The sequence below is a fragment of the Chiloscyllium plagiosum genome, unplaced genomic scaffold (assembly GCF_037043375.1).
Source record: "Chiloscyllium plagiosum isolate Xiang-an unplaced genomic scaffold, Cpla_swu_hap1 HiC_scaffold_29, whole genome shotgun sequence".
NCBI lineage: Eukaryota > Metazoa > Chordata > Chondrichthyes > Orectolobiformes > Hemiscylliidae > Chiloscyllium > Chiloscyllium plagiosum.
The window spans coordinates 6,589,697-6,827,474 of record NW_028270167.1 but is presented as its reverse complement, the minus strand read 5'-3'; the positions used below and the strand labels follow the sequence as shown (position 1 = coordinate 6,827,474).

General features: G+C 41.1%; 3 protein-coding genes and 1 long non-coding RNA gene across 9 annotated transcripts; 1 reads left to right on the top strand and 3 right to left on the bottom strand.

Annotated features, from left to right (window-relative positions):
• The first annotated feature begins 14,921 nt into the window (after positions 1 to 14,921).
• LOC148142242 (uncharacterized) lies at positions 14,922 to 24,931 on the top strand. The gene is made up of 4 exons (XR_015751965.1): positions 14,922 to 15,044; positions 17,694 to 17,723; positions 23,825 to 23,899; positions 24,898 to 24,931. It is a non-coding gene; the product is annotated as an uncharacterized LOC148142242 (long non-coding RNA).
• Positions 24,932 to 29,379: 4,448 nt separating this feature from the next.
• On the bottom strand, positions 29,380 to 56,516 carry tmem25 (transmembrane protein 25). Of its 3 annotated transcripts, XM_087976337.1 has the most exons (10): positions 56,234 to 56,516; positions 52,862 to 52,976; positions 51,463 to 51,774; positions 48,063 to 48,353; positions 45,646 to 45,777; positions 42,790 to 42,823; positions 41,947 to 42,059; positions 39,912 to 40,004; positions 36,244 to 36,262; positions 29,380 to 30,313 (listed from the first exon to the last, which is right to left on the bottom strand). In XM_087976337.1, exons 2-10 carry the CDS (start codon positions 52,932 to 52,934, stop codon positions 30,289 to 30,291), a joined length of 1,092 nt encoding a protein of 363 aa, XP_087832463.1. In that variant the 5' UTR covers positions 52,935 to 52,976; positions 56,234 to 56,516; the 3' UTR covers positions 29,380 to 30,288. The 3 variants fall into 3 exon arrangements, with proteins under 3 accessions (XP_087832463.1, XP_043532440.1, XP_043532442.1); XM_043676505.2 differs by lacking the exon at positions 29,380 to 30,313 and having other exon boundaries at positions 34,431 to 36,262; positions 56,234 to 56,514; XM_043676507.2 differs by lacking the exons at positions 29,380 to 30,313; positions 52,862 to 52,976 and having other exon boundaries at positions 34,431 to 36,262; positions 56,234 to 56,514.
• Positions 56,517 to 64,212: 7,696 nt separating this feature from the next.
• On the bottom strand, positions 64,213 to 68,068 carry ttc36 (tetratricopeptide repeat domain 36). Its single transcript, XM_043676504.2, has 3 exons — positions 67,808 to 68,068; positions 66,659 to 66,847; positions 64,213 to 64,574 (listed from the first exon to the last, which is right to left on the bottom strand). The coding sequence occupies exons 1-3, from the start codon at positions 67,911 to 67,913 to the stop codon at positions 64,300 to 64,302; spliced, it is 570 nt and encodes a 189-aa protein (XP_043532439.1). The 5' UTR covers positions 67,914 to 68,068; the 3' UTR covers positions 64,213 to 64,299.
• Positions 68,069 to 76,868: 8,800 nt separating this feature from the next.
• Positions 76,869 to 226,836, bottom strand: kmt2a (lysine (K)-specific methyltransferase 2A). 4 transcript variants are annotated; one of them, XM_043676499.2, is made up of 36 exons: positions 226,614 to 226,836; positions 187,195 to 187,273; positions 175,516 to 178,169; positions 168,427 to 168,604; positions 163,072 to 163,297; positions 162,447 to 162,511; positions 160,890 to 161,258; positions 158,991 to 159,067; positions 154,306 to 154,434; positions 152,768 to 152,881; positions 151,878 to 152,030; positions 150,577 to 150,672; positions 148,853 to 148,973; positions 145,886 to 145,999; positions 144,150 to 144,334; positions 141,072 to 141,242; positions 140,760 to 140,870; positions 139,201 to 139,274; positions 133,829 to 134,025; positions 125,380 to 125,486; positions 123,889 to 124,026; positions 122,007 to 122,165; positions 121,593 to 121,710; positions 120,668 to 120,746; positions 119,611 to 119,771; positions 117,239 to 117,418; positions 110,736 to 115,281; positions 109,696 to 109,788; positions 109,234 to 109,322; positions 104,572 to 104,739; positions 103,412 to 103,486; positions 88,444 to 88,618; positions 87,662 to 87,769; positions 86,602 to 86,685; positions 80,542 to 80,671; positions 76,869 to 77,845 (listed from the first exon to the last, which is right to left on the bottom strand). In XM_043676499.2, exons 1-36 carry the CDS (start codon positions 226,794 to 226,796, stop codon positions 77,570 to 77,572), a joined length of 11,982 nt encoding a protein of 3,993 aa, XP_043532434.2. In that variant the 5' UTR covers positions 226,797 to 226,836; the 3' UTR covers positions 76,869 to 77,569. The 4 variants fall into 4 exon arrangements, with proteins under 4 accessions (XP_043532434.2, XP_043532436.2, XP_043532437.2 ...); XM_043676501.2 differs by having other exon boundaries at positions 151,884 to 152,030; XM_043676502.2 differs by having other exon boundaries at positions 150,577 to 150,669; positions 151,884 to 152,030.
• Positions 226,837 to 237,778: the final 10,942 nt, after the last annotated feature.

Genomic DNA, 237,778 nt, shown 5'->3' with positions numbered 1-237,778 from the left:
TCATTGTTTACATTCCAATCCTGACTGAAGGGCTGTTGTGAGACAGTGGCAATGCTCCTATCTCTAAGCTAGGAGACTGGTGTTCAAAAACTCCCACCTGCTTGGAATTGATTGATTGGAAAAGTATCCACGCCTGACTGCACCCATCCACTCAAAACGTACATGATCGATGAAGAAAAGAAGAATGTTCATGCATTTATATAGCCCCTTTCTCAACCACAGAATGTCTAAAAATGCTTTACAGCCAATTTAGACAATAGTGAATACTATTGTGGAGAATCTTTGCAGCCAATCTACTCATAGCAACTTCTCACAAACAGCAGTGAGATATCTGACCAATTGATCTGTTATTGTGGTGCTGGCCAACAGATACATTTTTACCAGAACATCAGGGAAAATTCCTCAATTCCTCTTTAAATAACGCCATGGGATCTTTTACAGCTCCCCTGAGGGAGCAGGTGAAATCTTCGGCCAAATTAAGTTTAAAGCCCTGTATGCAGGTACTCCTACCTGTCCTCCATCACCAATAGCAACCAATTAGTTCATTTAGTGTTCAATTAGTCATAGGGTCTTAAAGATGTACAGCATGGAAACAGACCCTTCGGTCCAACCTGTCCATGCCGACCAGACATCCCAACCCAATCTAGTCCCACCTGCCAGCACCCGGCCCATATCCCTCCAAACCCTTCCTATTCATATACCCATCCAAATGCCTCTTAAATGTTGCAATTGTACCAGCTGCCACCACATCCTCTGGCAGTTCATTCTATACTCGCGCCACCCTTTGCGTGAAAAAGTTGCCCCTTCGGTCTCTTTTATATCTCACCCTAAACCTATGTCCTCTAATTCTGGACTCCCCCACCCCAGGGAAAAGACTTTGCCTATTTATAATTTTGTAAACCTCTAGAAGGTCACCCCTCAACCTCCGACGCTCCAGGGAAAACAGCCCCAGCCTGTTCAGCCTCTCCCTTTAGCTCAAATCTTCCAACCCTGGCAACGTCCTTGTAAATCTCTAAGCCTTCAAAATTTAACTGAGTGAAAATGAAATGGGTAAAGATTATGGCTGTGAGGATGAAGCTACAACCAGCCAAATATGGAGGTGTTAAGGCAGGTACCAATGTTATAAAATGAGATAAATTGTTATAATGAAATGCCTGGATACCAACCAATTGGTATTGCCAGTCTAAGGGGTTTATTATGAATATTCTGTGGTGGAGGATTGACTGCAAATAAGTGTATGCAGAACAGAATCTTGTCTTTGAGGACAGGATGCAGTTCATTCCAGTTCAGTAACAATATACAGGTTCCAATAACTTTTTGCCATATTAACTGAAAAGAGGTAGGGAGGAAACAATGTGTACCTCCCTGAGGGGGACTGTGTCAGAGACCTCCAACTGCCCTGTACCCATCCAATGGCTGCATTATCTGAGAGTGGACAAAGGTAAGGCTTTTGCCCGAAACGTCGATTTTGCCTGTCCTCGGATGCTGCCTGAACTGCTGTGCTCTTCCAGCACCACTGATCCAGAATCTGGTTTCCAGCATCTGCAGTCATTGTTTTTACCTCAAAGGTAAGAAACATACAACACCAGGTTATAGTCAAACAGGTTTATTTGGAAACACTAGCTTTCGGAGCACTGCTCCTTCATAGGATCACACAGCTACCTGATGAAGGAGCAACGCTCCGAAAGCTAGTGCTTTCAAATAAACCTGTTGGACTATAACCTGGTGTTGTGTGATTCTTAACATTGTACACCCCAGTCCAACACTGGCTCCTCCACATCATATCTAAGAGTGGCCAGAGCTTCACCTTAATCCTATCATTAACCCGTTCAAAGCCACAAATCTGCAACAACCACATGGTTAGTCAAAGATGTTTGTTTCAAGGAATGATCAGTGGAGAAGAGTTTGTTATGGGGTTTGACTAGAATGTTATTTCAGCCACATCAGCACACACTGTCAAAGGTACAGTCCGATAAGACCAATTTATGAATAATCTAACTGGGGTTTTCAAACTTTCTATCCCTGCCACTCCCTCATTCCCTGTGTTATTAAAGATTTCATAGGCCTCCTGTGATATAGGGACTTCCTTTCTGTACAAAAATTAGCTTTATAATTTTTTATTACTTACAACTTGAAGCCCTTTTTTGGGTAAAGATTCTCTCTAATGGACAAGAGACATCTAAAACCCTTCTAACTCATAATTTCCTTGTGCCTTAACTAATCATTTCTCCAACAAAAAAGCTGGCACATTGTAAATGTGACATCGAAAATACTTTTAATTCCCAACTGTACAGCAAATGGTAATTCAGTTGTAACTTTCCTGTTCTTGTAAACACAATCATAACATATTCAATTTTCTTCTAATTAACTCAGATTAATAACACTCAGTTCCCCAGTCACTGTCAGAAGCCTTGTCTCAAGTCATATTTTCCCACTCAACTGGCGTATGCAATCACTGATTCCAAAGTCAGGAGTAACAATTTTCCAAATGCTGGGCTTTTGTGTAATGGGCCTGACATTGATTGACAGTGCCTCCCCAACAACATAAAACAAACACATTACAAACAAGGGTGGGACTTGTGAAGTGTCAGTGCTTTATTGGTAACGTGGCTGATCAATTCATAATTTGAATTATTTCAAGGGTTTGGTTTTGAGGGATTGAGGAATTTATGTTTAAGATATAATGGAAATCGACTAAATTAAATGACTTAAGCATGGAGTTGTGGGTGCAGGATGAGGTTATACCCGCAAATATTAACAACGCTCTGCCTTACCCAGTTAGTCCTGAAGATTCTTCCTGGTTTTCAGATTTTGTTGTTGAGATGCAACACTGCTCTGAAATGTCATAAAGACTATGAGCTGCCTGTAGGGCTGTATGAGCCCAATGCAAGGATAAAAATGTATCCCAGGTGAGAAAAAATAAGAAACCAAAAAGTAAGGACTGGCCACCATAGTGTCATACAGCACAGAAACAGGCCCTTGGTACCAACCAGGCCACGCCAACCATAATCCCAAACCAAACTAGGCCCACTGCCTGCAGTTTGCCCATATCCCTCTAAACATTTCTTATTCATGTACATATCCAAATGTTTTTTAAATGTTGTAACTGTAGCTGTATCCACCACTTCCTCTGTTCGTTCAATCCACACGCAAACTACAAAGTTGCCCCTCGTGTCTTTTTTAAATCTTTCTCCTCTTACCTTAAAATATGGCCCCCTTGTTTTGAATTCCACCCACTCCAGGGAAAAAACATCTGCCACTCACCTTATCTATACTCTGCATGATTTTATAAACCTCTGTAAGACCACCCCTCAACCTCCTGCACCTCAGTGAGAAAAGTCTATCCAGCCTCTCCTTCCAACTCAAACCCTCCATTCCTGGCAACGTCCTGATAAATCTTTTCTGATAACTCTCCAGCTTAACAATACCCTTCTTACAGCAGGGCGACCAGGACTGGACACAGTGCTCCAGAAGAGGCCTCACCAATGTCCTCTGCAACCCCAACATGACATCCCAACCCTTATCTTCAAAGATCTGAGCAACGAAGGCAATCGTGCTAAACTCCTCCTTAACCATCAGGCAAATGAAAAGGGAGGGAACTCAGTCACAACGGATCTCAAGGGCAACCAGAGGCCACAGAATCAGAGCACTGGGAAAACACAAGATAAACAAACGCTGGTCCTATAGGGAGAGGTTGAGCAGCTTAGACACTCACTAGAGTTTAGAAGGATGAGTAGAAATCTAATTACTTCCAATATCTCTAATGATAAGAAAGTTAGCATTAAGGCACTTTACCTGAAGGCTCGTAGCATTCACAACAAAGCAGACGAACTAATGGCACAGATCATCGTGAATGATTATGATGTGGTAGGCATCACAGAGACGTGGTTACAGGGGGGTCAGGACTGGCAGTTAAACATCCAAGGGTTTTCAACTTATCGAAAAGACAGGGAGGTGGGCAGAGGGGGCGGGGTTGCCTTGTTAGTTAAGAACAAAATTAAATCTATGGTGCTGAATGACTTGGCGTCGGATGATGTGGAGTCTGTGTGAGTGGAAGTGAGGAACCACAAAGGCAAAAAAACCATAATGGGAGTTATGTACAGACCTCCCAACAGTGGTCAGGACCAGGGGCGCAACATGTACATGGAAATAGAGAAGGCATGTCAGAAAGGCAAGGTCACAGTGATCATGGGAGACTTTAATATGCAGGTGGACTGGGTAAATAATGTTGCCAGTGAATCCAAAGAAAGGGAATTCATGGAATGCTTACAGGATGGCTTTTTGGAACAGCTTGTGATGGAGCCCACAAGGGAGCAGGCTATTTTGGACCTAGTGCTATGTAATGAACCAGACTTTATAAAAAATCTTAAAGTAAGGGAACACTCAGGAAGCAGCGATCATAATATGGTAGAGTTCAGTCTGCAGTTTGAAAGAGAGAAGGCAAAATCGGACATAATGGTGTTACAGTTAAATAAAGGTAATTATGAGGGCATGAGAGAGGAACTGACGAAAATAGACTGGAAGTAGAGCCTAGCAGGGAAGACAGTAGAGCAAAAATGGCAGGAGTTTGTGGGTAAAATTGAGGACACAGTACAGAGGTTCATCCCCAAGAAGAGAAAGATTATCCGGGGAGGGATTAGACAGCCATGGCTGACAAAGGAAGTCAGGAAATCTATGAAAGAAAAAGAGAGAGCCTATAAAGTGGCCAAGAGCACTGGGAAATCAGAAGATTGGGAAGGCTACAAAAACAAACAGAGGATAACAAAGAGAGAAATAAGGAAGGAGAGGATCAAATATGAGGTTGGCTAGCCAGTAATATAGAAATGATAGTAAAAGTTTCTTTCAATACATAAGAAACAAACGACAGGCAAGAGTAGACATTGGGCCACTTCAAACTGATGCTGGAAGCCTAGTGATGGGAGATAAGGAAATAGCAGGAGAACTTAATAAGTACTTTGCGTCAGTCTTCACAGAGGAAGACAAGAGTAATATCCCAATAATTAAAGGGAGTCAGGGGGCTGAGTTGAGTATGGTTGCCATTACAAAAGAGAAAGTGCTAGAAAAGCTAAAAGGTCTTAAAATTGATAAATCTCCTGGCCCTGATGGGCTATATCCTAGAGTTCTGAGGGAGGTGGCTGAGGAAATAGCGGAGGCGTTGGTTGAGATCTTTCAAAAGTCACTGGAATCAGGGAAAGTCCCGGGTGATTGGAAGATCGCTGTTGTAACCCCCTTGTTCAAGAAAGGATCAAGGCAAAAGTTGGAAAATTATAGGCCAATTAGCCTAACCTCGGTTGTTGGTAAAATTCTAGAATCCATCTTTAAGGATGAGGTTTCTAAATTCTTGGAAGAGCAGGGTCGGATTAGAACAAGTCAACATGGATTTAGTAAGGGGAGGTCGTGCCTGACAAACCTGTTGGAGTTCTTTGAAGAAGTGACAAGTAGGTTAGACCGGGGAAACCCAGTGGATGTGGTCTACCTAGACTTCCAAAAGGCCTTTGATAAGGTGCCACACGGGAGGCTGCTGAGTAAGGTGACGGCGCATGGTGTTCGAGGTGAGCTGCTAGTATGGATTGAGGATTGGCTGTCTGACAGAAGGCAGAGAGTTGGGATAAAAGGTTATTTTTCGGAATGGCAGCCGGTGACAAGCAGGGTTCAGTGTTGGGGCCGCAGCTGTTCACATTATATATTAATGATCTGGATGAAGGGGCTGGGGACATTCTAGCGAAGTTTGCTGATGATACAAAGTTAGGTGGACAGGCAGGTAGTACTGAGGAAGTGGGGAGGCTGCAGAAGGATCTAGACAGTTTGGGAGAGTGGTCCAGGAAATGGCTGATGGAATTCAATGTGAGCAAATGTGAGGTCTTGCACTTTGGAAAAAAGAATAGAAGCATGGATTACTTTCTAAACAGTGAGAAAATTCGTAAAGCCAAAGAACAGAGGGATCTGGGAGTGCTAGTTGAGGATTCTCTAAAGGTAAACATGCAGGTTGAGTCCGTGATTAAGAAAGCGAATGCAATGTTGTCAATTATCTCAAGAGGGTTGGAATATAAAAGCACTGTTGTGCTACTGAGACTTTATAAAGCTCTAGTTAGGCCCCATTTGGAGTACTGTGTCTAGTTTTGATCCCCACACCTCAGGAAGGACATACTGGCACTGGAACGTGTTCAGCGGAGATTCACACGGATGATCCCTGGAATGGTAGGCCTAACATATGAGGAATGGCTGAGGATCCTGGGATTGTATTCATTGGAGTTTAGAAGATTAAGGGGAGATCTAATAGAAACTTACAAGATAATACATGGCTTGGAGAGGGTGGTCGCTAGGAAATTGTTTCCGTTAGGTGAGGAGACTAGGACATGTGGACACAGCCTTAGAATTAGAGGGGGTAAGTTCAGAACAGAAATGCGGAGACATTTCTTCAGCCAGAGAGTGGTGGGCCTGTGGAATTCATTGCCACAGAGTGCAGTGGAGGCTGGGACGCTAAATGTCTTCAAGACAGAAATTGATAAATTCTTGATGTCACAAGGAGTTAAGGGCTACGGGGACAATGCGGGTAAGTGGAGTAGAAATGCTCATCAGCCATGATTGAATGGCGGAGTGGACTCGATGGGCCAAATGGCCTTACTTCCACTCCTATGTCTTATGGTCTTATGGTCTTACAATTGAGGGATATAAGATGTGAAAGAGGGTTGACAAAGTAGATGTAGAGAGGATGCGTCCCTTGATGGGGCAATCCAGAATGAGAGGTCATCATTTTAGGCTAAGGCACAGCAGATTTTGAACAGGTATGAGAAGGAATGACTTCTCTCAAAGGTCGTGAATTTGAATCCATAGACCCAGCCAGTGGGGACCTGGGTTCAAATCTCACCATGGTCGATGGTAGAGTTTGAATCCAATAAGAATCTGGAATAAACAATCTAATGATGACCATGAATCCATTGTTGATTGTCAGGGGAAAATCCATCTGGTTCACTAATGCCATTAAGGGAAGGCAGTACCATCCTTACCATCCTACAGTAATGTGGCTGACTCTTAGCTGTCCTCTGGGCAATAAACACTGGCCTAGCCAATGATATCCTCATCCTGTGCATGAATTTAAGAAACAATAAGCAACTGGGTATTTACCCAGCAGACAACACAACTAATAACAATTAAATTGCAAAATGTTGCTTCACTTATAATCTAGTTGTTATTAGTTATGTTCACTAGGCAAAGACTCAGTTCCTTATCTTTTTGCCCTCTCCTTTTCCCCCAGTGGGCACTCCATTCAGATATCAACTACTGTCACTGCTACAGACTGACTGGCATCTCCTCTTTCTCCTCATATTTCAACCAGAGGCCATAGGAATAGAGGGAGAGAGAGACTGAGTCCCTCTTGTTGTTCAGCACTCCTTGGCTGACGAGGCATCTGAGCTGCTGCTTGCCCTGGATCCAGTTCGAATCCCATTCCCAATCCCATTCCCAATCCCATCCCAATCCCAGGCCAGACACCCTCAAACCATTTCGAGAAGATAGCCTAGACCCTACCTTTGCTAGTTGTTTTAAGCAGGTGTAACACGCATATTCAAGTAGGGATGCAGTTGGTCAAACCATGTAGTTTTAAACAAAGCAGAACAGAAATACTGAATACCTTAACCTACCCGAAAACCCAACAAATCATCCCAAATCAATGATACTGTTCCAAATACTTGCAACAATCCCCCAAAAACCCGTTGGTACAAAAGGTAAAATCAAACACATGGTCTGACAGGAGAGAAGGCAGCGAGAGATTCAGCGTGGACCTGCTCCTGTGGGTCCAGCAGCCTTTTGCAACACTACTGCACTAAAACCAAACCAAACCAGAGAGGATCTGAACTGGGAGAACTGGTCACTCCCCTTTCATTGTACAAGGGTTTTTTTTAAACCCTGAGGCACCATCTATTAGCTATAATCAAACTGGGCCTAATACCCTTCAACCCCAGGCTTTTCGGAGTCTATGTCTGTTACGACCTCTCTGAAGAAAAAGACCAAGGACAGCATAACCTTGTTAAAGGAGCAGCATCGTCTCAACTCCCTTCCCCTCCATAAAAAAAATGAACATCAATATCCAAAACTGGGTTCATTTAAAAACCCTTTAATCCTAAATTGTTAGTATGCTACAACACATGCCACTGACTATAAACATGCAAACATGCAGAGATGCATTCTGTTTCAGTCTGTTGTGCTCCTGCCACCGAACGCCTCTGTTTCTCATCCAAGTCTCGACGATGCATTGACAATCACGTTTCCTCATCCTGCCACATGCACAATTTTCAAATTGAATGGCTGTAATAGCAAACTCCATCTAAACAGTCTGGCATTGCTGCCTGTAAATTTCTCCACAAACTTCAATGCATTATGATCAGTGTTTATGACTGTTTCCGTTATGTTACTGGTAACATAAACATTGAAATATTGTAACGCCAACACCAAGCTCAAAGTTTCCTTCTCAACCGTTGAATATTTTTGCTGATGAATGTTCAATTTCCTGGAGAAACATCCGATAGGTCTCACCATGTTCCTGTAAGAGCACAGCACCAACAGCTACACCACCTGGGTCGACAGCCACCCTGAATGGCTTTGCATAATTAGGTGTGGCTCATACTGGGGCAGTGGTTAACACAGATTTCAGGCTGTCAAATACCTTCCGACAGTCCACTGTCCACTGAAACCTCTTGACTTTCTTCAGCAATTCAGTGACTGGAGCAGCCACATTGTTAAAATTTGGTACAAATTTTTGATATAATCCACTCAATCCCAGGAACCGTAGTATTGCACTTTTTGTCGATGATATGGGAAACTCCCCAGTTACCTTTGTTTTTACATCCCATGGGGCCATTTGTCCATGTCCAACAACACAGTCCAGGAAGATGACTTGGGCTTCGGCAAATTCACTTTTAGCCAGGTTTATCACCAAGCCTGCCTTCCGAAGTTGGTCAAACAAGTCCGAGAAATGTTACAAATGTTCCTTCCACGTGTGACTAAAAACCACCAGGTCATCTATAAAATGACACAGTTGGGTAATCTGGCAATGACCTTACTGGTTAGTCTCTGAAATGTGGCTGGCACATAAATTCATACCCAATGGCATGACTTTAAACTGAGGCGGTCCATTCGGCATTACGAAAGCCAAAATTGCCTTCGCTCTTTTTGACAAAGGTACCTGCCAGTATCCTCTGACCAAGACCAACTTAGAAATATAAGGTGCTTGTCCAACCTTCTCAACGCAGTCTTCCAAATGTGGAATCGGATATGCATCAGTCTTTGTAACTGCATTGACTTAGCGATAGTCCACACATAACCATTGGATACCATCTGGTTTTGGCACCATGACTATGGGTGAGCTCTTGTCACTGTAACTCACTTCAATTATGTCATCTTGGAGCATGCACTCAATCTCCTTCTGAACTCCTGCCAACTTTAGAGGGTTATGCCTATAAGGATGTTGCTTAATTGGAACAACATCTCCTATATCAACATCGTGCACAATTAGGTTAGTACCTACCAACTTATTTCCACATACCTCCCCACCTGATAGTAATAACTCCTACAGGTCATTGCAATTTTCCCCTGGAAGGTCATTCAATAATTTATCCCAATTTTTGACAACTTCCTCATTGTTCAATTTAATTTGAGGAATGTCCAATTCAGAATCCTCTGAATTTGGTTCTTCATTCCAATTACACATTCTCCTCCTGCTCTCCTTCCCTGTCAAAATGCCTTTTGAGAATATTCACGTGACACACTGTGAGATTTCTTTCTGTCTGGAGTCCTTATGAAGTCATTCACCTCAGTCAATTTCTTTTTGACTTGATAAGGTCCACTAAACCTTGTTTTTAAAGGTGCACCTATCACTGGAAATAAGACTAACACCTTACCTCTGAGCAAAGTGTCAGTTTTTAATTTCTTGTCTGTTTCCAGTTTCATTGTATGCTGTGATACTTTTAAATGCTGTCTCGCCAACTCCTCCACTCTATTTAACTGTTCCTGAAAATTTGACACATAGTCTAAATATGTGGTCTCTGAATTCTGACTTACCAATTTCTCTTTAATCAATTTATGGACTACCCACAGAGATGCAATCAGATCAAGGATCAAACTTCACATCAAAATTAACACCATCAGAATCCTCTCACTTCATGCCCAAAAATTAATTAAAATGGACTGAATTTGGTCAATTCATTTGGTGTATCTCTGATCACAAAAAGTAAAAGTGGAATTCCCTTATCCCAATCATCTGGATAGTCTTGACTATAAGCCCTCAACATGGTCTTTAATGTCTGATGCCACCTTTTTAGCACTCCCTGTGATTCTGATGGTACACAGTAAATTTGAGTTGTTTTAGTCCTAAGCTGTCCATAACTTGCATGAATAATTTTGATGTGAAGTTTGATCCTTGATCTGATTGCATCTCTGTGGGTAGTCCATATATTGCGAACAAATTGAGTAACTCCTGTACAGTCCTTTTAGCTGTGATATTGCATAATGGAATGGCCTCTGGAAATCTAATGGACACATCCATTATTGTTAACAAATACTGATTCCCTCTTTGTGTTTTTAGGTAGGGGTCCTACGCAATCAATTAAGACCTAAATTGTAAAAGGTTCCTGAAATGCAGTAATAGTTATTAAAGGTGCAAGTTTTGTTATTGCCTGTGGTTTTCTAATTACCTGACATGTATAACATAGCTGGCAAAGCACATCCTTGCTCAGTTCAGGCCAAAAAAAGTGTTTTTGTATTTTAGCTTGAGTTTTCCCTGACTCCTAAATGACTCATAGTGGTAACTCATGCATCACTTACAACACCTCCTTTCTATAACGCAGTGGCAATACAATTTGATGAATTTCTGTCCATGTCTCATCTGCCTGAAAATGTGATGGCCTCCATTTCCTCATTAAACATCATTTTAAAGATAATTACATTCAGGGATATATTTGGATTTTTTTCTCCATGTATACCTTTTGATACAATTGCTTTAAATTTTCATCTTTTTGCTGTAATTCAGTTAATTTATCTGAGCTAATAATGTTTGCGTTGCCATCTATCTGCTCCTGGCTGTGTCAACCATCTGATCAAACAGAGTCTCTGCTAATGTCACTTCAACTTTCTTATCTGTACTCTTTGATCTCTCCTGTTTCAACCGGTGACTTTGTGACCTTGTTACCACACAGTCTGGAAAGATCCCAGCATATTTGTCCAATGTTAGTTCAGTTGCCTGAGTTTCCACTGGCTTTTCAAACACAGTAGGCAGCACCCCTAACAGTGAATCAGCTGTATCATTGACAAGGACAAGTTGTAGTCCTGGAGCTGAGAGTTTGTCTGGTACTCTTATCATAGCTTCTCCGCTCTTCACTGCACACTCTAACCTCACCTTACATAATTGAGTGCTTCTTGTCTTCCGGTTAATTCCCATTACCGATATACCTTTTCTGGCAATCGTCCTTCAAAGAGACATATCTCCTCACCTTTCAACATCCCAGATTGAGGGGATCCTGGATCTCTTAATATTGCAACCTCTTTATCTGCTGCTCCTGGCCTATGCGAGTTAACGTTACCTTTGCAGGTATATGGTTTCAGAAGATCTGGTACATCCTCCTTAACCAACCTCCGACCAGCTTGTACATTCTGCTGCAGCTTTCCAACCTCCATTGTGCTCTCCGTTACCACTCCAACAATATTCACTGGCTGATCCTCTTTTCCTACATCTGGCTTCCCAGTGCTTCTCCTAACCCACCAACACTGTGATTTCATGTGGCCTACTTCATTGCAGTGAAAACATGAAAGCTTTTTTAACTTCTTTGTCCCCTTCAAGTGTTTCCTTTTTACCCTGTGGTAAGTTCTCCTTATGATATTCACCAAGATCTACCTTTCCCTTTCCACGCAAAGATTTCTCTTTGCCCCAATTTCTATCCCTCATGGATTGAAATTGATTTTGGAAGCCAAACTCTGATTTATGGACCAGCTCCTAATCATCAGCCCCTTCAGCTGCTAATCTTGCTGTTTTAACTCTCTGCTCTTCCACATGAGTTCACACTACTTCAGGAAGTGAATTTTTGAACTCTTCCAAAATAGTCGTCCCTCTAAGAGCATCATGTGTTTGCTCTATTTTTAATGCCCTTATCCACCTGTCAAAATAACTTTGTTTGATTTTTTTCAAATTCAGTGTGGGTTTGACCAGGGTCCCTCCTTAGATTCCTGAAACGTTATCAGTCGGCTTCTGGCACAAGCTCATATGCGCTAAAGATGGCTTTCTTCACTTCCTCATATACCCCAGATACCTCCTCTGATAGTGAGGCACATACCTCACTAGCTCTACCTACAAGTTCTTGTTTGGATCATCAAAACCCACATCGTCACTGGCCGCTGCATTTGTTTTTCAAAATGAGATGAAAAAGGCTTCCTTCTCGTCATATGTAGGAAATGCCTGAATATATTTGAACAGTTTCTCCCCAGGCCTTTGGCTCCCGTGGGTTTGCACATCCTCACTCAGCTCACCATCAACCTTTAGCTCCATCCTTTCCCTGTCTCAGTGCCAGTTTCCAAAGTTCAAACTCCCTCTTCCTTCCTTTCTTCTCTCTCTTTTCCTCTTTCCTCTGCTTTTAATTATAATTCCTTGTCTTTTGCCTCTAACTCAAGCTGCTTTATTTACAATTAAATTTTAGCCATCTCTCCAGATTCTGATGGTGTTTCCAGCAAACGTAGATGCTGGAATTACCTCTCCTTTCCTCACGGGAGGAGGCAGCTCCAAATCTAGCATGTCTGCTAATTCAGCAGCTTGGCTTTATTCACCTTTTGCAAAACCCCCAAGGTCACTTCTTCCACCCCCAGAAAGCTCTCGGTGACTGAAAGACCCATTGCTGTCCAAGCACTGTTTAAACCAACTGAAATCAACTCCCAGGATGAAAGACACTAACACCTACCACTCACTGCCTTCGAGTCCAAGAACCCTAACCCCAATTTAGAACTACAGAATAAATCCTGCAAAATCTGTTATGGACCAGGCCAGACCCCCTCAAACCATTACAAGAAGGTAGCTCAGACCCTAACTTTGTCAGTTGTTTTAAGCAGCTGTAACATGGATATTCCAAGAGGATGCAGTTGGTCAAACCATGTAGTTTTAACACAAAACTGAATTTATTTACAAGATCACCAAATGAAACATAACCAAAAGAGAACAGAAGACAGAATACCTTAACCTCTCCGAAAACCCAACGAATCATCCCAAATTAATGATGCTATTCCAAATACTTGCAACAATTCCCATGAACACTCCTTGGCACTAAAGATAAAATCAAACACAGAGTCTGACAGGAGAGAAGGCAGGTAGAGATCAGCGTGGACCTGCTTCTGTGGGTCCAGCAGCCTTTTTCAACACTACTGCACTAAAACCAAACCAAACCAAAGAAAGCTAAGCTGGGAAAACTGGCCACTCCCCTTTCATTGTACAAGGGTTTTTTTTGCCCTTTGCCTGAGGCAGTATCTGTTAGCTATAATCAAACTGGGCCTAAAACCCTTCAACCTCAGGCTTTTCAGAGTCTGTGTCTTTTATGACCTCTCTGAAGAAAAATACCGAGGACAAAATAACCTTGTTAAAGGAGCAGTATCGTCACAAGTCTTAACTGCCCTCTGGACAAATAGGCCAATTAATGTGACACCCACATCCCATGAATAAGAACGAATCTTAATAAAAGACCGAAGGGTCTATTTCCGTGCTGTACATCTCTATGACTCTATTAATGAGATGAGCCTCTCTCCTTGAACAGAATATAATTTGATAGCAATTGGGTTCAAATTAGTTGGATGCTGTGTCTGAGATTATTTGGCAACCTGTGAACACAGGTCATTCAGTCTCTCTGGTTTGTGCTGGTGTTTATGCTCTGCAATAATCTCTTCTGATCTTTCTTCATCTCACCCTATCGACAGATCTTGCTGTTCCTCCCTCTGTTTATCCAGCTTTATTTCAAGTGCATCGCGCTGCAGTCGCTCTCTGCAGGACTGGGTCTAACTGGGTCATTCCTCCCTGTGGGAGGAATGGAGATGGATTGACCTGCAACCCAGGACCCAGCACTCATTCTACCAACAACCCCTGTTGTTCCCCAAATGTCCTGCCCTTCAACTCCACAGCAGCAGCTGAACCATCAAGACTTGGAACACGTGAACCAAACTCTCTGTGCCGGGTCTTGAGATCAGCAAGTAGAGATCTCACCCGCTCAGTGTCAGGTAAGCTGGTCATTCTTGTTGGCACTGGGGACGGGTCAGTGTCCTGAAGATCAAATTGAACTCCCTCCCGTGAATGGAAAACGGGGTGAGGACAGAGGGTGGTTCACATGTGGAATGAACTTCCTGAGGAAGTGGTGGATGTGGGCACAGTTACAAAATTTAAAAGACACTTCGATAAGTACATGAAGAGGAAATGTTTGGAGGGATATGGGCCAGGAGCAGGCAGGTGGGACTGGTTTCGTTTGGGATGAGGGTCGGTATGGAGTGAAGGGTCTGTTTCCATGCTGGATGACTCTATAGCTCTGTTCTGATTCTGTTCAGACTCCCAGAAACTGACTGACTGACACCAGTTGATAAACAGACTGAGGTTTCTGCACTTTGAAGAGAAATAAAATCACAAACAATTAAAAGGTGGAGTGCAAGGAGCCAACAGGTATTCTCACACTAAGCCTTCTCCCCCCTCCCTCCTCAGTCTCTCTCCCCCTCTGTGTGTGTGTGTGTCTCTCTCTCCCTGTCTCTGCTTAGTTAGATGTTCTTACTGGGAGTTAATTATTTGACTGCAACATTCTCTAAGTCACTAGCAAGACAGTAACTTGGGCAGATTTTTCATGTGACTGGAGTCATCAACAGGAACAATTCTCTACCAGCTGCCGTGTGACTGGGACGAAGATTACCCAACCCATTAATGTTTAATTTATTCTTGTCTGACATAGTTTTATACACGCCCAGGGTTATAACCAGAACATTTTGCCACACTTGCTCGCTGACTCTCTGTCGCTTGTACATCACCAGCATCATGACACACAGTGAGTAAATAATACCTTTATTTATCAGTCAGCAATTGTAGACAAAATCTCTCCATTGGAATGGAGAATATGATTTAATGAGATGGCTATTGTTGGCGAGGCTGGGGCAGAGGCTGGTTGGGTGTGATTAGGGCAGGTGTGGGAGCACAGAGTAATTAGTTAGCAGTTTGTAAATCCATGGCAGAGATTCAGTGACTGAACAGGAAATGGCACAGCGAGATAGTTATCCTGTATACTAAAGATATGGTCCATTGGGTTTGTTCTTGTGCTGTGGGCACAATGTAACTGCATAATTCCTATCATTAAAACCTGTAACATGCCAGAGTTGGTCATTCTCCCACTAGGATAGAGAACTTTTTATGTCTTCCCACCCACCGAATTGGGAAGGTTTCTGACCTGGTGTGTTTGCCTGTCTGACTCTCACTGTGTAGCTCAGCTGGGCAGACACACTGGGCTTTTCCTATTCGATATCTTCGGTATATCTGTGTGTTCCAGGGGGACACTTCACCAGGGCAGCGTTCTGACAGACTCTCCAACTCAAACATGAACCATACCCGAACATCCATGTTTCCATCTGCCCTCCACCCTGGTATCTCCTTCACTTCCTGATAATCTTGGCCCTCTCTCTCTCCCTCATTCTCCACCTGCCTGTCTTTCACTCCCCACTTTACCATTTGCTGCCACTCTCTACATCCAATCCAAACCTGTCACTCGACCATTCCTACCTCAAAAGTAGCTTGTACCTGTCAAACATTTTGGAATATCCTAATGTCATGATGGGCGCTATACAAAAGCAGAAACTCAGCAGATCCGGCAGCCTCAATGAAGAAGGAAGAATTTCGAAGGTGAGACAGTCATATGGGACTCGAAACGTTAACTCTGTTTCTCTCTCCACTGAGCCTGCCCAACCTGCTGAGTTTCTCCAGCAATTTCTGTTCTTTTTTTCTGATTTGGAGCATTCAGAGTTTTGCTTTTATGTCGATAAATGCACATCTTTCTTTGAGCGTCGTCTCCTTTCAGACCTCATCAAAACCCATCGTCGTTGATCAACCTTTTAATTGTGTGTTTGAACAACTCTGTGAGTCTCAAACATTATTTGAGATGAATCATCTGAAACTGGCGGGCAGAGATAGTTTGAAATTGAAAAAGATAGCTGAGATTCTTTGAAATTCCCTTCCTCAAAAGCCAATGGATAAAAAATTTTGAATGTTTTTGAAACCAGCTAATTCTTGATTAATAAAGGAGATGGTAGATTATTGGGGATATATAGGGATATAGAGTTGAGGTCAATGTGTTATTGAGACATTTTGTGTTATCAAAGTGCGATGTTGATGGTGATGATAGATTTTCTGCTCAACACATGGACCAATTTTGTTCATGGCAAAAGTGAGGACTGCAGATGCTGGAGATCAGAGTCTGGATTACAGTGGTGCTGGAAAAGCACAGCAGGTCAGGCAGCATCCGAGGAGCAGGGATGCTGCCTGACCTGCTGTGCTTTTCCAGCACCACTCTAACCCAGACCCCAATTTTGTTCATGGCCTAATGGAGCTACACAGCCTGAGTCAGTTTGGATACATCTTTGATGGTTACTTCTTCTGTCAGTGACTTGTCTTTCTGTGCTCATAGGTCCCTCATCAGCTAATCAAAACTGTAAATCGGTTACTTAAATATTCTTAAAACAAATTTTAATAAAAATCTACTTGACACCCAGTCAGAACCTAGAGTGAGAGGTCAAAGGGCACTGAGTGAGCAGGGGGTTGGAGCTGTTCAGTAAAATATCACTCCATGAGCCAGTGAGAAAACCTATGTGATATAAGGACATAGTTTTTCATCTTTATTACAAAAGATCATGACACATATGACAACAGGCATAGGCTATTCAGTCCATCAGATCTACTCCACCACTCAATGGGATCATGCCTGATCTGATAATCCACTTTCCTGCCTTTTCCCCGTAAACCTCCATTCGCCTCACCAATACCTCATCCTGCATGTGGATGTTACTGGCCCATTCCTGATTGCCCTTGATGATAGGACATTTCAGAGGGCAGTTAAGAGTCAATGACATTGCTCTGGGACTGGAGTCACGTGGTAGTCTTTGAAAGATATTGGCAAACCAGATGGGCTTTTATGACAATTGATGATCGTTGCCATGGTCACCAGCACTGAAACCAGCTTTTGATTCCAGGTTTTTATTATTTGAATCGAATTTCCACCAGCTACCCTGTGAAATCTGAACCCATGTTCCCCAGAAAAGGAGCCCAGCTGCCTGGATTACATTTTGACTGTACTCCCCCATCTCTCTCCAATGCAAACAGGAAGCTTCCCACAGCCCAGGCCCAAATTGCAATACCTTGCTGAGTTAGCCTATCACACGGGGAGGTAGCAAACAGATAAAGAAAGGTGAAAACAGAAGAAAGGTTTCTGCTTCTCAAACATCCCCATGTCTCTATGGAAGGTGTAGGTGTCATGGTGACTCGGGACTGGGATCTGCTGTGATTCCACTTTATGAGACAATGGTAGGCACTTGGAAATCTCCCCACTGAAGGTGCACTCAATTGGACGTCCACTTTGGAATGAAGGAGGAAGGATCAATTTCTAGAATCAAGACATTGTCTAACTGAGTCTCCTCTGTTCTCTCTATTGCAGCTGACTTATCCGATGCTCGCTTCTCATATGGTGAGTTCCCAACTGAATTGAGGGTGGGGAGCAGGCTGGTGGGTGGGGTGGGGGGTTGCCAACTCTGCTTGGAACCCCAATCAGTTATCCTGCAGCACAGCATGAATATGTTTCCTGCACGGATCCTTCCATCAGGTTTTGTAAAAATTTGTTCATGAGATGCGGGTGTCACTGGCTAGGCTAGTGTTTATTGCCCATCCCTAATTGACCAGAGAGCAATGAAAAGTTAACTATCGCTATGGGTCTGGATTCACATGTAGGTCACCTAAGGTAAGGACAGCAGATTTGCTTCCCTAAAATACCCAAATGGGCTTTTCTGACAATCAGCCATGATTTCATTCGACTCTTAATTCAAGACTTTTATTGAATTCAAATGCCATCATCATCCACCGTTGCAGGATTTGATCATCAGGACTTGAGGTGGGACTCTGATTGCACTTTAGTAATCATACCAATAGGCCATCACTTCTCCAGCAAAAAACAATTTCCGAGACACCATTTGCCACACTGGCTTTTCTCCTGTACGTTACTCATGGCAGTGTGCTGGAGAATAATTTTCAATTGGAGCAGACTCCAGATCAATCCTGGAGAGTTGGCAAAACCTATTTTGGTCTTTCTGATTTTCAGAACGGCTGGAACACCCAGTCACAAAAACTGCCGAAACATTCCAGATTTTCCCCCCCACAGAGGGAAATAAATAAATAAATAAAAACCTTGTCATATTTGGGAGTAAATATACTGCAGCTCCATTTTAAAATGGACAACATAAGCTGGACTATTATGTGTTATTTGCAAGTTTTACTTATTTTCCTTCTCTATTGTACCTTTTTGTGCTAATACTCAGAAAGGTGTCGCCCCTGGCAATATTTTCCAGGTTGCGCTTACATTTGGGGTCCTACATCAATTAACCAACAGGCTGAGGGTGAAGTCAGGAAGCTAGGCCGCAATGAGTTTGCTCAGGGCCAAGCATAACCGTAACCAAGGCAACCACAAGCCTTGCCTGCATCGAGAGCCCAAAATGTGAAATCAGAGGCAACATGCAGTGCATCGAGCTGCTGTATAGTTTCCTCAGGATTTCACAGGAGCTGATGCTGCCTGCAGTGAAATCCCTTCCTTTGACCAGAGGGTGAACAGAGCAGGCTTCACCATATGGTGAGGGGTAAGGTTTCTTGGACCTTGGGGCAAATCCATTTGTCGGTCCACAATCCAGCCTGCCCACTGTTGCCTGGCAACAGGAGTCCATTCCGGATGCCTGGCACCTGAGGGATAAAATGGGGTCATGCCACACGTCATTAAAATCACTTCGGAGACTTTCCTTCTCCCTGTGACCTCCTTTCAGGCTCAGAGCAGGACATTGTCGAAGGATTTTTTTCTCCCTTCTTTTCTGGGTCAATGTAAACGGCGGTGTATGTCATTGATAAGGGACTCATGACCTTGACAACAAAGATGGCTACCTCCTCCCATGCCCCTACCTACTGTTACCAAGCAACCATGAGTCAGTGCCTTCAGAGGAAAAACTGAAAGTGATTAAAATTTTAGACAAGCTGGCGCTAATATCTAAAAATGAGTTGTGTGAGTATATCTCAGGCAGACAGCTAGCAGAGAGATAAACAAAAATTCTTGTCCCTGTTCAACAAAATGTGATTTATTCGGGCAAATAAATCTGGATTGTCACTTCGTGTTAGCAAGCTGATTTCAAATGAGTAGCTGCTACTCATGAGCAAGCGCCTGTCACTGTTAATTTCACAACTTTATAGCAGCCAAAGTGACCCTTCAGCCCTGCTGTGCTGTGCTAGTTCAGCAAAAGGCTGAGTTCCACTCTCTCATTTTCTCTGCACAGCCCTGAAAAATCTTATTCTCTCGATTACTTTTTGAAAGTTACGACTGAGTCCACTTGTATCCCTACTTCATGTTGCACATTTGCAGATTGCAGCAACATCAGACTATGCACCAGTCTCAGGGAACAGAGTCAATACCACTCTCTGCTGTTGGAAAAGGCTCTGAAGGGGTTCATCTTCGTGATGCATTGGCTCCACCCATTCTAATGATATCACAATGTCTGTAGGTGGAGCTATGGAGTTCTCCTTGATGTTTTGGAAGGAGGAGCAGAAGAAATAGGAACAGGAGTAGGCCATTCTGCCCCTCCAACCTGCTCCACAATTCAATAGGATCTGACATTCCTCACATCCACTTCCATGCACTTTCCTTGCAACCCCTGACTCCCAAATTGGTCAACCATCTATCTCAGCCTTAAACATACTCAAGGACCTTGCCTCACATCTCTCTGGGTCAAGGAGTTCCAAAAACTAGCTTTTGAGAAAAAAAAGTCCCTCCTCTTCTCAGTCTTCACCTCACGCCCCTGTACTTTGAGACTGTGCCCTTTGGTCCTAGACTCTCCCAGGAGGGGAAACATTTCCCCTGTTCAATCTCCTCAAGAATCCAATATGTTACAATGAGATCACCTCCCATTCTTCTCAACTCCAGTGAGTCGAGGTGAAAACAATGACTGCAGATGCTGGAAACCAGATTCTGGATTAGAGTGGTGCTGGAAAAGCACAGCAGTTCAGGCAGCATCCGCAGGTAGGCAGGTAGGACAGGTCATTAGCATCCGAGGAGCAGGAAAATCGACATTTCAAGCAAAAGCCCTTCATCAGGAATATAGGCTGAGTGCCTGCAGGGTGGAGAGATAAGTGAGAGGAGGGAAGTAGCAAAGAGTACAATAGGTGAATGGGGGTGGGGATGGAGGTGATAGGTCAGAGAGGAGGGTGGGGGAAGGTAACAAAAAGTACAATAGGTGAATGGGGGTGGGGATGAAGGTGATAGGTCAGAGAGGAGGGTGGGGGAAGGTAGCAAAGAGTACAATAGATGAATGGGAGTGGGGATGGAGGTAATGGGGGTGGGGATAGAGGTGATAGGTCAGGGAGGAGGGTGGGGGAAGGTAGCAAAGAGTACAATAGGTGAATGGGGGTGGGGATGGAGGTGATAGGTCAGAGAGGAGGGTGGAGTGGATAGGTGGAAAGGAAGATAGGCAGGTAGGACAGGTCATTAGGGTGGTGTTGAACTGGAAGTTTGGAACTGGGGTGAGGTGGGGGAAGGGGAAATGAGGAAACTAGTGAAGTCCACATTGATGCCCTGGGGTTGAAGTGTTCCGAGGCGGAAGATGAGGCGTTCTTCCTCCAGGTGTCGGGTGGTGAGGAAGCGGCGGTGAAGGAGGCCCAGGACCTCCATGTCCTCGGCAGAGTGGGAGGGGGAGTTGAAATGTTGGGCCACGGGGCGGTGTGGTTGATTGGTGCAGGTGTCCCGGAGATGTTCCCTGAAGCGCTCTGCTAGGAGGCATCCAGTTGCCCCAATGTAGAGGAGACCGCATCGGAAGCAACAGGTACAATAAATGATATTGGTGGATGTGCAGGTAAAACTTTGATGGATGTGGAAGGCTCCTTTGGGGCCTTTGGATGGAGGTGAGGGAGGAGGTGTGGGCGCAGGTTTTGCAGTTCCTACGGTGGCAGGGGAAAGTGCCAGGACGGGAGGGTGGGTTGTTGGGGGGGAGTGGACCTGACCAGGTAGTCATGGAGGGAACGGTCTTTGCGGAAGGCGGAGAGGGGTGGGGAGGGAAATATATCCCTGGTGGTGGGGTCTGTTTGGAGTGGCAGAAATGTTGTTGGATGATTTGGTTTATGCGAAGGTTGGTAGGGTGGAAGGTGAGCACCAGGGGCATTCTGTCTTTGTTACGGTTGGAGGGGTTGGGTCTGAGGGCGGAGGTGCGGGATGTGGATGAGATGCGTTGGAGGGCATCTTTAACCACGTGGGATGGGAAATTGCGGTAGGAGGCCATCTGGTGTGCTCTGTGGTGGAACATAAACCAAATCATCCGCCGACATTTCCGCCACCTCCAAACGTACCCCACCACCAGGGATATATTTCCCTCCCCACCCCTTTCCGCCTTCCGCAAAGACCGTTCCCTCCGTAACTACCTGGTCAGGTCCACGCCTCCCAACAACCCACACTCCCATCCTGGCACCTTCCCCTGCCACCGCAGGAATTGCAAAACCTGCGCCCATACCTCCCCCCTCACCTCCATCCAAGGGCCCAAAGGAGCCTTCCACATCCATCAAAGTTTTACCTGCACAGTTCCAAACTTCCAGCTCAGCACTGTCCCCATGACTTGTCCTACCTGCCTATCTTCCTTTCCACCTATCCATTCCACCCTCCTCCCTGACCTATCACCTCCATCCCCACCCCCATTCACCTATTGTATTCTATGCTACTTTCTCCCCACCCCCTCTCATTTATCTCTCCACCCTTCAGGCACTCTGCCTGTATTCCTGATGAAGGGCTTTTGCCCGAAACGTCGATTTTCCTGCTCCTTGGATGCTGCCTGAACTGCTGTGCTTTTCCAGCACCACTCTAATCTAGAATCCAGTGAGTAGAGTCCCAACCTGTTTAATCTTTGCTGATAGGACACTCCCTCTAATCCAGGATCATCCTGGTGGAACTTTTCTGAACTACCTCCAATGAAATGATCTCTTTCCTTTCATACAGGGATCAAAACTGCTCACAGTGCTCCAGAAATAGTTTCATCAGCATCTTGTACATGCTGCAGTAAGACTTCCTGACTTTTCAACTCCAACCCCCCTGAAATAAGGGCCAATATTCCATTCGCCTTCCTGATTCTCTTCTGCCCCCCTGTATTAGCTTTCTGTGTTTCCTTCACAAGTCCCCCAAGTCCCTTTGTGTTGCAGTTTTCTGCAGTCTTTCTCCATTTAAGGAGGCCAGCGGTCTTCATCCAAGAAGTGTACCTGATATCAACTTCCTAAGATTGTAGTGATTCTTCCTGACTAAACGTAGCTGTACCTAGAGCCAGCAAGCTAAAACCTTGCTATCTAAGAACAGCCTCTTCTACAGCCTGATAGTCTACGGTGGAGTATCCTCAACCATTAATCCCTTGTTAGAGCCGAGACAGAGCCACAACAAAGGAGGACTGATGTCAGTGAACTACGTCCAATAACCTTACCCCAGTGCCACTCACTGGGAGAGGTGGCAGGAATGGTCATACCTGGGAATATACCACGTTAGCTTTCCTGATCACTGATTGTGTGTGTTGCTGCTGACCTGTTTATTAGCATGATCATTAAAACAGGCCTGGAGAAGCTATGCTTCTGTCTCCCAGCTCTACAAGGCTGTTAGCACCATTTCATTCTGGCTATGGTCTATTTACTGGTCATTGTAGTTGGGCAGGGGAGTGACTGCTCAATAAACCCACCTCCTGAATCATTCTAACCTACCTCCCTCTGAACTGCCTGCCCTCAGTGCTTTCAGAACCAGTCCTGCCTTTGTTATTAAGCCTGCTGATAAGGGCGGTGCTGTTGCTGTCTGATGGACTGACCTCTACACTGTGGAGATTGAGTGCCAGCTCTCAGACACCTCCTCCTACCTCCCCCGGACCTCAAATCCAGTTCTGAGGATGGGTCACTGGACCTAAAATGTTAACTCTGTTTCTCTCTCCACAGATGCTGCCAGACCTGCCGAGTTTCTTCAGCAATTCCTGTCTTTACTTCTGACAGGAGCAAACACTGACGCGCACACACACAGACACACATACACACAGACACGCGCGCACACACAGACACATGCACACACACAGACACAAGCGCGCGCACACAGACACACGCACACACAGACACGTGCACACAGACACGCGCATGCGCACACAGACACATGCACACACACAGACACGCGCGCACACACAGACATGCACACACATACACGCGTGCACACAGACACACACGCGCGCACACACAGACATGCACACACACACAGACACACACAGACATACACACACAGACACATGCGCACACACACAGACACACGCACACACACAGACACGCGCGCACACACACACATACGCGCGCGCACACATGCACACACACACACAGACACATATACACACACACAGACACACACACACTCAGCTGCTTCTGGATACACTGAAAACATCATGCTCATTTTGTATTTTTGTTTTAATATTTCCTAGTGAGTTCATGAAGCCATTGTAAAGCAGTCAGATTCCTTTTGAAATTAATTCTTTCTCAAATTTTACGCAGATTATGAAACTGTTCGGAAGGGGGGCTTGATCTTTGCTGTTGCTGCATTCTTCGTGGGAATAGCCATTATCCTGAGTGAGTTTCAAATCCCAGATCCAGTCACCTTCCAGGTTTACAGATTAGTAACAGAAGTGGCTGCTTCATGCAGTTTTTGCCGAGGTCACATTGGCATTGTCAAGCTGAGAAATGTCACTGGAGATAATAATCGTCACTTTGTAACTTCACACACGGTACACTCCACACACACACACACACACACACACTCACACACACACAGGGGACACTGTGTACAAGCCACAGACATAAACAGAAGACCAGGTACACCACACATGCACACGGCACACTATGAACATGTGACATACACACAGAATATGGTATATACTCTACATGCACATGGAACTCTGTGTACACATGACATACACATGGAACATCGTGTACACACACGCACACGGAACACTGTACACACCACATGCACACGGAACACTATGTACACTCCACATGCACACACAACACCGTGTACACGCCACATGCACACAGAACACCGCATACACTCCACTTGCACATGGAACACTGTGTATGCGTGACATACACATGGAACATCATGTACACACCATATGCACATGGAACACTGTGTACACTCCACACGCACACGGAACACTGCATACACACATGTACAGGCCCCACATGCACACAAAACACCGTGTACACGCGGCATGCACACAGAACACCGCGTACACTCCACATGTACACGGAACCCTGTACATGCCACACACACATTGAACACCATGTACACTCCCCATGTACATGGAACATTGAACACAGTACTTCTATGCCCAGATACATCCTGTAACATATACTTTGCCCCTATTAGCTTCACACTGAGCAGTGGCAGTTGAATAAATGATAATCCATTTAAATTTCAGAGAGTTATCGAGAGCACTTTCTGAAAGATGCATTAATGAAATTGTAAGTCAGGCAGGTTACAGAGATCCTGTGGACTGTTAAATGAATAAATATCCCAGATTATTAAATGACAATAAACAGCCCACATTATGTCTCCTTTGTCACTACAGGCAGAAAATTCCGATGCAGAGGCAAACCACCCAAACGGTATAAAGATTATTTTGCACAATTCTCACAAAGTTACTTGTGTGACTTATTGCTGACAAGCTCTTGTTGATGGTTCCTTTCAGATCCCAGGGGGAGGAGGACCTTTAGCAGATCTGAGGTAGGTCATTGCTTTCCACCTCCAAAGATTTCCCAACCCCAGCTCCGAAACCCTCAATCGTATCTCTAAACATCTACAGGTATCACCCATCACTCCCACTGGTCTTGAACCCTCTTGAACCTTGAGCTCATCCAAAGCTCTGCTGCCCAAGTGTTGAACTTGTAGGACATTCCATTCTTGTGGGGAACGAACTTCCAGAGGAAGTGATGGATCCAGGTACTGTTACAACATTTAAAAGACGTTTAGATAAGTACATGAATAGGAAAGGTTTGGAGGGGGATGAGCCAGGACCAGGCAGGTGGGATGAGTTTAGTTTGGGATTATGGTTGGCATGGACTGGTTGGATTGAAGGCTCTGTTTCTGTGCTGTGTACCTCTAAGCCCTGTGCTTATTATTGTCGATGGGTTCTTGACCAAGCTGAGGAACATAAAGAAGATGCCATAGACCCACATGCTCATTTGAGAGAGAGATGACTGACTGGGGGTGGTTTAACCTGAGGGGCACCATGCCTCAGGCAAGGGGAGAGGCTGAGGAGACACCTCCAGGGTAACTTCAGAAGGTACAGGAATTGAAGCCGCACTGTTGGCATCACTCTGCATTGCAAACCAGCCATTCAGCCAACTGTGCTAACCAGCGCACAGAGGAACATACAAATTAGGAGCAGCAAGCCATAGAGTCACAGAGATGTACAGCATGGAAACAGACCCTTTGGTCCAACCCGTCCATGCTGACCAGACATCCCAACCCAATCTACTCCCACCTGCCTGCACCCGGCCCATATCCCTCCAAACCCTTCCTATTCATATACTCATCCAAATGCCTCTTAAATGTTGCAATTGTACCAGCCTCCACCACATCCTCTGGCAGCTCATTCCATACACATACCATCCTCTGCGTGAAAAAGTTGCCCCTTAGATCTCTTTTATATCTTTCCCCTCTCACCCTAAACCTATGCCCTCTAGTTCTGGACTCCCCGACCCCAGGGAAAAGACTTTGCCTATTTATCCTATCCATGCCCCTCATAATTTTGTAAACCTCTATAAGGTCACCCCTCAGCCTCCCACGCTCCAGGGAAAACAGCCCCAGCCTGTTCAGCCTCTCCCTGTAGCACAGATCCTCCAACCCTGGCCACATCCTTGTAAATCTTTTCTGAACCCTTTCAAGTTTCACAACATCTTTCCAATAGGAAGGAGACCAGAATTGCATGGAATATTCCAACAGTGGCCTAACCAATGTCCCGTACAGCTGCAACATGACCTCCCAAGTCCTGTACTCAATACTCTGACCAATAAAGGAAAGCATACCAAACACCTTCTTCACTATCCTATCTACCATTAAGTATATAAGTCCTGCTAAGATTTGCTTTCCCAAAATGCAGCACCTCGCATTTATCTGAATTAAACTCCATCTCCACTTCTCAGCCCATTGGCCCATCTGGTCCAGATCCTGTTGTAATCTGAGGTAACCCTCTTCGCTGTCCACTACACCTCCAATTTTGGTGTCATCTGCAAACTTACTAACTTACTAACCTCTTATACTCACATCCAAATCATTTATGTAAATGACGAAAAGTAGTGGACCCAGCACCGATCCTTGTGACACTCCACTGGTCACAGGCCTCCAGTCTGAAAAACAACCCTCCACCACCACCCTCTGTCTTCTACCTTTGAGCCAGTTCTATATCCAAATGGCTAGTTCTCCCTGTATTCCATGACCACTCCGTTCCTCCAGCCCGCTCTGCTAATCAATAAAATGGTGGCTGATCTCACTGTAAACTCTAAGCTACATTGTTGTCTGCCTCCGATAATGTTTCACCAGCGCACGCCCCCCTCCTCCCAATGCAGCAATAATCCATCAACTTCAGCCATAAAAGATTCAAAGACTCTGCTTCCACTGACCCTTGAGAATGGAGTGACACCCTCATCATCCTCAGAGAAAGGGATTTTGCCTCATTGTTATTTTACACGGTGGCTCAGTGGTTAGCACTGCTGCCTCACAGAGCCAGGGTCCTAGGTTCAATTCCAGCCTCGGGTGACTGACTGTGTGGAGTTTGCACGTTCTCCCCGTGTCTGCGTGGGCTTCCTCCGGGTGCTCCAGTTTCCTCCCACAGTCCAAAGATGTGCAGGTCAGGTGGTTTGGCCACAGGAAATTACCCGTAGTGTCCAGTCCACGTGGATGAGCCATGGGAAATATGGAGTTACAGGGATAAGATACAGGGGTGAGTCTGGGTTGGGATGCTCCTTGGAGGGTCAGTGCGGACTCAATGGGCCAAATGGACTGTTTCACAGTAGGGATTCTTTAGATCATAGAAGATTGGAGAGAGACCTCAAGCTCTGTTTTCTCCCATGAGCGGAAATATTCTCCACATTGACCCCTTATAGACTCCTCAGGATTTTATGTTTTACAAAAGCAATGTCCTAAATTCTCATCTTTGCTGCTCCCTCCTGTAATTATCACGCTTTGCCGATCCTCATCACTGCATTGCTAGTGGTTGCACAAACCCCAAGTTCAGGAATTCCCTCACTCACCTCCTTTAAGATCCTCCCTCTGTTGAACTATTCAACTGTGTGTTTCATCGTCTGACCAAAGATCTCATTGCGTGACTCATTGTCAAATTTAGTTTTGCAAATGGCCCCGTACAGTACCTGGGAACATTACATTTTAAGGTGCTATACAAATAGTCGTTGTTGTTATAAGTGGAACTGTCCTGCTCAATAATCTAGCTTCAACCATTACTGGACGTTCAACTTATTGCTTAGCAACATCAGAAGGGACAGTCTCAGGGAACAGCAATGTGGGACATTGGAACATTCCTCAGCTTCACTTTCTATGGCTCCTCTCATAACCCTCTCCAAGGATTCTCTCTCTGACAGATTGGGCCCAGACTCTGCTACCTGCTCTGAAAGACTCTGATAGTGCCATGGTCGCATCCCTGTCTCTCTACCAGGAGTCCCAGGTTGATTAGAAAACATCTTCACTACCAGCTGTGACCATTGGGAAATCTCAGCTCCCTTCCTGAATCCTTCTTTCGGATCATCCCAACCTCTCTAGGAACTGAGCCCACGCTGTTGGCATCACAAACCAACTGTCCAGCCAACTGAGCGAACCAACTCCGGCCTTTCTGCCTTCCTTGTGAGGCAATGCCTGGAACTGCAAGCAGGAGGAGCCTGTGACGTCCTGTTGACTTCACACATTTCTCTTTTCCAATCAGAGCCCTCTCCTCAACCTTCACAAACACCTCCAGGCTCATTCCTCATGTCACCATCTTCAGAATAATCACTGACCATTCTAACCTAACCACAATCTATCAGCTTCCCAATAAACCACAGAACACAATCCATCAGTATCTTCACGATCAAACTTCAGCTAACAAAATCAATCAGCCCCATGTATAATCGCACAGTTTTGCACTTATATATCTTACATCTTTACTGTCAGAACATGTCTAAAGGTGCCAGAATGTTACAATCTTAATCAGAGTGTTATGCAGTGCTCCGAAATCCCCCTTCAAACAATTCAATCTGGTAAGCATGGAGAAAGTATTCCCAGCTCTGTTTGAGACCAGAACGCGGGACTATAATTATTCAATATTCCCTCATAGATCCAATTGGGAAATCAGGAGAAACCTCTTTACCCAGAGAGTGGGGAGAATGTGGAACCACCAAACTCAGGAGGTCATTGAATTTTAACATGAAGCTGGATAAACACGGGGGAGAAAAAATTGGAAAGATTTGTCGATGGGTTTAGGAAGCAGAGAATGGGAGGAAGATTGCGTAGATCATCTAGATCGGTATGAATCTGCTGGGCTGAATGGCCTGCTTCTTGCTGTTTTATAAAACTCGATGTTTTATCCAATTATTTTTCTTTCAGGTTCGTGCTGTGGGACTGGACTGAACTCTGAAAGAAACGTCCACAAGAAATATCATTGCAGGAGTAAATTGTGATGGTTATGTTGTTGTCATTATCCTGACCATCTGATGGGGCTGGAAATCTTTAGTTCCATCCAAACTCTCAGTTAACAAATGCCAAATATCCACAGAAATTGTCCATACCTCCCTGAGCTATGAAGTTGGAGAGCCATTGAATTAACATGTGGGAGGGGAATAAATGTAACCTGACCTTTAATGTACTATTTTTATCTTATAGAGTGTAACAGAGTGATTCAGTGTCCAGTTTAAAATCTCTGCCTCTGTTTATATTGTATTAAACAGCTCACAGCATTTAAAAGTGATTAAACCTTCTGGAAACAGAAACTATGCCACAACATAAAATCTTTAAGTTTATTTTCTTGATGAATTTCTTGTACAAATGGACAGATTATATCTCCATCCACCCAGTCCCCACCAAACATTCCCAGGACAGGGTTAGCACAGGGTTAGATACAGAGTAAAGCTTCCTCTACACTATCCTTACTGAGGGAAGTGCTTTTGAATGTTTCTCCAGGACAGAGGACTCTCTGGTTTACCTCATTCACTGTCTTTGGGATCTTCTATAATGTGTCTCTTTAATGAAGTCATTGTCACTGCTTGCACACTGTGTTGTAATTTACAAAACCCAAAATATTTTTGAAAAAGTCATTCCCAGGACGTGGGAATCACTGGGTTCAGATGGTGCCCCGGAGAAGCTGGGGGGGAGCTGCCACCAGCCATCAGAGCTCATGGAGGGGTACCCTACCCCACCAAGGTAAAGTACATGCACCTTGGGGTCAGGAACTGGCACTAAACAAGTGGACTAGCAGACCCGATGGGCCAAATAGCCTAATTCAGCCCCTATATCTTATGGTCAACAGTTCCTGTGACAGAGTGCCTCCAGATTGAAGAGAGGCAGGAAAATGTCAGGGGTCAATCCCACATGAAAGTTTCAAAATCTCCCTTTGTCAATAAAATGCCGGTCGCCACCTCGGAGTGAACCTCTGCTGCCATCTTGTGCTGACACTCAACAGTACATCTGTATGGGAATGCCTTTAAAACAAACTCTGGTATTATGATCCAGTGTAGACAAGCAGGAGGCTGGAAGACCACAGCAAGCCAGGCAGCATCAGGTGGAGACGTCAACGTTTCGGGTGCAACCCTTCTCCAGTCAGCAGTCTCCACCCCGGGGTGGATTTCATTTCACGGGCTGGAGCGGGGAAGGGGCGGAAGCAGATTGGGAATGATCAGATTTCCGGTTTTTGAAGGACAAGGAAATACCCCAAAGGGCAGACACATTCTTGTCAGACCCATCACAATGGCCACAGTCAAACACAGAGAGCACTGGAGAAACTCAGCAAATCTGGCAGCATCTGTGGGGAGAGAAAGAGTTAACATTCAGTTCAGTAATTTTCTTCTTCAGGACTTCAGACCTGCCTTAGCGATCAATATCCTTACTCCTAATGGATGCAATCCATTAGGGAGTGGGTAGTTGCTTTCACAGTGCACCCTAGCTGATGGCTAAAGAGTCTGACAGAAGCAGTTGTTTTGCTACGTGTTCCATGTATGAAATGATCATTGAGTCACTTTGTGCATGGTTGTCTCTTTATATTCATTCATGGGACATGGGTATTACTGGCTAAGACCCATCTTTACTGCCCATCCCTATTTGCCCTTCTTGAACTGCTGCAGTCCATGGAGTAATGGGGCACCCATTCCTTAGGGAAGGAATTCCAGGATTCTGACCCAGCGACAGCGAAGGAACAGCAATATATTTCCAAGTCAGGATGGGGAGTGGCTTGGATGGCAGGTGGTGGTGTTCCTGTGTATCTGCTACCTTTGTCCTTCTAGATGAAAGAGGGTTGGAAGGTCTCGTTGAAAGACCTTTGATAAGTTTCTGCAGTACGTCTTGTGGATGGTACACACTGCTACTACTGAGCATCAGTGGTGGAGGGAGTGGATGTTGAAGGTAGTGCTGGGCTCCCTCATTCTGCTGTTGGTGCCTGTTGCCAGGATGCTGTAGTCACTGATCATCAGGATGGCACACACCGGCCCACTATTTCCCTCTATCATTCGTTCATGTCTCCAAGGTGTGAACATCAACGGTTAGGGCCTTTAGTTCACACTTCCAAACATCCTCAAAACACGGTTGGGCATTGAAGTCTTCTGGCTCCTACGACTTCATTATTTGGAAAATCCTTGAGTGTGTCACACCCACTCATGTAATAACAAAATGAAAAATTACTCGAGTGGACCATAAACACCAGCATGGACTGGCTGGGCCAAATGGCCCAGTTCTGTGCCATTTACCTCTCCAGCACTTGTCCCTCTCTCTGCATTTTCCTCACTTGAAATATAATTTCATAGCTCATGGAGTTTAATTCTAATATTTCCATAAAAGCAGTGATATTGCACACAATATTTATGATAGGAATGGTCACAAAACAAACCTGTGGAGCTACAGAAAAATTATAAAATTACTCTGATTATAATTTTACTAAACTTTGAAAGCAGATAAATCCTGGTTGTTTTGTCCAGAATCTGGCTGAGGACCAAACAGGATTAATGTGGACAGTTCTGGTCTGCATATTCAAATAAAAAGGGGGAATTGCTGGAAATGGTGCACAGAAGAATTGCTAAGAAATTATACCTGATATGAAAGGTTACAACCATCAGGAGAGATTGAGCACATCAGGAACAGGTAATGGTGACTATAATGTCACAGCACTGTCATCCAGATACCCAGGCTAATGCTCTGAAAGGTGGTGGAATTTAAATTCAATTTTCTTAAATCTAGAAGGTTAAGTGAGCCCCTGTAATGGTGACCATTGTCAATTTTTGGCTAAATTCCATCTAGTTCATAAATGTCCTTTATAGAAGGAAATCTGCCGTCTTATCCGGTCTAACCTACAAACGACTCCAAACCCACAACGTGGTTAGCATCTTTACTGCCCTCTGGACTGGTCTAGCAAGCATCGAAACATAAAATATATGGCCATTCAGTTCAAAGAGCCTGCTCTACCAAAAATATGATCTTTGCTGACCACCCAACTCAGTCCCTTGTTCCTGCTCTCTCCCCAAACTCTTTGATCCCTTTAGCCCTATGAACTACATCTAACTCCTTCTTGAGAACATTCGATGTTTCGTCTTCAAACAATTTCTGTGGCAGAGAATTCCACATGCTTCCCACTCTCTGGGTGCAGACATTTCTCCTCATCTCAGTCCTAAATGGCCTCCCCCTGTATCTTTACCCCTGGTTCAGGATTTCCCAGTCATTGCGTTTACACCGTGTATTCTCCTGCACTTGCATGGGTACTTTCAGCGACAGGTGTCCAAGTCACTCAGTTCAAGGGCAACTGGGGATGGGGAACAAACTTGCCAATTACACGCCAATCCATTGAAATAAATTTTAATAAAATATTGGAGCTATTTTCTCTAGAACAGGAAAGACTTGACATGATAGAGCTCTGTAAGATAATGAAAGGGTGGAGAAAATATTTAAGCTGCAGAACACTGGAGGAAATCTGAGGCAACATTTGGAAATGTTGTAACTGTTGGCAAGTGTGTGAATCCTCTGAATGGCCAGAATCGATAGATCACCTTCGATTACACCAGAGAAATACCAGATTCATTGTACCAGTTTTATATCATATTTAGAAAACAGAGAGATACAATAGTGCACTTTTAAACAATATGAATATTATAATCAGCAGCATTTTAAGCAGACTGGATAATCCTTCAGCATTTTCGTTCTGAGACCTGCTCTTTGTAAAATTGCATGCAGTTTATCAGTAACAAGTCAAATTTCCATCATAAAACCAGCATTGGTAAACTTGGCAAAGCTTGCACCAGATCCAGATAGAAGTGCAAAGCCGATTATGGAATTTAAAATTTCGAGGAATGGTGTTGTTATATCTTCCCTCTCCCCATAACACCCTCCTTCACTTACGGAAATCCATCTCCCCAAAATCCCAGCATTTCCCCTTTGCCCTCCTTACCTGCATTGCTCCATGCACAGATACTGGACAAAAAGGGCTGAGCTACCCTCATGGTCTCTCTACTGTGCTTTCTCAGACTGTGCATCAGCTGAGTGTCTCTCTAAATGGCTGCCTCAACCCATCACTTTGGGCATTTGTTGTTAGTATTGCAATTCAGATTTAGGTGGATCCTTTTACCCATTGACCCTGACTGAGAGTTTGTAGTTGGATGTGGCTGTTGGAAGTGTCACCTCCATAGATAAATAGGGAGAAAGATCAATTCCTGAACCTTAGCATAGAAAGATTTTTCTCTATCTTCTGCCTGGAATGTGGCCATACTGTTTCCAATAATTTACAGAAAAGAAATACCTAGAAGCATGGCATTCCAACTGGACTCTATCAACAAACACATCGAGTTAGACCCCACCTACCACCCCCTGAGAAAAAGAACAGGAAGTGACTTCACCACAGGAAATGACATCACTAACCCAAAGAAACCCAAACATATAAATAGAAAGCAGGACTTATCAGCAGTGTTTCGCCACTGAAGATGTTACCTAGTAGGGTGATGAAACGTCTGGAAATGAACCTTCCAGCTCAGTGAGCAAACCTACATCCAAAGGGCAACTGAACTACAAGGGATCTGTGTAGCTGGGGCTCAGGAGCATCACAGGACTAAAAAGAAACTGGTGTCCAATTCAGTACAGCAGAGAGTGGAATCCTGTGTTTATAAGGGGCAAGGTGTTAGGAACAGAATTACAGAGAAGTCAGAGGACCTGTTTGATGTGTCGTGTGAGATGTTGGACACCAGGGAGGCAACGGCCTCTTGGTATAATTGCTATACTTAATCCAGAAATCTTGGCTAATGTTCTGGGGACCTGGGTTCAAAGCCTGCCATGGCAGAACTTGACATCAATAATGAATCTGGAATTGAAGGTCTAATGATAGGCATAAATAATTGACAATTATCTGAAAAAACCCATCACTGATGCCCTTTAGGGAAGGAAACTGCCATCTTTACCTGGTCTGGCCTACATTTGACTCCAGACCCACAGCAACGTGGTTGACTCTTAATGTCCTCTGGGCAATTAGGGATGGGCAATAAATGCTGGCCCAGCCAGATCCATGAGTAAATGGGAAAAAAAGGTTTCTTATCCATACTTGTCCATGCTGAGCTCATGATATTAGAACACAAGTTCTAGCTATCTTTACACAGCCTATTTTGTCATATCAATAATTCTTTGCATGTTTAAGTTTTATTTGTGATCAATGTGCTGTTGTCATCAATGCAAGTCATCTCGCTGAACTGATACTACTGTTAAAGCAGATACAGCCCAAGACCTATGTAACTATCTGGGCTTTGCAAATTGTGGCAGTGGAAAAGCACAGCAGGTCAGGCGGCATCCGAGCAGCAAGAGAGTCGGCATTTTGGGCATAAGCACCTCATATCATTCCTGATGAAGAGATTATGCCTAAAACGTTGACTTTCCTGTTCCTCGGATGCTGCCTGACCTGCTGTGGTTTTCCTCTGCCATACTTTTTGACTCTGACTCTCCAGCATCTGCAGTCCTCCCGCTCTCCTAATAACTGGCCAGCTCATGACTGTGATCATGTTTTGCATTGATTCTGACTGGAGGAAGAGGGGGCCTGGAAGGGACTCAGTCCAGCCTCTAACAGTTCACTACAACGACACTCCAAAAACCTAGCTCTTTGATGAAACCTTTGGCCATGTGCCATAATACCTTTGAGATAAATTTTGTTTGAGAATGATCCATTTAAGGTAACTTGGGGAGTTTCATTTTTATTTGTTCATGAGATGAGAGTATCGCTGACAAGGATGCCCATCTCTAATAGCCCCTGGAGAAGTTGGGGGTGAGTTACCTTCTTGAACCATGACAGCCTCTGAGCTGTGGGTAGACCCACAATGCCCTTAGGGAGAGAATTCCAGGATTTTGATCCAGCAACAGTGAGGCAACGGTGATATATTTCCACATCAGGACGGTGAGTGACTTGGAAGGGAACTTGAAGATAGTGGTGTTCCTTCTAGATGGTAGTGGCCACAGGTTTGGAAGATACTGCCTAAGGATTTTTGGAGAATTACTGCAGTGCATCTTGTAGATAGCACACACTGCTGCTGCTGAGTGTCGGTGGTGGAGGGAGTGGATGTGGTCCCAATCAGGCTTTGTCCTGGATGGTGTCAAGTTTCTTGAGTGTTGTTGGAACTGCACTCATCCAGGCAAGTGGGGAGTAATCCATCACACTCCTGACTTGTGCCTTGGTAGATGGTGAACAGGCTTTGGGGAGTCAGGGGGTGAGTTACCTGTCGGAGAAATCCTAGTCTCTGATCTGGTCTTGCAGCAGCCGTGATAATACAGCTAGTCCTTTGGCAGGATGTTTATTGTGGGGGGTAGAGGTGACGTTGTTGAAACTGAAAGGAAGATAGTTAGATTTTCATAGAATCGCAGAATCTCAACAGTGTAGATAAAGGCCACTTGGTCCATTGAGTCTGCATGGACTCTCCAAAGAAAAGCCTACTCAGACCCAACCCCCCCTTCTACCCTATCCCTGTTAGCCTGCATTTCCCATGGCCAATCCACCTAAACTGCACACCTTTGGACTGTGAGAGCTAACCAGAGAAAACCCAAGCAGACACAGGGAGAACATGCAAATTCCACGCAGACAGTCACCCAAGGCTGGAACTGAACCTGGGTCACTAATGCTGTGAGACAGAAGTGCTAACCACTGAGCCACAATGCTGTCCCAGTTTGTCTCATTGGAAATGGTCATTGTCTGGCACTTGTGTGGCGTAAATATTACTACGTCAGAGGTGCTATGTCAGGGCAATTTGTTAAAAGATAGCGGTTAAAAAAGCAACAAACAAACGTGGCCTTTCAGCTTGTGACAGCTTTGAAATTTAAATTTTAAATGATTTTTTGTCAGGATTAAGTCATGTGCTGGAAATGGCCTCTTTCTGAGTGATACAATTCAAAATGGTTCCCCAAAACAGACAGAAAAATAGTTTAGCCCAACTGGTCTCTCATTGCTTTAGTGAATGACCGGACTGGATTAACTGTGTGTTAGGGGGGGTCCACCTTGCTGTAAACAATCATTAAGTTGCACAAGGCACCAGCAGCAGCTCCAGGGGGTGGATGGCGATGGCTGGGACACTGAGGGCTCTTTCAGGTGAAGCAGATCATAGTCCTCGTGGTCTGGAAGCCCCAATGTTCATGACACATTGGGGAAGGCCATGCTTAAAGCCAGATTTCATCACTGCTCATACTAGAGACTTTGTAGATATATCCGTACATCGGGAAACGAACAAATCCTGCAGCAAAATAACAAAGCAAAATATCAGATGACAAACATAGTAACCATGTGCTTGGAGCCCTGTGCTGTCCATATTCCCAGGACATGAACAAGTTCCTAAGCACCCTGTAAATATTATCACATTCCCAAGTCCCTCACATACATATTAGCACATGCCAGCAACCCTTCTGTAAATATTAGTACATCTCACACCTCCCCTGCAAATAACAACACACTCCTGGAAACCCCTGTAAATATTAGCATATCCCAGAACCGCTCCCCCCCCCGCTTAAATATTAGCACATCCCAGACACTCCCCCTGTAAATATTAACATATCCCACAGATCCCTCTGTAAAAATTAGCACATCCCAGAACCACCCCCCCCACCCCCACTGTAAATATTAGCACATCCTAGAACCCTCCCACATACATATCAGCACATCCCAGGAACCGCCCACCCCACCCCTGTAAATATTACCACATCCCAGATCCAACCCCACCACCCCCACTGTAAATATCAACACACTCCTGAAGACTACCTCCACCCAACCTCACCCCTTCCAAAACAAATGAAATAGAAACAGGAGCAGGCCATTCAGCCCATCGAGCCTGCTCCACCATTCAACAGGATCATGGCCAATCTGATGATGTTTTGAATTCCACAATCCCATCTATTTCCAATAACTTTTATTCCCTCACCTGTAAAGAATTTATCTACTTTTACCTTAAAAATATTCAATTCCCCGTCTTCCAGTGCTTCCTGACTGACGTACAGTTCCAGAATCACACAACCCAAACAGTTTTGCTCGTCTCCACCATAAAAGGGTGACCGCCAATTTTAAAACAGTGTCCCCTGGTTCTGGGATACCCCAGAAACTGGAAACCTCCTTTCCATGTCCATCTTCTGAAGATCATTCAAGATGGTATAAGACCAAATCCCAGTTCCAACCTTCCAGCTCAGCATCACCCTCATGACCTGTCCCACCTGTCCATCTTTCTTCCCACCTATCCGTTCCACCCTCCTCTCTGACCTATCACCTTCATCCCCACCTCTATCCACCTATCACGCTCTCAGCTACCTTCCCCCCAGCCCCACCCCCTCCCATTTATCTCTCCACCCCAGAGGCTCTCAGCCTCATTCCTGATGAAGGGTTTTTGCCCGAAACTTTGATTTTCCTGCTCCTCGGATGCTGCCTGACCTGCTGTGCTTTTCCAGCACCACACTCTCCACTCTAATCTCTAGCATCTGCAGTCCGCACTTTGGCCTGAGATTAAATTCTGTCAGACCTCACTCTTCCAAACTCCAGAGGATACAATCCCAGCCTGTCCTTGTAAAACAAACTATTCAATCCAGGTGTTAGTCCAGTAAGCCTCCCCGAACTACCTAAATATTTATATTCCTCCTTAAATAAAAAGCCAAGACTGCACACAGTATTAAAGATATGGTCTCTCTCTGCGTCCTGTATAACTGAAGCATAACATCATCACTTTAAAAATAAACCCAAAAGAACTGCAGATGCTGTAAATCAGAAAAACAGAAATTGCTGGATAAGCTCAGCAGGTCTGGCAGCACCCGTGGAAAGAAATCAGAGTTAACGTTTCAGTCGAAGTGACCCTTCCTTAGAATGGGTTCTGAGAAAGCATCACTCAACCCGAAACATTAACTCTGATTTCTCTCCACAGATGCTACCGGTTCTGCTGAGCTTATCCAGCAATTTCTGTTTTTGTTCATCATTACTGTAAAGTTCAATTCCTCTCTTCATAAAGAGATAGCATTCCACGATCTTCTTGGTACCTGCATGCGAATGCTTTGTGACTCATGCACCAAAACATTTAAATCCTTCTGCACCTCAGAATCCTGCCATTATTGTCCATTTAAGTAACATTCTGCTTTTTCATTCTTCCTGAAAAAGGGAACAACTTCATATTTTCCCCACAATAGACTCCATCCGTCAGATTTTCGCACACTCACCCATCCTAGCTGTCTCAGCCTGCAACCTGCTCATGTCTTTGTCACAACATACCTCACCACCTAACTCAGTGTTGTTGTGAACTCAGCTACCATGCCTTCACTCCCCTTATCTACGTAAATTGTAAAAGGTTGACACCAAAGCATTTATCCTGAGGTATTCCATTTATCACACCCTGCCAATTAGAGAAAGTTCCATCTATGCCTACTGTCTATTTTCTAACAGCCAGCCAATCTTCTATCCATGTCTATACGTTACCCCCTAAAATATGAACTTTTATTTTCCGAAATAATCTTATCAAATGTCTTTTGGAAATCCGAGCACAGAACATGTGCGGCGTCCCCCTTTTCCACAATATGTGATACACTTCTAAAGGACTCTAATAAATTGTTTAAACATATGTCTGTTTCACAAATCTTTTCCCAATTATCTTGAGATTTTCTAAGTGCCTTACTGTAACCTCCTTAATGATCAATTCTAACACCTTTCCCAAGACACAAGTCAAGCTAACAGGGCCTACATGATTCCAAAAGAACATGAGGTCACACTTGCTACTTTACAGTCTAACAGAATCTTTCCTGAATCCAGGAATCTTGGAAAAGCTCACACATCTACTTCATTTGGCTACCTTTTTGAAGGCCTCAGATTGGAGTTGATCTGGATCAGGAGACTTGTCAGACCACAGCTCCCTCAGTTTATTCAGTACCACGTCCCTCACCATTGTAATTTCACTACACTCCTGGCCCTTCCACCTCCTGAACTGCAGTTGTTCCTCTCTAGTGAGGACACAAACAAAATATTTGTTTATTTCATCAGCTGTTTCCTTATTATTTACAATTAACTTCCCATTTCCACTCTGCGGATGACCAACACTTGCTCTGTCTGCTCTCCACGATGCTGCCACACCTGCTGATTTTCTCCAGCAATTTCTTGTTGTTGTTTCAGATTTATAGCATCAGCAGTTCTTTGAATAATTTTAGATTTTAACTATCCTTACTAACTCCTCTCCTTTTGTAAAGATTCCCAGCTTTGAGATTCCCCAACCTTGTTTTATACTTGTAGGTAAGTCTCTCGGAGGGTGGTCATGCGAATGAGGGAATAGTTTCCGGGCGTATGATAATACAACAAACTTTGTTTTAACCGGCAGCTTAAAATGAGGTGACCCTCTCGGTAAATTGGCAAACATCTGTCTCTCAAATACTGGAGTTTTACTATGTTAGCGCGATCACTGTGATGTCTGAGTAGTCAGTGGACATGCAGGTGAGAAGGCTCTCTGTTGCTAAGTTGTACTTAAGACAAAGTTGTATTCTTATTTAATTGATTTATGTTGTAAATAAAGTATAACAGTGATGTGTATATCCCTCATATAACATTTCTACTACTGTGTTTTTACATTGATTATGTGGACCTCTTGATTATCCAGATCAACTGGCACATTCCTGGTCCCAAAGGGACCAGTTAATAAAAAGTTTGCAGTTACAGGATGGGGTCTCTAGGGTATAGTTCTATGAACATTGCAGGTCAATGGCAGCAACACCCAGATCCCCGAAGAAAGCTTCATATCACCATAGTAACTGTACAGTGCTCATTTGTGAACCACAGTGTAGGAAAGAGACCAGGTTGACTCATTTCATGTGAAAGTACTGACCACAGGTGAACACGGCGCAATGCTGAGTCAGGCTGTGTAAATTCCTCACCTCTAGAGTCTGCGGCTGAGATGTTCTCCTGATCGGAGAGATCTTCACACGCCGCGTGGCTTTCAGACAGCGGTCTCGATCCTTGATGTGGCTCTGGTTCACAGCAGAAGGAATTGGCAACATTAGTAAATGCTCAAGAATAACCAAACTTTAAGAGAAAAAGAATTTCAGCAAGAAAACAACATGAGTGTGTGTGAAAATCTTTGAATGCCAACACACTGAGGCCCATTCAGCCCATCACCATGATGTTTACTGACCTCAATCCTAGGTCAACTCCATTGAAAAGTTCATATTGTCATTTATAAATCCCTCCACAGTCTTGCTGTCTCTCCAAACTCTCCAAACTCTAATTCTGACTTGCTGAGGGTCCGCGTTTTCCATTACTCTGCTACTGGTGGCTGTGCCTGAAGCTCATTCCCTGCAAATCCTGTTTCTAAACCTCTCCATTCCCTTTCTTTCAGGACCACGGCTCCCAGTTTGAAAATAAGGGATGCCCATTTAAAGCAGGGATGGGGAAACTTTTTTTGGAATTCCCTTCATCAAAAGGCAGTGGGTACAGAATCTTTAAAAGTTTTTAAGGCAGAGATGGGACAGATTCTTGATGACCAAGGGAATGAAAGATAACTGGGAGAATGAAGGACTGTGGAGTTGAGGTTAAAATCAGATCAGCCATGACCTTTTTGAATAGTGTAGCAGGCTCGAAGGGCCGAATGGCCTACTCTTTTTCCTTGGGGAGACTGGACGCCTCCTAGCAGAGCGCTTTAGGGAACATCTCCGAGACACCCGCACCAATCAACCAAATCGCCCAGTGGCTCAACATTTCAACTCCCCCTCCCACTCTGCCGAGGATATGGAGGTGCTGGGCCTCCTCCACCGCCGCTCCCTCACCACCAGACGCCTGGAGGAAGAACGCCTCATCTTCCGCCTCGGAACACTTCAACCCCAGGGCATCAATGTGGATTTCAACAGTTTCCTCATTTCCCCTTCCCCCACCTCATCCTAGCTTCTAACCTCCAGAAACTCGATCCCCTGACCTGTCCGGACTTGTCCGACCTGCCCAGCTCCTTTTCCACCTATCCACTCCACCCTCTCCTCCCTGACCTATCACCTTCATCTCCTTCCCCACTGACCTATTGTACTCTATGCCACTCTCTCCCCACCCCCACCCTCCTCTAGCTTATCTCTCCACGCTTCAGGCTCACTGCCTTTATTCCTGATGAAGGGCTTTTGCCCGAAACGTCGATTTTGCCTGTCCTCGGATGCTGCCTGAATTGCTGTGCTCTTCCAGCACCACTGATCCAGATACTCTTTTTCCTTGTTCACTCTAAGAAATTCCTTGAAACATGAACTCATAGAATCCCTACAATGCTGAAGCAGCCATTCGGCCCACTGAGTCCACACTGAACCTCGAACAGAGCATCCCACCCCAACCCAACCCAACCCTTCATCCTCTCCCTGTAATCCCACATTTCCCATGACTAATCCACCTAGCCTGCATATCTCTGGACATTATGGGCAACTTAGCAACTATCTAACCTGCACATCTTTGGACTGTGTGAGGAAACTGGAGCACCCAGAAGAAACCCATGCAGACATGGGGAGAATGTGCAAACTCCACACAGACAGTTGCCCAATGGTGGGGTTGACCCCATTGAGCCACCAAGCCACCCACAACTCCTTAAAATCACCCCCCTCTGCATGATGTTGAACAGCCGGCTCTTGCATTACAACAAGGTCCTTTAGTTTGGGAGGACACATTCCCAGCAAACCTCATCAATTGCAATTTCACTAATGGCGAATGTGGCAGATAAATTGAGAAAGTCAAACACAATGTGCACTTCTGACAGCGTGGGCAAAGTTTACTTTAAAACCATAGGCAGCTGCAGATTAGTTCTGGAGAGGGCAAAAATATACCCAGTAAGCTCTTCTGCATTTGCAAAGGGTGGACTTGACTGTACCTCATTCCTTTAAAGCAATAAAAGAAATCAACTAGCGATTCAGAGAAAACCCACTCAAGATGAAGACGGTGACCTACCTGCAGGAGATTGGCTCAGGTTATTCAAGTCTGGATTCAGCCGCAGATTTGACTGAAGTGAAATGGTTTCTCTCGGTATCTCTGCTTCATCACATTTAACATTTGTGGATTCACTGCGTTGAGAAAAAGACAGAGCCATTTTATGGAAGAAGAGGATTTGCTCAGTATTGTTATTCAAATTTTTGACAACAAATTAAAGTATCTGGAGAAGGAAGACTGAGATTCACCATTTTGATCAGCACAAGTAGAGAGCAGTGAACTGCCGTCTCAGTCTTTCCCTCTGTCCGTAACACCCATGTTTTGTTTTGTGCCTGGCTGTGTGTAATGGGGAAGTTTATAAGGGAGTCAGAGTCTTAACTAATAGATTTGTATGCCAGTAGTTTATGGTTGTTTATATGTAACCATCGTCTATTTATTTGTAATAAATAGTAACTTTTGTCAGTACAGAAATGTCTTCTGAGCTTTGTCCACCTGGGTCTAAAAGACAGATAAATTGGGGAAGTTTGCAAACTTTTATAAAACTTTAATTTTTGTGATGACTTGGTGACACTGGTGTTGGGCTCGGGTGTACAAAGTTAAAAATCACACACCAAGTTATGGTTCAATCGCCTGATGAAGGAGCAGTGCTCCAAAAGCTAGTGCTTCCAAATAAACCTGTTGGACTATAATCTGGTGTTGTGTGATTTTTAACTTTAATTTTTGTGACAGTCTATGAACAGCAGGGCTTAAATTCCAGTGTGCTCCCCCACTGAGTTGTGACGTATAGCTAAGGATCAAACCTGCATAGAGGCAATAAAGATGTGAAGTACAAACCAAAAGGTAACACCTGAGAGCATTATTTACCTGTGAACAGCTGAGTCACAGTCAGGTTTTACATCTGGAACAGATTGGGGAAAAAAGGAATCAATTATTGTCCTGTGCACAGAAATTTCAGGTTCAATCATTTCCAAACCATCATCTATAACTCAGCTGGTAACACTAGAAACTCCGAGTTGGAGGGAGTTGAGCTCAAAATCCAGGTGGCTACCCTTTGCGGTACTGAGGGTGTGCCACACTGTCAGAGGTGCTGTCTTTCTGATAACATTCGAAACCAAGACTTCACCTGTTCTCTCAGCTGAGCAGAAATAAAATATTATTTTGTAGAAGCAGGCCCCGCTGCCTTGTGTCTCTGTTAATGTTCTCTCTGAAGCAACAAAACTCAAGAGTTCAACACATCTCAGGCAAAGTGACTCACTCAAATGGCACTGTCCACCAGGGCAAACATTCACCCCATCCACCGTGGACCCACACTAGCAACAGTCTGTACTGTCAAATACACTGTGGTAACTTTCCAGTGATCTCTAACACAGACAAGGACAAGGGCAGCAGATACATGAACACACCAACCTGTAGTTCCCCTCCAAGTCATAAGCCATCCTGACTTGGAATGTTGCAAATGCATTGGAGGTGGTTCAGAGAAGGTTTCACCACTCACATCAGAACGAGCAGGTTATCTTATGAGGTAAGGATGGGCAAAGTGGGCTTGTTTTCGCTGGAGTGAGGGGTAACTTGAATGAAACGTACAGGATTTTGAATGATCTTGACAAGATGGATGTAAAAAAAGTGCTCCCTCCTGTGGGTCAGTTCAGAACTAGGGTGCACTTTTTAAAACGAGAGGTCACCCTTTTAGGAGAGATGTGGGGGAGTCGTGTTTTACCCTTAGAAGGTTGTGTGACTTTGGTACTCTGTGCCTCCTAAGGCAATCAAGGTAGGAGAGAGGGAGGGGGAATCATTGAATATTTTTAACACAGAGGTGAACAGATTCTTGTTATCTAGGGGAATCAAGGATAAGGGAATCAAGGCAAGACAAGAATGTGGAATTTGAAACACAGAGAGATCAACCGTCTGTGAATGGTGGAACAAGCTCAAGAATCTGAATAGTCCCCTTAATCTACCCCAACCCCTCCCACCACTTTGCACACACGTGTCTAACTATCATGCTGTTCTTTCACAGCCACTGGGTGAAAATCCTGGGAACTCCCTCCCTAACATCAAGATGAGTGCCCTGATACCCTTACCATCCCAACCTCCACCACCCCCAGTCCATGCCCACACCATCATGGACTAGAGTGGTTCACAATTAGGGATGGGCAATAAATGGTGGCCTAACTAGTGATGTCAGAAGCTGGCAACTTAGCACACACTGATGGCTTTCAAAAGGATTCCATGAACTTTTAAATAGTTCTCGTATCCGAACAGCAGTCAGCATGTCTCATGAACTAATAAAAACAATCAGTGAGATCATCACTAGATCACTATTTTTATGACTCTATGCAAATTAGTTCCAAAGGTTTGACATTACAACACCAACTTGACCACTCCTGAGGAAGGATGTGAAGAATTGCCGAGATGGTTTTAGGAATAAGGGACTGTACTTACAGGGAGAGACGAGAAAACCTGGGGCCGCTCTCCCTACAGCTGAGAAGGATAAGAGGAGATTTGATAACAGGATTCAAATGAAGAAGTATTCAGATTATGGACAAAAACTGAAACCGTTTCGATTGGCTGACAGATCACTAACTAGAGGAACAAGTTTAAGATTTAAAAAAACACCCGCAACATTATTAAATGTTTTTTATACTATACCTGTGGTTAGGATTTGGAAAACACTGTCTGTTAGGATGCTGGGTATAGACTCAATAGTAGCTTTCAAAAGGAAATTGGATAAACACGAGGCAAAATATTGAAGGGAGCTGGAGCTGAAAGAGCAGAATGGTGGGAGTAGCTGAATTAGAAAAAGCGAGACTTGATGGGCCAAATGGCCTCTTCCTGTGGTGTACAATGAGCATACAGACACTCTATTAAGTTCTGGTCTCCAGAGAAATGTTGACAGGAATCTTTCCATTGCAAAGCAACAGAACATTCAACAAGGTGCCCTGAAAAGATTTTTACTCTTTCACATTGCTCGCAGGATGTGTGTCGCTGGTTGGGCCAGCATTTAGTGCCCATCTCTAATTACCCTGGAGAAGATAGCGGGGGCTTTTCCTTTTTGAAACCACTACTGTCCATTTGGTGTAAGGAAACCCACAGTGCCATTAAGGAGGGAATTATAGGATTTTGACCCAGTGACAGTGAAGGAAGGGTGATATATTTCCAAGTCAGGAGGGTGAGTGGCTTAGAGGGGAAAATGGTAGCATTCCCATTTAGCTGCTGCCCTTGTCTTTCCAGACGGTAGAGGTCACGGATTTACAAAAGTTCTTTCTGAAAAAAGCTCAGTGAGTTGCTGCAGTGCCTCTTGTAGATGACACACACTGCTGGTACTGTGCATCGGTGGTGGATGTGGTGTCAATCAACTGGGCAGCTTTGTCCTGGATGGTGTCAAGTTTCTTGAGTGTTGTTGGAGCTGCACCCATCCAGGCAAGTGGGGAGTATTCCAACACACTCCCGACTTGTGCTTGTAGATGGTAGGCAGTGTTTAGACTGTCAGGAGGTGAGTTACTCACCACATTATTCCTAGCCTCTAACCTGCTGTAGCAGCCACTGTTCTGCTAAAATACTATCAGTCATTTTATCAGGGAGCAAGTGCCAAAAGCAGGACCTTCGCCATGTTCTCATACTCAGCAGTTACCCACAAGTCTGCAAGTGGCTTTGGTGGCCGGACATTTGCTATGATAAGTTGTCATTGGCCAACACATTGGAATGTCCCACTGAGTCTCTCACCTGCTTGTCCCTTCTTCCTCCGATATACAGCACACAGCACAACAACATTGAGGAGCAGGATACTGAGGAGCCCGACAACTCCTGCGAGAATGATAACTAAAACAGGCACTTCAACACGTGAATGGAGGAAACCTGGGAGAGTAAAGCAGAGAGGATCAGCTGGCCAACTGTTCGCACAAGTCCCTCCCAAACTGGAAAGAGAGCCCTGCATTCACATAGTGCCTTTCACACTCTCAATGGCTGCCAATCTGCAGACAGCAAGCTCTCACCAACAGCAACATGATAAAGACCTGATCATTTTTTAGATTAGATGCCCTACAGTGTGGAAACAGGCCCTTCGGCCCAACCAGTCCACACCGACCCTCTGAACAGTAACCCACCCAGACCCATTTCCCTCTGACTAATGCACCTAACAATATGGGCAATTTACATGGCCAATTGCACATCTTTGGAATATGGGAGGAAATCCGAGCACCCGGAGGAAACCCATGCAGACACAGGGAGAATGTGCAAACTCCACACAGACAGATGCCCCAGGCTGGATTCGAACCTGGGACCCTGATGCTGATAGGCAGCAGTGCTAACCGCTGAGCCACCATGCCACCCTATTTATTCATTACTGATTATAGAGTCATAGATATGTACAGCACGGAAACAGACCCTTAGGTCCAACTTGTCCACACCACCAGATATCCCAACCCAATCTAGTCCCACCTGCCAGCACCCGGCCCATATCCCTCCAAACCCTTCCTATTCATATACCCATTCAGATGCCTTTAAATGTTGCAATTGTACCAGTCTCCACCACATCCTCTGGCAGCACATTCCATACACGTACTAGCCTCTGCATGAAAAAGTTCCCCCTTACGTCCCTTTTATATCTTTCCCCTCTCACCCTAAACTTATGCCCTCTATTTCTGGACTCCCCCAACCCAGGGAAAAGACTTTGTCTATTTATCCTATCCATGCCCCTCATAATTTTGTAAACCTCTATAAGGTCACCCCTCAGTCTCCGATGCTCGAGGGAAAACAGCCACAGCCTGTTCAGCCTCTCCCTGTAGCTCAAATCCTCCAACCCTGGCAACATCCTTGTAAATCTTTTCTGAACCCTTTCAAGTTTCACAACATCTTTCTGATAGGAAGGAGACCAGAATTGCACACAATATTCCAACAGTGACCTAACCAATGTCCTGTACAACATAAAATTAGAGGATAAATAGTGTCAGAAGTCACATGACATTAGGTTATAGTCCAATGGGTTTAAATCACAAACTTTTGGAGCAGCAGGATAAATATTGATCAGGGAGAACTCACCTTTTCTTTGAAAGAGTGCTGTAGGACCTTTGTTATGCCCACACCTGAGGTGGAGCCTCCAGTTAAACTCAAATCTGAAAGATAGCACCTCCGACAGTGCTGCACTCCCTCAGGACTGTGCTGGAAGTGTCCACCTCTGGAGTAGGGTTTAAACAAGTGAATGATCAACTCTTATCTGGGGGTTGATGGCATAGTGGTAAAGTCACTGCGTTAATAATCCCAAGGCCCACCAAATGGTCTGGGGACCACATGTTCAAATCCCACGTTGGCAGAGGGTGGAGGTTAAACTCAATTTATTAAATCTGAACAATAGAAAGCTCGTCTCAGTTATGATGACCATGAATGCTTATCGATGGTCAGAAAAATTCATTGGGTTCACTAATCTCCTTCAGGGAAGGAAAATCTGCCATTCTTAACTGGTTTGGCCTACACGTGACGCCAGACCCACAGCCAATGTAGTCGACTCTTAAATGCCCTCTGACACCCTCCTTCCAATGCAATTAAGGACAAATAGCAGCCTTGGCAGGGACATCCACATCCCTAAAACTTAGGGCAGCATGGTGGCTCAATGATTAGTACTGCTGCCTAACAGCACTGGGGACCCAGGTTTGATTCCAGCCTCGGCTGACTGTCTGTGCAGAGTTTGCACATTTGCCTCATGTCTGCATAGGTTTCCTCCAGGTGCTCCGGCTTCCTTCCACATTCCAAAGATGTGCAGATTCAGTGGATTGGTCATAATAATTTGCCCATAGTGTCCAAGGACATGCAGGTTAAATGAATTAATCTTGGGAAATGCAGAGATATTGTAGTGGGGTAAGTATGAGTGGGATAGCTCTTTGGAAGGTCAGTATGGGCTGAATGGCCTGCTTCCCCACTGTAGGGGATTCTATTAAAAAATTAAAGACTTGACACAGGAGAAAGTGCTCAAACCAGCTCCCTCATTTAATTAGGTCATGGCTGATAACCAGTAACTGATCTCCCTGCCTTGGCTCCATATCCCTTTAATACACCACTGACAGAATCAATGCATTTTGGAAAACCAGGACTTTGAAATGCTTTGAAACAGGTTTTATAATCAACAGCAGATTTGTCACACAGTTTACCTGGGAAAGAAAAGGAGGATTTTGTTGCACCAAACTCATTGCCAGCGGTGAAGGTGTAGTTTTTGGCCAGGCTGGATAACTGCACATGGACCGTGTGATTGGTTAGCCATGGGTACGTCTTAGTGTCCAGGATCATGAAGTGGGAGGTGTTCACGATGACGTGTCCACTCTCGTCCACCCAGGTAATGGTGGCTGGAGGGTTCGCATGAACCAAGACAAAAAGGGCGAGGAACAGACCAGAGTCATTGTGTTCCCTGTACTCAGCATCCATCTGCACAACTTCGGGTTTAACTGGGAGACAAACACAGAGAGGACCAAGAGATATCATTTAATGGCATAATAACAACAACAACAATTTATATTTGCATCGATCTAGAGTCGCAATAATACAGCACAGAAACAGACCCTTCAGTTCAATTCATCCGTACTGACTAGACATCCAAATCTGACCTCGTCCAATTTGCCAACACTTAGCCCATCTCCCTCTAAACCCTTCCTATTCATATACCCATCCAGATGCCTTTTAAATGTTGTCATTGTTCCAGCCTCCACCACTTCCTCTGGCAGCTCATTCCATACACCTACCACCCTCTGCATGTGAAAGTTCCCTCTCAGGTCCTTTTTAAATCTTTATCCACTAGGACTCTGAACTTCATTTAAATGCATTACAGCACCGTTAAAGCAAGGAAACTTCTCAAAGATCATTAACAGACAAAACTGAGACCAGAGGAGGAGATATTAAAACGGGGTTCCAAGGGCTGGAACAAGGAGACAGGTTTATAGACAGTCTGTAAAGGAGGACAGAAGGAGAGAGTGAGAGAAAAAAAGGAGACAGAGGAAAAAGGAGAGAGAAAGAAATAGAACAAAAAAGAAGAAAGGAAAGAAAAAGGGGTTGAGGAGGGAGCGAGAGAGAGACAGAAAGAGATCGACAGGTTTCGGGAAGAAATCTAGAGCTAAGCGTTCAAATAGCTGAAGACGTGCTCACTAATAGTGGATCATGAAATGTTTGGAAGCAAACACAGCAAGGAATGAGAGAGAGAGAGTGAGACAGCTAACGTTTAAGGTCAGTGAACCCTCATTAGAACCTTCTCTTTTGGGACACATTCCCTCTGTTGCTCACTATAGATGCTATTTAACTGCTGAGTATTTCCTGCATTTTCTGTTTTAATTTCAGATTTTCAAATTTGCAGCCTGTATAAAGGCAAGACTTTTTTTTGGAGCAGTTTTATATCCTCACCACTTTGGTGACAGCTCAGTTTACCCACACAACTCTCAAAACGCACCTCACATCCCTGCTCAAGAGTATCCTCACTATCAGTCAGCTCTCTTCACCTACCCTCCAGCCAAAGGGAATCTGAGGCATTGAAATGGGGGTCACATCTTGCAAACGACTGGGAAATGCTGTCTTGTTCACTCCATGACAACTAGTTACAATATCAACTGAGAGATTAGAACGTTGACTTGGATATTCAGAGACGATTCACTGAGGAGATCTGTGACTATAGGTCATGTAACACCCCCATCGGACCAGTGCATGGACGCAGTTAGTCTTTTAGTCAATGATAGAATTCTGATAGCAGGAGCTGAAAAATAACAGGCCTGCCTCCAGCAACACCTTCAGTTATACAAATCAACCCAAGTTAAATACACCCTCAAAGTCTCAATTTCACACATGCAAGCTTCTATTATGTTGTAAACCTGTTAGATGTGTTATGACACACCTCTGGCACAGGTGGGATCTGAACCTGGGTCTTCTAGCTCAGAGGAAGGGACACTACCATTGCACCACAATAGGCAATGTTATTGGTTGAACAAAGAAATATAATGCCACTTCAACACACCACCGTGTTCCCTGGCCAACATCTCTGTCACAGGCTTGCTGCAGTGTTCCAGTGAAACTCAGTATAAGCTGGAGGAACAATACCTCATTTTCCATTTGGGAACTCTACAGCTTCCTAGACTCATATCAAGTTCAAGAATTTCAAGGTTTGTGGCACCTTTTTCCATGTCCTTACGCCAACCCCCACACACCGAGCCTTGTTATCACACGGTCTGCTATTACACACAACCCACTGTTAGCCACTAATTGTCCCCATTAAAAGCCATTCATTCGCCCAGCCTGATCATTATCCACTCCTTTGTCTGCCCAACCATTCTTCTCTCTCTCTCTCTGGGCTCTATCGCCACCCATCACTTACTCCTTGTCCCCTTGCCTCCCACCCTTACCTTCTGCATATAAACCGCCATTTTCCTAGCTATCATCAGTTTTGAGGAAACTGATTTCTCTCCACAGGTGCTGCCAGACCTGCTCAGCCTTTCTAGCAATATCTGTTTTTGTTTCTGATTTCCAGCTTCTGAAGTTCTTTTGGTTTTTGTTCTGGAATCAGACCATATGACACTGAGGTGGTACAGTGACCTTTGACACACTTCATGCACGATAGATCAGAAATGTTTATAAACTATGGAAGCGCCATGCGGAAGGGCAAAAAAAATTAATGTGCTACCAAGAGAAATAAACAAATACAATACCATTCCATCTGGTGCATATACATCCTTCAGGGAAGGAAACATTTCATCCTTTTCAGGAGGGTCGGTGTGGACTTGTTGGACCGAAGGGCCTGTTTCCACACTGTAGGGAATCTAATCTAATCAGTATGACCCCACCCCAGATCATACCCCAGATCCACAGCAAAGTAACTGACCCACAAAGAGTCACTTTTTAGTTAAAAAGAATGTGCAAGGGAATGAGGAGAAAGCAGAGTATTAGTTTTGATAATGATACTCATTTAACTAACTGGTGTAGGCATAACCTCCTTCAGTGCCTTAACATTTATAAGGCATCTGGATGGGTACATGAATAGGAAGGGTTTAGAGTGATATGGGCCGGGTGCTGGCAAATGGGATTAGGTCAGCCTGGGATGTCTGGTTGGTGCAGGTGATTCGGACTGAAGGGTTTGTGTCCCTAGTCTATGACTCTATGCACATTTTCCACCTGGGGCAGGAACTGAGGCCTATAAATGGGAAGGACAGGCCTACTGTCCCAGCACAGTGTGATGGGGAACAGCCTGCATCCCCTTCTGATGTGGCCGCAGCAACAGAACCTGGTGCTTCAGGCCAAGCAGAGGAGCCTCTCAATGTCAAGAGAGATGTACAGATGCGTGGGACACATGCGGCCCCCAGGGGTCAGTGTCCCTCATCAAATTCTTGTGTCTCCCCAGCAGCCAAGAGAGAGAAAACTGGTTTTAGATGCGCCATCTCCTTCAGCCCCTGAACTTGGAAACAACATCCTTCTAGCCTATCCTTCTAGATTCTCCCCATTTGGTACCATTAGGGTTTAAGTGAGTTGAGAAGCCCCAGTGATGAATGTGGAGCGATCGGTGGGTGATTTCCTGGTGCTTACACTGCACATTGAGGATGACACTGGCATTCTCGGTTCTTCCGGTGACTGGGTCAGTCGCTGAGCAGTTGAGTTCCTTGTCCTTCCTGTGGGTGGTGATCACAAAGGAGCTGAAGCTCTGGTTAACAGTCTCACTGGAGCTGGGGATCAGCATTGTCTGGTTACTCATCTGCTTTTTACCGTTCAGGTACCAGGTGACCACGGGCACCGATTTCCAGCCATCCATCCTGCAGGTAAACTCCTTTGAGACGTTCTCCTCCAGGGAGACCACGGGCCGAGGGCGCCCATTGAGAAGAGGAAATGGCTCCACATTTTCTGGAAGCAAAAAGCAAGCAGCAGTAAACAGAGGGTCACTCCCTTAGAACGCCTTAACATTTACTGGAGGGCAATTCCGTGGCTTCAGATACTCCACCAGAAGCTTACGGTTTTCCAAGCACAAAGCCAGGGCGTACCATCAGGTTATTCTACACACAGGGCAACACGATTCAGCCAAATCCCACCATCACATCCCCACACAATTAACTTCACGTAAACAGACCTGCTGCTCATTATCACATTGCTGCTTGTGGGATCCTGCTGTGCACACATGGGCTGCCATGTGTCCATTACAACAGCAACTGCGCTTCAAGGTCAATTCATTAGCTGACTAGCTCAGCTCCCCTTCCAGTCCCCTGTCCCACCCCAGAACTCTAACCTGTCAGGTCGGGGTGGTGGTTGGGGTCTTGGAGCAGAGGTTACCATTCCATGATCCGAAATTCTGGCCACCCTCTCTCATCTTTGGGGCACGGAGGCAACGTGCAGTGTTCCCTGCTGGGTCTTGTTAATCCAGCACAGGCTGAAAGACTGAATGGCCTACATGTGACCTCCAGCAGAGAAACAGGCCATTCAGCTCCATTGATCTGTCCTGGTGTAACTGCTCTGCATGATCATCTATTCAACCCTCCTTCTTCTCAGTTCTCCAGCATACCCTCTACTCTTTCCTCCTCCATGTGAATATCTAGTTTTATCTGAGATGCTGTTCACCAGCATTTACACATTCTCTCCAATTTCTCCTAAGTCCGCTGTTGGAATTCTTCCCATTTGTCTCATGTCAATTGCACCAAGAATTAGACTCTCCCACTACAAGTGGGAACATCTCCCCCTCAAACCCTTCTGAAGTCTAAAGGCACCCAGTGAGACTGCCCAACCTTCTCTGTTCTAGACTCCCAGCCTTTCATTATCCATAACATCGGTCTGGGGATGGTAGATGCCGTTAAGTATTTACTAGGCCATCGATGCCATCAAAAATTGGAAATTGTAATTCGTTCCTCAACGGCTGCTCATTTCTGAGCAACTGGAGGTCAAGGGAGCAAAATCACTAAAACTACAAGGAATGAGAATTGGTCGGTTCCCCATGGAGTACCTGAGCGGACGTAGGTCTCCAGCTGCAGAAGTAGGAAGGCTCCTACGACATTGTCGCATCCAGCCACTCTCATGTTGGAGGCTGCTCACCTGCAATCATTATATCTTCCCTGGAACTGGATCAAGAACAACATCATTTGGTAAGAGACAGAATTTGCATTTGTATGGCACCTTGCAACACCACAGACTTTCGCCAAGCTATCACAAAGCCAACTCAGTGATTGTGAAATGCAGCTGCTGTTGAAACACATGACACATGGCAGCATGATCCCTCAAAGTGCTGTTTCTGTGACATTAGTTGAATGGTGATTTTTGGCCATAACATCAGAAAAAACTCCGCAGCTGTTTTTCAAATAATGCCACATAGTTCCCTTGCAGTGCATCCTCAGTTTAATGTCTCATTAAAGAGATGGCATCTCAAGGTGGCAGTACTCTGTCAGCGTGCCATTGGGAGTGTCAGCCTTGAGTTAAAATGAACAATGAATTCAAAATCATGACAATGCAGGAGAGACATGATCTTTTAAGATTTAAATGGAAGCTTTTTTTGTTTCTGTTGGTTTTTGTTTCAAATTTGTGCACATCACTGTGTCGGTAGGTGAGTGCACAGAGGAGCTTGTCACAATAGCCCAGGCTGACAGTGCAGTGCAGAACGGAGTTGGGGGGTGGGGGGAGGCAACACTGTCAGGGCAGCTGTCGTACAAGCTCTCATGGGACTATTTTGAAGAACAGCAAAGAGTTTTCACTGTTATCCTAGAAAATAGTTAACAAAATTAGATTATCAGGCCATCGTTTGTGGGAGCTTACTGTATGCAAATTGGTTGCATATTTCCCACATTGCAACAGCAATTACACTTCAAAAGGTTTCCATTGGCTGTTTTGTCACATCAAGGTGAAAACCAGATCTGCAGTCTATTAGAAAGGGTGTGCTAAAGGGGCACTTAGTAAACATCAACAGAATTGTACATGGATTTATGGAAGGGGCATAGTGTGTGACAAACATGCTGGGATTGTTTGAGGATGTAACTAGTAGAATAGATGAGAGTGAACCAGTGGATATATTTCATATATCATATGGATATATGAAATTTGAATTTTCAGATAACGTTTGTTCAAGTCCCACTTAAGATGCTAGTGTGCAAATTCAAAGATCTTGGGATTGGTGGAAATGTACTGGCACGGACTGAGAGCTGATAAGAAGACGGGAAATGGAGTAGGAATTGAGTCTTTTTCAGCATGAAAGACAGTTTCAAGAGGGGCAATGCCGGGAGCAGTGCTTTGGTTCCAGCTATTCACAATATACAGCAACAAGTTGGGTGAAGGAATCAAATGGAATATTCGCAGGTTTGCTGATGAAATAAAACTAGGTGGGAGTGGTGTTTGCTGAGGAGGATGTAAAGAGGCTTCAGGATTATTTAATCACGTTCAGTGAGTGAACAAATACATGACAACCACACTATCAATTGTCCACTTCAGCAGGAAGGACATAATGGCACAGTATTATTTAAATGGTGATAGATTGAGAAATTGTCAAAGAGACCTGGGTGTCCAGGACAAGGAGTCATCATCTTAAGAAATGGGTAGGCCATTTCAGACTGAGGTGAAGAGAAATGTCTTCACTCAAGGAGTGGCGAACGTCTGGTGTCCTCTATTTCAGAAAGCTGTGGTTAGAAATCACTGAATATATTTAAGATAAAAACAGACAAATATCTGGAGGCTAAATGTATCAAGGGGTATGAGAAGCAAGCAGGAATATGGTATAGGTATTGAGATAGAGAATCAGTTGTAATCACATTTAATGTTGGTATGATTGGCTGAATGGCTTATTCAACCACCTTTTTAATATGAATGCAGTCATTTCGTTTTAATCTAGAACATTTAAAAGTAAATATTTTCCTGGAGAGTGGCCAACCAAAATTTCACATCACATCTCCTAATAGGATATGTGACCAAAGATTTGGAAGGAGGAGGAATTTTTTTAGTTAACCCAGTTCTCTAATACACCTGTTTAGTGATGTTATTACACACCTCTGGAGCAGGTGCACTTGAACCCAGGCCTCCTGGTTGAGAGGTAGGGACACTACCTCTGTGCCACAAAAGGGAGGAGATTTTAAGAATTGCCTCAAGAGGAGACAGGTGGAGAGGGTTAAGGAACAAATTCCAGATGCATGCAATTCCCACCAGGGAACCAATCAGAAACGGTAACCACCGCTACCTTTTTCTCTCCCAAATTTAACAAATGTTCAGCTTCATTGTAACCCTCTGGTTACTATATAGCCTGAGATCAGCACAAATTAACTCAGTGAAGCCTGAAATTGATCCTAGGAGAAGCCTGGATCACTTGTTTGGGAAATACTGTGAAGGACATGGACTCATTGGTGAGTCTTCAAAACTTGCTCATGTTAGCTCTGATATCCAATGCATTTATTTCACAATTTTCACACTATTGCATAGATTTTGGTTCGAAAGAGTTTATACTCTGATGATGCTCCTCTGACTCCATCTATTTCTTCCTCCCTAACAGTTTCCCCTTAAAGCAGTTATGTGATTCACCGACACTCCTTTTGGTAGTGAGTCCCAAACACTCCTTCAATAACAAGCTGCTCCTGAATCCCATGTTGGGATTCAATAGTAATTATTGTCTATTTATAGCCAAGTGTTTTACAGGTAAAATTATCTTCTCGACCCCCTTCATAATAGTCCAGGCCTTGATAAACTTCATTGCTCAGTCCTCTCTTTCCTAAAGGACCTCTGGCCTGTTCAGTTTTCCTCTGTCCTTGTACCATTCCTGTAATTCTCTTCTGTGGCTTATACATCTCCAATCTCTCTCTTCCATACACAGCCCACTGTAAGAACATCAGTGAGCACATTCAAGCTGAATTATGATCCAATTCAACAGGCAAAGGCCAAACACAACAAACCCTCAAATTTGTAATCCGTCTCCGTTCGGGTAATCCAGGATCTTCCTGCGTTTCTGCAGGTCCAAGTCCCTGTTTTTCACTAAGATCCCCCACCGTTTCCATGAGAAATGCTGAAAGGGAGCCCCTCTCATCCAAGTTGGCTATATCCCTGGCAATGGTCCATGGCCGATAATTTATCTCCTTTCTCTGCAAATATAACCCCAAGCTGTAAACGTGCCCGAGGAGCACTTACTAATGACAGCTGGGTACATTGTGCCCGAGGCAGATACCAGAGTTGGCCTCACCAAGGCATTTTTATTTCCAGGGATAAGAGAGAGTCCAGGGAACAAGGCCAGGACCATCCACCTTTCACCACCCGTCACATAGATAGAGATCTGGCCATTGTACAGACTTCTAATCTCAGTGTATGGTATTTGGTTTACAAGGAGAGCAGAAACAAAACAAAATGATCTCACCTCTGGGCAATATTCCAGGGAGAGAGGCTGACAGTTTTGTGCTTTATTCCAATGACCCAGGATGAGGCACTCTGGTCCTTTAACGGTGAGGCATCCTCCTCCTCCCCCCTTCGCTGGTGATTGTATGGCCTTCTCTGCTGGCAGAACTGCTGCTGCTGCTTTCTCTCTCTCTCTCTCTCTCTCTCTCACACACACACGTACTGCACTGCAGGGCTGCCTTCAGACACACTTAATCAAATCCTGATTTCATGATTCCCAAGCTTCATCAGCCTGTGTTTTTTTTAACCCAGTGCCCAGGAGGAGCTTGAAGGCACGTTATTACCAGGAGAGAAACAATAAACATTGAAATCCCTCACCCCCACCACCCCTCTACTCTCCTCCCTCTACACTCACCCTGCTCTGTGTCCTCATCACCTCCTCTCTCTCTCACACACACACACTCTCCATTAGGGGCTGCCAACTTTGGGTGGATAGCTGCCCAGAGATCTTTTTAAAATTGTCACACTTCCCTCAAACGCCTCAGCCTCAATGGCCAAGCACATATACATCCTTCAGCAAACATCTTCCCAAGCCCAGAGATTTATTCGCCCCCAACATTACTCAGCTGGAAAATACCCAAACATCAAACACCCCATCTTGTTTATTCATCCACAGGACATGGGCATTGCTGGCTGGCCAGCCCTTACTGCTCTCAGTAGTTAACCTGGTGAAGGTAGTAACAAGCTGCCTTTTCACACTGCCAATCTATTTGGTGTAGGGACAACCACAATGCTGTTAGGGAGTTCCAGGAATTTGATCCAGCGACACTGATACTTCCAACTCAGAATGGTCAGTGGCTTGGAGGACAACTTGCAGAGGGAGGTGTTCCCATGTATATATTGTCCTTCTAGATGAAAGTAGTCGTGGGTTTTGAAAGTGCTGTCCAAGGTTCTGTTTCTGATATTTTTACAATGAATAAACTAATATTATGAAGATGCGAGTCTACTGTACCTTTAAGAAAGCTAATAATAGAACTACCTGACAGCACCAACTGTTCTCAACAAGATACAATGAAGCATCTGGAGACAAAAAAGATTTGAATTCGGCCAATCAGTTTAAATTATACTCCCCAAAGAAATACCAAACTCCAATCCAGTTTGTATTTAGTATATTGACAATCTTGAAAGCCACTGACATAATCCAGTGCTTTGAGGGTATAAGACCAGGGATGTAAAGCCACCAGCATGTAAAGACTGTCTGAAAAAATAGCTCTCTTAAAGGTACCTTTATCAATCAGCAGAATCCCCAAGAAGATAGGAATACAGAGAAGAACAGAAAGCCGCCTGGTTTTGAGATAAGAAGTTTTGTTTTATAAATCTTAATCAGGGGTTTTATCAGACTAGTACATAGAAGGGAAGATAAAAGATATAAGTGCGAGGAAGGAGTTGTAAACAGTTGTTAATTAATTACTCTGTCATACTTAAGAAATAAAGTTGTTAATTTTTATTTTAAATAGTTTTTGGCCTCTTGAATTTTCACAGATTACTACAAAGAATAAATCTTTTCTGTGTTGTTGGTTTAAATTAAACAGGGGGGTTTATCCCATGTCTTCACAGTTTGGGGGCACGCCCAGGATTTGAACTGGTTTAGATAGATTTGAATAGATTTTGGGGTATGAAAGTTCCCAGCAGATTTAAATACTTGCAGGTTAGCGTCCTAGATCTTTAAGCAAAACACAGGTGAATGTCCACCTGTTATCTTTCTCCGGAGCTTCTCTGTGGAAGTGTAGAGATTAATGTTTAACTCCTGAATTCTCCTGATGAGATGGCAAATTTTCTCTCCCTTACCTATGGGCAGTGGATCTCACCCCCAACCACATCCTCACCCCTCCCCTCACAACACAAACTTACATTTATGCAGCACCTTTGATATAATTAGGCTTCCAAAGGTGCCTCACAAGAATGTTACAAAACACAAATTAACACCCAAGCCACAACAATATTTCAAATTAAGGTTAAGAATTTTAAAATCTAGCCTATCTTGACTGGGAAACAATGTAGGTCATTGAATTCAGGAGTGACAGGGGAACAAGACATGTTGCACTTTAAGACAACAGCAAGAGAGGTTTGGATGACCACAAGTTTATGGAGAGTACAACTTAGGAGATCAGCAAAGAATGCTGTGGAACCAAATACTTCCTCTAATTTTCTTTAAGTGTATAGGCCAAGGTTAGAAGGTTCACTTGGATGATCCCTGATATGGAGGCATTGTCTTCTGAGCAAAGGCTAAACAGTTTGGGACTCCACACCCTGGAGTTTAGAAGAATGAGGGGTGATCTAAAGAGGATTCTTAAGGGGCTTGACAGGGTAAATGCTGAAGAAGTTTCCCTTCGTGGGAGAGTTTAGGACCAGAGGGTATAGTCTCAGAATAAAGGGGCACCGATTTAAAATGGAGATCAGGAAGAATTTCTTCCCACAGTTGATTGAGTGTCTTTGGAACTCCCTGCCATCGAGAGCTGGAGGGACAAAGTCCTTGTGTATATTTAAGGCTGAGATAGATTCTTGATCAGGAGGGGAGTCAAGGATTATTGGGAAAAAAAGCAGGAAAATGGACGTGATGAGCAGATTAGCCATATTCCTATTGAATGGAGGAGCAGGCTCAAGAGGCTGAATCACTTATTCCTGTTCCCATTTCTTACAGTCTGTGGATAGCATTGACTTCCAAAACTGCAAGTTAATGAGTTGACATGGTGATCAGGTGAAATGATCAAGTCTTGGTGTAACAGACGTAGAGATGAGGGGTTCAGCAACAGATGAGCTGAGATAGGAGTAAAGTCACTTCACCTGAAACAAATTGCTCTGGCTTCATTTCATTTCTTTTAATCGTCACACTTGAGGGGCGCCCTGGAAAGACTCTTATAAGAATGTCCTCCATGTGGTCCAGATGGAGGGTAAATTCAATCCATCGTATTTCATTCACCCTGAAAAACACAACCCTCTCCCTGTCACAGCCCAGCCTCAACTTACTGTATTCACATTTACCCCGGAAAAACAAATTGCATTCATATAGAATTAGATTTGCTGTTAGTTATAGATTTACAGAAATCTACAGCATAGAAGAAAGTTCCTTGTCCCATTGAATATGTGGGGTGCTGGTCAAAAAGCATCTAACTGTTCTAATACTACTTTCCAGTGTTTGGCTCATAGCCTTGCATACCTTGGCTTTGCAAGTGCACATCTAAATGACTTCTTCAATAATTCTACAACAATAATCTCTGCATGGACTCATGAACAACAAACTGTAATACACATTTGTTGTGAGGTAATAGATCAGTGATTGAGTTGAATGGCAGAGCACGCTCAAGGGGCTGGTCTCCTACGCCGATCGTTATATCACTGGTCTATAGAATGGAATAGCCACCAATTAATAAAACCACAATCAGTCTCATAAACACCTTGCTGGGTAATCAATAAAAGGAAAGATAAGTCTAAATTGATCTAACTACAGAAAGGGAAGTCAAGTTTATTCTTGTACTACTTAGTAAACATACTTGCAACTAAATCCCACAACACTGATACCAGTTTGATGTGTTTGTACAATACCCTAATAGTGATAGAGGAATAGTTTAGATTGAGAATACATAATTTTTTTTAAATGCCTGAACACTTGATAATCAGAGAGTATAGATTTAACATGACTGAAGGTAATGAAGGGAAATGTGTTTTATGCACTGTTTGGTTCAATAGTAGCCTTCAAACAGGGAATTGGATAAATATTTGGAGGAAACAAACTGCAGGGAAAGAAAGAGAGAAAGGGAGTGGAATATCTGGATTGTTCTTTCAAAAAGCGAGCATTGACTTGATGGGTCCAAAGGCCACATTCAGTGTTGTTCCAATCAACCTGTTCAGAAATGTTATTACACACCTCTGGAGCAGGGGGGACTTGAATCTGGGCCTCCTGTCTCAGAAATAGGGACATGCGAAAAAGCCCCAAATTCCTGTGCTATACTGATTCTTCATCTGATCTGGAGTCACATGTTGGCCAGACCAGATAAGGACAGCACATTCCACTCCCTAAAGGGAATTAGCAAACCAAATGGATTTTTATGACAATTGTGGCCATTCAATTCCAGATTTTTTATTGAATACATTTGCCGTTATCTTCCAAGGCAGGATTCAAAACCTCATCACCAGAACATTAGCTAGATTACTAGTCCAGTGCACAATACCACTACACCACTCACTCGCTCTCACACTGAAAAGCTTTCCCTCTGCAGCACCTTCTACCTGACCATTTAAAATGTTCTACATAATATAAGACCGAGGAGCAGGAATAGGCTATCTGGCCCATCAAGCTTGCTCCGCCATTCAATAAGATCATGGCTGATCTTTTTGTGGCCTCAACTCCACTTAACAACCTTCTCACCATAACCCTTAATTCCTTCATTGTTCAAAAAAAATCTTAGCTTTAAAAACGTTCAATGAGGAAGTCTCAACTACTTCACTGGAGAGGGAATTCCACAGATTCACAACCCACTGGGTGAAGAAGTACCTTCTCAATTTATTCCTCAATCTGGTGCTCCTAAATGTTAGTCTTTGCTCTCCTGAACTATTTTCACCTGTGAGTCGAAACAGCCTCTCCACTTCTATCTTATCTATTCACTTTATAATTTTATATTTTTCTAAAAGATACCCCCCCCCCTCCCCGATTCTAAATTCCAATGAATACAATCCCAGTCTACTCAGTCTCTCCTCATAAGTCAACCACCTGAACTCTGGAATCAATTGGCAAACCTCCTCTGCACTCCCTCTAGAGCCAATACATCCTTTCTCAAGCAAGGAGACCAAAACTGGGGTACTCTAGATATGGCCACACCAGCACCCTACATAACCTCCCTGCATTTAAACTTAATCCCCTTAGCAATGAAGGACAAAATTCCATTTGCCTTCTTAACTACCTGCTGCACCTGCAGACCAACCTTCTGTGATTCATGCACAAGGACACTCAAGTCCCTCTGCACATCTGCGTGCTGTAATTTTTAACCATTCTAGATCATGTGTGTATGTGTATGTGTGTATATATATATATATATATCCCTATATATATATATATATATATATATATATATATATAGTGGTTTCAGGAAAGGAAGCCCCTGAAAATAATGGACTGAAAACTCTGTTGATACATTGTGACCAATTATGTACACAACACTGCAGGAAGATATATTAGGAGAGTTGGTTAGAAGTATTTGCTAAAGAAATATGTTTTAATCTCATGAAGTGAGAGAGTTGGAAATAGTTGGGGGGGATGGAATTTGAGAGCTAAACAGCTGAAAGTGCAGTCACTGATAATCAGTTGATGAAAAGTAGGGATTGTAAGGGACCTGATAGTGTTCAGAGATCCAGGAATGTTATGGAACTGCATAGGTGTTTGCAACAGTAGGGAGAGGTTGAAAGAGAGACAAAGAACAAACACAGGATTTTAGGAATCTCCAGGTCACAAGTCTATCTTCATTTAGATGAAAATCAGTGAAAAAGACTTGATTTCAAAATCCAAGATTTCTCCAACTGTGCAAAATTTAATGCAAAACAAAATCTGTAAGCCAAGACCTTTACTAAAGGTTTTGTTCACTAGCTTTAGAAGTCTTATTAAAGCACATCATTTTGATTGAGCAGTTGGCTTCCAGACCTCCCACCACACTTTTGCCTTCCTTCTTTAGCTTCTCTGTTGAGTGACTTGTGACAACGTTGCTGACCACATCAGATCCCGGTCCACCAATGCCATGACTAACACTTATCTCTTCCGTTTCTAATCCATGGTCTCAACCTCTCCCTACTGTTGCAAACACCTATGCAGTTCCATAACATTCCTGGATCTCTGAACACTATCAGGTCCCTTACAATCCCTACTTTCCATCAACTGGTTATGAGTGACTGCACTTTCAGCTATTTAGCTCTCAAATTCCATCCCCCCCCCAACTATTTCCAACTCTCTCTCACTTCATGAGATTAAAACATATTTCTTTAGCAAATATTTCTAACCAACTCTCCTAATATATCTTCCTGCAGTGTTGTGTCAAATTTTGAATGATTACACTGTTGTGAAGTGCCTTGGGATGACTCACTGCATCACTGGCATTATACAAATCATTATCTTCCAAATCATTAAAAGGCCACCAATTATTGACATATTTTTGCTCTCTTGCCAACAGAGGGTGACATTGCACTTCCATACTGCTAACTGCACCATCTAGTGGCCTGGATGACATTCAGCAAAACTAAAATTCATTATTTTCTGCATACTGGTTTTTTTAGTTACAAAATGTATACCATTTGGGATGGCCATTCAGCCAGAGTTTGTGCCAGCTCTCTGCAAGACCAACTTAGGCAACATCTTTTTGTCCAAAGTGTCAATCAAGCTATAGTTGAAATTCCACTGCTCCAGCACTTTTCTTTATTAACATTTCTTGATATGCATTTATGTGAAAGACTTTGGCACTATGTGATGTGAACTGCGAGCAGTATCACCAGGAGTCAGAAGTTTACAGGGTCAAGTGACACTTCAAAAACTTGAGCTGAAAAAGCAAGATGACACTTGTAAGTGAAAGTCATTATCAGAGGGTCGCAGGCTAGTAATCCAGTTTAATGTTCTGTGGACATGGGCTTGAATTCCTCCATGTCAGATGATGTAATTTGAATTCAATAAAAAATATGGTCTAATCACTATTGTCAATTGTTGTGAAATCTCATGTGTTTCACAAATGAAGGACATTGGCCGTCCTTACCTATTTTGGTCTACATGTGACTTCAGACCCGTGGCAATGTGGCTGATTCTTAAATAACTTCTGAAATGGCCTTCGCATGCTGCTTACTTCAAGGAGTAAGGATGGGCAGTAAATGTTTGCCCAGCCAGGGTCACTCACATCCCATGAATGAATAAAGACCCCATACACACTTCAATTTTGAAATGCAAATTGATAGTGAAATAAGATCAATTAGCAGGTTGATTTATTTTTGCAGCTTTTAAATGAAGCAATGTCCCACCTTGACATTTCAAGTTATTGGCATTATTCTCTTTGGAATACTGAAACAGTACATTCTCAGATTCAAAAAAAGACAAATTCAACATCCACTGCTGTTTGTGGAAGAGAGTTCCAAATCTCTACCACCCTTTGTGTGTAGAAATGCTTCCTGACATCTCTCCTGAAAGCTCTGGCTCTAATCCTCAGATTATGCCATATGTCTGGAATCCCCAGAGGACAGTTTGCTTTCACCTACCCTGACCTTTCCTGTCAATATCTTTGTAACCATGTAAATAACCAAAACTTACTCTACCCCTTTAGAAGCATAAATGCACTTTTCTAAGACTAATATAGTCTGTGTCAGACTACGTACCACTTCCTTTCTCTGCTATTGCAGGGGTTTACCATTGGGCAAAACCCCAGGTCGCAAAGGTCAGAGATTGGTCAGCCAAAGGATTCCCATCCTCTTGGTAAGAGTTAATTGGAGGAGCCATGCTCTGAGATCCATTACTTGTATGTTGACAAAGAGCATTCATTACTAACTGTGTGAACTACAAATTCAGAGCTTCATATGCAATGTAGGTTAATGTTTTGCAAAGCCTATTTCCCCACGGTGATTTAATTTCTGGCAGGCTGAATTTAACCTAATGAACTTAGTTTTAGTATGAACTGAAGTCTTTTCACAGAGAGGAGAAAAGCTTAAAATGAGACAAACAGCTAACATGGGGTTAAACAGCAGACTCTCAGTCTAATAACTTGTGATGGAGTCCCAGCCGTCTCCTCAGTGCAAGGATTGATTACAGTCCTCATTATTACTGATTAAAAAAAGGGCAACATTATCAATTCTCAATGTTGTGCAGACAGAGGTGTGGGGACCTACAAGACTTGGAATAACCTCTCTAAATATGAAGGCAATGAATTTTAATCATCAGCTGGCTGAGAGGACAACTCGGAAACAGGAGACAAGACACAGAAATGTTTTGGGCATTATTTATCATTAATGACAGGAGGAAGGAACAACATGCTCAGCAAACCCTTATATTAAAAAAAAGCACATAAGCCTTTACACAGAGGGAGTAGTAGGAGGTTCTGGATTCCTTAGGTTGGCCACCATCTTGGCTAGCATGCGGTTGCACAGAGCTGCATAAGGATTCATGATGGTCACTTGATACTTGGCAAATCTATTGCCTAGATCCGCCGCTTTTCTGAAGTCCTGCAGAGCCTCTTCATCCTGGCCGTAGAGTCGGTAAAGAAGCCCTCGCTGAACCAAAGCCAAACTGGCTGTCCGTCCTCTTCCTTCGCTGAGATCAACTGCTTTGTTCAGGTCACTCTTGGCCCCTGAGATGGATAAAATTATCTGTTAGTGAGCCAAGTGTCTCTTGATGATTCAATATATAAAATGTCAACTGAGAGAACCAGAATAATGGTGATCAGAGTAGGCATTTGACCCTTTGATTGCCCTCCACTATCTGTATATAGTGATCTATAGCAGATCAGAAAGTCTTGACCAACGGTCACACAAATCTCATTTCCTCAACATCTAATTTCCTGAAACCTATCAAATGTGTCTTTGGGGGCAGCACGGTGGCTCAGCGGTTAGCACTGCTGCCTCACAGGCCAGGGACCCGGGTTCAATTCCCACCTCAGGCAACTGTCTGTGTGGAGTTTGCACATTCTCCCCGTGTCTGCGTGGGTTTCCTCAGGGTACTTCGTTTTCCTCCCATAGTCCAAAGATGTGCAGGTTATGTGAATTGGCCACGCTAAATTGCCCGTAGTGTTAGGTGCATTAGTCAGGGGTAAATGCAGGGGAATGGGTCTGGGTGGGTTGCTCTTCAGAGAGTCGGTGTGGACTTGTTGGGCCGAAGGGCCTGTTTCCACACTGTAGGAAAACTAATCTAATCTAATCTTAAATACGCTCAATAGCTGAACATCCAGGTATATAACTTGTGAGTGAGAACTTTTTTCTGCCGATGCTTCTATGGCCAAACCCTTATTTTGAAATTGGGTTGTATTCTAGATTCCCCAGCCAGAAGAAACATATTCTCATCATCTACCATCTGTCCTGCCTTAGGCAAGGAGCCCCAATCTCCACAGCATACTCCAGGTGCGGTCTCACCAACATCTTTAGGAAGATGTCATACTGTGATATTCCAGTCTTGGTAACCAAAGCTGACCACATTCAGTTTCAGAACTCCTTGAATAAAGTCATTGCCTGAGTGGAAATAAACCTAGGCTGCAGGCAGAGCTCAGTAGTTCCTTAAACTGGTGCAGGGTAGGGGGACAGAAGATGGGAAGGTTGGTGGGAATAGGTGGAACTGTGAATTAATACTACATCCTAAACAATATACTAAAGAAGCGAGAAAGAAGTTTCGTAATCCACACATCTCACTACCTTTCCTTCTCGACAATTGAATATATGCTTTGTTAATGCTATATCACCACCACTAGCTCTATAGGACATAGCAAAACACTATTTAGCTCCTCAAAGGTGCTCTGCCACTCAACTAGATCAAAGCTGATTTTCCGACTCAATACCTATTTCACATACATATCCTTTATGTCAATATCTCAAAATCTATTGAATGCATTCAAAGGTTGCACTTCCACAGTCCTCTGGGCTAGACAGTTGCAAAAAAAAGCACTATCCTGAGTGAAAAGATTCCTCATCTCACTCTGGCACGCCCCTTGTTCGGAGACTGTGTCCCTTAATTCAAGGCCTACCCCCTCAGTTAGCCAGGGGAAACATCCTTCCTGCAAGACCTTATTCAGTCTTTTAAGACCATTGTCAATGGTGAGTACTGGAGAACAGTTATAACTATCAGTAAAGATTGCATATCAGCTGCAATGTCCTCAGTTTTTTGGCTGCTGCTGTTCATTGTTGTGATCACTTAATGAGTAGAAACTAGATGCAAATATCATTTTTAACAGATTTACTTTCTTCAACTTTGAAGTATATTAACAGAGCATGTGGAAATACCATTCCAACCATGCATTAGCAGACCCATTTTCCACATACATTTCTCTTTCCCCTGTCTAGCTTTGACTCTGTCAATCTATTAGGTTGTTATTTCTATCATCCATCAACTTATCCATCATTAAACCTGTCATCCCATACATTAATTATCCCACCACCATTTATTATCCATTAAGCCACTGTTACACCCACTAGACCATCCACACATCATCATACCCATCAGTCATTTTCAGTTCATGAAAATAGATTCACCGTTGCCATTTGTCCATCCATCCATTGCACAACACAATTCACCTGTGCATCCTCCTATTCCCCCAAACACTCATCCATCATCACAGACAAGACAGTCAGTGCACTGTATGAACACAAATGGCTAAAGGTAAGTTCCCATTTAATAAAAAAGTTTGCACCCCACCCCATCAGTGCTATGGTATTCCTGGATCTTTACCTGTTGTGTCTCCCATCAGGCGCAGACTCTGTGCTCGGTTGTTGTAGCCAGATGCTCGCTCAGGGAGGATCGCTATGGCCCGAGTGAATACTTCCACAGCTGCATCCACATTCCCAGATTCTGCCAGGGAAACTCCATGCAGTTCCAACTGTTTAGCCTGTTGCACTAAGACTGGATCAAACTTGCTATCTAAACATAACACCGAGATGGGTTACACAGATAATCAAAGGTTCCAAAATAAACTTAAACATTCCCCCCTATTTAACCCCAGTTGACAGCCCACTGCAGAGGGAGCATGATCTCAGCGTGAGAGGGTATGAGCAGTAGTTTGGGAGCTGGTTTCCTATGTACTGAAACTTGCCAGGCTGCAGGTCCCCTACCACTCTCTATGCCTTCATTTTAAAATTCTCATCCTTGATTTCAAGTCACTCAAAGGCCTCTCTTGCATTTACACTGTCCTCAGATGTCTGCAGTCTTCAAGCTTTGGCCTTGTGAGCTTTCCTAGTGTCAGTTTTCCACAAATGACATTCAATTGCCTAGTCCATAAGGTTAGAATCCCCCTCCCTGAATATCCCAAACTTTCTTTCCTGTCTTAACAATCCCTTGTTGAAGCAGTCTGGACTATTTTACAATATTAAAAGGTGCTACATAAATGTAAACTGTTGCAGGGTACTGATTTTCTGAGGTCAAGTGCCTTCTGTGCAATGGGGTTCCGAAAGTGCTTAATCTAACTCCAAAACAGGATAGATGGGGACTGGCTTTTTGTGGGGTACAACTCTGAAGAGGATTGACTTTGTTGGTTTAATGTTCTCAGACATTAATTCTCAAATATATGTATTCCCAAGGCATTGACCATTGCTGGGATAGAGGTTCCCAGGGCTGTCAATCAGAAACAGGATCCAAAAACACCAACTTTCACTAGGGTGTAAGCTCCTGGGAGCTGACCCTCACAGTGCTCACGAGCCACAGGCAGACATTCACATACTACACTCAAGTTTGCACTACATTTGACACCAGTGAGTACAGGTGAACGTCACTGCAAAATCTGATCTTGCCCTCACTACAACATCCACAAGCAAAACTGCTTTTCTAAAGGGTAACACAAAGCTCTTTAGCCAAAATAAACAAATTAAACTGTCAAATACTCACCATCATCAGTTAGATCAACCTCTGCTTCCAACCCAAGATTGTTGCCAAAAGGATTGTTGGGGTTGAAGATAGTCTGCAGCACAGCTTGGTCACTGAGGGTAGACATTTCCTGGGGTCGATGTGAAAATTTCTTGCAAATAGGTACAACTTGTTCACAACATATTCCTCTATCTAAGCTTGTGGAGTGGACTTCAGACTTCACTCCAGCCAATGGGACTGTGGGGCGGATGCCAATGGTCAGAGCACTGACCTGCGCACAGTTGTAAACAGCAATGACATCAACCACAGAATATCTGACAACACAGGCTTTGTAGAAACCAAAGATCATTCCCAAAGACAGCAAGCAGCAGACCTTCAGTCAGAGCCCCACTCTTAACCATTGATTCCAGGTCCCCCTTTCTGAGGTAGGACCTTATTGTTCAGTATCCAGCTGATACTGTGCAAATCAGCAAAGGCACAAACTTTGCAAGAGACATGATTAAAGGAATGAGAGAAAATCTTTTAGGATAATACAAATTTAAGTACTGAAATAAAATTGACTTCATATCAAGATTAAGCACATTGTCAACAATACATTCTAACTGCAAATGGTAGCATTTGCTACCTTGACTCAGAATGGATAAACTGTGGAGCTGGAAAAAGCACAGCAGTTCAAGTAGCTTCAGAGGAGCCGATGTTTCAGATCAGGTCCTGATGAAAGGTTCCGACCTGAAACGTTGACTCCCCATCCCCTCTGATGCTGCTTGACCTGCTATGCTTTTTAAGATCCATTCTTTATCCACTCTGACTGTCCAGCATCTGCAGTGCTCACCATCTGAAAGTACTTTGACTCAGAGTCAAGTCTTTTTCATGTTAACCCAGGCTGAAGCCTAACCTACACTGACACTCCAGTAGAGTGTAAAGCAAGTGCTGTGATGTAATTTTCATGTGACTTCAACTGATGCTCATTTTGGTTCTGAATGTCAAAGTTCACATGGAAAGGCATGAAGTTCTTTTTGTGTCTTCACCAATACTTCCCCCGATCTAACATCATCAAGAACATGTTAATTGGTCTTAATCTCATCACTGTGTGTGGAATCTTGCTGTGTGCAATTAGATTGCTGGGCTTTCAACATGGAGCACACTGCAATTACAAGGGGCAATTATACTTTTTCACTGATTGTAGCCAAGTAAAAACAGAACTCCGCCTTACTGGGAAAATGAAACAAGATGATTTTCAACATTCAAATCCATTAAACACATCAGCTTCAATCTTTCCTGGATATTTCTGTGTCATAACAGTTACCTTTTATCTTTGGAGCATGAAATAAGATGTTTCAAACAGACATGTTGACTGTGAAGATTCACTGGCAATGTGTAGGTGCATTTTACTTTCAGGAAGTGACCCAACCCAGCCCGTGACAGGAAATAAAAATACCCATAAACATAGTCAAAGACTAAGGCTGGGCAGTATCTTCTATTGGTGTTGTGAGGCTTTTCTTGGTACTGAACACACTGCACACTTGTGCTTGATAAAGTGTAAGTGGTAGCTAAGTGCTGACTCAGTGGGGTGCTGGTTTCCTATGTACTTGTCAGGGTGCAGGTCTCTTAACACCCTCTATGCCTAGATTTTAAAATTCTCACCCCTGATTTCAAATCATTCAAAGGCCACTCCTCCATCTCAACTGTCCTCAGATTTCTGCAGTCTCCAGCAAGATTTATTGCATACTTCATCAAAATTAATGCAAGGTCACTTCCATTATTTATATTTTATTTCCCTTTACCGTCCATGTCATTTATAGATAAGAGGAGAAAAATTGCAACTCACTCCCAAAACTCAACATGGGAATTGTCACAAACCAAGAAAGTGGTGAGGGAATTCCAGGATTTATTTTGAAGTTTTTTTTCCACTGAGGTCATGGCTGCAATTTTTTTTTCTGTGATCTGGATCCTACTATTTATAATTGGAACATCTGCAATAAGGATTACCCATGATCCAACCCTATCGTGCATCCTCCAGTATGGAACAGTTTGCATTCTGACTTGCATTCAGAACCAGGCAGAAACACAGGCCAAGAATCTGAGATCTTTCTCTACGGTAAGTTGCCTCTTCAAAATACAGGCACAGACACGAGCTACTACAATGGGATTCAGCTCTCCTCTGGGGATAATAGTCGGAAAAAAGGAATTCTGCACTGTAATGCCCCCAGAACAACATTACCTACCAATGACCCTCCTAACGCTCTCAAATGAAGACCATACACTTAGGTGAGGTGGCTGAGCACTTTTAGCACCAGAGTCAGGCAGAAGTGGTATGAGAAAAAAACGATTAAAGAAAACCCAAACCCGCATGAAATACACAAAATATATTTAAAGTATCTCCAAGGATAAACTGGACATGTTTATTAATTAAACTATCACTTAAATAAAAAAAGTGCATAGAAAATGACGCTTAGAAACATTTTTACAACTATGTACAATTTTTTTTACATTCATTCTTTAGCATAGCTTTCAGTTTTTCTGAATTAAAATTACCTTCATTACCATGATATGGTTTAACACTGATGCACTAATCAGATTGTTAATAATGTTTTGCAAGAGCAATGTAAAAAATAACAATTTACAGGAACACAAAAAAGACTGAAAAAAATAATTAAAAAAGGTTTACAAATTACCTTGTCATGAATAAAAATAAAACAAATTTCTCACGAAAGGTTTCTCAGACCTGGAACATTTTACATCTACTACTTTGTGTATTCATCTCAAAAGAGACATAAAAATATATTCACATTAACGGAAAACACACATATAAATATAATTCCGTTCCGGTGGGATATGGGAGAGAAAAGGCAAGCGTCCTAGTCACAGAGAACAGGGATGTTCAGACACAAGGTGTACCCTAATTTTTAAAAAATAATTTAAAATGCATATTCCCCTTCCCGCCCCATCTAGTAGTTATATAGTCAGCTGTCTATTCTTCAGACAATAAAAAGAATAGTGTTTAAATATTTTAAAAATCTTGGGAAATTATCATTGAAGCATTATGTTCTCTAAACACAATTCAGAAATTGTAGGTTCTGCATTCCCCCTCATTGATATTACTTTCTGAACTAGGACTGATAACTATGTACTTTTAAACTATCAAGACATGATGGTTTTTCATGATCTCTACAGATTTACCGTAAACATCGTATTGCTTTGAAATGGATGCTAAATAGACAAGATGAGAACCAGCCCTTCAAATTAACCCGCATTTTCTTTTCCAGATGGGATTGTGTATCTCATTGAACAAACTTTATGGTGTATTACTCATTTTAAAAAATTTTGAGTAAGAAGTTCAGTCATTAGAAAAAGATACATTCATTGTAAAACCGCTGTGTCCTACTATACTGGATTGCAAAAGGGACAATGTTAAACCATTTTTTTTTTAAAATACTAAAGTCCTTCCTTGCCTGGCCTTCATGAGTTTGAGCCAAATTATTCCATGTGATTAGCTTGTAATCTTCCACTCTACATGAGGACACACATTTCATCAGTTCCAACCCGGTTACAGGATAGGACAATGAAATGATCCAATAGGAGAATGAAAATAAAATACACAATTTCTACAGAGAGCAAAATACAGCAAACCTCTGTAAATATTTCTATGGATTGTTAATGGCAATCATGAAGACATGTCTAACCTTGACTATTCTGCAATCCAAGAGACCGAGCTGAAAACTCATTTCTGCAGTAGTGGTATGCCAGTTCTGAGGCAAAATTGAGGCGAGACAATACCTCAACTGCTTTACAAAGATACTAAACGTGTAGACTGAAACTTATGAAATGGTGCAAAAGGACAACAGCAGCATTAAAAATAGATTTTTCTTTACTTTGGTGTTTAAAATGAAGATCAAGCCTCGTGGATGCTGCTCAGAAGAATGCGCCTGATGCTAATGCAGCTATTTCTGACAGATCACATCTCATGGGGAAGGTATAAGAATAATAAGTTGTTACAGAGGTACTTCCTGCCAAAAGCTAATCCTTCAAATGGCATGAATGTCCCAGAAATAAGTATATCTGCCACTGCATGAGCACTATTCCAACCACCCACAAAAACTACAGAGGTATGGAGGTTGCATGGATCTAAGTGGCTCTTCATTCATTTGGGATAAACCTACAAGAAGCTTGCAGCATCCAATACCAAGTGTCCTTGTTGAACTCAGTCCAGCACATGGAGTGAGCAACATGTGGGTATCTGCCATTTATTGAGCAGCACCCCAAACAATAGATAGCTGCACAGAGTACACAGTCAACAAAAAGACCCCAAATTAAATAAATAAATTGTAATAAAAAAATATATATATGCACTATGGCAGTATTTTCAATTGTTAATTGGCAGGTTTTCAAACTTCAGCTAATTGTCTAAAAATCTCAATTAAAAAAAAAAACAAATAACCTGGCACTTTATTATATACACTGTATGGCGCGGGTTATAATGGTTTTTAAAAAGTTCAACTGCCAACACAAAGGAACTCATGGCAGCTTTGTGCTCAAGGTTCGAACAGCCGTATCGACAAAAAAAAAGCAGCGACATCTGTAAACAAAAGCGAACTAGCAACTAGCCATTTCTTTAGATTTGCCACAATTCTCCACCCAAACCCCTATGCCCAACCAAGTCTTTATAAAGATGTGGGATTGGGGTGACTGTAAGCATTTAACGCTGTAAAAATATGGAAAGGGTTTCATCAATGGTATAGAAACATGGGGAGTCAAGTTCCTTCTCAGCAGATTACCCACTTTTCCACTCTCGCACCTCTCAGAGGCGACACTGAAACGGAAAAAACTGTGACCAGATTTAAAAACTGTGAATGCCACATTACCAGCCAGACTGAAGGCCAAATAAGGGTGTCAAAAGACAATGGTATCTCCTGTTCAAATGCCTGGTTTGATGGCTATACAACTATTCTGTCTCTTGGCTCTGAATTAAGGAGAAAGTTGGCTAGGAGGCATGGCCTGCAAGAAACACAATGATTCATTCATTCCCATGAATGAAGGCTTTGGTACACGTACTCAGGCTGTCACCACCTGGTTCACTGTGCTATCATAGTTACCTATTTCTTCCTACCTACTCGAAAAAGAACCTCTCCCTCTTTCCATTCTAATTTTTTAAAAAATACAGTTATATTCAAATGTCCTATATGTTCAAGGGGTTTCAAACAAATACAGATGATATTATTTATTAAAAATCTCTGCTGGGGTTATAGATAGTGAGAGTTAAGGAAGAACATCTATAATAACCTTTGCACAATGTCATAATTCATTACCCACAGTCACTAGAAATCCACTCTGGAATAAAAAGTACTATTTAAAATCTCTGCAAATTCCTATCAAGATAAAGACACTTATTGTCAAGTTACTTCCTGTTAGTGGGAACATGAGGATCAGAAAAAAATTCACGCAAGCCCAAACCCTGCTTCAGAATTAATACAGTACAGCATTTAATTTAGTAACACAAATGGGGTTTCAATATAAGGTTGATGAGGGACAAGCCATAGAGCTGAGACCCTGCAATCCATCACATTAAAACTACGCGAGATAAACACTGCATTCAAAAAGCATGCCAAAGCCCCTTTGCATCAATAACCCAATAAGCCATTATACCCCAAATGTGTAGTGCTTCCTCTAGGCTTTGGGCAACTAAAGGTTTGTAAGTGTATTCAGACTTGCACATGATTCTATTCATTGTTTGCACACTTATTCGATTTGTTCAAAATTTCTAGCCTTCTCAACAAATTCAAAGGTTTTTTTTGTTCGTTCATAGGATTTGGGTGTCATTAAAAAAGCCAGCATCAGTTGTCCATCCATAACTGCCACAAGGAGTTGGTGGTGAGCTGCTTTCTTGAACTGCTGCAATCTATCTGATGCAGGTTATACCCACAGTTCTATTATGAGTGGAGTCTCGGAGAAGAATCAAAGAATACTGGATGCCCATACAAAAGATAAAAGGCAAATTCACCATAGTCTTAACAGACCATAGAATTGCTCTTTTATCAGGGAGAGATGACTGGTGGTGGTTTAAACTGAGGGTGACCATGACTCAGGCAAGATGCGAGGTTGAGAAGAGCCACAGCTGGTGCAGGAATTGAACCCACACGATTGGCATCTCCTTGCATTGCAAACCAGCCACCTAGCCAACTGAACTAACTGACCCCACACAAATAACTCTCTGAACTACTCATCCAATCCTTTGAATACTACACATCTTTGGGTAGGACTATGGGCATTGAAGGCAATTTTTAAGCCCCAGATAGCTAAAGGCGGTTAAAAATCAACAATACTGCTTTAAAAACCTTTTTCTAATCCATATAATTATAAATGAATTGACAAAAACTGCAGGTCATTGTACATGTTTAATTTCTTACTGGGACTGTAAACCGATGCTTCGTATGTTCTTTCAACTAGTTATGAAAAAAAACTTATGAATAAAATGTCAACAAAAATTGGTAATCAAATTGTTGCCCCTTTTCTGAAATGCCCTGCAATGCAGTAGAGGGGTGCGCCAGGAAACACAAACCAAATTGCCCACTGCTAGTCACTGTTCTCTTCCATTATGGACTTAACCTGCAGAAGTTTAGTAACACACATACTAACTAAAAAGGTAATAACCAAGTTTGTCTTAGCTTGGTATTGTGTAAAAGCAACCAGCAGTCATTTGTACAGCATTTCAGATTCTGTCTTCACAACTGTCAGTGCATACAGAACTGCTTCCCCCCACCACCCCCAACGTCCTCCCACCCAGCCCCCCTCCCACCAACCCATTCCAGTAGAACCCCCATTACCTGAACTTTAAAACCACACAGGGAAGGCTAGACTTCCTTGTGCTGTATATACGCTGCCCTGGCAATTCCACCACAAACTTGGTGAAGTGCAATGTCCTTCTTAAGTAAACACTGCCCTTTCTTACATAACAGGTTAATACCTCCCTACAAGCAAAGGTGCCCTCAAGAAAAAAGCTCATGTCATAGCAGCGAGAAACATGGTCCCAAAAGGCCGGTGGCAGATGGATGTCATTAAGCAGCAGTAACTGAGTGAAGGCAAATAAAACGTGAAGAAACATCACCGACCAAACTTTTGTCCAGAGGCTTAACTGAAGAGGAACAATGGACAACAAATACCACATCAGGGAAAAATTCATCCTGAAACAAACAGTCTGTCTAGCTATCAATTATTGCTTAAAAGGGCACCGCTTTGTCAACAAAGGAGGGAGCATAAATGTGGAAAACGGGTTGGGTTAGTGACACATTATTTAAAATGAAGACAGTGCCCCTTTAAGGAAACAACATCCTGATCAGACAAACTGAACTTTTTTTTGGAAAATTCAAGAGAGTTTGGACAACAGGAGTCATATCTATAATCGGGACAATTGAAAACACAGGATACAGCTAATAACCTGGACAAGGGGATACATGGGAATACGGCTGTAGTCTGAATAACAATACACTGCTGTAGTCTGAATAACAGAATACACTGCTGTGGTCAGTACAAACACATTAGGTTTAGCGTCAATCTAAATAGCGCACAGTGCAAAACATTAAGGGATCAAGATCTTCAAACATTAAGTCAGTGTGATAAACCCACTTGAGATGCATTCATTTGGTCAAACAAAATGACTGCGTTCCAGGAGCCAGTTATGGTAGCATTTCGGCACTGTAACAGAAATTATTTCCTTACTGTCAAAATAAACATTGTTAAAATTAAAAAGCTGCCACAACTGTAATGTGGTTGTGCAATATTTTAGCACATTTCCCCACACTACAATGCAGTACAGCTGTTAACTGGTGAGAGTGCAGAAAGAAGAATCTAGAACGTTGGCTAACATGCTAGATGGCATTTACCTGTCAATTTAATGGAGGCATTTAACACCTGCATTAAAATAATGAATTAAGAAACACTAGAATAGCATGTTAAGCATTCATATGCCTGCACCATCCATGACAATATCCTGGTGTTCAATTTTGAGATTCACTCATGGCCAAACTTGAAACATTTGCAATTCCCTACACAACAAACAGTCCTCAGGAACAGACACACTGACGGAATGATTAAAACAAGAGTATCAACATGAATTCAAGTGTAGACTACAATCTCTTAGCTGGATGTTCAAGGTTACCTTGCTACCTACTCCTCCAACATGAATGTACTTTGAAGAATTCCAAACAACATTTCAGAAATATATTAATATTTGGACAGAAAAGCTCAAGTGAAGAGTTAAAGCTATGATGCAGGATAATGGTTGAAAAGAGCAGTGGTCAGGTGATATAAAGCTTGGTTTTAGAAATCTATTGATTTTAAGTGGAAGGGAAGACCAAGATGTTTTATATTCCAATTTACCCATGTTCTCTTAGACAGGCAAGACAATGATGTGACAGCCATAATTCTGGGGTAGTGACTATTTGCACCACTCCATACCACCCAATGATTAATAAGTTTCCATCAGTGAAAGGGTTAAATAACGATTTTTTTTTTGCCCCTCCAACATCAAGAAATAGGTACCAATAAAACTTTTAGAGTTCAATTAATATATCAGTGGTGCTTCTGCATCACTAGTGCACTTCAAACAAGTGGTGTGAATGTCAACACTCACGTACAACTAGAAAGGAGTTTTCAGGGGTTACTGGGTTGAACGCACATCAGCAGGCTTTTCCACATTAATGAGGTCAGCATGAAGTTTCTATGTACCCTGGTTCCTGTTTCCTTCCCCTGTATCTTTCCACATGATTTTCTTAATTTCACTGCTGAATAGCCAGTTCACTAGTAAGTGCAGTACTACTTTGAAGCAACTAGAAAAAAACTTACAAAAATAAAACCCAAGGAAACATGAGGCAGAATGCTTACCTAGTTAGTGTTAATTTTACACTCTGCCATTCTAAACGAGACTCAAGTTCTAAAAATTCACAAAGCTTTAAGCTTAAACACGTGATAACTGCCTCCTGGAAAGAGGAGGGAAGTCGCCAGATTGAAGTGATTTTATGGGACTACAGACTTTACCCAGTATGGGTACAAACACGGTTCACTTCATTTCACTGCCATCTTACAGTTGAGGAGCCACTGTCATTGGAAGAAAAAATTTGAAAAATAAGTTTGTTTCACGTTTTAAAATTATTAGAAACAAACTGCTCCAGGCCAGAAATTATAAACCACAAGGATCAAAACAGTTTTCACCCAGCCTAGCCCCTGCCTTTTCCACTGCACAGCTGTTAAAGATATTAATTTCCCTCACGTACGACCTTTATGTTTCTTTTACTTGAGAGGAGACCCTGCTCAAGTGACACAGCTAATTTAAATTGAATTTCAGTTTTTGTCGTTGCCTTGCTACATAATTGACTGGCAAGTTGGTAGCATTCATTCATTTCACTCAGTTCCATATGTGGAACAGGATGTTTTAAGGATGGAAATGGAGCTGTAGTCAATTAATATTCTGCCATGCAAATCTGGAAATGATCAGCAGTCAACACTGTTTAGCAATTTATTTTACCAGGTCTGCATTAAGACCATGAGCTCTATGAATGTGTGCGAATGGCATTTTTTTGCCATTAATCATTTGGCATGAACCCCACCTGTGCTCCAACCATCCTATGACCCTAGTGTTTAATTTGTTTTTCCAACAAGACTTTCATAGAGCAGATTGCAAAGCAACTTCACCACCATTTCCATCCCAGGTCTTTTCTTTCAGAGATCCCATAAAATCATGTCAATCACCTCAAGAGGGTTTTTATTTTCACCAGTTAATTTATTTTTTCCTCAGTTCAGGAACTTCCTGCATTTCTTTGCTCCGCAGTTACAAGGCAGTTTGTTGCTGGCATCTTCGATTGGGAACTTGTAATCGTATGTGAGTTCTTCACCACGGTAGATCTTTCGCACGGCGAAGATGACTATGTGTTTCTGTCCATCCACATTTATCACCCGTGAGTAGCAGTTCGGTTCACAGGAGTGGTTGATGAAACGTGCTGCATTTCCGTGCATCGTGGCATCCACAACTTCATAATCATCAATACGGAACATGTAACAACCGATCCCCTATTAATACAAAGAAAAAGAGAAAGAGTAGAAAAAATATTAATAAATTAACATTAGTGTATCTTCCCAAAAATACCAACTCCTGCTGGAGTACAGTCCTTAGGGCCTTGTAGCCCTTGGTTATCTTGCCCAAGTTTGTCTGGATAATGAGTACCAGTAAGGCACATGAACAAAAGAAGCATCGCAGCCAATTTTGACAGCTCTCACAAAGTTCAAACAGTTCATTTTCTAGTTTGGCCTGCAGCAGGGGTCCTGACAGACACTTAGTCATAGACTGGGGATATTGAAGCTGGCTGGCATCTCACTGTTGTTTCAGCCAAACCCAAATCCACAGATCTGTATTTGGTTCAGTATGACAGAGCTTTAATCTTATTGATCCACTGGGATGTCAAATTCATTAGAACAAGGATGCAGAGACACTGGAGTAGGTGCAGAGGAGATTCACAAGGGTACTATTAGAATTGAGAGATGTAACCAATCAGGAGACAATGAACAGGCTTGGTGCTTCACAGGCAGAAAATTGATTAGGCCATTAGAAAATGCACATTACTCTCTGGTACTATACTGTTAGGTTAAGAGTGTTTTCTCCAAAAAGGCATGGCTAGAGAAGCTAGGGGTGCGAGCGGGGGTTGCAATGGGGAAGAGACAGCATGTGAGAAAAAACAGAAGGGAGAGAGAATATGTGCATGCATGCATGATAGACAGAGAAGAGACAGACACCTGCAATCGGAAATAATTAAGAATATAATAAAGGAGCCGAAAAATGTTTCCACGAGTGGGGAGCCCAGACTTAGGAGCTCTAAGTAGATGGCAGTCATTAACAAATCCAACTAGGAATTCAAGGGAAATCTCTCAGCTGAAAGTAATTCTAACATGCAGCTCACTACCAGAAGTAGTAGTTTATGCAACTAGGATAGATATGTATAACGGGTAGCTAGGTAAACAGAAATAAAAAGGAAGAAACTAGATTATGCTGTGAAGGTCAGATGAAAAGAGGTGAGAGGGTTCTTTGTAAAGCACTAACAGCAACATATCCCAGTTGGGTCAAATGCTTTGCTTCTGGTCTGTAATGTTATATAGTTGGGGCAAAAATTAATATTGTTATTTTGGGCAACACGCTGCCTATGTTAGAGGACCTGAAGAAAACAAGCCAATAACAAAAATGATTCGTACATCAACCAAGAGGTAAAGGAAAGGACCATAACACATCATTAGCTTAAGTGACCAAAATGCTGAATTAATGTTTCTCGTGAAATACTGTTTTTGGGCAAATTTGTCAATGTTACACAATCTGATCAAACTGACTATATGGATCACTTCAGTTTTGAAAATCATGTTAATCTCAGTTTCAGCTCTATACATATGGCTTTTCCAGGAATTTGTTCCTAGTTAAGGGGCATGATGTGATTAACAATATACACTTCCATTCCAAATCAGAAAACGCCATTAACCCCCCCCTTCACCAGTGACATTAGTCAGTTATAAGACGATATCGTAAGGCAGATACAATTTCATTTTCATTCCCATTAAGCAGGCAAAACTACAAAAGCAAGCAAAAGCAATCCAAGCATTTTTAAAGTAAAATTTTATTCAACAAATACAGGAGCAAGAGTTGAAGAGAATGCATAGCTAATTGATCCGCAGTATTACTCACAGGTATCCCAGGGTCTGGATCACTAAGATGTTTTGCTGCTAAAGCTTATGCTGTTTAAGCTAGTATATCCTCCTAAGGTACTTGATCAGATAGTTTCTATGAGAGAGATATCTCATCAGGCACATGAGGCTGACTGCTGGGTAAGGTCTGTACAGATTGACAACTGCTTATGAATTCTGCTGCTTCTGGCCTTGAGATTAATGCCAGAAAAACTAGGAAGAGGCTAGCTTTTCAATCTCTCTTTATATACTTTAAAGCATTAGTTATTTTTAAGCAAGATGCAGGAAGTGTCAAACATGCCTCAGACACAAGACTTTGAGCAGGTGGTATTCCTCACTGAGTTGAGAGACAGTTTTTATCAAAATCACTGTCTGCTAAGTGTCCAGAGAAAATGTCAAAGGTGGCACTATATAAAAGACAATTTGTAATTTATAGATGGAGGGGTTGAAAAATCTGATTAAAATAATCAAAGTTCCATGAAGACTGGCAACTTGATAAGTATTTGCAATTGGCAGCAGTCAGGTTAGAGTGGAAAATATTGTTACAAGGTGCTCTAACATACAACAGCCTGATAGCTCACTCTGCTGTTTCAGTGGCAAAACAGCATATCCAGGTATAATTGGAGCGTGAGGGTGCAACAAATTCTAACAACATCCTCCATTTAAACTGTTGTTAATTAAATACAAATTTCACAGCAAGTTGTCCAACGTACAAAATAAAGGCACTTAACTGCCCAGTTTTGAAACAGTTCCACAACCAACTTGGTCATCCCCACAATGCGTACACTGAACATACAACAGCCAAAAAAGCTTGCACACAAACCAATTTTTAAAATGAACTGCAAAGTTGCTGCAAGTTAAACAACACAAGCAGATAAGCTGTTTTATTTCACAAGGAAGGCGGTGCGTCGCTGATGCCATAAAGATAGCGTTATTTCAGAAAGGGTTCATTAAACGGCGGAGAAATAACATCAGTGATTCCCACGATGGCTATCCCAGCACCTGTGGTTATTATCTAGCGTAAACCTGCACTAGAAACTCACCTTGCTGTCATAATATTTCTCTCGTTTGTCTGTGAGGACAGATCGAATGACATTACCCGAATATTCGATGACCATCTCACCTGCATCAATGTTTCGCTTACAGAAAAGGCCTCGTCCATGGATTGGTGACCTACAGCAGTTACAAAGACGGGAAGGGTGGAAAGGAAGAAGAAAGAGCACAAAATCATTCATTATGAAACTAAACTCGTGGTATCATGTCAGTTTTACTCTTGGCTAAGTAAAATTCCACTGTATGATAATTAAAACTCCAATCCCTTCCCAGCCAACTCAATAAGTCAGTCAGTTGCTTTAATGAGATACTTTGCTCCAACTGACAGTTTAAATTCTGCATAAACACAGAGTCTCAGTACTTATTAAAAGTGCACAGCAAACTGATACCAAGAACGTTCTCAACTTCTCCCTCTAACCTGCTTACATTGTTTGGAGTTCATCTGCTTGACCACATTCTTGGTCAGCTTCCCAAGTTTAACAATTTATAAACAGGAGATCATCCAGAACTCTAATGCCCATGTTCCAACTCATATCATCTTACAGCTACTTATCAATATGGTTTCACTGATCCATACTGGCTCCCAGTTAGGAGACAGCTCCATTTTAAATTTCTTCTATTTGCATTCAGCCACGCACCTACCCTACAACCCTCCTAAGATATCTGCACTCCTCCAATTCTGGTCTCCCGAACATCCCCATTTTAATCGCTCCACCACTGCTCACCCTGTCTTCAGTGCCGAGACCCAAAAGAAAAAAAACTTCCTCCTGAAACCTCTCCGCAAACCTACTAAAACTTTGCATGACAATGCTTATGTGAAGCACCGTGGAACAATTTACGATGTTGAAGGCTCTATAAAACCTCTTGCTGAGGTACAACTGTTCCACTGTAGTACACTGGTCTTGCTCACATCACGGACACTTGTTCAGAAGCAGCACATCAGCCTGCAGATTGAATACATTTACACAGAGTATGGAGATTTTAAAAATGTTTATTTCGAAGATCAGAATGATTTTGAATGGATGAACTAACACAATAGCATTTAAGAAACTGAAACATTTCTCACATTGATAAAAGGAGGAAGCACTTTGTACTACTGGGTTTGAACAGATCACTGATTTATCCCCAGAGAAAAGACTTCTAAGCTTCTTGCTTTCCGATTCCTCCCATCTTTTCTGGAAGGTACTTAGTTACACTGGAATACATTGTTAGCTTTAAGGTTCCTTAATTTGTTTATTTAAGGTTAAGAATGGTAGGGTTCCCTTTCCCCCCCTAATCAACTTGTTCAGAGATACTATTACATACCTCTAAAACAGCTGGGTCTTGAACCCAGGCCTATCAGTCCAAAAGGAGGGTCATTATCACTGTGCCACAGAGGGCCCTGGTAGTTGTTAATTGTCTGAACACATAAATAGGGAGCAGCTGTTACACTGGATGTGGGATGAGAGGACTAGGACTGAGTAAACACTTCTCCTCAAATGACAAGATACATGTCTTGGTTTAAATCTTGCCAAATGGCTTGAACTGTATTAACATACCAGTCTATTGACCCAGTACATTGAACTGTATGACTGGCCATTCTTTGTACGTGCTAATCCAAACAACAAATGCTGAGAGGTCATTCAATCATCAGTGTATCACAGTTGGGCTCAATCCAATCCCCAACTGACATTCACATAAACACTTCCAGTGAGGTTTGGTGAGCAGCGTTCAACAGCAAGGATACTGCTTATGTTTTGTTTCTCAGCTCAAAGGCATTGACGTTAGCTGAATCAGGGGAGATTACAGGGTAAGGCCATTCAGTCAATTTAGCTTCATCCATCCAAAACCCCAGCTTGCCCAACTGGAGCATTCAATAATTTCTCCAGGAATTCCACAGGTCATGTCTCAGTTATTCAACCCGTAAATTAATTTCCGAATGGCAGTTTTAGTGTCAAGCTGAGCTTCATGGAATCAGCACTAACTTTCACCTTCGATATGGAAACTTTGTTAGTTTGAACTTTTAAAACCCATCCCGCTCTCTCAAATTCATTTTACAAATTTATTTTTCATACCTTCTTTGTACATCTAACAGCACTTTAGTTTAATCCTTTCAAAGCTCATAAAGCCTAGTATATCACCAATCTTTTTTCATACCTCTGACACTATAGGCATCAATCATGTTGCTCTCCTCTGACTGCCTCCGGTGTTGATTGTCTTCTTTGTGATAGCTTGACAAAAAACTGTACACAGAACTCATGGCACAGTCTGATGCATGCAAAATACAGTTCGAGTAAGACCTCCTTTGACTTTTTAAAAATTCATTCACAGGATGAGTGCACCACTAGCTCAGTCAGCATTTACTGCCCATCCGTAATTGCTCAGGGGGCAGTTAAGAGTCAACCACATTGTTACGGGACTGGTGTCACATAGAGGCCAGACCAACTAAGGATACCAGTTTCTTTCCCTAAAGGACATTAGTGATCCTGATGGGTTTTTCCGACAATCAAAATGGATTCCTGGTCATCATTAGACTCTTAATTCCAGACTTTTGATTAATTATTGCAGCATTTAATTTGCTTTGTTAATTGTTAGTCTGAAAGTGGGTGGCATGTCGAGTGTCCTGTCAAGCACGCACAATGTTTGCCGATGATTGCACAATGTTGAGCGCCATTTGTGACTCCTCAAATAATAAAGCAATCCATGTTCAAATGCAAAAAGATCTGGGCTGATGAGTGGCAAGTACTAATTGTAGCACACAAATGAACACCTCTTACTAGAGGCGATTTAACCACTGTCTCTTGACATTCAATGAAGTAACCATCATTGAATCCTCCACTAATCAACATCCGTAGAGTTGCCATTAACCAAGAACTCAACTGGACTTGTTAAATAAATACAGTGGCTACAGAATCAAGTCAGAGCTAAGAATACTACAGCAAGTAATACGCCTCCAGTTAAAATCTACAAGGCACAAGTCAGGAATGTGATTAACTACTTCCACTTGTCTGGATGAACACCGGCACAGCCACATCATGCCTGGATGAACACCGGCACAGCCACATCATGCCTGGATGAACACCGGCACTGCCACATCATGCCTGGATGAACACCGGCACTGCCACATCATGCCTGGATGAACACCGGCACTGCCACATCATGCCTGGATGAACACAGCTCCAACAACAGTCAAGAAGCTTCACACCATTCAGGACAATGCAGCCAGCTTGATTCGTACCAAATCCATAAGCATCCACTCCCTCCACAGTCAATGCTCAGTAGCAGCGGTATGTACTACCTACAACATGTACTGCAGAAATTCACCAAAATTCCTCAGACAGAATCTACCAAACCCATGACTACTGTCATCTTGAAGGACAAGCATACAGATACATGGGAACATCACCACCTTCAAGTTCCCCTCCAAGCCACTCACCATCCCGACTTAGAAATGTATCACTATTTCTTCACAGTTGCTGCATCAAAATGCTGGAATTCCCTCACTAATGGCTTTGTGGGACTACCTACAGCACATGGTCTTCTGTGGTCCAAGAAAGCAGCTCACCACCATCACCTTCTCAAGGGCAACTAGGGACGGGCAATAAATGCTGGTCAGTCAGTGAAGTCCATGTCCCATGAGTGAAAACAAAGAAAATAACGTATAACTATTTCAGTACAATTCATGACATGCATGATGTCTATTTTCCCTCTTGAACATGCTGGACTATACACTTACCTGGATTATATTAAATTTCACATAGCTTTGCCCACTTACCTATTTATTCATATAACTTCATATTTTCAGAGCTGATTCTTCAATATCAACCTCCTCCTAGTCTGGCAACATTTTCAAATCTAACAAATTTTCATGGAATTTCTGTGTGCAAGTCAATGCAAGCCAGTCTCAGGAGACGCACCGTGGCTCTGATGTAACTCGTGAGAATGACTGCTATTTCCTACTCCTCAAACAATGCATCATCTATTCTTAAGGGATATCCTGACTCACCACCTTAAGTAGTTACCAGCGATATGAAATTTGCCAAATGTTTTTTGAAGCTGTGGGTATGCCACACCAACTTCTCAAACGAAAAAGGCCAACCAGGGTTAGTCAATCAGGATATTTCCTTTCTAAATCCAAATTAACTGCTGTTTAATATGCCATTATTGTATCAATACCAGGAATAAAGTAGACGATAAATCAATCTCAGGATTTTAAATGGGACTGAAGATTAATGGTCCATAAATATTATTTACTCCATAGGGATTTTATTTGGTTCAGCACTTTGAGTCTGTCTGTGACTTCCAGCTTACTGGTACCAGTCATTAATTCTAGACAAGTTATTGACAGGTAGGCACAGTGAGCTGCTTGGAAGAAAGTAATCATTCGGGATCAACTGCCTCTTGCTCACTATCTGTTTCAAGTCTGGTTGCATCTTTTACGAGTTTGTGTCCTTTCAAATTGCCATCTAACTTTTAAAGTGTTAAAATAGTCAATTACAGTCTTATTTTACTTCCACAAATGAGTTCATTTCAGGATTCAGGGTAGCCAGCTCGAACTATAATTTAAAAAAACACAATTTAAAAATTTTTAATAATCCCTACAAGCCAGAAAACCTTCTCCTTGCAGTTTATTTCCATAAAAATCTGGGATTATTGATACTGCTAGCAAATCCAGTTTAATTTTAATGGCACCATTTCAGACCACACTCATTTCAACTGATGTGTTAGGTGAAGTAGATTTGAGCACGTATCATTCAGAGATCTAAAGTTACTCTGAATGATCAGAGAAGTTGGAATCGTGCATTCAGGAAATTAATATTCCTGAAAGTGGATTGGAATAGAAACCAGAAAGAGAATCAATCAAAGGATTAAATAGGAATGGTGGATTTCGTGGTCTTTCAGTATCAGACTATTACGTTAAGTCATTCCTCTATGTTTACAACCAAGCCAGGATGGTATGTGGCTCGGACAGGAACTTTCAAGTGTGTAAGTGAATCTGCTGCCTTTGCCATCCTACGTGGCAAAAGTTATGGGTTTTAAGGTGCTGCCTATGGACTCTTACTGAATTATCACAGTGTATCTTGTAGATAGTGTCCACGCTGCCCTGTATCATAGGTTGAATCTTCAATGTGCCGGATGGGGAGCCAAACAAGTGGTCTGCTTTGTCCTGGATGGTGTTGAGCTTGGGTGTTTTTGGAGCTGCACTCATTCAGCCAAGTGGAGACTGTTCTTATCAATGCCTTGAGTTGTGTCTTGTACATGACAGGTTAACATTGGACTGACAGGGGGTACAGTCATTCTCCTCAGAATTGAGCCTCTGAGCTGCTTGTGTTGCCAAGGTTTCTATGGCTGGACAATAATATCCCTCAGGGTGTTTTTTTGGGGGGGGGGGGGTGAAGGATCCAAATTTAGGTTCATTCTAGTAGCTTCCAGTCTAGCAGACCTCAACAGAAATCAAAATGGTCAGAATCGAGATGAGTTTGATTTTATTCAGAAGGCTTTCCAATAAGCAACTAAATGGATAATCATCAAGAAAAGCACTAGAATGATATCAGAATATATACTGGGAACTGACAGCACATACATAACAAGATCCCAAACAGATAATGTTGTACTCAATGATTTGCACCAGCTGCAAATATGTTTACACAGTGCCCTGAGTGTTGAACAATCCTGCAATACCACTGTATACAAAAGACGATCATTTGTCCACATGAACCTGCTCTTCCTTTTTCTTTAGTTACTGTGGTTCTTATTTTTCGCATTCAAGTAACATGCAGTTAAATGCTGTATCCATTGAATTAGGTTCTCAGGCCATACAAAACCATGTCTTTGTGAAGCTACAATATGATCGGTTCAGCTAAGTTTGACGGTCTTACAGAAAGCTTAATTTTTAAAATCCTCACTTTGTGCGCTGTAATATATCAAAGTAACTCCAACAGCACAAACTATAAATTTGTGATAAGTTGACACTAACATAATGTAATGGAGCAAATCCATTCACTATTCCACTAGCAGCTTAACACACCTCTACACACAGTGCATACTATGTAGAATTCATTTTCTCTTACCGGTAGACACCAACTGCTTCTTTTGAAGTCTTTTTCAAGTGCCTGAATCGCATGGCCATTGGGAGGTCCATGCTAGTTGCCCGCCTACAAGGTCAAAGACAATAAGAAGTTACTGCAATGCTACCACTTCATTATAATTTTTTCCAGGATATTTACATTATAAACATCAACCTCTCTTCAAATGTATTTCTTCAGTTCCCTGACAGTGAAACTCAGTGACAAAGTAGTATTTATCTCAATTATATTTTTACTTCAAATAAGTATCTTTATGTACAAATTATCTTCTGAAACATAGTCAAATAAACTTACATTTACCTTTGAGCACCAGTAAAAACAAATTATGGGATACATTTTATGAATGGCATACTTAATACAAAACGTTTAAGAAATAAGCTATTCATACCCACATTAACATAACAGAAGCCAAGCTGAATTTCAAAAAAAAATCCCACCATGTGAAAAATCATGAATACCACTAAAAAATTCGCTTCTCGCATTATTGGCAGGACAAGTAATCTGGCATGGCATATTGTGTAAGTGACCATAATTCCACTATATATGATAGCTGCTCCAGTATCAGTATTTTGGGTATAAACTGTCCGTGGCAGTGCAAGGAAGAAAACCACCTGATACAACACATCGTTTTCTTGATGCATTGAGCCCCACCATGAGATATAGATTGCACTTTCAAAGAATCTTGTTTTTGTTTACAAAAACTGGAGCCAAGGTTTAACATCTAAAATGGCGCTGCTCTTTTTAAGATGTTGGTCCACTGGTAGGAAAAGGAAGCCATTCATCCCTCAAAGGCCTTTCTCTTCACTCCCATGGTTAAGCTGTATCTCAATTTATTTAATGACCACAGTATATATTTCTTGATATCCTTACCTAAAAAAAACTGGTTAATCACATACATGTTTACAAATTTATATACCTCTGGATAAAGACTTAGATTTCCGTATTTGGGGAATGTATAATTCAGTCATTGATTTTGATTCACAATAACTTCTAAATATTAACATATAACAAGTTGGATATGCGCTTATGATTAACTGAAGCCCACCGTGCTGATTTAAGCTGCACCTCTTCTTCCTCCTCTTCATTGGGACAATAGTCTGGTGGCTGCCGATGTTTTGAAGCCAAAAAGTTGAACATATCAAATGCTGACTTCCTGCATGAATAAAGATAAAGTAATATACCATGGATCTTCTCGGAAGTGCTATTGTCATGTGATAAGTGCGATATTTAATGCATATTTATCTTGCTTCACTCAATCTTATAACTCATGCTTTGAAAGACTGACGATCACATTGTTATTTCTTTCTTCTGTTGTTAACCCTGGGAGTGTCCTAGACCATGAAACTTCCATTCTCACTTCATTAAAATCAACAATAACCATGTTGTCCCAACTCTACTCCAGGACTTCAAAAACTTTAAATGTCTTGGGTTCTCAACAGTCTCTTTCTCTTCAAAAGTTTACAAAGCAGAATTGGCATAATCCCTAGAGGATTTACCGTTTCCTGCTTTGTGGTAATTCTGCCGATGAGTCCAGTCCTTCATCCATGATTCTGACATTGAGGGAAAGAAAATCCAGTTCAGACTTCTAGGGTTCCTGTATGTGCCAGTTAATCATGTTCTCTCTCTTAAATCTGAAACTCTTGTTGGGAAGCAAACTCCACCTTACCATTCAAAATTTTTTGCCTAATGATATCTTGTTGATTACTTTATTTGTAGCTAATGTAAATCCTGATCACTCAACTGCAACATGAAGTCACTTTGCTAACTATAATCAGCTCAGTGCAACAGTGAACAGCTTAAGTACAAATTTCTACGCTAGTGTTTTACCTTTGGTGTATTTCGGCTCTTGCTGATCCGTGGGGGTTGATAGGAAGCTCATCCACTTCCTGATGTTTGTGGAACTTGAAGCTGTAATTTTTGCAGCGCTTGGCTCCATAAAGCTGTTCGATTAGGAACACCACTGCATCATGAGAAATACCCAGCATTTTCAGTCCATTTATCGCTGCAAATGGAAACAAAAATAAAAACTAGCATTTGCGTATAAAACCCTGAAAATACTAAGCACATGGGTAGCCAAAGAACATAACTTAATACCCTTCAATGTGATGAACAGTTCAATTTTCTCATGCTATTTTATCAATTCTACTTTAAGGACAGAAAATATCAGTAATCCTGGTTAAATGATGTTATGTATAACCTATCCTTGTGTTCCTTCAAATGGAAGCACCCCACATGGAAGATAGTGGAAATATGAAACTCTCCCTTCTAAAGCTCTGTACAGAAAATTTCAAATTTGGGATTGAAAGTATTTTGTTAAAATGTGGTTAGTGAGAGCAAGTAAATAGAGATTAGATAGAGGCTGACCATGAATTAAGTGGTTGGTGGACAGGCTCAATGGGCCAAATCGCCTCCTCCTATTCCTACATTCAAGCAGTGCAGCTGAGATAAACAGACAGCAGGTCCTCTATACTCACAGTTAAATAATAAATTCAAGGACAAGTACTCACCATCAACATTTTAGGGGTTACCATGGACCACAAACTGACCTAGACCAGCCACTTAAATGGGCAGGTCAGAGGCTTGGAATCTTGCAAGAAGTAACTTACCTCCTGACTCCTCAATGCCTGTTCACATCTACAATGCATAACTCAGGTGTGTGATCCAACATGCTCCACTTGCCTGGTTCATTGCAGCTCCAACAACACTCGAAGCTTGAAGCCTTCCAGGACAAAGCAGCCTGCTTGACTGGCACCCCACCTGACACCTGCAACGTTTACTCCCTCCACCATCAACAGTATGAATGCACTGCAACAGTTCATCAATGCCCCAAAGGTGACACTTTCCAAGCTCATGACCTCTACCACCTAGAAAAGGAAGGGGCAGCAGATACATGGGAACACCATCACTTGCACATTCCCCTGCTGAACCACTCAGCATCTTGACTTAAGAACTATATTGTTGCTCCTTCACCATTGTTGCGTCAAGATCCTGTAACTCCCTCCCTAACAGCACTGTGGGTGTCCCTACACCCATGCACAGCAGCAGTTCAACATGGCAGCTCATCATCACCTTCTCAAGGGCAATTAGAGATTGGCAAAAATGCTGGCCTACTTTACCCAATAATGCTCACATCCCATGAACGAATGAAGAGAAAAGACCTGTTGTATGACAATTAAGTTAAGATGCAAGGCAATTGAAATTTAAATAGAGACAGCAAATGTCTTGTGTGAAAATATTATAATTCAATATAAAGTAAAATGAAAAGTTTTACAGCTTAGAACCAAACTTCACAAATGCAGATTCAAATTAGATTAGAACATTACAGCGCAGTACAGGCCCTTTGGCCCTCGATGTTGCGCTGACCTGTGGAACCAATCTAGAGCCTATTTATCCTACACTATTCCATTTTCATCCATATGTTTATCCAGTGACCATTTAAAAGCCCTAAACGTTGGCGAGTCTACTACTGTTGCAGGCAAGGCGTTCTATGCCTCTACTATTCTGAGTAAAGAAACTACCTCTGACATCTGTCCTGTATCTATCACCCCTCAATTAAAAACGATGCCCCCTCATGTTAGCCATCATCATCTGACTGTCCACTCTATCTAACCCTTGATTATCTTATATGTCTCAATTAAGTCACCTCTCAACCTTCTTTTCTCTAACAAAAACAGCCTCAAGTCCCTCAGCCTTCCCTCATACCAAGCAACATCCCGGTAAATCTCCTTTGAATCCTTTCCAAAGCTTCCACATCCATCCTCTAATGCGATGACCAGAACTGTACGCAATACTCCAGGTGTGACTGCACTAGCGTTTTATAAAGCTGCAACATGACCTCATGCTCTGAAATGCAATCCCACTCCCAATAAAAGCTAACACACCGTATGCCTTCTTAACAACCCTATCAACCTGGACGGCAACTTTCAGGAATCTATGTACATGGACACCAAGAGATCGCTCTGCTCATCTACACTACCAAGAATCTTACTGTTAGCCCAGTACTCTTTATTTCTGTTGTTCCTTCCAAAGTGAATCACCTCACGCGTTTCCATATTAAATTTCATTTGCCACCTCTCAGCCCAGTTCTGCAGTTTATCTATGTCCCTCTGTAACCTGCAACATCATTCCGCACTGTCCACAACAACACTGACCTTAGTGTCATTAGCAAATTTACTAACCCATCCTTCTACAACCTCATCTAGATCAGTTATGAAAATGATAAACAGCAATGATCCCAAAACAGATCCTTGTGCTACATGACTAGTGACTGAACTCCAGGATGAACATTTCCCATCAACCACCACCCTCTGTGTTCTTCAGCTAGCCAATTTCTGATCCAAACTGCTAGATGACCCTCAATCCCATGCCTCTGTATTTTGTCCGATAAACTACTGTGGGGAAACTTATCAAACGCCTTACGGAAATCCATATACGCCACATCAACCACTTTACCTTCATCCACCTGTTTGGTCACTTTCCCAAAGAACTCAATAAGGTTTGTGAGGCACGACCTACCCTTCACAAAACTGTGTTGACTATGCCTAATCAACTTATTCCTTTCAAGATGATTATAAATCCTGCCTCTTATAACCTTTTCCAACACTTTACCCACAACTGAAGTAAGGAACACTGGTCTATCTCTACTCCCCTTCTTGAATAAGGGGACAACATTTGCTATCCTCCAATCTTCTGGCACTATTCCTGTGGACAATGACGATGTAAAGACCAAAGCATCAAAGGCTCTGCAATCTCCTCCCTGGCTTCCCAGAGAATCCTAGGATAAATCCGGCACAGGGGACTTATCTATTTTCCAGAATTGCTAACACCTCCACCTTGTGAACCTCAATTCTGTCTAGTCTAATAGCTGTATCTCAGTATGCTCCTCGACAACATTGTCTTTTTCCAATGTGAATACTGACAAAAAATATTCATTTAGCGCTTCTCCTATCTCCTTGGACTCCACGCACAACTTCCCACTACTATCCTTGATTGGCCCTAATCTTACTCTAGTCATTCTTTTATTCCTGATATACCTATAGAAAGCTTTAGGGTTTTCCTTGATCCTATCTGCCAACAACTTCTCATGTCTCCTCCTGGCTCTTGTTAGTTCTCTCTTTAGATCTTTCCTGGTTAGCTTGTAACTCTCCAGCATCCTAACTGAGCCTTCGCGTCACACCCTAACATAAGCATTCTTCTTCCTCTTGACATGGGATTCAACTTCTTTAATAAACCATGGCTCCCTCGCTCGACCACTTCCTCCCTGCCTGACAGGTACACACTTATCAAGGACACGCAGTAGCTGTTCCTTGAACATGCTCCACATTTCAATTGTGTCCATCCCCTGCAGTTTCCTTCCCCTTACTATGCATCCTAAAAATTGCCTACTCGCATCATAATTGCCTTTCTCCCAGCTATAACCCTTGCCCTGCAGTATATATTTATCCCTTTCCATCGCTAAAATGAACATTACCGAATTGTGGTAATCACCAAAGTGCTCAACAGGTTCATTACCCAAGACCAAATCTAATGTGGCCTCGCATCTTGTTGGCCTGTCTACATTCTGTGTCAGGAAACCCTTCTGCACACATTGGACAAAAACTGACCCATCTAAAGTATTTCCAGTTCCAGTGCGAGCAGCAGCGAAGGTAAGACAATTTGGTTTTAAAAGTGCTTACCGGTAGCGGGCAGCGGTGTTTTTTTTTCTCTTTCACTCTCTCTTCACAGAAAGAGCGGGAGCACCAGGGGGAAGTGACGACGACCAGAGGGGCAGCCGGGAAGGAAAGCGGTGAGTATTTATACTCACCCTTCGAAGCGGTCGGTCAGTTCCAGTGCGAGCAGCAGCGAAGGTAAGACCGTTTGGTTTTAAAAGTGCTTACCGGTAGCGGGCAGCGGTGTTTTTTTTTCTCTTTCACTCTCTCTTCACAGAAAGAGCGGGAGCACCAGGGGGAAGTGACGACGACCAGAGGGGCAGCCGGGAAGGAAAGCGGTGAGTATTTATACTCACCCTTCGAAGCGGTCGGTCAGTTCCAGTGCGAGCAGCAGCGAAGGTAAGACAGTTTGGTTTTAAAAGTGCTTACCGGTAGCGGGCAGCGGCGTTTTTTTTTCTCTTTCACTCTCTCTTCACAGAAAGAGCGGGAGCACCAGGGGGAAGTGACGACGACCAGAGGGGCAGCCGGGAAGGAAAGCGGTGAGTATTTATACTCACCCTTCGAAGCGGTCGGTCAGTTCCAGTGCGAGCAGCAGCGAAGGTAAGACCGTTTGGTTTTAAAAGTGCTTACCGGTAGCGGGCAGCGATGTTTTTTTTTCTCTTTCACTCTCTCTTCACAGAAAGAGCGGGAGCACCAGGGGGAAGTGACGACGACCAGAGGGGCAGCCGGGAAGGAAAGCGGTGAGTATTTATACTCACCCTTCGAAGCGGTCGGTCAGTTCCAGTGCGAGCAGCAGCGAAGGTAAGACCGTTTGGTTTTAAAAGTGCTTACCGGTAGCGGGCAGCGGTGTTTTTTTTTCTCTTTCACTCTCTCTTCACAGAAAGAGCGGGAGCACCAGGGGGAAGTGACGACGACCAGAGGGGCAGCCGAGACCCGGAAGCAGTTAGTGTAAGCTTACCTGGGTAGGTTTTTTCCCCCTTTAAAAGCGCGAAGGAGAGGAACCCGAGGCACTACACGGGTAGTGCCTCCCACCCGCCCTCCTCCTCTAACCTAATAATAACATCTGTTTTGGTAAGTAGGTAAGTGCTGAATTTTGCTTGTTGTATTCTTTAGACCCAGTTTTTTAAAATAAAAGTTAGCTTTAGAGGGATGGCAGTGAAGGCAGTGCAATGTTCCTCCTGCAACATGTATGAGGTGAGGGATGCCATCGACGTCCCTGCCGATTACACTTGCAGGAAGTGCACCCATCTCCAGCTCCTCCAAGACCGTGTTAGGGAACTGGAGCTGGAGTTGGATGAACTTCGGATCATTCGGGAGGCAGAGGGGGTCATAGATCAGAGTTATAGGGAGGTAGTAACTCCAAAGATGGCAGATAGATGGGTGACAGTGAGGGGGACTGGGAGGAAGCAGCCAGTGCAGGGACCCCCTGCGGCCGTTCCCCTCAAGAACAAGTATACCGTTTTGGATACTTGTGGGGGGGATGACTTACCAGGGGTAAGTAACGGGGCTCAGGTCTCTGGCACGGAGCCTGTCCCCGTTACTCAGAAGGGAAGGGTGAAGAAGAGCAGAGCAGTAGTAATTGGGGACTCGATAGTTAGGGGCACAGATAGGCGGTTTTGTGGGAACGAGAGAGACTCACGTTTGGTATGTTGCCTCCCAGGTGCAAGGGTACGTGATGTCTCTGATCATGTTTTCCGGGTCCTGGAGGGGGAGGGGGAGCAGCCCGAAGTCGTGGTCCATATTGGCACCAACGACATAGGTAGGAGGAGTGCTGAGGATGTTAGACAGGCTTTCAGGGAGCTAGGTTGGAAGCTCAGAGTTAGAACGAACAGAGTTGTTGTCTCTGGTTTGTTACCCGTGCCACGTGATAGAGATTCGAGGAATAGGGAAAGAGAACACTTAAATGCGTGGCTACAGGGATGGTGCAGGAGGGAGGGATTCCGGTTTTTGGATAACTGGGGTTCTTTCTGGGGACGGTGGGACCTCTATAAACAGGATGGTCTACACCTGAACCTGAGGGGCACCAGTATCCTTGGGGGGAGGTTTGCTAATGCTCTTGGGGGGGGTTTAAACTAACTCTGCAGGGGCATGGGAACCCAGATTGTAGCTTCAGGGTGCAGGGCCTGGAGTGTAGGGAGGTTAGGAACATGGCATCAATTTCCAAGGAGGGTGCCTGTAAACAGGAAAGTGGCTTGAAGTGTGTATACTTCAATGCAAGAAGTATACAAAATAAGGTAGGTGAACTTGCAGCGTGGGTTGGTACCTGGGACTTCGATGTTGTGGCTATTACGGAGACATGGCTAGAACAGGGACAGGATTGGCTGTTGCAGGTTCCAGGATTTAAATGTTTTAGTAGGGTCAGAGGTGGGGGTAAAAGAGGGGGAGGTGTGGCATTGCTTGTCAAAGATAGTATTACAGTGGTGGAAAGGACGATGGATGAGGACTTGCCATCTGAGGTAGTTTGGGCTGAGGTTAGGAATAGGAAAGGTGAGGTCACCCTGTTAGGAGTCTTTTACAGGCCTCCTAATAGTCCTAGAATCATTGAAGAAAGGATAGGGAAGGTGATTCAGGAGATGAGTGACAGTAATAGGGTGGTTGTTATGGGGGACTTTAACTTTCCTGATATTGATTGGGAAAGCTATAGCTCAAGTTCGTTAGATGGGTCAGTGTTTGTTCAATGTGTGCAGGAGAGTTTCCTGACACAATATGTAGACAGGCCAACAAGAGGTGAGGCCATACTGGATTTGGTTCTGGCTAACGAACCAGGCCAGGTGTTAGAATTAGAGGTAGGTGAGCACTTTGGGGATAGTGACCATAATTCGGTGATTTTTACACTCGTGATGGAGAGGGATAAGTGTGTACTACAGGGCAAGAGTTATAGCTGGGGTCAGGGAAATTATGATGCGGTGAGGCATGACTTAGGATGTGTGGCTTGGAAAAGTAGACTCCAAGGCAAGAGTGTAAATGATATGTGGAGCTTGTTCAAGGAGCAACTATTGAGTGTCCTTGATAATTATGTACCTGTCAGGCAGGGAGGAAAGGGTCGTGCGAGGGAGCCGTGGTTTAATAAGGAATTGGAATCCCTTGTTAAATGGAAGAGGGCGGCTTATCTCAAGATGAGACGTGAAGGTTCAATTGGGGCGATTGAGAGTTATAGGGTAGCCAGGAAGGACCTGAAGAGAGAGCTAAGAGCAGCAAGGAGGGGACATGAAAGGTCCTTAGTCGGTAGGATTAGGGAAAACCCTAAGGCTTTCTATAGGTATGTTAGGAATAAAAGAATGACTAGGGTAGGAATAGGTCCAGTCAAGGATAGTAGTGGGAAGTTGCGTGTGGAGGCGGAAGAGATTGGGGAGACACTGAATGAATACTTTTCTTCAGTATTTACTCAGGAACTGGGCATTGTCGTCGATGTGAATACTGAGTCACAAATAAGTAGAATGGATAGCTTTGAGGTATGTAGAGAAGAGGTGTTGGAAATCCTGGAAAAGGTGAAAATAGATAAGTCCCCTGGGCCTGATGGCATTTATCCTAGGATTCTCTGGGAAGCAAGGGAGGAGATTGCAGAGCCATTGGCCTTGATTTTTATGTCCTCTTTGTCTACTGGAGTAGTGCCAGAAGACTGGAGGATAGCAAATGTGGTTCCCTTGTTCAAAAAGGGGAGTAGGGATAACCCTAGTAACTATAGGCCGGTGAGTCTCACTTCTGTTGTGGGCAAAGCCTTAGAGAGAATTGTAAGGGATAGGATTTATGCACATCTGGATAGGAATAATGTGATCAAGGATAGTCAGCATGGTTTTGTGAAGGGCAGGTCGTGCCTCACAAACCTTATTGAATTCTTTGAAAATGTGACGAAGGAGGTTGATGAGGGGAAAGCGGTAGATGTGGTATATATGGATTTTAGTAAGGCGTTTGATAAGGTTCCCCATGGTAGGCTACTGCAGAAAATACGGAGATATGGCATTGAGGGTGAGTTGGAGGTTTGGATTAGGAATTGGCTGGATGGAAGAAGACAGAGGGTAGTAGTTGATGGCAAAGTTTCTTCATGGAGTGCCGTCACTAGCGGTGTTCCGCAAGGATCTGTTTTGGGACCATTGCTGTTTGTCATTTTTATAAATGACCTGGAAGAGGGGTTAGAAGGTTGGGTGAGCAAGTTTGCGGATGATACAAAAGTCGGAGGAGTTGTTGACAGTGAGGAAGGATGTGGCAGGTTACAGCAGGATATAGAGAAGCTGCAGAGCTGGGCAGAAAGGTGGCAAATGGAATTCAATGTAGCGAAGTGTGAGGTGATTCACTTTGGGAAGAAAAACAAAAAGATGGGGTACTGGGCTAATGGTCGGATACTTGGTAGTGTGGATGAGCAGAGGGATCTTGGTGTCCATGTACACAGATCTCTGAAAGTTGCCACCCAGGTAAATAGTGCAGTGAGGAAGGCATATGGCGTACTGGCTTTTATTGGTAGAGGAATTGAGTTCCGGAGTCCTGAGGTCATGATGCAGTTGTATAAGACTCTGGTGCGGCCGCATCTGGAATATTGTGTGCAGGTTTGGTCGCCATACTATAGGAAGGATGTGGAGGCACTGGAACGGGTGCAGAGGAGGTTTACCAGGATGTTGCCTGGTATGGAAGGAAGATCGTATGAGGAAAGATTGAGACACTTGGGGCTGTTTTCATTAGAGAAAAGAAGGTTTAGGGGTGACTTGATTGAGGTGTACAAGATGATTAGGGGGTTAGATAGGGTTGACAGTGTGAACCTTTTCCCGCGTATGGAGTCGGGTATTACAAGGGGGCATAGCTTTAAATTAAGGGGGGGTAGATATAGGACTGAAGTTAGGGGTAGGTTCTTCACTCAGCGAGTCGTAAGTTCATGGAATGCCCTGCCAGTAGCAGTGGTGGACTCTCCCTCTTTATGGGCATTTAAGCGGGCATTGGATAGGTATATGGAGGATAGTGGGTTAGTATAGGTTAGGTGGGCTTGGATCGGCGCAACATCGAGGGCCAAAGGGCCTGTACTGCGCTGTATTCTTCTATGTTCTATGTTCTAACATTCGGAAAGTTAAAATACCCCTAATCAACTACCCTGCTACTATTGCTCCTATCCAGAATCACCTTTGCAATCCTTTCCTCAGCACCTCTGGAACTATTCAGAGGCCTATCGAAAACTCCCAATAGGGTGACCTCACCTTTCCCATTCTTAACCTCAGCCCATAACTATCTCAGTAGGCAAGTCCTCAAATTTCCTTTCTGCTACCGTAATACTACCCTTGACTAACAATGCTACACCACCTTCACCTTTTACCATCTTCCCTGTTCTTACTGAAACATGTAAATCACGGAATCTGCAACAACCATTCCTGTCTCTGCTCTATCCATGTCTCTGAAATGGCCACAACATCGAAGTCCCAGGTACCAACCCATGCTGCAAGTTCACCCACCTTATTCCAAATGCTCCAGGCATTAAAGTAGACACACTTCAAACCACCTTCCTGCTGGCTGGGTGCACTCTTGCGACTTGAAACCATATTTCTTACCCTACTACACTCAACCTCCTGGACACTGGAACTACAATTTAGATTCCCATCCACCCTGCTGAATTAGTTTAAACCCTCCCTAAGAGCATTACCAACTTCTCCCCAGGATATTGGTACCCCTCTGGTTCAGTCTGTAGAGGTCCCACCTACCCCAGAATGAGCCCCAATTATCCAGGTATCCGAAACCCTCCTTCCCTGCAGCCAGGTGTTCAACTCTTCTCTCTCCTTACTCCTCACCTTGCTAGCACATGACATGGGTAATAAACCAGAGATAGTAACTCTGTTTGTTCTAGCTCTCAGCTTCCACCTTAGTTCCTTGAATTTCTGCCTTAAATCCACATCCCTTTTCCTACCTGTGTCGTTGATGCCTACGTGGACCACGACTTGAGGCTGCTCCCCCTCCCCCTCAAGGATCCTGGAAACACGATCCGAGACATCATTAACCCTGGCACCTGGGAGGCAACACACCAACCGCGAGTCTCTTTCGATCCCACAGAACCTCCTATCTGTCCCCCTAACTATGGAGTCCCCAATCACTAATGCTCTGCTCCTCTCCCCTCTCCCTTCTGAGCAACAAGGACAGACTCTGTGCCAGAGACCTGGTAAGTGATGCCCTCTAACAGTATCCAAAACAGTATACTTGTTATTGAGGGGATCCCTGCACTGCTTGCCAGTTCCCTTTCCGTCCCAAGACTGTAACCCATCTGCCTTTTTCTTGTACCTGAGGTGTGACTACCTCCCTGTAACTCCTTTCAATAACTCCCTCCACCTCTTGAATGATCCGAAGTTCATTGAGCTCCAGTTCCCTAGCGCGGTTCTCAAGGAGCTAGAGTTGAGTGCACTTACTGCAGATGAAGTCAGCAGGGATACTAGTGGTGACCGTTACCTCCCACATTCTGCAGGAGGAACATTCAACTGCCCTAACTGTCATTCCCACTATTCGAAATTCCCAAAGAGACTACCAAAAAATAAAGAATTAAATAAGATTCGTTACCTTCCCAATCCAGCACACAGAAACATTTTTTTTGATTAGAGGAGGAGGATGGGTGGGATACACTACCTAAGTAGTGTTTCAGGTAACACAACCGCCTAAATATATTACTACACTTACTCAGCAGTCCTGTGTCCGCTCCTGCTCAGCATGTTCTCTGTATTCAAGAGGTAAGTTTTTAAAGCACTCGCTTACCTTCCCGGCAGCCCCCAGTTGTTGCTTCCTCTTTTCTTGCTACTCTGGAAAAAATGCAGGCCTGACTCTCAAGGTAAGTCCCTTTTAACTGGGAAACTTCCTCTAAGCAGCCCCTGCTCCTCTCCTCCCTCTCTCCTCACCGCTCCCGAAAAAAGTAATAGTAGAGTATGTTTTAAATTCAAACATTCGCTCATTTTGCTGGTTAAATTTTCTTCCAAACTGTGAGGAGGATGGTTTTAAAGCCATTGAGATGTACAGCACAGAAACAGACCCATTGGTTCAATTCGTCCACGCTGACTAGATTTTCTAAATTAATCTAAATTAATCAGGTGGCCCATATCCTTCTAAACCGTTCCTATTCATATAGCCATCCAGATACCTTTTAAATGCTGCAATTATACCAGTCCCTACCACTTCTTGTGGCAGCTCATTCCATACACACTTCAAGTTGCCCCTTAGGTCTCTTTTATATCTTTCCTCTCTCACCCGAAACCTATGCCATCTAGTTCTGGACTTCCCCCACCCCAGGGAAAAGACCTTAAGAAGGGCTTATGCCCGAAACGTCGATTCTCCTGCTCCTCAGATGCTGCCTGTCCTGCTGTGTTTTTCCAGCACCACATTTTTCAACTCTGGTCTCCAGCATCTGCAGTCCTCACTTTCTCCCAGGGAAAAGACCTTATCTATTTACCCTATCCATGCCCCATATCATTTGATAAACCTCTATAAGGTCACCCCTCAGCCTTCGACTCTCCAGGGAAATCAGTCCCAGGCTATTCAGCCTTTCCTTACAGCTCCAACTCTTCAACCCTGGCAACATCCTTGTAAATCTTTTCTGGACCCTTTCAAGTTTCACTACATCCTTCCGATAGGAGGGAGATCCAAATTGCACACAATATTCCAAAAATGGCCTAACTAATGTCCTGTACAGCTGCAACATGACCTCTAAACTCCTATGCTCACTGCTCTGACCAATAAAGGAAAGCATACCAAAAGCCTTCTTCATTATCCTATCTACCTGCACTCCAAGGTCTCTTCAGTAACACTCCCCAGGATCTTACCATTAAGTGTATAAGTCCTGTTCTGATTTGCTTTTCCAAAACACAGCACCTCATATTTACCTAAATTATATTCCATCTGCCACTCCTCGGCCCATTTGATCAAGATCCCGTTTCACTGAGGTAACCTTCTTTGCTGTCCACTACACCTCTAATTTTAGTATCATCTGCAAACTTACAATGTGTCGGAGATAATTATGTACACCGACCACAACCCGCTTATATTCTTAGAATGTTTTAAAGATAAGAAAATGAGACTATTTCGTTGGAGTCTTAAGCTAAAGACTTTTAATTTAAAAATCATACACGTTGCGGGTCAGAAGAATCTAATCGCAGACATGTTATCGTGGATTTAACAGATAGAATTTAGATGAGATTTGTCTTTATTTAATGTTTTATCTGTGTGTTATTATATATATATAGGTATATGGGAAGAAATTAAGGTGAACTTTTATGAAAGTTATCGGTATATTAGGGTAATGTGTTTAAAAGGTAGAAAAAAAGAATCTTTTCATTATGATGGCTCATTTTTTTCTTAAGGTGGGGGGGGGGGGGGGGAGGTGTTATGAAGATGTGGGTGTACTTTAAGAGAGTTAAAAGCAGCAGAACTACTGGACACAGCACCAAGTGTACTCAAAAAGGTTTCAATATAACTGGGTCAAACAACTCGATTAGTTCGTTGCCTAGAGACAAAAACTAATCCAAATTCGGCCAATCAGTTTAAATTATACCCAAAACATATCCTGAAGAAGGGCCTGTGCCCGAAACGTCGAATCTCCTGTTCCCTGGATACTGCCTGACCTGCTGTGCTGTTCCAGCAATAAAGTTTCAACCAAAACATATCAAACTCCAATCAAGTTTGAATTGAGTATATTGACAATCTTGAGGGCCAATGATACAATCCGATGCTCTGAAGTATAAGACCAGGGAAAATTGGCCAGTTGAGAGGAGAACTACCACGACCTAGCATGTAAACAGACTGCCTGAAAAATCGCTCTCTTAAAAAGACACCTTTTCGATCAATAAGCTGAAAAGCAGAATTCCCTATCCAGAAGAAAAGACGATACAAGAAGATTTGAAGACAAGAACCAAAAACTGTCTGGCTTTGAGATAAGTGTTGTTTGTAAATCTTAATTGAGAGTCTTATCAGACTAGTATTATAGAAGGGAAGGTAAAAGATAGGATAGAGAAAGAAATTGTAATTAGTGGTTGGTTTATTATTCTCTGTTATACTTTAAGTAAAGTTGTTAATTTTACTTTAAATAGTTCTTGGCCACTTGATTTTTTACAGATTACTGCATGGAATAAATCTTTTCTGTGTTGCTGGTTTTAAATTAAGCAGGGGAGTTTACCTTGTGTCGTAACACTAACTATACCTCTTATGTTCACCTCCAAATCATTAATATAATGATCCATCTTTACGGCCATCTTTACAGCACCATCCTTTACGGCACACAATTGGTCACAGGCCTCCAGTCTGAAAAGCAACCCTCCACCACCACATCCAGTCTCCTACTTTTGAGCCAGTTCTGTATCCAAATTGCTAGTTTTAGATTAGATTACTTACAGTGTGGAAACAGGCCCTTCGGCCCAACAAGTCCACACCGACCCTCCGAAGAGTAACCCACCCAAACCCATACCCCTACACCTAACACTACAGGCAATTTAGCATGGCCAATTCACCTAACCTGAAGATTTTTGGACTGTGGGAGGAAACCGGAGCACCCGGAGGAAACCCACGCAGACACAGGGAGAATGTGCAAACTCCACACAGGCAGTTGCCTGAGGCGGGAATTGAACCCGGGTCTCTGGTGCTGTGGGGCAGCAGTGCTAACCACTGTGCCACCTGTATTCTCCCTGTATTCCATGAGATCTAACCTTGCAAAACAGTCTCCCATGGGGAACCTTGTCGAACGCCTTACTGAAGTCCATACTGATCACGTCCATCGCTCTGCACTCATCAATCTTCTCCGTTACATTCTCAAAAAGCTTAATCTAGTTAGTGAGACATGATTTCCCACATACAAAGCCACGTTGACTTTCCCTAATCAATCCTTGCCATTTCAAATACATGTAAATCCTGTCCCTCAGGATTCCCTCCAACAACTTGCCCTCCACCACTAATGTCAGGCTCACCGGTTGATAGTTCTCTGGCTTTTCCTTACCAACATTCTTAAATAGTGGCACTACCTTAGCCAACCTCCAGTCTTCCAGCACCTCACCTGTGACTATCAATGATACAAATATCTCAGCAAGAGACCCAGCAATTCTTCCCTAGCTTTCCACAGAGTTCTAGGATACACCTGATCAGGTCCTGAGGATTTATCCATCTTCATGAGTCTTAAGACATCCAGCACATCCTCCTCTGTAATATGGACATTTTTCAAGATGTCACCATCTATTTCTCCACATTCAATATCTTCCATATCCTTTTCCACAGTAAACACAGATGCAAAATACTCACTTAGTATCTCCTGCAGTTCCACACATCGGCTGACTTGTTGATCTTTGAGGGGCCCTATTCTCTCCCTAGTTACCCTTCTATCCTTAATGTATTTACAAAATCCTTTTGGATTCTCCTTCACTCTATTTGCCAAAGCTATCTCATGTTTACTTTTTGCCCCTCTGATTTCCCGCTTAAGTATACTCCTACCGCCTTTATTCTCTTCTAAGGATTCACTTGATCTCTGCTGTCTATACCTGACATATGCTTCCTTCTTTTTCTTGACTAAAACCTCAACTTCTCTAGTCATCCAGCATTCTCTACACCTACCAGCCTTGCCTTTCACTCTAACAGAAACATATTGTCTCCTGCTTCTGGGGCTTGGTTAATACTAACATACTGATTGTTCTCTCTCCAAGAAAAAGCTCTCATTTCCATAATAAGCACATTAAGAACTTAGCACAGCACAGTCATTGAGGTAATTATGAAGGGTCAATAGTCTTAAGAATAGGGGTAGGCCATTTAAGAGTGAAATTAGAAATTTCTTCACCCAGAGAGTGATGTGTCTGTGAAATTCTCTGCCATGGAAGGTAGTTGAGGCCAAAACATTAAGACTTTACAGAAAGAGTTAGATAGAGTTCTTAAGGCTAAAATGATCAACGGTATGGGGAGAAAGCAGGATTAGGGTATTGAGTTGGGTGACCAATATGATCATATTGAATGGTGAGGGTGCCTCGAACTGCCGAATGACCTACTTTGCTCCTGTTTTCTATGTTTCATCTGGACTCGCATATTACTGGAAGGTTTGGAGCTGCAATTGATATTTTAGCTGCTCTTGCTCATGCAGAGATGACCTTATCAAGTGTAAAATCTGTATTTCCTAACAGCCACCTCCATTGTGAGATAAGATTCCCTTCACAGCGACCAACACTCACCAGAAAATGATATATGCTTTAGGCGGGCATTGGACCGAGCTTCCTGTACTTTGTCAGTCAGCACCCTCCACCCCTCTAGAAAAAGAAAGTTACAGTAATTAAATTTATTTTTGCAGACAAATTCACAGTTCTCATAATTTAGGCAGATACATACTTTGATTCTAATTCTAGACATCCCAAAACCATACGTTTGGAACATTCCTCATTTAAAAGGGTTCAAAGCATGTGGCAAGACATTATGAATGTTAAAGAGTAAGAAAAGGGCTTTTACACAAAAGGTTTTCCCCAACCTCCGAATGCTTCATTGTGCTTTACTTCTCAAGCTTTGTAGCATTAGAAGCCTGAATGCAAAGCAAGGTCTAAGTCACCGTCCCAGAAAAGCGATAGTGACTGCAATGTTGAATAAAGTACGAATGCTGTTCAGGACAACAGGGAAAATTTCCCTGCATTTCTTCAAAATCAGGAGACACGACCTCAGTTTCAAATCTAACCCGAAAGACATGTCAACCTCGATTTTGGGGTCATGTCTCTGGAGCGCAACTTGAAACACAAACATCTGACCTCATGAACCACAGGTGACACAGAAGAAAATGAAATAAGTAAGGTTGGAAGGATTAGATATAAAAAAACAATTGGGAGAGAGTGACTAACAAGTTTTGATTTCAACTCAATGAAGGTTGCAGAGAGGTGGTAAAGGATGAATGGCAGGTACCTTCTAACTCTCCTTTTCAATCAATGGACAAATTAGGTTTTTTCTAGCCATTTCCAATCTCTACTTCAGTGTGCTGTTTTCTCTGTCCTTCAATGTTGGTTGCTGTCCATTCTTATAGTTTGTAAATTACTTGGTTTTCAATATTTAATGACCACCTTTCAAAACGATTGTAGTATTATTTCAAAGTATTTTTATAATCCAAAGTAAGTGGCATTATTCCACCTAGACTACTACTGATGCCAGATCATCGGAGGAGGTATGAGAATAATTTGGGGTTAATGATTTATCTCCAACTTATCTCTAAATGTGAAGTCAAGAGGTTTTACTTAGCAATTCCTGTTCACAGCAGAATATCAGAAAAATCTAGAAGAATCATGGACTCCACCCAATCAACATATTTTTAAGACAGCACTTCCCCTTCCCTGACAAAATCAGAAACCATCCCTACCTTCAATATTATCACACTGAATCTGAAACCCATCATCGCTGGTGATCTGAAACATCAGGCCTTTTTTTGCTTTTTTCTCACTCCGGATTTCTTTCCTCTTTTCCTCTTGCTCAAGCAAAGCAAGAAGGGGAGAGCTGAAGGAGTCATCATCGTCCGAGCTTTTGGATTCTAGCAGGAAAACAGAACATACGTGAACCACCAACCCTTTAAGAATTAGCTTTATTTGTACTTTGGAAAAAGATTCCAAACACATTTACTGTTCCTTGCACTGGCCCCACTACAGGTTGAATTACCTCCAAGGAATGAGCCAAAAGGAAGTTCTGATGTTCAATACAACAAAGAACTACAAATACTAGAAATCTAAAAGATAAACAGAAATTGCTGGAGAAATCCAGCATGTCTGGCAGCACATGTGGTGAGAAAACATATTTTACATATTGGATCCAGTTCTGAGGAAGGTTTGCTAACTCTGCTTTCTCTCCATAGATTCTGCCAGAACTGCTGAGTTTTCCCAGCAATTTCTATTTTTGTTTCTGACGTTCAATGCATGTCTCGGCTGATGTTGAGTGAAGCAGCATTGTGGCAATACTGTGAGAAGTGCATGGACGGGCTAACAATCACAATCATAGGTGAGAAAAAGTTTTTTCCTCTGAGAGGGCTGGGTGACTTTGGAACACTCTGCCCCAGAAGGTTGTGGAGACAGGGTCATTGTTGGACAATCTTTGGTTAGGCAGGGTAAAGAAGGGTTATCGGTGTAGAAGGGCAAGTACAAACACATAATTATGATTTTATTGAATAGTGAAGCAGGCTTGAGGAACCAAATAGTCTACTTCTGCTCCAATTTTGCATGTTTGTACATAACAGAGCCTGTAAAGGTAAGTGGAAAAAACCCACAGAGATTGCTGGAGAAATTCAGCAGGTCTGGCAGCATTCTGAGAAAAGTAAGCAGAGTTAACATTCAAAGTCCAGAGACTACATCCGAATTGATAGCAGGTAGGAAAAAGTGGTATTTATACTGAAGCCAAAGTTGGGTGAGGGAAGAGAAAAGGGACAGGTGAGTAGATAGGTGGAGACGGAGCCCAGAGAGGGGGACAGATATGTGAAAGGGATAAGTAAACAACAAGATTGTGGGTGGCAGGCCAGGACAGAAAAAAAGCTGAGTAAATGATAATAAAAGCTAAGAGTAGGAGACAAAGGGCTAGCTAGCTGCACTGAAACATTCCATATGATAATATATAGGGAGTACGTGAAAATGAGCGACTGCGCTAAAAACTGCACTGGGTGTGGGGTGGGTTAAAAAATGTGTCAGGATGATATTATTGATCTCTATGTTGGGTTCTGGAGGCCGCAGGGTGCCCAAGCAGAAAATAAGATGTTGTTCTTCGAGCTTAGGCTGAAACTTGTTGGAACACTGCTGCAGGCCTGTGACAGAAATGTTGGCATGCAAACACGGTGGTGTGCTGAAGTGGCAAGCAACTGGAAGCCAGAAGTTATTTTTGCAGACAGAACGTAGGTATTCTGAAAAGTGGTCACCTAGTCTGCACTTCACCTCCCCAATGTAGAGGAGACCAAAGTGTGAGCAGACTAGATTGAAGCACAGTTAAATTGCTGCTTCATCTGGGAAGTATGGCTGGGGCCTTGGACAGTGAAGATGGAGAAGGTAAACAGGCAGATTTCACGGGAAGGTGTCATTGTGGTATGAGATGACGTTGGAAATGGTGAACCAGTGAACTAGACACTCCTGGAGGAACCCTGCAGAATGCTGACAAGGGAGGGAAGGGGAAACTGAGTCTGGTTGTGGTATTCTGCTGGAGATGATAGAAGTGGCAGGTTACAATCCTTTCAATGCAGAGGCTAGTGGGTTGGTAGGTGAGGACTAGGGGGACCCTATCGTTGGTGTAGAGAAGGAAGGGAAGGAGTGAGGGCAGGAGTACAGGATATGGGTTGAACACAGATAAGAGCCCTGTCAACAATGGTAGTGGGGAATCCTCAAATGAGGAAAAGCATGGACATTTCAGAGGTTGCCCAGCAGAAGGTGGCATTATCAGAACAGATGTGACAGAGACCAAGAAACTGGCAGAATGGGATGGAGTTTCATACAAAAAGCGGGGTGTGAGGATATATGGTCATGGTAACTGTGGGGGTCAGTGGGTTTTACTGTCTATTGGTGGCCAGCCTATCCCCAGAAATGGAAACACAAATGTCGAGGAAGGGAAGGAATTGGCGCTAGACCAGATGAAGGTAAGGGCAGGTTGAAAACTAGAAGCAAAATTGATAATTTTTTCAAGTTCATAATGAGCAAGGGAGGCAGAACCGATGATGTTATCAAAATAACAGGGGTGGGAGGTCAAAGGATAATTGGAACAAGGAATGTTCCACGTACCCCACAAAGAGACAGGCATAACTGGGATCCATGCGGGTATCATGACTACATCTTTGATCTGAAGAAAGTGAGAGGATCTCAAGGAGAAGTGGTTAAAAGTGAGAATAAGCTTAGCCAGGCAGAGGGTGGTGTGGTGGTGGAAGGGGACAATTTGGGCCCTTCTTTCCAGGAAGAAATGGAGAGCCTGGAGACCATCTTGACAGGGCATGTTCATGTAAAGGGATTGCACATCCATTGCTGATGCCCACAAACTAAAAATTCTGAAACTGATGTAGAACATCAGAAGTATTGTGGCTCTAAGTGGGAAGTGACTGGACAAGATGAGAAAAGAGTCAAGTCAAAGTAGGAATAAGTACATTTCATGGGACAGTAACAGGCAGAAACAGGTGGCCTGCCTAGACAGTGCTGAGTGTATTTTGAGGAGAAGTGGGTTGTACAGAGTTCTAAGACTATGAACTCAGAGGCTTTGGGAGGAGCTCCCCAGATGAGATGTGGTTACTAACAATTGCCCTTTGGAGGGTTAGTCTGGACTAAATGGCTCCAATCCCCTGCTTCCACACTGTATGGATTCTATGATTAAGGTGTAGGTGCACAGGGATAAAACTAAGACCTTTGCCAAGTATGGAATGGAAAGTCAGAAGATCAAAATAAGTGATTAGTTGGTGCACTCAATTCGTGAGAACTTGGGCATTTCTGCTGTCAATTTTCTTAATATTGTGAGCAAAAAAAAAAATTATTCACTGAAGGCAGCAAAATTCATGAAACAAAGATTCAAATCATTTGCTTACTTTGGATCATAAATTACATGGTCCAAAGGATCCCTTTATTTGGAAATGACAATTCCTAATACAACTGTATGGTTGCTGGTGGCTCTGCTGAGTTTATTTGTGCTCCTGTTCCCTACAGTGCCCCAACCAGACACACAGTGGCACTATAAATCTAAGTTTTATTTCTTCCATTTTCACTCTTCCTCCCGAGTGCCACCTTATTCCTAAAGTAGCTTCAGGTATGTCCAATGCCCTGTAATCCTTCCTGTAGATGACAGGTTAGCTCAGTCTTTGCCTGACGTCTGCAAAAACCTTGCAGTGGGAGTAACACCGCTCCCACAGAATATTCAAATTGTTGCTTGGCTTAGATCAGCAAGCTCAGAGTTTAGGATGAATTTTACATCAAATTAAGCAAAGCCTAGGACACATAAACAGGCCATTTGGCCCAAAATGGCTATAATGTGATTTATACTGAACACTCTTCAGTGTACTTTACATCCTCATCTTCTTCTTAAACGCAAAAACCAGAAGAACTATCTTTCTTCCAGAACCATAAATATGACCTCCTCACTACTTTATCCAACGGGGCTTTTGAGGACACTAGGTCATTTCCATTAATATACATTAATTATTATAGATCTGACAGCAGTAGAGTTAAATAATAAAGAGGGTCAAAAAATGCTTCTACTCGTTTCTAGTCTTTTCTCGCTTACAGTACAACTGTTGCAAAGACTCTGAATGGACTCACTATGAGCTTGTTAATTTTAAATTGGGTTTTATTTCCATAAGTATAGAATTAAAAATAATGGAATTTACTGTAAACTTGTATTGAACGTGGGTTACACCACAGAGAATACTGAAGTAAATAGCTTGGTTGCATTTAAATGGAAAGAGGACAATATTTTGAGGAAGAAGTGATTGGTAGTTTAAATAAGAAAAATGGAAAAGGCTGAAATGGAGTATAAATATCAGCACAAGGTGGGGCAAGAGGATATATATGGCACAGAAACAAGCCAAAGCAATGCTATGTAATCCTACAAAGAAGCAATTTTAAAAAAAAAAGGGCCCTAAACTTTAAATAGTTTTCTTCCTATCGTTCTTCCCTTAATAACCTATTACCTATAATAGAGTCAAAGGCTATTGGGGACAGTCAGGAAAGCAGATTTAAGGTCACTATTAAATCAACAATGACCTTGACGATTAGAATTGCAGACTCAAGGGACTAAGTCTATTAATTCTGCTATTTCTCATGTTATGTTCACAATGACACTCCAGGCTGCATTACTCCCCAGTTACGTGTGGGGTCCTCACTCTCTCAGTCCTACGTCAGCATTATTTCGCGACAGTTTTTAGGGAGTAGACAAGATATGTGATTTGAAGTAGAAATCTGAAAATGTAGCATTTGGCCCCATCATTCCAAGTCATAGAACCTCAGTGTTCACATATAAAGACAAGTCACAGTAGTTCCACATTTCAGCAAAAGTGCATTTTGAAACAATGCTTGCTAGTTACCAGCGACAAAGTCATCCTGCCCTTCTGTGTTTGATGTTCCAGTATTCATGGATTCAAAAGGCTGCAGCGTTGGCATATGTTCCATTTGACTAAGTGTGAAGAAAGGACTTGTTTTAGTTGATAATGAATTAAGACAAATTTGCTGGCAATTAACTGTTTTGAAAACTTAGTACAATTCTTGAAAATAATTTGAAGTGTTTATATGAATGAACTTTCAAAACAAAGTTTCTGCTAGATGCTAAACTCCTCTGATTTCACTAAGCTAGCTGAGTTACTTGCTCAGTCAGACAATTTTACCAGAACTAAGCAGTGAGTTAAGCTTCCAACCACCATGTGCTCTATAACCTCAGCTGCATTCAAGTTTCATGCAGGAAGAACGAAGGACTAAATGTAGTTCTTTGAGCTTTGGTGTGAAAATGGTAATGAATTTCACTGGAAAGACTAATCATAAACTCTGCTCACCTTGGAGATTCAGAATCCCGGTTACCATCTTCTTGTTGGTGCCCATCTAGTTCTGCTGCATTTTGCACAGTCTTTATCCGTACTCGAATAGGTCTAAAATTATGTTACATATTACAAACATTTAGATTTAGGGAAAGTGTTGTTACTAGGTCTGTTTAGTGCATTAGTAACTAGTTAAATGAAAATATCAAATTTGTCTTAATGTGCTATCACGTTGTGAATAACAGTCTTGTAAAGGCTCTTGAATCATGATCTGAAAATGTTGCCACTATGGCAGAGATTTCAGCATCTCAAGTAACATTTAAAATGCACTCAATACAATTTTGATTTGTTATAGTAAAATTGCATAATATTACTGTACATTTTTCAGTTCATGTGGATATTGTGTATAAGTTTTGCTTAGCCATTAAATTTCACTAAAATCCTATCGGCAGTGTAGAAGTGTGTATGTAAAATATAGCGCTTGTGAATTACTAGCCCTGTCAAACAGGTGTCCTAAATATCTTACTTTATTCTATGCAAAAGGTTCTGATGACAGACTTTCCTTGATAATTTGTTATTTTAAGAAATTAATTATCTAATAAGTTGGAATAGCTTTCATCATTCAGGAAAGCTGGCAGCAAATGTATCCAGGTTAAGCTCCTACCAACAGCAATGCAATAGTGGCCAGGTAATCTTTTGATACAATGTTGATAGAGGTTAAAAATAGCAGCTAAGACATGGGGATAACTCCCCTAATGTTCTTTAAAGTAGTGCCATGAAACCTTTTAAGTCCGCCTGAAAGAAAAGGCAGGACTGGCTTAATGTTTCATGCAAAGAAATTAAAGACACCTAAATTTATTCCTACAGGAGACGGACAAATTATTACATATTTTATAGATGTATATAAATATACACACACTTATTATTATATAGCAGATCACATACATACTGTCAAGTATGTCAGAAATACTTAAGATCTGCTTTATAAAGAACTATGTCACTTTAAAATGAACATCTTAAAACTTCTTACGATTTTGCTCAGAACATTAAGTACTTACTCTGTGCTAGAGGACAGGGGAATGTTGGTTGATTCAGACTCCAAAGTAGCTTGATGATCTCCAAAGGATTCAGTCATAATATGGGCCGATTTGTGCTTTTTAATGCTTTGTTTGTCCAAAGCAGGTGATGCCCGTTTTACCCTGGGCTTGACCTTTGGGGAGTCAGAAGACACCACAGTCATTGCATTGACAGGAGACTGGTCCGTGGTGGAGGAAAACACAGAGCTCACTGGAACTGGCGAAGACATGCTGGTGGTCGAAAAAACAACTGTGCTGCTCACAACACTAGTTGTGACGGTTAGCATGGTCGTTGATATTTGACTTCCTGAACTACAGGCAGTATCCAGTTGGGAGGTCGATACAACACCTTTACTAGACAGAAGCTGAGATATCTGTTGGTTTAGCTGATAGGCCCCATCCTGGTCAGATGAGCTTGGTGCAACTGGTACACTAACTGCAGGGTTGGAAGGCAGCAGACAGATATTCTGAGAAGGTGACAGGGGTCCACTGTTAGGGCTATGTGGCGGTGCTAGATGTTGGAACATTCCTGTTCCAGACAATGGAACTGCCTGATCTGAAAGTCCTAAACTCTGTTGGCTAGCTTTGATTAACAAATTGCTTATTGAACCAGTGATGTCTGTTGCCCCTAGTAACATGGGGGTAGTTAAGGTGACTGAACTTTGGCCCAGAATGTGTCCTGTTACCGTACCCCTACTAGTTGCTGCTGTCGCTGCTTCCATAGAAACAACGTTCAAAACTGACTGGGCCGGACCCAAGGCCGACACATTTCCAGCTGCCAAATGAGCATTTTCTGGACCAATCATGTTTGTAGAACCTGCTGCGCCCAGGTTTTGTTGAAGTTGGGGCACAGACAAAGGGGACTGCTCAAAATACATTACTGCAGACTTAGGCCTTTTAATTATATTAGGAATTGTTCGTTGGGGTCCAGTGTTAGCAAGTGCTCCTAAGTCCACCAAACTGGTCTGGTTTGTTATTCCTCCAGGGACTTGTGATGGTGAGAAATTATTTAAAGTTATATTAGGCACAATTTCTGAAGCAGAACTAGAAGTCTGTTGGTATGAAGGTGCAAGCTTCTTGCCTTTTTTGGAAGGTAGCCTGTTTATCGGTCTTTTCTTAGCCTGGGCTGATCCTGGACTAGAGGTTGTGGCAGTGAGGAGCTCTGGCCTCTGACTAGATTCTGAGTTTAAAAGTTGTGGATCTGGAGGTGACTGGACCCCGATGAGCAGGCCTGACGGAGAGCTAGTGCTGTTAGACTGAAATGCTGGCGTGGTAGGTCCCGCAAAGGAATGTAGCTGAGGGTGTTGTGACAAAGTCAACAAACCTTTACTGCTTGCCATTGTGGCAGAAGTGCAAATTGATTGGGAGGCTGGCAAACTTACATTTAAACCTGTGGCTAATGCTAGGCTACCTCCCATGGAAACATTTTGCGCAAGGACTGTATTGCTTGTCTCTACAACTGCTTGGGCAGGACCCACTGAAGGTGCAAGATTTATTTTTTGTGTAACACCACTGGGATACGTCTGGAGAACGTAGAGTGGATGTCCATGCTGATTGACAACAATTACATTATCTGTTCCTGGTTTAAGAAGTGGAGTTGCTGTTTGCACTGCAGTGTTGGCAATGGGAGCAGGGCCAGGACTGTCTGCAGGGCTTGCAATGTATTTCTGACCTGGAGGTGGCACAGAAGAGCTAACAGATGCTGGAATGACCACTGGTGAGCTGGTGCCAACCCCAGTTATGTCCTGGCCGTTAGGCCCCTGCTCCACCTGACTACAGGCTGGTGTAGTTAACTGGTCGGTATCCATGTGACTTTGCATGAATTGATCAGAAGCGATATGGCTTTCACCAGACGGCTCCACAACTTGATGCCCTATCAAAGAAACTTCAGCATCATTTACCGCCACTGACTTCTCTCCTGTCACAGTCACCCCTTTCTCTACTGACTCAGCAGCAGGTATATTTAGTACCGACTGGTCTTCTGAGGAGGTCACCTGTGACGTTGAAATGACAGTGAGGCTGCTGTGGCTTTGATTCGAAACAGTTGGACTGCATGTTGTTAAAACAGAGAGGTCAGATGGCAACTCCAGGGGCAATTCAAACGGCTCCTCTGCAGGAATGGATGCTGAGACATCACTTTCTACAGTTTCTGTGCTGGGCAGAGGTTGGGAAAACACTTCAAAGAGACTGCCCATGTCCTTTCCTCTGTTACTAACAAGACCTAGACCTTCACCCAGTGTTATGAGTTCAGAAGACGATGACTCTGGGCTTTCCCCTAAAGCTTGCATCGACTGAGTATTCTTAAGAACAAAGTCCATGATATCAGATGGAAGGATATTACCACAGTCATCGCTGTTGTTATTATCTGAGTCATTGGCAGATTTCAACAAGTCAGTGTTAAAACTATCCAACAAATTCTTGTCTGAAGGTGTGCTGGAGTGGACTCTCCTGGCACTGTCTAATGAGGTGAGAGAAACCTCCCCTATGGAGTCTTGGCCCTGAGACTTCACTCTGCTCACTGGAAGACAGTTATCTAACTTTGAATCATTGCCTTTCAGGTCAGAGACTGATTTGACACCATGTTCCTCCTTTTCTACATCATCAACCCCACTGTTGACGGTTCCATCAAGGTCTAGGTTTTCCGTTCCATTTTCTTTGGCTTTTATCTTGCTCACCTGTGTTGCTTTACCTACCGTCATGGCTACACTAGCATCACTCTCTGTGCCATCATCAACACCATCAAGCTGGCTGATCCTGGGTAAGTGACAGTCCTCTTCTCCATCGAAGAAATTGCATGGCTCAAGCCTTCCCTCCCGGTCAGACGTGATTACTGTTCTTGTGAAATTGTAGTAATATTCCATATCCTCATCAGAGGATGTGTTTGGATCATCAGCTCCATCTACCTGTCCTTGAGTTGACTGTTCTCCTCTTTTTTTCCCTGAAGGATCTCGGTAGAATGGAAAGTCCTCTTCACCATATGACTTTACACCATAAAAGGGAGTCAACCCGAAAAATGTAGTTGAGCGTGCTCGGGCACTTCGGCGGGGATACCGCCTTTTGTTTGAATCATTATCCTGTGTTTTGTTCCCATCTCCATCATCTTGTGAAGTTTGATTTCCACATTGCAGCACATGCTTCTGAAAAAGATTTTTCACCCTTTGCTTGTAGATTTTGTTGCACTTTGGACACCGGAGGACTTCCCGTTCATTTTCCGGACTTTCTGACATTACAGAAGGCACAACTGAAGAGGATACAGCCTCATCACCTCCCTGAGAGCTGCCCCCAGACATAGATGTGGTCAAACTTTTGTCATGATCTTCCTCAACAAGGTAGTCAGGTTCTAAGCATCCAAGAATTCCTTGGTTTTGGGAAGTAAGCATTTCCTTTTTGCCAATATCAGACTGGACTTGTTCTAAAGCAGACTGGACTCCATCCCCAGTGATCGTGACCAGAGAATGCTGAATACCAGCAGATCTGTCCCCAAACTTCTGTTTAGATTCTTCAGTAGACTGAGCTTTCTTATCTATTTCAGCCAACAAACTGCTGGCTGCTTTTGCATTAACCGTTATATCTACAGCAGAATCTGCACTTGGACATCCCTCAAAATGCTTTACTGCCTGCACTTTGCTGTTTCTGGAAAGATCAGTGGAGGACGCTTTAGCACCAGGTCGCTTCTCTGTGCAGTTTGACCGAGGATGCTCATTTGCTGTGGCTGTAACATGGCTGACTCCCACAGACTGTAGCCTTGTTCTTTCAGTGTCTTGGTTGACAGTATGAAAACTGCTTATTTTTCCTGTTTGAACAGCGTCCTTATTTTGCTCAACCAACCTTCTTGAATCCTTTGGGTGGAAAGGTAGTGTGCAGCCTTTAGTTTCTTTGGCGATAGATGTTACCGCATTAGAGTTTGTATGCAACCCACTGTTATTAAATGGTTCTTTCTGTGAAGGACGTGATACAGTTACTGTCGTAACTGAGTTACATGTTTGTGCTGATGCTGATGTTGTCACTGAACCATCCAATGCATTTACAGCCGAAATATTTTCACCTTTCAAGGCACTGTTTCGAGACTGGTTACCAGATGAAGACAGAGAATGTTCTTTTGAACTGTAATGCCCCGTGGATGTCAGCGGTGATCTGTTAGGTTGGGAGCCTACTGCTTGAGAAACTCCTGAAAGATGTATTGTGGCAGAATCAATACTACTGAATCTTTGACGGCTAGAAGGACCACTTCCTTGGTGTGAAGTGCTTAATTTGCCTGAATGAAATGCTTTATGAACAAGTTCACCAAGGTGACTTCCAGTCTCAGTGTCTGATAACACATTGAGTGACGACAATGGTGATGTGTTAGCATTCCCACTTGATCTTAGGCATGTCATGCCCATTTGGGAAGGCGAAGCCATTCTATGCCTGGAATGTTGTGGTGATACAGAAGATGTACTATGCCGCCTGGAAATGGTACTTCTCCTCCCTGATGACAGTAGAGCATCGGCAAATGTGACAACCTCGTGTATCATTGGGGTGGGGCTCCCTTAACAAGAGAACAGAAAGAAGATTACTTATGCCCAGTCCTGATTTCGTTGCCACATTTTCTCTTCAAGATGCAAAGGACTTGTAAAATTAAGTACGGTTATACTTCTTAATGTGAAGAATCTATAATCCCATGTACAGAAATAGATCATTCAACACTGCTCCTCCACTCAACTAAAACATGGATGATTTGTACCACAACCTCATTGCTCCATATCGCTTGGATACTCTTACCTGATAAATATATATCAATCTCAATTAAACTTTCAAATGATTCCAGCTTTCAAATCTTTTACGTGACGTAAGTACCCCAAGTTTCACTACCCCTTAACGTAGAAGTGCTTTCTGATTCCAATGCTAAGCAGACTAGCACAAATTTAAAGACTGTGCTTCTTCTTCTGGATTTTCACCACCATGAGAAACTGTTTTTCTCCATCTACACTATTAATCCCTTTTACCATTTTAAATAGTTCAATCTTTTAACCTGAAGGGAATAAAAACCCAAGTTTACTCATAATTTAAACTTTAAAACTCTGAATAATTTAGTCAGACATAGTACGCATCACATGCAGAGTTATTAATAAACTCCTTCCAAACGAGGTGTGCTTAATGTGCCTTAATCTCCAAACTCAAAAAAGAAACGGCTATCACAGCACTGTGATCCTAATTTTCACCATCAGCACTGCATTGGAGAAGCAATAGCATAATGATACGTCTCTGGGCCAGTAATCCACAATCCAAGAGCTAATGGTCTGGTGATATCGAGTCCAAAGGTGTGCAGGTTAGGTGGATTGGCAGTGCTAAATTGCCTGTAGTGTTCAGGCATATGTCAGAAGGTGGATTAGCCATAGGAAATACAAGGTTAAAGGAATTGGGCACAGTAGGGGGGGGGGGGGGGGGGGGGGGGGGGGGTCTGGGTGGGATGCTCTGCCGAGGGTCAGTATGCTCTCAATGGGCCAAATCGCCTACTTCCACACTGTAGGGATTCTATATCCATGGCAGAATGATGGGATGAAAATCTGGAATTAAACCTAGCCAACCATGTAACCATGGTAAACTGTTGTAAAAACCCTTCTTTGAGAAAGAATTCTGCCATCTTTATTTGGTCTGGCCAGATACAACTCCAGAGCCACAATAATGTGGTGACTCTTAACTGGCAATTAGGGACCTGCAATAAATGTTGGCCTAGCCAACAATGCCCAATCCCATGAACATAAAAACGTAGCCTCTGAGTAACATTCCACTTTCATGCCAAGATGTCACAGGTTTATAATCATTTGAAATAGGTTGAAATCCCATATGTTAATTTCAAGTAGATTTTTAACAGATACCAGAAAAGAAACAATTCTGTCCCATCAACTTGACTTGTTTTAAACCCAAGCCAAACAGTATATCGTAATACCATCTAAAACCTACATTTGCACTGAAAATAAAGATTCTGATTTACCTCTTTAACAGACATGAAAATTCCTGTAGGAATCATAAAATGATACAGAATACAGAGAGAAATTCAAATGCGAATTACAATAATTTAAATTCCCAAAACAGACGTCATATAAAAGTTTGAAATGTGCACAATTCTCTTCAAATGAACCTATGATCTGATTCTTGTACATCCTCTGTATAGATATCAGCAAAATAAAAAATGGTCTATAATTATAATATGAGGGGTATCAACAAATGCTCAACATGCTTGCATGAAATTCTTCTTCTGCTATAAGTGTTAGCTGGTTTATAGTAAATAGGATGATCATCTGTTAAAATAGGGATAAAGAGATTTCAGACAACCTTGTTACATGTGAGCAATTATTATTCCTCTTCATTATTTCATGGTCTTAAAAATATTTGTGATCTCAAATATTTATCACTTTATTGCCCTCCTTTATAGTTTGATTTAAACTAATGGTAATTACCAAAATTGACACTATTCAAAGTCAACACTTTGTAAACTCAATTACCTGGTGATGGAAGGGGTCTTGATCCAGTACTTGGGGATCGTCGTGTTGGAGAAAAACTGGATGTCTGAATCCTGCTGCCTGGCTGTAATCGAGGAGGTATTGGTCCAGGTGTGAGGGAAGGTGGGTGGTGGTCTGGTATTTCAGACATATTTGTATTGTGACTCTCCGCCATGTCAATTTCTGTCAAAGTAAAGCCAAATCAATCACCTAGATTCCTCAATAGGACATAGTCCTGTAGAATAATGCAACATAAAAGGCCATTGTGCCTGTTCCATCTCTTCAAAAAAATCTATCCAATGACATGTAGTTTTTTTAATGTACTGTTTGATGGATGAAAGGTGTACTTGGGTATTAAGGAAAGCATAAAAGTTTGTAATTACCTGATTATAACTTTAGCCATACTAGACACAGTCAACTGCAAAGTTGCAGTGCTCCCTTGATCAGCTGCACCCCGGACATAAACAGTGGGAGTTGCAGGGAATTAATGACAAAATCAATCTATGCAAATCTAACAGTACCAGTTGGTTCAGGCTGCAAATTTGAAATAACCAGCTGGTAATATGCATTCATTCTATGGATTTCCATGTTTGACTAGCTATTAACCTCCATGTTCAAAATGAGAATTGGTGACTCCATGCAAAACCAAGGTGAATACATTGAGAGTAGCCAAACAGTGCGAATTTTGTATCAGAGGACAGAAAGTGTTGAATTACTTTGAATATCCTCATCACCTCAGTTTTTTACAGCCAAAATAATAACAAGGACATCTCCAATAAAAGTCTTTATAACTCGGTATATGAGGCATCAACAATGGTCGCACTTCTTATGACAAGTTGCACGTTTTTATTGTGTCCCATGCTGATGCACCCTGAAAGAAAATACTAATTCCTATATTCACGCCTTCCACGTGCCACAAAACATCAGTCTGCCATAGGCAGAGGCAAGCTTGAAGTAGCAGAGAATTTCAACAAGCATAAACCAAGTCCATACACAGGGGTATTTTCCTTAAGTGATAACCATTAAGGTGAATATAATGAAATCACTATATTTCAGGGATAGCAAAGAATCAACAGGCAGCAAAAAGATTTATTTTCAAAAATTCATTCTTTCCAAAAATTTGTTCAGATTCTCAAAATATTGTTAAAACTATGCTCTTTTGTTTGTTTTATTTGGACCTTGTTCCTTCTCTTGCCTTTTTAACAAAAGAATTAAGGGACTTACTTAAAATCTCAATTACCTCTCTCAAACTGATTAACAGCTGAAAATGTGTTGCTGGAAAAGCGCAGCAGGTCAGGCAGCATCCAGGGAACAGGAGAATCGACGTTTCAGGCATAAGCCCTTCTTCAGGAGGCCTTCTTCTGAAGAAGAAGGGCTTATGCCCGAAACGTCGATTCTCCTGTTCCCTGGATGCTGCCTGACCTGCTGCGCTTTTCCAGCAACACATTTTCAGCTCTGATCTCCAGCATCTGCAGTCCTCACTTTCTCCTCAAACTGATTAACACCCTCACTAGACTAGCAGACAAAAAGAACCTGAAAAGAGCCCTGTACTATAATATAAAACAGCTTAAATTCCAGTCTTGATCCTCTTCTGCTAACCATCACCTCTGATGAATCAGACATGTAATTTGTTCAGCAACTGCTCCATCTGACAAAAAAGAATAACTCCAAATTAATGTTAAATTACCAATGTTGGATTCGCTCTCTTTCTCTCTCCTCAGTATTTCTACAGCTAGATCAAAAAAACACAGATGTTAAATATTTCAGTCTGCTGCTGCACAAGATAGTAATCCATGATCTCAATCTATAGTATGTGGGTTTGGAAGGTTACTAGCATTAGTAGTATTGTGCAATTTGCTTACTGAGCTTTTCCTACAATTAGCAAAGAACACGGAGATCTTCCTTCTCCATTATGTGAAATGGAACAAGCAAATCCAAGCTTTTACTTCAATCTACAATGCTAAATTTAAGCTTACAAAAAAAATTTTGAGGTGGTGCCATTTTCATATCCACTGGATTAATAACTACAGTTTCATCAGATAGAACAGCCAGAGCTAAATTAAGAAGTGAGTACTAACACCCAGTCTATCATAGCAGAAAGAGTTATGAAGTTGGTGGTGGACAAACAGCAAGCAATGACAGCCATCATCAAATGCTCATGGTGTTAGAACAGCAAGTTTTAAACTTATAGTCAGCTGGAAGTGTCTGAGTTTAAAAATGTATCCAAAAGACTAGTATTTCCAACAATTAAGCATTTTGTAAATCAGATTACGCATCTGGTCCAACGGCAGGGCTTAACTAGCAACTTACTTTTTAATAAAAATACAGGGGAATGCTTTAGGGACAATGCCCTGCAACGTAACCTGTCCACATACCTGCTGGACTGCTCGGACTATGTGCGATGGTTCTGTTTTCACTATGTTCTAAAGTGCTGTTTTCTTCTGCTTCCACTGGAGGTGGTCGATGCTCCAGGATCTTGCATGTGTACACACATCGTTTCCTAGCATCAGTTGTGCTCCAGTATACCCTTGAGCACCTATAAATTTATGTAACACAAAGACACTTAGCAGAAATACCCAATCACCAAATGAAAGTTTTGAATTTTAATTAAATGTATTATTTAATTGAGAAATTGAGTTGACAGGTGAAAGCCTATCCTGAAGGCTACCAGATAGGTTGAAAAGAGCCGGAGATTAAGCAAGCTATGAAGTAGTGGGTTAACTGACTACACTGAGTCTGGCTTCTACATCTCATAATTCAAAATTGCTTAATTCAAGTTAAAATAAGACCAGTGTACACAAGACCAAGATAAATCCAATCCAGCCGCTGACCATCCCGTTACCATCCCATCAATTTCCTCTCTTATCATCAACGACATGATAGATATTTTTGACAATGTTGTCAAACGGCATTTAGACAGTAACCACCTGCTCACTGATGCTCAATTTGGGTTCTGCCACGTAACTGCTAACCTCATTACAGTTTTGGTCCAAACAGCTAAACTCAAGAGGGGAGGCAAGACTGAACACCTGGAACATCAGGGCTGTATTTGACCAAATGAGGCATTAAACAATTCTGGAAATATTCTCCACCCAGAGTGTAATACCACCCATTGAACTTTCCCTGTACAAAAAGAGTAACACAACAATTTTATGTCTCACTAATTGAAACTTACAATAACCAATCTCAAATCAAATGTTACATCTCGTTGAGATGTTGGGATTAGATAATGAGAAAAATCTGACACAAAAAGCCGCAGAAAACGGTGAACCATTTGCACATCAAACGCAAATTCGTGAACATCTAGTTTTTGTTATGAATCATAATCATTAACTGATCTTGAAATCAGGAATTGGATTATCAACGATTCCATCCTATTCTATATGTTCTGTCGCTCACACCCTATTTCATAGCAATACAATGAAAACTTACTGATAGCCGATTGGAAACAACTTGGCTTCACAGTCAGAGAGATCATTGAGTATTCCCAAACAGTCTATTGTCATAGAGCCTGGATTAAGAGATGAAACAAAATTATACTTTGTAAAAACTGCCTTCATGAAGAAACATCTCAGTTAAAAACATGGACAACTAAGCACACACAAATACATGAAATTCCCAAATAGTGACTACATAGAATGTACAGCATAGAAACAGGCCATTCAGGAGGATCAAAACACATTGTACAGAATACCATAAAGATTAATGATTATCTGTCTTTTGACCCTCATCATACTATGCGCAGTAAGTGAATTTCCTGTGCATTGTAATTTCTTGATCCAGATCGAATGTAAATAAAATTAAAATTCAACGTCGGACCAATATATCTGGTCTGGCTGAACGTGAATGGAGGGAGAGTCTATGGTACCAATATTCCAAGCTAAATAAAAATAATACAGACTCCATTTGGTACATATCTGTTTTTCAACTCTCCTGCAAATTCAGATGGATATGGAAACATACCATTACAGTGTTAATATGCATCAGTTAATTCAAACTGCCCAATGACACAAATTGTCTTATACTAGCAAATTCTTACAGTGGATGACCAGACACTCAACAATGGTAAGCAAATTTCATTCTCAAGCTCAAATTTTTAAATACAAGAGAATTTTTTTCACTGCTATTTAACTAAGAAGCTATGATTATCACAAGAAGCTCATCTTTCAATCTGCACATCCAAGGAGAATAATTAAGACTTTATGTACACCATAAATGTTTGTACCTAAAAGCCTACCTGCTTAACCAGATTTTTGCTGACCTGTTTTAATATCTCTTCATGTAGCATAATTTCAAATTTTGGTTGATAATCACACTCTTTGAAAGATGCTATACAAATTAAAGTTGTTACACTCACCAATCATCATGTGGATACTCTCTGGCTCAAGGCCTGTCAGAAACTTCCTTCTTAAAGTTATGTCCTCAAAGTCAACATAAACCCTACGTGAAACTGCAAACCCATCATCGGCAACAGTCTGTAAAGAAATGTTGTATGGTTCAACAGAAATAGTCAACAGCATACAAACCACTCAGTGTCTGCTTCTCTGTTTAATAAAATTGATAAAGAATCTTGTATCACAAGTTGTCCACGATCAATTGAGCTTTGCCAGTGGAAAACTAATGTAACAAAGTGGTTTCCTTCTATGAAAAAAAAACAAACGTTTCACACTTTAATCAACTATTTACTGAGAGCTTAATTCTGCCCTAATTTGGACCAATGATTTTCTGTATGTGCATGTCCAGTGGGAAAGAGCTCCTGTCTTCAACATACCTCCCCTTTGACTAGATCTTTGTGCCGCTGGCAGTACACTTTCTTGTCATCCAGGAACACACAGTTCTTTGCCCGAGCACACATGAAATGGTAATTGCTTTGACAAGATGTAAGACAGCAACCGACAGTAGCTCCAGACTTCTGACAACACTCGCAACGCTAATAAACAGAATAAATAATCATTACCTATAGAGTGTTGAACACAGATTGCATTATTTGCTTTTCTTTTTGAAACAACCATACAACAAGGTGGATAAATTAAGCTTGCCTTTACAGTAAAGGTTAATTCAAATCCCATCCATACAACAATGCTCTTGTTTTATAACTTCTTGCCTCACTTGCCAAGGGGTTAAAGGCAGCCTACTATGTTCGACAAACAACAATATCAGAGATCTATAATCATCAGGATAAACTGTATCAACGATAATTAACATCCAAGAGTGAGTTACTTTATGGAATCCAAACACAGAATTTGGATGATCTAAATATAACTTATTAGATAAACAATGTTGTCATTATCATTATTAGTGGTAGAATCCAAAATTCATTAGAAAACTGTACTTATTGGCTAGAATTGAATCTAAGCAAGAAATAAGGATGAGTTCCAGGCTAGAATCTGCTGTTCTAATCTGACAACACTGAAGCTTTCACTTAATTCAGCAATTATATTAAATACATGTTGTTACTGATATTTCAGTGATAATCCTAGATCAATTTCATCTTGCTACTGACCGAATGAACTAATCTTTCACTACTTACTCTTTTGTATTTTTGAACACCACAATTAGATTCCCCTTAACCACTTACATTCCACTGAATAAAGCAACGTTTAGCTAAACTATAATTGCCGGTCTTGCATTTCAGAAATATTCGATGGATCCTTTCTTTAATGGCGAATATCTTATCCTCAGTTGTGGTTAATCAATTTAGAAATCTAAAAGTAGGTCACCTTTTAATAGGATAAATCTGGAACGACACTGACAGTGTTTTAAAATTGTGTTTCCACCTTAAAACATCCGTGTAAGTGCACCACTAGTTTTCCTTTATATACTTCGGATACATGTTTTCCATTGTTCCTTTACCCAGAAACGTACTGATTCTTTCAGGTCTCTGCATTCTTGTCCATCTGCCCATTCTGATTATTTGTCCACATACTTCTATGGTTTTACTTATAACTTGAAATGTCCAACCCCCCAATTTGGTACCAATAGCAAACTTATGCATCCATTCCTGTGTACTGACATTCACAGCATTTAACAGAAAACTCTCATCATGCCAAACCCAAAGCATCTACTTCATCCATCGTCTGTTTACTGCTCTCTGGACATGAATCCAATAATGTAGCTGTATTGTTTCTGATAGTCCCATATCCCCAATACTTTTTTCTAAAATAAGCAGCACTTAACAGATGACTTTTAAAATACGTTACATACAATACCCAATTCATTCCCAGCAAATATCTATATTTGCATTGTACAAGCTATAGTGCACAGCCTTCTTTTGCTTTGATTGTTTCCTTTTATATTTCCCATAATAGAGATCATTATATCACAGTGATATCAAAGTTGGAGTACACAGATGATACATATGGAAAACCAATGAAAAAATAATTATCATTTACATTTTTAAATCTTAATGTAAGATATTATAAGGGTTGAGAACATAGAAAATATTCTCACCAATGGAATCAGTTCCATTCTCAGATCACTGCCACTTACGCATCACATCAGATGTAGGGATTATTTTTATATTCTTTGTATTTCATTCCAGGATCACAGCAGATACTCCGAACCCCAGAACTGAAGAAACATAAAAGCCTCTTTTTGTCCATTACACTATTGCTTATTTTAGGACATTCTTTGGGAACTCCACTAAAACTCACCAGTTGCTTGCCTCTGATTACAGCCATGTGCACGTTCTTCAAAGAGCCATCATCATCTTCAAAGACTTCCGCTGACCATAAGGCACAGTTTATGTGTGTCCACTCATTCTGACCAATGTACAGAAGACGTCCAGCATCCTAAAAGAGCGAATTATTCTATGAAAACCTGGGTTTGAAGACAGATTCTTTGACACTATTATGAAGTCTATGCTAAATGGTCTATGGTTAACAACTACAGTGTTCACTGAAGATTTCTTGTTTACAGTTAAAATGTAACAAACTGCTGTTTACTTCAAACAGCAGAGAGAGTCTGAACATAAATTGTTGAAATTTATTCATAGAATTCTTTAGTCCAGACAATGTGCAGAGTTCAGAACAGAAATAAAAGGTTTGCAAACATACCCTGCATTTATTGGCTTAACTACATTAGAGATGGAAACTGAATATCTTCTATTTTACTGTTCTTTTTGCTACCTCTCAAGGTGTGTAACTTTGGCAAGATCACCTTTATTAGTCATCCCTTGCTAGCTCAAGATGGTGGTAAATAGGCCATTGCTCTGCAATACCATGATCCTAGTGGGATGTTAAGTAAGATATCAATCAATGGCAGTGTGGGTACAGAAAGATATGTCCAACTCAAGGTGGAAGACAACCTTGAGGTGTTATTCGTAGTGGAAATCAAAAGCGAGAAGTATTATGAAAGTGAATTGCTATGGTGCAGCTTTTATTTCACATAAAACTACTATTTTTTTTTACCAGTATCAGAAAGCATAAACAGCCTGTCTCTGTGCTGTGCCTGGGAAAGCACTGAATCTGAGTTTGTTTGTGAATTCATCAATTCATGTGAGCATCATATATTCTATCACACTCCTGACCTAAGCCCTGTAGATGATGGAGGAGTTCTAGTGGTTCAGGCTGTGAGTCATATGCTCCAAAGTACCCAGTCTCCACCCTTGCTGCCAGCTAGCTTTAGTTGAATGCAAGCCCCAAGATGTAAATGGTAGGGACTTGATTGTGTTGGTCATTACCTGGTCCTTATGTGGCACAAAAAGGGTTGGAAGATTTCTGGGTTCAATTATAAGGTGCAACAATTGAATCAATCATATTAAAACTGTACAATGCTACAAGTATACCAGTTAAACCAATTTTAATTCACAACTTGAACTAAACAACATTTTAAATGAAGAATTTATATGAATGATTCTTGGTTTTGAATTGAATAATTGTTGAAAGAATTTACAGACTATCCCAGTAAGACCTACAAATAAAAGGACCTGACTTTTAAAATGTTTCATTTGAGCTAACTTCCCAAAACAAAGGCAGGCAAACCAAAATCATTTAAGTCAATCAAGTAACAAGCTTTTCAACCTTGTTTCAAAGAATACTGCTGCTTTTCATTACATATACAAAAATAAACAGCAAAACATTTGAGATTTGCAACCAATATGCTTTGATGACCGGCTTGGAGATAAATGACAAATAGATACTCACGTTCCTGTTGTCATCTCCATATTTCAGGCAAAGCACACACTGCCTATTGTCTTCCACATCAGGAGGGGGGTCGAGTTCAGGACTATCCTCTCGGCTTCTGTCAGAGCCTACAAAGAAGACAAATTGACGTTATTCTATTATTTACATTAACACTTCTGCTAAAGAGTAATAACTACTGTTCCTGACTGACAGTCCTGAGTTTTACATGTGGTACTGAACAGTCCTAATTGAAGAGAACAAAATATTGAAGTATTCTGACAGCAATTAGTGAGAAATTAGTTTGCAAAAGGACAAGTGGAAAGGAAATGGTGGTGGGATAATTTTGTTAGTACAGGATGGAAGAAGTATGATTGCAAGAAATAATCTTTGAACAAAAGATACAGGATATATATACAATGGAGATAAAAAAAAATGAGGGGAAGATGACACAAGTGGTAATAATCTATAGGCCCCTAATATTAGCAATGTGGTAGGAGAGGGAAATTAATTAAGAAATATTGAGGACATGTAAAAAGGCAGTACATTTAAGATGGATGACTGCAATCTTCATGCCGAACGGGGGAAGACAAATTGTCAGAGATAGCCACGAAGAAGAAATCAGAGTGTGTTGTCTAGTCTGTCTCCTAGAACAATATCTTGTGATTCAACCAGGGGTCAGGCTACTGTAGATCTGGTAATGAGGCAAGTTTAATAAACGATCATAAAGTAAATGATCCTCTAGGAAATAGCGACCATAACATAGTAGGATTTAGTATTCAGTTTGTGTATGAGAAATCGGAGTCAGAAATAATCATGCTAAACTTAATAGTAATACTTAATTTCAGAGGTATAAGGGTGGACTTGGCTGAAGTGGGCTCAGAAAGGAGTTTACAGCAAAGGCAACTGAGGTACAATGGGCAACATTGAAGAAAGTATTTCATAATTCACAACAAAGACATATTCAAATGAGAAAGGATGATTCTAGAAAGAGGATAAGCTAAACATATTTAGCCAGGAAGTTAAGGATTGTATCAAATCAAAGGCAAAACATACAATACAGCAAAGATTAATGGTAAACCGTAGGATTGGGAAAGTTTTTAAAAAACAAAATAACAATAAAGAGGTAGAAAATAAACCTCATGAGTAAACTTCAAGTAATATCAAAACAAGAAAAAGAATTTCTTTAAATAAATCGAAAGGAAGAGAAAAGCCAAAGTGAACACAAGCCCCTTAGAGAATGAGGCTGAGGATATAATAATGGGGAACCAGGCAAATGGTAGAGCAGTTGGATAAATACTTTGTCTCAGTCTTCACAGTAGAAAATACAAATAGCATTCTAAAAAAAACAAAGCAAACAAAAGGTAAAATAGGGACAGGAAATAAATACAATAGCTATTAGGAGAGAAAATGTATTAGGGAACTAACAGGGCTAAAAGCTGACATGTCTTCTGGGCCTGATAGGATACACGTTAATATATTAAGGGAAGTAGCTACAGAGATAGCAGATGCACTAATAGTAATCTGCAAGAATCCTTAGATTCTGTAAAAGTTCTGGAGGACTAGAAAACTGCCAACGTAACACCCTTATTCAAAAAGGAAAGGAGGTCATAAACAGGTACTATTGGCCAGTTTCCTTCACATCTGTTATTGAGAAAAATGTTAAGAGTCTCTTATAAAGAATGTGAGCAAAGCATTTCGACGTGCAGGGTCATCACAGCTTCTGAAGGGGAAAATGCCTGACAAATTGACTAGAACATTTTGAAGTGGGAACAAACATCATAGATGAAGGGGAACCAGTAGATGCAATAGAATTGTATTTCCAGAATGTGTTTGATAAAGAACCACACAGGCAACTACTTAAAAAGATAAGTGCCTATGGTATTGGAGGAAGTATATCTGCATGAATACATCGGCTAACTAATAGAAGCAGAGCATTGGAGGAAGTGGGGCAAACTCAGGATGGCAAACTGTAAATGGTGCAGTGCCAAAGAGATCAGCACTGGGCCACAACTATATACAATAGATCTTAACGACTTAGATGAGACAAGTGAATGTACTATTGCCAAGATTGTGAATGACAAAAACTGGCAGGAAGGCAAATGATGCAGAGGGATGCAGACAGGTTGAGCGAGTGAGTAAAAACTTAGCAAATGTAATGTGGAAAAATGTGAGGTCATGAACCTTGGCAAGAAGAATAGAGGAGCCTAATATCATTTAAATGAGCAGAAAGCTAACATACACGTTCGGCAAGTAATAGGGAAAGCAAATGGACTGTTGGTTTTCATTTCAAAGGAAATGGGGTACAAAAGTAAAGAAGTTCTGCTAAAACTATATAAGGCATTAGTTAGATCACACCTAGAATACTGTAAATGTTTTTGCCCACCTTAACTAAGAAAAGATATGGCTACATTGAAGACAATCCAGAGAAGGTTCACTACGTTTATCACGGGTATGAAGAAATTTTCTTACAAGGAGAGATTGAGTAGGTTTGGTCTAACATCCAAAGGAACTTATAAGAATGAAACATAGAAGATTCTTGGGGATTTGACAGGAGAGATGTGGAGTGGTTGTTTCTCTTGAGGAAAAGTCCAGGAACGAAGGGCATTATTTTACAGTAAAGACCCAGAGATTAAGAGGAGTTTCTTCTCTTAGCCAGTAGTGAATCTGTGGAATTCTTTACCTAAAGCTGTGAGATAATATGTTCAAGGCTGAGATAAACATATTTTTAATCAGTAAGAGAATCAAGGGTTATGAGGGAAAGGCAGGAAAGTGTAATTGAGGATTATTAACATCAGCCATGACCTCATCAAAGGCCACAGCAGATTTGATGGACTGAATGACCAGGTCACCTTCCACTTCTTATGGACTTCAATAACATATTACTAAAAACATGTTACTGAGATAACAGGCAGTCAATGTGTTTGCACAGATCCTCCTGGGATCAGAAATTGAATCCAGTTCAGTGTGGGGCCACAAAACATACACTGGTCGAAAAGGTCCAGTCATCCTAGGCAAGTATGGGTTCAGGTCAGTTTCTATTTGTGTGGGCTCAAGGAACAAACAACATGGACGGTTAGTTTGGAAAATGATAAAATACTAGCTCAGTACCAGCTGAAGAATTGCATTCAATGCTATGACAGTATACTTTAAGAAGGATACTAAGGTCAGTTCAGAGACGATTTACTTGAATGAGAAAAGGACAAGCAAATTTCCTAAAAAATGGGAGATGAGAATATGCATATCTTAGCTGAAAACAGTTTCATAATAATAACTTTCAAACTAGAAGTGATAGGTGTCTTCAGAGCACGGTGATTGAGACTCATTATATAGGTTTCACAAACAGCATGATGAACCAGGTGTTTTGTGAAGATTCTATGTCATGCTGCCATTTAGTTTGTTGGAACAATTGGGTTACACTTGAAACATTGACTTCTCCACCTCCCTGATGCTGCCTCTGGCTTGCTGTGTTCTCCCAGCCTCTTGCTTATCTACCTTGGATTCCAGCATCTGCAGTTTTTTTGTCTCAGAACAACTGTCACAGCAACCGCATACAATTCTATGCTAATAACCACAAAGCCATGAACAAAAATGGAAAATTCGGTGCTCATGGGGAAAAGGGAAAGAGAATCCTATTACTTTTCTATAGCTTACATATCAAGCAATGCAACTTGTACATTTCTATTGGGAATGGAGGGAGAAGAAAAATTTGACTGGAAGATATTTTGGAATTTTATTTGGAATAAATTTTAATGTTTCACTATGATGTGATTGAGATCTAAAGCTGCGAGATCCAAAATTGAAATGTTATTCCCTGGCCCAGACGTTTAGAAGATTTACAATTTCAATCAAATTTCACACATTATTCACAAACATTAACTAGCAACAAGTGTCTGTGTTCCAGATCCACAAACACTGTCCAAATCAACTGTTGATACAAACATCAATGAAAGTTCTTTCCAGCCTCGTAACGACATGTGCCAGGTATATGTCTGCCTATACCTGAGGGTTTGGCTGTTGTAGAATCCTTTCCTATAGGTGATAAATGGAATAACTTTACATATTGCAGCATAATCTTAGAAACAATCAGCAGGTAACAGGGAAAGCAAAGCAACGTTAGCTTTTATTCCAGAGGAAATGGAGTACAAAAATAAAGAAGCCTTGCTAAAACTACATAAGGCACAAGTTAGACAACACCTAGAATACTGTAAATGCTCCCCCCCAATCTAAGAGCGGCACGGTAGCTCAGTGGTTAGCACTGCTGCTTCACATCACCAGGGACACAGACACAATTCCTGCCTCGGGCGACTGTGTGTGGAGTTTGCACATTCTCCCCCTGTCTGCGTGGGTTTCCTCCAAGTGCTCCGGTTTCCGCCCACAATCCAAAGATGTGCAGGTTAGGTGAATTGGCCAAGCTAAATTGCCCATAGTGTTAGGTACATTAGACAGGGGTAAATGTAGGGGAATGGGTCTGGGTGGGTTGCTATTCAAGGGTCGGTGTGGACTTGTTGGGCCGAATGGCCTGTTTCCATATTGTAGGAAATCTAATGTACTGGAAGTGCGTGAGAGGTAATGACAGATACTGTTCCCACAAACTAATGCCCATTTAAATAAATGAACAGCAAGGTTTGGGATTATTATAAGATTTCTCATTTATGCTTAGAAGTGAGACTTCACTCAGGATCAGACAGTTGAAAAATTAGTCCTCTTGTCAAATCTAAAAATCTCCATACACAATTTTGACAAAAGTTTATCAGACTGAAATTTTAACTCATTTCTCTCTCTGCAGATGCTGTCAGTCCTGATTAGTATATCCAGCTATTTCTGCTTTTATCTCCATTTACAGTTTCAACTAAAAAAATACAGTCCCATATTATGCCACTGGATGACTAGCATGTAGTGCAAATAGTCCAACACGTTAGTCTTACAGCCAGAATCTTGCACCACTGAAGGAGGCAAGGTAGGAGGAGGAAGGGCACTTAAATAAGCAGACTGACTTTGTTCCTGCTCCATCCTCTTTTCCTCTTCCACCTCTCTGCCATCATTATTATTAAATTTTGGGCAGAAAGGTCTACGGCCAACATTCCTACTCTACTGCCATTTAAAATGCATACGTTGCCAATGAATGGAAGGTTTCCATCAAAGGCACAGTGCCTTTGATTGAATAGATGGACATGCAGGTGATGGTTACTGAAAGCCATGCTGCTGCCTTTCCTGCAAATCATTTAACTTGTTCCTGGATTCTAGGATACTGAGAAAAAATTCATTGACATCATGCTCACAAGAGGGAAATGCACAAAATAGTTGCTCATACACCAAAATCACTGGCATGTTATCCACAATTTTGGGATTTGCACTAGCAGCATACACTTGAATTATGACCCTTCAAATCAAAGCTATGCCTGTGAATGTCACTCAGCCAGCCCAGCCACATTTGTACTTTCCTGGACTTTAAGCACCTGATCCAAATAGGCATTAAGTACTGGGAAGTTCACTACTCATTACAAGATAGGTAAGTCTATTTCGCATCTGTTGCACATTAAAACTTTGCCTGATCACTACAGTCTGAATCAGTCCTGCACTTATGTAACTTTCACCTTAAAAACGAACAGTTGCAGGGAATCTTAAGAGAAACAGGAATTCTACAATAGAAAATATTTTATTTTGTTTTAAAGAAGAAATTATAACCAGCAATAAATTAATATTCAACCTTCTACTGTGAAAATATTTTCCAAACATTTGCTTGGCTGAAACAAAATTGGGAAGGGATCCTGAATTTTCAGAACAGGTAGTGGCAGATGGTGGGCCTCACTCATTTTAATGTTCAAATAACCTGTGTCTTCATCATCCCTGCATCCAAATCCCAACAGATACACTCAGTAAGGGTTCATTTGTGGAATATTATCTAACTTCTCTTCAGAAAATTTGTAAATGTACTACTGGAATTGAATTCTGCTGAAAATTATTTATAGGGACCAACTTGAAGATAATGTTTGCAAATTTAAATCTTCAAATCATATTTATATCCAGGTGTTTAAAACTAACTCTATTTAAACTTGACAATAATATATCAGCCTAATGACAATGGTATGAAATGTTTCATAGGCACACGAAGTTTATCATCTTCCATATCAGAGCATGGAAATTTCCTCAGCTAAGGATCCCATTTCATTACAGTTGATAGGCTTCTCAGGACTAATCCTTTGCCCTCATTTTCCACCCTCTCTCTACGAATTTCAAAAGGGTTGCCCTTGTCCTCGCCTTTCACTCAACTAATTTCAACAGAGTTGGAATGTGCTTCTGAGAATTTATAAAGCTCTAGTTAGGCATCAGTTAGAACACTGTGTCCAATTTTGGGCCCCACACCTCAGGAGGGACATACTGGCACTGGAGCGTGTCCAGCGGAGATCCCTGGAATGGTAGGCTTAACATACAATGATGGCTGAGGATCCTGGGATTGTATTCATTCGAATATAGAAGGTTGAGAGGAGATCAAATAGAAACTTACAAGATAATGCATGACTTAGAAAGGGTGGATACTGGGAAATTGTTTCCGTTAGGCAGGGAGACAAATACCCGTGGGCACAGCCTCAGAATTAGAGAGGGTAAATTTAGAACGGAAATGAGGAGACATTTCTTCAGCCAGAGAGTGGTGGGCCTGTGGAATTCATTGCCAGGACGTTAAATGTCTTCAAGACATAGATTGATAAATTCTTAATCTCGCATGGAATTAAGGGATACGGGCCGAGTGCGGCTAAGTGGAGTTGAAATGCCCATCAGCCATGATTAAATGACAGAGTGGACTCAATGGGCTGAATGGCCTTACTTCCACTACTATGTCTTATGGTCTTAATCACATTTGATCTATCAGCTGATGCCACCCACTCTCGGCACTGCAAAAAATAAAGCTTCTTCCATGATTGCTCCTTCACCCCTATCTGCACTCTTAAAATTCAAGACACTTGTGCATCCCTAATTTTCATCACTCCATCATTGTTTCTTCAGCTTGCCAAGCTCTACGAATTCCCTCTCTAAAACTTCTCACCTCTCCTCCTCCAGAATTACCTCTCTGGCAAAATATTCAGTCACCTGACTAAATATCTCATGTGACTGTCTAATTTTGTTTCATAATACTCCTGTGAAACACCTTGAATATTTCATTACTTTCATGATGCAATCCGAATTCAAGCTGTCACATTATGATGTTGGTTTATGCTTCCTGTTACTCCTGCAAACCGACCTCCTCCCCTTGGACTTTCCCAAGCAAACAGCAGACGTTGTAAATGTTATATCTATCCCTGTCGATACTGAAGTCTGGGGCTTCTGAGTGAGATAGCCATTTACATGTACTTTCTCCAATCTGGTACAATATGATTATAACACTGCCATGCTCAGGGGGTTAAACATACAGAGTTTTGCCGAGTTCCTCCCTTCTTCTTAAAAGTGTGATCCAAGTTGTCACTTGCCAGTTTAATTTTCCCCCTCTAGTATCACTTCGATTTCTCTCTTTGTTCTAATTATTTCAATTAAACGTCTGAGGAACAGTACTTCATTTTTTCACTGAGCATGTGGGAGTCCTTTGCTTTTTTATAAACTTTAGCAACAATTATGCTACCTTCTATCTTCTGTCTAGCAACAAGTGATGGCAATTTAAGACCAAGTGTATTGGTCTAGAGATGATGGGAGGGAAGGGGCGAGGAGCAGGTTGCTGCTTGGTATGGGGAACCTCTACCAAAAATGTGGTTTGCTTTATTCTTCCACTTTTTATTTCAATAGGCTACTTTGCTCCATTTTACTTGTATTTCACAATTCTCATTCTACTTGCTTAACCCTCATTGTTATCTCCCTTTAGCTACTCATACACACCTTATTTGCCTTTTATTTATTTCATTTGTTACAACTTTCTCTTCTGTAATTATTTCTCTTGCTGTTTACTAGCCCTTATTCTCCACTTTGCAGATCAATACCTTTGCCTGCATGTAAGACTTGTGGTCCATTTCAAAATAGTACCTTTCAGCTTTGAAGTGAGGTTTGCAAAAGGATCCTCACTTTTCCTCTCTCCACAAATACTGATGCATTGAATTTATTCAGAATTTTCTTTATTCATTTCAGATTTCCAGTATCTGTTGTATTTGGCATTCTGACCTGGAAACGTCTGATGCTGATACAAAATGTCTGAGGTGGTAACTATGTCCAGAACTAAGGTTTCCCGAACAACAAACCCCAACTGCAATCACCACCACCACCACCAGTGTACTGAAGTGCCATCCCCACATCTCTTCTGCAGTACAGAGGTCTTGGAATGGGATGGGAATAGACCATTCAGCCTCTTGAACCTATTTAGTAAGACAGCAGTGGATCTGTACTTCTGAAAACATTTATCCATCCTTGTTCCATTTTTCTTGATTCCCTTTTCACACAAAGACACAAAAATAAAACAGTGCAGTTGTAATGTTTAATACTTTCATCATACCTGCTGTAATTGCAAGGGGTGGTGGAGGCAGAGGCACTGGTGAATCAGGATCTCCAGGTCCTTTTGGTTGTGGTGCAGGTATGATCTTCTTGGTGAGTGCAGGCTGTTCAGTGCGAGTGCTCTCCTCCCGTTCTTGCCACTGAGCATAGTTGTGATCTGATGATGGTGGCAACACAGCATTGGGTAGCATTCCACTACTGAAACAGCAAGATACTGAGAATAAGCATTTTAAGCGGATATGCTTCACTGAACTCTAATCATTCAAAGCAAATTCTTCAGTCTGTGAAATTGCCTGGTTGGATCAGTGTACTTATCTGGGAAATTAGGGAAGCCAGCCACAAGCCAGTGCAAATGGCAGCTAATCATCTTCAGGTTGGAGAACAACAAAGTCTCAGGGTAGATAACTTAAGATGGGTAGAAACCAAGATAATAGACAATAGGTGCAGGAGTAGGCCATTCTGCCCTTCGAGCCTGCACCACCATTCATTATGATCATGGCTGATCATCCTCAATCAGTATCCTGTTCCTGCCTTATCTCCAAAACCCTTGATTCCACTATCCTTGAGAGCTCTATCCAACTCTTTCTTAAACGAATCCAGAGACTGGGCCTCTACTGCCTTCTGGGGCAGAGCATTCCACACAGCTACCACTCTCTGGGTGAAGAAGTTTCTCCTCATTTCTGTCCTAAATGGCCTACCCCTTATTTTTAAGCTGTGTCCTCTGGTTCGGGACTCACCCATCAGCGGAAACATGTTTCCTGCCTCCAGAGTGTCCAATCCTTTAATAATCTTATATGTTTAAATAAGATCCCCTCTCAGTCTTCTAAACTCAAGGGTATACAAGCCCAGTCGCTCCAATCTTTAAACACAAGCCATTCCAGAAATTGACCTCGTGAACCTACGCTGCACTCCCTCAATAGCCAGCATGTCTTTCCTCAAATTTGGAGACCAGAACTGCACACAATAGTCCAGGTGCGGTCTCACCAGGGCCCTGTACAGTTGCAGAAGAACCTCTTTGCTTCTATACTCAATCCTTCTTGTTATGAAGGCCAGCATGCTCTTAGCTTTCTTCACTACCTGCTGTACCTGCATGCTTGCCTTCATTGACTGGTGTACAAGAACACCCAGATCTCTTTGTACTGCCCCTTTACCTAACTTGACTCCATTTGTACAACAATTGCCACAATTTGTACAATGATTATTCCATTTCCACATTTTTCTCTCACTTCAATGCACCCAAAATGTAGATTTGCTTTGTGGTATAGTTCCACTAACACCAACAACCCTCCAGCACATCACGTCAGTGACCAATATTTATGCACAAATCTAAAGTCAGTCTTAACAGTTTGTTCAGGGATAACAACCAAGCCCTGTACTATTCTTTCCAGATGATTGCACACAATCACTTCAAGCAGGAACAGGAAGTTAAGGTAAATACGCATTCCCCAACACAGTAGACCAGAGACCCTAACCGCCCCCCCGCCTTTTAAGATTAGCTAACTCAGCAGAGACCATGACTCAAGATCATCATGGTATGCATAACTCAACTTTCTTCCGTAAAATCAGTGTAGTATTTCTCATGTTTACACAAATGTCAGCTGAGGGGTGATTCAATTAGAAAGTAACTAAATCAGACTTGGGACAGAACATGACCTGAGACAGAGATATGGAATTGAAAGAAGATGCTGTGGCAAATGTTCTGAAAATAATACAATATTGATTTCTTTTTGTCCAACTTCACAGAACTGAAAACGAGGTTCCCTCATGCAAAGGTCCAGTCCATGCTCATACTATCTGATTCATGCATCTAAGTTAGAAGGCAACTAATTCAAAAGTATTTTATGAATTTTGTTTACATAATATAATTGATTCACAAAGTGCTTCACGGTTTCTCTTGCAAAGTGTAAACATTCAATGTTTTCAGGGAGATAATGGAGAAGGTAAACTGAAAATTCTGTGGGCAGTTGAGAGAACCATAATTTAAGGTTAGTAACATGGAACAGAGTTTTATCCATTCAACTGAAGTGGATTGTGCATTATTTAAAGCTACCTTAAGGGAAGGGGGGTAGCTTCTTGTAACTGTGAAATCTAGTGTGTGTAATTGTTAGTGATCACCTATCTAATTCTGGATAAATCAATCTGTGGAGCAATTAAGGCCTAAGCCACAGTTAAGTACTTACTTCAATGTCTTACAAGGTCCAGGAAGAATACAGGGTACATGATTCAAATGGTAAACTAAAGAACAGGATTTTCAGTTTTGTCACTAGACTTTGTGAATTTTATTGGTAGTAGACAGGTGATGGCCATAGGGTGAAAGAAAACAACAAAATAACATTGGAGATAATGAAAGGAGACCGTAGCCTGAGAATATTAATTGTTGAAACACAAAGAAAATGCTCAGAAATTAATCTTAACTTGCAATGTGTTTTTCTAGTTACTATTCATTACTAACACTAAGAGTTTGACATAAAGTATCGATTCAATAATCCAAACCTTCCAAGTCTGAGAAATTCAAAGATATGACATATGACCAAAGAACTGTGCTGGAAGCCCCAAAAAGTCCCAATTGACTGGGTTGGATTGTCCTGCTTTTTATGTACAGAACCTACCATTAGATAGATGCCAGTGTTTTAACTGTACTGGAAGAGCTTGGCTTGGGGAGCAATAAGTTCTGGAGCATACTGATGTGTTGGGCTCTTCCATCACTGAGGGTGGGGATATTTGTGGACCCTCCTCTTCCAGTGGGTTGATTAATTGTCCACCACAATTCACGACTGGATGTAGCAGGACCATTGAACTTAGATCTGGTCCATTGCTGTGGGATCGCTTAACTCTGTTTATATCTTGCTGCTTATGCTGTTTGGCATGCAAGTAAGTCCTGTATGGTAGATTCATCAGGTTGACACCTTATTTTCAGGTATACCTGGTGCTGCTCCTCGCATGCCCTCCTGCACCCTCCATTGAATCAGGATTGATACTCTGATGGTAATGGTCGAGTGGGGGCAATGAAATTACAAATTGTGCTGGAGTACAAATCTGCTGCTGTTGATGGCCCACAGAGCCTCCGGGATTCTCAGTCTGCTAGTTCTGTTTGAATTCTGTCCTGTTTAGCATGGTACTGCACAACACAATGGAGGTTATTCTTAATGTGAAGGCGAGACTTCGTCTTCATAAGGACTGTGCGGTGGTCACTCTTAGCAATACGGTCATGAACAGATGCATCTGCAGCTGGCAGATTAGTAACGATGAGGTAGAATACGTTTTTACCTTTTGGTGGTTCCCTCATCACCTGCTGCAGACCCAGTCTAGCAGCTATATCCTTTCGGACCCGACCAGCTCAATCAGTAGTACTGCGACCAAGACACTCTTGGTGATGGACATTGAAATCCCCCACCCAGAGTACATGTTGTGCCCTTATCATCCTTAGTGCCTCTGATTATGTCAGGCTGTTGCTTGACTAATCTGGAAGGCAGCTTTCCCAATTTTGGCACTAGCCCCCAGAGGAGGCTAGTAAGGAGGGCATGGTCGGCAAGGCTATTTCTCCCGCTGTCTTTTCTGGTGGCTAGGTCGATGCCAGGTGATCCCTCCAGTTTCATTTCTTAAAGCCTTTGTAACGATTGGAACAACTGAATGGCCTGCTAGGCCATTTCATACAGCAATTGAGAGTCAACCACATTTCTGTGGGTCTGGAGTCACATGTAGGTCAGACCAAGTGAGGATGGCAGGTTTCCTTCCCAAGGACATTAGTGAACCAGATGGATTTTTCTGACAATTGACAATGGTCATCAGTAGGTTCTTTATTTCAGATTTTTTAAAAATTGAATTCAAATACCACCTTACCCAACCTGCCCACTCTCCCATGACCTCCGACACCCCTGCCACTTCCCTGTTCCCTCTTCTACCCTGTCCACTTCTACTACCCCAATCACTAACATAACAAGAGCTGTTTAAATGTTCCAAAGCTTTTCAGAGAGCTAGTGAATGAGTACTTAACACAACACAGCATGTAATATCATAAAGTGGTGATATAACTCCACTTCCTGCCATCCCCTGACAATCCAGTACTATGGAGGATCCCAATTTCAGGTACGTTCCTCATTTCTGAAGCAACTAGGATCAGAGGACGCAGCCAGAAATGGGGAACTCAGTCAGGGCAGAAATACGTAAGAGTGAAGCAACAATCTGACAGTGACTGCCACATTCAAAAAAATTGAGACAAATTGTGAAAATGTAGGGATAACCAAAGGCAAATGATATATTACTATTATGTACTTTAAAAAAAATTAGGTTTTTGAAAAATATATTTCCAAACACTAAACAGGGAATGAAGAAAATCTAACAAATTCAACATTCAGAGAAACAGCAGAAAGGGTTACTCCCCTAAAACTGCAAAGGTAAATAATAACAATTTTCAATACAATAATGAAAGTGTTTAAAATTTTATCGCAATTTTAATTCTCACCAATGTCTGAATTAGACTCAAATCAACATTCATGACATCAATTCAAATTTAAAACTGCCCACATCCAACTGAGATGCTAATCTCCATTTCTGTACCATATTGGGATTCAGAAATGCATTCATGTTTGAATGAAATTCCAATCTCCATTTAAGTTCCTGAACCTGATAGAGGATTCAGGTCAGTTCTCAAACCATCCAATTATCATAGCAATTTTCAACTCTGTCCATGTTAAGATGCAGGCATGCATTCTTGCCCGAACCACACTTCAATTGCCTTCTAGTCTCTAACCCAACTATATGATTCATATGTATCAGGCTAATATCAGTCTGTCATTTCATGAATTATACAGCACAGAAACAGGCCATTCAACCCAACAGGTGCGTGCTGAATTTTACACAACATATGGGCCTCTTTTCATACTATCGACATTATTTTAGCCTTTCAACGCAAGGTGCATTTGTTTAGATCCAAGATGTTGACCCATGAAGATTCTGTTAAGTTTACATTCCAATGTTTCCAAAGCAGATTTATATACAGAGGCACCTCAATTATCTGGTATTCGATTATCCAAATATCGGACTATCTGGCAAAATCACAATGTTCCGATGCTCGGCTAAACTATGTTATCCAGCATTCGATTATCCAGAATTCGATTAATCGAACAAAATGCTCCCCGCCCGTGTCCTTCGGATAATCAAGGTTCCTCAGTATCCACTCTTCTTGAGATCTGTATTTTTGCCTTAAGTGAGAATCTAATGTCTTTCAACATTTTCAACCGAGTTTCTAAATGTACAGTTCTAACGTTCAGTCTCTAAATACACAATTAAAATTTCTAAAGCTTTTCCTTCTGAGTTATACTTGTAGTTTCAAACCTCTTTATAAAACCAATTCAATATTTTTACATTACTCACTTTGGGGTAACCTTGTTGGGCTCCCAGAATTTGGATTCCTTCACACGAAACCATGGGAAGAATCGCTCCATTTGCTATAGAAGAAATCAAAGTACTTAAGACAGGAGGTTGTCCAGAAATCGAACAATGGCAAATTGTCAAAACTATGTGAAAAAACATTATCCTCCTAACTGTTATTCTATCCTATTTTCCTCCCTCCTACGGACTTGAGACTCCACCATGCCATGCAATCAAATGAAGCATGCAAATAGCCTGCTCCCAGAAACCAAATAAAAACACTAGATCAGAAACAAAACATTTTAAAGCTTAAAAAGAAAATGTTGAAGGACAATTAGATCTAAACAATTTGGAAGAAAAACTGAACTGTTGGAGCCAAGAAAGTTAAGATCAAGTTGAATTATCTAACTGCTTAGCAACAGAAATAATGATTTAGTTGCTGTAATTTGTCTCCGAAGTTGTAACGGATTGCCAAGAATCAGGATTTTCACAGAATACTTGCATCTTACAATTTTAATATGTCAACATTAACCTACTCTTGAGATCAAGACAGGAGATAGTGCAAACTGCAGACAAAGCTAAAAATCACACAACACCACGTTTTAGTCCAACACAGGTTTAATTAGAAGCACTAGCTTTCGGAGAGCTACTCCTTCATCAGGTGGTTGTGGAGTGTAAGATTGTAAGACACAGAATTTATAGGAAAAGATTAGTGTGATGGAACTTAAATTATACATTGAAAAAGACCTGGATTGTTTGTTAAGTCTCTCATCTGTTAGAATGACCACTTTGGTTTCAGTTCTTTCATATATAAATCACAAAACTTTTTTTTTAACAAGTTACATTCTCAAGTGAACTTTAACAATTGATGTCTGTCAGCCCAGGTAATGTACTGAACCTGTGAGCTCCCCTGTCTGATACTGTCTGTGCCACAATGTTTAGACTGATTCTAATCTAAAGGAATGAATTTACAGAATCTTACATGGATTTATGCAGTTTGTGAGTGAAGTAAAATGTAACTCTACAAGTAAAAATTCACCCCACAAACTTAAATGTGTATGTGCGCATGTGGATGCATGTGGGGTGGGGATGAGTGTCTATGAGAGAGTGGATGCATGTGTGAAAGTGAGAGTATAAATGGGTGTAGGTCTGTGAGAGGGTGCACCCTCTCACCGTCTCATTTATACAAACAATCCGGGTCTTTTTCAATATATAATTTCAGTTACATCACACTGTAAACTTTTGCTATAAATTCTGTGTCTTACAATCTTACACTCCACAACCACCTGATGAAAGAAGCAGCGCTCCAAAGCTAGTGCTTCCAATTAAACCTCTTAAACTATAACCTGGTGTTATGTGATTTTTAACTTTGTACATGGGGGAGAAAGTGAGGTCTGCAGATGCTGGAGATCAGAGCTGAAAATGTGTTGCTGGAAAAGCGCAGCAGGTCAGGCAGCATCCAGGGAACAGGAGAATCGACGTTTCAGGCATAAGCCCTTCTTCAGGAATTTGTACATCCCAATCCAACACCGGCATCTCCAAATGCAGATAAAGCAACTTACTCGTATAAAGAATGCCTTGACCATGCTATTGGCCTTTTTGTTTTCAGGTTGCCCTCCATCGCAATTCATTGCTGTTTGGATGATCTTCACAATGTCATCGCTGAACTCCAGCTGAACATACAACAGTGGATAATCAGCATTTGCCAACAGATAGAATACTTTAGTTACATACAGAGAGGAGAATGACTCATGCGGTAGGGATTTCATGATGCTGCACTTTCAGGATGCCCAAGTTTTTTTCCTTGTGGGCTACAGGTTAATCAAAACACTTTTCTCACAAATCTATGTGGACTAAATAAAAGGCAACCTTACCACTGAATGATATCTCTCCTGTTCCATCTTCCTCTTTACCCCTTCTAAATCAAGAGGTTGTTCATCTTGTTGGTTTACTTCTATAAGAACTGGAGGATCAGGACCTTCTGGTGAGCTGCGAACTGAGACAGCTTCCTCAGTCTCTGGATCTAAATCAGGTGGCTTGGCTGCCTGGTAAAGAGAAAGGAGGATTCAGCTGCATCACTTCTCACACCTCCTACTGGTCTCAACTAAATTTACAACCATTTCAAATCTAGCTAATCAATTCAGGTGATATAAGAAGTCATTCACATTAACAAGTGAACCCCGACCCAAGAAATAAGCTCCAAATTGTATTTCATACTCCAAATCAAATGCCAGTAAATTCTAGCAAAAATAGTTTGTGGAATTAAATCACAGATCAGTCATAATCTCACTGAATGCAGAGAGAAAAAAAAATCAAGGAATTAAATTATCAATCCTGTTCCAAAGTTGGACTTTTGCTCTCTAGTTACTCATTGCAGACAGTACATTTAGCATGCAACTTCTGCAATCTCTACACCATCACAGCCACCAACTCTACCAGTAATATCTGAAACAAATGGACTGGAGTCAAAATAATTTCGCGGACAGAAAGCTAAACATTAAATGGTAACAAGAACAAACCTGGCAATCATGCCCTCAGGAAAGCCAATGACACTAATATTCTGCCAGTGCTCAAAATCCACTGGCGTGACAAGTGAATCCACCCCAAAACTCCTAGATTGTCCAGGATAATCTACCCACAGAGGTGACAGGTCAGAGAAAAGTTGGCCCATAAACAGAATGGAAGTAGTGGAACTTACTGAACACTATCAACTGTTAAATTTAAATCTGAGATTGAGATCAGAGATGCAATAAATAGGGCTGTAACTGTCTGGTTAATATATTTCAGCTTCGTGCATGTGCAATGGAAATGAATTAGCTGTGATCTTCCCAGTTGCAGTAGGTGCCTTGGGAGTGGTCATTTTCACATATAAAAATATGCATCAGTTGCTTTGACAAAACTCACTAACTTTTGCCTGTTCTCTTTTACTAATTAAATATTGCTATGTCTAGGAACCCCTTGTGTGTTGTGCTTTGGGTTTAGATTAGATTGGATTCCCTACAGTGTGGAAACAGGCCCTTCGGCCCAACAAGTCCACACCGACCCTCCAAAGAGCAACTCATCCAGACCCATTCCACTACATTTACCCCTTCACCTAACACTACTGGCAATTTAGCATGGCCAATTCACTTGACCTGCACATCTTTGGTATATTGATGGTTATTGAGGATTTGGACGAGTTGATAAAATTCTGCTAATTTCCGAAATGCCCTGTATGTCAATACAAATACAGGACGCACTGTTGCAACATGATGGCATTATTCATAATTGAGTAAGCAAAATGAAACAGTCGCTCCCAAAAATCAAAATTCTCTGCACAAAAACTTTTGACCCGTAAAAATAATTTTTGACTTCTGTTGTCATTGATACACAAAGCATGATCTCATGAACAGCAATGAGATAATGACCAGTTAATCAAGAAATGATTACTGGTCGGGAGCCTCCCACTTAGTCTTAGTCATATATTTCCACTCAAATATTTACATCAAATTGAACAGGCAGATAAGGCTTCAATTTAACCTTTTGTATAAAACACCATCTCTATCATTCTGTTATTGTGTTTCACAGAGAGAATTTTATGACAAATAAGTTCAACTCTGATGAAGTGTGTGCCTGTCATACTCATTAAAAATTATTTTCAGAGTTTGGAGTTACTTTTAATGAAGGTTCCTACTCCTCCTCCCGACCCCCCAAACAAAACCAAAGGTCAGTTCAAACAGTCCTTCTGAACCTTATCCAATATGTGTCAGAGCAGGGAAACCCCCTGGAGTATTAATGGAAAATTATTTATGCTCAAGCAGTTTACAACAGGGGTAGTAAACATTGAAAGTTATTAACTTGTCTTTCATTCAAGACAATTGAAGATTGATTTTAAGCTTAGAAAGAAACCCAGAGACTGAAACTCTTTAGGGCAGTCAGAGGAGACCTGACTGAGGTACACTCACTCTCAGAGGAAGAAGTCTTGTTTTAAAGCAGTTAAGGAAATGAGTTACCTCAGTAGAAAGGTTTGTGCAATTTCCAAATCAGGGTTGTTTGGTTAAAAATCTGCACGTTCTTAGAGTTTTGTGCATATTCATGTCGGAAGACACCATTGCTCACTGGATAGAAACAAGTCAAATTTAAAGTTTTGATAAAAGCGGTGTGATTTCTTTGGATGTGAATCACTGTAAAATGGTGTTCGAGTGGGGTAACTTGAGTTCAAAGTCACAGACAGAAAGAGAGGGCAAGTTTAATCTCTCAAAAGATTGAAAGTCTTTCGCAACTCCTTGCAATGGAGGTAAAGTCCTTGTATATTGAATGTTTATTTTAGATTGTATTGGGGAACAGGCTAAAAATTCATCCTGCTAGTTGTTTTAAGATTTTCCCAACTGGAGGTGGATTGGTTCCTTCCTTCTAGTTTTTGTCTTTTGTGCAATGAACTTTGTTGCAAAAGAAACTCTGTAGTCTCATTCAGCAAAAACTAACGATATTAAACAAAATAGAAAAAAAAGGCAGGTCAGAAATCTGACTTGTCCAGTAATACCCATTAGCTGGGATCATAAAAGGCTCTCTTTTCATAATGCATTAGATAAAGACATTATCAAGCAACATTTGAAAACATTTTTGCATTCACTCTACAACAGCCTAGTTTATTCAACGTTCCACTTGAGCTCAATTATCAAACATAGTACAAGTTATGTAATACTTAATGGGAGAACTATATGGGCTCAGTATAATCATAAGTAAAGCATTCTCATATATAAGCAAAGAGGTTTCTTCATCCACCAAGTATTCTGGAAAGTTTAGTCAAGATGGTAAGCAATTCAGCCAAATAAAACCAGTTTTAAAATTACAAATTAATGTCCAACAATACAAATAGGAGCCAATGCATGAAAACCTGTATTCCCAACAATGTAAAATATGCCCATTGTAATGCTTTGTTGGACATTGTTGATGAAGCAGTTCAGGCTCACCTGCCTGTAGCGTAACAAGTGGCTTGTAGTCCTAGAGTTTAGTAGTGCAGTCAGAACTTGCTTTAAAGAGATTTGCAGTTCCTTTCCCAAAGCCAGCCGCCATTCTGCAGGATGCTGCTCTGTACAATTTATACATGTGTATGCCACACTTTCAGGAAGATTTGACAAGATCTCATACATCTCATCTGTAAGAAGATACAAAGACAAAACATAACACAGCTGGATAGCTCATATTTTCTGTGCCTGATGCAAAAGCCTCTTCATACCTTTCAAGGCAATGAACTCAATGCCTCTAAATATTTTAGTGATATACACATGAACGTAGCAGCTGGACGGAATAGATGCAAGTTACTGAAGCAATTAGACAATGTGACAATATAGAGCTAATCTCCCTGGTGGCTGAATGGAGCAGAATTGTGGCGGCACAGAGTGCTTGAGTATATTTACAGCTGAGACAGATAGATTCTTGATCAGTAGTAAAATAGTAAAATAAACCTACTCCTTTTCCCCTTTCTTATGGTCTTCTGGTCTAATTGAAATAATAATGCTGTAGAACAAAATGGGACAAATATGATGGGGCATGGGGCACAAACAATGCAAGTTGGATGAACACAGCAACTGCTCAAAACTGGGCAGTAACCTCAATAAATTGGTTCCTCTACACATAGCAACCAATTTCTGAGGCAATAAACTATAAGCGGTCAGCCAGCTCATGGTCATGCCAATATTTAAATGAAATACCTAAATTATTTGAATTTCTCCACTCACAATCAAAGATGAGCGAGCTTATTTGGATAAACAAGCATGTGCTAGCCTTAAAAATTAATGGCAGGGAGAAACGTCAAATTGGCTAATACGTAGAATCTGCCTGCCCAATCCCAACCCTCCCCAAAATACAAACTAGTAACATTTATGAAACTGCCCCCTTCTAATTATCATGGTAGCTTCACTTGCTGAACTCTGATTAAAATTTGAAACACAACATTTATACTTTATTGAGAGAGAAAACCCACTAAATATTTGCAGAAAAAAAATTATATTGGAACAGGAGGTGGTCCTTGAACTCAGGTCTGGTCCAGCATTCATTAATATCATAGCCAATACGCTCTGAATTTTTATCTGACTGCTTTGATTCCATAACATCAACTCAACAGGAATAAAGAAGCTGGCCAAAAGAAAGTACAGCATGTTGGACAGAACAAGTTAGACCTAAGAAGTATTTAAAAAGGCAGCTATCAATACTCAGGAACAAGTTCATGCAATTACATGCCTTCTGATTTAAAAACAAACTACTTTATTTTGAAAGTGTAATTTTTATAATATATAACAGCAAGAAGCTGTTAGGAAAATTAATGCAAAAATCAAAAAACAAGCAAAAAACCCAAAACCCTCAGGAGAAGACAGGAGCAGTTTGGGGCACAGATGAGAAGGGAAGTAATATAGCATTTTGTGTTCCTAAGATTTGTTAGTGCTATAATAAATATAATAGAAATTTCATCAGAAGGGACAGAATTTATGCTGTTTGGGGATATAGCTAAACGGGAACTCAAGAAGTTAATGTTATTTAACAGATTATATGCATTAACAAATTATGCATTTATACTTTAAATAGTTAAAAGGAAGGTCTATGTAAACAAATCCTGAACTCAGTGAAATATACCAGCCAGCCAGACATTACATCCCCTTAATGGCATCATGTGTTTTAAATACAAAACATACCCTGCATTTTAAAATACCTGACAAGCTTTCACACTTTGCATGAACCCATCGATCACATTTTCCACACTGCATCATCTTGCTCTCATAATCATCATCATCGTAGCACTTGTCACACAGTGGGCAGAAGTTTCCTAAAAATAAACAACAATTTATATCAACACAGCTGGTGTCCTTTCACAGCTTTCCTGATAATCCTCAGCACTGCTGACATAAGTTTTGTATATAATTTCACTAGAATGAACTGGCTCTATACTTCCCGATCTACTTAGCTGCATGCAATATCTTAAAACATACTTAATAGAGGCTTATCAGCCAAATGATTACAGGAACAGGCTACATGTGGATTTTTATGCCAACATGGAAAGGAAGCACAGGACCAAAATCCCTAAGAAAGTTCTAAACAATTAAACCAGGACTTGACTTATTTAGTTACTGCAAGCATGTGGAACCAAGAATAATGCCACACAGGTTTTCTCTGTGAACAGGGCAGACTTGTGTATTCCACTCTACCCATGCAGATTTTCTTATGTAATGCTTGCTACAACTTACCGCCTGATGAGCTCCAAAGAATAGTGACATTATAATTAAAGAACAATTTAATCAGGGCACAGGAAAATAACACAAAATTATGTAAATTTTAGAAAAGTCAACAAGGGACTTCTCTAATAACACAAATGGTTTAGGCAGTGACTGGCTGCTTTATGCTACTAATTGAATGAACTCAACTCTTAATCTCTACAGTTACCTCAAACTAACAGCCAATCATAGTGGCACCAAAAATTCTCTCAAAACACCTAGATTTAGTGTTGTTTGCTGTCCATTCCATCCCAATTCCCCTAATCAAAGCAAGGGAAAGTAGGGTCAGACCTACCCATGATTCCTCTGCTATATATTAGCCTGTTGAATCTCATATATGGGCAAGGACAGAAGAATGACCAACACCTTCTAAACTAGACCAAAGAAAACAATCTACAACAGCAAGGAAGGCAAGAAGGGAAGTTCCACACTACAAAAAATATCAGAACCTAGCCCTTCTACTTCCTGTGGAACTCTATTCCAGACTGCATCAGCTGAATATTTTTTCTGGTGGGTAGAAATGCAAATCTGGTCACGTGATGAGACATGCAATTATGGATAAAACCTGGCATCCAATGGAAAGTCACAAAACGTTGAAACTTTATTGCTGGAACAGCACAGCAGGTCAGGCAGCATCCAGGGAACAGGAGATTCGACGTTTCGGGCACAGGCCCTTCTTCAGGAAAAGTCACAAAATCATGATTTGAAGGAAAACTTCCAACAGATGTCCTAATATACCATTTGTAGACATTTATCAACTTAACTTATTTTAATGAGGTACTTCCTGTCCATCATACTTCTCCTATGACTTTTTCTGTGCGATGCAAAAAATATATTAAAAACAAAACTGGTAATATACGTGATGTTAATTTATTTCTTGTGATCAATTAGATGCAAGTGGTGTTCATTATGTTTTTATAAAGAGAAACAGATTGGAACTGTGGTTTGAGTTTAGGTGGTGCATGTGTGTAATGTATATTTCTGAGAAATAACGTTTCAAGCGTAAAGTTGACTCCCATTGTATCTTTTATAATTGGGACAAAACTTAAGTTTCTGGAATGCAACTTAAAGATTCCCCAACAGTGGAAGACACAAGTCTGTCCTGTTCACACAGAAAACCTTAAGTTTTCTCAGGGCAGTGACTTGAAAGAAATTCTGGGATTTACATGTTTATCAATGAAAACCTGTGCCACCATTCTAAGTGATTGAAGACTTAACTGCCATCTAGGTTTGTCTAATATATCATATCAGTTGTATGACACTTTAATCTTTTACTTATAAATTCTGTGTCCTAGATATCCTGCCCCATTAGCTAACTTACAAAGGAACAGCTCTCCAAAAGCATGTACTTTCAAATAAAGCTGTTGGACTGTAATCTGGTGTTGTGTGATTTTTAACTTTGTGCACAAAATGTTAGTATTAAGATGCAGCAATCCATTAAAAGGAGGAAAATGGAATTTTGGCTCATACGGCTTGATTGGAGTGGGATGGAACATTAAAGTAGTGAAGTCTTGTTACAACTGTAAAGGTTGTTGGTGACACTGCACCTGGAGTAAAGTGTTCAATTTTGGTCTTCATATTGAAGAAAAGATATACAGGCATTGGAGGTAACTCACAAGACAGTCGCTAGACGGACTAACATATCAAGAATGGCTAAACAGGCAAAGTGTTTATTCATCAGCGTTTCGAACAATGAGGGGTGATCTTATTTAAACATACAAAATTCTGAGGGGGCTTGACAGTGTAGATTTTGAGAAGATGTTTCCACTAGTGAGGGAATTTCAAATTAGGGGATATAGTTAATGAATAAGGGGACACTCATTTAACACTAAAATGTGAAACAATTTCGTCTCTCAGACAGTACTGAATATCTGGAAACCTCTACGCAAGAGTTGTGGAGACTAGATCACTGAAACTATTTAAAGAGGAGGTAAACAGATTTTTTTAAATATCATGGAGTTGCAGGCTGTGAAAGAACAGGTGAAGCATGAGGTAAAATTAGCCATCATCTTATTGAATGGCACAGCAGCCTTGAATATTGAATGGCCTACTCCTGCTCCTATTTCTTTAGCTCTCCTCTCAACTTGTCCACCAACCACATTTTAAAAAGGCCATTTTTCAAATCTGACTGAAAAATAAACTGTGACCTCAGCCAACTTTTAGCTCATAGCATTTATGGCATTAAAGGGATAATATAATTTTTTATCTAAATGAAGCAATGTTGTATATTACACAGTATGATATCCCTCTCGTCATGAAACAGGACCAATTTGTGAGCAAGTACGTATTAACTATATATTAAACTCCAATTCACAGTTTAAGACAGTATCTGAGCCACTTAATGGTTATCTTGGAATCAGCACCAGGTAATTCTATATACTATGAACAAAACAAATGTATGCACTTACCTTTATCAAACAGCTTTGCACATTCGTGACATAAAGAAAAATCATGTGACCACTGCGCATCCCAGCCTTTCCCTGGAGTTGTGGCTCCACAACTCTTACATCGGACACACTTTGTACAGATCTACAGCAGAGGAGACCTTTATTAGAAATGCCAACTAGCTATTCTTCAGAACCCTTTCATTTCTTATCCTGGAATTAAATGTACAGTTCAAAGTATACCCTTTTACTGCATAGCATTTATTAACAATTCCTCTGGGCTTGGAGATCCACAATCTATTCACAGGCATCTCAGTTGTCTCTACTGTTGTCTACAACTGGGAAAACCTTGCATCTTCTTTCTGGTGAACAATCTGGCCTTCCTTTCATCTTTAACAGACTCAACACTCATATGTTGCCATGCAGCTTTCAGCATGCATTATCTGACCCCTTCAATTTACTAGAAGTTAAAGACCATTTCAAAATATAACGATCTTACAAAATCTCAACCATAACAAAATATACCTAGAAACTTAAATTCATGCTACATAAATGAAAGAGCTATCCATCTCTCATCTTATGTCCAATCCGGCAGCATATCAATGAGGGCCCCATTCAGTGAGCTATGGATAGATGTTAACTTGAATTTCCAATTGATTCACTTAACTAATGTTAAAAACGGATCCTTCAAGCCTAACACTCAATTTTTACCAATATTTAAACGGGCTACACATAAAATATAAAGTTGTTTGCTTCTTTACTAAAGTAAGACATGCAAATATACTTGGAATTTAAATTGGTTCACCCTCTTTGACCTTATTACATCAGTGAAAATTAAAACATGCCACTTTTCCAAGACTCCAAAGCAAATCTGAGATCTCAACTATGTAACACTGGTAGAGTGCCTGTTATTCAGAAGTACAGCGTATGAAATAATGTGCGCTGCACTTTGCTGTCTGTCATTTCCAGATTTAGTCCTGTCCATGTAAAAGGAGGGAACACTGGTAGCTGCATAGGAAAAATTTAGCCACAACTTGTCATATAGGTACAGCAGCAACAGCATGACAGATCTTCTACGGCATGGGAAAAGTAAAGGTAAGACTTTCTCCAGTGACTGGGAAACAGAATTTTAAGAAGATTAAGACAGAAGGGCCTTAATTTGGTACGTGAAGGAAACGTCAATTGAACACCATTCTAATGTATTCAACTGACAAATACAAGAAAATCCCCATGAAGAGTATTACTCTTGCAAAATATATTCTGTAACAAAGAATCCCAGGGATTGCAGCGTTCAAGAAGGCAGCTCATTTCCATCTTTGAGGGCAATTTGTTGGTTTAGCCAGGAACCGCCTCATTCCGTGAACAAATAGAAAAACTACACAAGTATAAAAGCAAAATACTGTGGATACCAGAAGTCTAAAGAAAGTGAAAATACTGGAATGATGAGCTTACTTCTCGTGTCATAAAAACAAAATATTAATTAATTCTCTCTCCAGAGTTGCTGCCAGACCCACTAAACATTTTCCCTTTTGTACAAATACATTTGCATATTAATGTTAGTTACATGTATTGACTAGCAAGTCTTGAACTAAGTCATTTTATTCATTCCATATATTTGTTTTATTCATTACCAATTTCCTAATGCCAAGAAGAATATTAATGCTTTTAAAATGGGTAAGGAGGCAACAAAGAGTTGATGGAATTTAAGCCATGAGGTAAAATGAGTCACATGAGAAAACAAAACTTACCCATACTTTCTTTTTCTTGGTTGGCTTTGTTGGGTAGTTTGGTCCCAGGCACTCTGGATGATAGCTGTTTCGACACTTGCCACACTCTAGAAGCTGCTGTGTAAAAATAAATGTTTTAAGAGATTGCATTTTACTTATGATAATCAGTCTTCAAGAGAAGGGATTTTTTTTTAGGATCAGTTCCCTTCTTTAGAGAAATTCTCCTAAATACTGCTCCAATTTCAATCTGATTCTCACCTGTTGGAACACATAAAAAAAGAAAATGTTTATGTTACACAAGGTCCATCAATCCAAAAAGAACTAATACAAGCTAAAATTTCAAGTCTGGCTTAATCAAAATTGACAAGGGGCAAATGGACTGAACATTTAGATGACTGAGCAAAAAGGTGCGAAAAGCAGATAATCATGAATAATTCATTTTACCATCTAATCCTATGGTGTTAAGTGCACTAATGGAGTAAACAAGGGAGTATTAGGCTAGAACTTGCTCCCTTCTATCACACGCTATTTTGCCTCACTAGCTCCTGATTTTAAATGAGCCTTCATGGAGAGGCAGAAAGCAGAACAGAAACCAAGAGGACTGAAAAATCCTGGAATTGACACCTCTAAGCCTCACATCTTGGCAGCTGCTCAGAGGCAGCAAATGCAGAATGGGTAGGTAATCAATTTGTCAGAGACATTGAGATGACGATTATGGGCAGAAGGACTTAAAACAATGGATAGCTTATAAAAGAAAATTTGTGTGCTTTATAAAATGGTAACATTTATTTTGAAATAAATAATTTATGTTGAAAACCTAGTTTTTTATGACTGTCAAATGATCAGCAATAAACACAACAAAGTTGAGGTTCAAAAAGAAAAGAAAATGTGTCTTTATTAAGAAGTAGAAACGACTATCAGGAGCAGACAGCAGTGATTAACACTTCTCCAAGGTGTTCAGAAATTTTAAACTCCAGAGGGAGTTAATCGGCTTTGCAAATGCATGACTCCTGTTATAGAACACTCCGGGGCATGAATAAGAAGGTCTGAGACAGGATTTGAAGTTTGCTCCTGCCCAAGTTATTTTAAAAATAAGAATTCGGTTAAAAGTCACCCTCAAACCACTTAATTCTTGTAATCACTGACATAGACACGGAGGATGAACCAGTTAGAAATGTGAATCTTGTTAGCATTGGTTATATTGAACTGTAGTCAAATTTACTTATTCTGTACTAAAATTAGAACAAGTCAGAATATCACTCTTTCAGCAGTATCAGGGGCAAATCCAAAATGCCCACCTAAAACAATTATGCGCAGCTTACCATTACCTTTGAGGATTTATTCTGTCGGCAACAAACATGACAGAATTTGCAGCGCCGACAACACCAGTTCTCCCACTGCTCCTCTAGGGGTCGCTCATTTTCCTCCAGGCAGAAGAGGTGGAAAGGCTCACAGCACACCTGACAGTAAACAAACTGCAAACAAAACACAAAGGAAAATAAATCAGCAAACTCTACACTCCTGAAGCGATAATGATTGTTCCCCTGAGTCTGTCAGATTTGTAACAATGTCACAATCCCTAATGTACATACAGCCAAATTTGTTTGTGTATACAAACTCTTCTTCATTTCTTCCCACCCCTCAAGGCTGTTCATTTCCACAATGGAAATATGTTGTGACTTTTCCATTCGCAGCAGGGAAGGTCCTATACATTTGACACTGAAAACCACCAAGCCTTGCGATTAGTCAGCATCCAAGCAATATTAACTTGTACATCACAATTCAGAAAATTTGAACACTGCCTGGTACCTATGGAATATCAAATGTCTTTCCAGACAGAAACATCACCTGGTTATATGCAGAACATTACAACACAGAGTTGATTATTTTACTGCAAAAAACTCAGTAGAACATGCATTGTACTATTACACTTTACTGATGCCTCTTCACCACATTTATGTTGCTTATGTTGCCAGTAAATGTTAAGATCAAGTTCCACTCTATCAGACACACAGCCGCTTGCTGACTCAAATTCAGATGGAGTTTAAACTAACTTATTGAGTAAGGGGTGATCAGAAGATTTTGATCAGAAGGGTAATGGTGTGGTGTGCTGCTCTTAAACAGAGTTATTTTACCAATGCATCAAGTAACCTTCTCTACTAAATGGAAGTCAAACTTCAGCAAGACTGAGAACATGAGATGGAAACCATACCTCGACATGTCCACTGCTGGCACAGAGGAAGCAAACCACCCTGGGAGTGATGGGTAAAGAAGTCAGGATACTAAGTCCACCCATCTCCCACACATTTTCCACATCACAGTCCTCCTGCCAAAGTCAGCAGAACAATATCAGAAGACATATAAACAGCAAAAAAAAAAACAGTTTACTCAATAGTTAAGTAATTTCATCTGAAGCCTACATGCGTTAATTTTCACATTTGCCGACTTCAGTCGTTCCTCCTTCTACAAAATGCACATAAGTTTTCCGAATCCATTCTTTAACAGTATATTCACTAGAAATATCACATTATAATGAATAGCCTTTTGTAAAAAATATTGTTTTGCTGTGCAGCAGCTAGGATCACACAGTGATTCAACAGGATGTTGCCTGGAATGGAGCATTTAAGCTATGAAGAGAGGCTGGATAAGTTGGTTTTTGTGCAGCAAAGAAGGTCAAGTGAGGATCTGATAGAAGTGTGTAAGATTATGAATAGCATGGACAGGGTTAAAAGAAAACAGTTGCACCCACTAATAAAAGGGTCAATACCAAAGGGGTACAATTTTAAAGTGAAAAGCAGGAGTTTAGAGGGATTTGAGGAAAAGCTTTCTCACCCAGAGGGTGGTGGGACCTGGAATGCACTGCCTGGGAGAGTAGTTGAGGCAGACAACCTCACAAACTTCAAAAAATACTTGGATGAGAACTTGAAGTTTCATAACATTCAAGATCATGGGGCCTAATGCGGGAAAGTTAGACTAGTAGAAATAGTAGCTTATTTTTGTTGCACAGACTCGATGGGTCGAGGGCCTCTTCTATACTGTATGATTCTATGACGCAAAACCTGGTATGATCCTTCCCGATGAGAGGAACCAATTTACAAGCAAGAATATCCTACATACAGTTGTATAGTTGGGTACTCTTTTATGATGGAAAGTATTCAAGTCTCCCAATCTGCAGAGATTTCTGTGGAAGGAGCATTATTTCCCAATCTACCATTCACTTCAGAAAACCAGGTAAAACAGCATTAGCAGGACTGCTACTAAATCTCCATGGAAGTTTTTTAAGAGAAATACCAGATCACAATGTACTGGACAGACAGGGAAAGGCTCACCATATCTTCAAGCATTAGAGTTTAGAAGATTGAACATGGAAGAAAAAAATATTCACTACAGTGTCCGAGAACTCAGCTAAACTGCGTATTGGAAAAGAATTAGAAAGAAGTGGCAATGAGGGGAGGGACTGACAAACACAATGGGAAAGTCAACTCTTACTGCTCCAAGAATTCCCTTATGAAAATGGAATGCCAGTGAACAGATGCCTGTGAGTATGTAAGAAACAAAAAGGCATATGGATAACTGATTAAGATTCACAGTAACAGTGTAAGGAAGAACCAGAAGGTCAGGATGTGTGTATCCATGAGGAATGGAGGAGGGCAGAAATCAAATCAAAATTAAGTTCTACCCTTCTTGTCCTAAACTAATATTTTCTATAGTTTATGACAGCTTAGCAGTCCCAGCACTTTTTTGTTCTACCTTGAAATCCACTCTGATCCTATGGACTCCGTCTGCTAATGGTTTCTGTTTTCCACAAGTGACATTCGTCAAAGGTGTGAGCAGGCTCAGGGTACTGGGTTCAAACTTACTGACAGCAATCACTTTATCCTAAAAACAAGAAACATTAAATAAATAAAGCTGTTGTTTGCTGAAAAATATTTGTCAGCAATTAGATATATCTGCTCAAGCTATCCTTTTCAAAAACATAATTTTTAACTGAGAACTAAGTATTGGAGACTAATTTATAACTTCTACTGGAAGTATGCGAGAAATATTGGTCACCATACAATTTACATTTTGTTCCATTAAAAAATGCCATTTTTTAAATTTCTCCATCACCATTTTACCTGCCCTCACAGAGAGTTGGGACCGACTACAGAGGTTTAGCTGCTCAGATCAGCTAACTCAGGGTGGAATAAGGATTACACTTGTGAACTTGTCTGTGTGGTTTAGTATTACAATATTTAGCACCACTGAGGGAGTTTAGTGATAATGAACCAAGATATTTGTTTGGATGGGGTGACAGGGATCACATGTAGAAAGTAAACAAAAAGAACCTGTAAGTGCAAAACTGGATTCTTCACATGAAGAATCCCACAAAGCTTTTATCATGCTTCAACAATTATGTGATTGGGTTGGAATACATGTCAGACAAAAAGACACTTAACTGTCATCAAAATAGAACATCCACCTGAATGTATATCCTAAAGAGAATTCAGACTTGAGCTGTCACTGCTTCATGGCTTAAAATGTGTTGCAGGAAAAGCGCAGCAGGTCAGGCAGCATCCAAGGAAAAGGAGAATCGATGTTTCGGGCATAAGCCTTCCTGAAGAAGGGCTTATGCCCGAAACATCGATTCTCGTTCTCCTTGGATGCTGCCTGACCTGCTGCGCTTTTCCAGCAACACATTTTTAAGCTCTGATCTCCAGCATCTGCAGTCCTCACTTTCTCCTCCCTGTCACTGCTTCATGCTCCACTTCAGCCTACTGGCCATCACAATAGTGTAGGTGAACTCGGGAGCTTCAGAGTAAGTGAGCAATGATTATGTAAATTCATATCCTAAAGGAAGTAAGTTTCAGGCTGCTCAGGGTATTTAACCCAATACTATGAATGTAGGACTGGAAATTCTCAAGAACAATGGCAAGCAGCCAATGACAATTTGCTGGTTCTTGTGTCTCTGACCTCTAGTTAGAGCCTGCACTATAGTGGGATTGAACCAAAGTTGGATTCAGTCCAGTTATGTGCTCTCTAAGAAAAGGAAAGGATATCCCAGTAGTTATTAAAATAGACCGATTTATGATTTCATTTTTCCTCTTCCTTCCCACAGAGAAGTGCCGGGTTTCCAAATGGCAAATAATCAGAGGCAAAATTCAACTGGGATGTCACAGTATGGGTAATTGCAGGTACAAACCCACATAGTATCAGGTTACAATGCAGCATACAATAATGTTCCTCAAAGAGGCCTTAAAGCAAAACACTAAATAAAAGAGTGAAAATAAAATGATCTGAAGAACCCAAAATGTTAACTCTGCTTTGTTTCCACAAATATAGTGCCAGACCCGCTGATCTTCTCCAACAATTTCTGCCTTCGCATCAAATAAAGAACGGCACTAGAGCAAAGTAAGGTGACTTACACTGCTGTAGGAAATGCCTGCAATAATCTTAATTTTGCAGGTACATTTCACTGCTATGTACACTCACCAAAAGAGTATTAACATTCTGACATTATTACCTGCCCATCATTATTTAATTTTATCAGTTTGTGTGCATTTGTCATCACAAATCTGTGACCAATGTAGTGGAACCTATCTCCACTTATCAGACACAGCACAAATCAGCATTAAATACTTTTCAATAGAGATGGGGAATGACACATCTTAAAGTCAAACAGTTAGTCACTGCAGTGATGTACCTGGATAGCTTTCATCATATTGCCATTCATGTTTTCTGAAAAAATAAACTTTAAATTCCTCTCTAATATACAAGTGATAACATTAAAACTTTTCTGTCCTGATAGCAGTTTCAATACTGGAGATAACATGAACAGTGACTGAGGTAAGATTGATGAAACTTAGTGCTGCTCCTAACAATCAATTATGAAGCATGACTGGTAAACGAACTATGAGAACATTACAACGTATGATTCAAGGGATTGTGAATAACATTGAAATCTACTCTTCAATTGGGGGGTGGCGATTTAAATTCTTTAATACAAGAGTCCATAAAATGAAATATAATTCCAATACTCACAGTACTTCACTCCTTGCAAAGAACAATCATAGTTTAATAATTCCTCATCTCTCCCTCTCTTCTAGGTTTTTTTCCTATGTCTCACTTATTTTTCATTTTCCACTCTGCTTTTCTACCTCAGTTGAAATTTCATGACTTCTGTGGTGATTGTCTTTCTCATTACTATGATCAGTGTCTCTTGTTCTCATCTTTCTTCTGCCTGTTTTCTTCTCTTACTTCCTTGCTTTTATTCTGTTCTCTTTCAGTCCTCCCTCAACAAAAACTTTGCACGAAGCAACCTGGCAGTTTAACGAGGATTTATGTGAATATGCTGCAGCATAAAACTAGTAGGGCATGTGTTTCAAGCTCATCATTTCTCTATTACAGTCCTGACGTCAGCTGGGCCAAGCTGAAGGAGAAACTAGTCCCAAGGGAAGGAAGGTCGGTTGGACAGCAAGTCATCCTAAGCCACACCTGCTTGTAGCCTGTCTTGGCAGCATTGGCAGATACCTGAAAGAAACTCATCCTGATGGAAAGATGCTTGATAAAATGGAGAATGCTATTTTAAAATGTTTGTGTCGGTTCTATTTCAATTCTCCTGCCCCATTATTCTTTTTAACTGATTTTTGGTATGACAAACAACAATCCAGGAATAAGTTTTTAATCGTACAAAACCACTGTAGGAAAAACATGTTAGTATCATGCTTACAAACTGGGAAGATAGAGTATTTATAGCATCCTGTTGCTTTAATATTAAACTAAGACCTTAGGTAGGAGGGACTGCGGACATGAATCCCCTACAAGAATTTTGTGTCCCCATGCCTCTGATATTAAAATGTGTAGAAGTTGGACTGGGAAAGAGCATCTATGATCAGAGCATGAATTGCACACATTAACTCTACCTGCTTTATGAAAATTGAAGCCATATCAAATGAACAAAGAGTCACTGAAGCCCATAGTGCACAGTCTTTTCCACTAGATTTAGATACATTTTGGGCCATCTCTGTGCCCTGCACCTGAAAAGTCTTCAGCATTTTTCCAGTAATGAAAGAAAGACAAGATTTTATTGAGCAGGAGAATTAGAAGGGTCGACTTATTAGTTTAGTGAAAGCAACAATTATAATGGTACCTTTTTGAAAAAATGGGGCGCCAGGTCCAGCAGAAAAACAGACTGAAAGATTATAAGTATATTCACCATTGCTTCTCACCTATTAGTATGAGAAAACCCGTGGGAAATATTCCTGCAATGTTTTGATTATGGTCTCCCGCAAAGAAAGACTTGTTTCTGTGAGAACACATTTGTGAAAATAATCCCTATGCAAATACCATTTAAATCAAAGCTGGCCTCAGTTGCTCAAACAGTTAAAGGCCAACTTTAACACATGACTATATCCAACAGATCTACTGTGTCAACTGGTCTCTGACCCTTAGGCTAGAGCAGCGCCAAGAAAATCAATCAGGATCCTTTCTGTGATGCTCGCTATATTAAAACTAATGCAATTACCATCTGGGTTAAAATGTACATTGCATACTGAAGACTGCCAGTCTAGTGAGCTGTACCTACTTGAGTCAGCAAAGTTAACTTCCCTTTAAAATCATACATCTTCTGCATGAATATACTGATGATATAACACCAATGCCAGAAACTCTCGGCTCCCAGATTCTCTACAGCAAGATGGGCAAAGCAAGGAGCCCCATGTGTTGTTACCAGCGTTAAGTGAAATGCCAAGGAAAATCAACAATTGGCTTTTTATGCATTTTTCTGAGCTGTCATTGGACAGTACTGATAGCTAAGAATCCTCTTTTGTCACGGATCCATATGTAACAGGAAGATCTTAATGAAAAGTGAAGGGATAAGAAATGATTAAGAGATAAAGGTGGGCAGCTGAATAGGTTTTACAATGTTAGCATCCTGGGAGAGAATTATGCACCATACATGTGGACATTGAAAATGTAGGTGCACAATTTAGGGATATAACTGAATTGCAGCCTTGTTTGGTTCCATGTACTTTTTTTAACAGACTGAAAATTTGAGGCCATAAAAACGACACACTGTCTTTTGCACACTAGGATTCCCAACAACAGTACAGAGCATCATGTGCTGAGAGTAAAAACTGTAAATTGTAAAATCTAACCAGGATAAGGTGAAGTAGATGCAACATTTTTGGCCTTGACATGAAGGATGGTTCTAAGACACCTGATGTGCAGTTCAGCCAGCATAGAACAGCACAATAAAAAGAAAGAACATCGGATATCTGCAACTTATGGAAGCATCTTGGGCAAATGCAATCAGAAGATTTAAAACAGTGGCATGATTTTTAATATCATCAGAATGATAAAGGTTACCTAGGAGAACACACATACACCAAAATGTGCTGGAGTTGTCCTTTAAATAAGGTAGAATTAAAATGCTAAGATGAAAGTTTAAATCTCACCTTTTCTTTCGGCTTTTTAGTTTTTAACTGAACATTGAAACGAGCAGGGGCTTTCTTCTGCTTGTTCAGCTCTAGTGCTGGGGAAACAAAGATCTTTATTAAGCGACAAACCAAGATGAACCTTTCACTGACAACAGGTTCAGATCGTATGAGGCATTTTTTTCCCTGAAATGCTTCAAATTCAGTAAAATCTGATGTTACCTAGCTGAAGGTACAGCGGCCCTTTAGTTGTTTGAGAACGGACAGGGGCTTTATGGTACCTTTAACAAAAGACATTGTGGACAGTTCTGATGGCTCAGTGTGTAACTTAGCCATACAGATCTGAAGATCATCGGTCGACTCCCAGTCTCTGCTGATGTTTGCCAGTGTGGTATGTGGGGACTCTACAAATATTCTCAATACTCTAGGACAAGGATTGAAGTCATGCAGGGCTCCAGCTCTTGGGTGCTATCCAGCAGCCACCTAGACACAATGAGATGATTCAGCTGGGGTCAAGCTTGGCTGCGATACCCCATGAGATTAACAGCATGTCATAATTTACCTTAAAGCTCAGTTATGGTAAAATACCATTTGGGCAAGGTACCAGAGTTGTGTCTGTAGAACTGCCTGCATCAGAGGAAGGGAGATAGACGAAAATGGATATTATATGGTAAAGCTGGTAATGTACAATCGCACTGTACCATTTTAGGTGGTAAGTGTGTATGTACCTTTCCTTTTCTAATTTCCTTATGGGGAAGATTCCGAATATTATTAGGAAGAGGTCCCATGCAAGTTGGGGAGCAGAGGTGGAAATAAGTAGCTAAGAAACCCCACAACACCCTCAAGAGAGACGTTAGTTGAAGACTGGGGTCAAACTGCCTGCCTGCTCTCGAGTACATCTTAAGAATCCTCAACAAGAGGGAAAAGAAATAAAACAAATAAATTGGAAGATGCATCATATATTTCAGGTGCTAGACACTAAACTGGCTGTAGAACAATGTAAAACCAATTCTAACAGTTTTATCTTGAACTCATTAAACAGGAGTGCCACAGTTTTTGTAATGGAAGACAATCTGGTTTGACTGAGGGAACAAAGTGCTCGAAGTCAGGAGGTTCTCAATATAACAACCCGAGGCACATACTAAAAAAGAAATTCTGCACAAAATATTTCCTGCATGGCATGCAAGCATTCCTTAAAACTTAGCAAAGAAAAATGCGTAACAATTATAGATTGGGACATCTTGTAATAGCATTATTCAACACCATCAATGTATTCCCACCTGCAGCTAATGGACTAAGACAAAGCATGAGAAGTAATCAGCCACAAAAGGCAGGGAAAAGTGACTTGCTGTCAGATAAATGATGTGACATTTGAGATGACAACACTTTAAAGGAAATAACAGAAACTGCCATTTAAATAAATCTTTAAATACAAAACTTGAGAATTTTTCAGTACTTTTATATTAGAATATTGCTTTCCAATTGTCTTGTGACCTTGCAGAGAGAGGACACAATCAAGTAATGCCAACCAGTTCTACGTGTGAAGAGTTTGACTGGTAGATGTCAACACGTCTTGTAGCTGAGAGATATCAAACTGGTCTGGATTCCCCTCCTGCACCTCCCAATAAGATCCGCAAAACAGCTAAGAACAATGTACCTTTAGCATCAAAATAGCTAAGAACTACATGCTTATTATACAACTGGAAGGGGGATGAGTGACATCTAAGGAAGTGAAAACCCCACCCTGAAATAATGCAGTGCATTATTAACAATTACACTGTTTTTGCAAATGAGTAGATTCATTAAAATGATGGCCAGAAGGAACTTTAGCACTTTTACATTAAAACGTCACTCCTAAGCACAAAATGGAAGTTAATTCCAGTGATGTGCATGGTAGCGTAAATGCCAAGCTCGGATTACCTGAATCTGTTTGCAATGGCTGTTTTTTCTTAGGGTCATTCAGCCCAGGCTTGATTGATTCTTTCTTTAGTTGCACAGGTCCTGGCTGCTGAGGCAGGCTGAGGTCAGGTGGCTGAGGGGGCTGTTTGTTAGGTTTCCGGATAGGTGAAACTAAAGCTGTCTGTTGCCGGGCTTCAGAAGGTGAAGAGGCAGTGTCTTCCTCAAACTGCTGGTCACTGTGTTGATGAGGAACCTGGTTAATCTTCTGGGCATGTTCCTGCCCTTGTGAACCACCTTGGGGAGAGCTTTTATGGCTGGAGTCAGAATGCTGTTTGACTGCTGGAAGTTCCTTCTTCTCTTGTGTTTTTGTTTTCTTTTCCTTTTTCTTTACTAAGAAGCAAAGTTAGAACATATCAGTCATAATGAACAGGATACAATTCTCATCAAGCCCAATTCCCACACCTCTCCAGAGGGCAGAGACTCATAGACAACATGGTTCTACTGAAACCAACACATCAGGCTGGATAGGTTACTATAGCCTGGTGAACTTCAGCCCATTGATTAACTGTCAATAATGGACTATCATGAATAATCAATTTCCAAGAGTGCTCTGAAGGAAAGCAGACATTTTTTTCAAGAAAATGCTGCCTCTTAATGGGGAGCAAAGGCTGCTAGCTCAACACAATGCATGCTCCATATAGTTCTTTACTACATAGCTAATCCATGAATCAAAAAGGGAGCATCACCCTAAAGCATTGTTTCGTAATTTGAACAGATGTATCTGGAGATCACACTAGCCACTTCTACTCAATCTGCAGACATTTTAGCAGCTGGTCCATTCCAAGCTCTTCCAGGTTTAAAAAAAAAAATCCACCGACTTAAGACATGACCCAATACGATAAGATAGTACAATTTAAGGACAAACAGCCGTTTAGATGAAATTCTAATCTACTGTGATAGTTCTTTTATAATGAACCTCAACACTTTCACTAAGACCTAACAAATATAAATACACAGGCAGCACTAATTTATGCTTAATTAACTTCTCAATTCAATTAGTTACAAGAAATGTATAACTTTAAGGGTAACAGCAAATCACTAGGCAAGCTTTACAGTGCCATTTAGCAGGGGACTAAGAGGATAAGTGTCTATGATGAGGGGAGTAAAATTACAAAGGAAGGAGAGTTTGGAGGAAATAAAACAGATTTTTACCTGTTACATAAATACACTTTATCTCTCAGTATATCTTCATTTTTATAAATCAGCAACAAATAAGATGGCTCCTATCCTATTAGCAAAAATTTCATAGGGCACATTAAACACATGCAAAAATTCTGTTCGGGTAAGTTTTGTTAAAGGCTTACATACCATAATCATTGCTCTTTAAAGCAATTAAATGCAGGCCAAGCGTTTTGGCAAAGGTTTGGACAAGAGGCCTAAGATGCTAATCAAGTAAGTCTTGATTTTCTATCTAGACAGTAAGTGCAACTTTATAAAATTGACCTAAAGTGAAGTGCAGAAGCAGAACCAAATGCAAATTAAGAAGCGCATAGCTGAGAGAAAACTGCAAGAACTCACCTTTAACTGGTTTTTGTGGAGGTGCTTTAGAAGGCATCCATTGGAGATTCTGACATTTCCGCATTCTGCATTCACAGGAAAATATGGAGTTGTTACAGATACAGTTGAAAAGAGAACAGATTGGAAACAAACAAAAGTTTTAGAATACACATTACAATTTCAGGCATTGCATTTTGAACAGTTTAATATTATAGTTCTGAAACACAAAGCTCCTGACACAAAATTCCTTAAAGGACAGTCTTCAAGGGGAACCAGTTAGAAAATCAAGAGCACCATAAGCCACACACAGCAAATTCCATACCCAATTCTGTACACTTCTTTATGTTATATTTCATAAAGAAAGTGACTAGCAGGCCTCCAATAATTCATTCAAATGGCCATTCCAGCAAGCCCAGACAAAAGGTATTGAAGAAGTTCCACTGGAACTCAAATTTAGGGTAAATCAAATGTCTGGTTTCACTTTTGAGGTGTTCATTAAATTGGGGTCAATAGAAGGAATCCCTGACCGATCTTCCCCAACCTAGCCCAGTGTAGCAGCTCAAATTGTAGCATTCCATCTATTTTTTGAATGAAATCAGTTAACCCAAAGCTTGAACCATCCAGCTGGTTATAAAGGCCCACTCACTTGCAGCATTGTTTCTTCACATTCCGACCACCAAACTTAGGTTTGTCCAAGCAGTTTGTACACTGGCCGCAGTCATCTGGTACCTGACAGCCTGGACACTGCCCACACCTACGTGATCTCCTCCCTTTTCGAACAATAGGCTCCTGTGGCACCTTGTGCTTAGCAACTGGTTTAATTATTGGCGCAGGTGGTTCAGCATCCTCAGACCCAGCTACAGATGATTTATCTGTAATGCAAAGACAAGAAGTTTTATATCTGTCATTTTCTTGGGCAACAGGGATTACATTCCAGTGATTTCTAGTGGCAGAGATCTCCACAAAATATAGGCACATTCCATACAGACCCTCATTCCCACAAAGGATGAATTTTATATTCCAAATATAAATGTTAGTCATCTAAAGGGAAGAAATGTTAAAGTTTCATACAATTTTTAAATATATACAGCAGTAAATGTGGAAATAACATAAGACATAATTCTTAATACATCATGCTCATAACTATCTGTACACAGGCACAGACAGAAATTTGATGTCATGCCGGTCCCCAGAGCTACCTTCATGGTGTTGGACTATTGAAACTCAGTTTTAATACTATAAACATATCCGACTAGCTCCAAGTAGCTAGAGGCCACAATTATACAAATTGAAAACCAAAAGCCAAATATGGAACCTACAATTTTCTTGACCTCTACAAGTTTCCGCCTGACAAAATTCGATTCTCAGTAGACAGCATATGCTCTCCAATAGAGAAGGCTCCCAATCAGTTAAGTCAGAGGATCAACACTGACCAATTGTAATGAGTCAGGATTCCAAATGAAGGCCTAATTTTCATTTCCAATTGACCCAAAACTTGAAAAATTATTGACCAGTCTCTCAAAACATTGTCAGCAAATTCACACGTACAGATGGGCTCTCTCTTCACCTCCACTGTTTTCTCTAGGCAGATTATTTTAGATTTTCATTGCCTTCCATGTGAAACCACTTGTTCAATGGTAAGTCAGAGGTTATGAAAACACATTAATTATAACTATTTTCCTCGTGCATTATCACAGTATTGTGTCACCAAGTCTAACAAAGTACCTTTATCTAATCAGTCTGCAAGAATGCCAGTCAGTAAGAATATCCTTGGTTGCCAGTGGCAAAACAGGAACAGGAAATAAATTCATAACTATTACTAGAGAAAAGGTACAAATCGAGCTAAAAAGTAATATGACCTCTGGATCTGAAAGGGTGAATCTCAGGATATTAAAGGAAATAGCTACAGCAATAGCTATTGCACTGGTAGTCACTGTCAGCATTCACTAACTACCTATATGATTGTCCACCTAGAAAATTACATGGTAATAATCTTCCAATAATCCTTATATTCTGAAAAAGTCCTGCATGATTGGAAAGCTATCAACGTGACACCCTTACACAAAAAGGGAAAGAGACTGAGATTCTGCAGTGTTTCCATGCACAACACTAGTCTATGCCCACATGATGACTACCTGGCCAGCAGAAAATTTAAGTTTATTAGCTGCCCACTTCGCTATACAATTAGTCTAGGTCTCCAGATTACTAACGCACTATACCACAGTTTCTCCTACTGAATTGTAAGATTCAGGAGGGCATTATGGGGTAAGTGCAGAGATAATGCTTCTCTTTGTGGCAAAATCCAATCAAAGTTAAAATTAAGAGGTTTCCTCTTTTAAGGTGGAGAACAGAAGGAATTTCTTCTCTAAAGAGGATCAATTAGCTTTTGGAATTCTCTTCCTGAAACAGTGGAAGCTGTGCTACTGAATATACTCAAGCCTGAGTTACAAAGATTTTAAATCCAAGGATTATGGAGGGGAGAAGGGAAAATGGAGTTAAATTCAAAGTCACATTGAAATCAGTCATCATTTTATTGGTTGACAAGTGTTAAGTGGAAGAGGTTCAAAGGGCCAAACAGCCTACATCTGCTTCAATTTCTCATGGCCATATGGAAGTTGCACTGGTTTCATTGTAACTCCACATATTAAACCATTAGGAAACATTAAGTAAGTTAGGTACAACTTCATTCTAGTATAACTGTTTGCACAGGTATAAGTAAAAGCCACATGTTTTTTACTAGCCAGACAGGCACTTAAAACTCCAAACTATACATGGTCATGGCTTTTGAAACAACTTCTACCATAAAATATCAGCATGGGTTTGAAAACTTAAATTGGAATTTCCCATCTTCATTATTAGTCAACTGACAAATACAAGCACACAGAACATCACTACAGAGTCAGATGCATCACAAAACACAGATTAGATATGTAACTTGCTTGGTCAGAACTAAACTGAAGTTGGGTTTCAACAACCTATTATCTTTACTACCACAGCTCCTGAAATGACCCAAACTGTCTATACATTTTTACGCATTATAAAAGTTGAATACATTTTCTGGGTAACAGCATTCAGTCTTTCAAATTTTGACACCTAGCAAGCCTAGGCTTGCTCGCATTATACGTTTGTAGTTGCAAAAAATGCAATCGAGCTAAGTTAGGAAGTAGTGGTTATGTATGCAGAAATTGTTCCAGTCTAGAGGACTCTGTACTAACAAAGCTCTGTAAGTGTCATTAAGATGTGAGAGAATCATTCACTCTATAGTTATGGCATCCGATTTCGCAAAACAACCAGACTACACTTGGTCATTCATCAAGAAAATTAGTGTCAAGAATACACCATGTGACTAACCATAAACATAAATCATACTCTGTTATCCTCAAACAGATTTATCCTCAGTGTTCTAGGATTCAGTACAAGAGTGTCTCTGGACTTGAAACGTTAACTCTGCTTTCTTCCCATTGCCAGACCTGCTGTGTTTTGCCAGTAATTTCTGTTTTTGTTTCAGTCTCCAGCATCTGCAGTTCTTTGTTTTATTACATCAATACAAAAGATACTATCTCAACTTTAAACACATATGCTGGATCTTTGATGTCAAAAAATTACCACATTTTATTTTATGGAGATGAAAGTGAGAGAATTGCAGGCCATTTGAGAGTGAAGTTAGAAAATACTTTTTTCACTAGTGAAAACATGGAGCTGTCCCCTAGAAGGCTGTAGACACTGGGAGTCATTTGCAACTTCAAGACTGAGATTGATGAGTTTTACTAGCTAAGGTTATCCAGGGATAGACAGCCAGAATAAGCGAATGGGAGGTGTGGTCTATGATAAAAGCCTCAAACAAAATACACAAATACTGGGTTTCAACATTAAACTGGAACATGCTAAAATGGTGCAACTCTTTAAGTAAATTGCCCATTTAGTCCTGTTGTGACCACAGAACCCTGGAATATATTTGGATATAGTTGGGTACTTTGCTGAGGGTGAGAATGGATAACAGTGGGTCCAGGCTATATGGATGCACTGGCTTGAGTGAATGTGTCCTGCTCCTTCCTATTTGTTACATGAATATGAGTATAGCACATGATTGTAGATCTGAAAGAAAAAACAAGCGTAGTAACAAATAAGTTATTGAAAGAACGGTGCTATAATCAAAAGAAAACAAAGCCACATTTAAACAACAAGCTATCAGGGAAAATAAAAATGCCATCACAGCATCCTGCTTGTTTTCCGAACATTCTCACCACTATTGCCAATGCTATTGTTCTTTAATAATATGTCTGAGGTGCAAAAGCAAGTACTCTTGAGATAAAGAGCTAAGTAAGTAGAAAAGCAATCACTGATTCAGATACTCTTGAAATTTAACAGTGTAATAATGCAGTTGATTTGCATTTTCATGAACAAGAAATGAATATAAATGATGTTTTGTAGATTTTACAAGGGGCAATAACAGGATTGGAACACTGTCCATTTCAGACAATCAACATCTAGCATTCTAGTTGTAGTTGGATGTAATGGAAAGCTTCCTCTTCACCTTCCAAATACACCCAGTCCCAATCACTAAAGAACAACATTCTAACAATGAGACAGTATTAGACTTACAAACAATACCATGACTTAATCAAATGTTCCTGGCATAAATGGGAAAATCAGAAACCATATTATCAAGATTTATTTGAGGCATGCTCCATATCAACGACTGGCATTGTAGACTGGGATGGTTTCATCCTCTCAATTTAATACCACTGTGAAGCGATTTGAGATTCAGGCAACACCAGGTTCGGATTATGGATTAGGATTCAAGATCTGACCTGATTCTTGAGTGAGCCAGAAAGCTAGCCCTTGGAGGCAGCAAGATCATACTTCTTCCTAAACATCGTTCAAAGTTTCAGTGCAGTACTGAACCTGGTTTACCCAAAGTTTTGGGCACTTTCAAAACCCATTAAACCTCATTTTAAATATTTTTTAGAAAGAACAGGAATCTTATCCTTTCTACATTTTAAATACTTATTTTTTTAAACAAATAGGAAACAGCTCAAATTTCCTGGAAAGGCCATTACAATTCCAACCAGGCAATGTAAAATGTTTTTTCCCCTGATTGATGCCCCAACTGCAAAGCAGATTTAAATCGTTAAACGTTGTAAACAAAACTGTTGGTACTGACCATTGTGCAACTGTACATGGTGATTCACTATTATCTCATGTTAGTACTTGGGCACTTATCAGATAAAAAATTCTAACTTAATGTAGCAATTATAACTTAATCAATCAGCAAATCATGCACTCGCTGTCATCATAGACTCTGATCAAGCAAAGTCTCTCCCACAAGAATGTGCAACATTTTCCCAAGAGGGAATAACCAGGGCTTTTTTATTATTAAAAGCAAAACTGTAATTTTAATGCCTCTTCTAAAATTGCTCATAATACATGAAAATAAATGCAGTTGAAACTTTCTGAAAACAAACTGTAACAATGTGGTTTCTGACCAATCAATATGAGCAATACTTGAACAGCTGAATGTTTTATGGATGAACATTTTCACAGGTTCAATCTAAAACTTCACCTGGGAAGTTGTAAGATTAGTGGTCAGTTATACCATATTTTAGTCACTATATTCATACACAGGTAACATAATATTTCACTCATTGACATGTCCTGGACAAGTAGATTTAGTCAGCTTTATTCATTTATTCTAGTCAACCAACTGCAACCAAGACAGAATATTATTAATTCAAAGCATCAAAGCTACAAAATCGATGGTCCATAATTCACTCCATACGCTTCGTGGACTGAAGTTCCAAATTAAGACAACCTCATGAAATTTCACATCATATTTTTGGAAGTTTATACACACTTCCACTTCAAAACTTGGGAGTAGTTGAACCAGAGCGTTTTCATTTTAAAAAAACTTTTTGCTCTTAAATAAGACAAAACAATTTCACCCCAGGAAGTAAATTCCCACTCCATAATTTAAGCAGCAAGAGCATTTAATTTTGCCTACCGTCATTTCCCATTGAAGATAGTATCTTCTCACGCTCTTCCCATGGCAAGGCACTCAAGGTAGGCATGTCATCAGGGAACACAGCCCTCTTCCGACCAAGGGCAACAGCTGCCCGTCTGCAAACATGTTTTATACGAGGCCCTCGTATTGATGCCTCTGAAGAATCACTTTCTTGACCCTGATACAATTATAAACCAATTGGGACACATCAATTTTCAGATAGAGAAGTAAAAAATACCTAAGGTTCTTATCCATTGCATCTGCAAGTCTTAGCAATATTAACTACCTAAAATAAATGTATACAAAAACTACCTTAACTCTTGGAAGTCAAGCACTGTTCACAATGTTCGTGAACAGTACTTAAGTAGACAATAAAGACATTTGAGAATACGAACACAGTAATCAGCTATTTCTAATCTCTGGAACAATAAAGAATACAATAGTTCACATCAACTAGGTTCACATGCACATTAGCACAATTATTGAAACAACTGCAAGCTTTATAGAATTGACACTAGAGACCAAAACCAACAGCATACTCTAACTGAATTTATTAAATTTATGGGAAACAAACTAATGAAATATCATTAAACTCTTCAGGATTACATTCAAGTAATTATAGAATAAAAATAAATGAGGTTCAATAATACAAGGTGTCCATGATTTGGAGATGCCGGTGTTGGACTGGGGTGTACAAAGTTAAAAATCACACAACACCAGGTTATAGTCCAGCAGGTTTAATTGGAAGCACACTAGCTTTCGGAGCGATGCTCCTTCATCAGGTGGTAGTGGAGGGCTCAATCCTGACACACAGAATTTATAGCAAAAATTTACATCACACTGTAAATTTTTGCTATAAATACTGTGTTAGGATTGAGCCCTCCACTACCACCTGATGAAGGAGCGTTGCTCCGAAAGCTAGTGTGCTTCCAATTAAACCTGTTGGACTATAACCTGGTGTTGTGTGATTTTTAACAAGGTGTCCAAGTAGAGAAACATAATTCCACTTAAGGAAAAGGCTGGGTATTTAAAATTGGGCGATAGTTCTGAAACTGAACATTTCCTAGAAATGTACTGAGGAATGATAGTAGCAGAAGCTGGATGAGATCATTTGCTGATAACCCAAATGAAGAGGAGGGAGAAAGGAGGATTTCACAAACTCAAAATAAAGTTAAATTGGAAACCTGCAAACATTTTCACAAATAGTTCTCAAAGGACATGCTGACTAAATATTGATCAAATCAGTCAATAAATTACTTATTCATCCAAGTCTCCAATTTAAAAATTTCTCTGTGGTTATACGGAAACATGGACACACATACAAGGATTTTTTAAGAATCATACATTTTTGCAGAATACTGTAGCATAGATACGTATCCCAGCTCATCTCAATAGAATAAAATTGGAATAAATATGAATTATCATAACTGCACTTAGGACATATGAACCTAGCTATTGTGAATTTGTCTGTCCTTTCGTTTTAGAGCTCAAGACTAGGTGATTACTCTGTTGCTATTCTGTTACATCATTGTCTAATTAAGTACTGCTGAAAGAACGTTATATGAACAATATTTGATTGTCAGGAATAAGGTAACGCACATATAAATGTCAAGTTTCAAAGACAAAATAGTTGGTCAGAAAGATGGAGATTGAGTTTTTCATGAGTAACATTTTCGGACAGATGGAAATCTTTTCCCTTTACACTGCTATCACAGTGGTCATGTAGGAACTGATATGGCCTTTAGAAGTAGCATTAAACCAAGAAACAGCTTAATTTATTAATAAAAAAATAAGTTGTAACCTCCATGGAGAGAGGTATTAATTTCTGTACACCAAGTTATCAATTTAAAATTAAAAACTATTTGTACAAATTTATACCATTTCATCTTTTCTCCCCGCCACAGTGCAGAGAAGAATACTGTTTAGCTACAGTGTATACAATGAATAAGTATTAAAATTCATACAAATCATCTAATTAATCTTCAGAGTAGAAATAATGCACCCAAATCTGCTTCCAGAATGGAAACCTCATATGAATCATCAAAAGTCATAAGGACGCACATTCTCACACCCATGCGATTTTGCAAATAATAATCCTTTCTGCAGCCAAGTTTATTTGATATCCCACGTTTCTGAAAAAAAATACAATCTGCCTCATGATTTCCCTGGCTCCTACAGGCCACTTTCCCAGAATAGTTGACATTGACGCCAATGTGCTGTTTTCCTCAATAAAAGTTATCTCTCCTCCAGTCAACCAGTAGTTTCAAATTTTTCTCATGTTTTCCTTAAAAGGTTTGCTTACAGAGACATCCAAGGCCAAACAAGGCTGGTTAGACCAAGAATGCCGAATATCACTACTTTACAATCAAATTTCAACATTAACATTAATCAGGCATGATCCTAACATGTACTAGATCAGAAGATATTTTATATAATCCTCTTTGGAGTTTCCAATCAACCATTCACAGCTATATTTTTGAATCATCTTCATCCATCCACTCTTTATTGCGAAAATAGACGATCACTCCTTTTGGAAAGTGTTGTTTTGGGGATGGATTATCTTTTGGACAGCATCATTGGTTAAGGTTTGTCCCTTCAGCCATACAAGATAACTGAATCTATTCCTTTCATGTTCAGTTATCTTCATTAACATGGTTTTCTCCACTACTGTGCTCACCTTTTAACAGTCTGGCATATCAAAATTCTTGAAGTTGCATCCAAATTCTAATATGTGTCAATCTGTGTCAACTCTTTTATCAAAGTCTGTTTATAAACCGCTGAAATGAGAGATAAGCTTGTCACTGAGTTCTGTTGGGAGGTGCTCTTGAAATCTTGGACTTTCCATCTCAGTGCAAAGTTGTTTCCTTTCATAAACCTGGTACACTTCCAAAGTTGGCTTTGAAATTTGCAATGCCTAATTTTCTTGCATGTTTCAAGGTGAAGATTCAGGTAAATCTATAAACAGAATCTGTTCTGGAGATTTTCACTGGCATATTTTGCCATTTTGACTTCCAATTGTGGCCACATGTTAGGGTTTCCTCTGTGCATTTATTCTTCGGTATCTGCCTAATTGGTGAAGAAAGCTTGCTCCTACCTCGAATGTTCTTCTCCAGTATCTTGAATTCTCCAGCTTCTGCAAAATTATTTGCTTACACTGTAAATCTCAAGACTTCAAGGTTGAACTAGGCTGTGTATCCTCCATTCCTTCTTGATACCATGTTTCCATATTAAATAGTAGGATTGGCAGGAACGCAGCACACGACTCTGAAGTGATAGCCATAATATCATACGATGACATGTACAGACACAGGACTAATTCTTAAATAGTGAGCTATTACAAACATGTAAAATAGGAGCACAAGTAGACCATTTGGCCCCTCAATCCTGTTCCACATTCAATAAGATCATACAATCATTTCCATCTATCTGGAAACCTTAAGTTTCTACTAGAGCAAGGGAATCAATCTACCTGTGCCTTAATAATGTAATCTCCTAAAATTTTATCAAACAAAGCTTGCCACACAGACAGTTTAACTTCAGCTGAAGCAGGTCGCAAGTACAAAGAGTTTGGGTTTTTTTGGTTAAAAGTGAGACATTGATCTACACACAAGAAATATGAACATCTTATTGTTTTTGGTAAAAATTCAGAGATTGGCTTTTATAGGTGAGCAGCCATTACTTGTGCATGTAACATTTTGTTCAGTACATTTAACATCTGTGCTTGAATTAGGACTTTATTCTGATTACACTATTAGCAAAAGATGCTTCAACACACTTTTGCTAATAATCTATATTTTTGCATTTACTTCTCAACTGTACCCAGTTGAGAACATAGAAGGTCAACCAGAAGGAGCCTGATCCACTATTCATCCATCAAAATACATACTTTTTGGTGGTGTAGGACATAGATGCTTTGCTGACCTTTGTATCTATATTTTAAACCACACGCTCACTCTCCTAAATATTTCTGTTGGGTGCACCCAAATGGATTGTGACAACATCTACCTGCATACAGAGTGTCTTTAACCTACAAAACATAGCACAGGAAGCATCCCAAGGTACATTACAACGAGAGAAAACTTTCACCCAAAATGTTTGAGCTATAGGGAAAGGCTGAATAGGCTGGGGCTGTTTTCCCTGCAGCATCGGAGGCTGAGGGATGACCTTATAGAAATTTATAAAATCATGAGGGGCAGAAATAGGGTAATTATACAAGGGCATAAGTTTACACCGAGAGGGGAAGGATTTAAAAGGGACCTAAGAAGCCACATTTTCATGCAATGCGTGTATGTGTGGAATAAGTTGCCAGAGGAGAAGTGGAGGCTACGACAATTACAACATTTAAAAGGCATCTGTATGAATATATAATAGGAAGGGATAAGGGGGATAAGGGCCAAGTGGTGACAAATAGGATGAGATTAATTTAAGATATCTGGTCAGCATGGACAAGTTGGACCGAAGGGTCTGTTTCTGTGTTGTACATCTCTATGACTCTAAGGAACATACAACAAGCTAGGTTAAGAGTAGTTAGGGCAAGTGACTGAAAGTTTGATCATTGTGTGGGCTGAGGAGGTTTTGAAAAGGTGCAGACTGAAGTGAATAGATACTAAGCCACATGTAAGAAGTTCCAGTGAGTATAGCTGAGGCACCCAAGGACTTTCATTGAAACTGAACAAAGGCCAAAGGCAGGTGATTGTACAAGTATGCTACCACAGCAAAGCAAAGCACTCCAGATGTTGGAAATCTGAAATATAGGCAGAAAATACTAGTTAACATATTTCTGACAACAGAGAACGTGATGCTACAACCAAGGCTAAAGAACTGCATTCTCACTCGTCCCACAGAACCACTCATCACAACATAACATGAAATAAAATATTTTCTTCCAGTCACCAAGAGGATTAATCAAATTCTTCATATACATCATATTTTAAACCAAAAGGTCTATCAACCAAACCTCTTAATAAACATAATTATGGATTATTATTGAAAAGGTTTTATTCTGATAAAGGTGCAGTAAGCATTTAACATAGAATCAGTAATATATAAACATTAATGCATATTCCTCCAAATATCCCCAAAACACATGGAATGAAATATTAAGTTTCTTGCTCATCAAATGCTGCCTGATCTGCTGAGTATTTCCATTGCCCTGTTTCATGTGCAGCTATCATACTGCAAGGAATGAGGACACGTGGCACAGGTACTATTGTTCTCATTTTCCCCATGTAGTTTGGGTAAGTGCATCCACCTCAACTTTTTTCCACCTCCTTAACAGAAAGTAGGAACTTGCTTTTGAGAAAAATAAAGTTGAACTCTCCATCAATTACTTCATCAATTAGTTCAAAGACATTTTATCAACTTACCTCCCCGTTTTATTTAAAACCATCCATATGGTTTTGATAAGGGTGAAGGAAATCTTATTAGGCTATTTCTAACATGATCATTACCAAGCAGTTATGAGTTCCACCAAAGCAGTCTGTGCCAACTTGTTCTCGAGCTGTGGTTTACAACAGAAGAGGCAGCCATCTGATTGATTATTCTGTAAATGTGAAAAAAATCTAAAACCAATCCCTTGTTCAGCATTCTCCCCACAACAATGTAACTTTCCCAAAAAGACACACTGGTCTCTGCCTCGACCAGTGTGTGACAAAGCTTTCACAGCACTCTACCTAAATCAATTGTTCAGAATCTCCTCTTGTCCTTTTAGTGACAATTTTATATAAAGAACAGTTACTACAGATTCTTCAACAACAATAGTCATCTTATCAAAAGTCTTCCTCATTTTATAAACATTTTCCATTAACAGATTTCTCTATTCCAATGGAATTCAAGTATCTTAAGTCTCTTCTCATGAACAACATCCCAATCTGATGGATCTAACCCGTCCGTTCTCTATTGCTTCAATGGTTCTTCTATAATAGGCAACTTAAAACAGCATACTGGGTTTTAAACTCTCTCAATTTGCAGAGTAAAGTTAAGCTTACAAGTCAGAACGGGGAAAATTTTGGAATCTGCAGTCATTAAAGAGAATGCCATGGACTATGTGTAACTCATGCAGCAAGCAATCTTCAGAGCTATTAAGGCTGTTAACTAATGTACAGGGTATTGCTTGAACCTCATATGAAATGGTCATGACTACCTAACAAAAATAATATTTTGCTATTCCTACGTTCAGACAAAAGGAAAAAGAAAACAAACTTTAAATTACTTCAGATTATCAAATGAGGAAGTTTCTGGTTTCCTTTCAAAGAATATATGCTTGATGGTTTGAAGATTATAAATGAAGTTAAATCTTAAGGCAACTTAACTGTTCAATGTAAAGAATCAAACACTACCGGCTTCGAAATAAAAACTGGAATTGTTAAGTAAGACTAAGTTAAATATTTTTGACTTGGAAAGATAACTGAATTCAGAGAAGGTGGTGGCATAGTGATAAAGTCACTGAACGTATAATCCAGAAATCCAGCTATGTGGACATTGTTTCAAATTGCACTGTGCTAGATAATGAAATCTGAATTCATCAAAACTCTGAAATGAAAATCTAGTCTATTGGTGAATATGTAACCATTGTCGATTGCCATAAAAACTCATCTGGTTCACTAATGTCATTTAAGGATGGAAATCTACAATCTTTACCTGGTCTGGCCTACATGTAATTCCAAACCTACAGCAATGTTGTTGACCTTATGGGCAATAAGTGCTGACCTAGCCAGCAACACGACCCATTCTTCGAATGTATTAAATATATTGTAGCATCATCCACTGGGGAGGAACCAGTAAACCAGTATAAATTGGATCAAGAGATTTTGACACATTTTCATCATTAACGAAGATTAACGAAGATGGTAGGAGCACAGTCACATTGAATTCGTGTGTCAATAAAAGGAATGGGGCCAAATGGCCTCCACCTATTCCTTAAATTTCCTACACAAAAAGTAATATTTTTACTTCTGAAGTTTATAAGCATGTAAACAAAAAAAAACTGGAATGAATACTGAACAATAGTTTGCATTTACATAGTGCCCATAAGATGTATGAACACTTCAATTTCAAACAGATCTTAAGCAAGACTAAGTCAAAATTTACCTGGGATCTTGTTGGATCAGTTATTTTTAATGACTTGCTCTTCTCAATTTTGCAGAGCTGTGCTTTGGCTCTTCTCAGCAGGTTTGCAACTCGCTTATCAGTTGTTGGCATTTTGTCTGCTTGTGCAAGCATGCTACTAATAGCAGGTGCCGAATGTTTAAGAGTACCAGACGACAGCAGAGCAGTAATGGAGGAATGCTGAGCAGGCTTGTCTTTATTGCCGATGGAAGCAGCTGCAGTGTTTTCAGTATCACCTGTCACAGGCCCTACCTCGTCAGACCCAAGTCTGCCTTTCTTTGAATTCTTACTCCTCACATCTGACAGGTTTGGGGCTGGGCTATCACCCAGTGCCGCTACACCTTTATCAACTGATATTAACTTTTTGGTTCTCCCTGAAACTTTCTTCATGGAAGATGAAGCAGCAGCATCTGCTGTTGCTTTGTCTTCATCAACTGCCCTGGGAAAAAGAAACAAAGGTGCAGTACACTGAACCTCTGTTCCCTTACTCTGAGACTTTTTTTCTTTGTCTTTCCTTGTTTCACGCTTATTTTCCTTTTCTTTGTCTCGATCTCTGTCTTTCTCAGACCCTCTCTCATTGTCTTTCTCTTTGGATAAATCTTCAGTTAATTTGTCTTTGTTTTTTCCTTTGTCCTTTTGGACGCTTGGTGCTAGTGATGGAAACAGCGGAGATGTTGGACTGGCAGATTCCACAGAGTAGCTGTCCCCTGGAGTGCTCGTGTGTCTAGCCCCCAGCTTTGATCTACCATCTTTATCCTTCATTGTTCCCTCAGTGTGCACCAAACTACCAAGAGGGGGAGTTAAGGCACCAGTTAGGATGGAGCTTACAGGAGATGAAGAGGCTACAGATGACTGCGGAGTGACTGGCGACAAATCTGTGGAAATTAATCGCCCACTTCTGGTTCTCATGGAGTGAGAGGGAGATTTTGGATCAGTGCGACTTGGGACATGCATCTCTTTCTTCTTCCTTCTGGAAGAATGGCCCTTAGCTGAAGCAGCAACTGAAGATCGACCCACAGCATGCGACGACACAGTAACAGACTCAAATATCCTGGAGTGAGCTTCACTCGGAGTGAATCGTGGAGCACGAAGTAGAGGACTTCTCTTATGAGTATCAAACCTAGAAGCAGGGTGAAGCTGTGAGAAAAAGCGAGGTGGTGGGGTGTTGGAGGACGCATGAAACCTGGAAGGCAAGCCAACATCTTCAGGAGTCAAAGGTGACGTTATAAAGTTATCAAATATTGGCTTGCGGATGAGTCCTTCTTTGGCATACTTTGCTGAGGAGAAGTACTGATGCGATTCTGGCCTCAGGTTTTTAAGCGATGTCCACTTAAATGTTGGCTCTCTCAAGATAGATTTCCGCTTCTCCGGCAGTGTAGTTGGTGGAATAAATGGTATTGTTGGAGGCATCAACCAGGGAGAGTGATCAGACATATTTGAAGATTGTTGCAATGGAGGAGGAGGAGAAAGCAAGGGTGGTGGCGGAGATGATGATGTTGGTTGCGGTGATGAAGTTGACAATTTCTTGCCTGATGTATTGCTTCTTTCCGGCATCGAGAATCGATGGCCCTTTTTGTCCATACCACCCGATTCACTCTGCTGCGTAGTACTTAAGCAACTGTGCAAGTCTGTGGACTGGTTTGCTACTTCAGGAAGAGTCTGCAGTTCATCAGATGCCTGTGAATCAGTGGAGGTGACACTGGGGCTGCTTGACCGTGAAGAATCAGAGGACATTTGTGAAGAATGCTGTGAAACAGCACTAGACTTCTCACTAGACCCACAGGATATTGTGCTGAACCGACCAGCTGGAGTTGACTCTAGACGTGGTACCTTGACAGGAGGAACATAGCTGTCATCCTCTATAAACCTTTTTGGAGTCTTAATTATCCTCGAAGAAATGGCACTGATTACTGGCATGATAAACTGACGAATATTTTTCAGCTGAGGTGAAGCCATCCGTTTCTGTGCTCCTTTTTTGGCTCTCTGCAGCAACTGTTTTGCAATGGCTGCATCGGTTCTTTTTGTGACAGGTACAACTCTGACTGGTTTAGATATCCTGCGGGGCCTCTGTTTGACATCAGTTTTTACCTCCTTAGTCACTGACTGTTTTGGTGTTGCTGTGACATCTTTCTCCTTACGAAATTTCTTTTGTTTCTTGGGTTGTGGAGGAATAAGTAATTTTGGAATGGTCTTCAATCGCTCTGAAGATGGTGGCCTCCCTCTTCTCCGCTCAATCTTCCCCCCATTGCTATTTATCTGTAGTTTAGCTTTCTTTAATTTGGACTGCAAAGGGGACAGTTTGACTGCCCTAAGCTTCTTGATTTTTGTAGCCTGCTGCAGTAACACAGATGGTTTCTTTTTCACTTTCTTTTCTTTTTCAGTTTTTTCCTTTTCAGCTTTCCCATTTGTTGTCTCTTTCTTGTCATGCGAAAGATGAACTTTGGGATTGCTCAACACTGGAGGCCGACCTCTCCTCCTCTCCCCGCTGCTTTGCTCTTGCTTCTTCTCCTTCTCGTCAGGCTTTAACTCAGGCTTATTTGGAGGGGACAATGCTGAGGATGAATCAGATAACACATCTGAACTTTGAGAAGAAAATGTCCTTTGTCTTCCTCGAAGTTTTCTTTGAGGTGATTCAACTAAATGTTAAAGAGAAATAGTGACGTGAGAAATCTTAACATATTGTAGTTAACATTTTTTCAAGTTCAAGACAAATTACTACACCCATGTTAGTCACAGATGCATTAGCTAAAAACAAAATATATAGCAGTTTTATTAAGGTTTTACTAATAAATTGTGTTTTTCTCTCTCCCCCCCAAAATAAGAGACCTACTGCTTTTGTTTAAGCCAGAGCAGAGAAACTTAGATATTTACTGATACAATCAACTCAGGTTGAGTGGGCATTCTGACTAGAGAGGGATAAGAAATAGGGATGAAGAATGCATTCTTTATAAACACTTTATTGCAAAAGCTATATATGTCACAAACATCAAAAGGCAGACATGTGGTTAAACATAGGCAAGTTGAATAATGAGTTGTAAGGACTAGAAATATACTCAAAATCACTCTGATAAATAGAAATAGGTATCAAGCTCAACTTAATGCATCAAATGCAACTATCAGTGCAACAACTGGTGGAAACGATTAATAAAGACAACCATAATGCCAACTGATAAAAGTATTTCACTGTTGCAATGTAAAAGTCAGAGGTGGAAAGGGACAGAATCAGGAAGGGTATAACAACGTTCCAGGTAAGTGCTGGTGTTCAGGCACTGGTTCCAGTTATAGTGTAGCATCAGGAAGTGGATTCCTGTTCCTTTTGGATCAACATCCAGGTTAAAGTGTACTTTTAAACTACCTTTCTAGTGGCAGCCTTTAAACACTTGTTAGGTTGAACATGAACTACACTTTCCTGAACAATGCCAGTGCCAGCAACTCAGAACAACCCAATACTTCAAAGAAGGCCTCAGATGCCAAACCCCGAACTGCAACTGTAAACCCCTTAATGTCTGTTTCAGCCACAAGCAAGGACACCTGTTTTATCCTGAGATGTGAAAGACAGGGATTCAGAAACCTTAAGAGATTCTGCAATCAAATTTCTCAGCCCAAATATTTTTACTTTTAAATCTACCAAACTCTGCAGTTGTTTGAGAATTCAGAAGAGTTGATGGGGATATTCAAAAAATTGAACAGTCTTGTTAGAGCAAATCAAGAACCATTTCTACTGGTAATTGGTGATCAGATGATACAGATGGTAAAGAACCCAACATGTCACGCCTGGAAGTGTAAAGACATAAGCAAGGATCTTAAATTAACTGAACCAGATAACAGGAAGGTCAATACAAATCAAAGTGAATTGAAAAGCAAATGGGACTTAGAGCACAGCAGGATGTGTTTTCTACAAGTTGGGATTTATCCAGAGTGATGGATGGAAGGCCTGTAAGAACAGTAGATATGATATACCATAAATTAGCCGACTTTTAAGTGTATGTTTCAACAGCAGTGGGGAGCTGAGGATAGTAGTGAATGTAGGCAATGTTTACTTTTACCTGGTAAGGGTAGAGGACAGATATTATAGCATGGGTGCTTCTGATGTTCACGTGGAAGGAACTGTGACTAATTCATGCCTTGACGTTGCAAAGCCAGCCTAATGGCACAAATATTATCACTGGATCAAGAAGAGTGACGGAGAAGTAATTCTGTTTTAATTCTTTACAGGATCTGAACATCGCAGATTAGGCTAATATTTATTGCTTATGTCCAAGTACCCATGAGTAAGCGGTTATGAGAAGTCTTCCTAGCTCATGGGGCTACAAACAATCCAGGGCTTTTAGCAAAGAAATTACAGGAATTTGATCTAATGACACTGAAGAAATTGCAATAAAGTTCCAAGTTAGAATGGTGTGCAGCTTGGTGGAAAATATGTAATTGGTGATACTCCCATGCATCCATTGTATTCATCTTTCTACGTGGTAGAGTTTGCAGTTTGGAAGGTGTTGCTGAAGGAGCTTTGGTGAGCTACTGTAATGCATCTGCAGTACAGGGCTGCTGCTGAGCATCAGTGGTGGAGTCAGCAAATGGTTAAGGTGGCAGACGGGGTACCACAGAAGGGGCTACTTTGCCCTGGATGATGTTTAAGCTGCATCAAGGCTTTACAGGCTGAACAGCTTACTTCTACTCCTGTCTCTTATGGTCTTATCCATGCAAATGAAGTGTTCAATCACAGTCCAATTTCTCCCTTATGAACAGGCATTGGGAAGTCAGCGGTTGAGTTACTGCTACAGAATTATGGAGTTGTACAGCATGGAAACAGACTCTTCAGTCTAACTTGTTCATGCTGACCAGATATCCTAAATTAATCCAGTCCTATTTGCCAGCATTTGGCCCATATCCCCCTAAATCCTTCCTATTCATGTATCCATCCAGGTGCCTTTTGAATGTGGTAATTGTACCAGCCCCCACCACTTCCTCTAGCAGTTCATTCCATATACAAATCCTCTGCATGTAAAAGTTGTCCCTTAGGTCCCTTTTAAATCTTTCCCCTCTCAACTTAAACCTACGCCCTGTAGTTTTGGACTCCCTAACCCCGGGAAAAAGACCTTGGCTATTCACCCTAACCATGCCCCTCATGATTTTATAAACCTCTATGTCACTCCTCAGCCTTGACACTCAAAGGAATATAGCCCCAGGCTATTCAGCCTCTCTCCGTAGCTCAAACCCTCCAATCCTGGCAACATCCTTGTAACTCTTTTCTGAACCCTTTCAATTTAATGTCTTTCCTACAGGAAGGAGACCAGAACTTAAGACCATAAGACATAGGAGCGGAAGTAAGGCCATTCAGCCCATCGAGTCCACTCCACCATTCAATCATGGCTGATGGGCATTTCAACTCCACTTACCCGCATTCTCCCCGTAGCCCTTAACTCCTTGTGACATCAAGAATTTATCAATTTCTGCCTTGAAGACATTTAGCGTCCCAGCCTCCACTGCACTCTGTGGCAATGAATTCCACAGGCCCACCACTCTCTGGCTGATGAAACGTCTCCGCATTTCTGTTCTGAATTTACCCCCTCTAATTCTAAGGCTGTGTCCACGGGTCCTAGTCTCCTCGCCTAACAAAAACAATTTCCTAGCGTCCACCCTCTCCAAGCCATGTATTATCTTGTAAGTTTCTATTAGATCTCCCCTTAATCTTCTAAACTCCAATGAATACAATCCCAGGATCCTCAGCCGTTCCTCATATGTTCGACCTACCATTCTAGGGATCTGGAACTTAACACAGTATTCCAGAAGTAGCCTAACCAATATTGTGTCCAGCCACAATATGACCTCCAAACTCCTACACTCAATGCACTGATCAATAAAGGCAAGTGTGCTTTCTTCACTATCCTGTCTACCTATGATTCCACTTTCAAGGAACTATGAACCTGCACCTCAAGGTCTCTTTGGTCAGCAACACTTCCTGGGTCCATACCATTAAGTGTATAAATCATGCTTTAATTTGCCTTACTAAAATGCAATGCCCCACATTTGTGACTCCTCAGCCGATCACACCATCTGATCAAGGTACTGTTGCACTCCGAGATAATCTTCTTCCTTGTGCACACCAATATTGGTATGATCTGCAAGTTTACTAACCGTACCTCCTATATTCATACCCAAATCATTTATATAAAAAAAAGCGGTGGAGCCAGCAACTATCCTTGCAGTACACTATTGGTCACAGGCCTCCAGTCTGAAAAACAACCCTCCACCATCACCCTCTGACTTCAAGCCAATTTTGGATCAAAATGGCTAGCTCTCCCTTGATTCCACATGATCTAACCTTGTTACCAGTCCACCATGCAGAACCATGTTGAATGCCTTGCTGAAGTCCATACAGACAATATCCACCATTCTGCCTTCATCAATCTTCTTTGTCAATTCTTCAAAAACTCAAATTAGTGAGATATGATTTCCCAAATACAGAGCCATGCTGACTATCCCTAATCAGTCCTTGCCTTTCTAGGTACATTTAAATTCTGTCCCTCAGAATCCCTTCAACAACCTACTCATCACTGATGTTGGGCTTATCAGTCTATACTTCCCTAGCTTCTCCTTACCACCTTTCTTAAATAATGGCACCACATTAGCCATCCTACTTAGTCTTAGCAGTCGGACCTGTTCTTCTAGTCAGAGTTACTTATATGGTTGACCCAGTTTAGTTTCTGGTCAATGTTCAAGTGTTGACAGAGGAGATTCAATGATGGCAATGTGACTGAATGTCAAGCAAAGACCTCTACATTCTCTCATGCTGGAGATGGTCATTGTCTGGCACATTACGGCCTGGCAGCACTTATGTGGCATGTATTACTTGCCACTTATCAACCTAACCCTGAACACTGTCGAGGCCTTGCTGCACATAGTTTTTGTATTTCACTTGCTGGACCTGGGCACAGTTGCCTGGCCAGTATTTATTGTCAGTTCCTAGTTGCCTTTGAGAATGCTGAGCTGCCTTCTTGAACCATTGCAGCATGACCCACAATGCTTTTAGGGAGGGAATGTCAGGATTTTGACTCAGTGACACTGAAGGAATAGCAATATATTTCCAAGTCAGGATGGAGTGTGACTTGGAGGGGATGTTGCAGGTGGTGGTGTTACCACGTACCTGCTGCCCTTGCCCTTGTAGATGGAAGTGGTTGTGAATTTGGTAGGTGCTAAAGATCTTTGATGAATTTCTACAATGCATCTTATGGATGGTAGCAGCAGTGTGTACTAAGTGTCAGTGGTGGAGGGAGTGGATGCTTGTGAATGTGATGCCAAACAAGCAGGCTGCTTTGTCTTGGTTAGTGGAGAAAGTGATGACTGCAGATGCTGGAGATCAGAGCTGAAAATGTGTTGCTGGAAAAGCGCAGCAGGTCAGGCAGCATCCAAGGAGCAGGAGAATCGATGTTTCGGGCATAAGCCCTTCTTCATTCCTGAAGAAGAGCCTTTGCCCGAAACGTCGATTCTCCTGCTCCTTGGATGCTGCCTGACCTGCTGCGCTTTTCCAGCAACACCTTTTCTTGTCTTGGTTAGTGCCAAGCTTCTCAAGTGTTGCTGGAGCTGTACTCATCCAGGCAAGTGGGGGCATTCTATCACACTCCTGACTTGTGCCTTGTAGATAGTGGACAGGTTTTGTGAAGTCAAGAGCTGAGTTACTCCCTGCAGTATTCTGAGCCTCTGACTTGCTCTTGTAGCCACTGAGTTTTTGGGGCGAGTCGAGTTGAGTTTCTGATCAACAGTAACATCAAGAATTTTGATAGTGGGTGATTCAGTGATTGTAACACCACTGAATATCACGGGCAGTTATTAGATTTTCTCTTATTGCAGTTAGTCACTGCCTGGCATTTCTGTGGGGTAAATGTTACTTGCCACTTGTCTGGATATTGTCCAGATCTTGTGCATTTGAACATGGACTGCTTCAGTATCTGAGGACTCACAAAAGGTGCCAAACATCTCTATCATCCGCAAACATCCTCATTTCTGATCTTATGACGGAGGGAAAGTCATTGATGAAGCAGTTTGAGATGACTGGGTCTCGGATACTACCCTGAGGAACTCCTGCAGAGACATCCTAGAGCTGAGATGTCTGACCTCAAATTACCAGAATCATCTTCCAATATTCCAGGTATGACTCCAACCAGCAGAGAGTTTGCCCCTAATGCTAATTGACTCCAGTTTTGCCAGGGCTCTGAGGCCATACTTAGTTAAATGCAGCCTTAATGTCAAGGGTTGTCACTCTCACCTCAACCTGTGGAATCAAACTCTTTTGTTATCTTTGAACCCAGGCTGTAATGAGATCGCGTGCTGAGTGGCCCTGCTGGAACTCAAACAGGGCACATACAAACAGTATCTGAGGAGTCATGAATGGTGTTCAACATTGCACAATCACCAGCAAGCATCCCCACTTCTGAACTTACAATGGAGAGAAGGTTATACATGAAATAGCTGAAGATTGGGCATAGGAAAGTAATCTGAGGAACTCTTGCAGTGATGCCCTAGGATTGAGGCAACCACAACTAACTTCCCTTATACTAGATTTGACTAGCAGAGAGTTCTCTTATTGCCACTTTGTTGCTCAGTGCAAATGACCCATCAGTTTATGTTATATCCCGTCATAAACTTATCAAGCCTTAATCTCAAAAAGGGGAAGAAATCGTGACTTTGCCTCTAGACTAGAAATGTGACTTTTTACATTTTATTCACATATCCGCCTAACTAGCTGAATGTTTCTATTTTTTTTGTTCAGATTTCAAGCATTTTTAGTATTTTACTTTATGTCCCGAATCTACTCAGCTCTCATGGAAAAATGGGACATGTTAACTCTCGCTTCATAACTACAAATATTCACACTGGTGCAGAACTGCCAAACCTAAAGATCCAAAAAACTCAACAAAAAAAACTCACTGCAGTACAAACATAAAAACAGAGAAAGCTGGAAATACTCATCGGGGCTGGCACAGTTTGGAGACAGAAGTGAGCTGTCAACCTTAACCTTTATGATTGATGGTCTTTTAAAGGAAGATGAGGAAAGACTTTTTTTTAAGGTCTCATAAAAGCCCTCTTATTGTTCCTAGACTACATTAACCAAAATCACCGCTTCCCTCAGCATGATAATTGCTTTCTCGCAGGAACTGGTCATTTTCCCAAGGTCTCAGATCAGAAAACTTCATCACAGTGCTGCTCACTGGATTAGAGCAATATAGCATAGCATACAGTAACAACAACAGCCTAATCAAATGTTTTTGTGACAGATGTTAATTGGCCCCAAGGAGTTAATATATAATAACTTATTTACGAACAACAATATTTTCCAGATGTCTAATGAAGGAGAGTCTACCAGCATTTGAAAACTGCTGACAAATTCTCAAGAGTCTATGTTATTTTAATAAATTTTTTTGAATTCCTAAAGGAGCAATCCCTACTTTCCTGTGACTGAAATATCAAAACGAGAGTTGAAATAATTAATAATTCCATTACAATGGACCTTTAAGTTATTTTCCTCTGTTATGAGCTAGAGATTTGCATAGCATCTGACACAAAGATCAAAATGTTAAAACAGAATCATATGAGCTCCATCAATGGTCTAACAAATGCATTTCCTAGTGAAGCATTAAATCATGTAAACTGGAAGACAGCAATTGGGCAATAAACAGGATGCAGAGAAAGTTGTCTGAAATTAGGCTTCTGGTTGCTACTTAAACATATCTACTGAAAAGGATGCACATATGGAAAACAGATGGTGACAGCTTCAGCTTTGATGCACCATGCAGTACAACACCCACTATCAAGCTTGCACAAGACAATTGTGTGGTATGAATGGAATTCCCCACCTATAAAATGACACTCAGTGAGTACCAGGATCTATGATACGTGGAGAACAGAATAGAGTTGGGGAGACTTAAGAATTGTAGTACGAGCTCTATAAAATTGAACTGCCTGGCTTAATGAAATCCAAGTTAATACTTCAGCAAAGTACAACAATGGAATCTGCCAAAAGCTGAAGGCTCGGTTAGAGACAAAAAAAATTGCAGATGCTGGAATCCAAGGAAGATAAGCAGGAGACTGGAAGAACACAGCAAGCCAGGCAGCATCAGGTGGTGAAGAAGTCAACATTTCAGGTGTAACCCTTCTTCAGGACTGGGAGTGGGTGTAAGGGGAGCTGCAGATAAATGGGATGGGGGGAGGTGGTGAGGTGGGAATAGGTGAACACAAGTAGAGGGTACGACCTGGTTGGTCGATGGAATGAATCCAGTTGGTGGCTAGAAGGAAGAGTCGATCAGAGCCCAGAGGACTTAACATTGAGTTCTCCAATTTCAAATAACCTCCCTTCCCATCACCCAACTTCTTTCCCAAGCCCTCACCTCTCCCTTCCATTCCTCTCATCGACCAACCAGGTTGTACCCTCTACATGTATTCACCTATCCTCCACCCCGTGGCCCCCAACTCACTTTATCTGCAGTTCCCCTTACACCCATCCCCAGTCCTGAAGAAGAGTTACACCTGAAATGTTGACTTTTCCACCTCCTGATGCTGCCTGAAAAACTGAAGGCTGTCCAATGAACCAAAAAGCTGAACAAACAACTCATGAAGCAATCTGTAAAGACCGTAATTAGAAGTGCTGTTTCGTATGAATGAGAAATTGGACCTTAAGGAAAGAAGAGACTGACTTGCTAAAATGGTTTGAAATTTGGGTTTAGAGAAGAATCAAAAGAATCAGTTGAACAGAGAAAGTAACAAATGAAGAAGCACTGTGGAGAGTAAATGAACAAAGTAAACAAACAATGAAATGTGATAAAAACAGACTGAATCTCAGTAGGTATCTCAAGTCATACAGTCACACAGCACAGAAACAGACCCTTCGGTCTAACTCGTCCGCGCTAATCAGACATCCCAATGTGACCCAGTCCAATTTGACAGCATTTGGCCCATATCCCTCTAAATCCTTCCTATTCATGTACCCATCCAGATGCCTTTTAAATTTTGTAATTGCATCTGTCTCTACCACCTGCCCCCCCTACCTTAGACCTATGCCATCTAGTTTTGGACTCACCCAACTTTGGCTAATCACTCTATCCATGCCCCTTGTGATTTTATAAACCTCTATAAGGTCACCCCACAACCTCTGATGCTCCCGGGAAAAAAGCCCCAGCCTATTCAGCCTCTGACTATAACAGAAAAACCTTCCAGTCCACAACATGACATCCCAACTCCTATACTCAATCTACTGACCAATGAAGGCAAGCATGCCAAACGCCTTCTTCACTATCCTGTCTCCCTGAGACTCGACTTGCATGTAATTATGCACCTGCACCCCTAGATCTCTTTGTTTGACAACACCCCCCAGAACCCTATCAAACTGAGGAAACACATGTGTAAGAGACATTATGGAGGAGAAACTTCAAGAAAAAAAGTAAAATCAATGGTTTATTACTTGAAAATTGAAGAGACTAGCACGGGAAATTGGGAAATGAAAAGACTGGCACAGGATACAGACATGAAAGGAATACTATAAGGTAAGGACATGCCTTTGGGCAGGGAAGGAAGAGAGGGGATGGGGGGAGGAGGAAGAGAAGAAAGGAGGGTAATAGTGGTGTTTTGGTGTGCATTTATAATAGATAACACAAAAAAGATAACATTTACTTCTCTGAGGTCTGGAATGGCATCTAGTAGGGCTTCGTACACTGTTGTCATCTGAGCAGAAACCCAAAAACTGTTCATCCTGAAAGACAAATCAAAATCTGAAATTAGGAAAACACATTTGACTGACTGCCAACTTCACCTAGAATGACTACAGAATCAGATAAGTGTTACAGTACAGAAAGACATCATTCGGTCCGTCTGATCTGCAATAACAGCTCTCCAAATGAACATCACTCATTTTTTTGCCTTTCCTCATATCCTTGTATTTTTGAATAGAAATAATCATCCAACGTCCCCCGAATTCCTCATAATGAATCTGTATCCACCAACAGTTTCCATGTAGTGCAATCCAAAACTTGTACGAAAACATTCTTTCCTCAACTTAATTTGCTTCTTTTAAACCAATGCCTGCTCATTATTTATCCTTTAAGGAGCAGACTTAGGAGCAGCAAGGCCTGTTTTCTTTTGGATGACCAGGTAGTACAGCACTACCTATTTCAGCATTGAATAGGCTACAACTTTATTTATATAAGACAAATGAGCTACATTAGAATGCCGAACAAACATCCCAGTACAATTCTTGCAACTGGCCAAGGCAGCCACCATTTACTGAAACTTACTTTGTAGAGAAAGTAAAGAATTTGCTTTTATGTTGCTTTTCACATCTTCAGGACAATGTAAGCTAGAATCAATTACTTTTCAAGAAGGATAGTAGACATAAACCAGAGAATTACAGACCAGTGAGTCTCACGTGAGTGGTAGAGGGACGTTTGGAGAACGTTTCTAAAGAACAGAAATGATCTCCATTTGGGGAAGGCAAAGTTTGATCAGGAATAGTCAGCATGGCTTTGTCAGCAGTCATGGCAAACATACTTAATTAATTTTTAAGAGGACATGACGAGGTGTGTAGAATAGGGTAGTACAGTCAATGAAGTTTATTTGGATTTCAGCAAGTCTCTGAAAAGGTCCCACATAGAAGATTGATAAAGAAGATAAATGCATTTTTTTGATTATATGTTTTATTGGGATCTGTCTCTTGATTAAACTTTAAAAACATAAATACATAGGTACTACGCTAGCTTGCATCAGCAAGACTGTGTTATTTTCTGGGCTATAGATTTTTAAGGTGCAAAGATGTCCTTTAGTAGAGTGATGTGCTCTTCCTGTTAGATATGGATGATAAGGGACAGTTTTCATGTCACCGATGATCATGTCTGCTAGAAGTGTGCTTGGTCGCGAACTTTCTCAGATTGCATGATAGGTTGGAGCAGCACTTACAGGCAATAAGTAATTTACAGGAGCTAGGAGGTGTGAGTTGCAGAATGGGAGATGAACTGAAGAAACAGGTAGATTGGTTACCTCCAAGAAAGGTAGGAGAGGGAGGTAGGTCGTGCAGGAGTCTCCTGTGGCTATTTCCAAAACATTATGCAGTTTTGAAAAATATACAGGCTGATGGACTCTCAGGGGAATGTAGTACTGACAGCCCGTTTTCTGGTACCAAGACTGGTTCTAATGTAACAAGGGGCATGTCAGGCTCCAATTGATTGATTGTAACAAGGGACTCTCGAGTCAGAGGCACAGACAGATGTTTCTGCAGCCAACAGCTAGAAATCAGAATGGTGCATTGCCTCCCTGTTGCAGGATCAAAAATATCTTGGTGAGGTTGCAGAATATTCTGAAAGGGAAGAAACACCAGCAGGAGGTCATTGTACACATTAGAACTAATGACACAGGAAAAGGATGAGATTCTGAGGAGAGAATACAGGAAGTTAGGCAAGAATTTAAGAAGAAAGTCCCTAGAAGATAGTAATATCTGGTTTACTCCCGGTGTCACAAGCTAGTGAGGGTCAGGGTAGAAAGATAGAGCAGATGAGTGCGTGGTTGAGGAGCTGGTGCAGGGGAGGATTCACATTTTTGGATCATTGGAATCTCTTCGGGGGTGGAAGTGACCTGTATAAGAAGGACAACTGAATTTGAAGGGGACTAATATACTGGTGGTGAGATTTGCTAGAGCCGCTCAGGAGGATATAAACTAGCAAGTGATGGAGATAGTGAGGAAAGAGATTGGGCTGAGACCAATACAGGTGGGAAAAGGAGCAAGTCAGTCAGGGCAGGCAGGAACAAATCAGAAAGAGAGGCTGGACTGATAAATTGCATTTATTTCAATGCAAGAGGCCTAACAGATAACGCAGATGAACTCAGGGCATGGTTGAGAACATGGGGCTGGGATGTCATAGTAATTACAGAGTTGTGGCTCAGGGATGGACAGGACTGAAAGCTTAATGTTCTAGGGTAGAGATACTATAGGAAGGATAGGAAGAGGGGCAAGAGAGGAGGGGGAATGGTGTTTTTGATTAGGGATAATATTAGGGCTGTACTTAGGGAGGATATTCCTGAGAATACATCCAGGGCAGTTATTTGGGGGAAACTGAGAAACTAGAATGGGTGATCACCTTCTTGGGATTGTACTATAGACCTCACCTTCCCCCCCCCCCCCCCCCCCCCCAAATAGCTAGCAGGAAATTGAGAAACGAATTTGTAAGATCTCAGTTATCTGTAAGAACAGTGGGGCGGTTATGGTAGGGGATTTTAACTTTCCAAACAAAGACTGGAGCTACCATAGTGTTAAGTGCTCCTTTGGAGAGGAATTTATTAAGTGTGTAGGAGAAAATTTTCTGATTCAGTATGTGGATGTACGTACTTGACCTACTCTTGGCAAATAAGAGAATAACAGCAGCTCACTATGCACTTGCCCTAATGGATACAAAATATCCAATAGCATTATTTCTCAGATCTGTTAGAGGTTTCCAATGAGACAAACGAAAAATGTGTTTATGTCCATTTCCACAGTTTTTTCCTGAAGCCAGTGTCCAGACATTTTAGATTAAAGGACCCCACTCCATCAAGCACAGCAGACCAGGAAATTCTCCCGAGTCACTCTACCAAGCATGCACACATGCAAACACACACACACTCTCATGTACACTCATACGTACACACTCACATACACGCACACACAGACATAAGTCAATGGGGTGAATTTGCATATGCAGACACGTTCTATTTTACTCAAAAAAGCATACAATCTGCAGGCAGTCAATTTTTGACTGTAACATTTTGATTCCTGAAGAAGGGCTCATGCCCGAAACATCGATTCTCCTGCTCCTTGGATGCTGCCTGACCTGCTGCGCTTTTCCAGCAAAACATTTTCAACTGTGATCTCCAGCATCTGCAGTCCTCACTTTCTCCCTGTAACATTTTATAAACTTCTACTTTGGAAATAGAACCAGTCTGACTCAAGATTGGGATACAGATAGACTCTAACCTCACACCTTTAATGCACTGTCTGAGCTGAGATGTCACTTTTTTGCTTTATAAAACTTTAAGTTATCTCGAGAAAGACTTAAACGAAGTTCTGGGATTTACATATTAATGAACCAAAACTTGCAACCCATTCTAAAAGATGGAAAACTTATCAGCAGTCTAGGTTTGTCCAATATATCGTTTCAGTTGCATGACACTGTAATCTTTTGCTGTAAATTCTGTGTCTTATGATCCTGCTCCGCAGCTACCGGACAAAGGAGCAGTGCTGCGAAAGCTAGTGCTTCCAAATAAACCTTTTGGTGTTGTGTGATTTTTAACTTTGTCCACCCTAGTCCAACACTGGTACCTCCACACCTAGAAGAGTGTAAAGACAATAGGAGTATACTTAAGAGGGAACGCAGGAGGGCAAAAACGGGACATGAGGTACCTTTGGAAAATAGAATTAAGGAGAGTCCAAGAGATTTCACAAATCTATTCAGGACAAATAGGGTAACATGGGAGAGAATAGGGTCCCTTAAAGATCAGCAAGGCCACCTACGTGTGGAGCCGCTAAACAAGTATTTTGCATCAGTGTTTACTGTGGAGAAGAATATGGAACGTAGTGGACATGGGAAAATAAATAGCAACATTTTGAAAAGTGTCCATAATATACAGGTGATGGTGCTGGACATCTTAAAATGCATAAAGGTGGATAATTCCTGGAACCTGATCAACTGTACCCTGAAACTCTTTGGGAAGCTATGGAAGTGTTTGCTGGGCCCCTTACTGAGATATTTGTATCATCATTAGCCATAGGTTTGCTAACGTGATACCACTATTTAAAAAAGGTGGTAAGGAAAAGCCAGGGAACTGCACACCAGTGAAACAGTGAAAATCGATGGTGGGCAAGTTGTTGGAGGGAATCCTGAATGACAGGATTTACATGTATTTGGAAAGGCAAGCCCTAGCATTGATTAGGGATAGTCAATGGTGTTTTGCAGAGGAAATCATGTCTCACTATGTTGATTAAGTTTTTTTTTGAAGATGTAACAAACAAGATTGATGAGGGCAGAGCAGTGGACGTGTTCTATATGGATTTCAATAAGTCGTTCAATCAGGAGATTCCTCTTGGTAGACTGGTTAGCAAGATTAGATCAGAGGGAATATAGGGAGAACTATCTGTTTGTATGCAGAACTGGAGCTAAGGTAGAATACAGAAGGTGGTGGTGGAGGGTTGCTTTTTAGACTGGAAGCCTGTAACCAGCAGTGTGCCATAAGGATCAGTGCTAGGTCCACTGCTTTTCATCATTTATCTAATTAACTTGGATGTTTACTGAGATGAATGGTTACTAAATTTGCAGATTAACCAAAATTGGAGGTGTAGTGAACAGCAAAAAAGGTTACCACACTGTGCAATGGGATCTTGATTGGATGGGCCACTAGGCTGAGGAGTGGCAGATGGAGTCTAATTTAGGTAAATGTGAGGTGTTACATTTTGGAAAGGCAAATCAGGGCAGGTCTTATACACTTAATGGTAAGGTCCTGAGGAGTGTTGCTGAACAATGAGGCTTTCAGGTGCAGGTTCATAGCTCCTTGAAAGTGGGGTCTCAGGTAGATAGGATAGTGAAGAAGGCATTTGCCTTTATTGGTCAGAGCATTGAGTATAGGAGTCGGGAAGCCATGTTGTGGCTGTACAGGACATTGGTTAGGCCACTTTTGGAATACTGCATTCAGTTTAGTCTCCCTGCTATAGGAAAGATGTTGTGAAACCTGAAAGGGTTCGGAAAAGATTTACAAAGATGTTGCCAGGGTTGGAGGGTTTGAGCTATAGGGAGAGGCTGAATAGGCTGTGGTTATTTTCCGTGGAGCTTCAGAGGGTAATAAACCTTATAGAGGTTTATAAAATCATGAGGTGTATGGGCAGGGTAAATCAACAATGACTTCTCCCTGGGGTGAGGAGTCCCAAAACTAGAGAGCATAAGTTTAGAGTGAGAGGGGAAAGATTTAAAAGGGACCTAAGAGGCAACATTTTCACACAGATGGTAGTGTATGGAATGAACTGCCAGAGGAAGTGGTGGAGACTGGTACAATTGCAACATTTAAAAGGCATCTGTACGGGTATACGAGGTTTAGAGGAACATGGGCCAAATACTAGCAAATGGGATTAGATTAATTTAGGATATCTGGTCGGCATGGACGAGTTGGACCGAATCGTCTGTTTCCGCGTTGTACATCTCTATGTTTGATCCAAATGTGGCTTTGTGATAGGAGACATAAGATAGAGGCAGAAGGTTTCTTGTGGGATTGGAAGCCGGTGACTTGCGGCATACCCACAGGAATCAGTGCTGGGTCCCTCATTGGTTCTGATACATGATATAGAAGAAATATAAATGATATAGAAGAAAATGCAGGGATGATGTTATCAAATGACACAAAGATTAGCTGTGTGGTTGAGAGTAAGGAAGGAGGTCTTGGCTTTCGAAAAGATATCAGTAGATTGGTCAGATGGGCAAATCAATAGCAGATACAATTTAACTCTGATAAGTGAGAGGTAATGTACTTTGAAAGTAGTAACAAGACAAGGGCGCACTCAAAGTGTACTCAAATACATGAAGAAGCTCAAAGGAACAGAGGGGTCTTGGGGTGCTTGTCCACAGATCCCTTAAGGCAGGAGAGATTACTGTAATCGGGTAGTTAAGCAAGCATATGGTATACCTGCCATCATCAGTTGTGGCCTGGATTAAATGAGCAGGGAGGCTAATCTGTAGTTGTTGTTCTGGACTTTGGAAGAGCACAGGCAAAGTAGTCTATGTAGTTCTAGTCACTGAGCTGTTAAGAGGTTAATTTGCTCTGCTGACATGCAGGAAATTGGATGTCCCAAGGGTAGGGTGGTATGCTTCTGTCTTAGGGTGGTATGTCTCTGTCTTACAGGTAGAATGTAAGGAATTTACATTGCCATCTCTTGCCATTCAGAGCGATTTGCATAGCCATTTCCTAGTTATTAAGAGTAAAAGAATTTACATTAACATCATCCCCTATTCAGAATCAATAAGAACATTTCAATTAAAACTCTGACTGTATCTTGTGGTTAAAAAAATGATTCACAACAGATCTAGTCATCTAGGGATGACTTACAATACACTGTTTCTGGAAATGATGTGATCACTACATTGTATCTTGAGTGACATGTGACAGTTGGGGAATGGCTGAGGGTCGTCTTGTGGGCGTTACTGACTGTAATGTGAAACTTTTGTACTGTATAAAGGAAGGACGGTTTCTTTTGTTCAGAGATATCTTTGACACCACTCCGCAAGCCCTGCAAAGTGTGTTAAGGGTTCCTCCAGAAAGCTTGTACTTGCTTAATAAAATTTTGGTTGTTCACAGAAGTTGACCTACTGCAGGTGCATCAAGTGTGTAAGAATCTCAAAAAAAGAACTCAGCAGTCACCACAGTATCAGAAGGATGTGATTACACTGGAGCAGGGGCTGGAGGTGATTCACTGGGATGGCCAGTTCAGCTATAAGGAGTCGCTGGATAACCTGAGGATGTTTTCTTTAGAGCAGAGAAGACTGAGAAGGGACCCGATTGTTGTGCTTGGATTGTGAGGGGCATGGATAAAAACTAGTTGTTCCCTATAGAAGAGGACATAATTTTAATGTGAAAGGCAGAAGGTTTATAGGGGATTTGAGTAAAAATGTTTTCAGCTAGAGAATGATGGGAATATGCAATGCATTGTCTGTGAAGACAGTTGAAACCTCACAATTTTAACAAGCACTTTGATGAACACCTGAAATGTCATAATTCAAGACTATGGGCTAAGTGCCGGAAAGTGGAATGAATATAGATTTAAGTAGTTTTTGTTAATGCAGACCTGATGGGCCAAATGATCTTTTATGTACTATATAACTTGCTTTTAACTGCAGCTTATGATGTTGGCAAATGTCAAAGACAATTGACAAACAGCAAGGTGATAAACTCATAGCACCAAAGGCCCTATTTATAGGGATCATTGTGCAAAGACTGGCTGTTAAGTTTCACATTAGAACAGCATTTGTCTTAGCTTAAATTAGGATTCCTGTCAGCATTTTTATTACCCCTCTCCTCATTATACCAATCACCCTAAGCTTAGAATTTAAAATTCTTATTCTTTTTCTTTAACCTCCCTCTGGATTTCTCAATACAAGAGAGGTCACTATTATTGCAGAACAACCTGGTTATTTCTAAGCCTAATGAGCGATGTTCAGTTAACTAAAGATAAAACTGCCATAGTCTCTGCCAACCAAAGGGCTTCTCCCTCTGAGAAAGAGATGACTACCAGTAATTTAATCGAAAGTTAAATTGAACCCACACTACTGGTGTTACGTGCATTGCAAACCAGCTGTCCAGCTAAGTGAGTTAACCAACCTAATATGAATAAAGTGGATAAACGGGATCTTTACATCATAAGCAGCATACAACATTCTGATCTGAAATATGGCATGAGTTGCACTATACAAATGGAAGGCACGTGATGTCAGCTATAGTATTCGCATCTCCGACTGACCAGGTTTCAGTTTCAAATCTGACTCCAGGTCTTAAGCACAGAAACAAGGTTGACATTGCAGTAGAGAGGCAGTACTGTACTGTCTTTTAGTTGAAACATTAGGAGCAGCTCACCATGCGCTTACCCCAATGGATACAAAATATCCAATGACATTATTTCTCAGGGACATTACAGGTTTCCAATGATGCAAACCAAAAAAAATGTTTATGTTCATTTCCAGTTTCTCCTGGAACCAGTGGCCAGACATTTACATTGAGGGACCCCACTCTGCATCAGGCAAAGCAGATCAGGAAACTCTCCCACGTTTATTATCCACCCAAGGCTAAATCATTGGTTTAGCTCTATCACGAATGCACCTTCTGCAACCATAAACAGGGACTCAAACGCAGAGCACCTCAGAAGTAGAACACCATCAACCTGACTTCCCTCGATTCTGAGAGAATCAGAGTAGTTATCCCACCATCCTAACCAAATAGTAATATAATGACTGGATAATGTAGGAGCTTGCTAGGCACTTACTGGCTGTTGCATTTCCTATATTACATTTATGATTACATCTTTATGGCCTATATACTAGATTGAGATATCCAATAGTAATGAAAGATGCTAATTGTATTTTCCATTTTTTTCATCTACAACTTCTCCTTTAATTCATTTAACTATTGGTACTTTATTAGGTTTTGAAAATTTAAGGTTTTTTTAAACTTTTTTCGAGCTTTGGTCAGTCTCAATTTTCTGACTGTGAAATGGTGTTCTGCACCCTAACAGTGTGGCAAATTTTGCATGATGATGATGATTTGGGACTCTTTAATTTAAGGTAAAATGCAGGACTGAAGGGGACCATATGATCTGCTCTAAATCCTGCCCAGTAAGCTTAGTTGATGATGGTGGTGAAGAAAGAGAGTGACAGGAAGAAGAGATAGATCCTACTAGGAAGAAGGTGCACAATACTCACACTATAAACAATGACCGTAGTTAAGTTGAGCTGATGGTGTTTAGACTTAAGGAGAGGGAAAACAAGAGAGAGAGAACCGAAGGGACAGAGCAAATAAAAAAGCCCAGGAAGGGAATTTTCAGTCATTTCAAAGGTTAAATGAAGAAACATTTCCTTACAGTGTAAATTGCTTACTCAATAATGTTTAGTCATTGTTGATTTTAGTTTATTATAGTAATATAGGAAATATAGGAAAATAGGAACAGGAATAGGCCATTAGGTCCCTTGAACCTGTTCTGCCATTTAATGAGATCATGGATGATCTGTGGCCTAATTCCATATACCTACTGTTGACCCATATCCATTAACATCTTTGCTTAGTGAAAACTATTTCAGATGTAAAATTAACAGGTTGCTAAAGACAACATTCAGCATGCCTGCCTTCGTTGCTCAGGCCGCTGAGTATAGGAGTTCAGACATTATGTTCAGATTGCACAGGGTGTTAGTGAGGCCACTTTTGGAGTACTGTGTACAGTTCTGGTCACCGCGCTATTGGAAGGATACTAAATTAGAGATGATGCAGAAAATATTCACAAGGATATTACTGGAATTGGAGGGTTTGAGTGGTAAGGACAGGCTGGATAGGCTGGGACATTTTTCACTGGAGCATAGGAAGTTGAGAGGTAAAAACAATGACTGTAGATGCTGGAAACCAGATCCTGGATTAGAGTGGTGCTGGAAAAGCACAGAAGTTCAGGCAGCATCCGAGGAGCAGGGAAATCGACGTTTTGGGCAAAAAGCCCTTCATCAGGAAAGGGCTTTTGCCCAAAACGTCAATTTCTCTGCTCCTCGGATGCTGCCTGAACTGCTGTGCTTTTCCAGCATCACTCTAATCCAGAACTCCCCCCCCCATAGGAAGTTGAGAGTTGACCGTATAGAGGTTTTTAAAATCATGAAGGGCATAATAGCAAAGATCTTTTCCCTAGAGGAGAAAGATATAAAAGGGATCAAAGGGGCAACTTTTGCACAGAGGAGGTTCATATTTGAAATGAATTGCCAGAGGACGTGATAGATGCACATATAGTTAGAATACTTAAAATGCATTTGGATAGGTACATGAAAAGGAACAGTTTGGAGGGATATGGATAAAACGGAGGCAAACTGGATTAGTTTATTGTGGGGAAACTTGGCCGGCACGGAGGAGTTAGACCAAAGGATCTCTTTCCATGTTGTGTGACTCTATAACTCCATAACTGATCCAGCATCAACTGCCATTTGTCAAAGAGAGTTCCAGCTTTTGTGTATGGAGGTGCTTCCTAACATCTCACCTGAATGAGATGGCTCTCATTCTCAGACAATGCCACTCCGTTTTAGAATCTCCAGCTAGTGGAAATGGCTCATATTTATCTACCCTGTCATTTCCTGTTAAAATCTTGGAAGACTTTGATCAGATCACTCCTTAACCTTGTAAATTCGAGTGAAAACTGGCCTAATTTGCATAGTTTTTCCTCAGACTTTGTCTTCAGGGTTAAGTTATCACTCTTGTTCATCTATGTCATATTTGCTCCAATGCCAATACACCCTAAGGTGGGGTGCCCAGATCTGCCCTCAGTACTTTGTGTACTGTCTAACCTGGGTTTGGTATACATATAACGTATCTTCTGCATCCTTATACTCCTATCCTCTAGATATAAAGGCCAGCATTTCATTAGCACTCTTGATTATTTTCTGCACTTGTGCATAGTAAGTATATTATAAGACTTGAGATTTTATTGAAACCTTCAATTCAATTGTCTTTTTAAAGGTTACCCTTATCTATGGGAATTGGAACAATTATAAGGCTGGCATTTATACAGAGCGTTTCAGAGACAGTAAGTTCCAAAACAGCAGATGAGTACTTTTAAAACACCACCACAGTTATGTAGGAAACATGGCAACCACTTGCACACAGCCAGCTTGTCCAAACAATGTGACAATGATCAAATATTCTGTTATGCGACATAAGTCTATGGAGGGGTTGTTGACCCTGTCCCAAATCCTGGGACTTTCATTCAGTTAGAGAATATTTAAAGAAAGTGAGAATTTTGGCATGTATTAAATTAGGGGAAGAAAGATTTGAATAGTCAGGCGGTAGATCATAAAAATGAGTTGGAGTAACAGTCCATAAATGACTCATTATTTCAACAGTGGAAATGTATGAAGGTAAAAGAGCTTGTCAAATGACCTGTTTGGAACACAAATGACAGCTCAGTAGAGTACTGTAACATATGCTACATATGATTGTGTAGTCTGTGCTATCCATTTAGCACCCTCGGTACTGGAGGTACGCTGTCTCATTTTTACTGTATCAGTTGTATATGGTAGAAATGACAAAGAAAAAACTACTCTACACTACTCATTATCAAAACAGAACTTGGATCTTGAAAGCGAGAACAAAGAATCACTTATCAGGCAACAATTTTCCTTGCATCTTGGGTAACAAGAGTGCAAGAAAAGCCTCAAACATATAAGTAATATTCAAGTTAGGCAGTCCAGGGTATAACAGAGACCCAAAAGCTGTTGGTGGGACAAAAGAAAGTTGTTGGTCACAATGAGGTAATTGAGTTATTTTCCTCCTTCCTGCTTCCTCATTCACCAGCTGAGAAAATAGAGGTGATCTTTATCAATGTCTCAGCCAACACTGTTTTATAGTAAACTGCAATGATATGAGTGCACAGTGAAACTGTGTCCAATTTACCACTCGTATTGTGAAAATGGGATTGCAACCTTAGAAATTGTAGATATGAGCTTCTACCTTGTTCACCACCCTATTTATCTCTTTTTAATTATTTGCCTTCATGTTGTCACCTCCTCATTAATCCTCTGCTCTAAGCACATACTCCAAACACTGTTTATTTGCTTGAAAGAGCAACTCTTCCCCTTAATGCCCAAAGACAAGGTGATATAGCAGTCGGACATCAACAATGGATAGAAAAGACTTTAAATTTGGAAAATGCCATTCATCGACTTTTTTCCTTATGATTAAAATCAGCCATACAGAAAGCACATGTAATTTGTGGGTAACAGCCAACATAAAAATGAGAATTTTGGTGGCAGTTGACTATTTTGCAACAAATTAGTTTGTGTTTTAAGGTACAGTTTTCAAGTTGACCTTATACAAACCTTATATGTAAATATTTCCAGCAACAATTTTCTTGCTATTGTTCTGGTTTTCAAATGTATTCAAAAGCTTATGTGGGTATTCAAAGCAAACAGTTTAAAAAATATGCATCTCTAGTGGGAAACACCCTAATCATTTTGCAAATTTGCAGTAAAAGTAGTCATATTTTCCTTCACCTACTCAAAGCTACCCTGTAAATGAATTTTGTACTAACAATTGTTCGGTATCTGTTTCTACTTGTACAATCTCCTGTGCAGCACAATTTTCGTTGCAATCTTGCATAACATGCTGGCATAGAATACTGCAGCTTGGGCCAGTGAAAGTAGTGCTATAAACATTCAATGTACTTAAAATAACACATTCTCTGATAGATTTGTCTGTAAATGGAAACACTGGGCATAACTGCACTACATAGACTGCCACCAGTTACAGGAGGCAGCTCAACCAGATTCTCAAGGTTAGTTAGGTATGAGCAATAAATACTAGTTGAAACTTTATTGCTGGAACAGCACAGCAGGTCAGGCAGCATCCAGGGAACAGGAGATTCGACGTTTCGGGCACAGGCCCTTCTTCAGGAATGAGCAGAGAGTGTTCAGCAGGAGAAGATAAAAGGTAGGGAGGAGGGACTTGGAGGAGGGGAGTTGGAAATGTGATAGGTGGAAAGAGGTCAAGGTGAGGGTGATAGGTCGGAGTAGGGTGGAGGCGGAGAGGTCAAGAAGAAGACTGCAGGTCAGGAAGGCGGTGCCGGGCTGGAAGGATCCGGCTGAGACAAGGTGGGGGGAGGGGGGATGAAGAAACTGGTGAAGTCCAAGTTCATACCCCTACTAACCTTGGCAGCACTGCGCACAGTATTAATTAAATTGATAAAAGAAAAGATTCTAGCTTGATGTTGGCTAACTAACTATGCTGCTGTTAGAACAATGGTTGGATTACAACAATTCATCTGAGCACTACTGGCTACAGAACTTGGAGGATTAGTCAGCACTCCCTCTCCTAACTGCTAGTCAGAGTTTTTATATTTGCATTGTGGAGTGAAACTATGCTCTACACTGATGCTACTGAGAACCAAATAATGCATTTGCTGAGAACATGTACATATAAAGATAACCCTAGCACCTGAAGTATCAAGAATCCATGCAGCTCTATGATGAAAAATATCAGCACTTTAAGATGAGTGAAAAATTTTGCTCGACAATGAATATCAAACACTCGCCTCTCATGTGGTCACAAATTATAAAGATATATAAATTTTGTTGCAATACTTGCAAACATCTTTCCCTCTGTTTTCCCACCTTATTTTTATTTTCTCTTCTGCTTTATTCAAACTTGTACCAACTTTCTCATAAGGCTCTCCCACTTTTATTTCTATTCCTGTACAGTAGAACCTCGATCATCCGAACAAAACAGGTGGAGAGTATTTTGTTTGGATAATCGATTATTTGGATAATCGATCTGATCTTAAAGCAGTGGTAATATATGACTGCCGGTTATCAAACATTTCTCAGTTATCTGGCAGTGCACACCATAATGCTGTTTAACTGAATGTTGAGTTGCCTCATGCAATTTTTAATGGGACCTTGAGATCCGAAATTCAGATAGTGGAGGTTGTACTGTATGCACCTTTCCTCAGTCTTTTTACAATACAGGCTGCAATTTTTGTTAGGTTATTGTATTAAGGGTTTCAGAATCAAAATAGATAGTTAAGAGTAATGATCAGCTACAGTTAAAAGGGGTGAAAGAAGAGAATGGCCTTCTTTCCATCCTAAGTGATTCAAGCCAAGCATGCAGATACTAGCTTCAGGTGAATTCCGGGAGCAGCAATTACTGTTTTACATGCTATTGCATTGCTTTGGAACTTTGGAAGAAAAAATTCAAAATGCGAGCAGTTTTAAGGGGGGAGGGAGATAAAACATACACAGTTATTGCCTTTGCTGTTTGAATTCATGTATTGCTGGACATCGTAATGCCTTTGGGAAAATTAACAAACAGTGAAGTTCACAACTGATCTTGGAGGAACTGTTTGGGCGAAGTCACAGCACAGACACAGATAAAAGAATTCACTTAAATGTGGCCTACAGAAAGTCTGCAGTAGTGAGAAGAGTGAGTTCTTTCTTGATTATGTTTTTTGAGATATGTCTCGATTAAACTTAAAATATAAGCCATAACTATTCATTTAACCTGGAGCAGTGTTTTGTAGAGGAATAAGACGGTGTTATTTTCTGGGTCAGCAAATTGTGAAGGAGCAAAAATGGCCTTTAGTAGAGTGATATGCGCTTGTCAGATGTGGGAGTTTAAGGACAGTTGAGGCATTATGCAGATTATGTCTGCAATAAATGCTGTTGGTTGCGAATCCTATCAGATCGAATGGATCGGTTGGAGAGACAGTTAGAGGCAGTGAGGAATTTGCAACAGCAACGGAATGTGATGGATGGCAGTTATAGGAAGGAGAGTCTCAGATACAGTCACAGATGGGTTAACTCCAGGAAAGATAAGAGGAGTAGGCAGGTAGCACAGGGGTCTTCTGTGACTACCCTCATTTCAAACAAGTATGCTGTTTTGGAAAATGTAGGGGGTGGTCATTTCACAGAGGAACGTAGCACGAACAGCCAAGTTTCTGGTATCGAGACTGGCTCTAATGCAACGAAGGGTACCTCAGGTTCCCAAGAGATTAATTGTGTTAAGGGACTCTCTAGTCCAAGGTACAGACAGACGTTTCTGTGGTCAGCACCAAAAAAATCAGAATGGTGTGTTGCTTCCCTGGTGCCAGGGTCAAGGATGTCTCAGAGGGGGTGCAGAATGTTCTCAAGGGGGAAGAGGGGCCAGCAACATCATTGTCCACTTTGGAACCAACAATATTGGAAGGAAAAAGGTTGAGATTCTGAAGGGAGATTAGAATGTTAGGCAGGAATTTAAAAAGGTCTTCAAGAGTAGTAATATCTGGATTACTCCCAGTGCTACAAGCTAGTGAGGGCAGGAATAGGAGGATAGAGAAGATTAATGCATGGCTGAGGAGCTGGTATATGGGAGAAGGATTCACGTTTTTGGATCATTGGAATCGCTTTTGGGGTAGAAGTGACCTGTACAAGGAGGACAGATTGCACCTAAATTGGAAGGGGACTAATATACTGGCAGGGAAATTTGCTAGAGCTGCTTGGGAGGATTTAAACTAGTAAAGTGGGGGGTGGGACCCAGGGAGATAGTGAGGAAAGAGATCAATCTGAGATTGGTACAGTTGAGAACAGAAGGGAGTCAAACAGTCAGGGCAGGCAGGGACAAGATAGGATTAATAAATTAAACTGCATTTATTTCAATGCAAGGGGCCTAACAGGGAAGGCAGGTGAACTCAGGGCATGGTCAAGAACATGGGACTGGGATATCACAGCAATTACAGACATGTGGCTCAGGGATGGGCTGGACTGGCAGCTTAACGTTCCAGGATTCAAATGCTACAGGAAGGATAGAAAGGGGGGGGTGGAGTGGTGTTTTGCACAAGGGATAACATTACAGCTGTGCTGAGGGAGGATATTCCTGGAAATACATCCAGGGAAGTTATTTGGGTGGAACTGAGAAATAAGAGAGAGATGAGCACCTTACTGGGATTGTATTATAGACCCCCTAATAGTCAGAGGGAAATTGAGAAAAAAACTTGTAGGGAGATCTCAGCTATCTGGAAGAATAATAGGTTATGGTAGGGGATTTTTAACTTTCCAAACATAGACTGGGACTGCCATAGTGTTAAGGGTTTAGATGGAGAGGAATTTGTTAAGTATGTACAATAAAATTTTCAGTATGTGGATGTACCTAATAGAGAAGGTGCAAAACTTGACCTACTCTTGGGAAATAAGGCAGGGCAGGTGACTGAGGTGTCAGTGTGTGAGCACTTTGGGGCCAGCGACCATAATTCTATTAGATTTGAAATAGTGATGGAAAAAGGATCTAAAAGTTGAAGTTCTAAATTGGAGAAAGGTCAATTTTGACTGCATTAGGCAAGAACTTTCAAAAGCTGATTGGGGCAGATGTTCACAGGTAAAGGGACGGCTGGAAATGAGATAACGAGAATCCAGAGAAAAGTATATTCCTGTTAGGGTGAAAGGAAAGGCTGGTAGGTATAGGGAATGCTGAATGACTAAAGAAATTGAGGGTTTGGCTAAGAAAAAGGAAGCATATGTCAGAGACAGGATAGATCGAGTGAATGCTTAGAAGAGTATAAACGCAGTAGACGTATACTTAAGAGGGAAATCAGGAGGGCAAAAAAAAAGGGACAAGAGATAGCTCTGACAAATAGAATTAAGGAGAATCCAAAAGGCTTTTGTCCTTAATGGATTTGTAAAAAAGTAACGAGGAGGAAGTGCTGGATGTCTTGAGAAGCATAAAGGTGGATAAATCCCCAGGACCTGATCAGGTGCTTCCCACCTGAACTCGGTGGGAAGCAATTGCTGGGCTTCTTGCTGAGATATTTGTATTACCGATAGTCACAGGTGAGGTGCCGGAAGACTGAAGGTTGGCTAAAGTGGTGCCACTGTTTAAGAAGGATGGTAAGGACAAGCCAGGGAACTATAGACCAGTGAGCCTGACGTCAATGGACAAGTTGTTGGAGGGAATCCTGAGGGACAGGATGTACATGTATTTGGAAAGGCAAGGACTGATTAGATAGTCAACATGGCTTTGTGCGTGGGAAATCATGTCTCACAACCTTGATTGAGTTTTTTGAAGAAGTAACAAAGAAGATTGATGAGGGCAGAGCAGTAGATGTGATCTATATGGACTTCAGAAAGGCATTCGACAAGGTTCCCCATGGCAGGCTGGTTAGCAAGGTTAGATCTCATGGAATACATGGAGAACTAGCCATTTGGATACAGAACTGGCTCAAAGGTAGAAGACAAAGAGTGGTGGTGGAGGGTTGTTTTTCAAAATGGAGGCCGGTACCAGTGGAGTGCCACAAGGATCGATGCTGGGTCCTCTACTTTTCGTCATTTATATAAACGATTTGGATGCGAGCATAAGAGGTATAGTTAGTAAGTTTGCAGATGACACCAAAATTAGAGGTGTAGTGGACAGTGAAGGAGGTTACCTCAGATTACAACAGGATCTGGACCAGATGGGCCAATGGGCTGAGAAGTGGCAGATGGAGTTTAATTCAGATAAATGCGAGATGCTGCATTTTGGGAAAGCAAATCTTAGCAGGACTTGTACACTTAATGGTAAGGTCCTAGGGAGTGTTGCTGAACAAAGAGACCTTGGAGAGCAGGTTCATAGCTCCTTGAAAGTGGAGTCGCAGGTAGAGAGGATAGTGAGGGCAGCATGTGGCATGCTTTGCTTTATTGGTGAGAATATTGAGTACAGTAGTTGGGAGGTCATGTTGTGGCTGTACAAGACATTGGTTAGGCCACTGTTGGAACATTGCATGCAATTCTGGTCTCCTTCCTATCGGAAAGATATTGTGAAACTTGAAAGGGTTCAGAAAAGATTTACAAGGATGTTGACAGGGTTGGAGGATTTGAGCTATAGGGAGAGGCTGAACAGGCTGGGGCTGTTTTCTCTGGAGCGTCGGAGGCTGAGGGGTGACCTTATAGAGGTTTACAAAATTATGATGGGCATGGATAGTATAAATAGACAAAGTTTATTCCCTGGGGTCAGGGAGTCCAGAACTAGAGGGCATGGGTTGAGGGTGAGGGGGAAAGAGACACTTAAGTGGCAACATTTTCTCACACAGTGTGGTGTGTGTATGGAATGAGCTGCCAGAGGAAGTGGTGGAGGCTGGTACAATTGCAACATTTAAAAAGAATTTGGATGGATATATGAATAGGAAGGGTTTGGAGGGATATGGACCGGGTGCTGGCAGGTAGGACTAGATTGGGTTGGGATATCTGGTCGGCATGGACAAATTGGACCAAAGGGTCTGTTTTCATGCTGTACATCTCTATGATTATGACTCTATGACCAAGTGACTGTGCAGAAACAGATCGACCTTTAGCACTGAGAACCAAAATGCTGTACACCAGTTTTATTTATATATGTAGACACTGCATTCACCTTCCAAAATAGATGCTTGATGTTTTGGGCTTGGAAAAAAAGTTTGGTAAAGAGTCAAACCCCTGGGATCTTGTTTAACATGGTGTATCCTACATCATGGAAACTAAATATTAAAACAATTTTAGTTAGACTCTGTCAATTATACAATACACCAACTCAGTCACATATTTTCTTGTATTTAAGCTGAAAAAGATTTACACTTGCTGCAAACTGGAAATATAATTTCTGTTCTAAATAAACTGCATATTGATTACAAGTAGTTAAAGTTGTGTTCTGCCAAAGATGGAGTTTGTTTTTATTCATAATTGTCTTGTATCACAGAAACCCTAAAAACTATAATTACAGACAAGAAAATATTATGGTCAAGAAACAGAATAAGGGGGTTGAAGAGATTCATGTCAGTTGTAACACGATCTCAACTCTGAGATTACATTACAACTGAAGTCATTTACTGCAAATAGTTGTTTTATAACACAATGCATTGCAATACTTTTTTTTCAGTTCATTGTACAGATACGTGAGAGGATAGTATATCTTGCGCTATTGATGTAACTGCAGATACTAAAGGGCTGTGTTCCACTGTTTCTCAACAAGTGCAAGATCATTAGCTGCTGTTTCTAACCAAAACAAATTTAATTTCATCTGTCTAAGATTTCTTCACATCTTTCTTTAGTGTCTCTCTCTTCACATAAAATATACACATTAGTATATTTTACCCTACTTCTGCTCCCTTCAGTCTATTTCAATCAAATTAGTAATTATTCAATTCCCTTTCTGGATCTCCTTACACCTGATATTGCCTATCTCCTTCAAATCTGCCACCGTCTCTGCTCAAAAAGAAACATCTTCTCAACCCTTCTGTTCTTGTAAACTAACTAACTTCTAACCGCCTACTCCATTCCCAAGTCCTTGAACCTGTTCCTCTCAAATTCACCTGACTGAAGTGGGTCAGTCATGCCATTGCTGGAACAATCATATTTCCATACAAGTATCAATGAAAAAGCCCTAACAGTTGCAACAATCTCTTACATAATTGCAACCATTCCTCTTTATCCTTCTCAACCGGTGTTCAACCACTGACATCATCCTCCCCCAAAGCCTCTTCTCCATTTTCCAGATGGCTGGGACAGATTTCAGCTGGTTTCATTCTTATCTATCCAATCAAAGAATCAGAATTCCTACGATACAGATATAGGCCACTTGGCCCATCGAGTCTGCACTGACCCTACCACACCCATGACCCCTCACTTAAGGCTAATCCACCTGGCCTGCACAACCCTTGGCACTACGGGGTAATTTAGCATTGCCAATCCACTTAACCTGCATACCTTTGCACTATGAAAGGAAACCAGAGCACCCAGTGGAAATCCACTGACAGGGAAAACGTGCAAACTCCACACAGTCACCCAAGTCTGGAACCAAACCCAGGTGCTAAGAGGCAGCAGTGCTAGCCACTAAACCACGTGCCTTGCGGATGCATGTAAAAGTTTTGTTTAAAAATGTTCCTGCGAAATGCATTGGAATGCTTTACCATAATAAAGACACCATGTAAACACAAGTTTTTGATGATTGCATTTCTTAAACACTTCAGAAACAACAATGCCATCTTTTAAAACCTGAAACAATTTTTCACAATTGGAATTTTTAAAAATGTACTTTTATTTTTAAGAGCCTGAAAGTCCTCACTCAGCAGATGCTGAACCTTACATCCATGGTTAGTGCAAGATATCAAAGACTGGATCTTCTCTTGATACTGCCGAGCCTGGTTATACAAGACAACTCCAATGATGACCAATAGACATTCCAAACGCAAAGTACGCAGTAACCCTGTTGAAAATGATGGTATTGAGCCAAATCAAAAGTGCATGCTTCACAGTATTGGCAATGCTGTAAGTACCAGCTGATATCTTCATTAAAACATACACAGTCATGTTCTGAATATGGAATAAAATTCAATCTATAAGTAGCAGGATCACAAATATCTTAGCCAAAATTGAAACTTAGTCCACTAACTGGAATATCCATAAGCATCCACGTTAGTATTAGCACTACCAGAGCAGCAGCTCACTCATTTTCTTTATTAATGAAGCTAATCAGCTGCATCTCCTGCAAGTCAGCGCACAAAAGGTTTGAGCTGAAAAAATAAAACAAACTTAAAAAGCACACCATGAGACACTGTACTCCAACAAAATCTGGGGAATGTATATAAACTTTTTTTTTCCTTTTGTTGCAAATAGCCTCTCAATTAACAAACTTTTCCTATTTAAAGTAGGATAAAAATCATTTGAATCCAACACCGCCTCAGCTCACCAGTTGAAGTTCTTGTTTAAACCTCTTGTCTCAAGATAACTACTCTTATGGTGTCCTGGTCAGACTCTCACTTTCCTATTTCTGAACATTCAACACAAAGTCGTCTCCAGAGATTTTTTTGCTGAACTTTCGTACACAATTTTAATTGCTCCACCATGGGTGGTTTTGCCATCTGCAGCAGCCTAGTCCCATAGTTGTGGACTTTTCTCCCAGAGCTGCTCCGCTTCTTTATCTTCCTTTACAGGACTCCTTAAAATCTTTGCCAATCCGAGATTGTCCTTCTGAAAGAGTATAGATTGATCATGCTCTTGTGAAATTTTGCTACATTAAAGATGTTACAGTATAAAATTGTAGTGGTTATACCTGTGTGGCAGGCACTTAGCTCTATCAAGAAAGGATTGAAATTTTAAAAATTTCTCAAACTACATTCTCTCAAAATTAACATGGCATGGAGTTTAAAGTGGCTTTCAACCTTAGGATCTGCTACGTGAGAAATAGTAAATAAATTAAAACAAGATTAAAAAGATACCTCCTAAAACACAGCCAGGTATGCAACATAGATCCAGTTCTCCAGATATAAATCCATAATGTTTCAGTGAATGATGTAAGATTAGTTGACAAGGCAGATCTGGTTGCATATTTGCTCTCCAAAGAGCAGCTACCTTCATTAATTTGATGCGATTGCAAATTTCAGTTCAATCCATTTTTGTCACAAACACATTATCTTGTTTTTTTTTTTACACACACACCTTCCCCATTTTTGTGTTGCTGTTCAGGATACACAGATCTCTGAATCCACCTTCAACAAACTCAAATTTTATTGTGTTGATTTAGGAGTAAATTAGACGTTTTGAGTTAAAATTTTAACTCCTCTGAAAGGAATTAACTAACTCTTGCTAGGGTGCAGAATTTCAGCCATTCAATCTCTTTCCCAGCTGACAATTTCTCATTTTCAAACTACAGTATGATATTCCAATCCCAAAAACATCGCATCCCAAATGAATTATACTCTCATTCCCTCCCCACTCTTTTCAGCATGATTCAACATCAAGCTGTATTACGTAATGCCGGTAACAGTAGCGCATTCTAAGGCATTTCACAGTAGTCAAAAAGATAGATCCTAAAGCTTGTACAAAGAGATAGCTTTGAAGGATCATCTTTTAGGGAGGAGACACAAAAATTTAAACAAATTGGATAGAGGGCACAGTAGGAATGCTGGAATGATTCTTTCAGCAATTTACCTGCCTCAAACCACCCATAACACACACCTTCTGACTCATTTCCTTCAAGAATTCTGATGCCCACTGTGGTCTTCACTAATGCTGTACCCAAGCTGAGTTAATTCAACACAGCAAATTTTATGGTGGGGCACTGGCAATATTTTATCCACCAATTAAATGAGGACCAAAGCATATTACTATGGATTAGTGAGTTTTGAGAAGATTTGTAGCTCAGGTTGAGGTTCTGGATATAGGTTTGCTCGCTGAGCTGGAACGTTTGTTTTCAAGCATTTTGTCACCATGGTAGATATCATCAGTAAGCCTGCGGATGAAGCACTGGTGGTATGGGCCATTTTCTATTTATGCATTTAGATCCTGTTAGATGAATGGGCCAAAATTTGGCAAATGGGGGTTAGAAAAGATTAGATTCCCTACAGTGTGGAAACAGCCCAACAGGTCCACGCCAACCCTCCGAAGAGCAACCCACCCATTCCCCTACATTCACCCATGACTAATTCACCTAACACTATGGACAATTTAGCATGGCCAATTCACCTGACCTGCACATCTTTGGACTGTGGGAGGAAACTGGAGCACCCGGAGGAAACCCACGCAGACACTGGGAGAACGTGCAAACTCCACACAGTTACCCGAGCCGGGAATCGAACCCGGGTCCCTGGCGCTGTGAGGCAGCAGTGCTAACCAGTGAGCCGTGCCACCCCATAGATGTGAGAGATTATCCATTTTGGGTGGAAGAGTAAAAAAAATTACCTAAATGGAGAGAAATTTCAAAATGCTTTGATGCAGAGGGACTTGAATGTCCTTGTGCATGAATTGCAGAAAACTGGTGTGCAGGTACAACAGGTAATGAACGCAAATTAAATGCTGGCATTTATTGCAAAATAAAGAGTATAAAAGTAGGAAGCATTGTTGCAACTATGCAAGTCATAGGTGAGACTAAATCTAGAGTACTGCATAGAGTTTTGGACCCATTTCTTGAGAAAGGACATAATTGGATTGAAGGCAGTTCAGAGAATGTCACTCAGCTTGATTCCCGAAATGTGGTGTATGACTTATGAAGGGAGATTGAGGCCCATGATTGTCAGAGTTTAGAAGAATGAAAGAAAGTTTAATTGAGGTGTAGAGCGGATGCTTCTGCTTCCCCCCCCCCCCCTTGTGAGGCAATTCACAGCAAGAGGTAACAAAAAGGAGTCGCTGGAAAAGCTCAGCAGGTCTGGCAGCATCTGTGAACAGAAATCAGAGTTAATGGTTCGGGTCTGGTGACCCTTCCAAATTTGATGGAGAGATTTTTAATTAATAACAGATTAAAGGTTTATGGGGAGCATGCAAAAAAGTAGAATTGAGGTCAAGGTGAAAGCAGCCATGATCATGATCATATTAAATGGTAGAGCAGGTTTGAGGGACCTACTGCTCCTAGTTCTTATGTTCTTAAATAAAGTGCCAATGATGAATTATGGTTTTCAGTATCGATGAGTTAATATTTAGCAAAATATTGCAAATTCATTCAAAAAAAATATTGCTGGATTATGTTGGTGTTCATTATTCCTGATTGAAACTGGGAATACTCCTCTTATACCATCAGCCAACATAAATGGAAGGAGGTAGAATTCCTGGAATATTATGACATCGTTCCCATGATACCAATTTTAAATTTATTTCTTCGCTACCTTTATCTTGTATTCGTCACAAAATGTGGCCTCCTGCTCAATTAGTCTGTCTTAACTCTCTAACATTGTAATGCATAGACATTTTTTAAAGCGGCAAAATTTTTACCATGCCTCCAAATGTGCAAATATTGATCAATAAGTTATGAGAATACTTAACATTTCTGAAATAATAAACAAACAAACAAACAGTCTGTGGTCATTAGCTCTGCTACTTCAGTTTGGTAGGCGAAAGTGAGGACTGGAGATCAGAGTTAAGATTAGAGTGGTGCTGGAAAAGCACAGCAGGTCAGGCAGCATCCGAGCAGGGAAAATCGAAGGGCTTTCACCCGAAACGTTGATTTTCCTGCTCCTCAGATGCTGCCTGACCTGCTGCGCTTTTCCATCGACACTCTGATCTTAAGTACTTCGGTCTGGTAGTTAGATATGTTATCCATTTATTGTCAGTTACTACTCATACCCTGATTGGAACTTCCCCAGTTGTTATTTGGGTCACAGACCTTAAATATTAACTGTTTTCCCTGTGCAAATTCTGCTTGACCATCTTAGTGACTCCACTGTTTTCTGTTTCTATTCAGATTTTAAACATCCATGGTAATGGATGTAGGTTTGCTCGCTGAGCTGCGAGGTTCATTTCCAGACGTTTTGTCACACTACTAGGTAACACCTTCAGTGGGCCTCAGGCGAAGCAATGTACATGATTCCTGCTTTCTATTTGTGTGTTTGGGTTGGTGATGCCATTTCCTGTTCTTGTTCTCAGGGAGTGGTAGACAGGGTCTAACTCGATGTGTTTGTTGATAGAGTTCAGGTTGGAATGCCATGCTTCTAGGAATTCTTGCACGTGTCTCTGTTTGGCTTGTCCTAAGATCGATTGTCCTAACAGAGACACGGACAAGAATTCCGAGAAGCATGGCATTCCAACCGGAACTCTATCAACAAACACAGAGTTTGATTCCATCTACCACTCCGAGAAAAAGAACAGGAAATGGCATCACCAACCCAAACATATAAAGAGAAAGCAGGAATCATGTACACTGCTTCGCCTGAGGCCCACTTAAGATGTTACCTAGCAGAGTGACGAAACATCTGGAAATGAACCTCCCAGCGCAGCAAGCAAACCTATATCCAGAATCGACGTGAATCGAACCTGGGTCCCTGGTGCTGTGAGGCAACAGTGCTAACCAGTGAGCCACTGTGCCGCCCGGTCATCTTGGGATCATAAAAAAAACTAAATACAGTGAATGTTCTTTGACCTTGTTTACAATATGTTACACCTTAGTTTGTGCCTTTGTTATTTTTTAAACTACCTTCCTTAGCCATGGCAGATTCCTCTCTCTCACACATTCCTCCCTCCCTTTCCCCCATACACACAAATCATTTCTCCTTGTTGGAGAGTACCACCTTAAATATCTGACACTCTTCATCAATTGCCCTACCTTTTAACTTTTCTGTTCAGTCTACTAAGGCCAAATATATCCTCATTTTTATGTTGTTACCTTTAACATCAAACTCCAGTTTCTCGCTCTCAGATTGAATTTGAAACCAGCATGCTATCACTCTTTCCCAGAGTACCCTTTATTGTTGGATTATTAATTAATCCCATCCTAATGCACAATGTTAAATCCAAAATAGCCTGCTCCCTAGTTGTTTCTTGGTGCAGTATGTAGGGGAACTGATCTTTAATTCACTATGAATTTTCCCTCGACACTACCCTTGCCAATTTGACTAATCTTGTCTATATTAAAATCACTCAATTATTTTGCATCTTTCTTACAAACCTCCGCTATTACCTGATTTATACATTGTCCAAATGTGGAACTATTGTTAGGAAACAAAGATTACTCCCACCAAGTCTTCTTTCCCTTGTTAAGTACTTATTTCTATCCAGACTGATTCTACATGTTGATTTCCAGTTCCAAATTCATTTCTCATGACAGCACTCTTCCTTTCCTCATATTCCTTTTATCTTACCCTTCTAAAACACATATCAAAATATCCTTGGATAGTCATTTCCAAGACCTGGTTAACTATATGTGAATGATGTACACCAAATCGTACCCCACTGTCTCTACTTACGTGTTAACTCTAATTTTCTTCCAGATGCTACGTTCATTCAGATACAAAGCTTATACAATGGCAGGGAAAACTTTATGATATTCACACACTGTCCCTTCCTCTTATTTTCTGGTAACAATTAGCCTTGTCACTAATCTGCACTCCTGCCTCCTTATACCTCCTCCCCATGCCCCATTTCCACCCTTTCCATTTTATTTCCCATTAACTGTGATTTGATTAAACCAGAGGTAAATGCTAACAACCAAACTGGTTTTATGTACGCACATTTTATGAATAATTTGTATTGGATTTGTTACAGATTTGTTTATTATTGATTTCAACCCTCCTGAATGCATAATTCCCTGAACACATTTTCCAAATATCCATTCATACTAAGTGACCAGGGATCAAACAGCATCATGATTTGTTCTCTCCCTACACTTATGTGCACATTTCACTGAAGTACACACTGGCTGGTAAACAGGAATAACAAATACCATGCATGCTCGTGTATAGGTTGATCTCATGAATACATCGACCCCTTATTTTTGGCCAAAAATATTGTATTTCCATATATCTTATGTATAAGTGGACCCTAGTTCTTCACAATGCACTCTGCTCCCGCTTTCCAGCCTGACCATGCTGCTCCGTTTCGGGTCTTCCAGTCTGTCGGCTGTCACGCTCCACTCCAGATTTCCAGAATTACTGTAAATGGCACGACAGTAGAGTGACCGCCATATCCAGAGTCAGTTTCCACGCTTTCAGTTACCCGCGGTTTACTGCGGCCCAAACATGTTACAGGAAACATTCCAGAACCAGGGAGCTGCCAGAGAGATAAATTTCCCATTTAATGAATGCATTCGCACCTATCTGCTGTTTTGGTCTTCTGCAGTAGATCTTGGAACGTATTCCCCACAGGTATAGGGGGGACTACTGTACCATTCTACTGTAGCAGGCAGAATGGAGACAGTTATTTTGTAGATAAATATTCAAATGGCCATAATTCTTTTTCCTTTTGCTGTTTATTATTTTAGAGAGAGAGATCTGGCACTAGTGGTCCATTTTTTGACTCTTACCAAGCATGAATTTCATCCCCTTGAAAACAATACCTCATGTATTAGTTGACTCCTAATTTCAGCTTAATAAAACCATCTTCAAAATTTCATCTATACATGAGTATATACAGTACAATGGTTTTTCTTTGCCTGATACAGGACTAACTTTGTCCTATTAACAATTTTCCCCACTTTCCCTTGATTTATTTGGGTGCAATATTAAAATTTTCTTTATTGAAAGATGTACTCACGTGAGTACAGTAAAGAGTTTACAAGTCGCCACTTACAATGCCAGCTTAGGTACATAGGTACAAATCCTGGAGTACAAATTCTTTGGGGAAAAAAGTTAGGAAAAAAAAAGTCCAGCATTACAATAATTCAGAAGTACAAAATCATAATAAATTTGGAAAGAAATTCAGAACAATGCTTCCACCACAATATAATGAAGAACTAAATAAATTAGAAAGAGATTTTAAGACAATTATTCCAATACCCAAAAAAAGCAAAAATATTAAACCAAATGATTTTTTTAGCAGCTGATACTAATCAGCATATTTTAAAATGAAATTGTGTATCACCAGACCCAAAGAATCAAATCCTAAGCAGCATCTTAGCACTTACAGAAAATAACGAAGAACCAACTTATTCAAACTTGGAATGACGAACATTGTGTCACCAGTTATCCCAAACTATCTTCAGAACATAAACAGTATGAGGTGGTCATTCAACCCCTCAAGCCTGCCCACTATTCAGTAAAATCTTGGCTGCTTTGTCCAGACCGTATTCCTCTTTTATGCAAGGTTCTTGATATTTCAAAAATCTTCCTACCTCTCCTTTTAAGTACTTGCAGTATCTACCCAGAGAAAACACTTGATCAGTAAGTTTAATTTGAAACATTTCTATTTTATACTTCATTAAAAATTACAGCAGGAAATTAATAAGGCAATAGATCCAGGTTCAGTATGTCATGAAAAGTCAACGCTCTATAGTCTGCAACCATCATGAACAAAGTTGTAGTTTTTAAATTCTAATAACTAATGGATCACACCTTCAGCTTTTAGGAGCTTTTTTTGGCTAACAGCTATCAGCACACTCTAGGCCACTGATGTTGAAATCAGACATTCAGTCCAGTTAATTACTGCAAATGATTTCCAGTGGATTAAAAGATAGAGAAACTATGATCATCTTAGCATTCAAATTGATTTACTAAGGTGTCTACCAAACTCTTTGTGGCAACTCAATATTCCATTTCACAGAGAATTATATTTTACACCAATCCATTCAATTTAAAAACTTGATTTTCTTCATAAGTGGTTCACCAATTGACTCCAAAATACAATAGTGGCCACCATCTACCTTTAAATGACAATTAACTGAGCCAGGAGGTTCAGGTTCAAGTCTCACTTGTTATAGGGGTGTGTCATAACATCCCTTAATAGGATAATTAGAAAATATCTTAGATGATAACTAATTCTATTTATTGACAAGTTAAAACCTTGCCCAAGAATCCAAGCAAAACAAAATTTGCATGTTAGCTCAGAACAGAATATCCATCATTCGCTGTTGATAAAATCCATCAACTGGGCCTTTACTTAATTCACAACCTCAATGCATAAACAAAACAAACAATGTTTTCTTCTTCCAAATTACACTGAACTGCAAAACAGATAAGTTCTCACTGTCCCACACGACGTAACAAGAATTTTGGATCATAAATGATAAACATGATTGCGGAAATATCTAGACAAAGCTCTCCTGATATTATTAGTAAATAAAGAAAATTAATCTTGCAGACAAGTTCATTTATATGCTTGTATCTCCCATATACCAGTCAGTTCATTATTGTTTTAAATTAAGATTATTACGCTGGACAAACCTATTTCATCTTTAGACTGTTAAACCACTCCAATTTTTTTTTTAAGATTAGATTTCAATAAATACAAATCGCTCATTTCTGTTCATTCATACATCAAGGTCCCCGACTTTCAGGTGTAACAGATAATGTCCCACTGGCCAAAAGAAAAAAAAACACTATCAGCCTACATTTACTTTACACTAATAAACTACAGAAAACAAAAACCGTGTGGTTTGTTTCTGCAGGTAACTAATCAAAAGGAATGATGCCAGCTTTCATTTGGATTCTTTTCTTGGCTGAAGTCATCCAATTGAGATAGGCGGATTTTCAATGAAGAGAATCAGGGTAGTGAACAGGTCATCAGTTCAACAGCCATTACAGGATTAAAAAAAACAGGTTTATAAACACTGTGCTATCTGAAGTGCAATCCTGCTGCCCAAGTAGTAGGAAACAGTATTGGCAATAAACTTAGAAGCCATTATTCTAAATGAAAAACAATAAGACTCAAACAAAATCAAAGATTCAAATAATAATACACTAAGAAATCAATGTTAGTCCAAGCATGCAGGCACAAAAATAAATTGCAGTAAAAAATCAGAACATATTCATTATAAATAAATGATGTCTGACATAAACACCATGGAATGCATCTTACTGATTTTCTTCCTTTCTTCAGGGAATGTTCCTAGCATGTACTCGTATTTTCGCTGCTCACCCTCTTCAAAAAGGTGGTCAGCTCGGTTAAGTTTTACATGGAACATATTGCCTCCCTTCAATAAAGTGCAGTGTCATCTCCTAAATGACAACATGATCCACTATGTGGGTAATCACAAGCAGTTACCCAACTTCCTTATTGTGTATTTACCTTGACACAGCTGTGGAGGGTAAGTGCAAAAGGAGAGAAAAGAGAATTACAGGTTAACCACATCTGAAAACATCAAATGCTGAGCATATCAGCCTAAAAAATGCAGTACATCAGTTTTATATAACATATTAGCTACATTGTTTGCACCTGTGAAAAATCATTTCAGGGATCTCGCTTAAGAGGGTAACCTTAACCTGTATCTATGCAATTTGTACTTTAACTAATTTGCAAAAATAATTTGCAAAATAACATAGGACTTCCTAGCCTCCTCCTAGGAGTGTAAGTACTCCCAGTAGCAAATAATTTGCTCATGTAGTCATTCCTGTGACAACATAGGCAACAAATTCCAGTCGGCTATCAGACTGTTTATATTTCATAGAACTGCAGGACAATGCCCTCAAACTCGCTTTCCAGCAGGCAGTCACGAAAATCTGATTGGTTTCCTCCTCTTGAGCCCAGGGGCACCTAGGTCAATTTCAAAAGTTCCAACTGCTGTGATTGTTTGGATATCAGCTCATGAAGTGTAACTCATGAGTAATAAGTGGGACTTTACTTCCATGCTTCAAAACTCCAACCCAGGCCTTCATTTCAACACAGCACACAACTTAAGAGTCATAGAGATGTACGGAAACAGACCCTTCTGTCCAATTTGTCTATGCCAACCAGATATCCCAACCTAATCTTACCCCATTTGCCAGCACTTGGCCCATATCCCCCCGAACCCTTCCTATTCATATACCCAACCAGATGCCTTTTAAATGTTGCAATTATACTAGCTTCCACCACTTCCTCTGGCAGCTCATTCCATACACGCACTACCCTCTGCATGCAAAGATTGCCCCTCAGGTCACTTTTACATCTTTCCCCTCTCACCCTAAGCCGAAGCCCTCTAGTTCTGGACCCCCAGGGAAAAGAATTTGTCTATTTATCCTATCCATGTCCCTCTTGTAGCTTTCTAAGTTCCAATTAAGAAAACCAGATACGTTAATCATAATTATCTTGCATATTTTGAAGTTTGCTCTTGACATCAGTGTGGACTAGTCCAGCGCACTGATGTGAGATGGGAAAAGCAACTTTAAAAGAAACACTTGAGAGAGAAAATGAAGGGGCAAAGCTAAACCAAAACATTTCCAAATTCATCAAGAACAAAATACGCCTGCAGAAAAGATGGATGGATGGAAAAACACAAAAAAAGACTTGACAAATTTTAAGTATCATCTTAAAGTTTCAGAGTAGCTGCCTTGGCTATATGCCATGTGGAAATTCCCAGCTTAATCCCAGATCTTTACTAACTTACTATGACTACTTTCAGTGAGCTAGGAAAAAACCTCAAAACTTGGAATTTTAACAAGAGGTGAGAGCACCTGTAGAAATACAAGCAATCTACTGAATACGGTGCAATGTCAAACATTAAGTAGCCTTTTCCCATTTATGCTTTAGGAATAGGAGATCTTGTATTTGTACAGAACCTGGATGTCTCAAAACACTTAAGAGCCTTTTTTTTGTTGTCTATTCACTGCTATAGTAAACATGATAGCTACTTTCTGTACTACGGGCTCCCACATTGTCAAGGTTATTCGTTTTAGGGATGCTAACTGATATGGTAGGTAAATATTCATCAGTACATTCAGAGAAAACTTCCAATCCTCTTCAATTGTACATGTTAATCTTTAACATCCAACAAGAATGTGGACAGGTTTAAATCTCAATTATAAGATAGCAGGCACCACCGCCCTAGTCTCTGAATCAGGACTTGAATCCACAACCTTCTGATGCAAGTGCTACCACCTGTGCAACAACTGAAAGTGGATGCTCCTACAAACAGAGGATCCAGTGCTGAATTTTGAGCTCAGGATTTACAGAACTAAACTGGCCCATATTAACTTTCCAAATACAGATCATAAATGGACCAATTTATACACACTTCTTACACTGAAAGTCAAAAGTGCAACATGCAGATCAAATTTTTACAGTTGACAGTCTAGATTTTAAAACCTAGTGTCACAATTTCAAAGCAGATAGATAATTTAAATATCAAAAGACCTGAACATTTGGTCAGGACCACCACAACATTTATGCTCGATACTGAATGTTGTAGTGTGATAGAAGAAAATGTCATCCTTTAAAGGGCACCAAGGAAACAATGACTAAAATCAAAGTAAAGGGCAGCATAGGTGATGGCTGGCAAAGTAGAATTACTCAACCACACGTGCAAAGTAATGAGACAGGTTCATTATGTGAGCAGCTTCTCCTCCAAGGCAAATTAGCATCACAATCTCTCACGAATTAGGTTTTCAAACACATGGCAGGTGAAACTTGCTGCATGTTCTATTACAACATACTTTTGACAATTAGCTATGAAGGACAGTGGCCAACATGTACCAGAGAGCTGGTCAAACACACCATGCCTCGAGGTTTTAACCAAGTACACCAACTTCAAGTAAAATCTCAATTTACTTTGGGATAAAAGAAGCACAATCCTTTTTACTGTCGTTACTAGTTTGCATAACTGATTCAGTCTGACAGATTATGCCTGAACTACTATTCCTTGCTTTGTGTTGTAAAATCTGTGTACTGTTTCATGTGCAGGCCTCAAGTGATTACTACTTTAGTAATGGAATTTAAATGGGTTTTACTCTAAACAGTCCTGTAAATCATACCTCTTTAGACTTGTCAGCTGAATTTATCTTACAACTGGAATTCTATCTTCACTCCTATTGTGTTACATACATACTGAAAACAAAAAGAAAAGGTGGAAATCGCAGCAGGTCAGGCAGCATCCATGGAGAGAAAGCAAGTTAATCCTTCAAATCTAGATGATTCTTCATCAGAACTGGGTTGAAGCTCACCAGCTCTGAAGAGTCATCTAGACTCAAAACGTTAGCTTGATCTCTCGCCATGGATGCTGCCTGACCTGCTGTGATTTCCAGCATTTTTTGTGTTTTCAGAACTGATTCCATTTGCAGCAGAAATTTGCTTCGCTTTCCTGTTGCATCCATAGTTTGCATACTTTGTAAATTTGATTCAATTTCAAATCAAGATACAAAATGCTTAAATGATGTAACACCACTCCAAATAGCAACCACCACCTCACATGACCAGAAACAAAAACACTATCTTCCATGAGTCAGGCAGTAAAATTGCTCCAAAGAAAATACTAGAGAAACTCAGCAGGTCAGAGAGTAGGTGTGGAGAAAGAACAAGAGTTAATGCTTTAAATCCAATATAGCTCTTTTTCCGAAGTTAAGAAAATTGCTTAACAATTTTGTAACAATTGTAACAATTTCAAAAACCCTATGCATTGCAGCCAATTAAAGCTATGTAAATGTACATTTCACATCTCCCTGTGGGTAAATGCACCAAATGAAATGGTGAAGAGTTTATGGTCCAAGAAGATTCCAGGATCCATCACTGATCTTACTTAACTCAGCTTGTCTCAGACACAGTATCACTGGCCTCAAAATTTCACCTTTTCGAGTGGAAGGGGAGGACAGAGCAGAGTCAGATGTAAACACTATTTCAATGCTTTAGGGCTCACTTGGAACATGATTCGTTTCCTCCTTTTTTTTTGTTAAGCAACCCATCCCTGTTGTTCAGATTTAACCCTGGTGAGATAAGAGGGCCACGAATATGAAATCCATCTTCAATAAAGGAGTTGAAACAGAAAACATACCTATGGTTTCCCTTTTTCATCAAAACCTGGAGGCTAGAATGTTCAGACCAACAACACTCAGCCAAAGAGATGGCTAGGTTATATTGTACAAGAGCAAGAACTGGGCAACAACTACTTAGTAAGTTATATTTTCATGTGCTGAGGGATATAGAGAAAAGCTTATGATGAATTTGGAAGGCTCTTTCAACACTGTGGGAGTGTCCCTTTCTGAATCAGAAGGCCCAAGTTCAAGTTCCACCTGCTTCTGAAGTGTTATAATATATCTTAACAGGTTAATTAAATATATCTACAATGATTAAGGGCCATTGGCTCCATTACTAACAGCTCCTATTACAAACCAAGTACAATCAATGCATTCTAGTCTACCAATATTTAGGGTATTTTACACTCAAATGTTGCTTGACCTCAAAACTACCATAACATTCATTCCTTGTAGCATCTCCAGTTTCAGCCCTGCACTCCACACAATTAATGATGACCTCCAGCTCAAAAAGAAATGGAATGAATGTGAACATCATCACGACCCCAAAATGTTTTTTGGACTAATCTGATAGAAATTTAACAAGATAGCAAGTCAAGCTTATAAATTGCAGGATGAAATCCAACCTGGACAATCAATACACTAGTCTATTCTAGATAATCAGTAACATGATGAAAGGGATAATCAACAGTACTATCAAGCTACATTTGTTTAATAATAACCTGCTCACTGAGCCTCAGTTTGAGTTACATTAGGGCCACTTAGCTCCTAACCTCATTAAAAGGTCAATCATCTCAGTCCCAGCATCACTGCAAGAGTTCCTCAAGGTGGGGCCAACCATTCCAGCTGCCTCAATAGCTTTCCCCTCCTTAAGGTCAAGATGTTCGCTGACAATTACACGATGTTCAGCACCATTTGCTGCAAGTCAAACTAAAGCAGTCCATGTCCTAACGGAGCATGACCGGGACAATAGTCAGGCTGAGGCTGACAAATAGCAAGGAACATTCACAGCATTAAAATGCCAGACAATGACCATCGCCAACAGAGAACCTCACCATCTCTTGACATTCAATAGCATCACCATCATTGAATTCCCCCAATATTAAGATCCTGGGGTTACCAAATAATTATCGTGACTATAAGTACAGATCAGAGGCTAGGAATCCTGCAGTGAGTACGTCACCTCCCAACTTCTCAAAATCTGTCCACCATTGACAAAGCATAACAGGAGTGTGGTGGAATATTCCTCACTTACCTGGATGAATACAGTTCAACACAAAAAGCTTGACAGCACCCAGGACAAAACAACTGCACGATTGGCATCACATTCATAATCATTCATTCCCTCCATCACTGATGCACAGCTGCAGTGTGTATCATCTGCAAGATACACTGCAGAAATACAACAAGGCTCTTTAGACATTTTCTGGATTAGTGGTGCTGGAAGAGCACAGAAGTTCAGGCAGCATCCAAGGAACAGTGAAATCGACGTTTCGGGCAAAAACCCTTCATCAGGAATAATTAGCAAAGCCACAATCACATTCATCTAGAAGGAAGGGTAACAGGAAGATGGGAACATCGCCATTTGCTAGCTCCTCTCCAAGTCACTTAAACTTCCTGACTTGGAAATATAATCATTGTTGCTGGCTCAAAATGCTGGAACTCCCGCCCTAACAGCACTGTGAATCGAGCACATGGACAGCAGTAATTCAAGGTGGTGGCTCACCACCTCCTTCTCAAGGTTAACTAGGAATGGGCAATGTGTTGGCCCAGCCAACACGGCCTATATCCCACAAGTGAATAGTAAAAAAGGTCCAATTTCTCACCTAAAATTCATCTTGCTTGGCCACTGCTTCCATGAGCACTTCTGCAGTTCAATTTTGTAGGTTGCCATTCACAAAGTTCCAGAATAGAGCTGGGGCTTTCCTAATAGCTACTTAAAGAAATAAGTTGTAGTGTGGTACTGAGCCTGGAGAGGGAGCTCCCCCTGCTGGGGGATACAATCACAGAGCACTGGCAAGGATAGGCCCACATTCCACAATCAATCAATACTCTTAATTCACATCAATCGGTAAGTAGACAGATACCACAAGACATTTAGGACTATAGTTATTTTTAATTAACCTGTTCAGACATATGATTTCACACCTACAGGACATGTGGGATGTAAGTCCAGACCTTCTGGTCCAGGGGTAGGGATATTATCACAATGCCACAAGACCTTACTAACTTAGAACCATATGCCAACATCAGTCTCTACTTTCAAGGCACGAGGAGTAAAATAGAAATTCTGAGAATATCTACAAGAAATCAGGTAATATGTAATAAAATAACAGGATATAAAATGTATTACAAAACCTATGCAGAAATTAGTTATTCATTTCAGACCATACTGAACTTCATGTTGCAATATTAGAATGTTACTTAATATCATGACACTGATAGATGAAAACTACCATATATCCTTTTATTTACAATTTTAAGAAATCATCCATCAAACCAGCAGAGTTTCAATATTGTTAATTAAAATCATATCTAAGCTCAGCCAAAGCAGCAGCATCCTTGAGCTCAGGAACAGGTAAATCAGCAAACATTACCCTAGTAATCACTGTCAAATGACTGCTGTCATTTATCACACCCATCCTATCCCACTAGAAAATACAAGCCCTTAAACAGGTATACACATTAAGCTCCATAGTGAAGTGTCCAGCAGCCAAGTCTTCTTGCAACATTGCCCAGCCCCAGTGAAAAGCAGGCATTTAAACAAGGTTTGGGATGATGTATGCAGGAGGAAGAGAGGGGAGGAACAGTTGTGATGCATTTCGCAGCCAAGCAGTTGATTAGTACTCAGTCTAGGTTTAAATATGAAGAGCTGACATATAGCTAACAAATCAAACACAGGAACTCAGAGGCAAACACTAAAGGTGGTAGCATGTTTAAGAGAATGGAGGGAGAACTGGGCACTGAAGAATTAAACCGATTCCTGAAAGTTATTGTTTGATTTGCCTGATGGTTAAATGTATTTTAAGTAGATCTCAGCGTCAAGTAACGGGTTGAGCAAAGAATATGTCTCAACATATAGATTAACAGATCTCACCAGTTCATTGCTGGGTTAGCTAACAACCAAGTCAGTCAAATACATTCCCATTTACAGAATGAAAACACAGTATTGCATTTGGGAAAATACAACTTTATTGGAAATTCTGCCTCAGATCTTGGACATTGGATTTATCTTGTTCAAGAGATGGAGCTACATATGCAACAACAGTAGTACTTTCCACCTGTTTAGAACCAAGCTAACTAACAGAAGACCTCCTCAAATTGAAATTGAGTTCCCATTATCAGACAAAAAGAAAAACAAAATCAAGATTTTAATGAATGTAAATTTACAGCATTAGAGATATAGAAGATGGTACTATTAGAACAAAGAATCAACTGACATGCTGCTTATTACAGAAACTACTGCCTCATCTTTAGCTCCACATCAACAGCCTGGGTGGAAAGTTTCAACATCCAAACTGATTCTTAAGGTCAAACAGATTCTCTTTGGTAGGCTACATATTAATCTAAGAAACCCTACAGTGTGGAAGACAGCCATTTGGCACATAGGGTTCAGGCACCAACTCTCCAATCAGCATCCCACCCAGACCAAACCCCCTACCTTATCCCTATGACTCTATTTCCATGGCTAATCCACCTAGCTTGCATATCCCTGGACACTATGGGATAATTTAGCATCCAAATAACCTGCACATGTGGGAGGAAACTGGAGCAACCAGGAAAACTCACGCAGACACGGGGAGAATGAGCAAACTCCACACAGTCACCCGAAGCTGAAATTGAACTGGGCCCCTGGCCCCGTGAGGCAGCAGTGCTAACCACTGAGCCACCATAAGAAATTAACCTTAGCAGTTCCCAAGCATATTATCCATTTTTGGGAGAGATATGCTTTGTGGTCAACGATATCGCTACTTTTATTCTAAAGTTTCAATGTTAATGATGTTGCTGCTAGGTTCCCCTCCCCAATGTACTTTGTATTCCATAACAACATCTACTCACTAAAATCCTACACAACTACAAATATATTGATTACAGATCAATAAATTGATCTCTATTTTTCAATGAATCACTGCAACAGAAGCTAGAAGTTAATTGGAAAATATGTCAGCATCAATTGTAGAACTGGAAGCAAATCAATTTTATTTAAAATGCAAATTATTTTCAGTGAGAACAAGGACATATTTTCAAGCATGTCACATCTTGAATCATATGTTCATCCTTTTTCTGATAAAAAGTGAGGCAACCCAATGGGCAAACTATTCAACAATGCAACGTTTTGCTACATAGAACTAGGGATCTGTACTATCAGTTATCATAGAAAGTTACCACAATCAAAGCAGCACAATTCAGGTGACTGTGCTTGGCCTGAATACTGTCAAGAACTGAATTGGAAAAGAGGGTAGAAAAAAAAGACTATCACTGCTCAGGCTCAGCTGTGTGAAAAAAAAACTTGGAAAAAGATTGATGCATAAACTATTTCAAGTCTACAATGACTGTGAAGGACCATTCCAAGATAATCAGAGTTATTGAGGAAACAATTGAAAACCTGCAACCAAAGACTTTGTAAATGCGAATCAATGCGCATAAAGTAAGTTTTGAGTCAGTCAAAATGTTGATTTCGTTTGGCAGCATGTGCATTTTTAAAAACAGAAAATGGAACAGTTCAAAGAACCAGGAGTCAACCCTTTCGACTGTATCATGATAGCAGAAATTATACAACTGAGTTCCCAGGGTAAGGGTGGACAATGTCAAACAGAGTGCTTGTAATCACTAAAAGTGTACAGGGGTAGAATGTGACCAAACAGATTAGAATCAAAGATTATCATGTTGGTGAACATCAGACTGGAAAAGCTCAGCTGAATCCAAAAACCTGCTACACACCAAGATGCAGCAAGTTAGCGACATTTTTTTTAAATTTGAAATACTTTCAATGTTCAACTGGTGACAGACAGCTTTTCCTTTCAAGTTTGAAAATTTGATAATTTTGCTAATTCATAAATCTAATGTTTTTGAAATCTTAAATTATTGCAGTGTTAGTAAAAGTTATGTCAAAAGAATAGGTTGAGAGAGAAATAATCGCCCTGCTCTTTAAAGGGAGTACAGTAGCCTGATCAGAAGATGAGACACTCATGTAAGGTTCATTTTAGGCTGTGAATTAGACAAACTTATACAAATCCAAAATGTATAATTTAGGTGTTCAAAAGAAGTTTACAAAATGCTTTGCACTACTGTGGTACAGACATGCACTAAAGACCCCAGTCTGTAAAACATATGTTTTTACTGAGTGGTTACATGCATAGACATAAGAAAATTTTGATGCTTGCTATTTGTTGCCTAAAGATTAATACAGTCAACTGACTACCCTCCATTAATGATCTGTCACCCAAAAAGACAGTGGAAGTTTCACTTTTGCAATGACATTAACTGTACTGCGCAAAAAACAGTTTATGATTTGCTTCAGAGCTATAAACTTAAAGTCCCCAGGACCAAACCCCAAAGCAACTACTTGCTAGGAACCATGTGCTACATCGGGGCTATTTTTACTAAACCACAACGATCAAAATTAGTCAGGTTTCAATGACTTTCTAAGCCAAGTAATAACACTGTACTAAAATGAATCATTTATAGGGCCTAAAATACTGGGCAGAGAAAAAGAGGCGGGGTGGGGGTGTGGTTAATGAAAGGTTTGCTGAGAATTAAATAAATAATTTTAGAAGACTTCAATCCCTAATAAATAAAACCAGATTAATGATCCTTATTCGCCACCCAGCTCCCGAAGTGTAGAGAGAAATGAAGTCCAGTTTGGAGTGGTTTACAGCCTCAGTAAATTTTAAGTAGGCGTTTAAAAAGCTGCAAATAATGCATTCAGGTGCATAAACAGTAATGGATGCATTTTAAAAAAAAGAAACGCAATATGCACTTGCTCCCCCACCCTTTCGAGTGAACTTGTAGGAAAAGATGAATTTCAAATGGAAGGGGCTTACGGCGTCGGTAGCCTTTTTCCCAAATATAATGTGCAAGAAGCTGCAAATGATGCGTTGAGGTGCAATTTTTTAAAAAAATATTAAAATGTACAGATGCAGAGTAAGCAAGGGGCACGGAGGAAAGGAGGGGTGGGGGAGCTGGATAAGGGGAAAAAAAATCAACTGAATTTACATCCATCCTGAACATGATGGCGGTCGCTGGAGGAAAGCCCGCCAAACAGGTGATTAGAAATGCAAAGGGAGCTGAGGCTGTAAACTCCAGGCTCGGGGCAGAGGGTTTGACATTTTATTTGGAGAAAATAAAATCGAACTGAAAAATAAACATGTTTTCTGAAGGGAGGGCAAACTTTTCAAAGAGGGAATCAAGATCCTGAGGGGAGGAGGAGAAGTGTGTGGGGGGGGAGAAGAGAGAAGATGCTTTGAAAAGACACAAGACACGCAATTTTAATTTTCTTTCTGTTTCCAGAAAGTCGACCACCTCCCCTCACTCCCTCCCTCCCTCTCAGTCTCTGGACGTCAGGATCTGTCAGACAGGCCCCGGTGCCTCTCATTGCCAGCACCCCCCCCCCCTCCTCCACTTCAACAAACAATCCAATTCATCACCCCCTCCCCAAAACCGTCACTATTTTAAAATATATATTTTTTGTGGGGGGGGGGGGAAGCGAGCGGAGGTTTTTTTTGGGGGGGGGGGGGGGGGGGTTTACCTCACTGCTGCTGCTTTCTCCGAAGAGGTCGTGGAACTTGTGCAGGTTTTTGCCGATGGCGGCGGAGACGGGCAAGGCGGCGTCGAATCCGTGTTTCAAATCTTTCCTCAAGCTTGGGATCCGCGACCGTCCCGATTTTTTCCAGGGCCGAGCTGGGAAACGGGTCCGAGCTGTGTGCGCCATTTTAGGGAGTCTGTTTGTATGTGTGTGTGTGTGTATGTGTGTGTGTGTATTGTTGGGGGGAGGGGGTGGTGGTGGGGGAGGAAGGAGAGAGAAGGCGGTGATGACGGTGGGTGGACGAGGAGGGAGATAGAGAGCGAGCTGGAGAGGGAGCGGGGATCTCCCCGCCCCGCAACCTGCATAACTCGACGACCGCCCGGAGGCCGCCGCCGGAGGGACATTGCCCTATTCAGGTTCAGGGGTGGGAGGGAGGAGCCGAGGTTGGCTGCACGGGTGAGGGCGGCGCGCCCCGCAACTTGCATAGCGCAGCACGCCGACGTTTCACCTTCCGCCCCCCACCCCACCAATAAAGCGGCGAGGATTACATTATTCATGGTCCGGGGGGGGGGGGTATACTGCCCAGCTGCCCTGGACCATGAATACCAACCCGACATATCGGCGGTTCCTACGAAAGGTGATGATTCTATACAGCTTCCCGCGCCTGCGAAACAACTTGGGGAAAACCTATCCCCGGCGGCTGAATGAGCAAGAATCCATCAATGAATATCCCTGTTGAGTTATGCAGTAATCAGGGACCAGGGTTCAAACGCCGTTAACCCCGTATCGGCATATTTCAGCACCGGCCTCGTGATTGTAAATAGGTACACTTGTAATATACATGGGTCGGGCACCAAGCCATATTACGACATCATTCTTCCAACTGAAGAATATTGTACTGATATGGTGTCTAATAATACCGTATTATCCACGGTCCAGGGTCCAAAGAGAACCCTGGAACCTGAATAACACAAAAGCAAAACGCAAGGATAAATAAGAAAAATTAAATGCATCAGATTAAAGTGCGTTTTTAAAAGAATGTAACGAATAAAACAATTAGAAACTGCGTGGAGCTAATGTAGCAGAAAGGTCATTTTTTTAAAAACATCCTATATTTGCATATGCTGTTAAATTTAAATGCTATTAAATTGATCATTTTGTGTGGGCACAGACGGGGCAAACGTGCCATGTGGAAATGCAAACATAAGTTCTTTGCTATTAATTGCTCGTCAGACAGAGAGCAGCAGCTCCTCACATGCAACACACTTGTGGTACTTGCACCCCAGCTGCCACCGTACTGTGACGCAACTTAAAATGCATTATATGGAAGAGGGGGAAAAAAAAAACAGGGCTGGGCTCACATGCAAATTAAAACAGACGCCTTTTAAGCAAAACACAGTAACAGATGGAAAGGGGCCCCCATGTCGAAAAAGTAGAGTCTGGACGCAGTGTGCAATTCATGGAGGGGACAGTTTAAATTTTACATCGAATACAAGGTGCAACCTTCTGTTGTCACTTGGAAATCTTGGGAGACTGAATATAAACAGCATCATGCCACTCCTATTGATGCAGGGGCAGGGGGCACATGTAAACAGGCACAGGCAAAGTGCTAGTTTTTTCGCGGCTTGCCGAAAGATTTCAGTAATGACTGCACCCTTTCAATACGAGGTCTCAGTTTATTACAATCAATCAGTGACATTTCTGCCTAACTCAACCCACTAAATTAGAGTATAAATATATGATCAAATTCAAATTGTTGGAAGGGGGTGGCTCAGCAGGTTATGAAATTGACAGAAGGTAATGAAATACAGTGGTATTAAAACAAATAGGAGCAGAATTAGGCTATTCGGTCGAATTTGCTCTGCCACTTGATCTTGGCTGTTACGTCTCTCAACCCCAATCTCCCAGGAACCTTTGATCCCCTTAACAATCAAGTACCTTTCTATCTGTCTTAAAGTACACACAATGACTTGGCCTCCACAGCCTGCTATGACCCTCTGGCTGAAAAAAAATCCAACTCATCTCAGTTCTAAATGATCCCTTCACTGAGGCTGTGTCCTTGTGTCCTAATCTCTCCCAGAAATGAAAACATCTTAATGTCTATCCAGGCCGCTTAGTATTCTGTAAGTTTCAATGAGATTCTTCCCTCATCCTTCTAAACTCTATTGAGTATAGATCCAGAGTTCTCAACCACGCCTCATGACAAGACCTTCATTCCCCACATCATTCTTGTAAACATCCTCTGGACCCCCTCCACAGCCAGTATGTCCTTCAGATACAAGGCTCAAAACTACTCACAATATCCCAAACATGGCCTGAGTTTTTTTACAGCATCAGCAGTACACCTCTATTGGTGTTTTCGTTGCCCTTTTGAAATGAATGCTGACACTGCATTTGCCTTCCTAACTGCCAAGTGAACCTGCCTGTTAATCTTAAGAAAGTTTTTTTTTAAAGTATTCATTCAGAGGGTGTGGGTGTCACTGGTTAGGCCAGCATTTATTACCCATCCCTAAGGATAGTTAAGTGCCTACATTGCAGTGCACCTAGAGTCCTATGTAGGCCCAGACCAGGTAAGGATGGCAGTTTCCTTCCCTAAAGAACATTAGCGAACCAAGTGGGTTTTTCTCAACAATTAACAGATCCAACACCCTCACCATGCTGCTGCATTGGATCCAAACCACACTCTTGCAACAAGACCTGACCATCCATCTCCCTCTGCCTGCTAGAGCAGACTTGACCCAACCCTCCAGCTACTAGATCCAAACCCTCAGATCTGACAAACCTCCAGCCCCGCCAGACAGTAGTTTCTCAGGTCACCCAGATCTATCCAAAATATTTACTTACCCACCTTCACTCTACCCCCATAGCTTCCAATGCATTTATATCTTTCCTGAAATAATCAGTCCAATATTCTACACAATACTCCAGGTGTGGTCTCATATGCTGTTATAATTGCTGTTATATGCTGCTCTCTTTCATATGCTGTTATAATTCAAGCGTTACTTCCATATCTTTGCAATTTCACTTGCAATAGACTACAAACATTTTACTAGCTTTCCTAAATACTTGCTGTACCTGCACATACTTTTGCAATTCATACACTTTGATATCCAGATACCCCTGCATCTCAGATCTGCAATCTATCACCATTTAGGTAATATGCCTCTTTGTTGCTGGAACAAATTTCCCATAGCTCCTCCCTTTCATTTCCTGATTTACAGCTATTCTGGGGTGTTACTCTATAGTAAAGACACACAAAATACCAGTTTAATTTTTTTGCCATCTCCTTATTTTCCACTATTAATTTCCAGATTCAATTTAACAACATGAATATTGCTCTGGTCAACACTTGCTTTTAAATATCTATAGAAACTCTTACCATTTTTACATTTCTAGCTAACTTTCTCTCAAATTAACTTTAGTCTCAACAGCTTCTTTGCTGTTTTTATATTCCATCCAACCTTGTGAGCTGCTACCTATCTTAGCATCAAATCTGAAGTATGTGATTATACAATCTTTAACTGTTTTCATTAACCATGGATGATGAGTCCTTCCCTCATTTTTTTCTTATTGCAACATACCAATCACATTCTGAAATATCTCCTGAATGCCTGCCACTGCATCTCTACTGACCCATCTCTTAACCAAATTTGCCAGTTCACTTTTGCTAGCTCTACTTTAACTTCCTCCGAAGTACTCTTTTTTTTAAAATTTAAAATACTAATCTTGGACCCCCTCACCTCTCCCTCACACTGAATATTAATTCAAACATTCTATGACTATTGACACTCAGGGTCTCCTTCACTAGAAGGTTAGTTAATTAATTCTGATATGGCGCTATTCAAATAAACTGTTCCAAAACATTCGAGGAACTAATCTAAATTACCTTAGTACTTCTGAATTTTCCAGCCTACATGTAGATTCAAATCTACAATGCTTATTGTATCTCTCTTACAAGTTCCCATTCTTTCTTTCTTTATACCCCACCATACCCCGTGCTTACTATTAAGTGGCCTGTACATCATTCCCATGTGTGAATTATTGCCTTTACCATTTTTCATCTCTACCTGAATTGCTTGTACATTCAAGTTTCTTGAACTGTCTCTATTGTGCTGATAAATTAAAAAGAGAGCTTCCCTCTGCCCTTTTCTGGCTCCCTTCGATCCACCCTGAAAATCCAATTACCTAATCGTCAAGGACTGGACACGCAGGGAGCTATGGAGGAATAGAACAGCCGGCGTAGCTGGTGAAACTCTCAATATTGTTATACATACTAAAAATTCCTCAAGACTTAACTTATTAAATTCCAGACAAATTCACAATATACAAGGAGGAAGTTGCTTGGGGGGGGGGGGGGGGAGGAGAATGTGTCTGCAAATGAAAAACTCCTTAGATTACTCCACAGCAATTGCTTTCAATACCATTCACCAGCAAATTATCACAATACTCCAAAGGAGTGAAGAAAACTAGCTGTAGGCTATAATAAAGTTCATGATTATCAAATAATCTTGCAGGCCTCAGCTATGTCTTCGCAAGAAGATGATCAGTAAATGCCAACAGGGTAAAATTGCAAGGTAGGAAAAGAAATAGGAAAAACAAATCAATATCCCCATGTATCTTCACCTAGCACACTCCTTCCAGCAAAAATCTACATAAAGAGCAGAAATTAGTACAAGACACCCCTCCCCAAAGCCTTGGGAGGTAAGGATCCAATTGTAGTAACCCTACAATTATACCTGCTGAGAATAGTCATTGGCATAAGAACAAGTCAGAATTAAACCCAGGAAAATTATACATGCATATAGTTGCCACTTTAAAAAAAGGATATTTCGCTTCAATGTGACTATGGTATCTTGGCTTGGGACAGTGACATCAGGTATGCATGGTAAATATTCCGATGTTAGCTAATAATACTGGACACGTTGTACCATTACAAGCACATATTAGGAATTGATCACTATGATAAATACAAAATACTGAAGTATGGGAAAAAACTTTAAAATTAGGAGAAACACAAGAACATAAAATTTCAGTATATACAATGCTCAGAAGTATGAAATCACATGAAAATAGCAATTCATGGAAATACCTAGCCAGCGATCTCCATCATAGCTCAGCGGTCAGCCATAAGTGTAATGGCTGAAAGGGTCCCAGTTTTGATCACAGTTCAGTTTTGTTAGTTGGTGTCAAACAATGTGAACATAGTTTGACTTAATGCCTTCAAGATAGGAAAGAGAAAGGAATATGAAAGCCCTGCTGAAAGTGCATGTGAATATCAGCCAGTTAAAGAGTGGAAAAAAAACATGATTATCTTTCTTCTCTTTCCAAATTGAAGGGTCATTGTCAAGGTCCAGGTGAAAAATGAACAGTTGGGTGATGGACTGGAAGACTGTTAAACCCACTGTTTTCCACCAACAAATTCAGCAGCTTCAGGAAAAAAAAAAGAATCAGATGCAGGAAACAAGCAGAAAAAAAAATCAGAATTACCAAACTGATTTGCATAATTCAGACCATCAAAGCTTAAGGAATCTACACATGTTAGTAGAAAGTAAAAACAAACTGAACAACAAATAAATGTCTTCTTACACAGTGATGGGATTTTTAAATTCAAGCCAGTGAGAACTGCAACATGTTTAGTCATCTATCACCTAGGTCACATTTCATTGGAATTTATTGCATAACAGAATCTTGGCACCAGCAATGCCTAATAATGCCTGGAGGCAAAGATGATACTCAACCTTGAACATACATGGCAATCTGATTATAGACTTGCGTCACTTGTATAGACACATGCCATGCATTTCTACATAGTGCATTAACTATGCCTAGACTAAGCAGATAACGGCATCATTTCCAATTTTCCAAAGCAATAATGCACTTAATGTGATATGCATTTTTCAATTCACTTTTCCTCAAAAAAAAAACACACACGCAGCTCACTTACTCTACAATCTCTCATTCCACAGGTCAAGATTTCCAACTCCGATTAGTATAATTAGATGACCGCATTTGTCTTGGGAAGTCAAGAAATAATAGTTCAGGCAGGTTCATTGTCACCCAAATAATAACACCTTTTCCATTCTAAAGTTTAACCCAGATGGAAAATAAACTTCTATTTGTGTAGTTAATTAGTATGCAGTGCAATGATTCAAGCACACGAGTAACTGCAACAGTAGAGTCCCATAAAGCAGCTATGATGAGTGTATCAAGTAGTTCATTTTCAATGATATGTTTACAAATTTTAAAGTATTCTTTTAAAAATGATGCCAACAGCATTTTATTATTTACTCAAACTAGGGAGGGGAAATAATGTTTCAGTTCATTATTACCATCAATAGCAAAATAGTTCCAATAGTGCAGCATTCCCTTAGTCCTGCACCAAGTCAGCCTAGATTGTGAGATCAAATTTCAGGTGGACAAATATCTTAAAATAGTTTAAATTAATTAAAATTTCGTTAATGATGCCCATAATACTTTGTCCAGCTCTGACCTAGATAAAGCAAGGCAGTCCCAGATTTAATCATGAATCATCAGTAACGGAATGAAGGGTTAAAGGGAAAAAGGAAGGACAGTGGAGTTGAAAACAAATCAACTGTGATCATATTGAATGGGAGATCAAACTCAATGGGCTCCTTCATTTTATAGCATTAGGGATTTGTTTAAGCTAAAGAACTCTTAGCCAGGTATGAGTGAAGGTGCAATCAAAACCAGAAAACCTGATTATGTAGTTATCTGCAATAGTCTTACTGTCAGAATTTTACAGTATGGAAAGAGGACCAGCATGATTGTGCCAGTCTTCAAGCACCCATCTGCTCTTGTCCCATTTTCCAGCACATGGGCTTCAGCTCTGTATGCCACTGGCATTTCAAGTGTTTATCTAAATACTGAATAAATGTTATGATGTTTCCCACCTCTACCCTGTTTCAGGCTTTAAGTACCAGATAGCCACCATTCTCTGGTTAAAAGAAATTCTAAATCCTCTCTCAATCTCTTTCCCTTACCTTGAATCTATATACCCTTGTTATTGACCCCTTGAAGATGAAAGGTTTTACACCCCATATTAGCCCTCAACTTTGTAAACCTGACTCCACTTAGCCTTGTCCTCACTGCTGAAGGGCTCCGGTCCAGGCAACATCCGAGTGAATCTCCTCTGCACCTTCTCTAAAGCAATCACATTCTTCTGGTAATGTAGTGACCAGAACTGTACAAGGTACTCCAGTTGCAGCCTAACTAAAGATCTATTAGGATCCAACAGAACTTCCTTTATATTATAATCAATATCTTGACCTTATCCATCTGCCCTGCTGCTTTCAAGTAAAGCAAACCAAGGTGCCTCTAATCCAATATTTCCTAAGGTCCTACCATTCATCATGTACCTGATGGATGTGTTTTGGGGAGACTGCCACTTTTCATGATTAAAGTCAATTTGCCTGCACTCTACCCACCTGAGCAGCCCAGCTATAACAGTAGCCTGTAGTGAACTCTGAGGATCTCTCCTCATACCAATTTTCATGTCATTTGCAAACTTACTGATCAGACCTCAACCTCTTACATTCATGTTTAAATCATTAATGTACACCGCAACCAGCAAAGGACCCAGGACTAAACCCAATGGTACACCATTCTCACAGGCTAACATTCACAAAAACAACCTCTGCCATTCATTCCAATTTTGGATTCAATCTGCATAATAGCCCTCAATCCAATGGGTCTTCATCTTCTTGATCAGTCTCTGTGACATTTTGTCAAAAGCCTCACTGAATATCTGTAGACTGCATCAACTGCACTACCCTCATCCAAACACCTTGTCACTTACTCAACAAAAGAACCAAACCTGTCAGATATTACTCCCTCTTGACAAAACCATGTTGACCATCCTTGAACGATCCTTTGCTCTCCAAGTGGAATTTAATTCCGTCCCTTTTATTTTAAAGAAACAAAATATTTCCCTCTCCCTGATATCTGACTCACTATTCCAACAGTGATCTAACCAATGTCCTGTACAGCCGCAACATAACCTCCCAAATCCCTCCAAACCTTGTTAAATAAAAAGATACCACATTAGCTGTCTTCCAAACCACTGGCATCTCACCTATGGCCAGAGTGTATTGGAAAATTATTGACAGAGTCCCAGCAATTTCCTCCCTTGCCTAACACAATAGCTGGGATACACCTGGTCATTTATTCAATTTTAGGTTTTCTAAAACTGCTAATAACTCTTTCCTTTCAATTTTACTTTGTTTAAATACATCACGGTTCCTCTTGCACAATTTCTATACCCTCATCATTCTTTTATGAATATAGATAGAAAGTATTCCTTTGAAACCACACTTACATCTTGCAGCTCCACTCTTTCCCCTGTCATCCTGTTGGCCCAAAGATGCTTATAAATGCCTCTGGATTTTGCTTTATTTCACCCACTAGTGTTTTTTCATGGGTCCTCTTCACTTAATTTTAAGAAACTTCTGCACTTTCAACACACCGAGGATTTCCAGTGTTATAATTCCTCAGTATCTATCAGCTTCACGTTTTCTCCTTATCCAATCCCATACATTCCTCTAAATCCATGTACTCTGGACAGTTATGCTGAACATATGCAATCAAGGGTTCTGTTGCATTTCTTCTTTGAGCAGAACGATTCAACTGGTAAGCGTACAAATTGGTGTGGATCTGCAAGTTGCAGACCTGGAGAGCTATGATGTTTTGTCAATTTTAAATTGATGAATAGGAATTTTGCAGTACACTTCACTGCCCTCGGGCCTTTGTCCATGCATGTCATAAAGTGGGGGGGTGATTTGGAAAGGAAAGAGACAAGAAAGAAAAGTAAATCAGTGTCTCGCTCCTTATCATAGTCCAAAGATTTATGGTAAAATACATAAGTAGCCAATGTTGTATAAGATAATAGTTCTAAAAAGTATTAATGCCGGAGACTGCATTAAGCTCCGCCCCACCTGATTATGTTGTACAGGCTTGAATGGAAAAAAGGGCAAAATATTTTAGGATCAAGATGTACAGACTGATATCCAGAGCTCTCCTTAGTTTTATTAACCATATCTAACAAATTAATATACCTTGCACCCAAGTGCAATCATGCAATAAACTATATCTTAAGACAATAGCTTCTTCTTGCTAAAACTCAAGGGGTTAATCCTGGACCAATATAAACCAATTAGGCCCTTCAACAAGAAAGAAGACTGAAGCAAGGTAAATGGCAAGATCCTGCCAAGGATTAAGTTTGGACCCAGATTTAGTAAACTGAGATAAAGGTCAGTCAATCTAACGGAACATAGTCTTTTTGTTTTGGGCAGGGACGTACAAAGTAACCTCCACCTTTTACAGCATTTATTTTTAAATTTAAAGTCAGACATCTGAAGGTGCATCAGGATGCACCAAACTCGAGAGAGCAGAGAAATCAAAGGTTATTGTCAGAAGAACAAAGTTGCATTCCAGTTCAAAAAAACAAAAGAGATGGATTGTATGATGTATCTGACTTAGTTAAGTCAAAGCTCTAGGTACACCAAGGATTTCTGCACTGGCACATGATCAACTCAGCTGTACATTCTTATAAATCATTGACCATTGTGTTGTCTGTCAGTATATCGTTAACAGTCATGCTCATGACATCATCATTAACCTAGTATGTGATCCAATGGTATAAAGATCACATACTCCATCTTACCTCAGATCACTTGAAGCATAACACTCCTCTGGAAACCATGGTAAAGTAGTAGCTTATATTAGTCCATACATTTAAGTACCTGAGGAATATAATCTTTGTACACAAGTTAGTTGCAATTAATGTCTGATGGATCCTTCATTTCCATGATATTCACACTCAGTTTGTTTCATTATAAATGGTAACATATCCATTGCCACATGACATAAAGGCAAGCCACTTGGAGGCAAACTAACACCATTGCCCAAGGACCATGCAACTGTACTTAATCAGATAACTGTATTCAAGATACATAAACCAGCCACTTGATGAAACTGATGTTATACAGTACAGTGGCAGCTACTGGAGTCAACATAAAATAGTAACTAGAGCGCTAGCTAATCCAAAGGCACATATTTAATTCTAAGCATAGCGCCTTGCCCTAGGGAAATAGGGCACAAACAATTGATTGCCTGGATTCTGCATGTACTTAATAGAATCCAGATCGTGTGGAAGCAGGCAAGTCGGCCCGAATGCACGTTGACCCTTTGAAGAGCATCCTACCCTATCCCTATAATCCTGCATTTCCCTGCATTGACTTGAACCCGGGGTCCCTGGTACTGAGAGGCAACAGTGCTAATCACTGAGTCAATGCTAGGCACTTCAGCCAAATAATGTATCCATCCCCAGATGTGAATAGATCATCTTTCTGGAAGAATCATTCAGATATCAAACCACACCCTACAGAATAAAAATTAATCTTATTAAACTCTACCAATCTGAAGACTGGAAAACCTAGTCAGCTAATGCCATAGCAAAAAAGATGGTCAGAATCTGATCAGAGAATCAGACACACTGAAGGGTGATCATACTGCTCATCAAGAGATTTCTCATTAATCCTGCTCCCTTGCTTTTTCCCTACAGTCCAACAAGTTCCTATATTCCTCCAGATAAGCTGCATAACTTTGTATGTCTAACGTATCTGCAATTATAATTGTTTTCAAACTAAGACCATTTCCCTCAGTACTCAACTTCTAACCCACTCACAGCAGACTTGCTGATCACCATATCTGGCTCTCTTCCCAATTTTCAATGGGTTAAAGGATCTTTTTCTCTTCTTTAAAGACGGCTTATTCATTTATGAATATGCTACCACAGAAATAACTAAGGCCAAAACTTTATAAGGTTCTGAGGAGTTGGATAAAGCACTTAGGGATAATGGGATCAAAGGATATGGGGAAAATGCAGGAATAGGCTATTGAGTTGGATGATTAGCCATGATCATAATGAAAGGCAAAGAGCTCAAGAAACTATCGCCTACTCACGCTCCTATTTTCTAAGTTTGTGTATTTTGCAGGTCTCAAATAACCTTCCATTCCCTGTTGATGAAATCACCAATAGTCGAGTAACATTCTTTAATCTTGCACCATCAAGAAAATTGGTGCACATACCCTGGCCTCCCTCAACACAGACCTCTATAAAGCTCGAGTATGTGAAGGTCAAACTCCTCTCT

Excerpts from the sequence above, each read along its gene's own strand:
- tmem25 (XM_043676505.2), bottom strand. The coding sequence starts at position 52,934 with ATGAGAGTGGCTGGATGCGACAATGTCGTAGGAGCCTTCCTACTTCTG. Across the intron at positions 42,824-45,645 it reads GAGGAAGAAGGGACAAGCAG|ATGTAAAACCTGACTGTGAC; the intron begins GTGAGAGACTCA and ends AATCTGTTCCAG. Across the intron at positions 42,060-42,789 it reads TGTGACTCAGCTGTTCACAG|TGAATCCACAAATGTTAAAT; the intron begins GTAAATAATGCT and ends TTCTCAACGCAG.
- ttc36 (XM_043676504.2), bottom strand. The coding sequence starts at position 67,913 with ATGTCTACCCTCAGTGACCAAGCTGTGCTGCAGACTATCTTCAACCCC. Across the intron at positions 66,848-67,807 it reads GGTTGATCTAACTGATGATG|ATAGCAAGTTTGATCCAGTC; the intron begins GTGAGTATTTGA and ends TGTTATGTTTAG. Across the intron at positions 64,575-66,658 it reads CCTGATGGGAGACACAACAG|GGGCCAAGAGTGACCTGAAC; the intron begins GTAAAGATCCAG and ends TATCCATCTCAG.
- kmt2a (XM_043676499.2), bottom strand. The coding sequence starts at position 226,796 with ATGGCGCACACAGCTCGGACCCGTTTCCCAGCTCGGCCCTGGAAAAAA. Across the intron at positions 150,673-151,877 it reads ATAAATCCTCAAAGGTAATG|CAGCTTCTAGAGTGTGGCAA; the intron begins GTAAGCTGCGCA and ends ATTTTTACACAG. Across the intron at positions 139,275-140,759 it reads TCAAGGCATTCTTTATACGA|CAAATGGAGCGATTCTTCCC; the intron begins GTAAGTTGCTTT and ends TTTCTTCTATAG.